Source organism: Falco rusticolus, chromosome W, assembly GCF_015220075.1.
Source record: "Falco rusticolus isolate bFalRus1 chromosome W, bFalRus1.pri, whole genome shotgun sequence".
Taxonomy (NCBI): Eukaryota; Metazoa; Chordata; class Aves; order Falconiformes; family Falconidae; genus Falco; species Falco rusticolus.
The window spans coordinates 3,519,911-3,808,268 of NC_051209.1; the positions used below are offsets into that span (position 1 = coordinate 3,519,911).

The 288,358-nt window shown below is 43.1% G+C and overlaps 1 protein-coding gene, 1 long non-coding RNA gene and 2 pseudogenes across 2 annotated transcripts; 3 read left to right on the forward strand and 1 right to left on the reverse strand.

Moving 5' to 3' along the window:
* The first annotated feature begins 29,152 nt into the window (after positions 1-29,152).
* Positions 29,153-112,431, forward strand: LOC119140899 (excitatory amino acid transporter 1-like). Its single transcript, XM_037372564.1, has 10 exons — positions 29,153-29,407; positions 31,019-31,293; positions 44,483-44,620; positions 90,641-90,845; positions 92,242-92,284; positions 103,036-103,331; positions 104,828-105,061; positions 106,582-106,776; positions 108,221-108,355; positions 109,844-112,431. The coding sequence occupies exons 2-10, from the start codon at positions 31,113-31,115 to the stop codon at positions 110,046-110,048; spliced, it is 1,632 nt and encodes a 543-aa protein (XP_037228461.1). The 5' UTR covers positions 29,153-29,407; positions 31,019-31,112; the 3' UTR covers positions 110,049-112,431.
* Positions 112,432-127,304: 14,873 nt separating this feature from the next.
* On the reverse strand, positions 127,305-181,298 carry LOC119140911 (annotated as a pseudogene).
* A 24,879-nt stretch (positions 181,299-206,177) lies between these two features.
* LOC119140912 lies at positions 206,178-215,368 on the forward strand (annotated as a pseudogene).
* Positions 215,369-232,149: 16,781 nt separating this feature from the next.
* Positions 232,150-236,563, forward strand: LOC119140775. The gene is made up of 3 exons (XR_005101707.1): positions 232,150-232,199; positions 235,714-235,809; positions 236,403-236,563. It is a non-coding gene; the product is annotated as an uncharacterized LOC119140775 (long non-coding RNA).
* Positions 236,564-288,358: the final 51,795 nt, after the last annotated feature.

A 288,358-nucleotide genomic window follows, 5' to 3' on the forward strand; every position in this document is an offset into this window, starting at 1 on the left:
TGAACATAATTTTGTCTGAATGCACATAAACTGTTCTCTCTAAATGAGGATAATTGACATACACCTCAACCCAGATTCAGATTTAAATGCAGATTCAGATTGCAATTCAATTTAGATTTAATTCATCAAATGCTTTTGATTAACATAACAGTTCACGCTTTGTTCTTTCTAAAGATCAGTAAGATCTTTTTCCGTCTGAGAAGGCAGTATTTCTGACTAGGTAGATGAACCTAAAGCAGAAAACACAGTAAATGCAATTTAAAGATTTTCTGCTAAGAATTATCTGTGAATGATTAGATATTAACAGATTTGTTTGTTGTTTCGGATATTAACTGCTAAGTTATTGATAAAATTAAATATTTCAAACTGATTTTCCACATGATTCTAATATTTCTTCACTAGAATAATTTTTTTTAGCAGCTGATACACAAACTCACATTGTATCATTTCTGGATGGCTATCTATTCTGCAAAACTGCTTTTAGCAAGCTTCATGAATATTCTGGGACATACAATGGGGAAAAATTAAAATGATATGAATCTTCTCATTACTGTCCTTTTTCAGAAATTTTCTGATAACAAAGCAAAAATATATTTCATGTTCATGTCCAAGAAACAGTACTTCATGAAAGATGACAAAAACTACCTTCAATATATTACCTGCTGCATATTTTGTGATATTTATTTCATGCTAGGCTTCATAGGAATATAGCACTTCCCTACCATCTTGTCTACTAGTAGATTGTACTAGGATGAAAAGGATGGAAACACTATTAAACAGAGCACAGAAACATACTGCTTGAAGTTCCCCTATGGGAGACCAACACATATTATATAAAGCTACTGCAGGAATACAGCCAATGAAACTGAGTTGCCTGCAGCTTCTAAACATGATTAAAAAACCATAAAAGGTAAGTAGAATTACAGAGGAAAATGAGACAGGTATGTAATTTCCTTATGTGCTCTGAAGTACAATACATACCAAGAGAAGGGTGGGGACATCCTCCAATAAACTTTGCTGGACTAGCGTTTTAGTAAATTAACAATAGTGACAAGTGTTAGCAGAATTTATGTCCTCCAGCAATACAAAATACACCTACTGCCTCTTAGTTATCCAAGTAGTCAGAGATTATATTTTAATGTGTTATATTGAGGTCACATTTGTGGATTTTTGGACACCTTGACATGTGGAATTGAACTCTTCAACTCGAGGAGAGTTATAAAGCAGTTATGTTTATTGCGTTGCTGAGTGCAAGAGGGATTGCTCCTCCTAACTTGCACACTTAATTTTACTCACAATACATATTTATACAGTGAAGTTGGTTAGTACCGCCCGAAGTCTACACCTACTAACTAATTATTGGTTAGTTGCTTTCTCACCTCAAATTAAAGGTACAGTTCATTTTAATTCACTACACATGCTCCTTGAGCGGGGGATCCACCCTCTTCAAGTGGGGGGCATTTGAGTAGGAGGACACGATCTCCCACTACCACATTATTTTACCCTGGTATCCTTGAGTCTTCAGTAGTTCAAAGCTGCAAGAGGGGAGGTTCAGACTTGACATTAGGAAGCATGTCTTAACCGTGAGGGTGGTCAGACACTGGAACAGGCTTCCTAGAGAGGTGGTTGATGCCCCAAGCCTGTCAGTGTTCAAGAGGTATTTGGACAATGCCCTTAATAACATGCTTTAACTTTTGGTCAGGCAGTTGAACCAGATGATCATTGTAGGTCCCTTCCAACTGAAATATTCTATTCTATTCTATTCTATTCTATTCTATTCTATTCTATTCTATTCTATTCTATTCTATTCTATTCTATTCTATTCTATTCTATTCTATTCTATTCTATTCTATTCTGCCTCTAGTAATGATGATATGCCTTATAGAAGTTTATAATCCAAAGACATGTTTGAAGGACAGTGTAGCAGATCGATCAATTATAATTGTGGTTGAAATGGAAATAACAGATTATAGGTGAACAACTGCCCATTATCGAAAAATGGAAAATGAAAAATCAGGGATGAAAACAAGGGTAGATGGCCTGAGGATAGCATTACAGTCTTCTGTTTCTGAGAGATAACAACCTTCTTCCTGTGGTTTGGTCTCCAGTTGGTTCTTCTGCAATCATCTGTGTTGCTGATGCAGTGATTCAGAAAGTACTTTGTGTCTCTCAGATTTTATAGCATTGATGAAAGGTCGATATGTGTTTCTGTTGCTTCTGTGCAAGTACTCCCAGTAGTTTTCATGGTGTCCCCAAAATGCACCTCAGAAACATTCTTGATTTTTTGTCTTCATGAGTGGTTATGGCAAAGATGAACTGACAAGGAAGCAAGTACGATGAGGTAAACAAGTGAAAGGAGTAGGAAAGTGAAATCTGTTAAAGTCTGAACGGAGCGTCTGTGTATCTACGTATCTCTGTGTGTAACTCTTTACAGGTTTTTGGGTTGTTTTTTGTTGTACTCTGATATGGCTGTTATTATTTGTTACCTTCCCAAAAGTGGCATAATTAAGAGCTGTTGATATTTTTGTGCATAGTTCTTTCCTTCTTTCTTGATATACAGTTTGCTTTATCTGTTTTATTTTTAAGTCTGATTTCATGTCGACTGAGTGAATTTACATTTGCTGAAGGTGAGGTGATTCCCAGATCCTGGAAGAGTTTTTTCTTGGTTTTGAACTGGCTCTCAAAAGAGCTATATTGTCTCAGAAAACTGAAACTATTGACAGTAGTCATTGCCTTAGAGTAATTGGTAGGTGAAATCTTAATAGGTAAAGACAGAGAAACCCCTTCAATTTGATATGAAATTCTAAGGAGTACAACAGTAGAAGTTTTAACATAAACCTATTGGGAAATTATTAACTGGGCAACAGATTCTTATTGAAAGGCTATCAGAAACAGAAAAAGATAGTGTCCACTGCCCTTGCTTGCCCTCCCTGCATCTAGCCACCAGTGGGGACTAAACTGCTAGTTCCTCAAGTTTAATAGTCAATGATAGCTATATCTGTGAACTCTCTAGTTTCATTTTGAAACTATTAACTTCTGGCTTGTGGCAATGTACAACACAATTTAATTGTGTGCTGTCTGAAGAAGTACTTCCTTTTCCTTATTATAAATGTGCTCCCTAATTACTTCATTGGACACCCCATACTTTCTTTATTATGAAAAATCATTACGAGATATAATAATAACTAGTCACTCCATCTAAGCCTCTACAAGTTAGTCATAATTTCTGTGGATTTTTATGGAGATCTTCCATAGTTGCACGTTTTTGAAGCCAAAAAGTTGTAGCCTGCTTAATCCCTCCTTGCATTTTACTGGAACTCTATACCACTAGTAAGCCTTGTCACCTTCTCCAGACTGTTCACAGTGAATTTGAGAACTCTTGCCTGTGTGCTAATGGCCAACTGAGAACTTGTGATTAGGTGTAGTATAGGTGTAGCACGTTTGCCTTTCCCAGGTGTATTACTTCACACTTGGCACCTTTTTAGTTCACCTGTCACTTTATCAGTCATTCATTATTGAAAATATCATTCTTTACAGTTTCAATCTTCAATATCCTGAATAAAATGCTTGCTCTCAGTGTCCAACTTCCCAAACTGCTGAAGAAACTTGGTTTTGCATTTTGGAAATTTTGCAGTATAAAATATAAACCCAACTCTTTTCCATTTACAATCTAATGTAGCTATATTTTGCATTTCATCATATTTTTGTGGGGTTTAATTTTCAGGTATGTTGTTTTCCTGTAACCAGTTCATATTTCTTTGCATTAAACTCAAAAAAACATTGTTATGAATTGTCCCTAAGATATTTTGGTCCTTCTGCCTTTGATTGAAATAGAAATGTTAATAAAGTGTGGATTCACAACAGTCCATCAGTGCTCAGACAAGATGCTTTAACTCTTACATGTTCTTACAAACAGTTTTTGCTTTTTGTTTTGACAGTGACTTGCCTGTCAGCAAGCAGTCTTGATGTTATACATTTGAACTAAGATAAAAAAAATCAAAACTAAGCCTTTGTGGATGGGAGGTTGTTACCTATTATCAACTCAATTGGAATCCCATGGAGAATGCAAACCGAGTATGTGTGTAACAACCTGTTATTCAATACTTTGTGAAACAACTAAAAGTAGTGGTCCACTAATAAAAGCTATATTTTACAATGAAAATTAAATCATCCTTTAATTAAGGACCACTAGCAAACTCAAATGATTTTAGAGGGTTTTTCTGCTTTTCCTGTCTTTATTGCAGACTTTCTTCTTGAACACCCTTGCTGTTTGTGCATTTCTGCTTGCAGGGAATAAGACTTCAAAAACTACACTATGTTCCACCATCGGATGCTGCAAATCATGCTTAGGTTTTCTTTTTTAAGGTATAATAATTTTTTATTTTATACAGTGTTGTTATATGCAGGGATTTCATCTCTTCTCTCACTATGTTTTAATTTTTAGTGAGATCTGTGTTCACTTAAAACTGTTCTCTCAGGCTCTTGTGAAGATAGATTGCTGTGTATTTCCTATTGCAAAATTGTTTCAGAAATTGTTCAAATTGAGTTATATTTTCATGTTATGATCCTTTCTGTAGCTCCTTGCTTTTAGTATTTGCATAGATTAAGATATATAGCACTTTCTGAGTAAGAGGCTCCACCCAAAGCTAAATTTATTGTAAAAATACATATGATGTTTCATTAAGATTTTCTAACATCTGTGCCTCACACAATGCTTTCTGACTTCTAACTGGGTAGAGTTTGTTTCTTCCTGGAGCACTTTCTGCACTCCTGATCCCTTAACCAGTTGTCCCAAGGCCCTGAAGTCTCTCTTTATTGCCCTCAGACTTCTTGTTGCAACTTCATTGCTGCCTACCTGAAAAATCAGTAATGGATAATAATCTGAGGGCTGTACCAGAGTAGGAAGCTTTCTCTTCACATCTTTAACCTGGGCCCCAAGGAGGAAGCAGACTTCCCGAAGAAGTGGCTCCAGTCTGCATATTGGGCCTTTTGCTCCCTTCAGAAGGGAGTCTCCTATGACAACGACCCATCTTTTCTTCTTTATGGAAGCAGTTTTGACACAGGGCATAGGCTGACTTAACCTTGGCAACACCTACAAACTAGATTAACTGCTGTCCTCATTATTGTTTGGTTCCACTTGCAGAGCCTCATACCTATTATGCAAGGGCACCTGGAAAGGTGGGGTACTCACAGAGGAGATGCACCTGCTGCGCTGGGCAGGAACTTGTCACCATTGCCCCCTATCCCTCAAGTCACTGTGTTCAGCCAGGTGGAGAGAAGATAGGGAATCCTCTGTATCATGTATCCTGTCTGCCTGTTGGATTTGTCTCAGGGAAGGTAGGGTGTTATTCCAGTAGTCTCTCTCTCACACTCCCTGATACTCCTCAACCTACTCACCTCCTCCTGGAGCTCTGCCACTAAATGGAGTTCTTCCTCTACTTGGGTGCACCTCCCACAGGTGTACTCACTACTGCCATCCAGTACTGGCATAAGAGCAGGGCACACCCTGCAGTCTGGCACCTGGGTGGCAGCATGTTCCTACTGGAGATCTGTCTGGGCAGCTGCGTGAGTTGCAGTGGGTGCAGAGTTTAGAGAGGGCATGGCTTTCTGCCAAGTGGATACTGTTGCTCCCTGGTCGAGCTGGCAGGGCTTCAGCTCCCTTCCTGCACACCCTTCCTGCTAGCACTCCCTAAGGGCTTCTTTTATACCTATGGGGAGACTTGACCGCCGTTGTCAAGCGAGCTGCGGGCTCCCGGTGGGTCTCTCTGCTCCCTCGGTTCGGGGAAACCCCACCTGTGCACTGCGCTAGAGCACTCCGCTGCCGATCATGCCAGCACCGGAGCTGCTCGTCTCGGGGACTGAGTGCTAGTTTCAGTCACACCACGTTTAAATCTCCCGCTGTTGCTCATAACTAGAGTCAACTGAGATCAGTATAAAACTTCTCATAAATTTGATGGGTTTTGATTGTTTTGACTTCTAAAATAACTTCTTTAGGACATGCAAATCAGAGAATTTTGGGAAAGTTAGAAAATTTCCAATTTTTAGAATTTGGAAAATAGATTCATTGCTCTGGTGACCAGCTAAATTGAGCAAATACTGCCTAATTGTTTTTCACTTTTCAAGTATGAACTATATGAACTGAACCAGGAATGCTATATTTTTTAAACTGAAACACAGAAGAGTAAGACTGATTTCTGTTAATATTTTTGGCTTCCAGCTTTACTGTAAGTACCCAAGATATTGCACAGGCAATATAGACGGTTATAGGTTTGTTCTGCTTGAATGAATTAAAGGGAATTACTGCTAGGCCCCTCCTTTTTCTTCATGAGAAGGATAATGCTGGCTCCACAGCATTTGTTCCCCTCTCTGGAATCCTGTTAAATGAGGGTTTTTCCATCTGTTGAAATTACCACAAACATTTGTGGCTGATATGAGACATCACCTGGGACCTTGTAGTAAGAGATAGCATTTTTTTTCCACCATAGACTTGTCAACAAGTAGACAGGAGGACACTGGAACTACATAGACATAGTAGACTAGAGGTTCCTTGACATCAGTGTGACAGCAGAAAAAGCACCTAAACTCCAAAAGTTTCCCAGAGAGTTTGCATTGTATCATCTCTCTTGGATAAAATTCCAGTGGTTTGTTGTTGTTTTTTTTTTAATCTATCAAATAGAAAAGCAAGAAATGGCAACTTTTTTTCTTCTCATAACCATTTTAAAGTAATCTTTATCTAGCTTTTAGAATAACCAGCAAAAAAGTATCACACAAAGCTATTTCTAGAAGTATTATTTGCAACTACTGAGAATGCCTGTTTTGTTCGTATATTATTTAGCAGGTATCAGTCATCAGTCTTGGCAAGATCATACAATTATAAACTAAAGAAAGAATGCAATTTTAATACTCACTATCACCATGAGCAATAGTTAGCAATGGAATTATAAAATAAGGAGTCACAGAACTGCTTGTCAAAGCAGTTCAATGCCTCTTTGATTTCCCCAATATCTCTCCAGAATGTCCAAACATAATGACCAAAAAGACATTTTTGTCATGATTTATTTCATGTACAGGAGCAAATGTTGCAAGAATAAGAAGCCATACAGAAGTCTGAATCACAGAATCATAGAATACCTCAGGTTGGAAGGGACCCATAAGGATCATCAAGTCCAGCTCCCTGCTCCTTGCAGGACTATCCAAAACTAAACCATATGACTAAGAGCATCGTCCAGATGCTCCTTGAACTCTGACAGGCTTGGAACTGTGACCACTTCCCTGGGGAGCCTGTTCCAGTGACCGACCACCCTCTCAATGAAGAACCTTTTCTTAGTGTCCAATCTGAACTTCCCCTGACGCAGCTTCATTCCATTTCCTCGTGTCCTATTGCTGGTCACCAGAGAGAGGAGATCAGCACCTCCCCCTCTGCTGTCCCCCTTGAGGAAGTTGTAGACTGCGAAGAGGTCACCCCTCAGCCTTCTCTAAGCTGAACAAGCCAAGTGACCTCAGCCGCTCCTCATAAGTCTTGCCCTCGAGGCCTTTCACCATCTTGGTCACCCTGCTCTGGACACACTCTAGCAATTTGTTGTCCTTCTTATACTGAGGCACCCAAAACTGCACACAGTACTCGAGGTGGGGCCGCACCAGTGCGGTGTAGATTGGGACAATCACCTCCCTTGACTGGCTAGCTATGCTGTGCTCGATGCACCCCAGGGCACGGTTGGCCCTTTTGGCTGCCAGGGCACACTGTTGACTCATATTCAACTTGCCATCAACCCAAACCCCCAGATCTCTTTCCGCAGGGCTGTTCTCCAGCCTCTTGTCCAACAATTTGTATGTACAACCAGGATTACCCCGTGCCAGGTGGAGAATCCAGCACTTGCTCTTGTTAAATTTCACACGGTTGGTGATTGCCCAGCTCTCTAGTCTATCCAGATCTCTCTGTAAGGCCTCTCTACCCTTGAGGGAGTCCACAGCACCTCCTAGTTTAGTATTGTCAGCAAACTTACTTAATGTACATTTGACTCCTGAGTCCAGATCATTTATAAAAACATTAAAGAGCACTGGCCCTAAAATAGAGGCCTGGGGAATCCCACTGGCTGCCAGCCTGATGTATCTCCATTTACTATAACCCTTTAAGCCTGACCCGTCAGCCATTTGCTCACCCAATATACTATGGACTTCTCTAGCCGCATGCTGGACAGTTTACCCAGAAGGATACTGTGAGAGACAGTATCAAAAGCTATGCTAAAATCCAGAAACACCACATCTACTGGCTTCCTTTGTTCAGCTAGATGGGTGACCTTGTCATAAAAGGAAATTAAGTTAGTTAAACAGGACTTTCCCCTCATGAACCCATGCTGGCTATGACCAATGCCTGCATTGTCTCTCAAGTGGTTTTCAATAACTCCCAGAATAACCTTCTCCATAATTTTGCCAGGCACTGAAGTGAGACTGACAGGCCTGTGATTATCAGGGTTTTCCTTCTTACTCTTCTTGAAAATTGGGGCAATATTTGACAGCTTCCAGTCGACTGGGACCTCTCCAGACTCCCAAGACCCTTGAAAAATAATGGAGAGAGGTCCCGTGATGACATCAGCCAGCTCTTTCAGTACCCTGGGATGAATCTTATTGGGCCCCATAGATTTATGCGCATCCAGCTGGAGCAGCAAGTCTCAAACAAGTTCAGGGTCGGCTGGGAGCTTATCATTCCTCCAGTCAGGGCCTTCCAACACAGGGCTCTGAGGGTCCCAGGGCCCATCATTGGTGTTAAAGACAGAGGTGAAGGAGGCATTAAATAGCTCTGCTTTGTCTATGTCCCTATTTGTGAGGTGAGTGAACTCATCAAGCAAGAGCCCAATGTTATCTCTGATTCTTGTTTTGCTGTTAACATATTTTAAAAAGCTCTTTTTGTTGTCCTTCACAGTGCTGGCCAGCTTGAACTCTAATCGAGCTTTGGCCACACATTTTCTCCCTACAGTGGTAAACAGCATCTCTGTAGTCCTCCCATGTTGCCTGTCCTTGCTTCCAAAGTCTGCACACTTTCCTTTTCCACCTAAGTTCTAGAAGATCCCTGCTCAGCCAAGCTGGCCTGCCCCACTTGCTTGACTTCTGATGCTTTGGAATTGCCTGCTCCTGCACTTTTAAGAGATGGCTCTTAAAAAGTGACCAGCATTCCTGGACCCCAATACCCTCAAAAGCAGATTCCCAGGGAACCTTACACACTAGCTCCTTCAGCAGCCCGAAGTCTGCTCTCCCCATATCCAGGGTTGAAGTTTTGCTGGCAGTTTTCCTACTATCGCCAATGATTTGGAACTCAGCTACTTCCTGGTCACTGTGACCAAGACAGCCACCAATCACCACTTCGCCCACAAGCCCCTCTCTGTTTACAAACAACAAATCTAGAAGGGAACCTTTCCTAGTTGGCTCCCTTAGTACCTGCACCGAGAAGTTATCTTCAACATGCTTCAGAAATTTCCTGGACCTGTTCATGTCCACTGTATGATATTCCCAGCTGATGTCTGGGAAGTTAAAATCCACTCATAAGGACAAGGGCAGCTGATCTAGAAATATCCCTTAATTCCTTGTAGAATAATTCATTGGTGTCATTGTCCTGGCTGGGTGGTTGATAGTAGACTCCCACAAAAACATCCACTTTATTTGCTTTCCCCTTCATCTTTACCCAACCATGTCATCACCAACTGTAAGCACCATGCATTCCAACCCCTCCCTTACATACAGCATCACCCCCGTGCCTTGCCTGCCATGCCTATCCCTCCTGAAGAGCCTATAACCATCCATCATGGCACCCCAGTCACAGGACTCATCCCACCAAGTTTTGCTGATGCCAATGATGTCATAGCTCTGGGACTGGGCCAAAGCTTCTAGTTCCTCTTGTTTATTCCTCATGCTGCACGCATTAGTATAAAGACATTTCAAATGTGCTCCAGTGTACTCAGCACATTGTGGAGCAGACTGAAGGACCTTGCTAGCACACTGTCCCTCAAACATTGGTGTGCCGCCCCCAGGCTTATCTCTAGTGAGCCTGGTTTTATCCCTTTAACCTTTCAAATCTAGTTTAAAGCTCTTTCAATATGAGAAGGCAGTAAAAGGGCAGAATAAAGAAAGCACAATAATTGAAATCCACATCATCTCTTTCCATCTTGCAGAGAATTTCTAAAGCTGTAAAAATGGGGGTCCATTGCAAAGTAGACCTATTAGCCAGAATGACTCCTGCGCCTGTTGTGCTCTCTGGAATTCAACCGGAGGTGTGGGAGGCACAGATCCATGCAATCTCCATTGAGACTTCTGTCTGTCCTTGGATATCTGCCACGTTTAGGGAACAGTGTAAGAGGCAGACAGAGAAGACAGTTGTTACTCTGCACCTTCTGCCACTGGACAGCTGTTATACCTATATAATTTCATGTCAATAACTATCAGTGACAAATACAGTAACAAATCTTTCATCTTCACATCAAAAAGAGATCTTTCCAAGGGGTACTGACATGAGAGGGAAAATCCAGCTTCTTATACCCAGGTTTTCAGAATGCTTAATTTACATACGATACAGATGCAAGTTAATCAATTACATAAAATTAATAACATTTTTTTCAAAGCATGGTGACCAAGAAGGTAGCTTTTATATTAGCATCTTTGTAAAGAGGAGTCTAAACTCAGGATTTATGTATAAGACTTAGGGAAGCTATTTATTCCACATACCTATGCTGTTAGCAAAAAAACCCAACCTAAACAACAAAACCCTAAACTCAAAAAAACAAGCTAACTGAGAGAGTAATATATTCAGTAAGGAAAATCAGATGATGTTATAGTTTTTATATATTATATATATCAGATGACGCTACATGCTGGCATCTGCTAGCATTGTTCCAAACCATAGGCTTATTTAAAGAACTATTCTCTAAAAAACATCTTGTAAGTGATGTCAGATCTGACCTGGCATGACACAAATTACCTGACCTTCTTTATAGACAAAAGTAATAACACAGAAATATTCCATTCCTCCCCACCCCAATAAAATCATAGAATCATTTAGGTTGGAAAAAACCCTTAAGATCATCGAGTCCATCCTAACACTGCAAAGTCCACCACTAAACCATGTCCCTAGGTGCCACGCCTGCACATCTTTTAAATGCCTCCAGGGATGGTGACTCAACCACTACCTCGGGCAGCCTGGCTGTTCCAATGACATGCTTTTATTGGATGGGGAAGGAAGAGGGAAGAGTTGTCTGAAAAAAAAGGTAAGTTATTTTTTTAATAACATTTTGTGTATTAAAAGAAAGGCACAAGACAAAAACCAACACAGTCCTAGGATGGTCATGGATTGGTTAGTCATAGCAGGCTTACAGCTGTAGGAGATATCTACAGGGTTACTCTGTAGAAAGCTTCCAATGCAAATATACAGGCAGCTCAAATACACTGGCAATCCAAAAGGTGCTTTACTCATAGACAATCTGTCAATTCTGTTCTTTTAGAATCATAGAATCATTTAGGTTGGAAAAGACCTTTAAGATCGAGTCTAACTATTAACCTAGCACTGCCAAGTCCATCACTAAACCATGTCCTTAAGTACCACGTCTACACGTCTTTTAAATACCTCCAGGGATGGTGACTCAACCATTAGCCTGGGCAGTGTGTTCCAGTGCTTGGCAACCCAGCCTGTCCAGATCCCTCTGCAGAGCCTTCCTACCCTCAAGCAGATCAACGCTCCCAGGCAACTTGGTGTCATCTCCAAACTTCCTGAGGGTGCACTCAATCCCCTTGTCCAGATTGTTGATAAAAGTATTAAACAGGACTGGCCCCAATACTGAGCCATGGGGAAACTCCACTTGTGACTGGTCACCAACTGGATTTAACTCCATTCACCACAACTCTTTGGCCATCCATCCAGCTTTTCACCCAGTGTAGAGTACACTCGTCCAAGCCATGAGCAGCCAGTTTCTCCAGGAGAACGCTGTGGAAAATGGTGTCAAAGGCTTTACTAAGGTCTGGGTAGACAACATCCACAGCCTTTCCCTCATCCACTAGGCAGGTCATCTTGTGGTGGAAGGAGATCAGGTTTGTCAAGCAGGACCTGCCTTTCATAACCCATGCTGTCTGGGCCTGATCCCCTAGTTGTCCTGCACGTGCCACGTGATGGCACTCAGGATGATCTGCTCCATAACCTTCCCCAGCACTGAGGTCAGGCTGATGGGCCTGTAGTTCCCCGGATCCTCCTTCCTGCCCTTCTTGTAGATGGGCGTCACATTGGCTAACCTCCAGTCTGCTGGTACCTCCCCAGTTTGCCAGGACTGTTGATAAATGATGGAGAGTAGCTTGGCAAGCTCCTCTGCCAGCTCCCTCGGTACCCTTGGGTGGATCCCATCCAGCCCCATAGACTTGTGTGTGTCTAAGTGGAGCAGCAGGTCGCTATCCATTTCCCCTTGGATTATGGGGGCTTCATTCTGCTCCCCATCCCTGTCTTCTAGTTCAGGGGGCTTGGTACCCCAAGAACAACTGGTCTTACTATTAAAGACCGATACAAAGAAGGCATTAAGTCCCTCAGCCTTTTCCTCATCCTTTGTCACTATGCTTCCCCCTGCACCCAATAAGGATGGAGATTCTCTTTCGGCCTCCTTTTGTTGTGAATATATATAGAAATATTTTTATTGTCTTTTACTGCAGTAGCTAAATTCAGTTCTAGTTGGGCTTTGGCCCTTCTATTTTCTCCCTGTGTAACCTCATGACATCTTGTAGCCCTCCTGAGTTGCCTGCCCCTTCTTCTATGAAGATATTGTGCTTTGGGAAACCTTCCTCTTAAAATTCCAATAACTAATTGGAAGATACTTTATCTTCCACCAAATCCTTCCATAAAGCGTCACACTCCTGGCAAATTTCCAGCTATAAAGATTTTGTGGCTGTTTCCCATCCCTGTATTCCTTTTAAGGCACCTTCCTTCCCAATCTCCAGACTCAGAAGAAAACCAAAAGAAACAAGTACATTCCATACAACTCTGACAGCAGGGCCAATCCCCAACAAATTAAATTGTTTGGTACCAGTTACCCTTATTCTGTCTCTTCCAACAGAAAGCCTTTCAGGGCACAGTCTGTCTCTTTTCTGTGCTTAAAGGACACAAAAGGCCCAGTCCTCACTGGGAATGCTGGACAGTATTTGGATTCTAACAGATGCTTTGGTCTTCCCTCCATTATCAGACCATCCCTACAAGACATCACGCTCAGACTGCTGAGGATCTTCTACATTTGTCATCAGACATTAAATCCATATACAAATGAATGTACATTTCTTCTTCTTTTAAAAGACTCCTTGTCCTTCTTCTCTCTGTATGTTGGCTTAAGCACAATGAATCTATTCCTTACAATCTCTGAATCTGTGCTCACAGTTTGCTGTGCACAGGCTCCTGTAGTTGCGTGCAGCCTAATATGAGCTGGCCCAATAGTCAGAAACCAAACCTCTCAATACACACATTCAAATACAGATTTTTGAATATGCAAATACAATAGTCATAGTGGTAAGTGCATGGAACACAAATCCCTGTGAGGGTTTTGACTCCACTGTCCATATGGAACTACAAAATCACCATGCAAACACAAAAAGTGTTTTCTAAACTGCTCATCACCTTAGGCCCAAACCAAACAAGCACAGAGACTGAATTACCTCTTGCCCATGGAGAAAATATTGCTTTTGATCGCAGGGTTGAGGTTTTTGGCAAGGTATCAGGGAACTCCCTGTGTGGCTGCCTGTATCATACAGAACTGTATGTAGCTAGAGGGCAAACATAAGGTTCCCACTGTGTCAACATATCAACCTTTGTAAACACAAATATGGAATGTAAAATAAGAAGCGGCAAGACTATATCATGCCAGCGGTACATGCTGTATTTATTTTTTTAGTGCATATGCTCTGAATCAAAAGATCTTTGCAGGGGTTCCACTGCCATTCTCCTTCAAAATTAGGCATTTCTAAATGCACAACAGCTGATGAGAATACTTTTCAAGTTGAAAGAAACCCTATATGAAGAAATCTAATTTAAGAATGTCTATTTTTTTCTTAATACCTTTTTAGGTTTTATTTTCTCACTATAGTGTATCTTGAATCACTGTCAGTTATTAAATTGTATCCAGAGGGTATTCTTGCAATGCAGTGTTTAAGGACAACAGCTCTCCCAGCATCTTCAGTTACCAACTCCCTGCCATTGAGGAGGTTATGGAGAAGGTACATACTGTAGGAACAAAATTTCACATAAACCATCTGTGATAAAAGGATGGTTTATATTTGCATATTTTCTAATCAATTGTGATTTTTGTACTGAACCACTGTGATTTAAAAGTCAGTGCATATACTGACTTTCACATGTATGAGTATAGAAAAAAGCCAGGAAATTATCTTACATCTTATATTGTTAGGAAATGAGAAAGCATAATCTGTAAGGGGGAGCCTCTTTTTGATTGTTTGTTTAGGAAAGACTAGGCTGCTTGTGATCAAATTCAGGAAGAAAAGGATATTATTAGGATAGCAAGGAAAGCAGGATGTAAACTACTCAGGTCTAGTTGCTCTCATTAATTCCAAGTAAAATTATGTCTACTTTCTCTGCCCTACAGTAGAATTAACATTCCTGTCCAGAGAGTGAAAGACTTCAAAGATCTTAGCATGAGAAGAATAGTTTTAAGATTAACACATATAGCTTATTTAAATATTAAAGCCCAGTGTTTAGAATCAGAATATTCGTACTTGCTCTATGGCAGCATCCAGATTTTATTGAGTATTTCTCTCAGTCAAGATCAATTGATCTGTTGATAGTGGTAAAGAAGGACGTAAAGATGTAGAGCCCTCTGGCCTCAGCATTTAATCAGTTTTTGGAGGAGTAGCATATTGTTGACTAGGAAGATGATAGCCAGGTACCTCTTTATTTTCAAAAATGTGCACAAGATCCTATTTCACTAAGTACTAAGCATATGAGCTAATAGGTCATTCTCCATTTCAGAAAAGTATGCATTTCTAGTGACGACTATTTTCCAAAGAAGCTTGACTCTCAGCTGCCTAATAGGATTGTGCTCACCACTGCTGTTTGTGCTTTCTCTCGTTCTCCGCTTCTGTCAAACATACATATGAACCACAGCCTGTCAATCCTGCAGCCTCATGTTTGCAATATGCCAGCCCATTTGACATAGCTTCTTATTGGCTCTTTGACCTCAGCTATCGCTTTGAGCTGCAGTTCCTGTATGTTCACAAAGGAGAACCTGACTATTCCTTCATTTACCATCTTTTTAAAAACCGAAATCTATGACATTAAAACTTTCTATTATTATCATAGAAAACACAAACATTATCTTGTCTATGACCAAAAAATGTCAGCACTTGGTATTTACAGACATTGTAGTTTCAGCCTAAATAATAAAAACCTGTACTATCTAAGGATATTAATGAATGGACTTATACATATAATCAACTGTTTACAGATTTCTGAAAGATATATTGAATTTGGTTTATGCATGATACCAAAGTTGCTTTTGAAATGGACTTCATCCAAAAGGCATTTCAAATATTACATGAATGACATTTGAAAACTGTTAAGACTAAGACTTTGAGATGAAAGCAGTTAGTATTGTAATCAAGGACTGATGAACAAATAAACAGTGAATAAACAATGGAGAAACAATTCTGTGTGTCTCAGTAAACACATCATATGCCTAAACATGCTCCTTTGCTTCCCTGGCAATATTTGCATAACTTATGCCAGTTAATTTCATAAGATGGGTGAGTCCATCAAAGACCTCAGCTATTCCAAGGGGTCCTCTTCCCTCAGCTCTGCCCACCTTTCTACTCCCAGCTGCACTCTCATGTATTTTATTCACAAAATCATGGAATGGGTTGGGTTGGAAGGGACCTTAAAGCCCATCAAGTTCCACCCCCCCTGCCATTGGCAGGGACATCTTCCACTAGACCAGATTGCTCAAAGCCACATCCAACCTGGACTTGAACACTTCCAGGGATGGGGCATCTACAACTTCTCTGCTCTGGGCAACCTGTTCCAGTGTCTCACCACCCTCACAGTAAAGAATTTCTTCCTAATATCTCATCTAAATCTACTCTCTTTCAGTTTAAAACTATTGCCCCTTATCCTATTGCTACAGGCCCTACTAAAAAGTCTGTCCCCATCTTTCTTATAAGCCCCCTTTAAGTATTGAAAGGCACCTATAAGGTCTCCATGGAGTCTTCTCTTCTCCAGGCTGAAGAAGCCCAACTTTCTCAGCCTGTCTTCATAGGAGAGGTGCTTCAGCCCTCTGATCATCTTTGTGGCCTTCTTCTGGACTCATTCCAACAGGTCCATGTCCTTCTCATTTTGGGAGCTCCAAAAGCTGAACACAGTACTCCAGGTGGCATCTCTCAAGAGCAGAGTAGAGACCTGCTGGCCATGCCTCTTTTGATGCAACCCAGGATACAGTTGGCTTTCTGGGCTGCAAGCAAACATTATCAGGCCATGTTGAGCTTTTCATCCACCAGTAATCCCAAATCCTCCTCCTCAGGGCTGCTCTCAATCCATTCTCTGCCCAGCCTGTATTGATACTGGTTACCCTGACCCAGGTGCAGGACCTTGCACTTGGCCCTGTTGAACCTCATGAGATTCACATGGGCCCACCTCTCTAGCCTGTCAAGGTCCCTCTGGATGGCATCCCTTCCCTCCAGCATGTCGACTGCACCACTCAGCTCGTTGTCATTGGCAAACTTGCTGAGGGTGCACTCGATCCCACTGTCCACGTCCCCAACAAAGATGTTGAACAGCACCGGTCCCAGTACAGAACCCTGAGGAATGCCGCTCATCACCAGTCTCCGCTTGGACACTGAGCTGTTGACCACAACTTTTCAAGTGCAACCATCCATCCAATTCCTTATTCACCGAGTGGTCCACCCATCAAATCCATGTCTCTCCAGTTTAGAGACAAGGATGTCATGCAGGACAGTATCAAAAGCTTTGCACAAGTCCAGGTAGATGACATCGGTCACTCTTCCCTCATTTGTCAACACTGTAACCCCATCATAGAAGGCCACCAAATTTGTCAGGCAAGATTTGCCCTTAGTGAAGCCATGTCGGCTGTCACCATTCACCTCCTTATTTTCCATGTGCCTTAGCATAGTTTCTAGGAGGATCTTGCCAAGCACAGAGGTGAGACTGACTGGCCTGTAGTTTCCCAGGTCTTCCTTATTTCCCTTTTAAAAATGGGGGGGTTATTTCTCCTTTTCCTGTCCATGGAAACTTCACCGGACTGCCACAACTTCTCAATATGATGGAGAGTGGCTTAGCAACTTCATCTGCCAGATCTCTCAGGACCCGTGGATGCATCTCATCAGGTCCCATGGACTTGTGTACTTTCAGGCTCCTTAGATGGTCTTGAACCTGATCTTCTCCTATAGCGGGTGGTTCTTTATTCTCCCAGTGTCTGCCTTTGCCTTCTGTGACTTGGCTGGAGCACTTGCTGGTGAAGATCAAGGTGAAAAAGTCTTACCTGGCTCTGATGCTTGTTGGATCCTTTTGTGAATTGTTTTAAGTTACAATGCAACAAGGAGTTTTGAAATAGGAAAGTTCCTAAAAAATTCATAGATGATTGTGTGGCTAGATTATATTCCAGTAATCTTACTTGTTGGTCAAGGATTCATTCAAAAGCCACATATAGTTCTTAATACAAAATTGAAAACTTTGCAGGCTCATAAAAGGCAAATATAGATGTTAGAAAAGTGTTGTGGACTGTTCCTAGCAAGTAATGTGAACAAATGGCCACCTACAGAATATTCATGGCGTCTTTTTTAAAGATCTTTTCTTAAGAAGTATCCAAAGCAATTGGTGGATACCTTAACACGTTATCTCAGATTGAAAAATATCTTTTGAACAAGATAAAGATCAGCTAGTATACACAAGTTCTGCAAAAATCTAGCTTTCAGCACAGTCAAATATACTGACTTATGCTAATGCCAACTAAAATCATAAGCTTGTATCTACAATGGATCTTAACATTACAGTATAAGAAGATTTTGATTCACGTATACTGGGAAGGATGGACAGTTTCTGCTAGTTTTATGATGATTAAGAATTACCTCAAAACTTTCTAACTCTTATAGCTAATTTAGCATCTGGTAAAAGTCACTAGAATATTTTCTTTCATTTTATATTTAAAAAGGAAAAAGTTCATACCATGTAAGGGTTGAATAATATACATTCAATTAGTTTACATAGTTTCAATAGTTAGCCCCCTGGTTGGCTATCTCATGTCTTCTTGTTCAGAAACTTGACAAAGTATTGTCATATATTGATAACTTAGTTTGAATTTTCAGACTGAGCATGATTCTTCAGACAGAATTACAACTGTGTGGTTGGTTCATACATTTTCCACATAAAGAAGAAAACTTGCATCATATGTAGAATATCATTGCCAATATTCACAGTAAGTTAAGTTTTAATTTTACTATTTGATTTTAATCAACTTATACAGAAATTTATACTAGTTTTCTTTTTTAGTAGTTACTCTAAAAGTCATTATTTTATTAAACTCAAACTGCTTCAACCTGCTTTAAGGTTCAAATCTGAAAAAAAAAACCCCAAACATAAGAAACACACATTTCACTATGATTTTAATAGTATTTTCACAGTTCTATTTCACAAAATATCAACCAAAACAAAACCCATTTTCCCATGTTGGGCTCCTTTTGTGGCAATAATATTTACTTACATATATTGCGAGACCTAAAACCTACTGAATATTACTCTGTCTTCAAGAATGATCTACTACGTCAAAATGTACCTGACTCTTATAGACAACTTTACTATGGATAAATCTGAAGGGGTACATGCTGTTTTGCTAAGAATGAAGCATTCCAAAGTGTCATAAATGACAATTTCATTTTTTTTAATTTAGAAATAACTTAGACAAATATTATTGCTATTGCTTATAATGTCTTTTGCAAATAAAAACAAATATAATGAAATATAACTGAAAAATTATGTTCCTTTTGCTGTACTCTGATCTACCATAATATACAATAACATTTGTAGTCTGTTACAAATAGTATTTTCAAAATGACTGCTGGGGTTCTACTTTACACATATACTGTACATATTCATACTCTTACTTACACACAGGTTTTATATATGTGTGTTTGTTTAGTTCCAGAAAGCATGTCATGGAAACCAAACAAATATAACATGCTCTGAAAGGTTTTCTTTATAGAGATGTTCTGCTGAATAAATACTGAAGTGTGCAATTTAATAAAAAGAAGGGGAAAAAAGAAAAAAAAGAGAGAGACAGACAGATTGTAATAGAAATTATCTTGCTACTTGAAGATTGCTATGCATCCTGGGTGAGAGCTCAGCTGGAAGTGATGTATGAGGACTCTGAAAGTCACATTGTATTGTACTGTCTTAAAAGTACCAGAATGAAGAGAACAGTTCTGAGATATTGAGATGAGGAGAGGCTATTATCATGTCCTGATGCCCTACTGAGGGAATTGAATATGTCCCTTCTCCAAAGCTCTTATCTGAAGCAGTCAGAAAATTGATAGAACTGTGAATTGTTCTAACAGTGCTTAGAAGTTCAGAGCTGAAACCTTCCTCTGGAAAGCAGCTTAGTAATATTTTTTTTTTTAATTAAAATCAAGAGGAAGCTAAAGATCTTTGTAAGCCTCTTCAAACAGCTTTCTCATTGTAATCTACATAATCACAATAAAAAAAGAAATAATTTAAAGGTTAGAATACACTGTTTACTTATGAAAAGAGATGTGATAGACACTTTACATTCAACAATGTGAGAAAAAGAGTTCAGGAAACAGTCTGACACAGAAAACATAATAATTTTGAATTAATTTTTAACTTTCAACATTGCATGGAAATTTGGGCTTTTATGGAGATTAGTTTGTGATGTTTACTGGAAGAATCTTGAGGAACCCAATATGTGGGATGGGAAGAAGGCCTGTGGTTATCCTATATCAACTACAATAGCCAACATTATAAGCAACAGGAAAAATCTGGTAGATAAAAGTTACCTAAAAAAAAAATAATTCTAAATTCTAAGGTTCCAAACTTTGTCGGAAATTTTGGGAAAGGAGATGAAGCATGTATGTTAAACTGAGCTATAAGCAGAATTGTACAAAATATTTGCAAATAACCCTTAGAATATTTCTCTAGCTTTAATACTTGACACAAATGTTATGTTCCAACTATGCTATATATAAAGACTGGTCATGAATAATTTTAGTGAATTTGATTTCAGGAAATATATAGAATCATAAAATCATAGGATATAAGGTTAAGCAATAACTTAGTATTAGCTGATAGGATAAAGACATAACTTCTAGTTACCTTAGGCAATTATAATACTAAAAAACACACCTCTAGGAGGAGATTTTATATGTAAATGTAGGACCACCTTAGTACAATAAGCTAGACAAAAATTAGAACATGTGCAAATGAGCTTTTATACAAGTGACCAATCAACTATTTCAGTGTGATGCTTTTTCTTGTTACTATTTTGTATAAAAGACACTGCATGTTTCCTAAAAGGTGTGCTGACTGCATTAGGTGCCTAGCACCCAATTCTGCAGCATTGAAACATCTTGATACTGTGTGTTGATTGGCTTATTGCATACCAGGTGAAGAACCCAGATTTGAGACAACAGTAGTACATTGTAAATGTGTAAAAATCAGCCTCTTGTCAAAATCTTTAGGGAATACTCATTAAATATGCATAACCTACACAAGCATTCACATTAGTCGGAAGTGAAATTAGCAGCATTTCTTTTGCACTACATTTAAAGAACCTGTAGGTATCAGAGGAAATAAAGGAATTAAGTTGCTCACACATTGCTAATAAAATACAGATTAAAAAAAGTTTGATCTGAGGCAAAGCATATTTTAACAATATTCACATAGGTCCATCACAGTAAAATATTATTCCTACAGTTCAAACAAGATTTCAACTGTTCTATCTACAATTTGTGTGCAAACAGGAATTCTGAGTTTCATGTTACTGAATCATTGTAGACTTTAATAGTTTGTGATTATACAAAGTTCACATATCTTGTTTTAAGCTGTTTGAATACAGCATGACAAAAGCAACTGAATGTGATCATCTCATTTCATGCATGTCTTATTTTATTCTATTTTGAGTCACTGAATCACTGGACTTCTGTCTTTAATAACTTATCAGAAACCTGATCAAAGAATTAAATGCTTTGAAATTCCTGCGCTTAGCAGGAAACTAAGAGTAGCAAATACTTTTCAAGAAGTATTCAGATCTCAGAGAAAACACTGCTTTAGGGATACTTTTCTCAAGATGACACATTCTTATAATGTCACTGAAATCAGGAATCAAACCTCTTAACACCAATGTAGTATTAAGAAGCAGGCACTCCTTTATTGCAGCGCTGGGTGCTTGGTGGCATCTCCACAAATCAAGCACACCTATGCAGATTTTACCATTACATTTATACACAGAATTGCAAGGTTGTACACTCCCAGTTACTATGATTAGTAATTTGCATATAATTATAATATCTGATGTGTCATCCTCTTCTGTTACTACGCTTGTGCAGAGGAAGGGTCTTCACCTGGGCAAGGGTCTTCTTGACCTGTGGGTGTGTTTTTTAGTATTATAATGAAGGTAGCTCACTTCAGGACACCTTAAAAGGCAGTTTTGTTGCCAAGTTGGACGGCTAGATATCTGCCTTGCCAAGCTGTCCAATAACTCATCCTATACACAATAGAACCTAGGTGCTCTGGTTATGGCCTAGAGAGTAAGGTTATTATGGTCTATAGAATAGGGACTTCAAGTAACACAGTCTCAGATAACAAGCAGCACAGCAACTCATACATCATTGGTTAATAAGTGCTAACATAATTCTAATATGGAGGTTAACTCCTTAAAATCAAGATGCTCCTATAGCTAACTGTTTCACAAACACAAAATATCGAATGATTTAGTAAAACTTTAAGACAATCTGCAACAAAAGGTGATGTGTTTTTAATGCTTAGGCTAAATCAAAATTGCTGGATAATTGTACAAAGAAATCGATAGTGATTTTACAGAATTCCTGAACCATCAGGAAATTAATATTGATATGGAGAAATAGTGTGAAATAGGGACAATAAACATCGATTGTGATTGTATATGTCTGCTCAAGGAGTGTAGGTGTGGTGATTGGTCACATAACCATATAGTTTTAAGGAAATACCTGCTCAAGGAGTATAGGTGTGGTAACCATATAATTTTAAGGAAATACCTACTCTTCTTCCTCTAACAAAGGGGCTATTTATAAAAAGGATGAGAAACATTCCAATGTTATCTAGAGATCTCCTAGCTAAAGAAAACCAGATGATCGACAAGGACATGAACTAGCTGCAAACTTGCAAGGCCACCATATTCCAGGAAAAGGACTGATAAGCTAATTAACATACGAAGTGAGAGTATGTGGGTTTAGGTAACGAATATGTATAGGCATTAATTGAATATTCATTTGTTTTATTGTATAAATATGAGATGGTTCATCACTTCAGGCATGCACACTTGTACTGGAGCGATCCCCCGAGCATCTGCGTGCAATAAGCATACCTACTTTATAACTTTCAAGTTATAGAGTTTAATTCCGTATGTCAATACAAATGAGTGATTTTCTTTGTATTTATCTTACTTGCTAGTCTAATAACACACTGATATGGAGAAATAGTGTGAAATGGGGACAATGGACATCGATTGTGATTGTATATGTCTGCCCAGGAATGTGGGTATGGTGACTAGTCATGGGTGCGATGTCTGGTCACATAGGCACACAGCTTTGAGGAGACCTCTACAGTTTTGAGGAGACGCCTGCCCTTCTTCCTCTAACAAAGGGGCTATGTAACAAAGAATGAGAAAAGGATGAGAGATATTCCAATGCTATCTAGAGGGAGGGAGTGCTAAGTCTCCTTGCTGGAGAAGATCGGATGGTCACAAGAACATGAATCACCTACAAACCTGCAAGACCACCACATTGCAGGCAAAGGACTGATAAGCTAATTAACATATGAGGCGAGAGTAAGCGGGTTTAGGTAACGAATATGTATAGGCTTTAATTGAATATTCATTTGTTTTATTGTATAAATGTGAGATGGTTCGTCACTTCGGGCATGCACGCTTGTGGAGGAGCGATCCCCCGTGCATTTGCGCGCAATAAACATACCTACTTTATAACTTTTGAGTTATAGAGTCTAATTCCGCACGTCAACACTAGCATGTATTAAACAGCTGATAAACCATTGTTTCATTACAAAAATAACTATGACAAAGATGTAAAATGAAAAGCAATGTTTTATAGGAAATGTGTTTTATGCAGACAATATCAGATTCTAGTTCAGAAATGAGCATTTTACTTTAGTCTTGTTTCTCACCTCTCTGCCCTTGCTTTGTTTAAGGAGATCCTGTCAAGAAAATAAAGTGATGAAAAAGGAAAAAGGAATCTGAGACCATGTCTGTTGTACAGGTTAGCACATGTACTAGCTATAAGCCTGTATCCTGTGTAGGAACATCCAGTATAAAGAGCATCACAGGATCCAAGAAATGGGCTTCTTCAACAACCAGTCTGGTAGGGAATAAAGACAGAAAGCAGTTCAGCCAGTGGGACACCTACCAACAGTTCTATTATCCCAAAATAGGACCAATGTGGGATCATCGTTTTGTTGCTACTGTGACCAGCAGGGACTGAAGGTAGTAGAGTACCCATGACAGCGTATACTTCCAACCAGGGCTTCCCCACAAGACTTTCAGAAGCTCAGTCTATTCATAAGCTACTGAAGTTTACAACTGATCAGAGAAAAGGTTTTAAAAAAAAGAAATTGGGAAGAGGAAACAGAGAGGGACTGAGAGAAAGGGGGTAGAGAGTTTCTGGCTCCAGTGACATGCTCTTTTGTAAGTAGCCACAATGCTGTATTAATTTTTCAAATGAACCTGTTTGTCCCTCTGAGCCCATTTAAGCAGTTGTCACTAGCTGTGGGAAAGCCAGTGAAGCCATACTATACAGCAGTTTAGATGTGAAACTCTATCAGCTATCAATGCAATGCCATTAGATTTCTTACAGTGACAATCCCATCCTATTTCCCATCCTTCCTAGACAACCTTGCCTATTCTTTGGTGAGAATTGCTCCATTGTACATACAGACATTCACATTCTTGATAAGGCATTCAGGGGAAAAGTTCATGAGCCACATCCTCTGTTGGTATAACTTCATTTCCTTTCCCCCTTCTCCCAAGAGTAAGTGGGTGATCTGACTCCCTGTGTTGAAAGGTAACAAGGTTCTCTATTCAGCTGCAGTCAGACTTAGAGTATGTGTTAAGGCCCAGACAGCCTGCGATGCTGAATAGAGATACTAAAGGTTCATGTTTCTCTGCTGGGAATTTTCACAGACCAGAAAGGAATGCTGTGTTTTTGTTGTACAACTTCTGATTGAAAACTGACAGAACTCCAAAGCATAAAATCAGTTATTCTCATAGCACAAGACATAAAAATGTAGGAATAAAAGTGACCAAGAGGATTTGTTGGCTGGCTTAAGTGAGCAATGTTAAGACTGTAATGGGACAATAAACAGAAATGTAGAAACAGGTCACTGAAAATCTGAGTCCTGCTGATTAGACTGGTCATTACTACTAATCATTCTGCTTAATCTCAGGCAAACACTTTGCTTTTGAAATGTTCTTTTGATGGAATAGTAGAATTCAATAGTAATAATAATTATTATTATTTATTTTTTCCATAAACAGAACATTTCACAACATAATTTTTATTGATAACTGAGTTTGACCAATGATTTGCAATGTGTTGAAAATAAACTCAAGTTCAGAGTAATCAGTAGAGGAAATTTTCTACTAAATGTGATTAACAGCAACAGGCTTTGATTCATATCATGGAGTGGTCTTAGAAGGTGTGAACTGGATTTTTTTAGGAGAAAACAAAACCAGTTCATACAGTCCAAGCACTAACAGCTGTTTGGACCACAAAACGAGGTTAGAATTAATTCAAAGCAACCCTCCTGCAGTGCATACAGTGCAAATGTCGGGTCCTCTTTTCCTGCAGATCTTCATATTTGCTAACAGAACATAGCCTATGCCTTTTTTGATGTGTGCAGAGCATAAACAAGTATATAAATTACAGCACACTATCTCTTCCCACTGTCTTCAATAAAGCAATGTGTTAACTTTCATTGCATCAGATGTTAATAAAAACTAAAGTATATTTTTCACATTTGGCTGGCTAAACTTGAGGTATTTGTCAAATCCCACTGTGATAAACAGATTTGAAAAGAAACAAATGCCAAACCACAATTTATTATTTTAGCATGCTCAAAAAAAAGCAAGATCCAACCAAGTATCTCAGGAAAAAAAACATGCCATGGTCCTGTGGAAAAATTCAGGAGCCTAAGGCTGTGTCTTAGCTCTGCCAACTATTTGCTAACTTGTATGGATTAAATTTGACCCCTTAGAGACTCAGTTTCTTCATTGGTGCAATGGGGTATAATGGTAAAATAGACTGAAGCTTGCAAGGGACTCATATATATTCTTATTTTGTCCAACTTAACTGAAGACTGGGGACATGCCGACATACCATTTACTATGAATAAACATATTATTTCACAAGAATTTAATTCCAATTTCACCATTGCAGTTTCAACAATACTCCACTGAGCTTCTACCTAAAATTCCAAAACTTCAGAGATTCAGCCAGTATTAATTTATGGTGCTGATTCATTAATATGAATGCCAGGTTATTTTGAATATTAAAAAACTTGTTTCAGCTGGGATTCATGCACTCATACTACATTTATTACCATCTAGGACATGAAACAGCTGTACAGTTTGTTGCTTCATTTCCACTTCTTGCATTTGCTACAATTGCCTTCTCTGGGTTTTTGTTTGATAGATCTAGTCAGCTGAAAATAACAATACTTTTATGTTTGAACAGCAGCTTCCACTCTAATACCTTTACTTATTTTACGAAAGCACTTGATACTTTGCTGACATGCAAAGTACATTTACTGACTGATTTTGTTAGCCACAACCAAACAGGGCTTGAGTTTACCATGATGCAATCTTTCAGCTGGCTGAATCCACACTGCCTGGGAGGACAAGGTTCAAGTTAAAGCCAGTCCTTACCCCATACTTGCATTTCTCTGCTTTGCAAACTACCTGATGCATTGTCAAAGAAGGGCTGAAACTGAAACCCAAAGCACAAATTAAGAGTGCTGAACTAATGTCAAAAGACAGACAGTTTCATCAGGGCCTTAGGTCTTTTGTTTATTTTTACTGAAAAAGCCCTGAAGCACATCAATATAAAATTGGTGGTAACACCAATAACTGCTGCTCTGTGTTACTCTACAAAGCATACCAATGCTTTTGTATATTCTTAGTGTTGACTCATCCAATCTAATTCCTACAGTGCTTCTAGTAACTATTATATTTTAAGTCGCTCTTCCTAGAAAATAATACTACTGAAAATTACAGACTTAACCAGTAACATTTTAAATTTGTCCTAGTCCTAGTCTTAAATATTGTTAAAATTGTTAAACTATTAAATCTATTGTGTATGTGTTATCAAATTTTGTAACCAGAATGTATAAGCTAACTTAACAAATACTATATGAACATATGGTTTTGTTTAACAATCTGCACATATTCTTGAAGAAACAGAATGCACACATAGTTTCAACTCAGGATGTCCCATTCAAAGAACTATCAAGGATGATTAACTGAAGTAATTGCTGCTTAGGACAAGGTGACTTTGAAGAACAATTACATCCTGGAAGGTTCCAAACGCAAGACTCTTGCAATCAAGTTATATCTGATACTTGTTGGACAGATAGCCAAAGATGTGTCCTTAAGTGAACTACCTTCATTATATTAAAAATCACACCCCTTACACCAGATACCCTGGCCCACAAAGAGACCCTTCCTCAATGAGCATGCATGGTTAACCAATAAGATTGTGTAACCATTATGCAGATTACCATCCAATCAGTGTTAGAGGGTTGGAAGTTAACAAATTAATATTCATGTAATCGTGTATAAATCTGATTGTGGAAACTACCAAGGTGTGCTAGCTCATCTAGCACCCAAACTTCACAACTTTGTATTAAAAGCACTGTCTTGTATTAGACTTTTTCTTTGATTTTGCACACTGGGTAATGAATTTACTTTTGAGATGATGTATGCAAAAGGAAATTCCAGTGGGTGCATTGTAATTTTATGTATTGAAGGGTGACACTGTACTATGAACTGTGATTTATTTATTGTTATCCAGGGATATCTAAAATACACGTTTATTGTAATATAAAGGATAGTACTCTTTATATAGTTTAGTTTCCTTATTTTACTATCAAAGCTAAGAAAATCAATAAAAGAAATGGATGTCAGGAAAGGAAGGAGAGAGAAAAAAAGCTGGAAAGAAATTTTTTGATAAGAACATGTTGCCAAATGCAATTAATATTTTGTTTTTCTAAGCACTGTGTATTAAAGTCTGTTACTCACTGAGAGCTAATAATAAAAGTATCGCTGCTGAAGTTAAGCTAAGTTGTATGACTGCTTATTGTCTATTTTCATTTTGTCTCACTGAATAGCTAATTCTCTCACAGGATTATCCTCATTTCTCATAGACTCAATTATTAATGAATGCATTAAATGATGCCATAGTTTTGGATCACCTCATATGGGTCCTGAGCCCTGTCCCATTAAGGCAACTGGAACATTACTATTCATATGAACAGAGGGCAGAATGAAGTTTTTATATGGAGGTTTCACAGAAAGCATGCGATATTCCAAAAAGAAACATCAAACAAGCAGATCACTAAAGGCCAAATGTCAGTTCAGAGGTCAATTCTCATCTCTAGGCAAAACAGTGAAAGTATTTAAAAACTGCACCATGAAAAATAAGAATGAGATAGACATTGCAACATAAGCAGTCAACAAATTTTCTTGCTTTTTAAAGTAAATGAATAATAAATAAGTTAATTCAGATGTTTACTTTCTTTCTTGAGAAACCTACATTAATCACAAGCAAGTTTGCATTATACTGTAAGATTATTTTTCTCTGTTTTACATCATTATTTGAAACACATTTAAATTAGAAAACACTTTAGCAAAACCATTACTGTGACCACATGGAAGTAACACTTCTCTTAATTTTATTTCATACCTAACTATTTTTTGTATGCCTAGTACATAAGATTATTTTTGTATATTTAAAATGGCTTTTCAGGAAAAAGACCATTAAAAGCCACATCATCTAAAAAGAAACTTCTTAATTATATGTTTAGCATACATTTATATAAACTTCCATTTACAATATTTGTTTATCTTATTAGAAAATACACTTAATCTCATGAAAGTTGCACTGAAATATAATTATTGATTATTTTAAATTGACTTTACCAAATTTTAAAACAAAAGTGTTCCTCTAAACAGTGAAAGAAGGTTTTTGGAAATTCCCCTGACTCTTTCTGCAAATATATTTTCAATAGTGCAAAATTTAAATGCTAAAATAACTGAAGGCCACATTTCTCAAAAGTGGATGTTTTTGTTTTCTGCTTTTCCCTTCATCATTCCTTCCATGCTACTGAAACAGGCTGAATAGGGCTTAGTACCAGTGAGTTTAAATTGCTAAACAAGAGGCAAGTCTCATAATGTATTTTGAATATCTACAAGAAACATACAAAAAATTATAGCTGATTATGTTTTTCTCTATTCTTGATAATGTTCCAGTTGCTTCTGAAAGATATGTCTGCTTCCCCACCCTGGGAAGAGTAGTTCATGAATAACTGTCTTTAAAAATTAGAAAATATGTTATAGACTCACACCATGTTTCTTTTCAGAACAAACTAGCATGCTCACTTATTTTACCATTTATTTTAAAAAGCACAGGAATAGTGTTATATAATTATGCTTAGGCTTTTCATATTTCCAGTCTGGGATATCTAATGAAGAAGCATTCCAGTGTCTCAAGTTCTCTGTGTGTATGTGCCATCTCATCCTTCGATTTTTCCTGGGTTCTGATTTTGCATTTCTAATGAAGCTGAATTGACAAAGCGTGAAAATGGTCTAAAAGGAAAAACAAAGTGACCCTGCTTTCACTGTGCCAAGACTAATCAATATTCCAGAAGCTCAGCTTTCCCCTCTCTTCTGATGTGTTTTTATTTTTTTCAGAGTTGGGCTAAGAGTCTCCTCCCCTTTTCTTAAGTTACAGTGTTAGTAAATTTCTGTATTCCAAAGCATATGCAGATTGTTAGTTTTCTCTGTCTCCCGGTAGCTCAACTTCGCAGCTCTGTTGTATTTGCTGGGAAACCCCTACCTTAACTGACACCACTGTGGTCTTAGAGTACTGAAGATCTGAAAAGGTGAGCTGATCATTCTGCTTGGTGGTGTTTTGAGTATGGAGTCTTAATTTTTCACTGTCTTCCTTTGTATGTTACTTAATGTAATGATCTTTTTGGCTGTACCCATGTTCTGTCTTGAACTTAATGTAAGTTATAAAGGACAGATTAGCTGCATTAATCATCCTGAAAAGAAAAAACACTGCGAATGAATCTGTTTTTTTACAAAATACTGAAAATTAATTGTTCTGAAAAAAATCCTTTTTGCACACAGTAGTCGTGTCCAAGCTAGAATACTTATTAATTTAAATATCTAGCTCAGTCTAAAAATGTTTTCACTCTCTAAAGAAGGAAAGTACATATTATTCTGTCGAAATTCAGAGAGAATAGTGCACTAAGTGCCAATCTTCAAACATATGGTAAAAGCAGTGACCAATCCCATCAAAATAAATTTGTTACAACATGTTATTTACTCTAAAACATGCTGTTTGAAAACCTTGTGTATTTATATGTTAAGTGCTTCCTTAAAAAAGTATTTAGGTACTAGATTTATTAAAAGTATGATGTTAGAGTTGGACTGTGTATAAACAGAGAGTGATTTCAGTGGAAGCAACTAACTAACAATTTATGAATTTCTATTTTCTTCATAAAAACATGCTGGTGTATTAAATAATACTTCAGAAAAAAGTCTGGAAAACATCTTTGTACAGATTCCATTATTAAATAAATTCATACCAAGAAGCCACAAAAAAAATCATTTTAAAATGAAAAATAATGTCCTAATGAAGGATTTTTAATATTAAAACATTTCAAGGTTGATTCAGTGTGTGATTTCTTAAACTCAGATTATAACTCCATAACTGATGTCAGACCAAGCTAAGCATTACATTGCAATGTGTATTTGTATCACAGTCTGAATCGACAAGTGAGATATAAATTTTGATGTTTTACAGATGTGCTCTGAATAATTTATAGACTTCAAAGATGAAGTTATCAACATAAAATTGTCAGAGAAAACTTCTAAATAGTGGTTGAGGGATAAATAAACTATTCCTGCTGTGTTTTGCCATGTGAAAAGGAGGAATTCAGTCAATGCATTCAACCATTTTAAAACATCTGAAATGCAGAATGTTTTAAACTTTCCAGTTCAAGCAAAATATTCTCTTCAATAGTTAATGCAAAGGTGAGCTAGAATTTTTTTCAGATAACATGAGCCTGCTAAACAGATGAAAAGCAAGGCTGACATAATTTTTAATATTATAGCACCTTATGCTTCTATAAATTGTACCAATTTTACATTAGTATAACTCTAGCAACTGCAAAAAAAATTACTCCTGGGTTTTACAGCATGACAGCAAATTCAGATTAATTTCTGAAAATACAGGACATATATCTGATCAATCCATGATCTTAAATGTCTTTTCCAACCTAAACTATTTTATGATTCTATAATACTTTCAAAGAGTTCTTCTAACAGTCATTGAGGCTATTTATCAAAAAATGCAATCAACAACTTAGATATTGCAAAACATATAAATTTTACTGAAACAGAAAGATTATTTGCTTCCATGTAAACATATGGCTAATCATTCCTCTAAAACCTTACTGCGATATTTGATATTTCTTGTTGTACAGGTTTCTCCAGTACCTCCAACAGAAAAGGGTCTTCGACTTTTCTGAAGCAATATTGACAAAAGTTAATTGTAAGAGAAAACTTTCTGCAAGATAGATGACTAAAGGTAACAGAGAAGATCCAAAAACTGGAAGTAGGATGGAACGCTTTCAACAAGGAGTCCAGAAACATACACTTTTGGCAAAAAAAAAAATGCAGAGCATAACAAAGGATGATGTTAAAAGTTATTTATTGAGGAATGTCTTTGTGCTCTTCACCATTGTTGCTGTGATTCTTGGTGAGTAATTTGTTCAATAGGAATATTCTATTCTCCAATGCATTTGACAATGATGATTTACCAGGGCAATTTGCATTAAAAATGAGATCTCAGATTCTTCTGCACTGATAAGAATGTTCTGGCTTTGACAGCTGCATGTTGAAGTTTTGGGAAGAGCTGTTTTAATTATTCTAGTATTCCTAAGGAGAATTTTGGTGAAAGAAAACAGCTGGTTTATGGATTCTTCTCTTAAAGAATCAGGTACAATAGCTGAATTGAATGTTCTCAATTAAATATTTTTCTACCAAAATCAGCTGCAGCAAAATGCTCAGGATATAACTTTTATTTACCTCTCTCAGTTGCTCAATCTTACACATGCATTTTTCAGATGCAATTGCGGCAACAATGGAAATGCCACTTGTTCACAGGACTGCAAGATAGCACCTGATTAAATGCCTTTTTAGAATGTATGGCAAGGAATCTAGAACACCAAACAGCATTTAGATTTGAAATGCACCAAAATGTTAATTTAAAATATAGCTACACATTTTGAATTTACATTAGAAAGAGAACCTTCTGAGAAAAACATACAAATTTTTAAACAAAATTTCCTTTATATAATTATGTGATCACTTTTGCTAATTTTCCTTTAAGTACAGATAACTCTTCTAAATGACACTAGAGGTTTCATGAAATACCATTCCTTACAGTGTGAGCAAATTTTACTGTACTATTTTAATTTTTATTTTCTAATTAGTTTAAAATATATAACTGTGAATCTGCTAATCAAAACCCAAATGTTAGCACTTAAATATAGGAGTATATATCCTACACCTATGTAGGCCCTAATATCCTTGATGATGCTGTTTCACATAAATCTGCTTACTGTTTCTACAATTTTTTTTAGGAATTTAAAATTTTAGGGCTTTACCATTATTGGTGCTTGATACCACATCTGCAGAGTTATTTTAAATTAAATTTAGGTTTGATGGTCTTTTTCTGAGAGACAATTATATTAATTTTCATGTGGGTAAAATAAAGTACTTTGTTAGTATAACAGAAATGTCATTCTCATATTTATCAACAGTGTTTGATAACAAGTGCTTTTAATTACTAAATAAAAATGTGTTCAGTGCAAAACCCTCATTAATATCAGGGTAAAAGGCATTTAGGCATTTTACCTACAATGGTCAGGAAAGGCAGAACAAACTAAGCAGGTTTTGAAACTATCCAACCTCAAAGGAATGCAATTCTTAGATTGTCACCTGTCTATACTGCACAAGACCAAAGCACTCTTGCAATTTTTTCACTGTCATCTAGCTCGTATGACTCCCATAAATTTGGCAATGTGAGAACTGTAGGCTGGACAAGTGTTTTTACTGTTATTGCATGTTCCAATTTAGCTTTAGATGACCAGCAGCAAACGTCTGACCGCAGCTCCACTACCACCTACAGCAATGACAGAGTACCAGTAAAGCTGGAACACAAATTGGAGAACTGATGAAAATGTACAGCCTAGGATGAGCCTGCTGCTCAAATTCTGCTCATGAACCTATAGACATATCTGGTATAATATCTGGGAAAACATCTACTATGATGGAATATTCAAAATTTTCTCACATTTGTTATTTGTGGTGTAATTTTATAGTATATACATGATTAGAACAACAAATTCACACTTGGTAGCTCATAAAAAGGTAAAAACTTGGGGGGGTTGAGAGTTTTTTTCTGTTATGGAAATGGGGAAGAAGTAGGGAAGAGTTGGCTAAAGAGTTTGGAAAATACTCAGTGGTTGGACTGCATCTGTCTAGTTTGGCAAGGACTAAATTGTTATCTCTCAGTTGTTTGGAGATCTGTGGAAAATCAGATGGTGGGCTTGATCCCTTTCCTAGCAGACAGTAATCAGCATTGTGAAATTAACCCACCAATTAGCACCACTGGCTGCCTCATCAGAGATGCTTGGATGTGAATGTAGGTGGAAACCAAACTATACTTAGGTCAGGGTCGAATCATTTACAAAAAATTATGATTAATACTCTCTGTAATCTGAACAGATGACATCAGTTTTTAGGGCTGTTGGTCCAGCATTTTTCATAAAGACTAAATTCAGGAAAAGCAAAATTTTAGCTTTAAAGAGTGCAACTTTTCTTCAGAAACATTTATTTCAGGCCTCTTGTCAAAGGACTGATGTGAAAAAGTCTATTTTAATAGAGATGTTCCAACTTCTTTGCTGAGCAGGATTGATGCTGGTAGAGGTTAAGTGGATAGGATCATACATCTTAGCCAAGTTTCAGGACTCTAGTTTATAACAGGCACTTGAGTTTGTCAGATGAGTTTGTGTCTGTAGAAACATGACATGCACTTTGTTATGAAGTGGGTAGCTGCAACAGTCATTTGTTTGGTTTTCATACTGATATTTTGCAAGCAGAGCAGAGATTTTCTGACATTCACATGATTAAAAGAAATATAGTTGTTTACCCTAACTTCTGTTGTTACCCTGATTCTGAACTGAATTCTAAATTGAATTCACTAGCTGCTGCAATACAAAAGCAGTTAGTCTTTAAAAATCTAATCATAAAGATGCCAGAAGTTAAAATTCATGTTGAGAATTGCTTATGCACTATTCTCTGTTTCCCAAAAACCTCAAGAAAAGTCCTTCTGACTTCACATTTTGCATAGTTAGGGTCTGTCTAAACATCATCCTTATCATTGTTGTTGCTATTTTTAGTGAAATTTAAACTGCTTTCAAGCCCTTTGAGAAACTTTGAGAAAAGCATGATCAGTGAGTGATTTATAATAAAGTGTTTCAGATTCTGTTGGCACCCCTAGAAATATTAAATTAGTTTTTTGCAGTGGATCTTGCAAGAGCAAATAGACGAGAACAAGTATGTGAGACAAATTTGGGAAGCTGACTGCTGGTGAATTCAGTGTCATGATGATCAGGAACAATTTAAGGTAGGCTAGGGGTCCTGGTGGCTCATGGAAAATCTGCAGGAAGTCTTACAAACTTTGAAGTGCTAGCCAAATTACTGGCAAAATCTCAGGTGCTGCCCTCTCTCCCAGGCTACTTAGATTCATCATCCTGTCCTCAAAATACCTTCCTTTCAGATACTCTTCCTTCAGCAGGCTATCTTCATTTTCTGCTACCTACCTCTCATTTTCCAAAAATGTCACAGGAGTCCAGACTACTCTGGCAGGACTCCTAAATGCCAACAGTTCTCCTGTGGATTCTGAACTTGTACTGAAGGAAAGATTGAGACACATAGAGCTGCTGAGCAGAGATCCTGAGAAGCTGTTCACAGAGAAATACTGTTTTAATTGACGGGCTCAGAGAAGCAGAGGTTGTGGAGCAAGTACTATAAAAAGCAATTTCTGCATAGCTAAGAAGACATCATAGCTGAAAATTGTTAGCTAAAATCCTCTTTACATTGCCAAAGTTATATGCCACAGTTGTCTACTGGGACATTCAAGGGGGACAGAGATGGATCCAGTTCTGGTTTCTGTCTGGCTACCTGTCCACTGAAGGGAGTGCAGGATCTGGCTGTGTTATGGAACCCAGTCCTCTGTAATTGCAGGCAATCTCACAATAGATGTAAAATGTAGATAGGCCCATACAACTTCTGTTCTACAACAACAGCATGCACCATATATAGGAACCCAAAACTTTCCAACATCCTTATGATAAAAACAGCTAGTTAAAAGTACAGGAAGAAGACAGGAGAGATGAAGGCATTACCAATGCCCCTATGTCCCTGAAAAAGCAGAGAGTTAAATAAAGCTTGCAGATGCTCCTTCATAATAAAGAAGGCAAAAAACCCCAATCCTCCACAACCTGAAATATATGAGCAGTGAAAAGCTGTGCAGAGTAGCAGATTCTCCTATCTCAACACAATGCTGGTCTGAACAATAAGTTAAAATGACTCCAAAGAGGTACAAGCCTGTGATACAGAGGTAGACAGAATCCTGGATAACACCCACAAAAGAGACAGTCTCTTGTCTATTGAAGCGACATCATTTATGCTACTGGCAGATCCTCTGTATCCACTGAAGACCAAGGCTGACATACCCAGAGAAGAGTATTTGACCCCATTACACACTGACAATGAACTCCATGACAGTGCCTAAGGCAACCTTGGTAAAATTTGCATGAGAATAATGCATCACTATAGGGGAAACAGCTGTGGGAGGTGAGTCAAGGTGAGAAAATATGGTAAAACATAAAGAAATGCAATACCAGACAAAAAGTTAAGACATATACAAGAAAATCAAGACAGTTTAAGGACAGCTAGGGATAAATTATTCTATTTATGCTGAACACAGAGGCTGCCTCTGTCCCAATGCTCTCCTAAAGAACCTGCCCAGCACAACTGCTCTTTCTCACCAAGTGACAAAACCTTCCTAAGTAATATATTGACAACATTGCTAAGCAAAACCTTAATTCTATTTGAGGTTAAAAAATATTTATAATTTAGGGGAAAAAAATTAAACAGACACTGTAAGGCCCAGAGAAAGTTAAAAACTCAAAGATGATCCTTTTCCAAAAGGAGAAAAAGTATAGAAATAACAAGAACTTTAATTCTGCAATTAAGTACCCAGTAATGAAAGTCAAACTGTGAAATATAAACAGTATGCTAGTTTATTAGTTACTTTCAAAATAAAATAATGTTAATTTATTATCACAGTCTTAATTTCTTATTGTATACTCTCGTGTTACTGAAATGAAACAGCAGTGGTTGTTGAACTGCCATATCTGGCACAGAGTAAGAACAATATAGTTGGCTACTTTGTGAATCACAGTTGTGCATTCTGGAGACAGTACCTGTGCATATATACACAGTAAAGGTACAAAATGTGCTAAATACAACCTTATGACCTTCTTATTTGCTCTAAGTTGTCAAACCAGTGAACTTGCAAAGTGGTGCTGAAAAGTAACATTTCTGAGTGGTCATAAAACAATTCAGAGAAATTTACATTCACTGCACTCTTCATACAGGTGAAAATTTAGGCACTAATGAGCTTCTCAGAATTCTCTCTATAAATTCAATTTCAATTAATTTATGTAATAACACTTCTTACAAAGCAGATTTCAAGGGTATCCTGAGTGGAATGCAGTATATGCTATTGCATTAAATATTTAGGATATTTACGTGGTTCCTAAGAGATTTTACAAGAAATTTCCTTGAATGCTAGTAGAATATAAGTCTCCGAGGCGTGCTACTCCGGCAGAGGTGTTCCGGAGCAGAGGATCACGCCGAGGGACCATGGGGAGCTTTCCGTGAACCGGCAAAACCGAGAAGCCAGGGCAGAAGGAGGAGAATCTCCCAGCGCTCCCCCTCCCCCCCCAGCGGGAAGCGTTGAGACCCTGACGAGCGGCAGCTCTGACTCAGCGTAGGCGGGGCCAGGAGTGAAGGCAGCCAAACCTCCACGCGTACAAAAGCAGCCCCCAGGGAGCACGGGTCATCAGGAGTGTAGCGTGGTGAACGGTAGTTCCCGCAGGGAGAGCATCATTCACTTAACGGCTCAAAGAGGTGAGCTCCAGTAGTGGTCATTGCCACCCCAGAAGAAACCTAGCCATGGTTTTGACTCTGCCAAAAGCCAGCACCAGAAAGCATGTGGTGACCCAGATGGAGCTCACATGTAAACATGCAGCTGCCCAGGTCACGGGCTGCTGGGAGTGCCTGAGCCTGTCACTGCTACTGGAGGACAGCAGAGATAACACCTGTGTGAGGTGGGACCAGGTAGATGATCAGCTCAGCCTGCTGGCAGAGCTCAAAGAGGAAGTGGAAAGGTTAAAGAGTATCAGAGAGTGTGAGAGGGAGATAGACTGGTGGAGCCACCCTCTACCATCACTGAGACAAATGCACTGGATGGACACATCATGGGGAAGCAGAGGCTCCCCTACCTACTTGTTGTGGTTTAACCCTGGCTGGCAACCAAGTACCACACAGCTGCTTGCTCACTCCCCCTCACCCAGAGGGATGGGGAGGAGAATTGAAAAGGAATGTAAAACTCAAGAGTTGAGATAAGAACAAGTTCATAGGTAAAGCAAAAGCCACGCATGCAAGCAAAGAATTCATTCCATTGCCAGGCAGGTGTTCAGCCATCCCCAGGAAAGCAGGGCTCCTACATACCTAACAGTTACTTGGGAAGACAAATGCCATAATGCCAAATCTCCCCCCCTTCCTTCTTCTTCCCCCAGTTTATATACTCAGCATGACATCACATGGTATGGAATACCTCTTTGGATAGTTTGGGTCACCTGTCCTGGCTGTGTCCCCTCCCAATGTCCTGTGACCCCCCAGCCCTCTTGCTGGTAGGGCCCAAGGAACCGAAATGTCCTTGATTTGCTATAAATGTTACCCAGCAACAACTAAAAACATCAGTGTCCCATCAACATTGTTCTCACATCATAGCCAAAACACAGCACTGCACCAGCTACTAAGAAGAAAATTAACTACCCAGCTGAAACCAGGACACCAGGCAGATGGAGGGGACCTAAAGTGATGGGGAGGAATGGAAGCAGGTCCCTGCTAGAGACAACAGTCGAACCACTCCCCAGCCTATTTCACCTTCCCAGGTATCCCTATACATTAGATATATGGCTCTGAAACCTGAAAGCTAGGAAAACGATGATGTGGAAGAAAGCCCATCCAGCTTGGAGGAGTTGCCTAGGGAGAGTTGGTCAACCCCGTACATCACGACCAGCTCTGCTAGGAAGAAAAGGTGATTGTAATCAGCAACTCCACTCTGAGAGGAACGGAGGGCCTGATATGCTGACCAGACCCAACTCATAGGGAAGTCTGCTGCCTCCCTGGGGCCCAGGTAAGGGATGTTACTAGAAAACTCCATTGTCTGGTACGGACCTCTGATTGCTACCCATTACTGGTCTTCCAAGTAGACAATGATGAAGTCCAAATGAAAAGAAGTCTAAAGGCAATCAAGACTAGTTGAGAGATCAGAAGCTCAAGTAGTGTTTTCTTCTATACTGTCACTTGCAAGGAATGATGGGGCATGTAATTAGAAGTTCACACAGATCAATACTTTGCTCTGGGTATAAAAGGCTAAATTTTGGGGGGTTTGATCATGGATCAGTTTATACGGCACCAGGCCTGCTGGCAACAGATGGGTTTCAGGTGTCTCAAAGTGAGAAAAGGATCCTAGGTCAAAAGTTAGCAGGGCTCATTGAGAGAGTTTTAAACTAGATTCAAAGGGGGAAGGGGATAAAACCAAGCTTGTTAGAGATGAGCCTGGGGGTGTCATGCCAGGGTTGGAGGTGAGATCGAAAGCACAGGTGAAGTGCATCTATGCCAATGCCCGAAGTATGGGCAACAAACAGGAGGAGCTGGAAGCCATCGTGCAGCAGGAAGACTATGACATAATTGCCATCACTGAAACATAGTGGGATAACTCACATGATTGGAGTGCTGCAATGGATGGCTACAAAGTCTTCAGAAGGGATAGGCAAGGAAGGAGAGGCAGTGGGGTAGCCCTGTGTGTCAGGGAGTGTTTCAACTGCCTAGAGCCAAATGATGGTGACAACAGGGTTGAGTGTTTATGGGTGAGAATCAGGGGGAGGGCCAACAAGGCAGACATCCTGGTGGGAGTCTGTTATAGACTACCCAACCAGGATGAAGAGGCAGATGAAACATTCTACAAGCAGCTGGGAGAAGTCTTGCGTTCTCTAGTGCTTGTTCTCATGAAGGACTTCAACCTACCGAATCTCAGCTGGAAATACAACACAATGGAGAAGAAACAGTCTAGGAGGTTCCTGGAGTGTGTGGAAGGTAACTTCCTGACACAGCTGGTCAGTGAGCCAACCAGGGGAGATGCCCTGCTGGACCTGCTGGTTACAAACAGAGAAGGACTGATGGGTGATGTGGTGGTCAGAGGATGTCTTGGGCATAGTGATCGGAGAAGTAAGGAGGGGGGTCAGCAGAACTGTTACCTTGGACTTCCAGAGGGCAGACTTTGGCCTGTTTAAGAGCCTGGTTGACAGAGTCCCTTGGGAGACAGTCCTGAAGGGCCAAGGGGTCCAGGAAGGCTCAAGATTCTTCAAGAAGGTACTCTTAAAGGTGCAGGAGCAGGACGTTCCCATGTACCAAAAGACGAGCCAGTGGGGGAGAAGACTGGCTTGGCTGAACAGAGAGGCTTTGCTGAAACTCAGGGGAAAAAAGGAGAGTTTACCACCTTTGGAAGAAGGGGCAGGCAACTCTGGAGGACCATAAGGATGTCTCGAGGCTATGCAGAGTGAAGATTAGAGAGGTTCAAAGCCCAGCTAGAACTTAGGCTGGCCACTGCCATAAAAGATAGCAAAAAAAAGTTTTTACAAATAAATTAGAAACAAAAGGAGGGCCAAGGATAATCTGCATCCTTTATTGGATGCGGCGGGGAACATTGCCACAAAGGATGAGGAAAAGGCTGAGGGACTTAATGCTTCCTTTGCCTCAGTCTTTAAGATCTTCCAGGCCAGCTTCCCTCTGGGTACTCAGTCCCTTGAGCTGGAAGACAGGGAGGAGGAGGAGCAGAATGAAGTCTCCACAGTCCAGGAGGAAACGGTTAGCGACCTGCTGCTCCACTTAGACACACACTAGTCTATGGGGCTGGATGGGATCCACCCAAGGGTACTGAGGGAGCTGGCAGAGGAGCTTGCCAAGCCACTCTCCATCATTTATCAACAATCCTGGCAAACTGGGGAGGTACCAGCAGACTGGAGGTTAGCCAATGTGACGCCCATCTACAAGAAGGGCAGGAAGGAGGATCCGGGGAACTACAGGCCCATCAGCCTGACCTCAGTGCTGGGGAAGGTTATGGAGCAGATCATCCTGAGTGCCATCACGTGGCACGTGCAGGACAACTAGGGGATCAGGCCCAGACAGCATGGGTTTATGAAAGGCAGGTCCTGCTTGACAAACCTGATCTCCTTCCACCACAAGATGACCCGCCTAGTGGATGAGGGAAAGGCTGTGGATGTTGTCTACCCAGACCTTAGTAAAGCCTTTGACACCATTTTCCACAGCGTTCTCCTGGAGAAACTGGCTGCTCATGGCTTGGACGAGTGTACTCTACACTGGGTAAAAAGCTGGATGGATGGCCAAAGAGTGGTAGTAAATGGAGTTAAATCCAGTTGGTGGCCAGTCACAAGTGGTGTTCCCCATAGCTCAGTATTGGGGCCAGTCCTGTTTAATACTTTTATCAACAATCTGGACAAGGGGATTGAGTGCACCCTCAGGAAGTTTGGAGATGACACCAAGTTGCCTGGGAGCGTTGATCTGCTTGAGGGTAGGAAGGCTCTGCAAAGGGATCTGGGCAGATTGGACTGATGAGCTGAGGCTAATTGTGAGGTTCAACAGGGAGAAGTGCTGGGTCCTGTAATTGGGTCACAACAACTCCACACAGCAACACTATAGGCTTGTGGAAGAGTGGCTGGAAAACTTCCTGGCGGAACAGGACCTGGGGGTATTGGTCAACAGCCAGCTGAATATGAGCTAGCAGTGTGCCCAGGTGGCCAAGAAGGCCAACAGCATCCTGGCTTGTATCCAAAACAGTGTGGCCAGCAGGACTAGGGAAGTGATTTTCCCCCTGTACTCAGCACTGGTGAGGCCTCACCTCAAATACTGTGTTCAGTTTTGGGCCCCTCACTTCAAGAGGGATGTAGAGGTACTAGAGGATGTCCAAAGAAGGGCAACAAAGGCTGGTGAAGTGTCTAGAGAACAAGTCTTACAAGGAGTGGCTGAGGGAACTGGTGTTGTTTAGCCTGGAGGAAAGGAGGCTCAGGGGAGACCTTATTGCTCTCTACAGCTACCTGAAAGGAGGTTGTAGCAAGGTGGGTGTCAGTCTCTTCTCCCAGTTAACAAGTGATAAGATGACAGGAATCAGAATGGGTTGGGTTGGAACGGACCTTAAAGATCATCCATTTCCAACACCCCTGCCATGGGCAGGGACACCTTCCACTAGACCAGATTGCTCAAAGCCACATCCAACCTGGACTTGAACACTTCCAGGGATGGGGCATCCACAACTTCTCTGGGCAACCTGTTCCAGTGTCTCACTACCCTCACAGTAAAGAATTTCTTCCTAATCTATATCTACCCTCTTTCAGCTTAAAGCCATTACCCCTTTTCCTGTCAGTACATACCCTTGTAAAAAATCCCTCCCCAGCTTTCTTATAGGCCCCCTTTAAGTACTGGAAGGCTGCTATAAGGTCTCCCCTGAGCCCTCTCTTCTCCAGGCTGAAGGAGCTCAACTCTCTCAGCCTGTCTTCATAGGAGAGGTGTTCCATCCTTCTGATCATCTTCGTGATCCTCCTCTGGACTCGCTCCAACATGTCCATGTCCTTACGTTGGGGGCCCCAGAGCTGAACGCAGTACTCCAGGTGGGGTCTCATGAGAACAGAGGGGGAGAATCACCTCCCTCAACCTGCTGGCCATGCTTCTTTTGATGCAGCAAAAGATATGGTTGGCTTTCTGGGCTGCAAGGACACATTGTCAGGCCATGTTGAGCTTTTTGTCCACCAGCACCCCCAAGTCCTTCTCCTCAGGGCTGTTCTCAATCTATTCTCTGCCCAGCCTGTATTTGTGCTTGGGATTGCCCTGATCCATGTGCAGGAAATGGCCTCAAGTTGCACCAGGGGAGGTTTAGATTGATTATTAGGAAAAATTTCTTCACCAAAAGGGTTATCAGGCATCGCAACAGGCCGTCCAGGGAAGTGGTTGAGTCACCATCCCTGGAGGTATTTAAAAGAGTGGCATTTAGGGATGTGATTTAGTGGTGGACTTGGCAGTGTCAGGTTTACAGTTGGACTCAATGAACTTAAAGGTCTTTTCCAACCTAAATGATTCTATGATTCTATAAGAATTTTTTTATGATGAGGGTGGTGGAACGCTGGAACAGGTTGCCCAGAGAATTGGTAGATGCCCCATCCCTGGAAACATTCAAGGTCAGGTTGGTCAGGGCTCTGAGCAACCTGATCTAGTTGAAGATGTACCTGCTCGTTGCAGGGGGGGTTGGACTAGATGATCTTTAAAGGTCCCTTCCTACCCCAAATATTCTATGATTCTATTAATTTTTGCCCTTATAGCATAGCATAAAGACTAGTTCTTATAGCAGCCTCAGAAACCCTTACTAACATCAGTGAGGCTTTATACTAGTGCAGAGATTAATCCATGTGGAAATAATTGCAGGACTGTGAACTAAGTAAGAAAATGGTCTAGGTCTATTTGCTTGTTATCCAGTTGTCAAAATGTAGTGCTCATTAGGTGCAGAAACAAAGGGTCCATATGGATTCTTTATATCTGAGAAATGTGTTTCCCATGTAAAAAGAAAATAATCAGTAACACTGCAGTGGGATTTAAAATCTTACTGAAAAGAAGGGAACTCTAAGTCAAATCTTTTAATCAGTAATAATTCAAAGGCCCTTACTCTATGCTGTTTATGATCTACTTTTACCTAAAAAAATCATTTATGCAAAATGCACTTTGACTACCTGAATCCATAAAACATGAATGAGACTAAAACAAATGCCTTCTAGTCCCACTACTCTCTTCCATATCGTGAAATCCATGCTTTCTTCCAATTGTGCTCTAAGCACTTTTCTCCCATTCTGTAATACTGAGATTTTCTGTCCTACACAAGACGCTTCTGGGCTCCTCTAACTTAACCAGCCTGATGAAGTCCCTAACAGCATGATCAGACAGACAGGGAACACTGAAATCATTTATAGATGTTTCTTTACATCAGCAGATGGAAATAAGCTAGTGTAGGAGGCATAACAGCATATTTTAGCTAGTAAAATTTGGCATGAAGATATTATCTGTTGTATGAATGTACCAATCTAAAATCTGATTTTTTTTTAAAAAAAGAAAAAATACAAAGTGATTAAGAACTGGAACTAGCAATTTTCACGTGTTCAATATTATGGCATTTTCAGGACATACCCAAGTTCTAACAAGCTCTAGAAGTGAGCTTAAGTACACTTCTGACTAACATCAATGAGGATGCAGTTTCATGAAAATTTTTAGGAACTCTAAGTCTGTCTATCTGCCAAGAAGGTCAGTCCAACTCTTCTCCAAGGCACATTTCTACCTATTCCCTTGTGAAGGTACCAAAACTTGTGCAGTCATACAAACAAATTACCTCAGGGAATTGACCTGGCCAAAAAATAGCCCAGTAAAATAAGTTGTTTTTGCAGTAAGATCAATTATCTGATCCAACTTTCTCTACAGCCACAATTAGCACAAATGCCAGTACTAGGCAGTGGGCAAGAACATAGAGTCAAGAGTGGGAAAGAGGGATAGTTGAGTGTCACCATCTGTATGGTTAAGCAGTGTTCCAGATACAGCCATGTGTTGCCTGGCTGGATATAAAAGACCTACATCAGATAGGCACCAAATCATTTAACACTCAGTAAATTGTAACTAGTATTAGTTAACCAAATAATTAACCAAATAAGCAAATAAAGCAGTTGGTGCCAAGTACAGGACAAAATCTGAGAAGTTCTAGCTGAGAAGTTTGGGTTGCCACACATACCAGCCCATCTATGTCTCCCATTTGTAAATTTATCTCAAGCACCATCTGTTCCAGCAAGCTAAATGGATTCAGGCACTACCTTACCCCACTCCCTCAGGCATTGAAACCCACCACTTAATCCAGTAAAACCTTCCAACCCCATTAGCTACTTTCTGAAGGTAGGCGTGTGTAAAGCTACTTCTCTCCTGATACTGTTTTACTGTGTAAAGGCCTAACCACAAGGGGATTCTCAAGTAAATATCTCCTGGTTATCTCATCCAACCTGAAGCACATCTATAGGATCGGGCCCCACAGAGAAAACAGGCATGGACAAGACTTCTGAAGGTTGGTGGCTAGCATGTATATGCATTGCATATATGATTACACTCAAAATCCTAGAAGTCAAAGCACTCAGCTGCAGTAGCACGGACTGTTTTCTTTTCATTAAAGCTCAGGATGTACCTTTTACATTAATCCAGATTTAAAAAAATAGCAAGAGAAATAACCTGAATCTGTTAAAGTAAAAAGTAATTTACTGGCTTCAGTAGGACTACTCACATAGGTAGTTGATACTTGAGTGCAATCTGGGGCATAGTAAAAACTGCATGTTATAATCAAATACATCAAGTAAGTACTATACAGATAATCATGCTCAGATGTTACTACTACTTTAGAAGAGTAAGTCATATCTTTTCCCTTTCTTCAGGTATAATCCTTGGATTTTCTCTCCGATCATATAAAATGAGCTATCGGGAAGTCAAGTACTTTTCATTTCCAGGAGAACTACTCATGAGAATGCTGCAAATGCTGGTCCTGCCACTAATTGTATCGAGTTTAGTCACAGGTAAAAAAAGAAACAGTTTCTTTGTTCTGAAGTTTTCTTTTAAATAATTTGATAAAGATGCACATATCAATTCATTAAAAAAATAACATTTCATGTGTTAGAACAGAAGCGTCATAAGCTGCAGAGAGATACCACTGCTATTGCTGTTTTAAAGACAATATAACAAAAGGTTTGAATTAATATAAACAAAAGCAAAAAGATACTTTTCCCCATTTTTGCATTCAAACAATGCCCTTCTTTTTGATGGTTTTTTTCATTTAAATTCTTTGGAGCACTTTATCCTTTTTAATGCCCCCTTTTTTGTAACAATCATTTACATTATTATATAAATGTTTTTGGTAAAGAGAAATGTTATCTATCTATGAGGTTTGTCTTATCATACAAATGCCTCACGATATTAAGTGGATTATTCTTAGAGTTTCCCTTTGAAGTAGAGATATTTATTTTCAAGGTGAATAACAAAATTTTAAGCTTCCTTAGTCAGGCAGGGAATAATCACAGAAAACTCAATGCAATTCACAAATGACAGATTTAATTCTTTAAAAAAAAATCCTTAAATACAACAGGAATTTTTTCAATGTATTACAAGAAATTTCCCATTTTATTGCTAAAAATTCTGGAAAAACTGTTTTCTACACTGAACAATACCTCATTTATCACACAAATGGTTTTTTAAAAAAGAATGGTCTTACGTATTTGCTACAAAACTGATACTCAAGTAAATATACAGGTATTATTCCATATCTAAATAACAAGCTATAACATTTACAGGTATACTACTGTGCAATTTTATAGACACTACTGTTTTGGGGTGGGTTTTTTTACACATTATAGGATAATTCATTGGATAAAAGTCTTATGCTTAAGTCAGTCTTAAGACCACTCTTGGCATCCATGATCAAATCTCTTATTTCCTGTATTTTGTTTGGCAAAGCTGTAACCAGAAGATTCCTCTAGGGTCTTGCATGCTGGTAATATTACTCTTTTGGACTGTAAATGATCTGAATAAATATTCTTGCTGTTTGCAGGCATAACGGTGTCTCCTAGATATGATGTTCTGGGTTTCCATTTGTATTTATGTGAGTGTGCTCAATATAACAATATCAGAACATATGGTCTCCAAGGCATTAGAAATAGTCTAGGCATGATTAAAATCCTTCACAATTTTTTTTAATATCAAAGAAATTAGAATAATTAAAATGAAGTAATAATTATAGAAGCTATGAGCTGTTATGTAAGTGACATAAATTGAGAAACTGAAGAGTAAACAGTTCTGACTGTTACTCACACACTCAGGAAAATAAACTATAAAAGGTGAAGTCAACCCAGTCACATTTCTCTATAGCCTGTTTTGGTACTTTCACAAAAGAAACAATGCAGAATCACGTTCAGAGCTTTTTACTCTCATTTCTCTTATGATTTATGATTATTGCACGTGTCTCAAGCAGGTATGCATTTTTCTCCATGAGATTTTATCTTCTGATGTGTGTGTTACCAGGCATATACTAACATCTGCTTGAGAGAAAATAGAGGTTATTTGCATACCTTTCATCTTTTACTCTTTATGGGAAAATATGATTATATGACTATCTGTATTCCTAACCTTCTTGTGGTTTAGACACAAATCAAGCTGTATATTCTATGCTGGTCTTCATTTTCTACAGTCTTTTAAATGGGAGAGCTCCAAAGTCAACAATCCCAATCAGTAACCTTTACAAAGTCCAAAGCAAAATTAAGGCACACTATATGGGAGGCAGCATAAATAATCTAAGAAATAGATGAAATTCCCGTTTGGATTATTTTATGACCAAATCTAGTCTGAATTCTTATACAAACACAAGACTGACAATTTTGCTCCATTTCTGTTTTGAATTTGCAGCAGTTATAGGAGTTCAAAATATTTTATACCTTCTTATTTCATTATAACTTGAAGCATTTGACATTAAAAAATTGCTTGACATAATTATTTTAAAATATGCATTGTCCCTAAAAAGTATATAAAAAATATAGACATATGCTAACAAATCAGTTTGTCATGAAATAGGTAAAGACTGCAAGATTTGCACCAGCAATAAGAGCACTATGCATTAACATTTTCTGAGCTTTTACATCAAGACCATAATGAAATTGAAATTCCAGTCCTTAAAATTGGCCCACAAGCTTTACCTGCATGTTTCAGTTATGAAGACAGTTATTCACTGAATATAAGGGCATCAGAATGTGGTAACTTTTCTTAACTAAATGATATGCCAATGCCCGAAGCATGGGCAACAAACAGGAGGAGCTGGAAGCCATCGTGCAGCAGGAAGACTATGACATAATTGCCATCACTGAAACATAGTGGGATAACTCACATGATTGGAGTGCTGCAATGGATGGCTACAAAGTCTTCAGAAGGGATAGGCAAGGAAGGAGAGGCAGTGGGGTAGCCCTGTGTGTCAGGGAGTGTTTCAACTGCCTAGAGCCAAATGATGGTGACAACAGGGTTGAGTGTTTATGGGTGAGAATCAGGGGGAGGGCCAACAAGGCAGACATCCTGGTGGGAGTCTGTTATAGACTACCCAACCAGGATGAAGAGGCAGATGAAACATTCTACAAGCAGCTGGGAGAAGTCTTGCGTTCTCTAGCGCTTGTTCTCATGAAGGACTTCAACCTACCGAATCTCAGCTGGAAATACAACACAATGGAGAAGAAACAGTCTAGGAGGTTCCTGGAGTGTGTGGAAGGTAACTTCCTGACACAGCTGGTCAGTGAGCCAACCAGGGGAGATGCCCCGCTGGACCTGCTGGTTACAAACAGAGAAGGACTGATGGGTGATGTGGTGGTCAGAGGATGTCTTGGGCATAGTGATCGGAGAAGTAAGGAGGGGGGTCAGCAGAACTGTTACCTTGGACTTCCAGAGGGCAGACTTTGGCCTGTTTAAGAGCCTGGTTGACAGAGTCCCTTGGGAGACAGTCCTGAAGGGCCAAGGGGTCCAGGAAGGCTCAAGATTCTTCAAGAAGGTACTCTTAAAGGTGCAGGAGCAGGACGTTCCCATGTACCAAAAGACGAGCCAGTGGGGGAGAAGACTGGCTTGGCTGAACAGAGAGGCTTTGCTGAAACTCAGGGGAAAAAAGGAGAGTTTACCACCTTTGGAAGAAGGGGCAGGCAACTCTGGAGGACCATAAGGATGTCTCGAGGCTATGCAGAGTGAAGATTAGAGAGGTTCAAAGCCCAGCTAGAACTTAGGCTGGCCACTGCCATAAAAGATAGCAAAAAAAAGTTTTTACAAATAAATTAGAAACAAAAGGAGGGCCAAGGATAATCTGCATCCTTTATTGGATGCGGCGGGGAACATTGCCACAAAGGATGAGGAAAAGGCTGAGGGACTTAATGCTTCCTTTGCCTCAGTCTTTAAGATCTTCCAGGCCAGCTTCCCTCTGGGTACTCAGTCCCTTGAGCTGGAAGACAGGGAGGAGGAGGAGCAGAATGAAGTCTCCACAGTCCAGGAGGAAACGGTTAGCGACCTGCTGCTCCACTTAGACACACACTAGTCTATGGGGCTGGATGGGATCCACCCAAGGGTACTGAGGGAGCTGGCAGAGGAGCTTGCCAAGCCACTCTCCATCATTTATCAACAATCCTGGCAAACTGGGGAGGTACCAGCAGACTGGAGGTTAGCCAATGTGACGCCCATCTACAAGAAGGGCAGGAAGGAGGATCCGGGGAACTACAGGCCCATCAGCCTGACCTCAGTGCTGGGGAAGGTTATGGAGCAGATCATCCTGAGTGCCATCACGTGGCACGTGCAGGACAACTAGGGGATCAGGCCCAGACAGCATGGGTTTATGAAAGGCAGGTCCTGCTTGACAAACCTGATCTCCTTCCACCACAAGATGACCCGCCTAGTGGATGAGGGAAAGGCTGTGGATGTTGTCTACCCAGACCTTAGTAAAGCCTTTGACACCATTTTCCACAGCGTTCTCCTGGAGAAACTGGCTGCTCATGGCTTGGACGAGTGTACTCTACACTGGGTGAAAAAGCTGGCTGGATGGCTGAGGCCAAAGAGTGGTAGTAAATGGAGTTACATCCAGCTGGCAACCAGGTACCCTGTCCTTGGCACTGGTGTGGCTGCACCTTGAATACTGTATTCTGTTTTGGGCACCTCACTACGAGAAAGACATTGAGGTACTGGAGCGCGTCCAATGAAGGGCAACGAAGCTGGTGAAGTGTCTAGAGAACAATTCTTAGCAGGAGTGGCTGAGGGAACTGGTGTTGTTTAGTCTGGAGGAGACTCAGGGAAGACCTTATTGCTCTCTACAACTACCTGAAAGGAGGTTGTAGGCAGGTGGGGGTAGGTCTCTTCTCCCAGATAATAAGCAATAGGACAAGAGAACACAGCCTCAAATATGCCAGGGGAGTTTTAGATTGTATATTAGGAAAAATGTCTTCACTGAAAGGGTGGCCAAGCATTGGAACAGGCTGCCCACGGAGGTGGTGGAATCACCATCCCTGGAGGTGTTTAAAAAATGTGTAGATGTGGTGCTTAGGGACATGGCTTATTGATGGGCTTGGCAGTCCTGGGTTAACAGTTGTACTTGATGATCTCAAAATTCTTTTCCAACCGAAATGATTCTATGATTTTATGATTCTATATATTTCCTGAAATCAAATTCACTAAAATTATTCATGACCAGTCTTTATATATAGCATAGTTGGAACATAACATTTGTGTCAAGTATTAAAGCTAGAGAAATATTCTAAGGGTTATTTGCAAATATTTTGTACAATTCTGCTTATAGCTCAGTTTAACATACATGCTTCATCTCCTTTCCCAAAATTTCCGACAAAGTTTGGAACCTTAGAATTTAGAATTATTTTTTTTTTAGGTAACTTTTATCTACCAGATTTTTCCTGTTGCTTATAATGTTGGCTATTGTAGTTGATATAGGATAACCACAGGCCTTCTTCCCATCCCACATATTGGGTTCCTCAAGATTCTTCCAGTAAACATCACAAACTAATCTCCATAAAAGCCCAAATTTCCATGCAATGTTGAAAGTTAAAAATTAATTCAAAATTATTATGTTTTCTGTGTCAGACTGTTTCCTGAACTCTTTTTCTCACATTGTTGAATGTAAAAGTGTCTATCACATCTCTTTTCATAAGTAAACAGTGTATTCTAACCTTTAAATTATTTTCTTTTTTTATTGTGATTATGTAGATTACAATGAGAAAGCTGTTTGAAGAGGCTTACAAAAGATCTTTTAGCTTCCTCTTGATTTTTAATTAAAAAAAAAAATATTACTAAGCTGCTTTCCAGAGGAAGGTTTCAGCTCTGAACTTCTAAGCACTGTTAGAACAATTCACAGTTCTATCAATTTTCTGACTGCTTCAGATAAGAGCTTTGGAGAAGGGACATATTCAATTCCCTCAGTAGGGCATCAGGACATGATAATAGCCTCTCCTCATCTCAATATCTCAGAACTGTTCTCTTCATTCTGGTACTTTTAAGACAGTACAATACAATGTGACTTTCAGAGTCCTCATACATCACTTCCAGCTGAGCTCTCACCCAGGATGCATAGCAATCTTCAAGTAGCAAGATAATTTCTATTACAATCTGTCTGTCTCTCTCTTTTTTTTCTTTTTTCCCCTTCTTTTTATTAAATTGCACACTTCAGTATTTATTCAGCAGAACATCTCTATAAAGAAAACCTTTCAGAGCATGTTATATTTGTTTGGTTTCCATGACATGCTTTCTGGAACTAAACAAACACACATATATAAAACTTGTGTGTAAGTAAGAGTATGAATATGTACAGTATATGTGTAAAGTAGAACCCCAGCAGTCATTTTGAAAATACTATTTGTAACAGACTACAAATGTTATTGTATATTATGGTAGATCAGAGTACAGCAAAAGGAACATAATTTTTCAGTTATATTTTCATTATATTTGTTTTTATTTGCAAAAGACATTATAAGCAATAGCAATAATATTTGTCTAAGTTATTTCTAAATTAAAAAAAATGAAATTGTCATTTATGACACTTTGGAATGCTTCATTCTTAGCAAAACAGCATGTACCCTTCAGATTTATCCATAGTAAAGTTGTCTATAAGAGTCAGGTACATTTTGACGTAGTAGATCATTCTTGAAGACAGAGTAATATTCAGTAGGTTTTAGGTCTCGCAATATATGTAAGTAAATATTATTGCCACAAAAGGAGCCCAACATGGGAAAATGGGTTTTGTTTTGGTTGATATTTTGTGAAATAGAACTGTGAAAATACTATTAAAATCATAGTGAAATGTGTGTTTCTTATGTTTGGGTTTTTTTTTTTCAGATTTGAACCTTAAAGCAGGTTGAAGCAGTTTGAGTTTAATAAAATAATGACTTTTAGAGTAACTACTAAAAAAGAAAACTAGTATAAAATTTCTGTATAAGTTGATTAAAATCAAATAGTAAAATTAAAACTTAACTTACTGTGAATATTGGCAATGATATTCTACATATGATGCAAGTTTTCTTCTTTATGTGGAAAATGTATGAACCAACCACACAGTTGTAATTCTGTCTGAAGAATCATGCTCAGTCTGAAAATTCAAACTAAGTTATCAATATATGACAATACTTTGTCAAGTTTCTGAACAAGAAGACATGAGATAGCCAACCAGGGGGCTAACTATTGAAACTATGTAAACTAATTGAATGTATATTATTCAACCCTTACATGGTATGAACTTTTCCTTTTTAAATATAAAATGAAAGAAAATATTCTAGTGACTTTTACCAGATGCTAAATTAGCTATAAGAGTTAGAAAGTTTTGAGGTAATTCTTAATCATCATAAAACTAGCAGAAACTGTCCATCCTTCCCAGTATACGTGAATCAAAATCTTCTTATACTGTAATGTTAAGATCCATTGTAGATACAAGCTTATGATTTTAGTTGGCATTAGCATAAGTCAGTATATTTGACTGTGCTGAAAGCTAGATTTTTGCAGAACTTGTGTATACTAGCTGATCTTTATCTTGTTCAAAAGATATTTTTCAATCTGAGATAACGTGTTAAGGTATCCACCAATTGCTTTGGATACTTCTTAAGAAAAGATCTTTAAAAAAGACGCCATGAATATTCTGTAGGTGGCCATTTGTTCACATTACTTGCTAGGAACAGTCCACAACACTTTTCTAACATCTATATTTGCCTTTTATGAGCCTGCAAAGTTTTCAATTTTGTATTAAGAACTATATGTGGCTTTTGAATGAATCCTTGACCAACAAGTAAGATTACTGGAATATAATCTAGCCACACAATCATCTATGAATTTTTTAGGAACTTTCCTATTTCAAAACTCCTTGTTGCATTGTAACTTAAAACAATTCACAAAAGGATCCAACAAGCATCAGAGCCAGGTAAGACTTTTTCACCTTGATCTTCACCAGCAAGTGCTCCAGCCAAGTCACAGAAGGCAAAGGCAGACACTGGGAGAATAAAGAACCACCCGCTATAGGAGAAGATCAGGTTCAAGACCATCTAAGGAGCCTGAAAGTACACAAGTCCATGGGACCTGATGAGATGCATCCACGGGTCCTGAGAGATCTGGCAGATGAAGTTGCTAAGCCACTCTCCATCATATTGAGAAGTTGTGGCAGTCCGGTGAAGTTTCCATGGACAGGAAAAGGAGAAATAACCCCCCCATTTTTAAAAGGGAAATAAGGAAGACCTGGGAAACTACAGGCCAGTCAGTCTCACCTCTGTGCTTGGCAAGATCCTCCTAGAAACTATGCTAAGGCACATGGAAAATAAGGAGGTGAATGGTGACAGCCGACATGGCTTCACTAAGGGCAAATCTTGCCTGACAAATTTGGTGGCCTTCTATGATGGGGTTACAGTGTTGACAAATGAGGGAAGAGTGACCGATGTCATCTACCTGGACTTGTGCAAAGCTTTTGATACTGTCCTGCATGACATCCTTGTCTCTAAACTGGAGAGACATGGATTTGATGGGTGGACCACTCGGTGAATAAGGAATTGGATGGATGGTTGCACTTGAAAAGTTGTGGTCAACAGCTCAGTGTCCAAGCGGAGACTGGTGATGAGCGGCATTCCTCAGGGTTCTGTACTGGGACCGGTGCTGTTCAACATCTTTGTTGGGGACGTGGACAGTGGGATCGAGTGCACCCTCAGCAAGTTTGCCAATGACAACGAGCTGAGTGGTGCAGTCGACATGCTGGAGGGAAGGGATGCCATCCAGAGGGACCTTGACAGGCTAGAGAGGTGGGCCCATGTGAATCTCATGAGGTTCAACAGGGCCAAGTGCAAGGTCCTGCACCTGGGTCAGGGTAACCCCCAGTATCAATACAGGCTGGGCAGAGAATGGATTGAGAGCAGCCCTGAGGAGGAGGATTTGGGATTACTGGTGGATGAAAAGCTCAACATGGCCTGATAATGTTTGCTTGCAGCCCAGAAAGCCAACTGTATCCTGGGTTGCATCAAAAGAGGCATGGCCAGCAGGTCTCTACTCTGCTCTTGAGAGATGCCACCTGGAGTACTGTGTTCAGCTTTTGGAGCTCCCAAAATGAGAAGGACATGGACCTGTTGGAATGAGTCCAGAAGAAGGCCACAAAGATGATCAGAGGGCTGAAGCACCTCTCCTATGAAGACAGGCTGAGAAAGTTGGGCTTCTTCAGCCTGGAGAAGAGAAGACTCCATGGAGACCTTATAGGTGCCTTTCAATACTTAAAGGGGGCTTATAAGAAAGATGGGGACAGACTTTTTAGTAGGGCCTGTAGCAATAGGATAAGGGGCAATAGTTTTAAACTGAAAGAGAGTAGATTTAGATGAGATATTAGGAAGAAATTCTTTACTGTGAGGGTGGTGAGACACTGGAACAGGTTGCCCAGAGCAGAGAAGTTGTAGATGCCCCATCCCTGGAAGTGTTCAAGTCCAGGTTGGATGTGGCTTTGAGCAATCTGGTCTAGTGGAAGATGTCCCTGCCAATGGCAGGGGGGGTGGAACTTGATGGGCTTTAAGGTCCCTTCCAACCCAACCCATTCCATGATTTTGTGAATAAAATACATGAGAGTGCAGCTGGGAGTAGAAAGGTGGGCAGAGCTGAGGGAAGAGGACCCCTTGGAATAGCTGAGGTCTTTGATGGACTCACCCATCTTATGAAATTAACTGGCATAAGTTATGCAAATATTGCCAGGGAAGCAAAGGAGCATGTTTAGGCATATGATGTGTTTACTGAGACACACAGAATTGTTTCTCCATTGTTTATTCACTGTTTATTTGTTCATCAGTCCTTGATTACAATACTAACTGCTTTCATCTCAAAGTCTTAGTCTTAACAGTTTTCAAATGTCATTCATGTAATATTTGAAATGCCTTTTGGATGAAGTCCATTTCAAAAGCAACTTTGGTATCATGCATAAACCAAATTCAATATATCTTTCAGAAATCTGTAAACAGTTGATTATATGTATAAGTCCATTCATTAATATCCTTAGATAGTACAGGTTTTTATTATTTAGGCTGAAACTACAATGTCTGTAAATACCAAGTGCTGACATTTTTTGGTCATAGACAAGATAATGTTTGTGTTTTCTATGATAATAATAGAAAGTTTTAATGTCATAGATTTCGGTTTTTAAAAAGATGGTAAATGAAGGAATAGTCAGGTTCTCCTTTGTGAACATACAGGAACTGCAGCTCAAAGCGATAGCTGAGGTCAAAGAGCCAATAAGAAGCTATGTCAAATGGGCTGGCATATTGCAAACATGAGGCTGCAGGATTGACAGGCTGTGGTTCATATGTATGTTTGACAGAAGCGGAGAACGAGAGAAAGCACAAACAGCAGTGGTGAGCACAATCCTATTAGGCAGCTGAGAGTCAAAGCTTCTTTGGAAAATAGTCGTCACTAGAAATGCATACTTTTCTGAAATGGAGAATGACCTATTAGCTCATATGCTTAGTACTTAGTGAAATAGGATCTTGTGCACATTTTTGAAAATAAAGAGGTACCTGGCTATCATCTTCCTAGTCAACAATATGCTACTCCTCCAAAAACTGATTAAATGCTGAGGCCAGAGGGCTCTACATCTTTACGTCCTTCTTTACCACTATCAACAGATCAAATTGATCTTGACTGAGAGAAATACTCAATAAAATCTGGATGCTGCCATAGAGCAAGTACGAATATTCTGATTCTAAACACTGGGCTTTAATATTTAAATAAGCTATATGTGTTAATCTTAAAACTATTCTTCTCATGCTAAGATCTTTGAAGTCTTTCACTCTCTGGACAGGAATGTTAATTCTACTGTAGGGCAGAGAAAGTAGACATAATTTTACTTGGAATTAATGAGAGCAACTAGACCTGAGTAGTTTACATCCTGCTTTCCTTGCTATCCTAATAATATCCTTTTCTTCCTGAATTTGATCACAAGCAGCCTAGTCTTTCCTAAACAAACAATCAAAAAGAGGCTCCCCCTTACAGATTATGCTTTCTCATTTCCTAACAATATAAGATGTAAGATAATTTCCTGGCTTTTTTCTATACTCATACATGTGAAAGTCAGTATATGCACTGACTTTTAAATCACAGTGGTTCAGTACAAAAATCACAATTGATTAGAAAATATGCAAATATAAACCATCCTTTTATCACAGATGGTTTATGTGAAATTTTGTTCCTACAGTATGTACCTTCTCCATAACCTCCTCAATGGCAGGGAGTTGGTAACTGAAGATGCTGGGAGAGCTGTTGTCCTTAAACACTGCATTGCAAGAATACCCTCTGGATACAATTTAATAACTGACAGTGATTCAAGATACACTATAGTGAGAAAATAAAACCTAAAAAGGTATTAAGAAAAAAATAGACATTCTTAAATTAGATTTCTTCATATAGGGTTTCTTTCAACTTGAAAAGTATTCTCATCAGCTGTTGTGCATTTAGAAATGCCTAATTTTGAAGGAGAATGGCAGTGGAACCCCTGCAAAGATCTTTTGATTCAGAGCATATGCACTAAAAAATAAATACAGCATGTACCGCTGGCATGATATAGTCTTGCCGCTTCTTATTTTACATTCCATATTTGTGTTTACAAAGGTTGATATGTTGACACAGTGGGAACCTTATGTTTGCCCTCTAGCTACATACAGTTCTGTATGATACAGGCAGCCACACAGGGAGTTCCCTGATACCTTGCCAAAAACCTCAACCCTGCGATCAAAAGCAATATTTTCTCCATGGGCAAGAGGTAATTCAGTCTCTGTGCTTGTTTGGTTTGGGCCTAAGGTGATGAGCAGTTTAGAAAACACTTTTTGTGTTTGCATGGTGATTTTGTAGTTCCATATGGACAGTGGAGTCAAAACCCTCACAGGGATTTGTGTTCCATGCACTTACCACTATGACTATTGTATTTGCATATTCAAAAATCTGTATTTGAATGTGTGTATTGAGAGGTTTGGTTTCTGACTATTGGGCCAGCTCATATTAGGCTGCACGCAACTACAGGAGCCTGTGCACAGCAAACTGTGAGCACAGATTCAGAGATTGTAAGGAATAGATTCATTGTGCTTAAGCCAACATACAGAGAGAAGAAGGACAAGGAGTCTTTTTAAAAGAAGAAGAAATGTACATTCATTTGTATATGGATTTAATGTCTGATGACAAATGTAGAAGATCCTCAGCAGTCTGAGCGTGATGTCTTGTAGGGATGGTCTGATAATGGAGGGAAGACCAAAGCATCTGTTAGAATCCAAATACTGTCCAGCATTCCCAGTGAGGACTGGGCCTTTTGTGTCCTTTAAGCACAGAAAAGAGACAGACTGTGCCCTGAAAGGCTTTCTGTTGGAAGAGACAGAATAAGGGTAACTGGTACCAAACAATTTAATTTGTTGGGGATTGGCCCTGCTGTCAGAGTTGTATGGAATGTACTTGTTTCTTTTGGTTTTCTTCTGAGTCTGGAGATTGGGAAGGAAGGTGCCTTAAAAGGAATACAGGGATGGGAAACAGCCACAAAATCTTTATAGCTGGAAATTTGCCAGGAGTGTGACGCTTTATGGAAGGATTTGGTGGAAGATAAAGTATCTTCCAATTAGTTATTGGAATTTTAAGAGGAAGGTTTCCCAAAGCACAATATCTTCATAGAAGAAGGGGCAGGCAACTCAGGAGGGCTACAAAGATGTCATGAGGTTACACAGGGAGAAAAATAGAAGGGCCAAAGCCCAACTAGAACTGAATTTAGCTACTGCAGTAAAAGACAATAAAAAATATTTCTATATATATATTCACAACAAAAGGAGGCCGAAAGAGAATCTCCATCCTTTATTGGGTGCAGGGGGAAGCATAGTGACAAAGGATGAGGAAAAGGCTGAGGGACTTAATGCCTTCTTTGTATCGGTCTTTAATAGTAAGACCAGTTGTTCTTGGGGTACCAAGCCCCCTGAACTAGAAGACAGGGATGGGGAGCAGAATGAAGCCCCCATAATCCAAGGGGAAATGGATAGCGACCTGCTGCTCCACTTAGACACACACAAGTCTATGGGGCTGGATGGGATCCACCCAAGGGTACCGAGGGAGCTGGCAGAGGAGCTTGCCAAGCTACTCTCCATCATTTATCAACAGTCCTGGCAAACTGGGGAGGTACCAGCAGACTGGAGGTTAGCCAATGTGACGCCCATCTACAAGAAGGGCAGGAAGGAGGATCCGGGGAACTACAGGCCCATCAGCCTGACCTCAGTGCTGGGGAAGGTTATGGAGCAGATCATCCTGAGTGCCATCACGTGGCACGTGCAGGACAACTAGGGGATCAGGCCCAGACAGCATGGGTTTATGAAAGGCAGGTCCTGCTTGACAAACCTGATCTCCTTCCACCACAAGATGACCTGCCTAGTGGATGAGGGAAAGGCTGTGGATGTTGTCTACCCAGACCTTAGTAAAGCCTTTGACACCATTTTCCACAGCGTTCTCCTGGAGAAACTGGCTGCTCATGGCTTGGACGAGTGTACTCTACACTGGGTGAAAAGCTGGATGGATGGCCAAAGAGTTGTGGTGAATGGAGTTAAATCCAGTTGGTGACCAGTCACAAGTGGTGTTCCCCATGGCTCAGTATTGGGGCCAGTCCTGTTTAATACTTTTATCAACAATCTGGACAAGGGGATTGAGTGCACCCTCAGGAAGTTTGGAGATGACACCAAGTTGCCTGGGAGCGTTGATCTGCTTGAGGGTAGGAAGGCTCTGCAGAGGGATCTGGACAGGCTGGGTTGCCAAGCACTGGAACACACTGCCCAGGCTAATGGTTGAGTCACCATCCCTGGAGGTATTTAAAAGACGTGTAGACGTGGTACTTAAGGACATGGTTTAGTGATGGACTTGGCAGTGCTAGGTTAATAGTTAGACTCGATCTTAAAGGTCTTTTCCAACCTAAATGATTCTATGATTCTAAAAGAACAGAATTGACAGATTGTCTATGAGTAAAGCACCTTTTGGATTGCCAGTGTATTTGAGCTGCCTGTATATTTGCATTGGAAGCTTTCTACAGAGTAACCCTGTAGATATCTCCTACAGCTGTAAGCCTGCTATGACTAACCAATCCATGACCATCCTAGGACTGTGTTGGTTTTTGTCTTGTGCCTTTCTTTTAATACACAAAATGTTATTAAAAAAATAACTTACCTTTTTTTTCAGACAACTCTTCCCTCTTCCTTCCCCATCCAATAAAAGCATGTCATTGGAACAGGCCAGGCTGCCCGAGGTAGTGGTTGAGTCACCATCCCTGGAGGCATTTAAAAGATGTGCAGGCGTGGCACCTAGGGACATGGTTTAGTGGTGGACTTTGCAGTGTTAGGATGGACTCGATGATCTTAAGGGTTTTTTCCAACCTAAATGATTCTATGATTTTATTGGGGTGGGGAGGAATGGAATATTTCTGTGTTATTACTTTTGTCTATAAAGAAGGTCAGGTAATTTGTGTCATGCCAGGTCAGATCTGACATCACTTACAAGATGTTTTTTAGAGAATAGTTCTTTAAATAAGCCTATGGTTTGGAACAATGCTAGCAGATGCCAGCATGTAGCGTCATCTGATATATATAATATATAAAAACTATAACATCATCTGATTTTCCTTACTGAATATATTACTCTCTCAGTTAGCTTGTTTTTTTGAGTTTAGGGTTTTGTTGTTTAGGTTGGGTTTTTTTGCTAACAGCATAGGTATGTGGAATAAATAGCTTCCCTAAGTCTTATACATAAATCCTGAGTTTAGACTCCTCTTTACAAAGATGCTAATATAAAAGCTACCTTCTTGGTCACCATGCTTTGAAAAAAATGTTATTAATTTTATGTAATTGATTAACTTGCATCTGTATCGTATGTAAATTAAGCATTCTGAAAACCTGGGTATAAGAAGCTGGATTTTCCCTCTCATGTCAGTACCCCTTGGAAAGATCTCTTTTTGATGTGAAGATGAAAGATTTGTTACTGTATTTGTCACTGATAGTTATTGACATGAAATTATATAGGTATAACAGCTGTCCAGTGGCAGAAGGTGCAGAGTAACAACTGTCTTCTCTGTCTGCCTCTTACACTGTTCCCTAAACGTGGCAGATATCCAAGGACAGACAGAAGTCTCAATGGAGATTGCATGGATCTGTGCCTCCCACACCTCCGGTTGAATTCCAGAGAGCACAACAGGCGCAGGAGTCATTCTGGCTAATAGGTCTACTTTGCAATGGACCCCCATTTTTACAGCTTTAGAAATTCTCTGCAAGATGGAAAGAGATGATGTGGATTTCAATTATTGTGCTTTCTTTATTCTGCCCTTTTACTGCCTTCTCATATTGAAAGAGCTTTAAACTAGATTTGAAAGGTTAAAGGGATAAAACCAGGCTCACTAGAGATAAGCCTGGGGGCGGCACACCAATGTTTGAGGGACAGTGTGCTAGCAAGGTCCTTCAGTCTGCTCCACAATGTGCTGAGTACACTGGAGCACATTTGAAATGTCTTTATACTAATGCGTGCAGCATGAGGAATAAACAAGAGGAACTAGAAGCTTTGGCCCAGTCCCAGAGCTATGACATCATTGGCATCAGCAAAACTTGGTGGGATGAGTCCTGTGACTGGGGTGCCATGATGGATGGTTATAGGCTCTTCAGGAGGGATAGGCATGGCAGGCAAGGCACGGGGGTGATGCTGTATGTAAGGGAGGGGTTGGAATGCATGGTGCTTACAGTTGGTGATGACATGGTTGGGTAAAGATGAAGGGGAAAGCAAATAAAGTGGATGTTTTTGTGGGAGTCTACTATCAACCACCCAGCCAGGACAATGACACCAATGAATTATTCTACAAGGAATTAAGGGATATTTCTAGATCAGCTGCCCTTGTCCTTATGAGTGGATTTTAACTTCCCAGACATCAGCTGGGAATATCATACAGTGGACATGAACAGGTCCAGGAAATTTCTGAAGCATGTTGAAGATAACTTCTCGGTGCAGGTACTAAGGGAGCCAACTAGGAAAGGTTCCCTTCTAGATTTGTTGTTTGTAAACAGAGAGGGGCTTGTGGGCGAAGTGGTGATTGGTGGCTGTCTTGGTCACAGTGACCAGGAAGTAGCTGAGTTCCAAATCATTGGCGATAGTAGGAAAAACTGCCAGCAAAACTTCAACCCTGGATATGGGGAGAGCAGACTTCGGGCTGCTGAAGGAGCTAGTGTGTAAGGTTCCCTGGGAATCTGCTTTTGAGGGTATTGGGGTCCAGGAATGCTGGTCACTTTTTAAGAGCCATCTCTTAAAAGTGCAGGAGCAGGCAATTCCAAAGCATCAGAAGTCAAGCAAGTGGGGCAGGCCAGCTTGGCTGAGCAGGGATCTTCTAGAACTTAGGTGGAAAAGGAAAGTGTGCAGACTTTGGAAGCAAGGACAGGCAACGTGGGAGGACTACAGAGATGCTGTTTACCACTGTAGGGAGAAAATGTGTGGCCAAAGCTCGATTAGAGTTCAAGCTGGCCAGCACTGTGAAGGACAACAAAAAGAGCTTTTTAAAATATGTTAACAGCAAAACAAGAATCAGAGATAACATTGGGCTCTTGCTTGATGAGTTCACTCACCTCACAAATAGGGACATAGACAAAGCAGAGCTATTTAATGCCTCCTTCACCTCTGTCTTTAACACCAATGATGGGCCCTGGGACCCTCAGAGCCCTGTGTTGGAAGGCCCTGACTGGAGGAATGATAAGCTCCCAGCCGACCCTGAACTTGTTTGAGACTTGCTGCTCCAGCTGGATGCGCATAAATCTATGGGGCCCAATAAGATTCATCCCAGGGTACTGAAAGAGCTGGCTGATGTCATCACGGGACCTCTCTCCATTATTTTTCAAGGGTCTTGGGAGTCTGGAGAGGTCCCAGTCGACTGGAAGCTGTCAAATATTGCCCCAATTTTCAAGAAGAGTAAGAAGGAAAACCCTGATAATCACAGGCCTGTCAGTCTCACTTCAGTGCCTGGCAAAATTATGGAGAAGGTTATTCTGGGAGTTATTGAAAACCACTTGAGAGACAATGCAGGCATTGGTCATAGCCAGCATGGGTTCATGAGGGGAAAGTCCTGTTTAACTAACTTAATTTCCTTTTATGACAAGGTCACCCATCTAGCTGAACAAAGGAAGCCAGTAGATGTGGTGTTTCTGGATTTTAGCATAGCTTTTGATACTGTCTCTCACAGTATCCTTCTGGGTAAACTGTCCAGCATGCGGCTAGAGAAGTCCATAGTATATTGGGTGAGCAAATGGCTGACGGGTCAGGCTTAAAGGGTTATAGTAAATGGAGATACATCAGGCTGGCAGCCAGTGGGATTCCCCAGGCCTCTATTTTAGGGCCAGTGCTCTTTAATGTTTTTATAAATGATCTGGACTCAGGAGTCAAATGTACATTAAGTAAGTTTGCTGACAATACTAAACTAGGAGGTGCTGTGGACTCCCTCAAGGGTAGAGAGGCCTTACAGAGAGATCTGGATAGACTAGAGAGCTGGGCAATCACCAACCGTGTGAAATTTAACAAGAGCAAGTGCTGGATTCTCCACCTGGCACGGGGTAATCCTGGTTGTACATACAAATTGTTGGACAAGAGGCTGGAGAACAGCCCTGCGGAAAGAGATCTGGGGGTTTGGGTTGATGGCAAGTTGAATATGAGTCAACAGTGTGCCCTGGCAGCCAAAAGGGCCAACCGTGCCCTGGGGTGCATCGAGCACAGCATAGCTAGCCAGTCAAGGGAGGTGATTGTCCCAATCTACACCGCACTGGTGCGGCCCCACCTCGAGTACTGTGTGCAGTTTTGGGTGCCTCAGTATAAGAAGGACAACAAATTGCTAGAGTGTGTCCAGAGCAGGGTGACCAAGATGGTGAAAGGCCTCGAGGGCAAGACTTATGAGGAGCGGCTGAGGTCACTTGGCTTGTTCAGCTTAGAGAAGGCTGAGGGGTGACCTCTTCGCAGTCTACAACTTCCTCAAGGGGGACAGCAGAGGGGGAGGTGCTGATCTCCTCTCTCTGGTGACCAGCAATAGGACACGAGGAAATGGAATGAAGCTGCGTCAGGGGAAGTTCAGATTGGACACTAAGAAAAGGTTCTTCATTGAGAGGGTGGTCGGTCACTGGAACAGGCTCCCCAGGGAAGTGGTCACAGTTCCAAGCCTGTCAGAGTTCAAGGAGCATCTGGACGATGCTCTTAGTCATATGGTTTAGTTTTGGATAGTCCTGCAAGGAGCAGGGAGCTGGACTTGATGATCCTTATGGGTCCCTTCCAACCTGAGGTATTCTATGATTCTGTGATTCAGACTTCTGTATGGCTTCTTATTCTTGCAACATTTGCTCCTGTACATGAAATAAATCATGACAAAAATGTCTTTTTGGTCATTATGTTTGGACATTCTGGAGAGATATTGGGGAAATCAAAGAGGCATTGAACTGCTTTGACAAGCAGTTCTGTGACTCCTTATTTTATAATTCCATTGCTAACTATTGCTCATGGTGATAGTGAGTATTAAAATTGCATTCTTTCTTTAGTTTATAATTGTATGATCTTGCCAAGACTGATGACTGATACCTGCTAAATAATATACGAACAAAACAGGCATTCTCAGTAGTTGCAAATAATACTTCTAGAAATAGCTTTGTGTGATACTTTTTTGCTGGTTATTCTAAAAGCTAGATAAAGATTACTTTAAAATGGTTATGAGAAGAAAAAAAGTTGCCATTTCTTGCTTTTCTATTTGATAGATTAAAAAAAAACAACAACAAACCACTGGAATTTTATCCAAGAGAGATGATACAATGCAAACTCTCTGGGAAACTTTTGGAGTTTAGGTGCTTTTTCTGCTGTCACACTGATGTCAAGGAACCTCTAGTCTACTATGTCTATGTAGTTCCAGTGTCCTCCTGTCTACTTGTTGACAAGTCTATGGTGGAAAAAAAATGCTATCTCTTACTACAAGGTCCCAGGTGATGTCTCATATCAGCCACAAATGTTTGTGGTAATTTCAACAGATGGAAAAACCCTCATTTAACAGGATTCCAGAGAGGGGAACAAATGCTGTGGAGCCAGCATTATCCTTCTCATGAAGAAAAAGGAGGGGCCTAGCAGTAATTCCCTTTAATTCATTCAAGCAGAACAAACCTATAACCGTCTATATTGCCTGTGCAATATCTTGGGTACTTACAGTAAAGCTGGAAGCCAAAAATATTAACAGAAATCAGTCTTACTCTTCTGTGTTTCAGTTTAAAAAATATAGCATTCCTGGTTCAGTTCATATAGTTCATACTTGAAAAGTGAAAAACAATTAGGCAGTATTTGCTCAATTTAGCTGGTCACCAGAGCAATGAATCTATTTTCCAAATTCTAAAAATTGGAAATTTTCTAACTTTCCCAAAATTCTCTGATTTGCATGTCCTAAAGAAGTTATTTTAGAAGTCAAAACAATCAAAACCCATCAAATTTATGAGAAGTTTTATACTGATCTCAGTTGACTCTAGTTATGAGCAACAGCGGGAGATTTAAACGTGGTGTGACTGAAACTAGCACTCAGTCCCCGAGACGAGCAGCTCCGGTGCTGGCATGATCGGCAGCGGAGTGCTCTAGCGCAGTGCACAGGTGGGGTTTCCCCGAACCGAGGGAGCAGAGAGACCCACCGGGAGCCCGCAGCTCGCTTGACAACGGCGGTCAAGTCTCCCCATAGGTATAAAAGAAGCCCTTAGGGAGTGCTAGCAGGAAGGGTGTGCAGGAAGGGAGCTGAAGCCCTGCCAGCTCGACCAGGGAGCAACAGTATCCACTTGGCAGAAAGCCATGCCCTCTCTAAACTCTGCACCCACTGCAACTCACGCAGCTGCCCAGACAGATCTCCAGTAGGAACATGCTGCCACCCAGGTGCCAGACTGCAGGGTGTGCCCTGCTCTTATGCCAGTACTGGATGGCAGTAGTGAGTACACCTGTGGGAGGTGCACCCAAGTAGAGGAAGAACTCCATTTAGTGGCAGAGCTCCAGGAGGAGGTGAGTAGGTTGAGGAGTATCAGGGAGTGTGAGAGAGAGACTACTGGAATAACACCCTACCTTCCCTGAGACAAATCCAACAGGCAGACAGGATACATGATACAGAGGATTCCCTATCTTCTCTCCACCTGGCTGAACACAGTGACTTGAGGGATAGGGGGCAATGGTGACAAGTTCCTGCCCAGCGCAGCAGGTGCATCTCCTCTGTGAGTACCCCACCTTTCCAGGTGCCCTTGCATAATAGGTATGAGGCTCTGCAAGTGGAACCAAACAATAATGAGGACAGCAGTTAATCTAGTTTGTAGGTGTTGCCAAGGTTAAGTCAGCCTATGCCCTGTGTCAAAACTGCTTCCATAAAGAAGAAAAGATGGGTCGTTGTCATAGGAGACTCCCTTCTGAAGGGAGCAAAAGGCCCAATATGCAGACTGGAGCCACTTCTTCGGGAAGTCTGCTTCCTCCTTGGGGCCCAGGTTAAAGATGTGAAGAGAAAGCTTCCTACTCTGGTACAGCCCTCAGATTATTATCCATTACTGATTTTTCAGGTAGGCAGCAATGAAGTTGCAACAAGAAGTCTGAGGGCAATAAAGAGAGACTTCAGGGCCTTGGGACAACTGGTTAAGGGATCAGGAGTGCAGAAAGTGCTCCAGGAAGAAACAAACTCTACCCAGTTAGAAGTCAGAAAGCATTGTGTGAGGCACAGATGTTAGAAAATCTTAATGAAACATCATATGTATTTTTACAATAAATTTAGCTTTGGGTGGAGCCTCTTACTCAGAAAGTGCTATATATCTTAATCTATGCAAATACTAAAAGCAAGGAGCTACAGAAAGGATCATAACATGAAAATATAACTCAATTTGAACAATTTCTGAAACAATTTTGCAATAGGAAATACACAGCAATCTATCTTCACAAGAGCCTGAGAGAACAGTTTTAAGTGAACACAGATCTCACTAAAAATTAAAACATAGTGAGAGAAGAGATGAAATCCCTGCATATAACAACACTGTATAAAATAAAAAATTATTATACCTTAAAAAAGAAAACCTAAGCATGATTTGCAGCATCCGATGGTGGAACATAGTGTAGTTTTTGAAGTCTTATTCCCTGCAAGCAGAAATGCACAAACAGCAAGGGTGTTCAAGAAGAAAGTCTGCAATAAAGACAGGAAAAGCAGAAAAACCCTCTAAAATCATTTGAGTTTGCTAGTGGTCCTTAATTAAAGGATGATTTAATTTTCATTGTAAAATATAGCTTTTATTAGTGGACCACTACTTTTAGTTGTTTCACAAAGTATTGAATAACAGGTTGTTACACACATACTCGGTTTGCATTCTCCATGGGATTCCAATTGAGTTGATAATAGGTAACAACCTCCCATCCACAAAGGCTTAGTTTTGATTTTTTTATCTTAGTTCAAATGTATAACATCAAGACTGCTTGCTGACAGGCAAGTCACTGTCAAAACAAAAAGCAAAAACTGTTTGTAAGAACATGTAAGAGTTAAAGCATCTTGTCTGAGCACTGATGGACTGTTGTGAATCCACACTTTATTAACATTTCTATTTCAATCAAAGGCAGAAGGACCAAAAATATCTTAGGGACAATTCATAACAATGTTTTTTTGAGTTTAATGCAAAGAAATATGAACTGGTTACAGGAAAACAACATACCTGAAAATTAAACCCCACAAAAATATGATGAAATGCAAAATATAGCTACATTAGATTGTAAATGGAAAAGAGTTGGGTTTATATTTTATACTGCAAAATTTCCAAAATGCAAAACCAAGTTTCTTCAGCAGTTTGGGAAGTTGGACACTGAGAGCAAGCATTTTATTCAGGATATTGAAGATTGAAACTGTAAAGAATGATATTTTCAATAATGAATGACTGATAAAGTGACAGGTGAACTAAAAAGGTGCCAAGTGTGAAGTAATACACCTGGGAAAGGCAAACGTGCTACACCTATACTACACCTAATCACAAGTTCTCAGTTGGCCATTAGCACACAGGCAAGAGTTCTCAAATTCACTGTGAACAGTCTGGAGAAGGTGACAAGGCTTACTAGTGGTATAGAGTTCCAGTAAAATGCAAGGAGGGATTAAGCAGGCTACAACTTTTTGGCTTCAAAAACGTGCAACTATGGAAGATCTCCATAAAAATCCACAGAAATTATGACTAACTTGTAGAGGCTTAGATGGAGTGACTAGTTATTATTATATCTCGTAATGATTTTTCATAATAAAGAAAGTATGGGGTGTCCAATGAAGTAATTAGGGAGCACATTTATAATAAGGAAAAGGAAGTACTTCTTCAGACAGCACACAATTAAATTGTGTTGTACATTGCCACAAGCCAGAAGTTAATAGTTTCAAAATGAAACTAGAGAGTTCACAGATATAGCTATCATTGACTATTAAACTTGAGGAACTAGCAGTTTAGTCCCCACTGGTGGCTAGATGCAGGGAGGGCAAGCAAGGGCAGTGGACACTATCTTTTTCTGTTTCTGATAGCCTTTCAATAAGAATCTGTTGCCCAGTTAATAATTTCCCAATAGGTTTATGTTAAAACTTCTACTGTTGTACTCCTTAGAATTTCATATCAAATTGAAGGGGTTTCTCTGTCTTTACCTATTAAGATTTCACCTACCAATTACTCTAAGGCAATGACTACTGTCAATAGTTTCAGTTTTCTGAGACAATATAGCTCTTTTGAGAGCCAGTTCAAAACCAAGAAAAAACTCTTCCAGGATCTGGGAATCACCTCACCTTCAGCAAATGTAAATTCACTCAGTCGACATGAAATCAGACTTAAAAATAAAACAGATAAAGCAAACTGTATATCAAGAAAGAAGGAAAGAACTATGCACAAAAATATCAACAGCTCTTAATTATGCCACTTTTGGGAAGGTAACAAATAATAACAGCCATATCAGAGTACAACAAAAAACAACCCAAAAACCTGTAAAGAGTTACACACAGAGATACGTAGATACACAGACGCTCCGTTCAGACTTTAACAGATTTCACTTTCCTACTCCTTTCACTTGTTTACCTCATCGTACTTGCTTCCTTGTCAGTTCATCTTTGCCATAACCACTCATGAAGACAAAAAATCAAGAATGTTTCTGAGGTGCATTTTGGGGACACCATGAAAACTACTGGGAGTACTTGCACAGAAGCAACAGAAACACATATCGACCTTTCATCAATGCTATAAAATCTGAGAGACACAAAGTACTTTCTGAATCACTGCATCAGCAACACAGATGATTGCAGAAGAACCAACTGGAGACCAAACCACAGGAAGAAGGTTGTTATCTCTCAGAAACAGAAGACTGTAATGCTATCCTCAGGCCATCTACCCTTGTTTTCATCCCTGATTTTTCATTTTCCATTTTTCGATAATGGGCAGTTGTTCACCTATAATCTGTTATTTCCATTTCAACCACAATTATAATTGATCGATCTGCTACACTGTCCTTCAAACATGTCTTTGGATTATAAACTTCTATAAGGCATATCATCATTACTGGAGGCAGAATAGAATAGAATAGAATATTTCAGTTGGAAGGGACCTACAATGATCATCTGGTTCAACTGCCTGACCAAATGTTAAAGCATGTTATTAAGGGCATTGTCCAAATACCTCTTGAACACTGACAGGCTTGGGGCATCAACCACCTCTCTAGGAAGCCTGTTCCAGTGTCTGACCACCCTCACGGTTAAGACATGCTTCCTAATGTCAAGTCTGAACCTCCCCTCTTGCAGCTTTGAACCATTCCCATGCATGCTATCACTGGATCCCAGGGAGAAGAGCTCAGCACCTCCCTTTCCACTTCCCCTCCTCAGGAAGCTGTAGAGAGCAATGAGGTCACCCCTCAGCCTCCTTTTCTCCAAACTAGACAAGCCCAAAGTCCTTAGCCGCTCCTCATAGGACATGCCTTCCAGCCCTTTCACCAGCTTTGTTGCCTTCCTCTGGACGGATTCAAGTACATTTGTATCCTTCTTCAATTGTGTGGCCCTGAACTGCACACAGTACTCAAGGTGAGGCTGCGCCAATGCTAAATACAGCAGGATAATCACCTCTTTTGACTGGCTGGTTATGCTGTGTTTGATGCACCCCAGAATGTGGTTTTCCCTCTTGGCTGCCAGGGCACACTGCTGACTCATATTGAGCCTACTGCCAACCACCATCCCTAGATCCCTTTCTGCAGGGCTGCTCTCCAACCACTCCTCTCCCAATTTATACTTGTGCCTAGTGTTACTCCATCCCAGGTGCAGAATCTGGCATTTGGACTTGTTAAATTTCATGCCACTTATGTTTGCCCAATGTTCCAATCTATCCAGATCCCCCTGCAAGGCCTCTTGTCCTTTGAGAGAATCAACAGCACCTCCCAGTTCTGTATCATCAGCAAACTTGCTAACGGTGCATTCAACTCCTGCATTCAGATCACTGATAAATATATTGAACAGAGCTGGCCCTAGAATTGAGCCCTGAGGAACACCACTGGGGACCAGTCGCCAGCCAGATGTAGCCCCATTCACTACAACCCTTTGAGCCCTGCCGTCCAGCCAGTTCTTCACCCAGCACACGGTGTACCTGCTCATCCCACAGTTGGACAACATGTCCAGAAGGATGCTGTGAGGGACAGTACCAAAAGCTTCCAGTCAGCGGGGACCTTCCCAGACTCCCAAAATTTGACTGAGAGGGGTCCTGCTGTAACATCTGTTGGCTTCTTCAGTACTCTGGGATGAATCCCATCAGGCCTCATGGACTTGTGAACATTCAGCTGATACAGCTGGTCCCCTACAATTTCAGTGTCTGCAAATGGAAATCACATTCCCACAGTCATGGTCCTCCAACTCAGAGGAGCAGGAAGCCCAAGGTCTATCAGTATTACTTAAGACTGAGGCAAAAAAAAAAAAAGCATTGAATGCCTCTGCTTTTTCTTCATCCCTATTAGTCAGGTGATCATGTTCAACAAGTGTTGGTCCAATGTTTCCCTTAGACCTCCTCTTGCTCTTAACACATATTAAAAAGCCTCTCTTGTTGTCTAACACAACACTGGCCAGTTTCAAATTTAGTTGAGCTTTGGTCTTTTGTGTCTTCTCCCTGCATATGTGAACCACGGTGCTGTAAACTTCTTGTAAAGCCTGACCTTGCTTCCAGAGATCATACCATTTCTTTCTCCTCTTGAGCTCCATGAGGCGTTCCCCGTTCATCCAAGCTGGTCTTCTGCCCCACTTGCTTGACTTTTGACACAATGGGATTGCCTGCTCCTGTGCTTCTAAAAGGTGGTTCTTCAAAAATGACCAGCACTCATGGACCCCTAAGCCCTCAAAAACAAAATCTGACTGGACACTGCTAACTAGCTCCCTGAGTAGCTTAAAGTTTGTTCTCTTGAAATCCAAGGTAGCAACTCTACTGACCTTTTTTTCTCATTACACTGAAAATTTTACACAGCCACTTCATGATCACTGTGGCCAAGACATCCACCTACCATCACATCTCTCACGAGTCTTTCTCTATTCACAAACAACAAGCCTAGGAGGGCATCTTTCCTAGTTGGCTCACTGAGTACTTGTGACAAGAAATTGTCTTCAACAAACTTCAACAATTTCCCAGACTTGCTCATCACAGCAGTATGGTATTCCCAGTTGATGTCTGGGAAGTTGAGATCTCCTATAAGGACAAGGACTACCAATCCAATATTGAATACTTGTCTCTTGATAGCACTGCTGGATGCCCCACCTGAGTTCTGAGCAATGGAGAACGAGAGAAGTCACTGTGCATCACGGGAGCTACAGGACTCAAGCCTTGGGTCTGGGTTCCAGTAAGATACTGGATTGTCTGGAAGACGAGGAAGGCTGCCCAGCTAGTTATTCATCCTGGTATCCAGCCACATGACACAGCTCTCACTGGTGATGGAAAATAAGGAGGAGAAAATAGAGGCACTCAGGGTAGAAATCTCTAACTGGGAAAGATTTGTTGAGACTACAGATATTACTAAGGATCAGCAACATCTGGGATTTGAGCTGCATGTTAGAGAGTCACAGAGCAGATCCTGCATCAGCTACAATTCCTTTCATCCAGGCACTCCTGTTAGTGCATTTTTATTTTTTTTTTTTTACTTTCTCTTCCAGGCTGTTTCTGAATATATTCTATATCATCTGGTTCAGACCTTGGGAAATGAATGCAACAAAATATAAACAATGCTGTTGTATATGGCATGAAGAGTATCTCAGAACATAACCCTGCAAAATATTTAAGAGCTTGCCTGATTGGTAGGAATTGCTTTCCAGTTGTGTCATATTTCCTTTTCATGGCTGATAACTTTTTGCAGAGATGTGGTACAGGGTGAAATACCTTTTCCTTATTCCTTTGTTGCAGTGTTGTCTCCAGATGAGCACCTGAGGTAGCCATGAACACAGCAAAATGTTTGCTGAAACCTAGAATGTCCTTACAGAATTGCCAGCCATTTTTAATTGTGTGGAAAGTCTCTTGATGTGAACTTTTTTCATGCTCACACAGTCTGAATTAATTTTCTTCATGCAAGTCAGTCCAGTGTGCTTTTATACTGCTGAAGATTGATGCAAAACTCTTATAACATCGTCCCAGAAATAACTGGTGTTTTGTTTTGTTTTTTTATTGTAGAAAGCGTCAGTTTTGGCTAGGTCTGGGCATATTCTGACACTTCTATGCACTGCCACAGATATTTTACTTGGGGCCACCCTTATGTCACTCTTCCCCACTTACACAATGCCTTTTCTTTTTCCTTTGTCTCTAGGACTTGATCTTCCCAGGTTTGACTGAATACAGGAATGTCACTGATACATACCACAGCAAAGTTAGATCAATTCACCTAAAAGCCCCATCTATCTGTCTCTGGAAGGTAGAAAGTGCCATCTGAATTCTAGAAACGGGGAACAAAAAATCCTACAGCCCCTACCTGTTCTCAAGGCCGGCCTTTCTTGAGTGGCCTGTCTCAGTGTTTCTCAGGTCAACAGAGATTGTATATTTTGCTTTTCTGATCTTGGCCAAGAGTTCATCATCATAAAGCATAGCATTGCCATCTGAAAGAGGGACACATGCGATCAGTGCAAACAGATTCCTTAGAGGTTTGCACACTTAGCAAAACAGAGCAGCTTTGTACGTCACAAACTTTCAGTTCCTGCTGCTGTGAAGACAGTTGTATCTAGCAAAATGGCAAGAAAAGCAGCTGGGATGGCAAGCTCTTAAACTGTGGTTCCTCAGCTCACCAGATACAGAAGTCCCATGTATTCCTATAGATAGTTTCTTGAAAGGACCTTTTTCTCTGCAGGAGTCTATCAAAATCAGCTATACCAACATTAATCTACAGAGAGAAGTAAAAACTACTAGAACACATTAAGACTTGTGCGAAAAGAAATTGTCTTATTATTTATGAGGTCATATCATGTGGGGAGTGAAAAGGTCAAATTCTTCATTGTTTTACACAACTGAATAGCAATTCTGTTCTAGTACTGAGTAAGAAACATGGGAATAAAAACCAGTAGTGTGCTCAACTCTCATGCCATCAGAAGCTTTCAGATCTTAATGCTATTCTTAAAGACCCATCATCTCTGGAAGGCAAGTATCAAAGCAAATTAAGTCCCTGGCTCTCTGATTGGGAATAAAAGCTCAAAAATAGGTCCTGACTGTATTCTGAAAACTCAGGAGTCACACAACAGAGTACTTATTTTTAAAAATGTTATCTAAGTTATTCCAATATTTGGAGAGCATGATTTGTAATTCCTGAGTAGAGTTATCAGTTCTGGTATTATCCTTTAAGCAATATTCATCTTTGCTACTTCACTGAGGAGTTTGAAGGGCCTCATGTGTCTCACAAGTTGTGAATAGTTTTTTGGACTAAGTACGTTAACACAAACATTTATTTAGATGCCTCAGTTAAGCATGTTTTCAGGATCAGGCTCTGGTTTGTAATAATTATATACTTAAGCAGAACTCATGTTTTTTTCATCCTCTCACCTTTTCACTCCCAGGCAACTATACCCTAGCTCTTTACTAGTGGTAGATAAGAAAAATAAAAGTACAGCATTGTACTAGAAGTACAGTATTTGCACTAGAATTACCATGCTGATGCTGATTCCTTCCTCTAGACAGCTCTTATTTTCTCTCTACTTGTATACAAAGCTAAATACTTAATTTATTCTGACATTTCACCACCTACTTCTAACTTAGATCTGAATACTTAGATAAATTCTTCAGTGAATACAGTTCCTTTTCAGAGTTAGAGAAAAAAAAGGGTTTGGTCAAGAGTTCATCTAATGAATGGCTATTTCATTAATGAATACATTCTTGCACTGAAAATCATCTTTGTTCAATATTTACAATTGCATTATGTCTTAACTCCCAAATCCCTGAAAACAGTTAGAGAATATTAGCTTACTAAGTCTGGCTAATATCTGTCTCAACGCTAATGAAGCTGTGCAAAGAGCCTGCATCCATAAAGAAAATAAACCTTTCAAGTTCAAGATAGCATGTTTAATAGATCATTAAAAAGCAAATAGGCTTCTTTTCTGTTCTGCAGAACATTACAGTCCAATAATAACAGTGATCTAAAAAAAAACCACCTTCTTTTTCATCTGTTATAGTTTAAAATCAGCTGATATTTTCTTTGGTACATCAGATCTCTCATAAAAATTCATATCCTCAATCCTGCCTGCAAGCAGATGATGCCCAGATGTTAACTGTATAACACTTTAATCATGGAAGCCAAAACCTATTTTTCAGCCATACGTAGCACTGTAACATCCTGGAAAAGACCTGAATAGTATTATTAAAAAGCACTGATTGCTACTGTCAGGCATTCCAGAGGAAGTCTTAACTTCTCTCTATTGCTTCCGACAAGTCTGTAAAGTGGAGAAAGACAAAGCAAAAAATGTACGGCTTTGATGTTGCAAGGCTATAAATGAATGCATCAGTGATCCAAAGTTCAAGACGTCATTCAAAACAAATGAGAGAAGGAAAACAAAAGCCTGTTCACATGAAACTCCAATTCCACACTTTCATAATGAGTTCTCAGAACAGCCTTTAAAATAATTACCGAATTATGAAAAAAATCCAAATTATAATGACAATTTAAAATGTAATAGACTAATTGCAGCTAAAGTAATGACTCCTTAGTATTCATATGGCATATTACCAGAGGACCTTAAATTCACAAATAGGAAGTAATTTTTTCCTAATGTTGATTTGATTGTTACCCATTAAATTCTTGGGAGGTATTTAGGGTGTGATTAAATTATGATTTATTCCTATGGTCCATGAAAGAAATGGAAAAATACTCATGATGTTATGCATTAGGCTGTTCTTATTTCTTATTAAAATATTAACTTATGAATTATAAGTGGTGTTTTAAAAGGCTGCTAGTTCATAAATTTAAAAATTTCTATACAATTTTTTTCAAATGATGTCTACATCAGATCCCATATTCTTTAAACAGACTTCGCTATATTTGATAGTCTCAGATTGTTTCTAGATACTTTATTAAGACAAGATTCAATTTTTTAATGTAATGTAAAATTTTATATGCAGAATTTTTCTTATCAAATCCAACTTAATGTGATTCTTTCAAAAGTGAGAATCTAGAAATACTCTGTATTGTCAAATTAGTTACTGTTCTGCAATTTCTAATGCAACTAATGACTTAGAGACATGAAAGATCTCTATGTGTTTCCTTTTGACACAGATAGATAATAAAATGTAGTGGTGCATCTTATTTGTACCTGGAGTATCAGAGAGACTGAGGCCCCACTACCTAGGACCTGCACCAAAATCACTATGGTATTGGAAGTGATGTCTTTCAGGACAAACTTCCCCAGACTGAGAAGATGTTATGTCGACATTGCCGACTTCACTGTTCTATATAGATAAATGAGTAATTTTATATCAATATGGGGAGCAGGACATCAACAGCAGCATGGAGCTCCATTTAAAGTGATTTACATTGCTACATGTGAATGCAGATAGCACTACAACTTGATGGACATTAAAGCGTTACTTGAGGTGTGAGAGAAGAAAAGTCAGAGAAAAAATCCATCAAAAACAGCCCATGGAAGCATACATACTGTTGCAAAAAAGTATAAACTAAAAAAAAATGCCTGGCACATGGAAAGGAATGTAATAAACTAAAAGGATTACAAGAATATGTAAACACCAGCAGGGTCTGTGTAACATAGACAAAAAGGAAAGCAAAAGCTCCACGAGCAGCTCAGACAAATTATTTGGAAGATCAATGGATAAAACAGCAGTAAATGAATGAACTGCTAGCTTGAAAGCAAAGTGAAAATTTATCACTTTTAAGTTGGACATAGATGAACCAATCGGTGTTGTGTCACTGACAGGACTTGTAAAAAAAAAAAAAGCAGCCAGAGCAACTTTGATTATTAATAAACCTGGTACAAGGATAGATAGTAGCTACTGCAACAATAAAAATATACATAGGATTCTTTAGTGTACTAAATGTTGTGGTTTAACCCCAGCCAGCAATTAAGCACCACACAGCTGCTCACTCACTCACTCCCCCCACAATGGGATGGGGAAGAGAATCAGAAGAGTAAAAGTGAGATAACTCATGGGCTGAGATAAAGACAGTTTAATAGGTAAAGAAAAAGCCACGCATGCAAGCATAGCAAAGCAAGGAATTCATTCACCACTTCCCATGGGCAGGCAGGTGTTCAGCCATCCCCAGGAAAGCAGGGCTCCATCACACGTAATGGTTACTTGGGAAGGCAAACGCCATCACTCCAAACATCTCCCCCTTCCTTCTTCTTCCCCCAGCTTTATATTGCTGAGCATGATGTCATATGGTATGGAATATCTCTTTTCTCAGTTGGGGTTGGCTGTCCTGGCTGTGTCGCCTCCCAACTTTTTGTGCACCCCCAGCCTACTCTCTGGTGGGGTGGGGTGAAAAGGCCTTGACTCCATGTAAGCACTGCTCAGCAATAATTAAACCATCCCTGAATTATCAACACTGTTTTCAGCACAAATCCAAAACATAGCCCCATACTAGCTACTGTGAAGAAAATTAACTCTATCCCAGCTAAAACCAGCATATTCTCCACCCCTTATTCCATACCATTTACGTCATGCTCAGGTCCCACACTATCCAATACATCCTCATTCCCCACCACCACCACCCCCTTCCCATTCTTTGATATAACACACAGATATCATTCCCTTAGTCTACAGACTACCTCTGTGTCCATAAAATGTCCACAAAATGTCTAATGAGATAATTCAGTTTATGACTTAGGGCTCCATCTGTTATGGTGGTCACTCAGGACAGGAAAGGTGGTGTGTTGTGTAGAGTTACTGGGCACCAAAGCCAGCTCAGGTTGGGTCACTGCTGCACTTGCATTGCTTCTTTCTTGTAAGGCTTTTCCTCCGTTGGTTTGGGTGGTTCCTGCTATAGTCATTCCTATAACATCCAATTCAAATAATGGGTTACAACAATTTAAAGGTATATCCATTAAAATTTCCACCCCTGGTCCCTTTGGACCAGACCACAAGGTTTAACACTGCAATGAACTCCTCCCCTTGCCCCTGCTCTGGCTTGGGCTTATCCACAGACTGCAGTCCCTTAGGGGTGGTACCTGTTCCTAGTGAAGCCTCAGCTATGAGCCACAGTCTCTTCAGGTTTATATGTGCTGCAGCATAGACTCATCCACAGTCACTTCAAGATGCACCTGTTCCAACATGGCCTTATCCATGGGCCATCACCATAGACCTGCTCCATCGTGGCCTTTCTCACAGCCACAGTCCCTTCAGAAGTAAATCAGCTCCAGCATGGCCTCATCCCTGGCTGCAGTCCCTCCAGGGCTGTACCTGCTCTGTCGTGGTCTTATCAATGGCCACACACTTTAGAGGTGCTCCAGCATGAACTCACACACAGCCACTGATGCTTCAAGGTGCACCTACTGCAGCATGGACTTATCCACAGCCACAGATGCTTCGAGGTGTACCTTCTCCAACATGGAAGGGCCACAATTCCTTCAGAGGCATACCTGCTGCAGCACAGACATAAACAGGGCCACAGATGCTCCAAGATATACCTGCTCAGGCATGGACTTAGTCACAGCTACAGGGGCTTTTGGGTATCCTGCTCCCATGTGGACTCATCCACAGGTCACAGTCCCTTTGACTCGAGTTCACACTGGAGTTCCAGCCTGTCCGGTACAGCAGCACAGAAACAGCAGCCATGCCCTGGCCATCTGCCAGCCCCAGCACATCACCATTGCTGTTATGAGAATGTTCCCAGGCACAGCACAGTAAGATGATAAGCAGTACAGCAAGCAGTGAAAGCAAGATGCAGCCACTAACGAGCACTAGACTAATATATAGTCAATTAATAGCTGTCAATTAGTAGCTAAACAGCAATAACACCTATAAATCAAATCTATCACACTCCAATCAAATCTATTGTTTTTCTCATACTAAATCCAAAACACAGCACTGTACCAGCTACTAAGAAAATTATCCCAGCTGAAACCAGGGCACTAGAGTAACTTCAGACGATTCAAAAAAATCAAGTAATAATCTTGTTGAACATATCTAAAGGCAATGTCACACTGTTCTTTTCCAAATTATCTTAATATTGCTGAATTAGCAAAGAAAGATGATCTCAGAGTTTAAAAATTGTACTAAAAATAAAGTTCCGAGCAGAAATCCAATGGCCAGGTTGTTACCAGATGCAGTTGTTAAACACTGCCATTAGTTCAGATCTTGAGTCACATCCAACTGGGCAAAATTTCTTTCCAAACGATGGCTACTGCATGAACTCTATAAAATGAACTTGCCTAGTGTCAGATCCTTGTGGACAATCATCCAAATAAAATCACTGCAGTAGACTCTATTAGAAGTTTTAGTGAATAAGACAAGAACTGGCTGGACAACAATACTGGATCACATTTTGAGTGAGAAGGTGATACCTCCAGTATAGAGCTGTGGCAAATTACAGATCAGTACAATCTCATACCCCAAATCTCATGTCATTTTGCACATAGAGATATGCCTGTCTCTACCTTTTTTTAGACAGGCAACCTTAATTTTCCATTCTTTAAATCTTGCACCTCTCTGACTAGAATTATATTCACTTCATTTTTCTAGCAATTCAACAGAAGTGTCTCTTCAGACATCTGTTACATACTAAAGATGTAAAAGCAAATGCATTTTTACATTAGACTACATTACTAGCTACTGTGCCTTCAGGGATACCTTTAACCTCACATCTGTATTCTAAAGTATGTCATATTATTTTTTCAATAGCAGCTAAAGTAGATCAGGAATGAATTAGCACAGTAAATAGTTTACAGCTTCATCACATGGTATACAGCCAGTCAGATAACAGAAGCATTGTACATTTGTGGAATGTTGTTTAATAAGTGCTGCACATACAAAACCATGTCTTTGAAGGACTCCAGGTACAGCCTGCCAAAACTCAGATCAGCATTTTAGCAGATTAAAAGCCTCCTTTTCACATATATTTTAAGAAATTGCATTATGGATTTTATGGAGCACTAAGTAATGTGCTTAACACCATTCAGAAGGGAAAGATCTTTATCAGTGGTATCTTGCTGGGATGCATGGTTAAAGTAGATATTTTTGGCAATACGTTAAGAATAAGTGAAAAGTAGTATTTTCATCTTTGGGGAATAGAGTAGAAGTCTGTTACAACTACTAGCATATTTATTTCATCTTGTAACATGCCCTGTAGGATTCAAGCTATCTTAATGTGCTTTGGCTTATCAGCTACCACAACTTCTAATTAAACTGAAGTACTTTGCCATGTTACATTATCCTTTTTCTTAAGCAAATGTTCTGTGCTCATTGTTTCACTCCTGATACAGAAAATAAGCAGCTTTATGCCCAACAGAAGAATCCTATTTCCAGGAAAGGTTAGTCCAAATGTCTGGACATAAAAGGATGTCTTTTTAGAATTGCACTGTGCAGGTAGCAGTAGTGTTCTGTTACCAAAAAAAAAAAAAAAAAAAAAGTGAGCTGCTATTTTCTGTGTTCCTGGCTCTCTGATTCTTGGCTTGAGGACAGTCAGTCCTTTGTACTCTTTTATTACAATGAGGTAATCAAAGAAAGAGAGTCTTGGTTTCAGACTGTCAGCTGTTACTAATCACTGCTCCATGGCTTGCTGTGAACCCCTGCTTGCTTCTCCCTCCTGCTCTGCTTAGCACACATAAAGAAGATAAACTGCTCCCTAGTTTCCCTTCAAAAAGCATATTGTTTGGAACATTCCAATACTATGAGCAAAAGATAGAATAATGCGAAGAGTTAAATGGGTATCTAAACAACCCCACAGCAGGGTCCTTCTCAGACAGATGTGAGTTTCAGGAAATGTACTTTCCTACCAATTTTCCAAATGTATTCTATTATCTTGCAACCCCAAAAAGTAAAACAACTATACTTTTAAGAACAGTACAGCATATTTCTGCAAGAGGCTTCCTGCAGTAATACAAATATCACTGTCACTCAATAAATGCAGCATCTAAGTGTACCATATTTACATATTTCATTTTACTTGGAGCTGTAATACTTTGGTGTCTATAAATTATTTAGCAACAACAAGCACAGTCTGGGGAGTTTTACTGAACTTTTTCCTGCCTTCACTGACTGACACTGTCCTGATACAGAGAGTTTTAAAGGAAGAAAATAAAGTTATTTGTGCAAGTGTAAAAAAGCACCATAGAAGCAACCAAAGTAAGAAGCGAGCAAGGCTGTGAAATACTCTACCATGAAAATAGTTAGGGTAAAAATAGCAACTGATTTGAACCTCAAGCTCAATATATTATACAGTCTTGGTTATAAATGTATTTGCCTGCTGTATAAGAATACTATGCTTGTTTTAACCCAGGAAATACTTTCCACCATAGATTTCTGTCATTTTTTTTTTATAAGACAACAACTAATCTTGGTGCAGTGAAACCAAGCTGAGTTTCATAAAGTTAAAGTAATGTTATTCCACAGAAAGAGCATTATCATTGATGAATAACAACAAAATGGTCTTTCATTCATGGTTAGCCAAAAGGTAAAAATCACTGTAAAGCCACTAGAGATTATTTGGGCTTCTACCATTCACACCAGTCAGTGATGTTCTGACAGTATCTTACCATGGTTTCACAAACATATTCCTTCTAATGACAAAGCTGTGGTTAGAAGAACATGTGTTTGCAGCCAGGAGGATGAAGGTTGAAAAAACATGGTCAGTTACTAAATATCTTTCCTCAACAAGAGTTAGAAAGGGATGGAGGAAAACATTTGCAGCTAGCACACATTGCACCTATTTGCTAGCATATTTTTCCACTGTTTCTATCAAGAAGCGTGGGACCAACAGAAAGTATGATGTACAGTTTGCATCACTTTTGCATGTGCAAAAGCTTTCAGAATTACTGAGAGGTATCCAGTGTCCACACTCATGTGTAATTCAAACCAAGTGCTCTATGAATACCAGAAATAAGTATGTATGGCAAGGTTAGGTTAGGATCCTCTATAAAAGGGCTTTTTTTCATTGTATACAACCTTTTTCCTCACTGTGGTGGTAGAGAATCCACAAAGGCAGGCATACCGCTTTATTTAAGTGCTTATGTGCACTCTTCTACATGTTGCTAAGTCTCACCTTTCTGTTAAGGTCTGTGATTTCTCTGATTCACATTTAAGAAAAAATTTAATTGCATGAGTAACAGGAACATCTGTGTATCCTCATAAGGGTATATTTTTATGCTGATATTTTTTGAAGGCAGTGCTGGTTTGAGTAGCCATGGCACTCCAGAGCTCTCCTGAACCCAGGTGCTCTTTCACACACCTTTGTTCTCTCCTTCTCATCAAATGGCAGATGCTGTTTGCTCAGCTACATGGTGAGAACAGAGCCAGCTTTAAGATAAGCAGGGGAAAGTAAGGAATGCTTAACTTCCTTTAGCTGCCACCAAAGAGTAAAGGATGTAGTTTAACAATACAGCCAATGTGTAGTAATGGCAAATTGCTGCCAAAAAGGCTAGTTTTCTGCTCCTGGACATGCTCTCCTGCTTCCCTCGTACAAGTTCTGGTGTTCACATGACACTTCTGAGGTGATTCAGAATAACAAACTGACAGGAAAAACTAATCCTACAAAAAACAAAGTTAATAGTTTTCTGGTGGCAAGGGATGGGGCATGACTACAAAGCTGTGGGGCAGGTCTAGTCTTTTAGGAGCCACTCTTAGCCATTTAATTAGCTCATTAAATTGCATTACTATATCCCAGTCATTGGTTTCATTAGTCAGCTTGGCTTAATCACAGTCACATAATTTTAGATCAGATACAATTACTAATTACTATTTTTCCTGTAAGATATTTGTCCAATGTTCTTAACAAACCTGGAAAAATATTAAAGCATCTAATTCCATTATTTAGATTTCCACATTCAACTAAAATTAAACTGAGATTTGGAGGCAGCTTGTTCCATCAGTTCATGCAAAAAGGCATATAGAACTATATTTCAGACATGTATTTTATGTGGCTTCAGGAAGTCATTAGCGGTATTAATATTAATTAACTTCAATTCATATAGTTCTTTGAAAATATTATGTAGTGCTTTTTAAATGCAATTTTATTCTTTTACTGCTATTGAAAATAATAACCTAGAGTTTGGACTAATTTTGGACCTGATTATGTGAAGGCCTCAGTTTTCAAAGTTTTAAATATTATTTAACGTTTGTTTTCTGTGACTGCTCAGCACCACTCAGAACATGTTCAGCAGCTATCAGAATAAATCTCTAGAGATTAATCAATCTGTGTGTGGTTTCAGGGCCATGATCTCATTGCAATTACAGACACATGGTGAGATAGCTTGCATGACTGGAATGCTGTCATAGATGGCTATGTACTTCTTAGGAAAGAGGCCAGCAAGGCAAGATGGTGGAGTTGCTCTTTGTGTACAGGAGCACCTGGAATGTATTGAGCTCTCCCTTGGGGTGGATGCAGAACGAGTTGAGAGCTTATGGGTAAAGATTAAGGGGCAGGCCAACATGGGGGACACTGTTGTAGGTGTTCAGTACAGGCCACCCGATCAGGAAGAGGAAGTCAATGAGGCCTTCTACAGAAAACTGGAGGTAGCCTCATGATCACAGGCCCTGATTCTCATGGGGGACTTCAACCACCCTGATTATCTGCTGGAAAGACAACACAGCTAGGCTCATGCAGTCCAGGAGATTCCTGCAAAGCATTAATGATAAATTTTTGATGCAGGTGGTGGCAGAGCCAACGAGACAAGGTGTGCTCCTGGACCTTGTAGTCACAAAGAAAGAAGGGCTGGTTGGGGATGTGAAGGTTGGGGGCAGCCTTGGCTGCAGCAACCATGAGATGGTGGAGTTCAGGATCCTGTGTAGAGGAATCAAGGCAATAAGCAGGTTTGCAGCCCCAGACTTCAGGAAAGCTAACTTTGGCCTCTCCAAGGACCTACTTGGAGGAATCCCATGGGCTAGGGCTCTAGAAGGTAGGGGGGTCCAAGAGAGCTGGCTAATATTCAAGCATGACTTCCTCCAAGCTCAAGACAAGTGCATCCCCATGAATAAGAAATCAAGCAAAGGGGGCAGGAGGCCTGCATGGATGAGCAAGGAGCTTCTGGCAAACCTCAAACAGAAGAAGGAAGTTTAAGAAATGTGGAAAAAGGGACAGGCCACTTGGAAGGAATAAAGGAATGTTGTCACAACATGCAGGGAGGTGATGAGGAAGGCTAAGGTCCGTTTGGAATTAAATCTGGCAAGGGAGGTCAAGGACAACAAGAAGGGCTTCTTCAAGCACATCCACAGGAAAAGGATGACTGGGGAAAAATGTGGGCCTGCTGCTGAATGAGGTGGGTGCTCTGATGACAAAGGACACAGAGAAGGCAGAGTTATTGAATGCTGCTTTTGCTTCAGTCCATACTGCCAAGGCCAGCCCTCGGATTTCCCAGACCCTGGAGGCAAGAGAGGAAGTCTGGAGAAAGGAAGACTTACCTTTGGTCAAGGAGGATCACATTAGAGATCACTTAAGCAAACCTGACACCCACAAATCCATGGGCCCTGATGGGATGCACCCCTGAGTGCTGAGGGAGCTGGCAGATGTTATTGCCAAACCACTCTCCATCATCTTTGAAAGGTCAAGGAGGACAGGAGAGGTGCCTGAGGACTGGAGGAAAGCCAAGGTCACTCCTGTCTTCAAAAAAGACAAGAAGGAGGACCCAGGAAACTACAGACCAGTCAGCCTCACCTCCATCCCTCGAAAGGTGATGGGACAGCTCATCCTGGAGGTGATCATCTCTAAGCATGTGGAGGAAAAGAAGGTCATCAGGAACAGTCAAAATGGATTCAACAAGAGGAAATCATGCCTGACCATTCCAATAGCCTATGATGGAATGACTGGCTGGGTAGACGAAGGGAGAGCAGTGACTGTTGTCTACCTTGACCTCAGCAAGGCTTTTGACACTGTCTCCCATAACATCCTCATAGGTAAGCTCAGGAAGCGTGGGTTAGAGGAGTGGAAAGTGAGGTGGATGGAGAAGTGGCTGAATGGCAGAGCTCAGAGGGTTGTGATCAGCAGCGCAGAGTCTAGCTGGAGGCCTGTAGCTAGTGGTGTTCCGCAGGGGTCAGTACCGGGTCCAGTCTTGTTATAACTTATTCACCAGTGACCTGGATGAAGGGACAGAGTGTGCCCTCAGCAAGTTTGCTGATGATACAAAGCTGGGAGGAGTGGCTAACACACCATAAGGCTGTGCTGCCATTCAGTGAGACCTGGACAGGCTAGAGAGTTGGGCAGGGAGGAACCGAATGAAGGTCAACAAAGGCAAGTATAGGGTCCTGCACCTAGGGAGGAACAACCCCACACACCAGTACAGGCTGGGGCTGACCTGCTGGAAGGCAGCTCTGCAGAGAAGCACCTGGGAGTTCTGGTGGACAGCAAGTTGACCATGAGCCACCAGTCCGCCCTTGTGGCCAAGAAGGCCAACGGGATCCTGGGGTGCATTAGAAGGAGTGTGGCCAGCAGGTCAAGGGAGGTGATACTCTGCCCTGGTGAGGCTGCATCTGGAGTATATCTGTGTCCAGTTCTGGGCTCCCCAGTTCAAGAGAGACAGGGAACTACTGGAGAGGGTCCAGCAGAGGGCTACGAAGGTGATGAGGGGACTGGAGCATCTCCCGTATGTGGTAAGGCTGAGGGAGCTGGGCCTGTTTAGCCTGGGGAAGACTGAGAGGGGATCTTATCAATGTCTACAAATATCTTAAGGGCAAATGTCAAGAGGACAGGGCCAGGTTCTTTTCAGTGGTGCTCAGCAACAGGATAAGGGGCAATGGGCACAAACTGCAACACAGGAAATTCCATCTGAATACGAGAAAGAACTTCTTTACTTTGAGGGTGACAGAGCATTGGAACAGGCTGCTGTCATGGTTTAACCCCAGCCAGCAACCAAGTACCACGCAGCTGCTTGCTCACTCCCCCTCACCCAGAGGGATGGAGAGGAGAATCAGAAAGGAATGTAAAACTCAAGGGTTGAGATAAGAATAATTTAATAGGTAAAGCAAAAGCCACACATGCAAGCAAAGCAAAGCAAGGAATTGATTTGCTATTTTCCATTGGCAAGCAGGTGTTTGGCCATCCCCAGGAAAGCAGGGCTCCATCACATGTAACAGTTACTCGGGAAGACAAATGCCATAATGCCAGATGTTCCCCCCCTTCCTTCTTCTTCCTCCAGCTTTATATTGCTGAGCATGATGTTATATGGTATGGAATGCCTCTATGGCTATTTTGGGTCACCTGTCCTCTCTGTGTCCCCTCCCAATTTCCTGTGCTCCCCCAGCCCTCTCTCTGGCAGGGCCCAAGGAACCAAAAAGTCCTTGATTTACTATAAACATTACTCAGCAACAACTAAAAACATCAGTGTGCTATCAACATTGTTCTCACACCAAATCCAAAACACAGCACTGCACCAGCTACTAAGAATAAAATTAACTCTATCCCAGCTGAAACCAGGACAGCTGCCCAGAGAGGTTGTGGAGTCTCCTCTGTAAACATTCAAACCCCACCTGGACGCGATTCTGTGCAACCTGCTTTAGGAGAACCTGCTTTATCTGGAGGTTGGACTAGATGATCTCCAGAGGTCCCTTCCAAGCCTGACCATTCTATGATCATGTTAAACTCAGGCAATACTTCAACTGTCTTTACCTAACTTGCTTTTCCTTAGAATTTTTCTGTCAGCATATTTTACTGTGACCTTGCACAGTGTTAACCATTTCCACAAATCCTCATCACCACACACAAAAGGAATTGCTCTCATGGTCTCACACAGTTTACTCATCACACAGTGCTTAGTGGATGTAGGGGGTTGGGAGTAGCCTATTTAAGACTGCTTCATTATGAGAGTGAAAGACAACCTTAAAGAAACAAAATTAGGGCAACATTCCTGAATCAACACTTGCCATTATTGTTGTTCCACCATAGGAGTCTTTAACAAGTGACTGAAATTTCCTAATGAAGAGACTGTAAAAATAAACAGGAAAATAATTAGCAATAAAAACATGTTAGGTTCATAATGTTTTGTTTTTAAAGACTGTCTGAAACATCTAAAGGAAATTTATATAAACATCTACATTAGCAAGAAAGTGCTATCAATTCAGGTCTAATGTGTTGAAATAGGAAAGAATAATGATGTTAGAAAGCCTCTCTTATTTCCAGTAGTCAATATTTATGAGGACCAGAATGGACAGTTTGTTCTACACACTCATTCAGAGCTGGTTCATCATTTTATATATTTACAGGATTCATCATTACGTATAAAAAGTAATTATAAAGAAACTCAAAGTTAAAAATATTGTGGGCAAAATGTTATATTTTCTTACAGAAACCATAAGAATTTTAGTATAAGAAAGAAAACACATGAACAACTTTTTTTTTTTCCCCAAAGTTTTTCAAGGGCAGAAAAAAGCTTGCATAAACAGGGACTTCTTACATGAAAAACAGTAACTGAGTATTTTAATTTTTTCAAACTGTAATTATACACATGCATATATGTATATACTCACATGCACACCTCCTCCCCCCAGTGACAGAGCCTTGCTTCCTCTGACAAATGATAAAATCACTGAAGGTACTAGTATCAGTCCTAAGTAGTGACTGCTTTTTTAGGAAAAGCAAAATAAAATTAATCTTGCTACTTGCCCAGTTTTTCAGTAGCATACTACTTTACTGTTGGGACTATTTGAAGTCAGTGAGTGTAAAGAAAAACATCCCATTTAAAAACTGACAGTTATGGGCCCTGATTTGGCAAACCACGTTAGTTAGTGATTAACATTAAGGACAAATTTAAAGAAATGCAAAAGAACGCTTTGTTGACTAGGGGTTCACACACAGAAAGAAGTCCTCAGTCATACCAGCTGCTGACCAGTTATCATTGCTGTAAATATGCATATTCCTCCTAATTATATAAATATGTTCCTTCTTTCTAAAAAAAAAAAACCCCACAGGCAGAAACTCTTAGGTACTGTAACAGGAAAAGTAGATATATGCTTAAACTCAAATCTCAGACTTAAATAGCTCATAACTTTTGTCTTGAGGGCATTGGGCTGTTCTGCAAAAAAACAGTTGATGCAGTTGCACTAATTAAAGGGAGAAAGTGTTCTGAAGTTGTAGGACTTTTTTAGCATAGGCTCTGGTTTGTGGCTTTTAAAATAATTCCTTGGAATTTATTTTTGAACAACCAAATCCAAGCTATTATTGGCTTAAATTTTATCTGAAGAGAATATGATCAGTGTATTTTATCTTTGAGCTTACTGAGGATTATCAACCCTCTGCATTAGTGTGCCCTAGTATAATCCAAGATTACACATAGAATACATACAGCATGCTTACAACGTTGAGAAAATTAAAAACAATAGAAGAAACTCTGTATTTATAAATTCTATAATTCTGTATAATCTAGAATCATAAGTGTGTATATATATAATTGGCATATAACCAGTAATAGTATAGTAGCTATTCAAGAAAGTTGCTGCATGTTTAGTTCATGTTAATTTGCAGAACCATGATCAAGTCAGGTGAACAATCAGAACTATAAGATTAAGAATTCAGCATTTTTAACAAATTGTCCTAACTAGATTTTTTTTTTTCCTTTTCCCTGCATCCTTTCTCTCTCTTTCTCCTTCTCTTACAATACCCTACTTGCTTGCTGCCTTTCCTACATCCTAAAATATTTTCATTTTCTTTTCTAACATCTTTGTTAACACAACATAGTGATTTGCTTTTTGTCCTGACACTTTGGAGAACTCCTTGTCATGTCTTTATTTCACCCAGTGTGACTGATTTCTCACTTATTTCTTAAGAGAGAGATAGTAGGTGAAGGGAGAGGACAGGGGTAAGGGCTTGGATTTGTTTACAGTTTTACAGACTTACACCTGCCCCCTTCTTTCATCCCTTCTCTCCCTCCTCCCCAGCAATACACAAAAAAAATCATTCTCATTCATGTTGCGAGCGAGCACACACGGAGAAATTACAGGCACTCTGTTCCGGGTTGCCTTGACAACTTCAAGGCTTCCATGCGGGTGGGGACCGGTGGCACAACAAAGTTTCCCAGGCTCCCCGGGAAAAGGGAGGGAAAGGGAAGAGAGGAGGCAGAGGTGCTGGAGCCAGAAGCCGTGTGGAGGGGAGAACACTGAGCAAGATGAAAGGGGCACATACATCTTCTGCAAGACAATGGGAGTTTTGCTGGCTGGCTGTGAAAGCATACACTGAGGATACAATGGTCTATGATACATGAAAGCTTCCAGACCCTGACATGAAACCCTTCCAGAGACCCATTCAGCTCTAAGAAATCTTGTCAACATCTTAAAATGTAGAGAAAATAACCCCCTTCATTTTCTCATGTTTTAAACACAGATTTTAAATATTATTTAGAAAATTCTTGTTGTTGGTATGCTGGAAGCTTTTGCAGATTTGGTCCTGGATGATACTGAATGTCCCTCCTGTGAGTTTCTTTATGTCATGGTTTAACCCCAGCCAGCAACTAAGCACCACACAGCTGCTCACGTATTCCCCCCGCAGCGGGATGGGAGAGAGAACTGGAAGAGTAAAAGTGAGAAAACTCATGGGTTGAGATAAGAACAATTTAATAGGTAAAGAAAAAGCCGCACACACAAGCAAAGCAAAACACGGAATTCATTCAGCACTTCCCATGGGCAGGCAGGTGTTCAGCCATCCCCAGGAAAGCAGGGCTCCATCACAGGTAACAGTTACTTGGGAAGACGAACACCATCACTCCAAACATCCCTACCCTGCTTTCTTATTCTTCCCCCAGTTTATATACTCAGCATGATGTCATATGGTATGGAATATCCCTTTGGCTAGCTTGGGTCACCTGTCCTGGCTGTGTCCCCTCCCAATTTCCTGTGCCCCTCCAGGCCTCTCGCTGACAAGGCCTGAGAAACTGAAAAGTCCTTGACTTAGTATAAACATTACCCAGCAACAATTAAAACCATCAGTGTGTTATCAACATTGTTCTCACACCAACTCCAAAACACCACACTGCACCAGCTACTAAGAAGAAAATTTACTCTACCTCAGCTGAAACCCGGACACCTGAGTTCCCATTAACATCAGTGGGAGGGAAGACTGCCCAGCAGCTCCCCAGTAAGGGCTCTCTGAGGTGAGAACTTGCTTCCTCCTCATATAGCTTTTGTTCATACGTACACCTGTAATCCCTTTGCTTTGAATGCTTACTGCTATATGTGCCACGAGTGGTTAGAGCTCAATAAGAGATGCATTGCTGTCCCCTACTTTCAAGCTGAGAAGTCATTTATATAATAAGCAAGAGCAGAACCTAAAATAAGGGGCCATGTAGTCACAGCTGGAGTGAATAATAGGAAACCAAGATGGAAAGCATCTTATAAAGCAAAGAGCATTCCTCTTGCTCCCTGACATATCACTTGCATACAGTTCACCACTCAGTCCCAAAATCAGTCCAAGAAAAAAATAGGATCACAAACTCTAATCCTTCAACACAGCAATCTTTAGTGGTAAAATATGCCCTACACTGTCTCCTAGTGGTTTTTGGAGTGTAGGAGACTTAATCTAGCATTAAGTGTGGAGTACAAAGAAAATTAGCCTTGGTTAAAGCAGTATGCACATATACCTGCGAACTCTCTAGACTGACAGTGCTCAGCATCTGGTCCTGAATCTATTACCCGGCAAGGGCAGGATACTGGGAACTAACTGATTTAACATCTGTGTATTTCCAAAACTCCTCACTAATCTATATAGGTTAAATTTATCTTTTCATGTTCAGGATGTAAATCAAGTTTAAAGATGATCTTAGTTAAAATGAAAAAACTACACAGCCCATCACTGCTACTTTAGAAATAGCAAGTAATAATATAAAACAGCAATTAAAATCTATAAAGACAAAGTTGACAGGACTAGTATGCATGCATTAATTTTTCACTTTTTAAATTAAAAAGAAGTGTAAGTTATATACTGATACTTTAAAAATAGAATTTGTAACAAATGCTGTCTTATATAAACATTGTACAACTCAGTAGAAGCTCTGAAAGACTCCAGCAATTCTTAACTTTATTTTTATGCATTGGTTATTATATTTGCATTATTTTATATCTGCATTATTTTGAGGACTCTAAAAAAGCAAGCAGTACTCTATCCACCACCAAGACTGTCTATAAGATTTCCTTCTTGTTTGTAAAAATAACTATTTATTACTTGGTAGCATTTACCATTTTCCCCACAGAATTTCAAAACATAGATGTAAACTTACCATAAGCATTATCCGGTTTTATCAATGGAAAAGCTGAGCAGAGAAATAAAGGATCAAGTGCTTCAAATGTTGGAGCTCTATTTTCAGTTTCTTCCTGTGCCTGCAACACTTTGTTCTTCCACAACAATGGCACATATAAATCAAGTAATTCAGGGTGCGAATCTAGTAATCAACCTCTGCAATTCATTTTGTGGGTACAAATCTTACCGGCTCTAATTGCTTCTGTCTAGCTGAAATGAAAGGGTAAGTAAGAAGCATGTGATTGGTTTTATACTTTGAAGATTTGATCTGAGCCTGGAATACAACTTTGATCATCAGTGACTATCTAGAGTAGTTTCACTGGAGTTACAGTAGCACATATTTCCTCCTTTAGAAGATAGAAGTATATCTACAGTGACAAGCATTTTGAGAAAATATTTAGTTTTGCCAGGCCATGATTCTAGTATTATGTTTCCATATTATTTATATTCACACAGTCATTTTGCCTTATTTTAAATGCTTTATCCTCTGAGATAAGTACCCAGAGTGGAAGGCAGGCAAATTTCATTATCTTCTATACATTCAAAGATGGCATCTAGATAAATAAGTGGGCAGCCAACAAAAGTTTGGATTAGACAATGCCATATAGAAGTACACAGGAGGAGATAATAAAGCAAAAAGATTTTTTCCTGACCTGTTTCTCCATCCTGCACTTTGAAAGCATGATTCCAACAAGAAACACCAGCACTGTTTTGAGACAGATGGTGTAGCCCTCCAGATGAAGTACAGGGAAGTTATTGACTACTTGAAACTGTAAGAAGAAGGAGCAAAGAGGCATTTTAGGGAGAGGAATGCTAACTGTACCTGTTTAGAAAGAGAAAGAGCATTTCCATTTCTGACGGTCCTCATGAGACACTCCTCAGAAATTCAAGGCTTTTTCCCTGGCAGAACTGCACCTTCATTTAAAAAACACAGTGCAGCCCTGTTGGTGCAATCTCATGAAGAAATACTTTAGCAGATGCCATACTGAGCACCCAGGTATTCATATTAGATCAGATGAATTAAGATGAGCCAAGAATTAGGAGTAATGTCACAAGTTTTGCAAAGTTTGTAAAAGATTTGAAATGCTTATTCATACAATAGTAAGGATTTTCTGAAACAAGCTAATGGCATTTAATGTGTTTTAAACTCCCATGGCTTGGGACAGAGGTAAACTCAGGTCATTCCATTAGGAATTGAAGAAAACTCTTCATACACATTAATTGTAGCAAACGTTATCAACATTACTTGAGAGTACTGTTTTCTTTCTTACCATTACAAATTTGGTGCAGCACATTTCTAAGGTACATTTTTCAGACTGTAGTAATTACGCTAATCAAACCCCATTAATTGGCTCACTGGAATATAGGGAGTGCCACATGGCATCAGGCCAATAACCTTTGCTTTTAACAAGTGTTAACAAAGCACAGAAAGCTATAACTCTTGTAATAGAAAATTACATAATAACAAGCATTAGGGGTGAGATAGGAAGACAGTGGCAGTACAAGCTGCAAAAGAGGGCAAACTTGCCTTGGGTAGCTTTAAATATACTGGTCATCAAAACTCTTCCCACAAAACTATTTTCATCATGCTGAGTTTATAGTCTTTACTCACAACTGTATGAAGTGAATGTCCTTGTGCTTGAATTTACTAGGAATTGCTGCCCTGGATAGTAAAGCATCAGGGAAGATGGGTGTCCGAGCAGTAGTCTACTACATGAGTACTACGATCATTGCTGTACTGATTGGTATTATCATTGTGGTCATCATCCACCCTGGGAAAGGTACTAAAGAAAACATGCACAGAGAAGGAAAAATTGTGCAAGTGACAGCAGCAGATGCCTTCCTTGATTTAATCAGGTATGGCTATGATATTGCACATTTTCTATACCAATAACGATGACAGTAATATTTAGGTTCACATGAGAAGGATGGTAGAGAATTTTAGACAGTGAATGCCTAAATTAGCCAAATTTTTTACCAATATCTCTAAACCCTACAACTCTACAAAAGAATACATGGATTTATTTTCAAATCAGGCTCTTGCAAGGGAAGGAACTGCTTTTAGCATTCCACAAAAGAAAGATTCTTTCTTTCACACACAAAAAAGACTTCCGTTCTGCTATCTGCTCTGCATGGGTCTTTCCCCCTCCTTCCATAGCATAATCCTTATTACCAAATTCTTCTGCTTTCCCTTACTTCCAACTTTCAGCAGTTTTATTACTTCACTTGAATTCCTGATTTAGCTATTAATTTTGAATTGTAACCACCAGTCTAGGTGCATCTATTCAACCTTGTTAAATCGTATGTATGGTAAATATATCCCAGGAACAGGCAAGTAAAATGCTTGAAATAGAGGGGCACAAACATAAAAGTTTGTTTTCTCCTTGCTCAGAGACACTACAGTGCTTCTTTTATAGAGCTAATATGTCACATATGTATTCCAGGGAGTAGGGAAGCTGAGGTTTTGAACTTGAGAGCTTTTCTACAGGTAAAGCCACCAAAATTTTGTGTTCCACTAACCCATTTGGAGAAGCTAGAGACATGGAGAAAGGCCTCCAATAGTCATGCTGCCAGGAAGGGGGACTTTAGAAAGACCCATGAAGAGATTTGCACTCAGATTCCTCAAGATTTATTCAGTTAGGGTGCTTCTTATTCCCTCAGAAACGTCACCATTCTGGAAAGCAAACAAGCAAATCCCCATATGTAAAAAATATACACACGCATATATAATTATACATGTATGTGTTATTATTAAAGAATACTCAAACTTCAGAAATACTTATTTCTTAATCACGATGAGACTCTAAATCAAGTAATAAATGTCATTATGTACTAGGTCACATGCCTGCAAAATTTTTTTGAGAAGTAGAAATGCATTAAATATTAATAACTTCTTTATTCATCTGGATTCAGACAGCATTAATAAATACAAAATTAAAAGTCAACACTGGCCCACAGAACTTTGTTAATTTGGTAATTTAGCTAATATTCTGCTCCATAAGGAGACCTGCTATACAATATTGGATACAGAGATTGCAATTTACAGGACCTATCCAACCCTACTGCATTTTGTCCTGATAAAGGTACCAGGGCAATGTTATATGCAAAGCTCTACTCACTGTATACACATTTACATATTTGTGTTAGGATTCCTTTGAAAATTAGCTGGTCAATTCTTTTATTAGCTGTGCCACTACTTAAGGTATTACTAGAGTCTTATTACTTCTCATGTTATTTTCTTTCTTTTTCACAGAAATATGTTCCCTCCAAATCTGGTGGAAGCTTGCTTTAAACAGGTAAAAATGTTTTGTTATTTCCAACTAAAACATATAATAAAGTAAAAAATAGAAATTTAATAGTATTTTCTTTAGAAATATCACGTACTTAGAGCAGAAACAAATCTTATGTATCCTGCTAGCTGTCACCAAAAAAACCCCAACCAAATTTGTGCTTTATTTTCAATCATATCATCTCAGTATTTGCTATGAGAAGTGAAACACACACACTTGGCACAGCAAAGAAAAAAATAAGTTTTTTCAAAATGTGAAATTCATAAGTCTACAGCAAGCTTCACTAAAGTCAATACAGAATTTACTTTTCAAAGCCAGTGTTATGTTAAATTAGGAGATACTGAGATATGTACCATCTGCACAAAGACTGGAAGATGTTCAAAATTGTCATGTGGGAAATGTGCATAGGTTAGAAACTGAGGCAACAATTTTGTGGACATCAATAACAAAATCAAACTAGGGGTCTTCCTGTCACCTATGGTAGGAGTGCACAGGAATGTTCTTTCTATGTTGCTTCCCAAATGCCTCTATCATTAGCCTGGTATTAACCTTAACTGTTCTACACAGAAAATAATAATAGTAACTAGTTACATTCCTCCTTTAAAAAGAGAATGTTATAGTTTCAGTGAAACCTATAATGTGTATTGTCATAATCTAATTCAGGGGTCCTCAAACTTTTTAACCAGGAGGCCGGCGTGGATGAAGGGGCAGGCAGTCATATGTGGCTGCTTGGTTTCCCCCCCCAACCCCCGGCAGGGGGGTTCTGTAAATACTGGGGGCCAGATTGAGGACCCTGGGGGCCATATCTGGCCCGTGGGCCGTAGTTTGAGGACCCCTGGTCTAATTGCTTCATATTGACCCCACAGAAAATCTTGAACTGATATTATTTACCGGTTATTGCTGTAGCAATTTAAAAATGCTGGAATGTGGAGGTCAAGAAGCAAGAGGATAAAGTAGAAACTTTCCAAAGTCCAGCTGAGTTACATCTTGCAGAAGAATTGAAAAGGAACAGTAACATTTTCTTTAGTTACATAAAAAGAGACCAACAAAAAGCAGTGATTTTCTAGATGAAGGATTTGTTCAAGATTAAAGATAAACTAGTTCCAGGTGCAAAACCAACAAATGCTATGCCTCTGTTTTCAGTAAGGACTGTGATGCAGAAGAGCAGTATGGAAATACAAAAGTCTGTATCTAAACTAGAAAAAAAATTTCAAAGAATGTAATAAAGTCAAGGAATGACATTTTTATTTCAAAACCATGAAAGAATTAGGGCATAAAGTTACAGATCTAGCAGCAAGTATTTTTAATAAATCTGTCAAGTTGGGTAGTTATTATCTATAACTGGTGAAAGCAATCATAGTGCCTTTCAAATTGCAATTTCAAAAAGATTTGAGAATTAAGCAGTTAATAACCCATTAGCCTGATCTTGGTTGTACTGAAGGATACAAGTACCTTGAAGGAAAGAGTAAAGACTTAGTAATAAATGAAAAAGAGAAATACATGAAAAAAAGATAAAGAATAACACGGGTTTCTGAAACATTGTACCAGAATAACCTTCCATCTTTCTTCCACAAGATTGCTCATTTTCTTATTTGCTTTTTTTCTTTTTTGGTGCCACAGAAGTTCAATGGATCTAATCTCTTTAGATTTCTGCAAATCAGAGTTTTTAATATGAAGAAAGTGAAATAGTTGAGCAGGGGATAAGATTATTGTGAGAATTGTAAAATTTGTGGAGATAGCAATGGAAGTTGCTGAAGGACTGGGTGTATCTCAATTGATGAATGACATTGCCACAAGATGCACACAGTGAAATTTACAGATGACAAGAAAGTTGAAGCACTTTGCATCAAGATATCTAACAAACATCAAAGAAGGTAGTATGTCCCTAGCACACTGTAACACTATAAAGTCACAAGAACAAAGTGAATTGGCTCTTGCAGACATTGGCATGTTCTGTTATCTCCTGGTAGCTCTTCATCACATGTCAAATAAATATTTAGAAATTAACTAATTGCTGCTTTGAGATGGAAAGTCCTTACAAGAAAGAAAAAAAATTAAACCCCTTCTAATTCAGCTCTAGGATATATTAGGTGACATAATTCCAAGAGAGGAAACAAAACAAGAGGAATGTGACTGTCTGGAATACTGGGTATATTCTGGTCATTACATTCAAGGAAGATTAATGTAAAATGAGCACAATGGAGTTGCTGTTCAAAAGAACAGCATATAAAACAAAAAGAAGCTTGCTTAAAAAACTATTCAGTTACAAAAACCAAAGTGGGAACTGTATAAGTTAAAGAAAAATGTTTATACAAGAAATGGAAATCACTATGACTGAATTTAAAGTGGAAATTAGCAAGGTTTTTAACCTTCATTACCTAAAAAGTGAGGTCCTGGAAAAATCTTCAATTAGGAGTCATGGAAACAAACTACCTCATCAGTATTAAGATACAGCTTGAAGAATTCATTCAATAAAGTATCCTACAGCAACAGGAAACTCAACTCAGTGACTAACAGTCCTAAATTATGTTCTTAATTAAAGCTGTCTTGTAGATTCTGTTTGCATTAAGTATATTGTATTTCTCATGTGCTTTACAGCTTAAAGGGATCTCCTAAAAACGGTTCAAAAACCAGGAAATGTTTAATGAAAGTTTTTTTCTGACTTTCATCAGCAAATATGCTTACTGAAGCACAAGTATTTTAAATCTGTCATACTGATACTATTACTTTTTGAATCGGGTACCAAAACCTAATTTTTTACACATAAGTTATTTTGTTGAATGAGATTTGTTACACTAAAAGCATCTTCCAGGAGAAACAAGTATGTGCAAGATTCATAGGTATCCAGATGACTTTGTACATCTGACTCCATAACTTTCTTTTCAAAAGTTTACATCACATTTTTCATGTTTCGCTGAAGATTTATGAAGAAGGATGATCCATCTGGCACTAATCTGGTTCTGTAACACTGTGTTTGCTGGCCCAAACACAAAACACACTACTACTCATAGTAGTCCACACTCAAAGGTGTAATACTGATCCACAGCTTTGCACACCTGGAAACCATCACTCCACATTCAAATCACATCTTTTGATACATTAGGTGCTCACATTCTGTCTTATAGCATCCTTAGGCAGGTTTCTTTCCTGACAGAGAAAAATGAAATGGAAGTGCAGTGTGGAGTGGGGTAACCAAGGTGGGAAGGGCTTCTAGATAGAGTTGAGAAAGCTTTTATAAGATTGCTGTTGGGAGAGGAAGAGCCAGGAAGGAAGACTGGGACCTTAGGACTCATTTAGGAAGGTTCTTCCTAAATTTTCTGCTGCTTCTCATTTAGCCTTCTGGTCCTTTGGATTCCCTTTCCTGTTGTTCTTTCCCAGCAAGTCTGGGAGGCAAAGAACACTGCCTTCTCTTGCTGCTGCTTCTCCTTCTTTGCACATTTTCTTCCCCAGAAACAGGAAGAATGGTGGAACAAAATGCCCCTTCCCCTCCAAAACAGCCCCCCTATTGTAGATCCCAGAAGCCAGGAGTCCCTGTAGGAGATAAAGCATGGTGGGTTGACCTTGGCTAGTTGCCAGGTGCCCACCAAGCTACTCTATCACTCCCCCTCCTTAACTGGACAGGGGGAGAGAAAATATGATGAAAGGCTCATAAGTTAAGTACAGAGAGATCACTCACCAATTACCATCACAGGCAAAACATACTCGACTTGGGGAAATTAAATTATTGCCAATTAAGAATGGAATAGGGTAATGAGAAACAAGAGCAAATCTAAAAACACCTTCCCCCCACACCTCCCTTCTTCCTGGGCTCAGCCTCACTCCTGAATTCTCTACCTCCTCCCCCTAAATGGCACAGGGGGATGGGGAATGCGTGTTGTGGTCAGTTCATCACATGTTGTCTCTTCCACTCCTTCCTCCTCACACTTTTCCCCTTCTCCATCGTGGGGTCCCACCCATGGGAGACCATCCTTCAGAAACTTCTCCAGCATGGGTCCTTTCCACAGGGTGCAGTCCTTCAGGAATGGACTGCTCCAGCATGGGTCCCCTGTGGGGCCACAGATTCTGCCAGAAAACCTGCTCCAGCATGGGCTTGCCATGGGGTCACAGCTTCCTTCAAGGCATATCCACCCGCTGTAGTGTGGGGTTCTCCACAAGCTGCAGGTAGATATTTGCTCCACTGTGTGCCTCCATGGGCTGCAGGGGGACAGCCTGCCTCACCATGGTCTTCACCACGGGCTGCAGAGGAATCTCTGCTCTGACACCTGGAGCACCTCCTCCCCCTCCTTCTGCACTGACCTTGGTGTCTGCATAGATGTTGCACTCACATATTCTCACTCCTCTCTCCCAGCTGCTGTTGCACAGCAGTTTTTCCCCCTTCTTAAATATGTTATCACAGAGGCACTACCACCATCCCTGATTGGCTCAGCTTTGGTCCACAGTGGGTCCACCTTGGACCTGCTTGGCATTGGCTCTGTCAGATATGGGGAAACCTGGCATTTTTTCATAGAAGCCACCCCTGTAGCTCCCCTGCTACCACAGGAAAGCTAAGGAAATCCTTATATTCAAACCTTTCAGCTGATAATTGGAAAAAAAACATTTCAGGCCTAGCTGGTTGTATTCAGCCCCATGCCCCAGGAAAGTCTAGGGGAACAAAGGATCACACTTGCCTAGCATACTAGGTTAAGAAGAATAATCTGGAAAATGTTGGACTTCAGCTTCACTCTGTTTTCCTCTATTTGCTCTTTCTCCCCCTGTGAAAGACCAAAGTCCTGTTGGCACCCTGTCTCTATCAGGACCTCATCCAATTAAATCAGTGGCAGATAAGGATCGATGGAAAGCAGCAGATTCTTAATCCTAACAGCATACTTTCTGGTGCTGGTTATTTCCATATGACATATATTGCTGCCTTCACTATGCACTGATTATCTGGGGGCTCTTATGATTTTTTACCAGTAATGGGAGAATCTGAAAAGACTGACTACTGATAAATATTCCACACTTACCTAAAACTAAGCTACTTTGTTCAAAACCTTCTCTATACTCCTCCAATGTGGGGATATCTAAATAAATCTTTGGATTTATCTTTCAACTCTGACCATTATCTCTTCATTTCTCTTTCTTTGCTAAATGCAAAGATGTTATCTATCATGGGACTAATCAGCTGTAAGCAGCCGGCTTATTAGGCAGATACTGCTTTTTAACTGCTTGTTCTTTCTGCTGTTCGCTGGGGATAGATCAAAAGCCAAAAGAAACACAAAGGAACTTGGGGCATCAAGAGAAGCAAAACCAGTGTAAACAATTTGGGGAGGGTCATTCTGCTGTGAATAGGTGGAATGTGATGCCAGCTGAAGCTTAAAGTACTAGAAAGGTGCACCTGGTAACTTCTGAGCTACTTTCATTTAATATTCTTTCCTGAACTCATTCTTATCAAGGGGATTGGAAGCATTAATCACACATCCAGACACAAACACTAACCAACATATGCTATCTATTCCTTGTGATAGTTTTGGTTAGTTAATATACTGTCCTGGTTTCAGCTGGGATAGAGTTAATTTTCTTCTTAGTAGCTAGTACAGTGCTGTGGTTTGGCTCTGATGTGAGAACAATGTTGACAACACACTGATGTTTTTAGTTGTTGCTGGGTGATGTTTATACTAAATCAAGGACTTTCCAGTTCCTTGGACCCTGCCAGCCAGAGGGCTGGGGTTGCATAGGAAACTGGGAGGGGACACAGCCAGGACAGGTGACCCAAGCTAGCCAGAGAGGTATTCCATACCTCTCAGCATGCCATCATGCTGAGTATATAAGCTGGGGGAAGAAGGGGGACATTTGGCATTATGGTGTTTGTCTTCCTGAGTAACCATTACATGTGATAGAATTCTGCTTTCCTGGGGATGGCCAAACACCTGCCTGCCCATAGGAAGTAGTGAACACATTCCTTGCTTTGCTTGCATGGCTTTTGCTTTACCTATTAAATTATTCTTATCTTAACCCTCAAGTTTTACATTCCTTTCTGATTCTCCTCTCCACCCCTCTGGGTGAGGGGGAGTGAGCAAGTGGCTGCATGGTGCTTGGTTGCCAGCCAGGGTTAAACCACAACAGTCCTTTTCAGCACTTTTGTGGGGCACAAAGTGTTTGAGGTAACAACAGATTTGATTGGAACGCGCTAGTTCAAATTTATACCTGTTATTGCTGCTTAGCTATTAAGGGGCAGGTTTCTGTGCTTGCCACACTGTATATTAGTCTAGTGCTCGTTAGTGGCTGCATCTTGCTTTCACTGCTTGCTGTACTGCTTATCATCTTACTGTGCTGTGCCTGGGAACATTCTCATAACAGCAATGGTGATGTGCTGGGGCTGGCAGATGGCCAGGGCATGGCTGCTGTTTCTGTGCTGCTGTACCGGACAGGCTGGAACTCCAGTGTGAACTCGAGTCAAAGGGACTGTGACCTGTGGATGAGTCCACATGGGAGCAGGATACCCCAAAGCCCTATTTTAACCTATGTCATCAGCTCTTCTGCTGACAATTTAGAATACTCTCACACATGTCCATATCAGAAAGAAACTAAAAATGCATCAGGAAGATGGGATATCACTACTTTGTTTTCATTATTTCAGGCTTGCATTTAATCAAATATGTTGCTTTTAAAAATCATCATCCACTAAAAATGATATCACCATACTAACTTAGCACAAACATTGCTAATTATACCGTCTCAGAGTACTAACAGTAAACCATGAGTTTTCAGAGCAATTACCTTGTCTACAAGCCAACTACTGGAATGTGCTACTGCCATGGTATAATGCTGCTTCTTAAAAAGTCAAGCAATATATTAAGTCAGATAGCTTGTGGGTACTGGCTTGTACCACTAATGAAAACAAAATATTAGAAGTGTAAACAATTATGTAAGGAAGTAAATATATTGTCTATTTTGTAATGAAATAACTTACAATTCCTTTTGAAGTTGTTCATTAGCACCATGTCTTGTAACAAAGTCCAGAAATGCCATTATTTTTATATTTTACTTGCAGATATGGTTGTTAATAGAAAGCTATTAGTATTAATATGTATCAAATAATATTTACCTTGTTCGTAGTTTTGCTATACATGAACTTAAGGAAAATTAATATTTTGCATCTAAGATCTTACCAGGCAAAAAATACCTCTGCCTGGAGACAAAACACACCGAACACCCTCAGATACGACAGGACTTCAGTGATGTTGTCTAGCCCATCACAGATTATCAGTATCCCCTCAGAGCCCTAAGCCTACAACATGTTATATGAGCAGTTTTTCTTTGTCTAATTTCATCCATTACTGAATGTTGCAAAATAACAAGGATCTGCAGAATCACAATGTAATATTAAAATATCAGTTTGAGCTAAATGAACAGCTGGTAACTCTGATTCCCACCAAGATACAGTACAGATCTGCCCAAAAGTAGGGATCTCATAAAAGCTCACAAAATTACCACCAGTTTCTCTGCAAAGTAGTAATAGTCAGCTCTGCTATTACATCATCTATTTCAAAACAGTTGACATTTCCTATCCTCTTGAAGGTGCTCTTTCATCCTGTCACTTTCTATAAACAGTTGGTTTTTGTCACCATTCCACACACAGTACATTTGTTTTGTGGTGGTCAAGCAAACCTGTATTTTGCCTTAACTGTCATCTGAAAGAGCACTAACAAGAATAAACCTCAACCTACGCTTTTTCCTTGTCAGATATGTGCTTTCAGTTTCTCACATTTGGTCTTCCCTAATTCCTTTTTCTTCATCAGGAACCTTCTCATAACTTTTGATAGACAACTTTGAGCATAAGGCAGCAGACATCCACAAAGTTATCCTTAAGCTCATTTAGCAATAATGAAAGACAGACTAGCTCAAACAACTGTTTCAGAGCAAATAAAGTTGCCCCGATTCCTGTTGCTTAGATTATTTAGAGTGAAGTTCAAAATGCCAAACTGTTTCTCCACTGCTCTGGAAAGGGTTCTAGAAAAATTATTCTCCCTAGGCTAAGGCTAACATTTCTGAATACTTAAGTCTGACAAACAGGATGAGTCAACAGATAAGATCTACATTTCTGTGTACCAGTCTAGCTGAAACAAAACCAGATTTTGCTAAGTAAGGTCCTAAAAATTCATATTATATCCTTAAAGAGAGTTAATAAATAGAAGATTAAAGGCATCTTCCTGCTGAGAATAGTTTCCAGTATCAGCACAAAAAAGAAGGAATATGCTTATTATAACTAACAATGATTTCTAACTAGTTTTTTAAAGGTAAGTAACTGTCACAGCACTACCAAAACTATCAAGCTGCAATAAAGTCTTTTACCATCTCATACCAACATACCCTTTATACCAATCCCTCTGCTGCCTTCTCCTAGTCTCTCCTCACCCAGAGCATGCATTCTCTCTGTTTCTTCCTCCTCTCTCTTCTTTGGCTGCCAAACCACTTAAACAGAACCAGCCACAGCTGCACCTTATCTACATCAGCCAACCCACTGCCCCTGAAGCCAGCCCACAGTTGTATATTATCAATGCTAATTAGCCCACCTTCATTCCTCTACAAGTAACTTCATGTGATTGTGGCTGCCCAACTTTTTTTCAGTCCCTTGTCATAGTTTTTCGAGCCCAATGGCTAATTCCAACCTAATTTGACAGAGGAGGGAGGGGGCACAAGTCTTAGAGAAATCAAAATTGTGCTGCCACTGAAAGAAAAGCAATTTATGATTTAGCTCTTAACCTGTTCCAACAAGCAGCAGCCATTCAGCCAGGCAGCGCACATCTAACACTAATAGCCATATCATGTGTTGCTTTTGACCTAGCCAAATGGATAGGAATAAGTGAAGGACCTGAGGGTAATGGAGGAGCATCACGATGAAATCAGTTATGATGTGTCTAGGGAAAGTAGGAAATGAATAGGAAAATGGTAAGAAATTAGGCTTTAATTTCAGTCCTCATTAAGCAGCTTGCTTTTTCATGTTTGTCTAATCTGCATGCTCGCAAGTCCATCATAATTACACCCTTCAGATATTTGTATTAAGGAATTTTTACCTAATTTTTTTCTACTTTAAAAAAGTAATAAAAATATACATAGCATACAAGTATCATACCCACACACATTTTTTTTTTAAAAAAGTGTTTGATGTACAGTGTTAGGCAGTATTTTAATACTCCTATGATGACTGAAATAAAATCCCTTCAGTGATAACTTCTAGATAATTTCTACTCTAATACCTCTCTGTCACTTAAAGAGGAAATCCCATCCATCCTTTCCTGGCTGTATACTCAGTGTTTCACCCTCTCTGGCATTCATCTGATTCCCCAGTGAGCTGATTCACCTCCATAGCCTTTACCAAAAAATGGTCACTTTTTTGCTTGATAAGTTTTCTGCCAATTTAAAGCATAGGATTGGCTCATGGACAGATCGAACTAGAACTAACACAGAGGAGAAATTATCACAGGTTGGATGGGAGCAGGTGAGGAAGTGGAACTGTGCTTTTCCATGTCAGCCAACTGTTGGAACAGCTCAGCTGTCTACTCTAACCACAGCACAAATCTTAAACTTTTTAGCAAATTTCATTTAAAACTCAAGAATATCTAACCTCCATGGAGATTTGTTCTGCTATATCTTATTCAGAAATTTTCCATAAATGTCCTCTAAGCAAGATTACTCAAAGTTCTGAAAGAATTAAAGCCTTCAGGGGATACAGCAAATATGTGGAAGGACTGCATCAAAACTATTCAGGTGTGGAAAATTAGGTCAGTGTTGCTAGATGCTGATATTCAGGTTTCCCATCTTATTCATAAGTACTCCATTTCACTCAATAATTTCAGAGTGTGCAACAGTCTCCAAATATTGCTAATAATACTACAGCTCCTGGACTTAATATTTGGGGGGTGGGGGTGGTGTTAGCAGGCCCAAAGGAATAAAAATCCAAAATTACTGAATAACCTTGTCAACAGCATTCCATTGCTTTAATAACGTATTTAGCATCCTGTGATATATTAGGAACATTTTACTAGTTGTAAATTCTTTGCTCAAGAGGATTTAATCAGGATGTGACTTTAGGGCTTTTTGAGCCCAGAGAGAAATATTCAGGATACACATTTCTCTTCAGAAAAGCATTAGGTGGTGAAAGACTGGTTTTCAAAGCAGACATTTAGGAGCGTATTGAGATTTTGAAATTGATTTGCCCATTCCATAATGGAACCATTTAAGGTAGAACCCTGTTCTTAATTAAGAAAAGTGGTGATTTGTTTCTGCAAAGCAGAGAAAACTAATGTCTTTGCCATAGCAAATTAAAAAAGAGTTATATTTCAGTTACTTTCACTCTAATTTTTTCTAATTCAAAAAGATGAAAAAGGAAACTCCAGAGCATGTGAAAATATTCCAACTAGCCAAAAAAAGCCTATCTATTTAACAGTTGGGAAACTGTTGTTGGGAAAAATAACTATTTATAAAAATGCAAACTAAGAATCAATAGTTTTGTTACAAAACTCATGAGCATGACAAATCTGTCTGTGACATTTATGAGAAAGTGAGTTCTGGAAGCTACAGGTGAAGCTTTAGCTCTTGAAGTTAATATGGATTTTTGTTGCCTTCAGGAAAGCTAGGTTTACATAACAGTACATTCTACCAACAAATATTACAGAAAGAATTCAAATGTCCGACAATAGTAATTAATAATGTGTGATTTTTACCTTTGTTTGCTATAATTCACAGAATTCCTCTTTCTTTTCTTTTTGTCTTACCAGTTCAAAACTAACTATGAAAAGAGAATGTTTAAAGTAGATATTTCATCCAATGACACATCCACAGTGGCTTCCATATTAAGTAATGTGTCAGAAGCAATGGAAACCCTCACTCGAATGAAAGAGGAAATAGTTCCTGTTCCAGGTTCTGTAAATGGAGTGAATGCCCTTGGCTTGGTGGTTTTCTCAATAAGTTTTGGCCTGGTAATTGGAAGCATGAAGGAGCAAGGTCAGGAATTAAAAGACTTCTTTGATAGCCTAAATGAGGCTATCATGAGATTGGTCGCTCTAATAATGTGGTAAGTGCCTCTTTGATAAATTACCATCAATATTTTTTCATCATAGTCACTCACAGGATAGCAAGAGTCTGTTTGGCAGGAAGTCAGACAAGATCTTAACTACCTTGTAGATTTTTTCATAAATGATCCCAAGAACTGCAATTCTGTATATCAATAATTTGCCCAAACATACCTATTCTTTCAGAGTGTTTAGCTTTTGACATGAAAAAATCAGGGTATATGGCAGAATTTGCTGAGCTTATACAGAGCCATTCTATGTCTTCATAAAGACAGAGATCACAATAGTATGCTATCAGAGTTTCCTTATAACCTACTCTGACTTCACTAAAGGAAAATGACAAACCTCTCCCATAATCTTATTTTTACACAGCAAGACCTTGTTATCATTACTTTCCAACACAACTGTTTCCTGCAGTTGTGTAGTGTATATGTATATGTATGTCCTAGCTGCACTGCTTACAGATACACATAATCTCACCAATTCGAACATTAGGTATGAAGTCTTTTCAACAATGAAGATTCATTATTTGTCAGGCAGAAGGTTAATTATGAAATGAAATTATGTATTTTTGACTTCTTTACTACAGAAAACAATCAATCCACTCCAAACATGTAAAAATCTAACCATGAACACACACATGTATGTTTTAGTACTAGATACAAAACTAAAAATAAGTATTTTTTTTCCCAGTAAGTAAAATTCTATTTTGCCAGGAAACATCTATACAAAGCAAAAATCTTTTCTCCTTCTTTATGAGCTCACTTAAGATGATAAATCAGTGGATGAGAATTATTACTTCTGAGAAATTTCTACATGGATTTGATGGATGAAAGTCAAATTGAGATATGCTGGATAAATTTTGTTCTGTGGTAACTTAGTTAGTGGTAACTTAGGAAAAAGCAATATACCACCTTTGTTACTGCCCTGCAATGCAGCTAACCTCTGTCATATAGATGGCTTTGTGCTAAAGTATTTATCCAGTGCCCCACTGAATAAAATGGGGCATGGTCAGAAGCAGCTTGAAATCATCAGAAGTTAGCCTTCTGTGTGGGTTCCTTCCCCAACAATATGAGAAACAACACTGGAGAGATAATAGAACTAGGCAATTGGCATAGTCTCCAACTATGTTGGTTGAGCCTTCATTCATACAGACAGAATTATAACAGAATTGGCTAAACTAGCTTTTATATGACACTTGAATTCCAAAGGGAGCTCATCTCCCTACATGTCTGAAAGGCATGCTATACATCTTCTTGAAATACTTACCAGATCCTGAATCCAATAAAGCATATCAGAAACATTCACTGCTGTAGTTTCATCCAGGTTAAACTGTTAAGATTTAAAGAGTTAAACTCCTGGGCTGCTTCTGAATAATTACAGTCAGCCTACTAGCAAAATCCTACATTCATGCATGCGTATAAACACAAAAGGTATGGATGGGGTAGTGAATTTCTACTTTGTTCAGTGTAATACTAATTTGATTTCTTATTTGCAGGTATGCTCCACTTGGAATCCTCTTCTTGATTGCTGGAAAAATTGTTGAGATGGAAGATATGGGTGTGATCGGTGGTCAGCTTGCCATGTATACTGTAACAGTTATCATTGGTTTGCTAATTCATGCTGTCATTGTCCTACCTCTTCTCTACTTCCTGATCACTCATAAGAACCCTTGGTTATTTATTGGAGGACTAATCCAGGCATTAGTCACAGCTTTGGGAACGTCTTCCAGGTATAATACAATATTTTAAGGCCATATGTTTTTAATAATATTTTTTGTTTGAGAAACAATTTTTCCTAATGTAATTGGTTAGCTCATTATTCAAATATTCACTTGGGCACTTTATTTCAGTTCTGCTGCTCTCCAACAGAAATTATTATTATCATTATATTGACTTTAAGTCTATTTTCTATAAGAACCCTTGAACAGAGGTGAAATAGGTCTGGTGATACAGACTGTATGGCTGGAACCCTTGTGACTTTGATTAGCCTTGGTATTTGAGATTTGTAAGTAGTTTGTAATGGTTTGCTGATAAAGGATGCTGCTGGCATGAGGTTTTACATTTGTGTGTGGCAAAATGGAGTGGTAAACAGGAAGATTCAGAGGGGATTCTGAGAGCACTTGAGAGCCCTTCTTGGCAGGTGACATTCTGTGCTCAAAATCCTGATAGGCAATGATGGATATCAGAAATGGAATAGAAATGCCATTTTTGCTCTTTGTTGCTGAAATCATAGGGACTTCATATGAATAAAAAACCTCTTTGCATCTATGATGAAAAGAAACATTATTGTAATCAAATATATATTTCTACACCATATGACCTTTCATGAAACACTCCATTTTAATAGATTTTAAAAGCAACTCTTAAAGACAGATGTTTTCAGTCAGCCATGCCATATAATTAAATTCAAGACCCTGGTGTTTGGGATTATTCTGAAGATCTGGACGAGACACTATTGGGACTATTAATGTAGAATCTGATTAAGTCTGGTATTACTGAAAAAGCTCTTTAGGACTTAAAAAAATTATGCCAGTATATTAATGGGCAGGGAGGGACAATTTTAATGTCAATCCTTGCACATTTGTGGAATGCCTAAAAGGATATTTGATTAATAATTGTTTTAAAAGGAAGATAATATAACTAATGCCAGTTAACATAGTTAAAGAGAAAATAAACTTGGGTGTGTGTGTGGGAGTGTGGCAGTGGCTGTGTGCTGCTTAGCTGCCTACTTGGGTTGACCCACAAGTAGTAAAATAATGTAATTGTCCATCAGAATGCCCTTTCCAAGGGAGCCAGCAAATAAAGATGATAAAACATGCTGTTTACTGAAGGGTTGAATAGGTTAATTTGTATAAATTCAGGAAAACAATGCTTAGGGGTGGTTCAATCATAACTCAATGACATAAAAAATGGGAAGCGGTAATTTTTAAATAGATTCTTCTACCTAGCATGCTAAAGTATAACAAAATCTGGTGACAAAATACTGAAGTTAGACACATTCAGACTAGAGACTACATAGAGACAGACAGTAATTAACCGTTGGAAAAACTTTCCAAGAGTATCAGGAGAACTACCATCATTAGAAGTGTTTAAATCCAGCCTTGGCATTTTTTTAAAAAATATTCTGGTAGACCACATAAAAATTAAGACAATTAGGACATTCTATCTTCCCATCACAAAGCATGACATTCTTTTCATTCCCTCTTTGTAGAATTTATATCATGTATTACCTTCTTTCTTTTTGTTTCAGTTCTGCAACACTACCTGTTACATTTAAGTGCCTAGAAGAAATAAATGGAGTGGACAAGCGAGTTACAAGATTTGTACTCCCAGTTGGTGCTACAATTAATATGGATGGAACTGCTTTATATGAGGCTTTGGCTGCAATTTTCATTGCACAGGTTAACAACTTTGATCTGAACTTTGGACAAATTATCACAATCAGGTACAGAAGCCATTATTACCTACATCTAATAAAAGCACTTTTACGATGACTCCTTTTTGCCATTATATGTGGAATTAAGAAAAAAAAGCATCTAGAGCTAAAAATGAGAACTGCAACAGTAACTGAATAACTGTAATGTTTTATATCTGCACAGAAGAAGCCCTCCCGCACATATTCTCTATTAGGTAAACCTTTAAAAAACTGTAGCATGACACACCTATCACTGGACTTAGTAGAGTCAACAAGAACAGTTTCTACTGACTTAATTTTTCTTTCTTAAGAACTCATGCAGCTTTCAGGAGCTGTAGACTTGCAATCAGTACCAGATAGTTTCTAATGCATGTACAAAGCAGTAGCACAAGAGCATCACAGTGGCATGCTACAGTGCTAATGTTAGGAGAGGTAGTATTTTCCTAGTCATGATGGTCTCAGGATACAAGTAGTGCAAGCTGTGTAAGGAGCAGCAAATGCCTTTCATTACACCAGCTGATAGAGGTGGAGAAGATAGGTATGTTTTCAAGCACACAAGCCTTCATGTTTGAAATAATAGAACAGCAAGCAACCCACTAAGTACCACTCGATGATAACTGATCTGCATTAATTTATTATGTTACTCAAACAGTTTAAGAGAAAAGTGTGATGGGTACATGTGCAGAAGAAAGAAATGTCAGCAAGGGGAGAGGGGGACACTGTAGGACAAAGACAGGCATTTTATCACTCAGAAACACTGAAAGTTCAGATGTGGTGAACTGGGAATGTACAAGATTTTCAGGCAGAAGTGCTTCTCTCCATAAAATATCCAGCTTAATTCAATTTTCAACAGAAGGCAAAACACTGTCTTCATATTCTGAGGCAATAGTTCCACATTCATTAGTACTAGAGCTGCTCCCTGCCAAATCACCTGATAAAACAAATTCTTCCTAAACTAGGTGTGAACAAGCATATTTCTATCAAGTTACTAGACTGTATGATTCAGAATTTCTGTCAGCTTTCTGTTTTCTGATGGCTGAATGCCAACTGCTGGAGGACAGATACTTCACCTAACATGAAGTTATAGTGAGATGGACAGAATAAAAGTACTTGTGTTAGATCTGCCGGGACAGCTTTTCTTTTAACATGTTTGAGACTGTGGAGTGAGTTTGTTTAATGGGTGGGGGCATGTAGCTATAATGTTTTTGTCTGTCCCTTAGCATCTAGTAAGGGATTTAATATCTAACAAAATCATGTTTCCAGGGTTCTGGATAAAGGTTTAGGGTAAACATTTTGGATTAAGATCCACACTCCCCTGCAGCTGTGTAGCATTCAGATTAGGGACTGAGCTCATCTTTTTCTTTACTACTGAGCAAATGCTTTCTTGCTTCATATCTGTTTTTAATGTTTGCCAGATGATAAGGGCAGTTTATTATGGAAGTCAATTAATTGCTCTTGCCATCTCTTTGCACAGCATCACAGCTACAGCTGCCAGTATTGGAGCTGCAGGGATTCCTCAAGCTGGACTGGTCACCATGGTCATTGTGCTTACATCAGTAGGTTTGCCTACAGATGATATCACTCTTATCATTGCAGTGGACTGGTTCTTGTAAGTATTTTTATGGAGTCACTAAGGGCTTAGACCATATTTAGCAGTGCAATAGTCAAGGACATTTTGGCAATACTGTGATCAGTGGTGTACTTCTTTTGCTGTGGAAGGCAGTTGGAAAGAAGTGTTAAAAAGAATCACAATTTCTTGCAATTGATGCATTTTCTTAGAGCAGTTGGTGAGGGGTGTTACTTGATGATGGTTCCTCTTGCATGCAAAACGGTTACTTAGAATCCTGGGTCCTTGGGATACTAAGAAAACTTTCAGACACACTGTAATTCAATCAGCAAAGAATTTCTTTAGTCTTCTATTTTTCATAGACTGTCAATGAAAACCTTTCCATCAATCAGGATCAGAGTTGGTTCAGTCCCAACCCAGTTCATTGCAGCCCTGCTGACTATCTAATCCAGGAAAAGTTCATATGTCTACCCCATGGACACAGAATTGAAAAACAGTTGTGTAACTCTTATACAGCCACCACAATGTATTGTCCTTCAGTTTTTCCATTCCTCTGTCTGTAAAAGATTAACTGACACCTGCTGATATATGGGGAAATCCCTTAGGTCCAGGAACTAAATCAAAGGCAGAAAGTTTTCTCCAACTTCTATTTCAACTAACTCCTATTAGTTATAGTTTCCAGAGGCTTTTACCCTTCAGTCTTGTCAAGTGATCCCTGTAAGAAGTTACCCATGTCATTATCAGAATGTAATGTCTTCAAATGATTATTGGAACAAGTTGCCCAGAGAGGTTGTAGATGCCCCATCTCTGGAAACATTCAAGGTCAGGTTGGTCAGGGCTCTGAGAAACCTGATCTAGTTGAAGATTTCCCTGCTCGTTGCAGGGGGGTTAGACTAGATGACCTTTAAAGGTCCCTTCCAACCCAAACCATTGTATGATTCTATGATTCTATGATTCTATGATTTTCTAACCACATGCCCACAACCTCATGTAGGTAGACGCTTATTGATTAACAGTGCCAGTCATTCCTGGTGAAGATGTCTCCTACATCTTCTGGGCAGAGCCCTCTAAGACAGATGAATTGTTGTAGTTTACTTTTAATAATTTTAGCAGAATTCCACCTAAATTATTGACTGTAGTTTAGGATCAGGAGGGAAATGACCCTAAGAAGGAAGATTCTCATTGGCTTACATGTTCAGAGGATATAAACCCAAACCACCAGAGTATAGAAATGCCTCCAAGAAGCATCTGCCATATGCTTCATTTGTCATCCTCATCACACAGCTGTTTCTTGCTGTGAAGCTGCCAAGAGTATTAACACATTTTGTGACTCCAAATCCTAGTATATTTGTTAATTTCTGTAGAAGGAATCATGGCATTAACAGTTAATGAATATTAATTAACAGATAAATTAATATACATAAAATCGCTGAATCATCTAGTAGCTATTTAAAGGCCATTTTAACAGCTAGTCTGCATGCTTCCCTGAACAAGTGATCAAGTCAAGGCTAACTTACTATTTCTACTTAGGGATCGTCTCCGTACCACTACCAATGTCTTGGGAGACTCCATTGGAGCAGGAATTGTTGAACATTTATCACGGCATGAGCTGAAAAAAAGGGATGCTGAGATGGGTAATTCTGTGATAGAGGAGAATGAAATGAAGAAACCATACCAACTGATCTCACAAGAAAATGAGAGTGAGAAACCATTAGATAGTGAAACCAAGATGTAGGGTAAATAAAGCATGAGTCCAACACTATAAGTGTGGAAAACACATACTTTTTCCAGCCATTTATATCTTGAATTCACCAAGTTCACTTATTCCTTGTTTTCTCCCTTTATGCTAGTACTGGAAAGATTTAATGAAAATATATTCCAAATTAGCAGTGATTGTTAGATATGTTGGCTTCCCACTTAAAAAAAAATAAATTAACAGGCAACAACACTGGTCCTGCTAGACATGTGCTAACTGAGGATAAATAAATAGAGATTGTCAATTAAACAAAAAAAAAAATAATCACTGTATATCCTACTCAGTCCTGTAAATGTGATCTTATTCTTTTTTAAAAAAAAAACAAACTATAAAGTAAAAACAGATAAAAGAGCCTGAAAATGATTTTATTTTTTTAAATCCCTGTTGCAAAATTCCTAACATCTATAAACACACAATCAATACTTCTAACTTGATAACTGCAACCAGCTAAGTAAATTAACTGGGTTTTTGCTTTTTATGTGGTATTTTTTTCTCTAGTGTTATATCCTTGTTCAAATACTAGCAGGACAATAAAAAGGACATTCATTGAAAGGATAAAAGAGAAGAAGGTGTATAAAAGAAAAAAATACCCCTAATGAGCATTTTTATTAGCTGAGTTGAAATATTTCTGAGAAAGCAATTTTATCTGGACAATTTTTTCATTAGCCTCAGCTGATCTTGACAAAAACTTAGCCTAGTCAGCTCCCACTGACTTGCAAACATTTATGTATGTATTGTACTTACACTCTGTATTTGCCCCCTTAATTTCAACATCACAACCTAGTTGAACAATCTTTGTGTGTTTTTGTAGGTGCAAGGCCCTAGGCTGTATTGACTCTGGAACAGAAAATATGTCTTCATGTCTCTTTGAAAAAAAAAAAAAAGATAGCATGCTCTGGGTATGCTTATTATCTACTTAATAAGCAATAACAAATAAAAAGGCAGTACCAACCCTCTGCAGAAGATGCAGAAGGGTGAGATGCTCAGATCCTAAAGGGACTGGATTCTAAATCTGAATCTCTGAGACCAACAGGAAGTTTTCTGATTGGAAACTTCCCAAATGCTTGGTCATTCTACTGATAAATTATAAAGCTATTAGCTGAATTTACATTTTTCCATCTGGAGAAGATGGTTCCCTATGTCAATGCGAAATTTTGAAATCCTTGTGTGTTTATCAGCAGTATCTCGAAAAGAAAACTCTTTAGAAAGTAAAAGCAATGGGTGCTTTTTTACTTTTTACTAGGAAAAATATATAAATTTCAAAATAGTAAATAGTATTAAAAAAGTTGAATTTTTAATTAGAAAGGATTTTAAAGCGCAATATTGTGGGTTTCTTTCAGGGAATAGATAAGTAAAGAATGAAAAAAGGGAGATAACGCACTTGCAATCCTGTGGCTTTTTTTGTTCATTTCAATGTTATTTCCTGATGAAGCCCTTTTTTAGAAATACACATTATGTATTCTTTCCTTTTTGCCTTGTGTTATTATACAGGTTAAACTGGAAGGATTTATAATGCAGTTACAGTTGGGGGAATGAAGAAATATTAATCAAAAGGCACAATAGGTTGAGTGATCTTTTTTATTTAAATATTTAATTCTCTTCTTTCTCCCTCCCATCACCAAACAATTCTGATAGAAATGAAGGATGCCCTTGCAATGTCCTAGCTGCCACACAAAAAATATTCAGTATGTTGTACTTGTCATTAAAAGAACATAAATATGATGCATAAGTAACTGTAGTGAAAAAAGTCAGCATGCTGGTTGAAGACAAACCTTTTCCCATGTTTAGAGCAATGAGGCAAGGCTTTTATTTAGGGCTGAAAACTCCTGCCTGTCTTTTCCAGTTGAGTAATCCAGACAATATTAGCAGGAACTTTCCAGTAAATTAAGTGAGCAAGATTTAATACAGAGTATTGAGCAGTCAAACCTATAAAGCTCTAAATGAATCTCTGACTGAAAGAAAATAAGTATGGGGTGGGGTTTTATTGCTAACAGAATGCAAATGTAGGATAGAGACAGATATTTTCTGATATGTAATTAGAGATATTTTTATATAGATATTGTTTTCAGAATGTGTACACAAATGTTAACTGTAGAATTCATGGCATAGCAATTTAATTTTTGTTTGGAAATACATTGCAAAGACAATGTAAATGACTGTCTTTCTATGACATCAACTGAAAAAAATGAATTGTGTCACAAATAATGTGATCTTTGCTTATACTAACTTTGTTTCTTACAGAAATCAGATATTATAGAATTCCCTTCCCCATCTCTCATTGGTTTTGCATTGGTATGCACCCAGAATGGACTGAGAAACATTACTTTGTAGATGTATTTTCAATAAAAATAGTTTTACATTACTGTTTTTCTGTCATTTAGGATTTCTTTCAAAGGCTCTGTAACAGAAGCTTCACACAAACTGAGAGCAAACAAACTCATAATATGGGATTTCAGGCATTCCAGGCCATTTTATACAGCAGGGCTTTGATATAACAGGGCTTCCTCACTTCAAATACCTGCTTACGGTTTCATGATCAAAAATAAATGAAACTGCACAGACAAAAGGAAGCAAGGAAGGGTAGAGGGAGGACCATTAAAAATTAAAAGAACCAATGTTATTTCAACTTAAGCTCATTCAAATTCAAGTATATAAATTCATATTGATATCAGCAAAATATTAAAAAATAAGCATTTATATTTTCATTGAGTCAGCTACTGTAAAACTGCCAGTTCATTATAGATGTGTAATTAGATGGTCCAAAACTCAGAAAGGTCATTGAGCCATGGGAAGCAAAATATATCCATTGACTGGGGTATTACAATGTTGCAACATTACAATCATCCTAGACAATCTACAGTTTTTCTCACAGAAGTGGTTTGTGATGGTGTCGGGGTTCATTCAGCAACAACTTCAGCTAGGAGAGTTATCATCTAGTGAAAGTGAATGTCTTGTCAGAAGGACCAGGAAGATATAAAAGAAAGGCACAAGCTGAATCACTTGCATCTGGAAAGCTATGTTGGTTGTATCAGATGAAGGCGGCAGGAAGAAGTCCTGCCTTCCTGAACATACACCAACAAACCACTGGACAATGTCCTTTATAAATTTGTCTGCGGTACTTGGGTGAAAACAATATATGAGTTCAACCATTTTTGTAAAAAAAAGATTCAGAGAAGACATGGTGTTATAAAGCGCATGAGCATAATTTTTCCTAATTTTTTTCTACTTATCTACTGATTAATTCATTCAGTCTTTGTGTTTCTAAAATTTCTATCATGATGGGAAGAGCTAATGAAAGAGAGTTAGTGTATTACTTGGAGGTATTACTGGCACAGTGGCCTCACTCACTCTTCTATGCCCCCATGCAGAATAAAGATCTCTGTTATTCCATAATTTTTCAGCAGTGTTTTCATTTGGAAGTTGGGGTACAAAACAGCCACACCATTCTTAGGCAAGAATTTATGACTCTGTAACAGTGTGTGGCCAGTATAAAGCAAAGTGATCATGCATGTGGAAAATCAACAACTGGAACAGGAAAGTGCTCCTGTCTTCCTTTCTGAAGGACTGGATTTGCACAAGTGATATTTGCGTTCCGTTGCAGGCACAATTGATGCTTAGGGTATTTTTTTTTTCAACTGACACTGTAACATGCTTGGTTTAATAAAGTTTCAGTGGAAATGGTACAGAAAATTATATCTTGCTTCTAGTGTGATCGACTGTGCTAGGTGTGTTCAACTTGCTTATAGTGTGATCAACTATTTCCCAGAACAAGATAAAAAATCTGAGATGAACTGATGTCCAGGTTTCTGTGTCATCTTTTTAAGAGATGGTCTTACACTGGAAGTATGGCATAATAAAGAGGGAGATGGAGAAAGACTTCTACAGCTCCATGTCAAACTGAAAACTCAGACTTGCAACATCAGTGAGGCAGCAAGATTCCTTCTGATAACAGAGAGAACTGTAATCAGATGATATAACCCTGCACAGTGAGCCCTTTCCTTCCCCTCTTCCCCTACCTGGCACCTTAGATGTCTCTAAGATACCCAGAAGTATCTAAAATTCCAAAATTTTAGTACAGGAGCACTTGCATCTCTAATCAAAGTTTTTCTTCAGCATGCCTCATTACACAACTAGGGCTGCATAATTCATTGATTTTTCACTTCAGTGAGAGAACTGAAAAACTGGGGAGAATAATTCTTCCAGGGCATCATGAAACATTTTTTTTTTTTTATTGCTTAAAAAAAAGAACAGTCTCTTTCTTTCAGGTATAATGAAGTATTTTGTTCCCACTTCTTGAAACATCCTCTCATTTCTGGATCACTTTTATTCTATTTTAAATTAAAAACCCCTCAGCTATAAAATGAACTGAAATTCTGAAATAACAGATTAAACCATTTTGCTAGGAAAATGTCAAAATGAAATATTTCAACTTTTCTATATCATCTCCTCTCTTTAAAGCCATTTGTATTTACAGAGGTTGGCACAGCTTCACAAGTACTTGCTTCAAAACTGCATTTTTCAGCAATATATTTTTATATGAACACTTTTTCTTTGCTCTTTACAACTTCCTTTCTCTAGACATTGCACATTTTTCTGCTTTTCCTGATTGCTCATATTTTTTCTTCATTGTACCATTGGTTTTTCAATAGTTTTTTAAAACTCCTTAAAATTATAAAGAAAACTCTGTCTTGATATTTTTCCAATATTATTATTATTACTCTTGCTCTAAACTTGTGTTCATTTCCTGCATAATTTTTTTTCAGTGCCTCAACCAGTTTCCCATTTTCTGCAGTACCATATTCCTCTCTCCATCTATCCCACTTTCTCTCTTAGCTCTAACCTCCATTTTTACAGTTTCTTCTCCAAGAACTCCACTGCAGCAGGTCTTCATAAACCCAGATTCAGATCTCAATAGTACCCTTGGTCTCCTTCATAACCCTAGACAAGACTCAGCCTTTCTGTGTTTTGGTTCCCCATCAGTAAAAAGGGGACAATAGCATTGCCCTAGTATCAGGATTGTTTCCAAAGAAATCAAGATTGTGGAGAGTCTGTACAATGGGGATACAAATACCTGGCTCATGTCTTGTGCACCATACAAACCCTGAGGATTTTCCCCTAGTGCATAGAATCTTTGTACTATTATTTCCTGTGCTCTAGATACTTGAGATGTATTTGAGAATTTAAACTACCTTTCCCTCAAAATGAAACTTAAATTAATTTGTTCTTCATAATTGTACATAAAAACAGGCCAAATCCTGTGGTGCTTGCTGGCTTCTTTCACTGGCAAAACTCCTATTCTTGGATTTCATGCACAGGGAATAAATTACAGTGCAAATATAGTCAGAATAAAATTAGTACTGATGACAGAGTGACTGTTATTTGGTCTGAGCAGGTGTTACACAAACCTGCACAGATATGCTGGTTCACCTTGTTCATGACCTGCAGTTCCCCTCCTATTCGAATCCTGCTCCTCTCCCAGGCAGCAACTCCTGGCTATGCCAAATTGCCTGGTGGTTTTGTGATATGCACAAATAGGGACTGGGATGAGACCACCCAACATGCTTTCATTTACAGGCTAAGCCAGGATGTAAGGCTGAGTCTCCAGAAGAAAAAGACTACGGTACTAACCCACTGTGCCACTTAACCTCCACAGTGCAAAAGAGTTATTCAGATGCTGCCAACACTTAATTTTTAGATGTACTGTGGCTCTGTAACAGTCTTCTAAAAACTGCAAAATGTTTCCCAGCAATGACAGCCAAAATTTTTGTCTCGTTGGATTATGCTGCCATCGTGTGGCAAATGTTTTTTGCAAGTAACATTTTCCCTCCAATTAAAAATTTTAAGTTAAATCCTCTGATGAACAGTTTAGCACAACACTTAACGTTTGCTTCAGCTGCAGAATGTTATTGTTATTACAATCCAGTTTATTCACATAAAGAACATATTCATCTTGTCCTTTGTTCAGTGCAGCCTTAAAGAGGTTCAGCTATGAACACCTTCATTCTTCTTATATTGATTCTTTTGTGTGTGTGTGTGTGTTCATTTGCTTGTGCTTTATCCAAGCATCTCTCAGCCAAGATGAAGCTGTCTTCGGGAAAATGTGTGAGACAGTTCCTGAAACACTTTTTCAGATATTGGGGGAACGGTGGTGTATGGGCTAATTTGCTAATACTAATTGCTAACAGTGGAGTTTCACGCAATTATTAGTCTCTTCCATTCTCATTGTTTTGATTTGAAAGGGCTTTTTCTGGTAATCTGATGTCCCCCAAGGTGCTATGAAAATGCTGGATTTTCACACTTGAAATCTATACCTGCTGAACTTTGTCCCTATTGATGCATATAGACAGTACATAAACATAATGCATTTTGAAGGGACTTGAGAGTCAGGCCAAACGTTAGCCTTTCTACAGGAACCCTTGATTAACACCTAACTGAAAAGTATCATGCAGGGTGTCAGCTGTGGCCAAAGAGCAAGCATCTGATGAAGAACATACAAAACTTTTAAGTTTCCTTGCTCCTAAGACAGTCTGGCCCAGGGTAGTTCCTGGACTCAACTGCTCTAACCTGCCAACAAGTTACAGAGCCCCTCAGAGTACAAAGGACAAGTACTGCACCTTTCTTATATGTGTTCTCTCCTGATGGGCTGATGATCTGCCTCAAAAATCTCTAAATTACGTCAGAATTCAGATGAATCAAATGAGATGCAGCTGTTCTCTGCTGGCATGAAACAAATACTATGTGTCATCTGGCCAGGGCCTAAGCTTTTCCTTTGCAAACCAGCAATGCTGCCAACTGTCATAGTACTAAATATTGTATTGCAAACTCCTAGAGTAAGAATCAGAAGAATTTTGGTTACACTGTCTTAAAATACATTTCCAGCCCTCATAGCTCTCTAAATCCTGATGTGACATAAAGGGCCAGAAAGCAAAGAAAAAGAGCTCCAAATTAAGTCAGTCTTAAAAGAGCCCAACTCATGAATTTGAACAGTTGTGATCTGTAAAACTGGGTTCTACTAAAATAACGCTCCTCAAAAGCTACTCTGGCAAATATCGACCTTTCTGTCAATGAATGTCTTTATCAAACTGCACTAGGTTTTTCACAGTTTAGCAACAACTGAACCACCATAAAACACCACTATCAAAAAGCGCATAATCCGCCAAAAATATAGAGAAGAGTTATAAAATTGTGAAAATAATTCCAGGAGCATGAGTAGGACTTTGTTTACTGCCAACCCAAAGCAACTCTTCTATTTCAGAACCCTAATCAATAAACTGCAGAGTCAAGCTTTGCTTGTTCTTTCTTTCCTTTTGATTCATGCTTTTTCAGAGTATATTTTAGTCTAGTGGGTAAAGCACACTGCAGAAATTGCTCAGCTTTGGACACAAGAAAGACAGTATTGGAAGAGTAAAAGGATGCTAGGGGTGATACTGAAAAATACAGAGCAGCAATTTTGACTTCCTGCCATTGTAAGATAATAGCATAAACCCACTCGGTGCATGGATAAACACAGTGTGTTGCAAAGGAGCTGACATGGTTTCTGCAAAGGGAAATCCTGCCTCATGGACCTGCTGGACTTCTATAAGTTCACTAGTAGGGAAACCAGTGGATAAAATGTATTTGGATTTTCAAAAAGCCATTAACAATGTCCTACACCAAAGGTTAATACAGAAAATAACCATGGGCTGGAGGATAAGTCCTTTAGGCTTGTTAAAAGATAAGAAACAAATGGTAGGGCTTAACTGACATTTTTCAGGATGAAGAAGCATCTGCAGTGAGTCCCCCTAGGAACTGGTGCTGGGACCATTTTTATTCAACATCTTTATGAATCACCTAGAGAAGGGAATTTGCAGTGAAATCTCTTAAGCATGCAGATGACATCATGTTCTTTCAAGTAGTTAAATTCCTTGCCAATGGCACCAAATTCCAGAAGGAGCTCACAAAACGGAATGGGCAAGAGGCTGCCAGGTAAGCTTCCCTTTAGACAAATATAATGTAGCGCACCTATAGGAAAATAATTTAAACCATGTCTACGTGGCACTGAACTAAAAACTGGCAGTTATGAGCCAAGAAAAGAATTGTCAGTTGTCTCTGACAGTTTTCTGAAATCATTGGCTCAATGCACAGGCCAAAAAAGTCAGCAAGATGCTGGGTGTAATCAGCAAAGATACTCAGAACAAGAACAGAAGACATCATTTTGCTGCTGTTAAGATCTTGGTGCAGTCACACCTCAAATCCTGTAGGAGGTTTTACAGGAATTAGAGAGGTACAGAGAAATGAGCAAGGAAATAAAACAATTACCTTATGAGGAGATACAAAAAGGCTGGGATTCCTTACTTGGAGATGTTGTATGATGAAGAATTACAAAATAAAGAAGGCTGTGGATAAGGTAAATGTAGAACTGCTATTCACTATATCCAACACCCTTAGACACAGGGGGAACTTAATGACACTACTGAGAGAGTAGTTTAAAATGCAGAGATTAAACTAGTTAAAAGACAGTACAGCTTTACAAAGTGGATAGTGAACTTTGGAACTTTGCTGTCACAGGACATGTAAGCAGACAGTATCACAGTGGAGACAACAGTATCAATGGGTTCATATACAGGATTATATACATTAATGAACAGGCTTAAAAGCAGATAGCAAAAGGAACAAAGAAGGACAAATCCTCCAGCATCCTTACTGCAACATTTTTGGAAGTTAAAGAAGTCACCCACAGAAGTGGCCAGTTCACATGCTTTCACTAAATAGCATCTCCACTGCAGGCTTAACAGAAAATTGGTCTGACCTAGTAGGACATTTCTAAAGTGTTTACTCTTTTCCACCTGTCTCACAACAGCAGGCACTTGGGCAACACAACACGACTCATTCTGTTATCTGTTGATGAGCATCCTATGGCACCAGTAATTACTTCTGTGGCTTTCCACTTCACTGACTCATGCCTTGAAGTCCTGCATCTTGCTTAAAGTAGTCGCTGTGGAGCTGAAAATTGATGGTTAACATCTTTCAGGAAGAGCTATTTTTGTACTTTCACACCTGTAATGCTGTGCATGCTCAAGTGTATGATATGTTATCTGTCTTCCTCTGCATCATGTTACAAAGTTCCCTTGTTAAACCTTTTACAAAACTGATATGGCTTCCCTAGGCATAGACCTCTATTCTAGACCTGGAGCAGCAAGACCTGCTTCTTAGATGTCCCAGTAAGTACCATTTTGCAGTTTGGGCAATGCAGGAAAGGCCAGGTGAAATAGTGAACAAAATGTCACATTTTCCTATCCCCTGTTTTTCTATTCCTAAATTAATTTCAGCAAATCCAAATTCCTTTCATAGCAGCCTGGTAAGTATCAATACAAAGCTGTACAGCTGCACACTGCTGTTTTCCAGCCAATTCACTCATGCACAGAAAGCTCAAAGTCTGAAGCACAGACTTCAGCTCATTTACATGTACTTTCCTGAAATACTGCTTTTGTCATTATGATGTTTCTTCTACTTTATGTAAAATTCTCTTAAAGAACTTGGGAAATTATTGGGAATGTGAAAACAAAACCTCCAGAAAATAGATTTCTTTCCAGATTCATCCCACTCCTTTAATTAGAGAGAGCAACAACAGATAAAGACAGCAAATTAATTACAGTAATTAATCATCTGTTAATGAAACAGCTGTCAGTATCAATCACTGAAGAGCTCAGTTTAAAAATCTTTAAGACAAAGCAAATCAATTAACAAATTATAATTAAAAATGTTCTTGTACAAATGTTTTATGTTTTTTCATCTTTGGTTAGTGTGGTGGGTTGACCTTGGCTAGATGCCAGGTGCCCACCAACCCACTCTATTGTTCCCCACCTAAACTGGACAGGGAATAGAAAATATAACGAAAGGTTCATGGGTCGAGATAAGGACAGGGAGAGATCACTCATCAATTACCATCACAGGCAAAACAGACTCAACTCAGAGAAATTAATTTATTACCGATCAAATCAGAGTACAGTAATGAGAAAAAGCCCTAAACCTTAAAACACTTTCCCCCCACCCCTCCCTTCTTCCCAGGCTTAACTAAACTCCCAATTTCTCTGCTTCCCCCCCCCCTCCCCCGAGTGGCACAGGGGGACGGGGAATGGGGATTGCGGTCAGTTCACTACACATTGCTCTACCACTCCTTCCTCCTCACACTCTTCCCCTGCTCCAGCATGAGGTCCTGCCCATGGGAGACAGCCCTCCACTAACTTCTCCAACGTGAATCCTTCCCACAGGCTGTAGTTCTTCATGAACTGCTCCAGCATGGGTCCTTTCCACAGGGTGCAGTCCTTCATGAACAGACTGCTCCAGTCTGGGTCCTCCACAGGGTCACAGGTTCTGCCAGGTGCCTGCTCCAGGGTGGGCTTTCCATGGAGTCACAGCCTCTTTTGGGTGCATCCACCTGCTTCTGCATGGGGTTCTCCACAAGCTGCAGGTAGATATCTGCTCCACTGTGTGCCTCCATGGGCTGCAGGGGGACAGCCTGCCTCACCATGGTCTTCACCACGGGCTGCAGAGGAATCTCTGCTCTGACACCTGGAGCACCTCCTCTCCCTCCTTCTGCACTGACCTTGGTGTTCACATAGCTGTTGCTCTCATATATTCTCACTCCTTTCTTCTGCCTGCTGTTGCACAGCAGGTTTTCCCCCCTTCTTAAATATGTTATCACAGAGGTGCTACCACTGTGGCTGATTGGCTCAGCCTTGGCCAGTGGCAGGTCATTCTTGGAGGTGACTGGCATTTGCTCTATGGGACATGGGGGAAGCTTCTAGCATCTTTTCATAGAAGCCACCCCTGTAGCCCCTCTGCTACCAAAACCTTGCCACACAAACCCAATACAGTTTAGCAAATCTATGAAAGCATTTTATTAAAAGCAAGTTACTTAGGAAACCTAGCAAAAGGATATTTAGAAATGGCATACTATGAAGTTTCTAAGTTTTCTCTTTCTCCTGTGAGACACTGAGCATTATAAGTTTTTATTGTGTTGAAAAGCAGTTCTGAAAAACAAGTATGCAAAAGGTTTGTATCATATGTCATATCAGACATGAGTTGATTCTGAACCCCTCTAATGCATTTATTTGGGAGAATTCATGATAGACACAAATATCATTAGTAGTAAAATCTTGGGGGCTTCAGATATAATGTGATGTCTCTTGTAAACAGTGTGCCAAATGTGAGGCAATACAAGACTGTTTTTTTCCTTCCCTTAACAGGTCATGGTTATAAATAGTTATAACCCAATCATGGGTTCATCATTCATTGGATCAATTAACTACTTTTGCCAAGATTATACATTCCTTCAGTTGACATCGCAGAATAAATTATATATTTATAGCAAACTGTAAAGGATAGCAGCTCTGTTCATCTAATTTTAATCCCTTTTCAACTCTCTTCTTCTTTACTCAGTTTTCCTCACTCAGTTTTCTTGCCTATTACTCTCTGGAGCTAGGATTGGCATTTTTTTTACATTGATGTACATTGTCTGTTAAGCAAGGGGGCTCCTTGAAGTCCCTCTCATAGACTGGGCAGTGGCCATCTAGCCTCATGTCATGAAATTGGTTGAGACAAGAAGCAGCACAGAGTTTGTTAGCTCCCATGCATTAGAAATTTTGCATCTAAAAGCTGCACTAAATTGGTGAGGTTTAAAGCCCTTTCAGCAGAGTGCTTTTGTCCAGAAGATGCACTGTCCCTACAATATCTAATTTCAACCTTTGTAAGGGCATAGCTTACCATACAGAGAAAAAGCAGAGAAAGAATGAGCAATAGATGTGGCATACAGCCCTGCAAAGAAAGCTAGTCCAAGGATTGTGACCTTGATTCCTCCTCCTTTACTCAAGTGGATTCACAGGCTCTGCAGTAATCCCTTATGCGATGAAATTCACAACAAATCAGGCAGGGTGAATTCTTTGTTCTGCCTGACATCTAGTGATCCTAAATAGAAACATTTTCAGAAACTCGGGACTTTTTCCTCCAGCTTCCCATTTGGATAGTACATACTCAAACTGAACATCATGTGAAATTTTACTGTTTCAGATTGAGGGCATGAAGAGGGTCCCCCGTGGAGAGTCGGCCAAGTCACGACAATCACACCAATATGGCTACATGCCGCGCTCACTTTATTAAACAAACAGGTCATATTTATAACTTAAACCGACCGCTCACACGACTCTACACACAGATGATTGCATAAAAGTTTCTGGTCACACAGGCGTCCGTGTTGCTGATCGGTGAGCATGCTGCAGGCGCCTGATCAGTGTGCCAATGAGAGTGTGTTGATTTCGTGGTTCCCATGACTTGCTCTGCACCTGGCTTCTTGTTTGTGCATAGCTTGTTTTCTTTCTCACACTGCTTGTTCCAAGGACAACTTAAAGTTACACTGCAGCTTCAACTAACAGGTCTGGCTTGTCCAACCCGGACAATGGTAACATATGTCCTCGGGCCTTTAAAAATCCCTCTACATATCCCCGTTTTTCTTTTTGGACAACCCATGTCTGATTCACAATAGATGTTAAACCTTTCTTCACACAAGAAAATAAACAGCTAAAAACTAAAAACATTGCAACAATGATTATAACAAAGCGTATTCCTTCCATCAATAACGTCTTTAACCATCCTGTTATCCCAATCCTCTCAACAATTCATCGAAGGGATTGTCATCAGCAAGAATATGCTTCATCTTTCCATTCAGTTGTGACAACTTCTTGTGCATCGATATGGAATGATCGGAAAGGTTCATACAACACATCCCTTCAAAATCCTCACAACCGTGTCCATGAGCTAATAACAAAAAATCTATTGCAGCTCTGTTCTGTAACGTATCATGCCTAACATTATCTACATCAAGCAATAACGAACTTAAAATCTTTGATGTAAGATTAAATTGTTTCTCTCCCCAGCACGCTAACCTTCGCATATTCTTAGCATATAATGCAGTCATTGCCCCCGGAATAAATATGGAGGCTAGGACATTTGCTGTTAAAGACTGTAGATCGACTCGGTCATTACATGTTTCATCAAAGGTGCGCAGTGCCCTCCGTGATCTGTGAGATTGTTGAGTCATTTTTAATAAGTCTTTCATACGTGGAGCAAAGAAAGTCAAATGCCCTAAATAACATGGTCCACCAACAGGATACAAAGGAATCCCTGGCCACGCTCTGTCCCCACATATCAGAAAGACTCCCGGTGGCAACTGATAACCCCTGATACATCTATATGGAACCCCCCAGTTTTCAATTCTCCCCAAATAGGTGAACCGGTTAGATTTTGAAACCCTGTATAAAACCCCCATTCACCTGGATGTGTTAGCCATAACTGCCACGGGTCACCAAACCAAATTACTCCAGTGCCATTCACGGGTTGAAGTGGTGATGACATGTGGGTACAGTTCGCCATACCAGTTGCAGTTACATTAACATATTCAACAGGTACAACGCTAGCCAATAGGACTAGCTCCTGCAAAGGTAAATGATGTGGCTGATTTAAATTCCCAATAACCATCTCAATAACCACACTGCATTACGCATAGAAGGCCAAACATATTGCCCATTTGGACTCATACATGTACCATTCTGATTCGAAGTCAGATTCACTGTTTTAATATTCCAAAAACCATCAACATTTGTTTCATTCTCTTGCAGGGGAATACCAATTAAACAAGTTCTAAAGGGGTTGTCTGCCTGTTGCAGACTTAAACAGAAGTCTGTTACTCCCGTGATATTTGCCCACGTCACCCATATGTTTGACCTAGGCAAGATGTCAAAAATACTTTGGGCAATTGGTAAAAAATTCAAGACCGTAAACCAAGTCCACATATTTACTCTTGCAATTTCCACCTTTTTTTTTTTTTGTTTTTTGGGGGGGGGGTTGTTTGGGGGTTTTTTGTTTACATTCCACCCCACAAATCTGTGCTTTCACAGATTCTGATGATGTGTACTGTCTCCAATCAGCATGGTATTACACTAGTCGTATGCTTTCTCTTGCTTCATGCCCGGTTACTAATCAAACACATACACTCTTTACACCATTTACATTTTAGCTTTGGCTTACAGAGCCGTTTTACTCCACATAGCATACATTGGCACAATACCCGTGGGTTACATCCCTTACAACATAGACAGTTTATTCTGTCTGCTCGCTCTGAGTCTTCTCTTCCATCTTCTGATCTGGAAATACAGGTCGCACAAACTTGCTAGGGACCCATATCGGTCCTTTATCTGTGGAGATACAAAAATAACCTCTACCGATAAATAACACCGGATTAGGTCCTTCCCATACACATGAAGCCATATTTTTATACTGAACATTCAAACCAGGAACTGTAGTTGTTTGTTTCCCTCGCGCTGTTTGGTGATGTATAACAACAGGTGGTCCCTCTCTACCCTCCGTAAGGGAGAGATAGTTTAAGGTAAACAACACCTTAGTCAGCCGTTTAGTTACATCTATGTCCTGCGATACTTTCTGTCTCTGAAGATAATCCTTCAGGGTACGGTTTGCCCTTTCAACAACTGCTTGCCCCGTTGGGGAGTGAGGAATCCCTTTAACGTGTTTAATTCCCCAAGTTGTCATAAACCTAGCGACTCGTTGACTACTATACGCTGGACCATTGTCTGTCTTAATGTCTTGTTTTGCTGTCATGGGAGTACCTGTAGAAATAAAGTGTCTCTCCACATGTAATGCCTTTTCACCGGTTTGTGCAGTGGCCCATATAAAATGAGAATAGGTGTCAATTGTGACATGCACATACTTAAGCTTCCCAAAGTCAGGTACATCTGTTACATCCATTTGCCAAACCTGAAGTGCCTTCAGACCTTTCGGGTTAGTACCCACCCCTAAACTAGGTCCATGATGACTACATTGAGGACAGGAGCGGACAATACCCTTTGCATCTACTATGGGTATTTGATACTGTCGATGTAAAGACTTTGCATTTTGATGAAACATCTCGTGGCTGTTACGAGCTTCTTCAAACTTATTTGTTGGAGGAGTTATTGCCAGACAGCTGACTGCTTCATCAGCTCTAGCATTACCCTCGCCCAAACCAACAGTCCACTGATGACTTCTAATATGCATAATACAAATTCATGTTTTCTCTGTCGAAGAGTACTACGCAGTTGTAGAAACATTTCACCAAGATGTTGGTTCTTTGTCTCTCTCAACAAGGCATCTTCAATGCGCTGTACTACACCAACTACGTACAATGAGTCTGATACTATGTTTACAGGCGTATTGTTCCAGCTTCCCAATGCCCAACACGCTGCTTTCAGTTCTAAGGTTTGAAGGTTGTCCCGTGGTTCACCGGTGATCGCGTTTTTCTGCCACTGATTATCGGATTGCCAAACACACACAGCCGCCTTCATCATTCGTCCTGCATCTGTGAACACTGTTGACTCTTCAACTGGCCTTTTTGAGCATAACGGCCTCGCAATCCACTGGTAATGCTCTAACATTTTCCAGAGAGGTCCTTTTGGCCGGTTGTTGTGTACAAGACCTGTATAACCCATCATGGCTTCCTGTATGGCTGTTGAATGTCTCAGGAGCCACTCATAATCATCACCACAGACTGGAATACTGATATCTGCCGGTTCAGTCCCATCAATTTCAACAATCCTGTCTCTTCCTTTTCTCACCAAGGCCTCTACTGCTTCAGGATGACTTAAAATACGATGTCTGGGTGGCAATGGCAAAAACAACCGCTCTAAAACGATCGCCGTATTTTCCCCCTTTTTCTTTTGCCATTGCAAAATAAGGGCAAAAGGTGAAGTGGCAACATTACAAACCAAAAAAGATAACGGATGATTCGCCATTTGGTGACCACACCAGCCAGTCTGAATCTTGCGGGACACAACTTTCAGGGCAGCCCGCTGTTCTGGTGAACAAGTTTGAGGACCGTTGGCTTTGGTGCCATGCAACCAGGATTGGAACAGTTGCAAATCATCGTTAGTGAGTCTCTTTGTGTGTCATCAGGGTGTAAGGGAATCGTGAAAAAGACAGAACAGTCTTTCAAGTCTATCACAACAATTTGCCAAATCTGTGGGATCATCATAAAAGGTGGAAGAACAGGTTGCAACACTCCCATCGCTAAAATCTGATCATTAATCTTCCATAAATCATGTCCCAGTTATGTGCATCCAGATTATTAATCAGTACTGGACAAGCTAACCAGCTAATCACCTGCCAATCACCCTCCAAAACAGCATCACAAATAACACCAGACCAACACTGTAGAATTGGATCTTTTCTAGCGGTCAGCATCGGTGGGGTAGTTGGGCTAACTGGAGGAACTACGGGTATTGGAGTAGTAGGCAGGTTCATTTTAACTCGCTTTTCCAGGTTTCTTAATTTATCTATTACCTCCTGTAAGGATTTCCCTGTATTGTTATCACAAAGTTTCTCCCTGCCTTCCTCCTCAAATTCGTGCGATGATGTTTCAGGAAGAGGAGGTTACGACATCAGAAGGCGCTTTTGCCCGCCCTGATGTGACCTACGAGCTGTCACCACCCTCCGTTTTGGCCTTGCTCCACCCACAGCTCCGATTGGTGCAGCAGGACTCGCTGCTCCTCCTTCCTGGGGAGGCTCAACAGGCTCTTCTGGTTTCGGCTCAGTTACAACAGACCCCCGAGGAATAACTTCCGTTTTGTCTGCTGTCTTGTCTAATAACTCCTGTACTGTTGAACACGCAGAGGCTGACATACCCTTCATAAGACGAGTATGCCCAACTCCGAAAAATGTAGCCAAGCGAGAAGGCTTAGGTGAATCACCCTTCTGCTCTATTGGCTTTTCTGCCACATCTCCCCCCAACGCTTCTGTAGCTGCCGCCGCTACTTTTTTTTCCGCCTTCATAGTTTCCAGAGTGTTAGCTATCGACCGCCACGTAGCTCCGAACGCTTTAGCTTCTTTGCCTTCTTTGCCTCCCTCGATCGTAGTGTCCCAGAGGCAATTTCCCACTTCTCTCCATTCCGCAATACTAAACAATAACGTGGGCTCGGGGATCTTACTCTTTTTTGGTGCCCAGCGAACTAAGGTCTCCGCTTCTGTCTCTTTAACGCCCCCCCCCCCTCTCTTAAGGAGGATGCCAGTTAACGGTTTAATTGCCGCGTCTAATTCCATCGCGGTCTTCTCAGAGCTCCCCCCTCTCACAGAAAGGGTATCAGCGGGGAGCCCCGCCGCACTCCTCGTCGCGGCCTTCCGTAGTGCCCCGCCCCCCCCCCCCCCGAGAGGAATTTAGCGTAGAGTCCTGCCGCGATTTACTTTACGCGGTTTTACCTCCGGTGGAGGTGCGATCTGCAGCTCCACACCGAACTCTGGACTCCGCTTTTCGTCTTCCAGGTTCCGCCCGCCTCCAACCTCCAGCTCCCTAATCGGACAACTTCCCTTCGGGTCCGATGCACGGAGACTGCCGCATTTCAGCGAACAGCATTTAAGCTAAACCGCATTTAAGCGACTAAATGGGTCCCTGTTCGGGCGCCAGAGGAAGAGAGTCCCCCGTAGAGAGTCGGCCAAGTCACGACAATCACACCAATATGGCTACATGCCGCGCTCACTTTATTAAACAAACAGGTCATATTTATAACTTAAACCGACCGCTCACACGACTCTACACACAGGTGATTGCATAAAAGTTTCTGGTCACACAGGCGTCCGTGTTGCTGATCGGTGAGCATGCTGCAGGCGCCTGATCAGAGTGTGCCAATGAGAGTGTGTTGATTTCGTGGTTCCCATGACTTGCTCTGCACCTGGCTTCTTGTTTGTGCATAGCTTGTTTTCTTTCTCACACTGCTTGTTCCCAGGACAATTTAAAGTTGCTGTGCAGCTTCAACTAACAGGCCTGGGTTGTCCAACCCGGACAATGGTAACATATGTCCTCGGTCCTTTATAAATCCCTCTACAAGGGCATGTGGCTTTTTCTAGTATTTTTCCCTGAAAATGATTTAAATCAGAAGTTTTATCCGAATTCTGCTTAACTTTCAAGTGAAGCAAAAAACTTTAAAAGTATAGGGATGTCAATCAATATTCAAAAGAATCAGATTGCCATGGGTCTTTCCTATTGTGGTAGGTTGACCTTGGCTGGATACCAGGTGCCCACCAATATACTCTATCACTCCCCTACGCAGAAGAACAGGGGGGCAGAAAATAAGATGGAAAAAAAACCCCTTTTGGGTCAAGATAAAGATAGTTTAATGAAGCAATAGCAAAGGTTGCGCACATGGAAGCAAAAAAACCCAAAAGATGTTATTCTCTACTTCCCATCAGCAGGTGATGTTTGGCCACTTCCCAGGAAACAGAGCTTCAGTACATGTAGCAGTTGCTTCAGAAGACAAACGTAAAAAACAAATGCTCCCCATGTCTTGCTTCTTTCTCTTAGCTTTTATATCTAAGCAGAGATTATATGGTATGGAATATCCCATTGGTCACTTTGGGTCAGCTGTCCTGGCTATGTCACCTCCCAAGGTCTTGCCCACCCCCAGACTACTGGTGAGAGATGGGGGGAGGTTGGAGAGACAGCCTTGATGCTGTGTGAGCACTGCTCAGCAGTAGTCAAAACACTGGTGTGTTATCACCACCTTTCTAGCTACCAATACAGGCACAGCGCTATGAGAGCTGCTATGGGGCTCAGCCAGACCCTATACAGCCATTTATGAAATGCATGTTGTGAAAGAAGAACAGTTCTGATACATGACAAGTGAAATAACTGTACTATGCTACACAATCACCCTATTCTTAAAAAACAGTCAAATTACAGATTTTCTGGAATAACAATGTTACCTTTAGACATGGCACTCAGTACAAGTGATATGTGGAAATTCATCTTGGATTTTATGTACCTTGCTTTTTACTTTTCATTATTCTTATTTAATGATTTAATATATCTTTTAACTATAACTTTCAAAAAGAGACCCAAGAACTACTGGTATCAAACGTAGTATCTAAAAAGTCTTTATCCAAAAAGGATGGAGAAAAGCAGAAAATAGTTGTGTTTTTTTCCAATAGGGTGAATAACAACTCCTTGCTGTTCATATTTGGCCACATAATTTCAAAAATTACGCAACAGCAAAAGGGCATTCCAAGAAAGGGAAGAGAAATTATGTTAGAGGCATGGAAAACTTTCCAGATGAAAGGAGCATAGAAGTAGTAGGATTAGTTGGAGTGCTATTAAAGAAGACATTAAGTGATGAGGATCTCAATTAAGTGGAAAGAAGATGTGCCTTTTATGCTCTCTTCTAATGAAGGGGCAAAGTGGCAGTCCATGAAATGAGCAGCTGAAAATTCACACATTACAGTTAGTTAGTTCAGAATACACTGAGGCAAAGATTTCAGCAGAATCCAGATGACTTTCCACGTTTATGAAGACAATGAGAACATCTATACTCACATCAGATAAATTCATATATAAACTTTTAAAAGGGACAGAAATTCTCATGCCTCAGGCACCCACTAGTCTGTGTGAGGAGTAGAAGGAAAATTGACCTGGGGCATGCTAGATCACATGATCCAGGATGACAGTTCTCATGTCCCCAATTACCACAGCAGCATGTGAAAGCAAAAGACATGTATGTTTATTACTGCAGGAGGGGAAGGCAAGAAAGCAAGAGCCTGTGAGGCAGATGCCCTGTTATCATCAATACTGCATCATACAACTCCTGCCATGAATTCACCAAACTCCATTGTAAAAGCAATTAGGATGTGGCTTTTTACCTCTATAACTATAATTGGGAAGCTGTTTATTAACCTATCCTTAGGAATTCCCTTTTAATTTCCTAGTTTTATAAAACTATTTTATATCAATTTTTCCTTATTCCAGATACTTTCTAGCATGTAAGTAGCTCTTAATTCCCATGTTCAGTTATAGTACACCCTCTCAGCCTTCTTTCTGATGGACTAAAAGTAAATCCTTTGGAGTCCTCTTTTGCACTTGGGCCCTTACTCTTCTTGCACATAAGCAAGCAGAATTGTTAATGGCATTGCAGATTAAGTTAGGGATGCACAAAACCATTATTTTTATCTAATAGTTACTAAATACCTCACTGACATATTCCAAGATCTCATTTACTGCTTTACTACCATCTAATTCTCTCAATATGCAGTCATCCTTTAAACATTTTCAACTAATTATCTCCCAGTTTATAGCAAAAATTCTTGTTGTTAGTCCTCAAGTGGAATGACTTCGCACTTCACACAAATGAATTTCTGTCATGAATGACTGGTTTATGTTAACTCATTTAAAGAATCACCATCAAAGGTATAAGTGAAATAGTTTTGATAGGAATTTGTGGGAGCGTGACTTCACAAAATTCGATGGCAAGTTTCGCTCTATTACTTATTACATAGAGAAATCACACAAAGAAGAATCAAAATTAAGCTGGAATGATTTACACAGACACCAGAAATGTAAAAGAGTAAGGGAGACCCTCCCATTGAGTCATGAGGTTCAGAGTGGACCCCCTTGCTTTCTAAACTCTTAATAGAGCTTAGGTGTGACTAGATCTAATCCTAGTCTCAGACTTGGACAACATTTTATGTCTAAAGGATATAAGTAACAGTTTAAGGTTGATCATAGGATTTTTAGCAGCACTTAATCATCAACTAATTTATCATTTACAATGTGAATCGAGTAGGATTTACTTTATTAAGGTGGCTTAACTATGGATTCAAAATGGTAATACTTATACTATACTTATGAGGTTACTAAATCAGTTCATACACACAGACACAAAAGAAGTATAGAGATATACATACAAAGGTATATACCTCTTAAAAGTTCCCCTTGAGATCAGTGAAATATGTCAAATGCCTTTGCATTTCACAACAGGTAAAGGGTTGAGCCTTGAGAAGCAGGAAAATCAGCCCAGGTCCTGTTGTCAGCTTTCGGCAATGGTCCCCCTAGTATTGCAAACCTGGAAGTTTACAAGCTCTGAGAGGTGTCCCACTCAGAGGGAGATGCTGTTTGCAGCATGCTGTGGTCCAGGAGAGCTCAAAGGGCCTCTTAGGACTGCAGTTTATAGGTTTGGAGATGATTGACTTCAGTCATCAGTAATTTTCCATCCTGGCTACAATCTGAATTGGTAATTGGTGGAATTTTTCTCAAAATTCCATTGTGGTGGTATCATACCAGTCAGAGTCATAATAAAGAGTGTTCTCAGGCTTGTTAGGGATGTCATGTTGCAGATAAGGAATCCTCCAAGGCAGGTGTTGTTGAGATAAGGGATGTTTCTGGTACAGCCAGTGCAGTTTCCCACCTCAATCATGCAAGAGTTGCTAGTATGGTCAAGGGACGCTTAACTGCCCAACTTATTGCACAGAAGCTAAGGCCTAATGGGGATTTCTGAGACCATAAAGTGGCCCAGGGAAGAGGGTGAGATGCACCACCACAATTTCATTGCATTTAATCAGTACTTGTCTTCTTTTAATATCAAAATCATTAATAGAATTATTAAGATTTGTCTCAAGTGAGGAACTTTACTAGTAACCCCCCCTTCAATGTTACTCTTCTCTGTTTCTCTTTTACCCAGTGCCTTAAACTCCTGAGTGGTTCTATAGAAACCCATCTTCTTCAATTCAGTTAATAATTTTTTTCAAGGCATCATACCAAACACTAGAAGGTATAGCAAATAAATGACATCTAGTAAATTGTTTTTGTCAAGGAAATTAGTTATATTTAGAAAGAAAAAGATACAGCAAGTTTGGCTTGATCTACAAATAGTGAATCCACGCTGCATTTTATCCTGTTTCATTTACTCCCCACATCTCACTTCTGATTTTTGCCATGTCCTTACATTCTACTAAGCTCAGGCTAAACTGGTATCACAGCAATGGGGGCTTCAGAGAGATCTGTATAGCCTAAGTGCCTGTGCAGAGGCAAGATCAAGTACAACCACCATCTTTGACAGACCTGCTCTTGAAAACTAACATGGCTGTGAAAATCTTCAATTAACCACATCCAGTGTTACACTTCAGTTAGAAGTATCTCCTACTGTTTGATTCAAGCCCTCTCTGCAACAAAAGATGATGTTTTTTTCTTGCTCTTTTCCCATACAGAATAGAAAACTATTGATCACCTTCCTTTTTTATAATAGCCTCACTGTATGGATAGACTGTGTCTGTTTTGCAGTAGTCTTTCTTGCAGTTTAAACAAACTCAATTCCCTCAGTCCCTCTTAATAGCATGCTTTACAAACGTTTTACATTTCTTCTCATTGTCTCTGGGACTTTCTTCAGTTTATTTAATAATATTTAAACTATAATATGTTCTAACATATCAATTATAAATTGCATCATAATTTCCCTGCAAACCTGTAGTTCCTGTTTCAAGCATGAATGAAACTTGTACCCAGTACAGTGAGTGTTTGTTGTGCAACACATACATGGCATCCATGTGCCTGTACAAATATACACAAGATCTGCCTGAGCCTGGTAACCAGTGTAGCCATTTTTTCATTGTGTATCAATCACATAGATGCACCTAATGCCCATTCAAAGTATTTTTTTTTCTCTCCTCTACATATCTGAAGCCCTGATCCTACAGACTTAGAAACTTAAGTCACTTCAACCTCTCTACAGAGTTCATGTACTGTTTTTGATGACTACTTCAAAAGAATCAATAACACATACAAATCTACATTTTGTAAAGAGTACCTAAGACAGCTGAATACATTCATTACATCTATGAACAGCACAAAATTTTTACCAGTTTCTACAGTATTCAAACCTATTCAAATAATATTTAAATGAAATTTCAGTCAATGTGTAACTTTCCATTCCCAGTCTTCCTGCAAGAACTCATCACAGGGTAACCCAGCAGTGACTGCCTGTCTGGTCACAAAGTACCCTGCTCTCTCTGGAAGAGACAGATCTTTGTAAAAGGCTGCCATTCTGCCACACTCATTTTGCCAGCAAAAGGGTGCTGCTCTCCTCTTGACTGATTCTTACATAAAACAGTTGCAGAGGGTGCACCTGTCCTGGAGGAGAGATTTGGCCCTGTAAAAAGCTCTCAGGATGGGGGCATATGAGGACACTATGGTCTCTTCTTTTGCTTAAAATTGTACTGCTACATGGAAAACAATTTAAGATTCTGAGATAAAAATATCATCATTCTGTTGTTTGGTGATTTAGATATGCAGCTGTGTTCTGACCTCTACTCCAATGCACACTTACTTTATATCAAACAGTCAATTAATAAAAACAAATGAACATATCTTGAAGCAGGAGATCAAATCTAGAGATTTTCTATATGAAGTGGATGAACAGCCAGCCATGTGACATTGCTTGCCCACAAATTCATCAAAATTCCATTTAAAACAATGTAGGTATTTTAATCCCATGATTCCATATGTGATAATCAAGAGATGTTCAGGAGACAGAACATATAAACGCAGACATGCTAAATCATTAGAATACAGACACCTGGAGACTTATCTTGGAAACCTGAGCTTTGCCATGTTCCAAGATCTCTCATCTTGTGCTGCAAGGGACTCCTAAGGCTTTTCCCATGACATCTTTCCCCATGTAAAAGCCTTAGTAAAGTACTAGCACTTTCTAGATTTTATCCTTTTTAAAAAATCAATGTATCTTTTTGACAGCACATATAATTTCATCACTCACATTTTTTCTGCAGCATTGTTTTATTTTGGAGGTCTTCCTTTGTATTCTAACTCAGAGCCTAAACGATATGTTTAGGAGTTTTTCTTTCACTCCTTTCCATCACATTTGTATTAACTAATCCCTTGCTGTCAGCTCTGTAAGAGCCGTTCCATCAGTTTACATGCCTGAATTCTAGTCTTGTCAGAACAACCATGATGAAAGCACCCAAGTATCTGATGCAAGAGCATTGCCCCTAAGTGGAAGCTGTACCTGTAACCACATTTTAACATGAATCCCTCTGTTAATCTGTTTCAGAGAATGCAGCAATCTCCACCCCTATTCTCCTCTGATCCTCTTCTGATCACTATGCTGATTTTGACAGTACTTACTGCCAAAGGTCCCTTACAGCACCAACCATTGGGAATGCAGTATGTTTTCCTCTTGGAGCCTTGTGCTCTGATTTCCCACTGATCATGCTATAAACCCCTCCCTCTTTGGAAAGGAGAATAAGAAAATGGACCTGAAATGCTCTGTGAGCATGTCTCCTTAGGGAAGGAGATGACCCTGTTCCAGATAAAAACATTACATTGGTAGCGTTCACTTGAGTTACTTCATTTTTTGTTACCTAAATATGAGGGGCATAACATTTAGCATAAACATCCCACTATCTGCCTTCCTTGTGAGTCCTTCGCTAAGTGTCTCTATATTTATTCTTGTTTACGCTTTGCTCAGACAGTAAGCTTGATGTCTTCACTTCCAGGAAGCAAGCAGTTAAAAATTCAATTTGAAATAAAAGTTCCCAGAAGTTTAATTTACCTCAGTAACTTCTTGAGCAAAGGGAGCAGCCACATACATAACTTTGGCGTACTTCCTTGTAGCCCTGGGGTAGTCTATGGTTCCAGCAGCACTTCCTCTCACCCTAGAGGGACAGGAAACCTATTAATGGCTTCAGAATTAAATGCTAAAAGACTATAAATGATACATCTATGGGAATCAGCCTCACCCCAAGCACTCAACTGGTTTGCATCCCTCAGATCTCTAGCTGGGAGATTCTATCGACCTCCTATACTCTAAATTGTGCACAAAACTCTGCTGGTGTCTCCAAAATCCACCAAGGTTCAGAGCAAGAGTTTTTTTTAGGACAAGTGGAAATACAAGTCAATGGTGGACTGACACAACCACCTCCACTTGGAGCCGGCAGAGTAATTGCTGTGGCAAAGAGTAGGGATGTCCATAGGAAAAAAGTGCTGTAACGGTGATATCCAAACTATCCCTTAGGAATAATTATCAACTGGGTGGAGCTGTCCCTCATTTGGGCCCAGAAACAAGTCCCAGAAGCAGAGTAAAAGCAGCCTCCATCTATGTGGTTCAGTGGAAGGTTAGACAGCAGGGAGGTGGTAATATTAATGACTGGAAATGTGGGGAGCAGCAATGGCTTGGGAACAAAGATAAAGAGGTTTGGGTGAAAGTGTGTGAACATCTAATTTCATAAGAGAGCAGGGAGAGAAATGAGTGGATGAAAGGAGGGTGGATCAGAAGGACTCAGGTTGGTTTTTGATCTATCAATACAAAGATAGAATCCAAAGACATACCATCATCTGAGATCACCAAAAAGTGAAGTGGTAGAGCTAAGAGCGTCCTGTTAATTATGATATTAGAATATTGAAAATATAAAGTACCAAGTTTATCTAGACTCTAGCTCATTTTCATCCTTTATTGATTTTATTGGGATTATAGTATATATTCTGCCCTGAGAGATGTTTAATCAGCTCTTTTGTTCAAATAATGATTTAAGCACTATTCTGTCCCTACTTGCCAACCTCTATACAGCATTGATCTTGTAGGCTGCTTCACATGGAGGAGAATGTTGGGGATGCAAACTAAACAGATGATCATCTTGAGGGTCTGGCTTTCTTATTAGAGAATATGAACACCAAAACTAAAATCCATGCTGGACCCAGTATGAATCTGTATTTATTCCTGTGCACCTCTATGCCTAGCTTTTCAGTTACATGTCTGACCTCCCAGAAAGATCCTTGCCCTAGACTTTGTGCAGGAAAACAGAATTCATATTTTGCATCTAGATCAATGTTACAGTAACATCATTCCTGTGGACAAAGGCAAACAAGTTTTTGCACACCAGGTGAGCTGCAGGAAATGACTGTCTGAGTACTCTGAGTGCATAACAATTATAAGGCAATATGACTTAGTGTCCTGGTTTCAGCTGGGTTAGAGTTAATTTTCTTCTAGTAGCTGGTGCAGTGCTGTGTTTTGGATTTGGTGTGAGAACAATGTTGATAGGACACTGATGTTTTCAGTTGTTGCTGGGTGATGTTTATACTAAATCAAGGACTGTTCAGTTCCTTGGGCCCTGCCAGCCAGAGGGCTGGGGTTGCATAGGAAACTGGGAGGGGACACAGCCAGGACAGCTGACCCAAGCTAGCCAAAAAGGTATTCCATATCGTGGGATGTCATGCTGAGTATATAAACTGGGGGAAGAAGAAGGAAGGGGGGGACATCTGGAATTATGGCATTTGTCTTCCCGAGTAACTGTTACACATGATGGAGCCCTGCTTTCCTGGGGATGGCCGAACACCTGCCTGCCCATGGGAAGTGCTGAATGAATTCCTTGCTTTGCTTTGCTTGCGAGTGCAGCTTTTTCTTTACCTATTAATTTTTTCATATTTCAACCCTCGAGTTTTACATTCCTTTCTGATTCTCCTCCCCATCTCTCTGGGTGAGAGGGAGTGAGCAAGTGGCTGCGTGGTGCTTGGTTGCCAGCTAGGGTTAAACCATGACACTTAGCCTAACTTTCTTTCACTGCAGGCTGAGCTTATACAGGTGATAAAAAGTTCATATATTGGAAAAGCAAGGTTTATAAGGTTCACAAATAACACAACCTGAACTAACATAAAAAAGGACTGCTAAACCCCTGCTGCTACAAAGATATACCCATAGAGCCAAAGAGCAGTTTTTTAAGACTGCTCTCATCACATTACACAACAGAGTAGTGGCTCCTTGAAGTGACTAAGAAGATGCTGCCTCTTGCAATCTTGACTGAATACAGCAGAGAATAAGATGTTTGGCAGCAGTTAAAAACATCAAAGTTAAAATTTATTTTACAGAAGTCTGCAAACTCCAAAACAACTCCAGCTTCTCTTTATGGGTCACAGTACACTGTTTCTTCCAAACAAAGCCTTTTTAGGGGATCAAGAATTGCATTATTGATTTCACAACAGACACTACAAAAATCACTTTTGCTTGGCAGTCTAAAAGAAGCATGTAAAACCCATTAGATGCACAATGTGCTTTCTCCAGATTTCTTTCCAACTCCTCATATCCTTCCCAGGAAAAATACACTAAAGACAAGTTCATGGAAGTAGGAGGAATGCTACAGAGATACTGGTTCCCAATGGGCAGGGACAGATGTTTGTGAAATGTCTGAGCACAATGTTCTCTACTGCAATGTGTTCCAGATTTGTAACTGGAAATTTTAGCTTTTCCACTAGGGATAAATAATTGTGGCATATGAAGGCACAGACCCCAAGTCAGTGAAGAAGTGAGATTGTTTATTGCATACATAAGTGCTGGTTATATACAATCGCTTATCTACCCAAGTTCTGCCCTGGAATGTGCCTACGTGCAGCAGAGCACCTGGGAATTTGTCTATGTGTAGCAAAGCAGTTGCTCATTACAAGCTGCTCACATGCTTGTGGATTCACTGCCAAATTTGGCCGCTTATCTGTACACTAACAGTTCTGCCAATTCAGCCTTGTTTCTCTACAAGGTCAACTTATTTTCGTCCCTTACAAATAATGGCCATGCAAAATACCCAGAAAAAAGATGTATGTACAAGTTACAGTACAATCAAAAAGCCAAGTTTTCAGCTATAATCATTTGTACTAGCCAATTAGATTGAGCCTACCTGTGTGCTTTAGATCAGACAAAAAGGATTCATACATGTCATGTCTCATTCCTTCTGCTGTTCTGTCATTCTGTTCTAACTCAACTCCAGGAACTTTAGCCCCACAAAGGCTGCTTTTTGCTGATCTTTTTTCCAGTATGTCTTGCATTGCGTAGGAGATGGCCCACTGAGGTTGGGGTCCTCTATTTCTGGGAGGAAGCTCAGAGCACTGAGCGTGAATAGTTCATACACAGTAAGGAGGAGAAATGTCCATCACTCCCAGTTTGTGCAACTCACTGCATCAGTGGTGTCTTTTGTGGAAAAGCCTTTCCTTGTGCATCTGTTGAAGAAAATAAATGCACTTCCATGGTGCCAAAATGTGGTAGTTGGACTGAATTTCAGTAGATAAAGCTTTCCTTACCCAAATCCAATCCAAGTGCCACACAAAAAACAAGAGTACAGGAAAATCAGCAGTCCAGATCTACTTGTTTTATTGGTCTTTCCAGTCAAAAGACAATATCTTAAAATGCTCTAGAAATGCCAAGAGAAATAAGAAATACTGGTAACATATTGCTTGATGTTTTAATATAACACATTTCTAAAAAACAGCATCAGTTGAGGATGTGACTTAATTGGCATATATGTAAACTTTCAGTTCCCTGTGTCCAAAGGCCCCATGACAAGTACAATCTTAAGGCTAGTTTTAGTTATTTCTGTCTATGACTTGTCTTCTAAAGTCCACTTTTACCTAGCAGGTATAGCCAGTAGTCAAGTGATGTTACTTCTCTAATGGTCACACATTGCTTGTAGCAAGAACACATGGAGATCTTGTAAAACACTATGCTGGCATCCCAAGCTCACAAACCAGGTCACAGGATGTCATGTGATGGATGCAATTTTGCCTGATCTGAATCAGGCAAAGGGGTGTGGTGGAAAAGGAGGAAGCAAGAGCATTATCTTGCACACTGTCCCCTGTGAAGGACCCCTGTGTTAGGCACAGAAGGTCCGCAGCTCACAGCCCCACAGGAAGCAGGAGGGGAGGGAAGAGCAGTGCCACACTGTGCAAGAGGAAGCTAACACAGCAGGAGGAGAAGAGGTGAGAGCCACTGAATTGCATCTCTACATCCAAACCAGGAGCTTGACAGGCTCATCTGCCTCTCCTGGGAGAATCTCTGAACAGCAGCCAATGCTGACTTTCTCTTTTCATAGCATAAGCAAGAAAGAAACAATGTGTGTCAAAATATGGCTCATTACTGCTAAGCATCTGTACCCATAAAAAAAAAACAAACAGGGTTAAGTAGATATTATAGATGAACCCCAGTCACACATAATCATGATCTGCATATGGGGGCTGAGTATGGGAGTGGGGTTGAGGGAGAAAGGCTGTGCAGCAGTTAGCCTAACACATGATGAGAAAGCATGGCCCACACTGGTCACTTTGTATGTCATGAAATCTCTGCTTCTAGGTGTAGACAGAGAGAAAGGTTTTTATTTCAGCTACAGGTTGTGGGCATGCTATGCCAGAGAAGAAAATGGCACAAATGATTTTTTTCTTTTTTTTTTTTTTATAAAGTAGCCAACCAACTAAAAGCAGCGTACTGATGCAGATACAGAACTAGTACCACTGAGAGTAAACTCATGCCAAGTAATGTGAACACAACTACAAGATAAAATTTTACAGATTGAATAATTTCAGATTTTAGCAGAAAGTTCCACTTTGTTTTCTCAGAGAAAGTAATATAGGTAATCTGCTTAAGGCAGGGATGCATATTCCTAAACATTTGTGCAGAACCTAGTGTATTTGGGGAGTTTCATGGCATAATAAGAAACTGTGGTTTGGTGAGGAATGTGGCACATTATTGTTGGTTGTTCATTATTTCTTTCTGTTTATGCATTCTAGAAAGGTACACATGGGCAAAAAGGATTCTGGGTAAAATAAAACAACTTAAAAACTGAACTTGTAGTCATAATCTATAGTGAGTTCTTCATGAGAATGGAAATCTATCTGCAAGAGATAGATTACTGCAGCTTCAAGCCCTTTATACAAATAGCACAAACCACATTATATCTATTCATGTTTTATTGCAAGCACGTTGTTTGTGCTCATGAAAAAGGATGACTATTCTTGTTATCTTGGTCTTTAAAATTAAATTATTTCTTCTAAAGCACCATATTGGAAGACTTTTTTGACAAAGGATCGTATTGGAAGTTTTTAAGACAGGTAACTGACTACAGATTATTTCAAACTTTGTTTGGCAATTGTTCCAACTAAACTCATTTCTATCAGTTGAACAATAGTGTGTTCAACCAGAGCAGCAAATGCTGTTTAATTTCACATTGATATTTAACTGTAATATCATTGCTGCATTAACTGAATTTCCTCTGTTTAATTCCTCAAAGCAATGTCTTCCTTACGATATAAAAGGTATTTTAAACTACCAATTCATACCACCAGAGGGAAATGTAATAAGTTTTTACAAGGTACGTTATGAAGAAACAGTGGGCTCTAAATTAAACTCTTGCATATTAAAACCCCTTTTACAAAACTCAGAAATATATTATTGCACTTATTCAACATTTTGATCATTCTAATTTTCCACAGAAAACAAGAAACTAGATTACACATCAATATACCAAAAAAAAAAAAAAACAAGGAGCAACCAGGATACATGAAAGAAGGCATTCTGGAGAATATGAAAAAAAAAGACAGAGCATCAGTAATAATTCCTGTTGTTCCAACTCACTGAATTTGTACTCTAAGGTGGTGTGGGATGCTGGGGGTCTAGAAGGAGAAAGAACTATGATTTTTCAGTACATGTTCAGGCAGAGAAAGGTGTTTAACTGTAACTAAGGGCAAACCTCAGTTAATTTTGAACATCTGTTGATCTACAACAATCAGGTATAACAGTGCATGATGTCTTTACTACTGCTAGCAAAAAACTTACATACAGAATCTCTTCAAATTGTGTATATCCAAATACTGCCTTGCAGAACAAACCTGAAACTGTGTTTATTATAGAGCTGAATATTCAGTTAAACCTAAAGAAGCTGATATGTAATGGATCAAATTACTGATCAAAATGGGGGGAGAGAACTACAGGGAAACTGTAGATAAAAAAAGAGTAGAGAATTTGGGGGATGTTGCTTATTTTTACAAAATTGAGACTGGACTCTTTATTTAATGTCATTTGCTTGCAGAGTAATTGACTTTCTGTGGTGAGTTGACCCTGGCTGGACACCAGGTACTCACCAAGCCACTCTATCACTCCCCCTCCTCAACTAGACAGGTGTGGGAAAATTGCTTGGAGGGGGAAATTATAGAAAACTGGGACCTAACAGAAGTTGTAGTATTATAACAAGCTTTTTAGGGTAAAATACAGTTGCCACTTTCTGACAGCTGGCATGCATGGAATCTACTCCACCATGGTTCCCTAGGCAACACAACCTGCTAGCCTAGAGGAGCAGTGGAGGGTGGAGCGGAGTGGAGACCCTGTGGCATTGGGAACTTGATGGTACCATACAGCCGATAAGCTGCATAGCGGCTGTCAAATGGAAAATATATGAGAAGATGACCGTTGCTGGGCCAACAACTGTGGCGAAACTATTCTCCTTAGATGAACCTTGCTCATTATAATCTCGTTATAATACTAATGCACACCACCATCCCAAAGTTACCCACCTCCAAGGCATGACCACCCCTCACCAAGCATGCGCTTTCTGTTTCTTATCAACTATGTCTTTAAATGACAGCGAGAGAAGTTTACACCAATCATTAATGAAAGAATGTATGACTAGAGTCACTCAAGCTCCACCTGAGAGTAAAGAAAAGTATAAAAAGTGAATGAATGAGGGGGGAAGTTAGGGAAGACTCCATTGTAACTTCTGGGATCAGTTGACAGGCTGAACCTGTCTTCTTCCCCATAGGGATGCCTATTGGGTAACAACTTTGTCTTATGCACACTAAATAACTAACTCACACTAGCTGTTATTAATGATTAATATTTTGGTTGTATATAGTTTGGTTGTGTATCACTTCAAGCTTGTTTTTGCAGACAGTCCCTATCACTGGCAATCACGAATCTTAACTTGTCATGGTTTTATAATAAATAGTGTTATTTATTCTGTAAATTGTTAGTGTGAGTCCTTTGTGGGCGCTAGCAGTTGCCAGCAGCGGGCAACATATCCAAATAAAGTGGGAAGATCTGCTGAGGGGTCCCCCTTATGCTGTTGGTGTGTTTCCCTGAACAAGTCAGTTGAATCACCCTCCGATCCAGCAGGACTGTTCAGTGAAGGGGCCCTATAACGGGACACTGACAGACTGGTTGGGCATAAGGGTCTCAGCTTTCCTGGGGCACTAATAGACAGATCAAATACCTGGGGTCAAAAGAATCCCTCCCCTTATTTCACATGACAACAGGGGAGAGAAAATATAATGAAAGGCTCATGGGCTGAGATAAGGACAGGGAGAGATCACTCACCAATTACCATCACAAGCAAAACAGACTCAACTCAGGGAAATTAGTTTAATTTATTACCATTCAAATCAGAGTAGGATAATGAGAACTAAAATCAAAACTTAAAAATACCTTCCCCCCACCCCTCCCTTCTTCCCGGGCTTAATTTTACTCCCAGGTTCTCTACCTCCTTCCCCTGAGTGGCACAGGGGGATGGGGAACGGGGGTTGGGATCAGTTTATAACACCTTGTCTCTGCCGCTCCTTCCTCCTCAGGGGGAGGACTCCTCGCTCTCTTCCCCTGCTCCAGTGTGGGGTCCCTCCCATGGGAGAGAGTCCTCCATGAACTTCTCCAACATGAGTCCTTCCCACGGGCTGCAGTTTACAAACTGCTCCAGTGTGGGTCCCTCTCCACGGGGTGCAGTCCTTCAGGAACAGACTGTTCCAGCATGGGTCCCCCATGGGGTCACAAGTCCTGCCAGAAAACCTGCTCCAGCATGGGCTTCTCTCTCCATGGGGTCCACAGGTCCTGCCAGGAGCCTGCTCCATGGCGGACTTCCCACAAGTTCACAGCCTCCTTTGGGCATCCACCTGCTCTGGCATGGGGTCCTCCATGGGCCGCAGGTGAATATCTGCTCCACTGTGAACCTCCATCAGCTGCAGGGGAACAGCCTGCCTCACCATGGTCTTCACCACAGGCTACAAGGGAATCTCTGCTCTGGACCCTGGAGCACCTCCTCCCCCTCCTTCACTGACCTTGGTGTCTACAGAGCTGTTGCTCTCACTACTCTCTTCTGGCTGCAATTGCTGTTGTGCAGCAACTTTTCCACCTTCTTAAATATGTTATCCCTGCAGTGCTACCAACATCGCTGATTGACTTGGCCTTGGCCAGTGGTGGGTCCATCTTGGAGCCAGCTGTCATTGGCTCTATCGGACACAGGGGAAGCTTCTAGCAGCTTCTCACAGAAATAACCCCTGTAGCACCTCTGCTGCCTAAACCTTGCCACACAAACCCAATACACTTTCCACTTCAGATTTTAAATAAAACTCAGATTTGAGTTACAAAGAAATGCCATTCGGAGGCATGCTTATAAGAGGAAGCTTGTAAGGAACACAGAATTACCATAGTCCAGAAAATAGGATTTTATGCAGATCCAGTGTCTAGACAGTCTTGATGTCCATTTAAGATCATCCAGGTCAAATGAGGAAGGGAAGAAGACCTTTACCTCAAGACCCATGACAGTAGGAAGTTCCAGGCTTCTTACATTGAAACTACAGATGTACCAGCTTATGAACAAAAGCTCCACTTAGAATTCTTCAAAGTCTGAGAGTGTTTAGATCCAAAAGGAACTGACTACTTTTCCACATACGAAAATTATTACAGTAATTAAACTTTCCCTGGTTTCAATATGGCAACATTGATACTAATATAATAAAGAAAGCCCAAAGACCCAGCTGCAATCCATCTCTGAAACTTAAGAAACTGTAACTTGCGGGAATGCAGCATAAAATGAACAATATAAGATACAGAAACAGTTTGTTATCAACAAGGATGGAAAGCATATTCCATTCACAGGTTTTCAGGGTTCCCAAAGACTGGTAAAATCACCTACATCTTATAAACATCAGATATATTAAGTGCCTGTACAGACAGACAGTAGTTTCCAGAAAATGGCTTGTCAATCAAAAGACGGACAAATAATGAAAATGACTGCAAGCTTTGTGCAGTAGAAATATGCTCACCAGAGAGAATCAGAAGAGAAATAACTCATAAGGCAATAGAATTGCAGCAGTGATGATGCTTTGCTCTTAGATGCTATCTTCCAAAAGGTGGGAAAACATCTCAGAAAATGAAGGTGTAGGTCACAGGGGTCCTCAAACTTTTTAACCAGGGGGCCGGCGCGGATGAAGGGGCAGGCAGTCACCTGCGGCTGCTTGGTTCCCCCCCCAACCCCCGGCGGGGGGGTTCTGTAAATACCGGGGGCCGGATTGAGGACCCTGGGGGGCCGTATCCAGCCCATGGGCCGTAGTTTGAGGACCCCTGGTGTAGGATCTGATTTAGCCAAGGTCATACCATGAAACAAAGATTTAGGAACAGAAATCCACATCTGTAGCCACTTGATATGCTCCCCAATGTTTACTTTACTACTTACCTTGTTAAAAGCACTGTTTTCATGACACTTATTTTCCTGTCACGGAGAGAAGCTAAGTCTACTCAAACCAGAGCCTACTGGGCTCTCAGTTACACTGAGAGGTGGGTGTTTTGCATGTTGATGTGTTATGTTGTCCTGGTTTCAGCTGTGATAAAGTTCATTTTCTTCTTAGTAGTTAGTGCAGTGCTGTGTTTTGGATTTGGTGTGAGAACAATGTTGATAACACACTGATGGTTTTAGATGTTGCTGGGTAATGTTTATACTAAGACAAGGATTTTTCAGTTTCTCAGGCCTTGCCAGTGAGAAGGCTGGAGGGGCACAAGGAATTGGGAGGGGACACAGCCAGGACAGGTGACCTGAACTAGCCAAAGGGATATTCCATACCATATGATGTCATGCTGAGTATATAAACTGGGGGAAGAAGGAAGGGAGGGACATCCAGCATTATGGCATTTCTCTTCCTGAGTAACCGTTACATGTGACGGAGCCCTGCTTTCCTGGGGATGGCCGAACACCTGTCTGCCCATGGGAAGTGGGGAATGAATTCCTTGCTTTGTTTTCCTTGCGAGTGCAGCTTTTTCTTTACCTATTAAATTGTTCTTATCTCAACCCTTGAGTTTTACATTCCTGTCGCGACGGAGGGAAGACACAGTCACTCAATATGAGTGATCAGCAGACTTCGTTTATTGTCTCTTACAGTCACCTTTTATGCCTTGTTATAATTAGCTCATACATATTACAAAAGTTAAGCTCATTATTGGTTAGTTGCCTAAATACCAAGCCCGCCCCTAGTTTCTCTTCTGTAGTTTTCTGTTCCCACCTGCAACATTCTTTTCCCACCAAAATCTTCCTGTTATTGTGTAACAAGGACAGCCAAAGACAGTGTATTTTGCTTTACTTCAGATAAGCTGAGAGTGATGTGCATTTTTGTCCAGCCAGCTGGACTATGTCTATGAGACCTTTTTTCAGCTAGCCAGTTATCCACAAACCTGAATGGCACACTCTTACCAAGCCCTTCTAACCAGCTTAGTGAAACCTTGCTGCAGAGCTGACTTGCCCTCAGTCTTTGTCCTGACCCCAGTTTGAGGTCTCTTGCAGCTTCGTAGGTGTGGGTCTATGCATCCCTCCAGCACCCTTGACTCCACCTTTGTGGTCTCACCAAGAATGCAAACTGTTTGGGAGGACCTCACTGAATCCTTTCTGCCACTCTCTTGGTTAAGGTGGTATTAATTTGCTTCTTGTAAACTACATTCATCTTGTAGGACAGTTAATTAAAGCAGTCAGCTGAAGTCCTCAGGATGACTAAGCTAGAGGAAGACTGGATCAAAAGGGCACAACTGGCACTTGCAGTCATCACCTCTACCATCATGGGCACTGTCCCTCTCCCACTGGCTGAAGTCTTTTACTCCCACCACTCTCACTGGAAGCTGCTTCAGGCTTTTGCTCCTGTGTTGTCAAATTACCAGTCTCCACCTGTTTACAGCCAGTTAATCTCCATTTGTTGTTAGCCAAACACCTTTCTTCAAAGTCTGTTCATCTCTCTGACATCTGCTTCCATGGTAGGGGCTCAGCCACATGCTGTGCCAGCACAGGCAACAAAGGGGGCTGTGCAAAGACCTCAGCGGGAGGAGGTGCAGAACCTTGGGGGTTTGGGGAGTACCCTGGCATCCACGGGCAGCCTCTGCACACCCTGGAAACTGGGATGGGGACACTAACCACCAACACATGCTCCAGCAGCTCCAGGTAACCATCAGTGTGCTCCTTGCCAAAGCGCAGTGTCTGCTGCCACACATCCCCACTCACTTCTGGGTGGTAGGTGGCTTCCTGAAGCCTGGAGGCAGCAAACCTTGATTCACATCCAGGCACCTCCCCTACGGGGTGCACACTGCCCCCCACAAACTCATGTTAGACCCATGTCCCCTGCTGACCCCTGCCATACCTTGCAGACATGCAGCATATCTGCAATGGCACAGCCGCTCAGGTACGCTGTGGCAGTGATGTCCTTCTGCTGACACAGGTTGCCAGTGATCACTGATTTGGCCATGGCCATTGTGATGCCTTTCGTCATATGGATGAAGTCCTCTGGGGTGGAGACCTTGGCAGGAGGCACAGGGGAGGAGAAGACCTGTGAGGTGAGAGGCATTGGTGAGGCATGGGGGCAGCTGGCAGGCAGGACGGCAACTGTGTCATCACAGCTGTACTCACTGCCAGCTCTTGGCGTATGTGTTCTATTGTGGCCTCCAGTGCCCGCATCCCCTTTGTGGCCTCATCCTCAATGGCCTTCGTTGTCTTCAGCAAGGAAGTGATGTTTGTCACCATCACCTGAGGAATGGAGAAGAGCACCAGGTGAAGCCCCACGCAAGCTCTGGGCTGCTACCAGCATCTGTCCCTCTCCCCATGGTTTGGTCCAAAACTGCCCCATCTCCATACTCTACTCACACCACCGCATCTTGTTCTCCCATCAATGCCTCCTTTGCATGTTGTACTCCACCTTTTATGAGCCGCTTCCTCCCCCCCCTTGCCCTGACTGCCCCCCAGTTTTCCTCCTGCCCCCAGACAGGCAGAGAAGACCCCCTGCCCCATCCCCTCCTTCCCATCATGTCCAGCTCAGACCTTGGCAGAGTTCTTCAGCTGGCAGACAGCAGGGTCATCCCCAGCTTTTCCAGCAGCTACCTTGGTGGCATTGATCAGGTCCCCAAGTGCCTTGGACACATCCTTCACAGCATTGATAAGGACTACCTGTGGGAGAACAAGACCAGGGCAACAGCTTGGCTATGGTCACACTCAGGCTGGGGCTGGTGTGGCCAAACAGCGGGAAATTTGGACACCCCAGGTGTCGTGGTTTAACCCCGGCCGGCAACCAAGCACCACGCAGCCGCTTGCTCACTCCTCCTCACCCAGAGGTATGGGGAAGAGAATCGGAAAGGAATGTAAAACTCAAGGGTTGAGGTAAGAACAATTTAATAGTAAAGCAAAAGCTGCGCATGCAAGCAAAGCAAAGCAAAGAATTCATTCACTACTTCCCATGGGCAGAGAGGTGCTCAGCCATCTCCAGGAAAGCAGGGCTCCATCACGCGTAACGGTTACTCGGGAAAGACAAACACCATAATGCCAAATGTTCCCCCCTTCCTTCTTCTTCCCCCAGTTTATATACCAAGCATGACGTCCCATGGTATGGAATACCTCTTTGGATAGTTTGGGTCAGCTGACCTGGCTGTGTCCCTTCCCAGTCTCTTGTGCCCCTCTAGCCCTCTCGCTGGCAGGGCCCAAGAAACCGAAAAGTCCTTGACTTAGTATAAACATCACCCAGCAACAACTAAAAACATCAGTGCAGTTATCAACATTGTTCTCACATCAGTAGTCAAAACACAGCACTGTACTAGCTACTAAGAAGAAAGTTAACTCTATACCAGCTGAAACCAGGACACCAGGGCACATGGTATATACAGAGTCCAGCTCAGCCAGCACCACCCAAAGCCCAGCCAACCCTCTCCACAACGCACAGAGTCCAGTCCAGAGCACCACACACCACCTTCAACCCAACTATGAGTAGCCTCCAGTCACCTCACACACCCCATCCCACCTGAGTCTCCAGATCCCAGGCTGGCAGCACCCAGCTTCACCATCTCTGCCAGGTGGGTGATGGTGGACACAGAGGACTGAGCAGCCTGGGCTAGCTTATCCTGATTGGCCATGTCATTCTGCACCAGCACCTTGGTGGCTTCCACCAGCACTTTGGCTGTCTTTAAGATGCCCTCCCTAGGGAGAAGGGAGTCAGAGAGGACACAGCCCTTTACGCACACACATGCTCCTTGGGGTGTAGAGAGACTCTAGACCCTGCCTTCTGTATGTATGAGCTGGAGGGAAAACAAAGCCAGCGTGACCTGAACCTGAAGCTCTCCTTGAGGCTGGTGCACAGCTCAGAAAGACGAGAGATTGCAGAACGTAGCCTGCCCCCCTATCTCTGGCTGAGCAGAGTGTGGGTGAGGCACCCAGGTACCTGCAGTCAGCAAAGGTCTCAGAGTTCTCCCAACTGAGGGTTCTGCTCTGGCAAACATGATGGTGATGTCAAGGTCAGCAATGATGCCAGAAACAGTGCTGGCTGCTGTGATGCAGGCTTGTGTCCCATGGTTCCCAGCTTGCAGGGCTGCCAGCACATGAGACACCTGCAGGGTAAGAGCAGAGTGACTGGGGGAGCAGAGCAGGTTCAGGCAATCCCCATCGCATACCTCTTCTGACATCTCCCCAGGACGGAGCTGCTTCACAGCAAGGAAGGGAATCGGGAATTGTGTGGTCTGGACGCATCTTCTTAGCTTCCATATATTTTACTTTGTACCTATCATGTTTGGGAGTCCAGGAGATATTGGACTCTGCTAGTTTCCAAATTAATAAGGTTTGCACAACGGACATGAGAACATCACAGATCATTCCTTCTTTAACTACTCAACTCAATTTCTGTACTTGGGCAAGCACTCATAGGAGAACATGTTTCCTATTGGAAAGGAAGGACTTGTAGGAGGCCCTGAGCATGCAGACATGTGCCAGGCACTATGAACAAGTGTTTGTTTTTCTTTTGTAACCTTGCTTACAAGCATTGCTACTCTACCCTTATCAACTAGCTTTTTTAGCCATATTTTTGTCTGTTGTTCAGAAGGCGTGCTCTTTAGATTGACTGATGGACAAGATGCTTTCCATCATGCCAGCAAAAGGTACAGGAGAGATTGATCACCCAGCATGAGCTGCAGGCTGGCTAGAGACACAGCAAATGCTACAACTATCACTGCAAGAACTGATTTGGAGGGCCTTGGGCTGCCACCAGTGTGTAGATTAGTCTTCCCTGGCGGGACATCATCAGCATGTCAGCAGGCAGCACCTGGATGTTGCACTCACCCATCACAGCACAAGCTGCTGTTACAAGTGCCTGGAGAGGGGGATCCATCCTCCACCCCATCAGCTGAATTGGGCCAGAGAGCCAAGAGAGCCCAACAGGACCAGGGCAGAACCCAGTGCGATGGCCCAAGGGCGTATGGCTCAATCCAGCATCCCTCCTACCTTGCCACACCGTTGCACCTCTCTCTGGGCTGCTCACCTTCTCAGAAACCTTGCACGCACTCTCTATCAGCTCCTTCTTGGTGTAGGCATCTCTGGGGCTGCACTGCAGGGCTCCAGCCTTAGTGACCAGGCAGCGCAACCATGACCCAGCTCCTGGCACTTGATGTGGAAGCTGATCTGGAGGGGAAGATGTGTGAGAGTGTCAGCTAGGAACTAAGCCCCACATCTGTGATACTTGCTGGGAAACACCAGCCACCCAGCTCCTCTCTCCCCATCCTCCCAACTCAGAAGGAGGAAAAAAGAAATAAGGCTTTGCTCCACATTTCCACACAGTGTTGCAAGGGAGGTCTGAATGCTGCCTGCTCCCAGCTCCAACAGGAGGTTTGAGTGCCCCTATCCTCTGCTCTCATGCCCCAGCAGACCCTGCTCTGCCCCATAGCACACCCCATGCTCGCACCTCCTTTTTCTCAGTGGTGAGTGCAGCCGGCTTGGCCTCTTGCACCAGCTGCCCATAGTCATTGGTGAGCTGGTTAGCCAGTATTCCCGAATCATCTGGGTTGGTGGTGGATTTGGTGACCTGCTGATGGAAGAAGAGCAGGAGGTGGAGGGGCCCTATTCTAGGATGGACAAGCAAGGAAGGTGGTTGCCCTGTGTGGGTGGCAAGCACTGTTCTGTGGTGACAGGCTTGCTTGCACTCACCATCTCCTGCACAGTCACTGCAATGGCCTTGGCCATCTTTACAACTGTGGTCTGATAGTCCACAAGGGTCCCTTCTGGCTCACCCATTGGCTCCTCATTCAGCTGCAGGAGACCATCAGGAGAGGCTGGCTCCAGCCCCAGCCCAGAGACCTTGTAAGGTTTGGCTGACTTTCTCTCCTCTACTCCCAGCCCTGGCAAGGTCCTCTCTGTGCTCCCCTCACCTGGTTGATGGCCTGGGTAATGGAGTCCACCATGCCCCCCACGACACCTGCAGCGCTAGCTGCCACATTCAGGGTGGTGGTCAGGTCCTCCACCGCTTCCTTCAGCATCTGCATGACCTCCTTCAGAGCCTCCTGGGTGTGGACAGCTTGCTGCAAGGATGAGTCAAAGCGAGGGAAAGCAGGCAGCAGCTCATCTCCTGCTGGGGATGCCACACACTTATGGCAGCCCTGGCCAGGTTTCTGTGTCTAGAATACACATGGCATGCAGCCAAGCTGCTCATGCAGCACCCACACATGAAGGGGAGCATGCTGTTGACACATGCCCCTCCTGCTTACCTTTGGGTTCCTACCAACCTCCTTGGACATATACATCATCTGCAGGGCAGACAGCCAGTGCTTTGGTCTGGTTCAAGAGGTTCATCTGCTGCTGGTGGTTGGGCGTTTTGGAGGCAGTGCCGATAGCTGCTATAATGAATGGCTCAAAGTACTGAACCATCAGGGACACTGAGGGAAGAAGTGTCAGCACCAGCACCTTCCCTGTGCCTCTCCTCCCACTGCAAGTTCCTCCATGTGCACTGAGCACCTCAGCAGCAGCTCCTGTCGCATACCAGTCTGAGACCAGAGCGTGGTTCTGTTTGTATTCTCGGGAACAGAATTAAGACTCAAAACGGAGCCAAGAGCCAAGGAACTTTATTTGCCCAACAATAAATCTGCAAATGCAAAGGGAGAGAGTGCAGGAGCAGGCTGCAAACTAGGACCATGCGTGGCAATCAGTTAGCTGAGGGGAATGTGCTCGAGCTTGTCTAGACAACAATTAACATGATGAGGCGTGTTTACAGAGCACAGGGGAGTGGGAGACGGATGGCGCCAAGGAAAGGCAACACCTTGTTGTTAATTGCTGGTGGTTAACCACCGATCAGGGATTGCCTAGTATGCAAGGCTTAGCTTCAAGAACCAATCTGTTTAAAACGCGCAGCTTCTGAAAGTGTATAAAACGTGTGCTTCTGTACAATAAATTGACATTTGCTTGCATCAAGCTGCGTCCCGTCTCTTCATTCGCCGCAAGAGAGAATGAGAGATAAAGGAAGGAAAGAAAGAAGGAAAAAAAGAAAAGAGTGGACAGCAATAGCTACCATCCCAGAGCTGTGGTGTCCCAACAGTCTGATTCGTTTCCAAGTCTGGTGGGGGAACATTCTGTCCGATGTTAGTTGGTTCCATTCTTTTATAGAGTTGTTACAAGCTGTTCTGCTTAACCACACCTTCCACCCAGCAACGATGTATGTACTCAATGTTATCAGGTGGTCCTCAGGGGCCTCCAGGAACCTTGATCCCCCTGACCCCAGGTCTGGGTGCATGCACAGGGGTTTGGTTAAGTTTTGCAGGATCAGCCTCCCCTGTTGCTCCATGGCATCAGTCTGTTTCCTCCCTTAACAATGTATAGAAAAATCTCTGGAGTGGCAGTGGTGTTATCTTCCTGCCTTAAACAACATATATATAGATCATTCACTGTGGTGATGGCATGAGTTTCCTGCCATAGCAATGTTGAGACAACACATCTGCTGTGGTGATGGTGGATCTCACTGGTGCAGTCTTTTACAGCTCCCCATCCCTGCATTACCTTGTGCCCCAGCCTGTGCTGCACTGGCTACAGGCTCAGTCAGGCTGCTGATCTCCTGAACGGCCATGATCATCTGGTTGCACAAAGCCTGTCACAAAAAGAGGTCATTGTGTGAGGCTGCAGTGGGGCTGGGGTCACTATGCACTGCTGAGAGCCAGGGGAGGGACATCCACCCCAGTTGAGCTTGCAGCAGCATGTCCCCAACCCACCTCCTGGGAGATATCTTCTTGGGGAGCTGGCTGATGGCAGTGAGAGAGGCCTGGTCCACCTCCCGCATGCATCTGTTCAACAGCTTGATGGCCTTGTCACACTCCCGATGTCCCAGAGCTTTGTCCCTGCATGACAGACAGATCAGCCTGGTGCTGGCAGACACTATGCCACCCCTTCATCCCCAGCCCCAGCTGGTGCTGGTGAGGAGCAGGACCCCTTCTCCTGGGCTGGGGGCAACCTGGTGTGAGAGCCCAGGCACACCAGCATGTGTCCCCATCAACCTGTGCCAGGGCTTGAAAAGCAGCTCCTGTACAGCATGAGGGATGGCATCTTCCTTCCCATCCCTTTCCTTCCCTCAGCAACGGCCAAGAAGATGAGCCAAAATGTCTCTGGGGAGAGCCTGAGCAGGGGTATCCACCAGTAGGGACAGGGCCATGGCCAAGTGGGCAGGACTTGCCTCACCTCATGTTGGTGATAAGCTTCTTGATGGAGTCCGAGACAGTGTGAGAGTGGCTGGCCAGCACCAACCATTGTGGCGAGTCCTTGAGGTTGACAGCCAGAGAGCGGGCAGCATGGATAAGGCCAGCAGAGCTCTCCAGCATGGTCTTAGCTGAAGAGATGATGGGCTCCATGGCTCTGCACCCCTGCATGAGGAGACAATGGGCTGGCAATGCACATGAGGGACTGTGCATGGGAAGTTACCCCCTCCCACAACCCTCACCTCAGAGCAGCCTCTTGAAGCCCAAGGCTTGCATACCCCCAAGCTCCAGCCCCACACTGGGGCCTCATCCCAAGCTCAGGGGGTGTCACAGCTCCTCCCCACCCTTCAGCAGCCACTGTCACAGCTGGGCCATCCCCTCCTGCCCCTGCAGCACCCTCCAGGCTGATCTGGGCAGGAACGATGGCAAACTCTGGGTTGGAGGCAAAGGCTGTCAGGTTATCCACAGTTTCTAATGAGAGGGGTGGTGGCAGTGTGGCACCACTCCTGGTTCTCCTTGTTGAATGCACCATCCAGGGCCTGATGCAGAGAGACCAAGGCAGTAATCCAGCCACCACCATGCCTCAAATCCCATCCCCACCACTGCACCCCAGCAGGGAGACTGCACCTTGATGATCATCAGGTTGGCTGTGCTGTTGGCCACCTCCTTGGCTGACTGGACAAACTGGCGCTTGGCCACAGGGTTGGTGGTGCAGGAGGAGGCCAGATGGCACATGTTGCACAGGGCTGAGGTGTGCTTCACTACAATGGTGGCTGCTGACAGCATCTGAGGGGAAGAGCAGGGTGAGGAAGGAACCACCATGTCTCCCCATCTCTGCAGATCTCCCTTCCTGCCAGCCCCACACAAGGCACCAGTGACTTGGGACCCAAGAAGGATCATCATGGTCCTGCACACCCATACATCCCCCATCTGGACTGTCACTATTGCCAGATAGTTCCCAGTACAGCTGATAGGGCCTGATGAGACACCACCCATAATTTTGGCCAACTCTTGGGACACAGTTCTTCCTGCTAGGCTCACACTCCCTTTCTGTGCAAGAAAATGCCTGTAATTGTGCCCCACCTCATGCTCACCTGGGACTGGGTACAGGCAAGGTCCACCAGGTTCTGGCAGGCCATCTGGATGGCTTGGTTAGCTCTGGAAAACTGAGTGGGGTCTACCAAGCCCTGCTGTCCAGCCTGGCTGTTGGGGTCTGATACCCCCACAAGGTAGGCAGCCTGGAAGCACAAGGGAGATAATGAGAGCTTGTGTGCAGTGGGGAGGCTCAGAGCAGGCATGGGCTGGGGAAGAGACTAGCAGCACTGTCCCACAGGGCCAGGCTTAGAAGGGCAGGGGAGGGGTGTGTACAGCAACTATACACCAGGCATAACATTTGGGGCTGGGACCAAGTGTATCTCACCTGTGCAGCTGCCTCTGTCAGCCCACAGAGAGCTTTGGAGGCAGCACTTGCTGAACTCTGATAGTTTGCTGTTCTTGGCATTCTGGGAGATGCCAGCCATGGACTCACCCAGCACCTGCAGGACACACCATGCACCAATTTGAGACCACCTCCCACTCCCACAGTGCTCCCAGGCTCAGAGCTCACCGTGCTTCATCAACAGGGAAGGAACCACCTTTCCTTTTTGTTGCGGAATGGCTGTGTGATCATGGCCATGAATCCCTTAAAGATCTTTGTGAAACAAAGTTAGCGTAAGTTAGCTGAAGCAGGCCTTGCAGCTATGCTGAGGCATGCTGATAAGGAAGCTGAGAAAAACACTGACCTTGTGCCTAATGTTGTAAATAACTTTGAGGAATTCGCGTAGACAAGAGAGGAAAAAAAATATGTAGCTAGCTATCCGCAGAAACCGCAAGTAGGAGGACGTATGAAAATGTAACCCTTTAGAGCTTAGCCAATCAGCAGATGACTAGTAGGCATAATTAACTGGAACTGTATATAAGACATAATCGCACCGTAATAAATAGAAGCTTGCTTTATCACTCACATTGAGTCGGCTGCTTGCTTTCCCTCGCTCGTCGCACCTTTTGTCCTCACATCCTTCCCCAAACCTCTGCCCCCAACTCAGGGCTCACCTTGGAGTTCTCCATGAGGCTATTGAGGCAGTTGAAGTAGGATATGTCATTGATGGTCTGGGTGAGGCTCTCCAACAGCTCCTTCACTGTCTGCAGGGACACAGGTGTAACATCCAGGGTCCATGCCCTCCACTTGCACCTCCTCTTTGCTCCTTCCCACCCCTCACAGTGGGGCACAGTTGCCCCTTCCTCACCATCTCAACACCCAACCATCTCAGCCCCTCCACTGCCTTGGAAAGATGTGGCTTCTCACCTCCAGCTCCCACAGGGCACTGTCACACTCCTGGCCAGGCACCTGCTGGGTGCACATGGTGATCAGCTGGTTAATGCTGTCAGTCATGGCCCTGCTGGGGACAGGGGAGACACACCCACGGATCAACACTGGCTCCATCACCCAGTCCCACTGCTACAGTAAACAGCTCACAGGGAGCGGTTCCTCCCTACCATGCTGCTGCTGCCAGATGATTCTTGAGGTTGGGAGCTGCAGGGTTGGCAGAGACTGCCTTTTCAGCCAGCAGCAGCTCACTAAAGAACATGGAGATGCTCAAGTTCGACACCACCTGTACCTGGTCTTCCTTATTCTGCAAGGAGCCAAGAAGAGTTACCTGCAACAGGTTTCCAAGCTCCACACCAACCCTTGGTCTTCTCTGGTGGTTTCCAAGCTGAGTCAGTTCCCTTCATCCACCAACAGCAAGGATAAGGCAGCAACACTCACTGATCCAACCCAAGCCACTTTTCCCCTGCTGCTGCAATTTTGCACAGCCCCAGACCCCCATCCCACCGGCTGCGTTGGCCACAGCCACCCTAACCACCACTGCCCGGCCACCCTGCCTGTGGTCAGCTGCCTTCCCAGCCATCCCAAACCTCTCACTGTACCCAGGATCCCCCAATGGGCATTTGCTCTCACTGGGAACTGGCTGGCCATCTCTACTCCCACTTGCAGGAACTCTTTGAAGTCCTGCCCAAATTTGCTGGAGGATGTGGCCAGGTCTTGAGAGGTGCCACACAGTGCCTGCACCAGCTCATTGGCGGACTGGTTGAGCCCCATGGCTGCCCAGTTCAGCTGGCTCTGTGCTTCCTGGAAGCTCTTGGTGCTGGGAAGGAACCGGAGGCAGGGAGAAGGGTTAGAAGAGGGAGCAAAGAGGATGAAAATGGATGATGAAGATCTAGCACCTACTTGGGGACACGCTAGAGAGGAACTCAGTGTGGACGGACTGGCTTGCATCCCTACAAGACTTCCCCCCTAACCCTCCTGACCCGGCTCAGCTCACGGAATCCACAAGCAGCCTCTTGCTGGCCTCTCCCACTATGCAGATGGCAGCATCCACATCCCACTGTCCTGGTAGTTGATGCAGCAGCTCAGGGCCTGTGACACTGCCTTGGCCACCTGTAGAGAAGCAAAGACTGGTCACTATCCCCCCAGCCAGCCCCATGCCCTTCCTGTGAGCTGGCAGGGGGCACTGGGGCTCCCTCCACCTGAGCCAGGTGCTGCTGACTCTCTGGATCACCGGGCTTAGCCACCTCTTTGAGTCTCCTTGATGAGGTTGTTGGCTCTATCCATGACATTGCCAGCACACTCCAGCATGGCACTCTGCACCTGCGAGTCAGGGGTGCTAACTGCTACAATGCAGGAGGCCTGGCTGAGCAAGCGCAGGGCCTGGGCCACCTCTCAGGCAGCAATCCCTGGAGGGATGGAGAGGTCAGTTGCTGCCAGCACAGCCCTCTCCCCTCTCCCAGCCCCAGCGCAGAGGCCAGTACCTGTATAGTTCTCCTTTCCCCGGGCCACCTCTCCCAGGTGAGCAATGGCAGAGCTGATGGCTTTCATGTTGTTCCCCAAGTCCTGGGCACACTTCTCCATCGGGGGGGAGGGGGGGGGAGGGAGTGGGGACATGCTGGTGGGCTGTATTTCCAGCCTCCACTCCAGCAGCTACCCTGACACAGCATCCATCCCACATCCTCACCATATCTCCTGGCAGAGGCTTGAGCTTGCTGTCATGGGCAGCTGCTTTAGCTTCCTGCAAGTCCCTCTCCAGGCTCTGCACAAGACCCAGTAGAGTCTGTCTCCAGGGGTCCACACGCTTCCTGAGCCTTCAATGGGGGAGAAGGGAAGGTGAGCAGGGTGACTGCTGAGCTCATCCTGCTGCAGCAGAGACCATGACCTGCCACCAGGCTGTCCCCATTGCCCCCATCATCCCCACCCTGCTCTGCATAGCTGGGGTTCTGCAGCACAACAGGACCCAGCCTCTCACTTTCTGGGTGGCCATACGGATCTCGGCCAGAGCTGTGGCCAAGTTCTTGGCATGCTGGCTGAGCTGCATTGCAGAGGCTTGGTCTGTGATGGTGGGGACAGTGGCCTTGGCTGCAGCTACCATCTTCACACCAGGCTGCAGGGCCAAAAGCCATGAGAAGAGGACAAACATGCAGCATCTCTCTGCCACCCACATGCAGTAGGTTTCCCAGTATCTTAGGAAGGCCAAGCATGGTATGAAAGCTATAACACCCGTGCTGGAGCTAGCATGGGAGTCTCCAGATAGTATGAGTACATACAGAAAGTTCTGGCTGGCAGCAATAAGTCAGTTGGGGCTGTCCAGCTGGGACTGGCTTCCTCACACGCCCTGCACTAGCATCAGGATCTGCTCTGCCACCACCTGCCAGAGAGGAGAGTCACTGGAGAGGCTCAGCTTGGAGGAGACAGTACTCCCCATGGATCTAATCTGGGACCAGTGACCAGAAGACTGGCTCCTGGGAGAGCCGCACAAGGACTCCAAGGTCTGCCTGCCCACTGAGGCCAAGCATGGAGCTCTGGCGTGGCTGATGGGAGAAGGGACAGGGACAGGTGGTGCAGGAGATGCCAGGATCTGGCTTGGGCCCTTGCAGCTCTGTACCAGCTGCTGCTGTGCAGCGGGGTTTTTGTTGGAGGCAGCAGTATGCTGCACAGCTGCGATGGTTTGGGTGGTGGAGGTGGTGGCTTGCTTGGCTGCGTGCTGGTGGAGGGAGGCATAGGTTAGCACCAGCAGCAGGGCAGCCTTCCCCAGAGCCTCCTTGCCATGCACCAGGGCCCAGCTCCCCTTAAGCTTCTTCTCCCATGCCTACACCTGCAACAACGGAGCATCCCTAGCACTCTTGATGCCCGGCATCCCAAAGCATCACAGTGCACACAAAGGAAGGGAAGGAAGCAGGTCTCTGTGGGATGCAGCATGGATACTGTACGTGAAAAGGACTTTATCCCTCCAGAAAGCTCAGAGATACAGGGGCTCGCAGCCAGGTCTCATTCACTGACCGTGCCTGCTCACCCTCCACAGCCCCTTGGCCAGTGTCTCACCTCCAGCTTGTGCACAAGCTTCTTCTTGATGGCGTTCTGAGCTGCGGTGTTGGTCACCATGCAGAGCCCCTCTGCTGCCTTGCGCAGCCACTGCTTCTCACTGTCCGGGTGGGCTGCAGCTCCCTGGAGAAAGCAGGAAACCCATCACACCTTGTAGGGGCCATCAGGTCCCTTGTCCTGACAGCAGTGGCTGTGCTTTGGCCTGATGCCAGGAAACACCCCCCAAGGCAGCCCAGCTGCTTACAATGCTAAGGATATGCCCGAAGCCTCTCCCAGACAGCTCAGCTGCAGGAGAGCTAACAGCTCCTCTGCTACTACCTGCAGCTTTAGGAGGAGCCCCGCTCCATTGCACAGGTCCTTGGCTCAGCGTAGGACCTTACTCTGGGAACTGCTCCCTAACCCAGAAGCTGCTTGACCCCTCTGCAGCACCAAGCCAATGGCATCGGAGGGGGGCTGGAGCCAGTGCCCATCTTCCTGCGCACCACAAACCTTCACAGCCTCCACCATCTTGGCAGTGGCATCAGCTAGAAACTTGGCTGTGCTCAGCAGCTTGCGCAAGTTCTCCAGGTCCATCTCTCCCTCCGCGTCAGCTTTGATGGCATTGACAAGGTCAGAAGTGGCCTGGGCCAAAACACAAGCCTGACGCACCATTTCTCCTGAGAAAGAAAGGAAGGGTAACCCATCAGCAAGTCCCACGGTCTTCCTGATACCTCCTCACCCATCATGTTCTACCCTGGGTGCCATCAGCCACTCTCACCCGTATCACCCATGGAGCTGAATATGTTCTTGGTGACATTGAGGATGGTGTCAGTGGCCTGGTCATAGTGCCTGATGGGCTGCTCACCCGTGGCATGCTGCTTTATATGCTGCAGCAGGTCATTTAGGTCCTGCATGATGGCTGTGGCTGCCACCCCCACCTGCTTCAGGAGCCGGTCATTACTAGTTGGCCACCTTGGAGGCCTCCACGCAGCCCTTCACTGACTTGGCCACCAACTTGCCAGCTTCAATCAGCTGCTCCTGGCAGACCAGGTAGCTGATTGTGGGAGCCACTACCTGGAGGGAAGGAGGAAAGGCTGGGCAGCATGTGGCATGCTCCTTGTAGAAATCATGCAGGGACAACTATCCCCAACTTCTGCTCCTCCAAAGAGGATATTCAGCATTTGAGAGTGACAATTGCCTAACATTCCACCTGAGGACATGTGGTCCTGGCACACCTACAACCCCACCAGCTAGAGCTGCCACCACCCAGGTGATGTTTGCAGCCATGCAGAGGCAAACGTTAATGCCACTTACCTTGGTGCAGGCCACCATCTGGGAGGTGGAGAGGGCAAACTGGGTGGCAGCAGTGATCACCTGCATCTGCAGCCCAGAGTCCTCCATTTTCTGAGCCACATTCTTGGCTTTGAGCACTAGCATAGTGGTGGCACTGGCCACCACCTTTGCTAGCTGCATGAGCATGTCCTGAGGAGGGACTGAAAGGATCAGCACAGGAACAGCAGTGGAAGCACCAACAGCAGGAGGGGCTTTCATCCAGCCCAGCACTGAACACCTGGAGAGGCTGGCAACACCTTGAACCCATCCCTACCATCTGTGACAGCCAGCATTGAGGTTGTAACCTGGCTTTGAGCCATGACTTGCACCATGGTATCTCCTTGTGCCAGGATGCTGCCATGACCACCATCCGGAGCAGCTCAGGCAACACTCAGCATCACCCCAACAGCCATGACCTGTTCACTGCCTTCTCCCCAGGCAACAACCCACACCACAGAGACAACCTGCTGTGAGGCATTGCCAGCACTGCCCAGCTTTGCACCCCATGCTGGGCTCTGGCAAAACCACAGACACAAGCTGGCCATAGGCACAGCTGCACTGTGGGCAGCATCCAGTGCCATCCCACGGCACTGCCATCCCATGGGCTCACCCCACCAGCAAAAGGCAAGCAGGAGCTGCTGCCCACACTGGTCACCTATACTGCAGGCATGCCAGCTATTTAGCAACAGGCTACATCTCTGCTGTCATTCCTGGGGCTAAAGGAAGGGTATGACACAGCAACCAGCCTCTCCTCTCCCCCAAGGGCAGCAGGGAAGGCATGGGACCACCCAGCCAGCACGCAATAGGCAGCGACCAGCATGCAGCAAACTGCTTCCCCACTGGGCACCAGACCCAGACCTGCAGTGAGTGGTCCCACACCCTGTGGTAGCTAAGCCTCTGGCCTCCAAACCAAAAATGTCACAGCATTCCATCATCATCCACAAGCTGAGACTACTCCCATGGCAAACCATTACCCTTCCAGACAGGAGGAGAGGCTGGAGAGCACACCCAGCTCCGGAGTCCCCAGACCACAGCATCCAACTGTGGTCTCAAAGGAGCAGCCACACCACCAGAGGAGCCCAGGTAGGGAAGTAGATACACTCCGGTCTGGAAGCTGCAGTGCAGAGCACCCTACACGTGTGCAAAATCATCTTCCAGGTCCTAAATCTGCCTCTTGGGGCTGCCCTATCCTGACACTGCTGTCTGGCTGTGCATGGCCCCCTGCCCTGGCGCTAGCTTTTCCACTCCCCTTGGCTCTCTGTCCAGGCTTTTCCACTCGTGTTGAGGCCGCGTGGCTGCAGTGAATGGAAACTCCTCCTTTCTGGCCTATACTATGGCTGGATCCCCCTCCCCAGCAGTGTGCTACCTTCCTTGTGCTGGAAGCAGCAGTCGTGGGAAAACAGGCCAGCTGGAAGCCAGCTCAGCAAAAACCCCACACACACACCCAATAAAAATAACCAAAAAAACCAAACCAAAAAACATCCCATGAGGCTCCAGTCACCCTGGCTCCTGGATGGGGGCAAGCAGACAGCTCCTGACCACAAGCAGGAGGCAGCAGGCAGGAACTGAGGCAGCTGCAAGGGAGGGTTCCTGGGGCAGCACTTGCCCAAGCAGTGACCTGAGCGCATGGACTTCTGAGATCTGACTACTAGAAAAGCAGGTTTTTGACAAGAGTCCTTCTCCAAAGAATTCAGAAGATCTTCCCCAGAGGAGCACTCCTCACATCAGAGAGGGCAAGGACCTCCAAGCCATGCCTACAGCCCTCTTTTACCATCTTTGGGTCAGAGGCAGGCAGGATCCAAGCACGCTGGTTTTCTGGGATCTACATGGGAATCCACAAGATAAGAGGCATTATATCACAGCAGCTCTAAGGCCAGAAATGTGCAATGGCCTGTCCCTTCTCTCAGCCAAATCCCTGCCATTCATCAGGCCAAGCTTTGGCCTGGAGCTTTCCTGCCAGTCCCATGCAAAGGCTGATAGGAAGCAGGTGTCCCTGGGTGCCATCAGGTGCACTCATCTGGAACTGAGGGTCAGTGTCATTCTCCCCAATCTGCTGCAGCAGCTCCCTGCTGGCCTGTCCCACAAGGCCAGCAGTCTGCAGGAGATTCTGGCAAGGCTGTGAGGAATGAGGCAAAACCACCAGGCTCATGAGCCAGCCCTAAAAACTCTCCTGATGGTTCCCCTTGGCTTCTACCCATCTCTCAGACCCATGCCCCCTCCTGCCCCTCACCTCAGCACTGGCAAGCTGTGCTGTTTTCAGCAGGTTTGAGACAGCACTCACCAAGTTCTTGGCTGCCTGCAGAAGCTGCCACCCATTCCCTCCCTCATCCTCCATCAGCACGGCCAGCAGCTTCACGCCCTTGGACATCTCCATCAGGTTGGAAGAAATGGTGGTGATGGCACAGCCCATGGCAGTGTAGTCTGTGCTGGATCCCCTGCACAGGGAGGAGACAAGTCAGGATGGGATGTGTTTCAGTGATGCTCCAAGAGCATCCCTGTGCCTGTCACCAATGTGGTCCTCCTTCCCAGGAGCAGGAGACACCCTGGCTCCTAAGCCCAAAAGACAGTTGCATCAGCTGAGTTTGGGCAGTAGACCCTGGGGAAGGAGAGCTGCACCATGCCATGGCTGTACCTAGAGCTATAGCAGGGACTGGACAACACTCCTGGGTTCAGAGGATGGCAGGTCAGCCAAGGACTAGGAGGAAGGACTGGGATGGACACAGAGATGTTGGGGGATGTAAAGGCAGGGCAAGCTGCGGGGGCATGTCAGGCTCTACAAGTACATTAGCAGCAGTCAGGGCTGATTTAGCTCTAGCTAGGGCAGGCTGGCTCCTCCAGTCTCTGATAGAGGAGGGCAGGAGATGCAACCTTCAGCCAGGCAAGAGAGACCAAGGCTTTCCCAGAGACAGGGGCAACCCTCTCCTCCAACCCTCCACATACCTGCAGTGAGGTTGACCACTGAGGCTGTGCCAACAGTGATAGCATCCACTTGGGAGCTGATCTCATGCTTCGACTCATCTTGGTTTTGTGCCAAGTTTTGAATGCCTGAAATTAGGAGAACAAGGTCAGGAGGTAATGGTGGAGGTGTGCAGGACAAGGCCTCAAGGACAAGAGCCCAAGTACTGATAGCCTGATGAATAGAGACTTGTTAGAACTTGTAGGGCACAAGCCCTGGGAACAAAGGAACAAGCTAACTGCAGACCCCTGAGCCGTTACAGTTGAGGAGGCAACCAGACGGACAGAGAAACAAGTAGCCAGATAAGGGAACGGATGGCGCCAATATGTAATTAAGAAAGCCGCGTAGAAAGAAACTCCCTAACCTTGGAATAGAAATTATTGCTATGTCAAGATAAACTAGTAAGTTCCTATTGTTCTAACGGTGTGCCTTAAATATCAACCAATCAGTGTTTTTTACGCTTAAGATTTAACCAATCAGTGTGTAATATGTAGAAGGCAGAAACGTATATAATTGTAAGAAAATCACTAATAAAGGGACATTTGCTTGCATCAAGCTGCGTCCCGTCTCTTCATTCGCCGCAAATTGGTGACCCCGACATGATGCGTTTAAGTATCTAACGTGAAGGGCTCTCGAATCGCCTATATGAGCGACATGCAGCGAATCCCACAGAACTTTGAATGATCCGCTGAAAGGAAACGGGAGCCGGCCGGCCATAAATCCCTCCGGAGTTGAGAGGTGAGCTGTGGGAAATCCGTAATGGGGAATCAGGCTTCGTCCCCAGAAAGAGACGTATATGGACTCATGTGGGGTCTTCTAGTCAGATCAGGGAGTCCGTGCCTCAGTCTCCTCAAATGGTGACCCCTATGGTGGTGTTCCGAAGCCTTGGAAGAATAAGGACGGAAAAAAGACAGCTCGTGGAAGAGGGCTGCGTTCCGGAGGAAACGGCTTGGCTGAACGATCGTCTTGCTTTCTGGACCAGGCGGACAACCTAAACCCCGAAGATAACGCCTGTATGCATCGAGACAGGTGAGCAGCCAAGAAACCTTAGAGATTTTAAATATTTGAAGAAATTTTAAGAAGCTTTAGAAACCTGTACTCATTGAGACAGGCGAGCAGTCAAGAAACTTTAGAGACTTTGAAAGAAATTAAAGTGGTCAGCAGACAATTGTATGATGCTGCCGCAGAGGGGAACTCCGTGTCGGGAATGCATTTAGCACCTTGGTGGCAAATTCTGACTACTCTTTGCCAAGTGTGGACTAATTCTACTAACGGTGCTAAACCAGAGGAAGCTGTAAATTCCACCGACAGCGCGACTCTTCTCAAGACACCGTCAGCGATGGCGATTCCGTCCACACCTCCTCTGCCCCCAAAGCTTCTGTCACTGACTGCAGCGACCCTCACAACACAGGACCAAGCACGGGAACAGGACAACTCGGACAATGATTTTATTGACACTGATAAACCTTTTGATCCAGGTCCTATAGATCTGGAAAAGGAGCTAGACCTTTCCCCCACCCCCTTGTCTCTCCTGATGCATTGATTGTATTTTGGGGGAGGGTGAAAGGGGTCTGAGGGACTGGTGGCAGGAATGCAAGTGGGAAACACTTAAGTGATGGGTTTTGGGAGTCACTAGGGCATGTTCAGTATTTTGTCAGACAAATCAACCTGCAGAGTGGCAGCCTGTGCAATACGAGGCTGTTAAAGTGTTAAGCAAAGCAGTGCGGGAAGGGAGGATTCATAATACATTTGCTATGTCCCTTCTTGAAGTGATGGCAGAGCCTTATACACTCACACTGCATGATTGGAAATTATTGCTTTGTATGGTACTAACTGATACAGTATATGATGTGGTTATTTGATTTTTGTGAGCTATGTGTAGTGGCCTTGATTGAAAACCTTAATTGGGGAATTGCTGTTAACTATGAGCAGTTGGCTGGAGCAATTAACTGTGCCGATTCTGTGACTCAGGCAAGGTATCCCAGGGACAACTGTTTGCAAATGAATGAGATGGCTATTAAGGCAGTCAGGATGTGGGAGTCTTGCCACAGTCTTGCAGGGTCCTAGAGAGTCACTAACTTTAATACTAACTTGATTGATTGGCTTCAGAATATTTTGCAACAAGTCGAACATCAGGAAGCTCAAGGGTTGCTTTTAAAACAACTAGCTGTGATAATGCCAATGAAAATTGTAAATGGGCAACTTTCACAATCGCAACCCCAACATGTGTCAAATGATTGTAACGCAGAACTCACAGCAGACTGTAATTCTCAGGCTGAGTTCTGGAATGCAGCATAACACATTTTTGCTTCTCTAATCTCTTCTGTAAGAATAGTACACGCTCTTAACTTGCTTAGTAAATTAGGCTGCTAGCTTACTAAACAAAGTAATACTACAAATACTGTTGTTTTTTTTTCTCTGGCTTATTAACAGATGTTGAGTCTGTCCGTCATATGTTGCTACAGAACCGAGTTGCTATTGATTTTTATTATTAGCACAGGGACACAAGTGTGAAGACTTTGATAGGATGTGTTACGTGAATCTGAGTGACCACTGTGAATTAATTTACAAAAGTATACAAAACTCAAAAGCCTTAAAACAAAGATCTGCAACAGAGCCAGGGGCAGGATGCCTTTGGTCTCTTCTCACGGCTGGGAAACTTTGGGCCATGACTCAAAAGTATTACAGGATTTATTATAATTATCTTTAACCACCTTATTGATGTTTGCCTTATGTCTCCCATACCTTTTTTTTCCTGTATTCAGTGTTTAGTTGATTGTAACATAAATCAGGTCATGGTCACCCAGCTACACACAACCTTTGCCTTGTCGCAATTAACAAGCAAAGAGGAGGATAGAGAATGTCTGAAGAGAGATATAGGAGAGGAAGCTGGAGAATATTTGACCTAACAAGAGATGAGAGAACAGCTGGGTATTGTGAAGGAGAATAGGAAAGATAAACATGGCTATTTAGTGTTTAATAGGTGTCTGCATGCTTGTAGTGATATATAGCTATGTAACTACATGAATGGTTTCTGCCCTGAGCCTGGTGGCGCATACAGCTGCGGTTTGTGTCCGGGCTCAGAGATGTAAATAGGGGCTTCTCTGTTATGGTAAAAGTGTTTCTTCAGAGAAGGCATGCTATGTTTCGAAATTTTTGACTGAACCAGTTCTTGTTTGGTGTGCCCTTCCATCTATGTATAATGTTAATCCAAAAGAAGCTGATATTGTTTACACTTTGTCGATAATTGTCTTTCTGTAGATGCTAATGTAGTAGGAGGCTATGATGGGAACGTGTCGCAGGGGTTCTTCTCTTATCCAGAGTAACAGCAGGGAAAGCATTAAAGAGTTAAATCACCTTGTTTGGTAGGCAGTTAGGAATGTGAGTCAAAATTGCCACTGCTTTTTGTTGTTGGTTCAGGGACATGGCTGTGAGGATTTTGATGGTATGTGCTGAATGGATTTTAGGCGCCCCATTGCAGCAACATGTTATCAAAATCTGAGAAAATGTCAGCCTTTTTTGGCATCCATTCACTCAATTGGCAGTATTGTTTGTTTGCTATTACCTTGGTTGCTGTCATGTTTGCAAGGGCCCTGCAGAACATGGCAAACCTGGTACTAGCTGTTCAAAAACAAAAAGGGGAAATTGTAAAATTGTACGGAACAAAGACAGTTGGTTATTTTTACATTGATAATATGTCTTAGTTGGTTTTTTATTTGTTCTATTACTTGTGCCTTGTTTTTGCTCGATTTCAGGGGTTCTTTTTGTGCAACAGGAAGGGGGAGATGTAGGACAAGGCCTCAAGGACAAGAGTCCAAGTACTGATAGCCTGATGAATAGAGACTTGTTAGAACTTGTAGGGCACAAGCCCTGGGAGCAAAGGAACAAGCTAACTGCAGACCCCTGAGCCGTTACAGTTGAGGAGGCAACCAGACGGACAGAGAAACAAGTAGCCAGATAAGGGAATGGATGGCGCCAATATGTAATCAAGAAAGCCGCGTAGAAAGAAACTCCCTAACCTTGGAATAGAAATCATTGCTATGTCAAGATAAACTAGTAAGTTCCTATTGTTCTAACGGTGTGCCTTAAATATCAACCAATCAGTGTTTTTTACGCTTAAGATTTAACCAATCAGTGTGTAATATGTAGAAGGTAGAAACGTATATAATTGTAAGAAAATCACTAATACATGGACATTTGCTTGCATCAAGCTGCGTCCCGTCTCTTCATTCGCCGCAGAGGTGGGGAGCTGCACCCATGCTCACACAGAATGAATGATGCAGGAGAGGAGACAAGAAAGAGGGAAGGAAGAGCTGTCCCCACCCAAAACTCCACAGCCCATCCTGACCAAGCGACTTGACCAAGTGCCCCCCCTCCACTCCTGCCCCCAGAGCTGGATACAACCCCACCTTTTTGCAGGCAGCAGATCTTCCTGGGATCTGCCAACACCCCTCCTAGGAATGTGGCTAGCCTCACCAGCAACCTTCATCAAGGTTCCCTCCAGCACACCTTCCTTCACCTGGCACTCACAGCATCCTGCCCAAGGGGTGGCAAGGTCTCAAAGTCATCCAGCGTGGCCTGGGCTGCATGCACAGCCTGCATGCTGGAGTTGATGTTGCCAACTAGGGCTTGCTAGGCTGAAGTCTGCAACAAAGGGACAGATTGAGGTATGCCAGGGGCTCCATATCCAGGCTCAAATATTCAGCTTACACATCACCCCCTCACAACATGCATAACATGCTGTTGATGACAGCACTCTAGGCAAGCACCACCACAAAAGGGGAATGCATCCAGCAAAAAGGGGGTCTCCCCTCTGCACCTCCCCCTGGGAAATGCCCCAGCCCACTGCAAAGCATCTCCCCAGAGTGGGTATGAGTCCTGCAGCTAGGCAGCTCTTTGGGAGCAGATACAGAGGGACCTTTTTGAATGCTTCTCCAGCTGCGGAGAAGGATGCAGGGGAGCAGAACCAACACCAGGCACAAGGCTTTGCTGCAAACCATGGCACTGGTGGGGCTGGCTGGGCACAGGAGCTTGGGGTGGCACAACCTGAAGGAGAGACTGGCTGCCAGCCAGGGGAAAACACCAGGGTGGAGCTCAAGTTTGCAGAAGGACAGCAGCTCAGCCAGGCCAGCAAGCACAGAGCCCCTGCTCTTCATGGCAAGCAAATGCCTGGCCATGGACCCAAATGGATGGGTCTACATGAGCCTGACAGACACCTCTCAGAGTCTGTGCCCCATGGTGGACATGGGGAGAGCTTACCAGGGGAGGCATGTGCCCTCAGTACATCTGGCCACTAGTGATTTGCAGTTGAGCCTGCGGCATCATGCCCACTTGGAAGTTTTCTGACACTCCAGCCCCTGTCCGCATGATGGCTGGCAGGGCAACCAAGCCCAGCTCCACCTTGCCTAAATGGTTAAACTGTTGCTGCAAGACGGTTGACCTGAATCAGGGAGAAATACCAGGTCAAGGGATGCCCACAGCCCTGGTACCAGGCTCTCCAGGAGCGCTGCTGCCAAAGGACTGGCAGCTCTTCCTCCAGACACGTTGTGCTGCAAGCTTGGATGGAACTTGCTCTGTATTCAACTTCTGGTTGGCAGCTAACTTACTCCTAGAGAACTTACTTCTTTGGAGACATGGAGTCTTCCAGCATGGTAGACTCCTCATCCCCCTCCAGTCCAAAGTGGGTTTTGCTCTTTTTCTGTGGAGGGAAAGAGAAAACATGTCAGCCAGCACACACCTCCCAGCCTCCCCCTCCTCCCGCAGCCCAGACACCATACCAGGGACATGAGGTCCCATCCCCCCCCCCCAGCAGCACCATGTGCCAATGGCTGTCTGGAGATAGTTGGAAGGAGCACCCTGCACCCCTCTCCAGAGGGGAGATGGTTATTAGCACCTAGCTGCCCTTCCCAGCACATCCTCACCTTTTTTAGGATGATGTTGATGTAGCTGACAATCAACTGGGCAATTGTCATGGTTTAATCCCAGCCAGTAACCAAGCACCACACAGCCACTTGCTCACTCCCTCTTCACCTGGAGGGATGGGGAGGAGAATCAGAAAGGAATGTAAAACTTGAGGGTTGAGATAAGAACAATTTAATAATTTTAACAGAATAAAAAAGGTAAGACCAACAACAAGAACAATAACAACAGTTATAATGAAAAGGTGGGGAAAAGGATAAAATTCAAAGGGAGAAAGAAAAACAAGTGATGCACAGTACAACTGCTCACCACTGGCTGACTGATGCCCAGCCAGTACCTAAGCAACAATCCCTCCACCCCACCCCACCCTCCCCCAAATAACCCTTCAAGTTTATATACCAAGCATGACGTCCCATGGTATGGAATACTCTTTGGCTGGTTCAGGTCAGCTGACCTGACTGTGTCCCTTCCCAGTCTCTTGTGCCCCTCCAGCCCTCTTGCTGGCAAGGCCCAAGGAACCAAAAAATCCTTGACTTAGCATAACCAGCATGTGCAGGCATGTACACTCATCATCTGTGTGCAACTTCTGCTTGAACTTCTCCATCTTCTCATCTCGCAGCAGAGTCTTGTCCTTCTTGAGGGTGCCAGTAATCTCCTCCTTCTTCTCTTCCATAATCTCCTGAACAAGTGAGTACTCATCGTAGTTGATGATGCCTGCAGGAGCACAAAGGACTGAGCTCAACATGACATCGCTGCCAAATACAGAGCATAGAGCAACACAGGGGTGCAGAGCGGTGTCCCCTCCCCAGAATCATGCGTCCTTCAGACGTCCCTACTGCCAGGCTATCTGCTGCAGAGCTGCTGCCAGTACCCTGGTACCCCCCCACCAGACGCTTCCATCTCTCCCCACTTCCCTTTCTTCCCCTTGCTGCTGCTCCCTCCTCTCACCAATCTGGGCACAGATTGTCACGAGCATGTCTATGACTGTTTTGGAGTCATCTACCATTATTGTTTTCACTGTTCCATTCAGCATGTGGATCTTCAGGGGCCACTGCTGCTTCTTGTACTCCATGGTGTCTTGTGAGCACAACAGAGCACAGATCCCAGCAGCAGCACAGGTGCAGGGCACCCGCATCCTGCCACTGTGCTGACAGCTCCCATCTTCCCAGTGCAATTGGGAGGGGGACATTGGGTACATCCAGGCACAATGCAAGGCAGCAGGGCAGGCACCTGCAACACCTCCCCACTGTGTGCATTTCTGACCACAGAGCCAAGGTGGGTACCAGCTGGAAGGATGTGGGAAGGATGCTTACCCCATTGCGAAGCATGTAGTAGTCCAGAGTCCAGAGCTTTCCCAGCCTCCAGCCAGATCGCTTTCTGTGGATAACTGGCTAGCTGAAAAGGGTCACATAGACATAGTCCAGCTGGCTGGACAAAAATGCACATCGCTCTCAGCTTATCTGAAGTAAAGCAAAATACACTGTCTTTGGCTGTCCTTGTTACACAATAACAGGAAGATTTTGGTGGGAAAAGAATGTTGCAGGTGGGAACAGAAAACTACAGAAGAGAAACTAGGGGTGGGCTTGGTATTTAGGCAACTAACCAATAATGAGCTTAACTTTTGTAATATGTATGAGCTAATTATAAGAAGGCATAAAAGGTGACTGTAAGAGACAATAAACGAAGTCTGCTGATCACTCATATTGAGTGACTGTGTCTTCCCTCCGTCGCAACAAATGGCGCCCGAACAGGGACCCTAGAGAGGGCTGAACCTGCGAGCCACGGTTCGACGGAGATTCGGGTACCGGTCCTGAAAGCAGCGCAGGAGGCGGAAGGGCACAGTCCCCGCGCCCGGGAGCACCTACAGAGGGTCCCGCCGGCCACGCGTCGCCGAAGTCTCGCAAAGGCTGCAACAGCGCTGACGAAGGTATGGAGAGACAAGCGACGTATGATTCGCTCATATGCTTTTTAGAAAAGCGGAGCGTTCGGGACATAGATTGTAAAAAGGAATTACCCGGGTTATTAACGCATGGGATAGCATCCGGGACCCCCGCGGCAGCGGCGAGCGGCGGCGTGCGGTCCGGCAGGCCCCGTCCCGGCCGCGGTTTCTCTCCGAGGCTGCACCCCCCCCCTCCACCCCCCCCGCTCCGATCGGCGCCATGGCAATGCAAGCGGCCAAGCGAGCTGACATCTGGCTGCCCCCAGAGGTCAATCGGATCCTTTATATTCGGAACCTGCCGTATGAAATCACAGCGGAGGAAATGTATGATATCTTTGGGAAATACGGACCTATTCGACAAATCAGAGTTGGAAACACTCCTGAAACAAGAGGAACAGCTTAAGCTTCTCAAGGAAAAATACGGACTTGATTACAAACCCACCAAAAAAAAAAAAAAAAAAAAGGTGCTTCAGATGTCACCTACAAGAAATGGGTTTCTGCCTTGACCTAGCAAACATCTCTGTGCTTAAAGAGAAGCCTTTTTGCCTTGATGGAGATAATTTATTCTGTATTCTGTATTTATGCTGTATTCTGAATGTGGAAATTGGTTGGGACTAGGAGGCTGGCTTAAAGGCATTTTGCAAATGGGATTATTATTTTTGATCATTATTGTAATAATAGTTTTTTGATCAAAACCAGCCAAAATTATTTGTAAGCATTAGGCATATGTGGAAGAGAATGCCTTTATTTGAATCAGCAGTTAAGGTGTAGTTTAGTCTGATGCTGTGGTTTTATCTGCTTCTGGTGAATTTTTGAAGTGATGAAATCAGAGATACAAGGTATACTAAGAGTTATGAGGTAATAAGGTAATAATCTAAGTAAGGGTGCTGTCTTTTATATCTACAAGTGCAATATGCTTTTATGTAGCAGAGAGAAACTTTAACAATAATGTTGCTTGAGCAAGATGTGCATGTGACAACTTGGGAAAAGGGATATCACAACTGGAGTGCAACAGTGTTTCTACGTCTGGCAGAGTGAAATCTTTCAAGACCTGAGTTTAGACAGTCTAAAATAAATTGTTAGTATTCAGAAAACCCATCTTAGGCCTCTTTTGCTTACATAGTGTTATGGAAGTCAACTGCTATTGTAGAGAATTAATGATTTTTTAATACATATTAACGAGTACTACTATTTTACCTTGAGGCAGTTGAGTGAGAAATACTCACGTGTAGCATTTGAGGGAATGTCAGCATAAATCGCACTTACAGTAAGACTGCATTTTTAATTACTGTACTCGTTAAGATTTGATGATGCCATAAGGCTAAGGCCTTATATCACAGATTGGTTCTGAACTAAAAGGTGTGTGCACATGTAGATATGCACATTTGTGTTATTTTCCTTAATTGGCTACAAAATAATATAATTAGGTTGGGGACTAGATCTTGGGAATTTACCTATTATACTTCTGTTTGTTAAGGAACGTGCATAACACAGCACCCATGTAGGCTTGGCTTGTGGCACAGTTGTCAAATTTAGCATAGACATTCAGACAGATAAGCAACGTACTCTTCTTGTGTGTATCACCTACAAGCCATTATGGCTTAGTGTGTAAATCTGTATGTAACTATTGAAAAATCCACTTATGAATGTATATAGCTTAAAACTAATTTTTTCCCTTTGTTAATTCTTTGATATCAATGAGGTATTCTTCAGAAAATGTATGGACTGGTTGGTTGCATAAGGGCAGTTGTTATTTGGACAAAAAATTGTTAATGGTCAGGGATTTTCCACTAAAATATTTGCAAATATTCCTAGTCAAACATCAGTTTGGTTTCTTTTGGGGTTTTGAGCTTGCATTAGTCCATGTTCAGAACTTTAAAATTACCTTTGAATTTTTTAAACTTTTTATATCACTGGAACAGAAAGAGCATCTAAATTAAAGCTTCAAGCTAACTTTATTTTTCAAGTATTTCAGGAATTATACTTCTGAACTGACATTTTATAAGTTGGCTGTGTATTTTCCTGTGTTAAAACACTGTTATTGAAAATGGTCAACCAAGCCTATGTCGCCCAAAATAAAAACGGGGGAATTGTGGATAACTGGCTAGCTGAAAAGGGTCACATAGACATAGTCCAGCTGGCTGGACAAAAATGCACATCGCTCTCAGCTTATCTGAAGTAAAGCAAAATACACTGTCTTTGGCTGTCCTTGTTACACAATAACAGGAAGATTTTGGTGGGAAAAGAATGTTGCAGGTGGGAACAGAAAACTACAGAAGAGAAACTAGGGGTGGGCTTGGTATTTAGGCAACTAACCAATAATGAGCTTAACTTTTGTAATATGTATGAGCTAATTATAAGAAGGCATAAAAGGTGACTGTAAGAGACAATAAACGAAGTCTGCTGATCACTCATATTGAGTGACTGTGTCTTCCCTCCGTCGCAACAGCTTTCTTTGGGTCTTCATCCGAGAGGAACAGCCCAAAATCATTGGCTGAAAAATAGGTAAAGTCTCTGCTAGGGTAATCCTGAGCAGGACAGGGCTACCAAGATGCCAGCCTGTGCCCAGGGATGTGCTGCAGCCTAGCACATGAAGCACAGCAGTACTGTGCATGCTGAAGCCCAGCAGAAAGATGGCAAGCAAGCCTCAAGGTACATGTTTTACCATAGTTATCTACAGAAAAAATCATCTGAAGCATGCCTACACAATGCCAAACTTGGGATTGACCACAACTGAAGGAAGAGCTTGGAGTCGTGGTCGACAGCTCTCTGAAATCTTCAGTGCAACATGTAGCAGTGGCCAAAGCAAGGTAGTAAAACGCTGGGCATCACCAGGAAGGGTGCTGGAAACTGGTGTATAAAACCTAGGCACATCCACACTGAGTACTCTGTGGTGGTATGATCTGCATCTCCCCAGAAGGACAGAGCAGAGTGTGAAAAGATACAGAGAGGGGCAACTTAAATGATGGAGCTTTGGTACAAGGGACTAAAGGAGCTGGGACTCCTCAGTTTGGGGAGGAGGCTGAAGGAGGACAGGATCAAAGCTTACATAGTCTCAGAGGTGATGAGAAAGTGTAGAAGTGCTGTTCACCAAATTCTGCTCCCTCAGGGCTGGGGTACCCAGTGAGAGCATTGCTGCTGATGCCCAGGCAGTGGCACCCCAATTTGGACCCATGGGGATGGCTGCGTCTTCTTGCTGCAAGAGGCCAGGCTTTCCCCTGGGAAAGGTCCTTCTCCACCTTTCCAGCAATCCAGTGCCACAGGCTGTCTTGGCTGACTGCTAAATTTATAATGAGTCATCTCATTGGCAGCTCTCTGTGGGGGAGGGACAAATTCCCAAGCACCTCACTCCTGCCTGGCTAACACTGCAGTTAGGATCCTACCTACTAAACAGGGAGCAGAAAAAAATCACTGAGGTTTGCCTTCTTTTTTTTTTTTTTAATTGGGAAAAAAAAAAAAGCAAGCACTATTTTCAAAGCAAATTCTAAGAGGATAATTCTAAAGCACTGAAAACTGAGCAGCTTGGCCCAGATCCATAGCTTGGGTAGGGAGAGGTGCTTCCTCAGACAGCAAGAGCTGGGCTGGAAACCTACACCGAAGCTCCCCCAGTCCAAAGGTCACAAATAAACCAGGGCAGCTCAAAAAGGGACCCCCGAATGTCACTGAGTAAGAAGAGCTAAGAGACACAAAAGCTGCAAGGAACAGATGGGAAAAGAAAAGCTGTGAGCAACTGAAAAGGAACTTGGGAATAAGCAGTTCCCAGTTCCCTTTAAGGCTTTCCCCTTGCCTTTTTTTTTTTTTTTTTTTAACATAAGCAGGCTGGCTCACACCCAGGAGCAGGAAAATGCAATGCTTCTTCCAATACCATTAAAGCCCTGCATCCACATAAAAACATCCAGTCCCTCTCTGAAACTGAAAGCTGTGATCTGCCAGACTGTCCCCCACGGGCCAGCTGGGCACCCCATGAGAAGGCATTACCTTTCATCCATGAGGAATTTACAGTTCCCAGATGTCACCATACTCCCCTTTCTCTCCTCTTCCCACAACTCCTGACCTCCTGTTTGCTACCTGCCCAATGCATAGCTCTCCTCAGTGGCAGAGACTCCTCAGTGGCAGAGCCACTTTTGGAGGCGGCAGGGATCCAGGAAAGCCCCCAAGATGATGTCCCGTTTTCAAGCCCCCACACCCCCACACCCCGCTGGGGACAGACCACATCCATGTGGGCATGAATTGCATCATGAGCTCATGTGCCATAAGCTTACTTTTGAGCCTTGCAGCAGCAGGGAGATATTAGAGCTGAGAAAGCTTAGCAAGGTAATGGAGCACCAGCACAGAGTCTGACAGAGAGCTGCCAGGGCAGACAGACCTGACCGAGGACTATATATTCCCCAAGAAAGAAAAAATTAACTTAAATGGTTTATTAATGCTTGCTACGACCCTTGTAACTGTTTAAACCCACCTAGTCCTGGCTAGTGGTGATTAATCCAAGTAGGAGAGAGGAACAGAGACAGAAAGGGCAGCAGGCTCAAAGAGCTTGATGAACATTTCATTTCCAAATGTGTTTTCCTGTCTCCCAAGCTCCCAAATTTCTTCTGGGGTGTCAAGGAGGGAGCCCAATGAGCTCAGCCTCTTGCCTCAACCAGACAGGAGGACTTGGACCTTGCTCCCCCCACACCCCCACTGCTCTGTGCTGGCTGGGAAAACCCAGACAGGCATGGGGACAAGAGAGGAAAGGGAAGCCAGTGACATGCCAGGAGCCAAGCCAGAGTGGCCCTGGCACAGAAGTACAGCGGACAGCCCCATCACAGACTTACACTGTCCCATCTGGGCCTCAGGCAGCTGCTCACAGATCATCTGGCAGGCATCATGCACCATGGTAGAGGGCTCAAACTGCATCGTCTTCACCACATTGCTGATGCTGATCTTCAGTGAGAGGGCAACCATGGTGGTGGCTCAGCTTTCCCCACTCCTATGTCACCTGCTGGAGGAGACAGCCAGGTTAGCTCTGACTACTGTCGCTGTATGGTCCCGTCCAATGTGCAGGGTACTTCCTCCAGCAGCACCTCTTCTCCCCAAAAGCTGGGACCTGGCTTCTAGCAGCAAGCAAGGGCTGCACCCTGTACTGGTGAGCCCACAAGGGGGTCCCTGCTTTCCAACTCCATGCTGACCCCGGGGTCTCTGGCCAGCGTTGGGACCCTCGTCTCCCCGTCCCAAGGTCCCAAAGCCTATTTTGCTTGTCTGCAGGAGTGACAACAGCTGGTACTTAGTGGAGATGCTGTCAGCAAGAAGGAAGCGAGTGTGCAGGAACACAGGAAAGTGAGATGGAAGGGGTTATAATTAAACCTGCCGTGACAAAGAAGCCACAAGAGGAAAACCAAGCTTTGACCTGGAGCTCGTAGGGCCCTGCCCTGGCTATCAGGGCTCCCCATGTCACCAGCAGACAGTGCTGAGCTGGAAGCCTGAGCACAAAGGGACCTGAAGGGATGGAAAAGCCTGGAATCACTCAGAGAAGATAAGGGCACCAGGCACTGAACCCACCCATTAAAAATAATTACCTGGGGAAAGCACCACTCATGCTGAGTACCCACATTGGTGCTTGAAGACTGGGGTCTACGGCAGCAGCTGTGGCACAAACCCAGGGCAGGGGAGCCCATGTGCAGGAGGGCAAGTGACCCAGCTGCTGCAGCTCATGCTGCAAGGGCACATGAGAGCTGCACCATGCCATCTGAAATGGGGCCCAATCTGGGCCCAGCTTGAAGGATCAGCTTCAAGCTTGAAAGATTGCATAAATCAGCTTCAGAGCAAGCACCCCTCAACAGGGCTCCGAAACACCAGGTTTAATAACATCTAATTAGAATAATGATATTCTTACAGCAAAGCAAAATCAGAAAGAAATAAAAAAAGGAGGTTGTAAATAAGCCCACACACTTGCCTGCTGTGGCTTGTAGGGTGAGCCCTTTCCTTTGGGTTTATGCACCATGCAGAAGCTTTCAGTGCTTTCCCAGGTTGCTACATGCCTTGGGGTCCCTGTACCAGGTCCTTCTCCGTGCCCTTCTTAGCATCCCCAGTCCCCAGCCGGCCCCAACCTGACACTCTCCAGTAGTTACACCCCTTTTCCTCTCCCTGAGAGCCTGCTCATGGGGAAGGAATCCCCTGCTCTGTTTTGACCCAGGCTGCCTTTTCCTTAAACCCCAGCTGGTAGGAAGACACAAGAGCACTGGCAGGATGCACCATATCTGCTTGTCCTCTTAGACTGATTTTCTCCTACCAGGCCTCCTATTATGGCTGTCAGGGAAAGGTTGCTGACCACATGCATCCTCAGCCTGGCCCAGGAAGGTTCTTGGGCAAGGGTTGCTAGCAGCCTCCCTCACCTGCCTTGCACCACAGCAGCAGATAGCAAGCCTGTGCATCGCTGCCTGGTGCTGCCAGCTTCAGTCCCCCATGGAAGGGGGCACACTGGTGCGGGCTGTTTCCAACTGTGGACCCAAGCAGGCTAGGGGCTGGACCTGTCATGGATAAAAAGTTCCTGCATCCAATTTTGGGCAGGAGTAAGTCAGAGCAAGGAGAGACGGAGGGCAGGGGTCCTGCTCCTGCAGAGCCACAAAGCTGGGTGGGAGGCAGGGACAGAGGAGCTTACCACCTCTGCCAGCACATGGAGCCACTCCAGCTCCACATTCCTAAGCTGTTCAGAAATGTTTCTGTGGAGGCCCATGGCCCCCACTGACTCTGCTGATGAGGAATTAAATGCATTTTGGGTCTGGAGCAAGGGAGTCTGCTGGCAGCGGGAGGCAACAGAGGCACCTATGTGTGCCATTGCTGTCCACCCAAAAACACCAGCAAAGCTGCAGAACTGAAGGGATGAGGAACACCCTGCCATAGAAAGGGCTTTTTGAATATTTCTTACACAGGGCAGGCTGCTGTGGTCACCAGGCCAGTACTCTTCTCTAGATCTAAAAATATCCTCGAGTTGAGCATAAAGCTGCTCTCTGTCCCTCTGCAGGAAAAGGAGAACATGCCACCACCAGGACAAGGCCAGAGACCATGAAGGAAGAGGAGGGGAGGATGCCATATGGCAGAGAGGAACCGAGAGGAGCCAGGCCATGCCAGTGTCACTCCTGCCCTGGTCATTTCTGCAGCCTCCTCTTGTCCTCCCAGAGCCACCCAAAATCAGGTGCTGTACCAGAGGCACCCCTTTGCATGCCCTTCACAAGGGCCACTGCGCTTTCCAAGACCTCGCAGGAGGATGACTGCTCAAGCCTTCCTACTCCTGAACTCTTACAAATACGACAGAGCTTAGAGGGGAAGATGCTTACAACATCAAGCAAGTCCTTGGAGGAAAGGGAGATAGATGGTTCATTTTAATTCTCATATTCTACGGAAATAGTTCAGGCTCTGGCAGTTGAACTTTGCTGATAGCATCTAAAGCAGAAACACTCTCTGCTGCGTAAGAAGTACACCTCCTTAAACCCTGGAGAGATTTGTCAGCAAATGTGGCAATTAATCACATGGGGTTTGAAAATCTGCCCACACACTTCCTCCTGTGAGGGCACCGATGAAGGGCTCGGCCCCTGCAGACCTCTCCCCTCCAGGTACCAGATGAGGAAAGAAAAGCTGGACTAGATGTAAGGGACAGGACAACACGGGAACCTGGTGCTGCAAACCAGAAAAATAAAGGAAAAGGACAGCAAAATTCAAGCTGTCTCTCTGAAAAGAAAAAAATAAACCAACCAACCAAGTCTCGATGAACACACACCAAATTTCTGCGCTAGCTTGCCTCCAGAGCAAGCAAACCTGTCTGCAATCGGTTGTTGGTATGCAAAGACAGATAAGGCACTGGAACAGCAAGCCAGCCAGCTGGCAGCCAAATTAAGGCACTTCTGCATTTTATGGCAAGCTGCGTGCAACCCTCTGAGCCATGAGCATGCTCCTGAGATGATCTCAAAATGGGGGCAGAAGAGTTCTTGGTGGGGTACATCCCCCTTGGGAGCTGTCCCAGCTGCCTCCATTTCACCCTGCACTAGGCAAGCAAAACCATCACAGTGGTGGAGGTCTCCTGGATTGGGGCTCTGCTTAAAGGCAGGGCCAGTACAAGTAGGGTCAGCTGCAGAGAGCCAGCACCACACCAGCCCAAGGAACCACTGAGTGTGAGTTTTCTATCACATGATGTAACTGCTATATTTGTATTGGCTGAGTTTAGCACTGCGAGAACAGACACATATATTTTTTATCTTAAAAAAGAACAAAAAAACCAACCAAAAAACACCAACCAAAATTTAATAGCATCAAAGCAGCCTGCCAGCACAATCACAGCAAGTTTCCAGAACAAGCCACAAATCTTCAAACACAACAACTTCTCAAGTTTTTAACGTGCCCTTTCTAAGGGAGACTCTGCATTAGGTTTGGGTTTGTTGGTTGGTCGAGGGGTTTTTTTACAGCAATGCCAAATCTAATTTTGGAAAGGCCCCACTCTGGACCACCCCTGGGCTGGGGGTGAAGCAGTGCTGGAAGCTGGCTGCAGGAAGCATTATCAGCTGAAAACTTCCCCACTGCCAGGGCTTTTTGCAGGCATGGGGCTGCCTGCCCAGCCAGCACGGTTGTCAGCATAGCCAGGCAGGTCCCAGGCCACTGCAACTCCTGCCAGCAGCAGCTCTGCCTGCACACCAGAATTTGCACAACAGCAGAAGGAAATGGGTCAAAAATTAACCCAGCAAAAAGCTGGACCCAGCTCTGGACAGGTCCTCCATTATGTGACCAGCATATACAGGCACAGCAGGCACTGGGGGCATGGGTGGCTCAGCCTCATGCTGATGGGAAGGCTGAGTCAACAGCCCTGGCCAGTGACAATGCTGCACACTGCTGAGCCAATTCAGCCCGCTTTCTCTTTCCCAGCTGTGTGGCCACATTAGACTCTGAGATGGTTTCTTCCAGCTGGGGCCAGGCTTGCCCCTGGGGAACATAAGTGGCTGATGAGCCCAGCCCCACAGCACCTCTGCAACCACCCAGCTATTACCCACAGCTAGGGCAGGAGCATCCTCTTGCCCCTGCAGGGAAGGCAGCCCTGCTCGGCATGGGAAACAGGCAGGGGACTGGCAGTGGAATCACAGCTGCAGGCAGCCCACAATCTCACCAGCACTGGGGTGAAGCAGCTCTGGCCATTAACTGCTTCATTTCCCACACATCCCTAGGCCTGTCCACTCCTGATGGGCATATCCTGCCCTCAAAAGGGAGGGGACACAAACAGCAGCACCTCTGGGCTGCCCACCACAAAGGCAGGCACAGGGACGAGCAAGGGCAGGAGGATGGCATGCTCAGCTAGTGAAAAGGAGGGCGTCCCACAGGTCCCTGTTCCCCAGACCTCCTGCTCCCCTTCCCCAAATCTGCCAGGATGTACAACTTCAGGATGCACCAAGCTCCTGCTGCTGCCAGTCAGCAAGCAAGCTGCACACTCGGCTGATGTCGTGGTTTAACCCCAGCTGGCAACCAAGTACCACACAGCCGCTTTCTCACTTCCCCTCACCCAGAGGGATGGGGAGGAGAATCAGAAAGGAATGTAAAACTCAAGGGTTCAGATAAGAACAATTTAATAGGTAAAGCAAAAGCCATGCACACAAGCAAAGCAAAGCAAGGAATTAATTCACCACTTCCCATGGGCAGGCAGGTGCTCAGCCATCCCCAGGAAAGCAGGGCTCCATCACATGTAACGGTTACTCAGGAAGACAAAACGCCATAATGCCAGATGTCCCCCCCTTCCTCCTTCTTCCCCCAGTTTATATACTCAGCATGACGTCATATGGTATGGAATACCTCTTTGTCTAGTTCAAGTCTTCTGTCCTAGCTATATCTCCTCCCAATTTCCTGTGCCCCTCCAGCCCTCTGGCTGACAAGGCCCAAGAAACTGAAAAGTCCTTGATTCAGTATAAACATCACACAGCAACAACTAAAACCATCAGTGTCCTATCAACATTGTTCTCACACCATATCCAAAACACAGCACTGCACCAGCTACTAGGAAGAAAATTAACTCTATCCCAGCTGAAACCAGCTCACTGCACACCATCATGTATGCTGCACAGTAGGAGCCACTCATTTAGGACATGGGGGGTTTCACTCCATGGCCTGCAGGGGAGGGGGGAGTTTAGACCCTCTACTGGGCAACCTGTGAGCTCCAGCAAAGCTAAAGATCCCAAAAAATATATCCCTTACCCTTCTCAGCAGAAAGGCACAGGGATAGTGGAGAAGGGAGTAAACAATTATTGCTACCAAACATGGGTCTAACAGCCAGCAATAAGCCATGGCAGAAGCATGTAGACATCCTGCCAGCAGATTCAAAGAGCTGGAGAGCTTGCAGGAGTGCAGGCAGGAGCCATCATAGAACAAGGCTGGGCAGGGAAGAGGCAGAGGATGTGACAGGGTTTCCCTTGCCTGGTTAGCTGCTCCAGCCAGGGTATGGTGGGGACCCATTGGGGGTCAGTCGTGCTCCACAGCACCCACCCCAACCCCATCCTGGAGGGGCTGCAATCAGCCTTCTGTGCCAGGATGATCATCAGGAGCTGCTGGGGTTACCTCCCCTAGCTGTGTCACAGCTGTAGGGAGCATGTCCTCCAGCATCCCCAACCAAAAATACACTATAGGTCAGAGACACCTTTCCCATTTCCTTCCCCCCATGTACAGGCAGGGCAGGCAGTAGGAAAGCTTCACTGCTGTAACCGACCAGTGCCAAAACTCACCCCCCTGGTTTGAAGGCCCATGGCCACACCCAGGCCTCTCCCACTCAGTCCCGGGGGACCCCCGAGGCAGGGATGCCAACCAGGGAGGGCCTGGTGAGCACTGACTTCAGGCTGAGGCCTGTAGCAGCTATTTTGGGGCAGGACAAGGACAGAGACAGGATTAATGGAGCCAAGGCCGAGCCAAAGGCTAGGCCCAGCCCAGCCGTGCCTGCACACACCACCCCGGGGTCACCAGCACCAGCTGGTGCCGGTGCCCTGCAGGAGGGTGCTACCAGCCCCAGGGGCATTAGGGCACGCCCCAAAACCAGGCTAAAGCGTGAGCATCCCCTTAGAAGCCCCTGGGATGACCGCAGCCTCTCCTTCCTGGGGAGGCGCCTCAATAGGAGCGGGAAGGGCTCGACCCCGGTAACCGAGACGCTGCTCCTCCCTGTAAGCGAGGGGATCCCCCTAGGACATCCGCTTCCAGCAGCCCCCGGGAGACGGGATGCTGCTAGTTACCGGAACCCTATGCCGCCCTCTGCCACCTACCTGTGCGTAAGCAAGAACAGCGCAGAGGCCCCACCAATGCTGTGCGGAGTGAGACAACCCCACCCACTTCCCGCTCCACCGCCCTCCTGCTGCATATGGGTCGAGATACCGCGCGCCGCCAGGCGGCACGGTTCAGCACGGCACCCCGGGGCTGTGCTCTGTCTGGTCCCCCCTGCATCTCAGGCCCACGCCCAGGGCTGCACGCTGACTGGCGCGCGAGCGGCACGGCCCTGCGCCTGCACCCTGGGTCGTGCTCTGCCCACTGCTCGCACCCCCGAGCCCCTACCCAGCATAGCCTAGACCACTAAAGAACCAGCATCCAGGTACACCCGGACATGTTCCCCTAAGCACACGGCCGCCGTGCGCTCCCACTGCCCACGCGCCGTGTCAGCCCTGGGACACTGCTGGGAGGCGGGTGACGTCACTGGTGGCGCGTTGGAAGCGGTGCGGCCGGGTGGTGCCGCGCTGAGGTGAGGGATGGGACCACTACCCTCCTCTCACCCCGCCCAGGCTGGGGGTCCCTATGGGGCATTGGGTGCGGGGGCTAGCTGCTGGTGGGAGAGCTCGCAGCTGTGGTGTGGCCTGCCGCGTGACGGCCTTCCGGTGGGGTGCCAGGAGCCTGGTCCCTCCGCCTGCATGGGGCTGCACTGTCAGGCCACGGGTTGTGCTGCCCGGCAGACTGCTGGCTGCAGGCTGTTAGCTATGCCCCAGGCAGCAGCATGCCGTTTGCCTGTGGTGATATGAAGAAATTGTACGGAATAGGGACAATACATCAAGTGTAATTATATATTTACCCAAAGAATGTAGGTATAGTAATTAGATCACGTAACCATATAGTTTGAAGAAAATAACTAATGGAAGAAGTCTGTCTTTCTTTCCTCTAACAAGGGGCCTATTTATAAAGGATAAGAAACATTCCAATGTTATCCAGAGGGAGCGACTATAAGGAACAAGAATGAGAAACAGATGGTCGACAAGGATATATAAGTTAGCTCAGACTGATAAGAACACTGCAAACTTGCAAGACCATCACATTCCAGACAAAGGGTGAGAAGTACACCATGACGAAGACATATGGCCTTCCTCCCAAAGACCACTGCCCGCATCCCGAAGACCCCTGCCCACAAATCTTGGAAGAATTTGCGCAAGAACACAGGACTGATAAGCTAATTAGCATACGAAGCGAGAGTAGATGGGTTTAGGTAATGAGTATGTATATATGTTAATTGAATATTCATTGTTTTATTGTATAAATATGAGATAGTTCGTCACTTCAGGCATGCACGCCTGTGGTGGAGCGATCCCCCATGCATCTGCACGCAATAAACATACCTACTTTATAACTTTCAAGTTACAGAGTTTAATTCTGTACATCAGTGGGCCAGCCCCACAGCTGGGGTTGAGAGGTTTTTTGGCTTCCTTTGGATGGGTGTCCAGGTGGGGGGGAGCAGTTCCTGCCTTGCACACTCCTGTGACTTTTCCTTCTACTTCACATGCTGTTGTCTCCTCTTGTTCTCTTCCTCTCCTTGCTGCCTGCCCAGTGCATGCTTCCTAGATAGAAATTCCTCGCGTCTGTGGAAACAATGGGCCCCTGCTTTGCCTGGACTCTGCCCACCTCCCTTTCCTCTCACTGCTCTGCTTCCTGCTAGCTAGACTGCTCTCCATGCCATCTGGCAGGGCAGCCCCACACACCAGCTTCCTACTCCCAGGCAGTTGGCACAGCAGTCTAGTGGCTGGAGTCCGCCATCTGCCCTGGTGGTTGTTTTTTGTTTGTTTGTTTTGGGTTTGGTTTTTTTTTGTGGGCTGTGACACCTTTCAGCTAGATCTGAAATCTTAATGGTGCTAAAGGAGAGGCTGTCCTAGCTGGCAGCATGCCAGGGGTGTGGCACCTTCGGGCTTCAGTGGAATGGCAGGATCTTGCCTACCCTCAGTGGCAAAAAATCTGGAGCCCTTCCACATTCCCTTTCCTTCCTGCAGCTTTTTAATTCCTGGTGGAGCCTGGCTCCTGTGGATGGGTCCCAGTAGTCTGGTGGGGCCACTGGTGCTGCTAACAACCTTGTTGGGACAGTACTCATGGCCTAGTTGTTGCTGCAGGGCCCTGGCAACTGTTGCCATTACATGGGGAGATGTGGCAATTGAGGCACAGACTTTGCAAGGATGAAGAAAAGACCTTTATTGTTAGTTAGTTACAGCTTTTGTAAGTTTATACTCTGTACATGTGCTGCTAAAAGGTTTATTATTGGTCAAACTCTACTGTCCATGCACCCAGCTGCTGTTCACTATAGGCTACTCTCTGCTGTTCACGCTGTTTCCTTATCGAGGTTAGATCACATTCCTCTTTTGTCTCTGTTTCATCCAAGTTTCTATTCATACTCCCTCAAAGTTATTTACTTCTTTGCTGCAGGATCACAGCTGCACATTATCAATGTCAAACCCACTGTCTCCGTCCTCTGTAATTCCCCATTTTTGTTTTTCAAAAGCTTGCTTTAACATGTTATGGACTTTTCATTCCTTTTTTTTTTTTATCACTTAATTACCAATTTTAGCTTTATTTTATGTGTACATTTGTACATTTCAATCAGGTTCACAAAATGTAAAACTTGTTATCAGCACATTTCATACAGAGGTCAACACATAGCTTTATGATTATTTGTAAGAACATGCAATAAGCTATGGAAATTTTATGAAAATATTTTAACAGAAACGTTTAATCAAATAAATGAGCATGAGAAACTGTGTTTGACTTGTAAATTCTGTATATAAGCTGCTATGAAATATTTCCTATCCCAAAAGGAAAAGATAAAACCTACTTAAAAGCTCTTGATATCTTAGAATTTGACAAGTGTTCCACTGTGCCTCCATTCTGAAGCATGGAAGTGGAAATTGTGCAGAACAAAGTTTTACTTGAAATAATTGTTCAACTGTTATTGCTGCTTTTCAAAGAACCTGAAAGCACACAATGAAAACTTAGAACTAAACAAACAGCTGAACGGACACATTTAGATCATTACTGGAATTAAATGAAGAAGTTAACTACATGTGGATAACTGGCTAGCTGAAAAAGGTCACATAGACATAGTCCAGCTGGCTGGACAAAAATGTACATCGCTCTCAGCTTATCTGAAGTAAAGCAAAAATACACTGTCCTTGGCTGTTTTTGTTACACAATAACAAGAAGATTGCAGTTGGTAAAGAATGTTGCAGGAGGGAACAGATAACTACAGAAGAGAAACTAGGGGTGGGCTTGGTATTTAGGCAACTAACCAATAATGAGCTTAACTTTTGTAATATGTATGATCTAATTATAACAAGGCATAAAAGATGACTGTAAGGGACAATAAACGAAGTCTGCTGATCACTCATATTGAGTGACTGTGTCTTCCCTCCGTCGCGACAACTACAAAAGTTTCTCAAAATGTTCTGGTTGCTTTGTGGGATTTGTTGTTGTTGTTGTTGTTATATACATAGAGAACTATACACAAACAGGGAAATTAAAAAATTGCTTAAAAAAAGGAAAGACAATAGTATACAGTATTTACAGCTTAAATGTCACCTTTTTTTTAAATTGCAGATAAACTGTTACATGACCATGCAGTACATCCACAACTCTGAATGAATACCTTTTTTTGCAGTGTAATATAGTCTTGTACGAACCATAAATAAACTATATGTTAAATTACTCTTCTCCATCACTGTTGTCACTATCTTTGAGCTTTGTAACAATGCCTAGGTCACGATCCTTTGGCTTAGGCAACTTCATCAGGTGAAAATACAAATATTTATTTCTAATACAAAGTTGCAGAATGCATTCTATCCACAAGACACTTTATGGAGAGATATTATGTTGCATTGTGTATGATCTATTAGAAATGAAAAAATGGTGTTCCTGAAAGAAAACACTTCTTTAGATTATTACTTTAGAACTGGTTTTGCACCTGCTATACTGCAAGAATACCCTAAGCAGTAACATATCTTTGTGGCCTTTGAGATATCTGTGTGATTACATTTAAACTTAACACGCAAGCTGATTTCAAGTATAACTCTAGGCACAAGTGTGGGAAACGGCATGCTGTCGGGACACAATCTTTCTCACGTACAAAGTGTCAAATGGTATGTTACTCGGGTTAAAGTCTAACATCTATGACAACTTCTTTTTCACCAAAGGATTTGCAGTTAAGTACACAAACTAATGCAGCTCAGCTGAAGTTTCACCGCTGCAACGGAGTACAGAATACTTTTCCCACTGACCTTAAAGGTTGTGGTGGTGGTGACAAAAGTGTGACAGATATTTGACTTATAACCCAAAACAAATTTTCAGCTGTGTGAAATTCACCTGTACACAAAGAACACTTATTCCTTCTGAAGCAACAGCTGAGGATTTGAACAGTCTTTTCACCTTGAGCTGTTCCCAATTTAGAGGTTAAAAAAAAAAGAAATAATTCAAAAGGTATTCTGTCAATATGCTGATGCAGTTGTATGCTAAATTCTGGTCACACTGAAATAGGGTTATGTTCTAGCATTTATATATATGTAGCACTCCATTATAATTTATGAACAAAATTCAGAGGTTCATTTTATATCAAATTGCTTGGAATTAGATTAGGTTGCAGTTGTCATCCTAACAACTAGTTTCCACATTTTACCCCTTAACTGAAGAACGCACATGATGAAAAATCATATTTCTAGAAACAGATAAGTAATTGAAAAAAAATATTCTTATGTTCACAATTGTTTTTCTAAGTCTTATTAAAGTCACCTTCTTTTGTTTTGTTGGTTTTGGGTTTTTAAATGCAGAGACATTTTATTGTGCAGAGAATGTTATATTTATATCTCTGAGCCCGGATACAAATTCCAGCTGTATGTACCACCAGGCTCAAGGCAGAAACCATTCATGCAGTTACATATCTTTTTTACTTTCCTTCACGATACCTAGTTGTTCTCTCATCTCCTGCCAGGTCAGACATTCTCCATCCTCCTCTCATATATCTCTCTTCAAACATTCTCTATCCTCCTCTCTCATAGCTCCCATCAGTAATGGTCAGACATTCTCCATACTCCTCTCACACATCTCCCCTTTTTTGTTTGTTAATTGCGACAAGGCAAGGCTTGTGTGTAGCTGGGTGACTATGACCTGATTTATGTTATGGTCAACTAAATGCTGAATACAGGAAAACAGACATGGGAGACATAAGGCAAACATCAATAAGGCGGTTAAGGCAATTATAATAAAACCTGAAACACTTTTGATCCACGGCCCAAAGTTTCCCAGCCGTGAGAAGAGACCAAAGGCATCTCACCCCTGGCTCTGCTGCAGATCTTTGTTTAAGGCTTTTAAGTTTTGTATGCTTTTGTGAATAGATTCAGAGTGGTCACTCAGATTCATGCAATACATCCCATCAAAGTCTTCACACCCATGTCCCTGTGCTAACAATAAGAAATCAATAGCAGCTCAGTTCTGTAGCGACGCATGATGGACAGAATCGACATCTGCTAATAAGCCAGAAAGAGCAGTGTTTGTAGCATTATGTTCTTTAGCAAGCTAACAGCCTAATTTATTAAGTGAGTTAAGAGCGTGTGCTATTCCTACAGAAGAGATTAGAGAAGCAAAAATGTGTTGCGCTGCATTTCAGAACTCAACCTGAGAGTTAGTCTGCTGTGAGTTCTGCGTTATAAACATTTGACACATGATGGGGTTGCGATTGCAAAAGGGCTGCAATGCCTGCTTGCAATCATCATTGGCATTATCATAGCTAGTTGTTTTAAAAGCAACCCTCAAGCTTCCTCATGTTCAACTTGTCATTGCAAAATATTCTGAAGCCAATCAATAAAGGTAGTATATTGTTATAAACGATATCAATTAAAACAATTTTATTTTGGGTTCAATCAATTTAGGTTGAGAAACAATAAGCAAAACCAGCACTGGGTGTGCAGAGAACTCAATTAGTTCCACCACATGCACACCTGAGTCCTAAAAGCAGCATCTTTTATGCCCGGATCTTGACCAATGTCTTCTTGCCGGATGTTCGTCCTGCTCTTTCACCATTGGGTCACCAGGGCACACCCTCTCCTCCTATTGGATCCTCTTTGGCACGCTTGTTTGAATCTCAGGGTCTTTGTCTCCTTTGGTGGGCTTTCCCTGGTGTGCTTTCCTTGTCTCCTTTGGCAGGCTTTTCTAAGACCTCAGGGGAAGGGGGAGCTTTTACATTGTCTCAAAGGAGAATCACACGTGCCCATTCATTACAATTGTGATACACGTTTTAGATTTACACAGGGTACAACAATTACACTTATCACACTACATTCTATTTTTGACATGAATCATGACCGCGTTTATCACAATATGACTGTTTAGGACCCTGCAAGACTGTGGTGAACGACTCACTAGAGGCACCCAGATTCCAGTATCTTCAGGTCTGCCTTAATAGCCACCTCCTTAATTTGCAAATAGGCATTCCTGGGATACCTTGCCTGAGTCGCTGAAGCGGCATAATTATTTTCCCCAGCCAACTGCTCATATTTAACAGCAATTCCCCAATTAAGGTTTTCAATTGAGGCCACTACACATAGCTCACAAAAATCAGATAACCACATTATATATTGCGTTGGAGTTAGTACCATGCGAAGCAATGACTTCCAATCACGCGGTGCAAGTATATAAGACTGCCATGCTTCAAGAAGTGTGGCAATATATTTGGGAGAAAAGGGACATGTGGCCTATCAAAAGTCACTCTTGCTTTAGCAGCTTGATATGATTAAAAGCTTTGTCTGCTCAGCAAGGCCGCAAGGTTGTGTGAGAAAGATACCTGTAACAAAGGAAACAGGATCTTTGGCAGTTAAGCAGGCAGAAAAACAGGAGCTGAGCTGGGAACTGATGACCGCAACAATGTCAACAATTTTAATGATGGAACTAACCGCTTGTATGCTTTTAACCAATTAGTATCTGTATAGCAGCGTGTGAACAGTGTATGTAACCAATAGAATTAAGGTGTGACGTGTGTATGAGTATTAACATTGTATATAAGTTTGCAGAAACTTAAGTAAAGTGGCTTCAACTAGGATCATATTGATATGTCATTGAGCCCGTGATTTTGCTCCTGCAAAGAAGGGACACCCGAATGTGGCTTTACATTTTCACATCGAAAATGAGTTTGCATTGAAAGCGAGGACGCAGGAGGACCTGACCAGAGGACTGATCATCCGGACTGGTATGGGGGAGTCGGAGGACGGCTCTGAGAAAGTTGCTGCAGCGGATCACCCAGGGAGGTGAGCGGTCAGGGGGGGGTGGGGGGGAGGAGGAAAGAGAAATGCGAAATAATTTGAGTAAAGAAGAAGAAGCAGTTGTAAAACTCCTCCAACATATTCTCTCTAAGAGAGCAGTTAAATATGAATCTCACTTAAAGCGATTACTTGCATGGAGTAAAGAAAGAAATTTATTAACTGGAGTAGGAATGGCTTTTGAACCATGTACCTGGGAAGCAATTGGAGCTGCTCTGTGGGATGAGATCAGTGATGGGTCTAAGGAGGCGAAAGGGTTAGCTACCCTCTGAAAGCTAATTAAATTGACCTTGCAAGAAATGAAGGCAGAAAGAATGGCTGCCTCATCGGCCTTTGTTGCCTTGTCTCCAAATACTGGAGCTCTTCCAAAAACTGCAAGTGGACGAATTAGTATTTTTGATGCTGTAGATCCGTTTTCACCAGCACCAGCAGTTGCTCTGCAAGGATTGGAACAATTCTTGCCTGCTACTGCGTACAAACCGACAGAACACCAACACTCCACATGTAACCCTAAGACTACAGAGCCTGCAAAATTATTGCATGAAAATAAGACTACAGAGCCTGCAAAATTATTGCATGAAAATAAGACGGCAGAAAAGACTCTGTCTCCACCACCACCCCCCCACCGCCAGACTCTGTAATCCAATTAGAGAAGAAGGGTGGCGGAGAAGGTTATCAAGATGATACCACGACTGGTGGTGCAGTCTCGTCTTTGTATCCTCCTTTACCACAAGCAACACCACCTACACCAGATGAACTTAATAATGAGACAGATTGTTTAGAAGATCAAGTATGACAGCTGAAAGAAAAATTTGAAAAATTAGAAGTGTCTCATCAGGAGCAACATGTATCCTTTAATCCTTGTCTACCACCACCAATTTACATGCCTGGGCCAGATCCGATACAGATGCCTAAACTATCTGTGCTGGACCTGGATTCTAGTGATCCCCGATATAAATGGCAGGGAATAATCAGAGATGCTTTAATTGAAGGTGAAATTATTCCAGCTGTTATTGCACCAGCTGGTAATACTCAGAATAACCAGTGGGCTCCACTTGATTGGAAAATTTTAAAGGAAGCAAAAAATGCCATAGCTCAGTATGGGTTAAAATCGTCTTATACTGATGCCATTCTGTCACATCTTTTCTCGGGAATGTTATTAGTTCCAGAAGATATTAAGCTTATTGCAAATACATTGTTATCACCGGCACAACAGGTTCACTTTTTCCATCATTACCAAGAACTCTGTGCTGCCGCTGAAACTGAAAATCGCAATCGACAGCAGGGGGACCCGTTGTATCAGGCTACTGCACAAATGCTAATGGAAACGGGACCGTTTGCTGACACTACCTGGCAGGCTCGTTTTGCGGTAGAAGTATTAAGACAAGCTCAAGATTTGGCTTTTAGAGCAATGAAAAGCGTGCCTGAAAGTGGTAAAACTAACCCACCGTATAGCACTGTTCGACAAGGGGAAAATGAATCATATATGCAATTTGTTGATAGATTAACCCATGCACTATATAAGCACCCAGATCTGTCAGCTGATGTGAAAGAGAAACTGTTACAATCTTTGGCTTTTGAGAATGCTAATCCTAGAACTAAGAGAATATTATGTAAATTACCAAAGGGTGCTTCTTTGGCAGCTATGTTGGAAGCTTGTGATAGAATTGGTGGTCCAGAAAAAAATGCAGCCCTCATGGCTTCTGCTTTTGCAGCTGCTGTCCAGCCTCTCATTCAAAACAAAAAAGGGAACAGAAATTCTACTTGGTTTAATTGTGGAAAAGTAGGTCATGTTAAATCACAATGTACACTTAGGAGGAGAGGTCAAAATGTTAAATTGAATGTTAAAACAAATGATGCAGGAGGTAAAATGTTAAATTGAATGTTAAAACAAATGATGCAGGAGGTATGTTTGCAGGAGCTTGTAATCAATGTGGAAAAGTTGGGCATAAAGGGGCAGAAAGCCCATCTAAATTCAATGTTACTGTGAAGAGGGTCCCCCGTGGAGAGTCGGCCAAGTCACAACAATCACACCAATATGGCTACATGCCGCGCTCACTTTATTAAACAAACAGGTCATATTTATAACTTAAACCAACCGCTCACCCGACTTTACACACAGGTGATTAGATAAAAGTCTCTGGGCCACGTGGGGGTCCGTGTCGCTGACTGGTGGGCATGCTGCAGGTGCCTTATCAGAGTGTGCTGATGAGAGTGTGTTGATTTCGTGGTTCCCATGACTTGCTCTGCACCTGGCTTCTTGTTTGTGCATAGCTTGTTTTCTTTCTCCCACTGCTTGTTCCCAGGACAATTTAAAGCTGCTCTGCAGCTTCAACTAACAGGCCTGGGTTGTCCAACCCAGACAATGGTAACATACGTCCTCGGTCCTTTAAAAATCCCTCTACATATTCCCCTTTTTCTTTTTGGACAACCCACGTCTGTTTCACAATAGATGTTAAACCTTTCTTCAAACAAGAAAATAAACAGCTAAAACCTAAGAACATTACAACAATGATTATAACAAAGCGTATTCCTTCCATCAATAACGTCTTTAACCAACCTGTTATCCCCAATCCTCTCAACCATTCATCAAAGGGATTATCATCAGCAAGAATATGCTTCATGTTTCCCTGCAGTCATGACAACTTCTTGTGCATAGATATGGGATGATCAGAAAGGTTCATGCAACACATCCCTTCAAAATCCTCACAACCGTGCCATTGTGCTAATAACAAAAAAATCTATTGCAGCCCTAATTTGCAATGCAGCATGCCTAACACTATCTACATCAAGCAATAACGAACTTAAAATCTGCGATGTAAGATTAAATTGTTTCTCTCCCCAGCACGCTAACCTTCGTGTATTCTTAGCATTTAATGCAGCCATTGCCCCCGGCATAAATATAGAGGCTAGGACATTTGCTGTTACAGACTGTAGATCGACTCGGTCATTACATGTTTCATCAAAGGTGCGCAGTGCCCTCCGTGATCTATGAGATTGTTGAGCCATTTTTAATAAGTCATATGTGGAGCAAAGAAAGTCAAATGCCCTAAATAACATGGTCCACCAACAGGATACAAAGGAATCCCTGGCCACGCTCTGTCCCCACATATCAGAAAGACTCCCAGTGGCAGCTGATAACCCCCTGATACATTTACATGGAAACCCCCAGTTTTCAACTCACCCCAAATAGGTGAACCGGTTAGATTTTGAAACCCTGTATAAAACCCCCGTTCACCTTGACGTGTTAGCCATAACTGCCATGGGTCACCAAACCAAATTACTCCAGTGCCATTCACGGGTTGAAGTGGTGATGGCATGTGGGTACAGTCTGCCATACCAGTTGCAGTTACATTAACATATTCAACAGGTACAACACTACCCAATAGGTCTAACTCCTGCAAAGGTAAATGATGTGGCTGATTTAAATTCTCAATAACTGTCTTCTGCCACGCTGCATTACGCATAGAAGGCCAAACATATTGCCCATTTGGACTCATACATGTACCATTCTGATTGGAAGCCAGATCCACTGTTTTAACATTCCAGAAACCATCAAAATTTGTTTCATTCTTTTGCAGGGGAATACCAATTAAACAAGTTCTAAAGGGGTTGTCTGCTTGCTGCAGACTTAAACAAAAGTCTGTTACTCCCATGATATTTGCCCATGTCACCCATATGTTTGTCCTAGGCAAGATGTCAAAAATACTTTGGCCAATGGGTAAAAAATTCATCAAGACCGTAAACCAAATCCACCACCGCTTAAACATGTTTAATTCTACAATTTCCACCTTTTTTTTTTTTTCCCCACATTCCACCCCACAAATCTGTGCTTTCACAGATTCTGATGATGTGTACTGTCTCCAATCAGCATGGCATTACACTAGTCGTATGCTTTCTCTTGCTTCATGCCCGGTTACTAATCAAACACATACACTCTTTACACCATTGACATTTCAGCTTTGGCTTACAGAACCGTTTTACCCCACATAGCATACATTGGCACAATACCCGCGGGTTACTTCCCATACAACATAGACAGTTCATTCTGTCTGCTCGCTCTGAGTCTTCTCTTCTGTCTTCTGATCTTGACATACAGGTCGCACAGACTTGCTAGGGACCCATATAGGTCCTTTATCTGTGGAGATACAAAAATAACCTCTACCGATAAATAACACCGGATTAGGTCCTTCCCATACACATGAAGCCATATTTTTATACTGAACATTCAAACCAGGAACTGCAGCTGTTTGGTTCCCTCGTGCTGTTTGGTGATGTATAACAACAGGGGGCCCCTCTCTATCCTCCGTAAGGGAGAGATAGTTTAAGGTAAACAACACCTTAGTCAACCATTTAGTTACATCGATGTCCTGCGATACTTTCTGTCTCTGAAGGTAATCCTTCAGGGTACGGTTTGCCCATTCAACAACTGCTTGCCCCGTTGGGGAGTGAGGAATCCCTTTAACGTGTTTAATTCCCCAAGTTGTCATAAACCTAGTAACTCGTTGACTACTATACGCTGGACCATTGTCTGTCTTTATTTCTACAGGTACTCCCATGACAGCAAAACAAGACATTAAGTGTCTCTCCACATGTAATGCCTTTTCACCGGTTTGTGCAGTGGCCCATATAAAATGAGAATAGGTGTCAATTGTGACATGCACATACTTAAGTGCGGTGAATGAAGAGACGGGACGCAGCTTGATGCAAGCAAATGTCCATTTATTAGTGATTTTCTTACAAATATATACGTTTCTACCTTCTACATATTACACACTGATTGGTTAAATCTTAAGCGTAAAAAACACTGATTGGTTGATATTTAAGGCACACCGTTAGAACAATAGGAACTTACTAGTTTATCTTGACATAGCAATGATTTCTATTCCAAGGTTAGGGAGTTTCTTTCTACGCGGCTTTCTTAATTACATATTGGCGCCATCCGTTCCCTTATCTGGCTACTTGTTTCTCTGTCCGTCTGGTTGCCTCCTCAACTGTGACGGCTCAGGGGTCTGCAGTTAGCTTGTTCCTTTGCTCCCAGGGCTTGTGCCCTACAAGTTCTAACAAGTCTCTATTCATCAGGCTATCAGTACTTGGACTCTTGTCCTTGAGGCCTTGTCCTACACTTAAGCTTCCCAAAGTCAGGTACATCTGTTACATCCATTTGCCAAACCTGAAGTGCCTTCAGACCTTTTGGGTTAGTGCCCACCCCTAAACCAGGTCCATGATGGCTACATTGAGGACAGGAGCGGACAATACCCTTTGCATCTGCTATGGGTATTTGATACTGTCGATGTAAAGACTTTGCATTCTGATGAAACATCTCGTGGCTGTTACGAGCTTCTTCAAACTTATTTGTTGGAGGAGTTATTGCCAGACAGCTGACTGCTTCATCAGCTCTAGCATTACCCTCGCCCAAACCAATGGTCCACTGGTGACTTCTAATATGCATAATACAAAATTCATGTTTTCTCTGTCGAAGAGTACTACGCAGTTGTAGAAACATTTCACCAAGATGTTGGTTCTTTGTCTCTCTCAACAAGGCATCTTCAATGCGCTGTACTACACCAACTACGTACAATGAGTCTGATACTATGTTTACAGGTGTATTGTTCCAGCTTCCCAATGCCCAACACACTGCTTTCAGTTCTAAGGTTTGAAGGTTGTCCCGTGGTTCACCGGTGATCACTTGTTTCTGCCACTAATTATCGGATTGCCAAACACACGCAGCCTTCTTCATCTTTCGTCCTGCATCTGTAAACACTGTTGGCTCTTCAACTGGTCTTTTTGAGCATAACGGCCTCGCAATCCACTGGTAATGTTCTAACATCTTCCAGAGAGGTCCTTTTGGCCGGTTGTTGTGTACAACACCTGTATAACCCATCAAGGCTTCCTGTATGGCTGTTGAATGTCTCAGGAGCCACTCATAATCATCACCACGGACCGGAATACTGATATCTGCCGGTTCAGTCCCATCAGTTTCAACAATCCTGTCTCTTCCTTTTCTCACCAAGGCCGCTACTGCTTCAGGGCGACTTAAAATACAATGTCTGGGTTGCAATGGCAAAAACAACCACTCTAAAACGATCTCCATATTCTCCCCCTTTTTCTTTTGCCATTGTAAAATAAGGGCAAAAGGTGAAGTGGCAACATTACAAACCAAAAAAGATAACGGATGATTCTCCATTCGGCGGCCACACCAGCCAGTCTGAATCTTGCGGGACACAACTTCTAGGGCAGCCCGCTGTTCTGGTGAACAAGTTTGAGGACTGTTGGCTTCGGTGCCGTGCAACCAGGATCGGAACGGTTGCAAATCATCGTTAGTGAGGCCAACTATGTTACGAACCCACTGTAGGTCTCCTAAAAGCCTTTGAGCATCATGCAGAGTAGTTATTTGTGTAGTAAGAGTTACCTTCTGGGGTCGCATCTGAGCATCCGAGATGAGCCAGCCTAGATATTTCCATGGGGCCGAACGTTGAACCTTCTCAGGCGCCACAACCAAACCACATGATAGAAGGTGGTCAACAAGCCATTTCAGTTGATCGTCTGAAATCCCTTGTTCAGCAGCCAATAAAATATCGTCCATATAATGATAGATCAGGACGTGAGGCCAACGTTGTCGTACTGGAACAAGTGCCCAATCTACAAAAGTCTGACACATCGTAGGAGAGTTCTTCATTCCTTGTGGTAAGACAACCCATTCATACTGTTTGGCTGGAGCGGCACGGTTTATTGATGGCAAAGTGAATGCAAACCTTTGCGTGTCGTCAGGATGTAAGGGAATCGTAAAGAAACAGTCTTTCAAGTCTATCACGACAATTTGCCAATTCTGAGGGTTCATCGTAGGAGTTGGAAGACCAGGTTGCAATGCTCCCATTGCTAACATCTGATCATTAACTTTCCGTAGATCATGTAAGAGTCGCCATTTCCCAGTCTTCTTTGGTATCACAAAAATAGGAGTATTCCAAGGACTTGTAGAAGGTCGAATATGACCTATTTTCAGTTGTTCCTGCACCAATTCCTCAGCAATGCGCAGCCGTTCTTCTGTCATCGGCCACTGGTCTATCCAAATTGGCTTTTCTGTTAACCATGTAATCTTCAGTATGGGTGGCTGCCAATCAGTGGCCGTGGTGCAAAATGCTGGTCAGTTGTCATAACTAGTCCCAATTGTGACAAAACGTCCCGTCCAATCAACCCAGATAAAGTGGGTGGGAGTTGCATTACGTATGGCCGAATTACAATAGCCTGGCCGTCTTCAAACTGCAATGTAATCAAGTCTTTACTCTGCTTTGGGGCTTTTGCACCTCCTACTCCTACCACTTGGGTGATTGGAGCTTGCAGTTCCCAATTCTGGGGCCATAGGTGTTGATTAATGATGGTGACATCTGCCCCGGAGTCTAATAGAGGTTCCAGAGTAATTTGCTGACTGCCTTTCTTCAATTGAATCCTCTGATATGGTCTTTGATTAAGATCTAATGTGAAACACACCTCAAGTCCGGTAAGTCCAAAATCGTCTTCTCCTCCCATCTTAGATGGCTGGCCTTGTTGTCTGAGTTGCTCATACGATTGTCGATGCGCAACAAGGCTGTCACAGGGAAGTATTTGAGCAATTTTACTTCCTTTTGGAATAGTAACAGGTGGTTGTAATGCATAGGCCATAACTTGTACATGTCCCGTAAAATCTGCATCAATTAACCCAGGTAAAACAACTACTCCTTGCCTTCCTGTTGAAGATCTCCCTAATAAAAGTCCTCCAACTGGAGAATTCACGTTAGACAAAGGTCCTTTTACTTCAGTTGGAATTAAAGTCACTTCTTTACCATTCAAACTTACATCTACTGCGGTTGCCACATCCACCCCGAGGCTCCCTCGGGTGGGTGGGATGTGCTGGTATAAGAGACCACATTTTTCATCTGCGTTGTTTGGGCCTGTACTTGTGTCTTCGCGCGTAGACCCGACATGCTGCGCTGCATGTTTCCCGACCTGTTATATCTACAAACAGCAGTAGCATGTGTATCTAAGTTACATTTGTGACACCAAACAGTCTTTGAACAAGGACGCCTCATGTGTCCAGATTCACCACATCGATAACAAATACCAAATCCTGATTTACCATTGTTCCCCCTTCGATGTCCACCTATATGATTTGTTAAGGCTGCTGCGATTATATGCCCTTGCTCCCTCAATGCAGCAGTAAAGGCAGCCACTTGCTTATTTTGTTCGGCTCGAGTAGCTCTAATCAACATTTCATCTACAGGACTTCCTTGGGGTAGTGTTGCTAAGATCACCCTTGTTCTTGGGTTAGCCCCTTCAAAGGCGAGGGTGCGGAACAAATGTTCCTGCAGGTCCACAGGTAAATCAGAATTGTCCTTTAATGCTGCAGACATACGGTCTACAAATTATCCATAGGGCTCCGTTGTCCCCTGACGGACAGTGGTATAGGAAGCAGGTTTCTTCTTGTCTGGTACAGACAAAAGGGCTCGATGTGCTAAAGTCTGAGCAAGTTGATGCATTTGTATGGGATACTGCAATTGAACCTGCATAGTAAAGTCCCTGTCCAGTTAACATATCTGCCCTTAGACCATAAAGCAGATCTCCTATATCCGGATCTTGATGTCTATTTGCTTCCTCTATGGCTAGTCTCTTCCACTCCCTCTCAAACATTAAATATTGAGAAGGAGTCAATAATAGGGAAGCAAGTCCAGCGCAATCAGCAGGTGAGAGAACGTCTGCTGTGAAAATAAACTGTATGATCTGTCGTGCAGCCTCTGAACACAGGCCATGAGTAGTAACCGTTTGCTTTGCTTGTTGCAATATTTTCCAATCATGCGGCTCCCATTGTGCACCAAGGATATTAACCACTACTGGACAAGCTAATGAGCTGGTCACCTGCCAATCACCCTCCAAAACAGCATCACGACTAACACCGGACCGATGCTGTAGAATTGGATCTGTACTCGAGTTCAGCATCGTGGGGTAGTTGGGCTAACTGGAGGAATTACAGGTATTGAAGTAGTAGGCAGGTTCATTTCAACTCGCTTTTCCATGTTTCTTAATTTATCTATTACCTCCTGTAAGGACTTCTCTGTATTGTTATCACAAGGTTTCTCCCCGCCTTCTTCCTCAAATTCGTCCGATAATGTTTCAGGAAGAGGAAGATACGACATCGGACGGCGCTTTTGCCCGCCCTGACGAGACCTACGAGCTGTCACCACCCTCCGTTTTGGTCTTGCTCCACCCACAGCTCCGATTGGTGCAGCAGGACTCGCTGCCCCGCCCTCCTGGGGAGGCTCAGCAGCCTCTTCCGGGTTCGGCTCAGTTACAGCAGACTCCTGGAGGAGTAACTTTGGGTTTGTCCGTTGTCTTATCTAAAAGCTCCTGCACTATTGAACACGCAGGGGCGGACATACCCTTCATAGGACGAGTATGCCCAACTCCGAAAAGTGTAGCCAAGAGAGAAGGCTTAGGTGAATCACCCTTCTGCTCCACCGGCTTTTCTACCACATCGCCCCCCAACGCCTCTATGGCTGCCGCCGCTACTTTTTTTTCCGCTTTCATAGTTTAGAGTGTTAACTATCGACAGCCACGTAGCTCCTAACGCTTTAGCTTCTTTTCCTTCTTTGTCTCCCTCGATCGTAGTATCCCAGAGGCAATTTCCCACTTCTCTCCATTCCGCAATACTAAACAATAACGCGGGCTCGGGCATCTTATTCTTTTTCCGTGCCCAGCGAACTAAGGCCTCCACTTCTTTTTCTTTAACGCCCCCCCCTCTCTTAAGGAGGATGCCAGTTAACAGGTTAATTGCCGCGTCTAATTCCATCGTGGTCTTCTCAGAGCTCCCTCCTCTCATATAAAGGATATCAGCGGAGAAGCCCTGCCGCACTCGTTGCGGTCTTCCGTAATACACCCCCCCCTCCCCCTCACAGAGAGGAAATCAGCGAGGAGCCCTGCCGCGATTTACTCTACGCGGTCTTACCGCCGGCGGGGGTGCGATCTGCAGCTCTACATCGAACTCTGGACTCCGCTTTTCGCCTTCCAGGTTCCGCCCGCCTCCGACCTCCAGCTCCCTAATCGGACAACGTCCCTTCGGGTCCGATGCACGGAGACTTACGCATTTAAGCGAACCGCATTTAAGCTAAACCGCATTTAATCGAACCGCATTTAAGCGATTAAATGGGTCCCTGTTGGGGCACCAGATGAAGAGGGTCCCCCATGGAGAGTCGGCCAAGTCACGACAATCACACCAATATGGCTACATGCCGCGCTCACTTTATTAAACAAACAGGTCATATTTATAACTTAAACCGACCGCTCACCCGACTTTACACACAGGTGATTAGATAAAAGTCTCTGGGCCACGTGGGGGTCCGTGTCGCTGACTGGTGGGCATGCTGCAGGTGTCTTATCAGAGTGTGCCGATGAGAGTGTGTTGATTTCGCGGTTCCCAGGGCTTGCTCTGCACCTGGCTTCTTGTTTGTGCATAGCTTGTTTTCCTTCTCCCACTGCTTGTTCCCAGGACTATTTAAAGCTGCTCTGCAGCTTCAACTAACAGGCCTGGGTTGTCCAACCCGGACAATGGTAACATATGTCCTCCGTCCTTTAAAAATCCCTCTACAACAGGCTCCACTTTGCTACAGAGCAGAGGATTTATGGGTGCAATGAAGAGCTGGAAAATAGCTATTCCCTCCATTCTCCAGTGCCTTGCCAGTCCCTGTCCCTGAGAAGGACTCTCACACTTTCTCCCTGACCGGAAAGTGCCCAAAACTGCAGTGGGATAAAAGAGTTCAGTTTGCACCAATCAAAAACAGTTACAAAGAGAGTGAAGAACTGACACTGACCTGCTTTGGAGATCTCAAACCATCCTTCCCCAAGATCAAATGAGCAAGGGAATTTCTATGAGTGAATTCTCGAGATGCCTGGTGGGGCAAGAACAGCACAGGTGCCTGGATGTGCATTGAGAAGGCCATAGGGTGTATTGGTGAGGCAGCAGCTGCTCTCCCATGTCCCCTCTCTACCTTCACCCTTGATAGCCAGTTGTGACGTTGCCCAGCTGAGCAGCAGGCAGATGACAGTCCCTCCTTGGTGTTGTGTTGCCCATGCAAACTGTTGAAGAGGACAGCCCAGCCAGGATACAAGAGACAAGGTAGTGCCAGCCAGGCAAGCCAGCAGCTCCTGCAGTGGTTCCTGAGCAGGCCAAGTGTGGGTCCCTGCAGATGGGCACCAGGGCCTGGGGCAGGATCCAGGGCCAGCACTGAGTTGCCCTGGTCCTTGCTGAGCCTCCAGAAGCCATTCCAGAGTGCACAGGTCTGCTTGTCTTGCTACCTGCCTGTGAAGGTGAAGGACTCTGGGGACTTCTGCAGCCCCAGCAGCTGGAGTGGAGGGGACTGAAGGGAGCCCTGAGTGCCTGGGGCTGGGTCACCCTTGGTATTGGGGCTGGAGGCTGTGGGGCATGCACCTGTGGGAAGAACGATGCTCTCCCTCAAGTGATGGGGCTGCTCTGGGCAGGGACAGAGCTGTGCTGAGTGTGGGGATGGCCATGTGCAGGCAGCCCAGCATTCAGGGGAGATGGGCAGGGAGAGACTACCTGGGAAACTCCCTGCTTCAGGCTGTTGTGGACAGCTAAGGGTGACCATGGATACAAGTGGGTGGATGGGTGTGGTTCATGGATGAGTGATTCTTCATGCTTTAGGTGCACAAGGAGAACCCCTTCCCAGCAAGCCTTGCCAAGGAGTCACATCATGGCAGAAGGACGTGTCACCTTCCCTCTTCCCTTCAGTGGCTGGAGGGACTGCTGGGGATTGTTAATACCCCACCATCTACCCCTGTTCCAGTTTATCACCTCCCAACCCAACACCCGCTTTCTCCTCTGCCAGAAACGTGCCAAAGGCCATGGTGAGACCAAAGACTCCAGCTGGGACCAGTCCAGAAGAATTACAAGAAGAACAAAGTGATGCTGAGCTGCCCTGAGGGTTTCCAGCCACCCTTCACCCACATCAAATGCGTCAGTGAAGGCCAGCCCATCGGTCACGGGAAACCTGTATATACAGACCCGTGGCTGGAAGGGACAGCAGAGGTTAAGTAAGTCCAGTGTGGAGTGCATCAGTAAGGGAGGCATCAGGAGCTCTCCTGGCTGCTCTGTTCTGTCCTTCCTGAGCAAGGGAAGGAAAGCTGTGCGATTACAGGAGGCAGTGCAGTGCTGAGGCAGCCCCTGAGTCTGCCCTGGGCTTGCCCCTGGGCTCCAGGGAAGCCTTGGAGGGGAGGGGACTGGTGCCAGCTTCAGTCCCTGAGGGTCCTTGCAGGAAGGGGCTGTGGTATCAGGGTGGCAGGCTGTCATGGTTTAACTCCAGTCAGCAACTAAGCACCACACAGCCACTCCCTCCCTCCCCCCCCCCCCCTTCCCCCAGCAATATGGAAGAGAATTGGAAAGGTAAAAGTGAGAAAACTCGTGGGTTGATGTGGAGTGGCTGGAAGACAACGGACATATTATGAGCAATCCAGACCAAGTAACTTTGTTGTAATAGCAGGCTGAGCAGGCTGAAGCTGTAACAAGCTGCAGCTGTTGTGAAGGACATATGCAAGGCCAAGGGAGACAAAGAAACTGTGTATTCACAGAGAGATAAGAGAGTTGGACTATTAAGGAACTGTACATGGGAAAGAGATAAAGGAGTTGGACTGAAAAATAAGAAAATAGAATGTCGAAACAGAATGTAGGTGAGGAGCATGGATACCACGCTGTGACCAATCATAGAGTGCAGGAGAGTGAATAGACAAGCAGCTTTAGCCTATTAGCAATCTAGAAGCAATGTGTGTGCTTTGTGCTACTGTATAAATTGCTGTGTATCCCTTAATAAAGTGGCACTAACTTGATCACATTGGTCGTATAAGTTGTGTCCGAACCTTCTGCATCAACAGGTGAGATAAGAACAGTTTAATAATTGAAATATAATAATAGCAACAACAATAATAATAATGATGTAATGAAAAGGAAAATAACAAAGAGAGAGAAATAAAATCCAAGAAAGACAAGTGATGCAAATGAAAACAATTGCTCACCACTAACCAACTGATGCCCAGTCAGTCCCTGAACAGTGGCTCCCTGGCCAACCTTCCCCCTAGTTTTATTGCTGAGCATGATATCATATGGTATGGTGTGGTGGGTTGACCTTGGCTGGACACCAGGTGCCCACCAAACTGCTCTATCACTCCCCTCCTCAGCAGAAAAGGGGGAAGAAAATAAGATGAAAAAAACCCTTGTGGTTCAAAATAAAGGCAGTTTAATGAAGTAATAGCAAAAGTTGTGTGCGCAGAAGCGAAGGAAAACAAAAGATGTTCTCTACTTCCCATCAGCAGGTGATGTTTGGCCACTTCCCAGGAAGCAGGGCTTCAGTACACATAGCAGTTGCTCCCTTCCTCCTTCTTTCTCTTGGCTTTTATATCTGAGCAGACGTCATATGGTATGGATTATCCCTTTGATCATTTTGGGTCAGCTGTCCTGGCTGTCCCCTCCCAAGATCTTGCCCACCCCCAGCCTACTGGTGAGGGTGGGGGAAGGGAGGTTGGAGAGACAGTCTTGATGCTGTGGGAGCACTGCTCAGCAGTAGCCAAAACACTGGTGTGTTATCATCACCTTTCTAGCTACCAAGCACAGCACTATGAGGGCTGCTATGGGGTTCAGCCAGACCCAATACATATGGAATATCCCTTTGGTCAGTTGGGGTCAGTTGTCCCAGCTGTGTCTCCTCCCAACTTTTTGTGCACCCCCAGCCTACTTGCTGGTGGGGTGGTGTGAGAAGCAGAAAATGCCTTGACTGTGTAAGCACTGCTCAGCAATAACCAAAACATCCCTGTGTTATCAACAGTTTCCAGCACAAATGCAAAACTTAGCCCCATGCTAGCTACTATGAAGAAAATTAACTCTATCCCAGCCAAAACCAACACAAGGGCAGTGGCCAGAGCTGCCCATGCCAGGCCAGGGCAGAGTGTCCAGCATGCAGGGCTCCAGCATGCAATTCATGGGTGGGTGGGAGGTTCCTTGTGGATGTACATGGATGATAGGGGGCTCCTTGAGGTCTTCTGGCAGGAGCATGTGTTGAGAGGAGGGGTGCGGCAAATGAAGAGACAGGACGCAGCTTGATGCAAGCAAATGTCAATTTATTGTACAGAAGCACAGAGTTTATATATACTTTCAGAAGCTGCGCGTTTTAAACAGATTGGTTCTTGAAGCTAAGCATTGCATACTAGGCAATCCCTGATTGGTGGTTAACTACCATCAATTAACAGCAAGGTGTTACCTTTCCTTGGCAAGCCATCCTTGGTGCCATCTGTCTCCCACTCCCCTGTGCTCTGTAAACATGTCTCATCATGTTAATTGTTGTCTAGACAAGCTCGAGCACATTCCCCTCAGCTAACTGATTGCCACGCATGGTCCTAGTTTCCAGACCGCTCCTGCATCTCCCCCTTCCTGTTGCACAAAAAGAACCTTTGAAAAAGAAGGAGTAAAAACAAGGTATAAGTAATAGAACAAATAAAAAAACAACTAAGACATATAATCAGTGTCAAAATAACCCACTGTCTCTGTTCCGTACAATTTTACAATTTCCCCTTTTTGTTTTTGAACAGCTAGTACCAGGTTTGCCATGTTCTGCAGGGCCCTTGCAAACATGACAGCAACCAAGGTAACAGCAAACAAACAATACTGCCAATTGAGTGAATGGATGCCAAAAAGGCTGAAATTTTCTTAGATTTTGATAACATGTTGCTGCAATGGGGCGCCTAAAATCCACGCAGCACATACCATCAAAATCCTCACAGCCATGTCCTTGAACCAACAACAAAAAGCAGTGGCAATTTTGACCCACATTCTGAACTGCCTACCAAACAAGGTGATTTAACTCTTTAATGCTTACCCTGCTATTACTCTGGATAAGAGAAGAACCCCTGCGACACGTTCCCATCATAGCCTCCTACTACATTAGCATCTACAGAAAGACAGTTATCGACATTCAAAGTGTAAACAATATCATCTTCTTTTGGATTAACATTATACATAGGTGGAAGGGCTCACCAAACAAGAACTGGTTCAGTCAAAAAGTTCGAAACATAGCATGCCTTCTCTGAACATACCTCTGGGGTCATTCCCTTCATTCCCTCTCTTTTTTATGCAAAGAGAAACACTTTACTATAACAGAGACGCCCCTATTTACATCTCTGAGCCTGGACACAAACCGCAGCTGTATGCGCCACCAGGCTCAGGGCAGAAATCATTCATGTAGTTACATAGCTATATATCACTACAAGCATGCAGACACCTATTAAACACTAGATAACCATGTTTATCTTTCCTATTCTCCTTCACAATACCTAGTTGTTCTCTCATTATGAATCCTCCCTTCCCGCACTGCTTTGCTTAACCCTTTAACAGCCTCGTATTGCACAGGCTGCCACTCTGCAGGTTGATTTGTCTGACAAAATACTGAACAAGCCATAGCGACTCCCAAAACCCATCACTTAAGTGCTTCCCACTTGCATTCCTGCCACCAATCCCTCAGACTCCCTTTCACCCTCCCCAAAAATACAATCAATGCATCGGGAGAGAGGAAGGGGTGAGGGAAAGGTCTAGCTCCTTTTCCAGATCTATAGGACCTGGATCAAAAGGTTTATCAGTGTCAATGGAATCATTGTCCGAGCTGTCCTGTTCCTGTGCTTGCTCCTGTGTTGTGAGGGTCGCTGCAATCAGTGACAGAAGCTTTGGGGGCAGAGGAGGTGTGGACAGAATCGCCATCGCTGACGGTGTCTTGAGAAGAGTCGCGCTGTCGGTGGAATTTACAGCTTCCTCTGGTTTAGCACCGTTAGTAGAATTAGTCCACACTTGGCAAAGAGTAGTCAGAATTTGCCACCAAGATGTTAAATGCATTCCCGACACGGAGTTCCCCTCCGCGGCAGCATCATACAATTGGCTGCTGTATGTACACACTTTCATTCTTTCAAAGTCTCTAAAGTTTCTTGGCTGCTCACCTGTCTCGATGAATACAGGTGTTATCCTCGGGGTTTAGGTTGTCCGCCTGGTCCAGACAGCAAGACGATCGTTCAGCCAAGACATCTCCTCCGGAACGCAGCCCTCTTCCACGAGCTGTCTTTTTTATCGACCAGTTCCGTCCTTATTCTTCCAAGGCTTCGGAAAACCACCATAGGGGTCACCGTTTGAGGAGACTGAGGCACGGACACCCTGATCTGACTAGGAGACCCTACATGAGTCCATATACATGTCTTTCTGGGGATGAAGCCTGATTCCCCATTACGGATTTCCCACAGCTCACCTCTCAACTCCGGAGGGATTTATGGCCAGCTCCTGCTTCCTTTCAGCAGATCATTCAAAGTTCTGTGGGATTCGCTGCATGTCGCTCAGATAGGCGATTCGAGAGCCTTTCACGTTAGATCCTTAAACGCATCACATCGGGGTCACCAATTTGCGGCGAATGAAGAGACGGGACGCAGCTTGATGCAAGCAAATGTCAATTTATTGTACAGAAGCACGAGTTTTTATACACTTTCAGAAGCTGTGCGTTTTAAACAGATTGGTTCTTGAAGCTAAGCGTTGCATACTAGGCAATCCCTGATCGGTGGTTAACTACCAGCAATTAACAACAAGGTGTTACCTTTCCTTGGCACCATCCTTGGTGCCATCTGTCTCCCACTCCCCTGTGCTCTGTAAACATGTCTCATCATGTTAATTGTTGTCTAGACAAGCTCGCATTCCCCTCAGCTAACTGATTGCCACGCATGGTCCTAGTTTCCAGACCGCTCCTGCAGAGGGGGGGGTTTACAGTGCTGGAGGTCAGACAGGCATGCATGGTAGAGGTGGCCAAAAGCATTGCCTCGGGGTCTGGGGGATCACAGAGCTCTGCTCCCTGTGTCTTCTCAGCCCATGCAGGTGGAACAAAAGCCTGGCCTCCTCCCCATGTGCCGGTCTCCCCTTTTGGTCCCTGCTGCATGCCATCACTGGAGGAGTCAGCTTTTGGGCTCAGGGTTTATTGCCTTCTCAGGAGGCGTCGGGGTGTAGAAGTCCTCTGTGAGGGAGACTGGGGCCAGCTTGCATTCTTGTGGGAAGCCCAGTACAACATGCTGAAAGTCAGGAATGTGCTGTTGTCTGGCACAGCCAAACTTGCCATGTGCTTTGTGACTCCTTGGGCTGGGCCACAGTGAGAGAGCTCAGGGCTGGTTCCCTGCAGGCAGCTGTGAGCACGGGGAGTGTGGGAATATGGGTGGGATGGGAAGGGGATGCTGCTTCTGTGGATCACTGAGCAGGGCCCACAGGGGCCGCTCTATGCATGGCACAAGCTTCCAGGGTGTCCTGCCTGGTCCTTTTGTAGCCCGTGCCAGTCCTTAATGTTGCGTGTTGCCAGGCTTGACTGAGGGAGCTGAGGCCCCAGAGACAAATGTTGAACTCTTTCCTGGGAGGCCTGCAGGAAGCAATGTGAGGCCCTTCTTGCCCTCATCCCCTTGCTGGGGACATGGCATGGGAGGGCTGCTCCATATGGTTTCCTGGAGTTCCATCCTTTGCCCTGCTGTGCCAGACAAGGGGATCCCCCAATCCATCCCCTGTCATGCCCTGCAGACCTACCCTCTGCCCTGCTAATGCCTTCCCATCTTGTTGGTGCGGAGAAATGCCAGAAGACCCAGTAGGACTCCAGGTTTATCTCTGATCCAGACTAGCTATTCTACAACCCAAATAAAGTGGTGATGTTGAGGTGCCCTGAAGGGTACTTGTCTTCTGCTACAGAGATCACCTGCATGAAACTGAGATTAAGGCAAGTCTCCCCAATTCCTTGGAGCAGCTGGCTTGTGAGGAAAAGCATGGGCCACTGGCATCCTATGGAGGGGAACATGACCGGTGTGGGTAAGTGAGTGAACCAGCCACTCTCCCAGTGCTCACAGTCTGTACTCCCCAGGCAGGAGAGCAGTGATGGATATGACCTGTGTCATTATTGCCCTGTGCTTGGGGTTGTCAGGGCATGGTGTGGGCATTTCTCATGGTTTAACCCTGGCTGGCAACCAAGAACCACACAGCCACTTGCTCATTCTCCCCCATCCAGAGAGATGGGAAGGAGGATCGGAAAGGAATGTAAAATTCAAGGGTTGAGATAAGAACAATTTAATAGGTAAAGCAAAAGCTGCGCATGCAAGCAAAGCAAAGCAAAGAATTCATTCACCACTCCCCATGGGCAGGCAGGTGTTCAGCCATCCCCAGGAAAGCAGGGCTCCATCATGGGTAACAGTTACTTGGGAAGACAAATGCCATAATGCCAGATGTCCCCACGTTCCTTCTTCTTCCCCCAGTTTATATACTCAGCATGGCATACCATGCTATGGAATATCCCTTTGTTGCTGAAATCTCGGAATGAAGAACTTATCAACACCAATGTGATGTAGATAAGCAGACGCTTTTTTATTAACGTCTGGGTGCATGAGTGAGTCCTCTCATGATCAACGCACACCAAGTTTCAAAATCATGCACCATATTTAGAACTTATTCATGCATATTCATTAACTATTCATGCATAATCATAATATTTCCCAAAAATAATTAACATACTCTCCTCCCATATCCGATTCTGCGCAGTAAAGATAAGAAAAGTCTAGAAATGGGTCTGGGGTACGATTTGGGTAGGTGGTATAGGAGTCGGTGGTCGCGATCTCCCCCTGCTGGAATTACCTTTTACTAAAGTTCATGATTTCTTGGCAGGTAACTGTAAGTTGTTCCAGTCGACTCTCCCCATTTCCCATTAATTCTGCATTCTGACATTTCAATGCATTCTCCCAGTCTACTTGTAAATACTGTATCCAATTATCTTCAATCATCTTGAATCTTAAGTCTATTGTCTAAGTTCTAATTATTCCTACTAGGTGATTCTGACCTATTCTTTTGGCCTTGCTACAGGGCTGTACAGAGGATTTCATAGCAGCTTTTGCTGTGCAACTACAAGTTTCATTAAAATATATTTCTTATTCCAAATGATTTTATAGAATCAAATAAAGTCAATTAATTCTAACTTATTAGCAGATCTGTAACACCTTTGGCTAGCTTGGGTCACCTGTCCTGGCTGTCTCCCCTCCCAATTTCCTGTGCCCCTCCAGCCCTCTGGCTGGCAGGGCCCAAGGAACTGAAAAGTCCTTGATTTAGTATAAACATCACCCAGCAACAACTAAAACCATCAGTGTCCTATCAACATTGTTCTCACATCATAGCCAAAACACAGCACTGTACTAACTACTAAGAAGAAAATTAACTCTATCCCAGCTGAAACCAGGACAGCATTCACTCCAGAGAAAACTGCTGCTGATTCATCCCAGATTTGTTTGTGCTGTTGCCAGCTGGGGCATCCCTGCACAGTGCCAAGGGGGACAAGTCCTCATCACTGTGTGCAGGGCCCCAGGCAGTGTGTCCAGACCAGCTGGATGGGTCTTTATGGAGAAGAGTACAAGAGTCCAGGAGCAGGAGGGCAGGACCCAGCTCTGTCCGCTGGGTCTGTTGGCTAAGTTATTGTTGGTAAAAAAGGGACCAGTCACCAGATCAGTTGCTAGCCCCAGGGTGGTGGCTGCAGAGTGGCCACAAGTACTTCCTTGTACTCTTCCACATTTTCATGGTTTAACCCCAGCTGGCAACCAAGTACCACACAGCCACTTGCTCACTCCCCCTCACCCGGAGGGGTGGGGAGGAAAACTGGAAAGGAATGTAAAACTTGAGGGTTGAGATAAGAACAATTTAATAATTTAAATAGAATAAAGAGGTAATAATAACTATAACAATAATAACAATTATAATGGAAAGGTGGGAGAAAAGGGTAAAATCCAAAGGAAAAGAGAAAAGGAAAAGTGATGCACAGCACAACTGCTCACCACCCACTGACCAATGCCCAGCCAGTCCCTGAGCAATGATCCCCCCCCAGCAAACCCTCCAAGTTTATATACCAAGCATGACGTCCCATGGTATGGAATACCTCTTTGGCTGGTTCAGGTCAGCTGACCTGGCTGTGTCCCCTCCCAGTCTCTTGTGCCCCTCCAGCACTCTGGCTGGCAAGGCCCAAGAAACCACAAAATCCTTGACTTAGTATAAACATTACCCAGCAACAACTGAAAACATCAGTGTGGTTATCAACATTGTTCTCACACCATAGCCAAAACCCAGCACTGTACTAACTACTAAGAAGAAAGTTAACTCTATCCCATCTGAAACCAGGGCACACAGTCAATGCAGTACCCAGAGTACCTCTGGGAACAGTTCAGGTCCAGAGGAGGGTGCAGACAGTGGCTGAGTGTTGTCTGGAAGAAGGCAGGATGGCCTTGTCGCCATTGTGCTGGGGACAGGCTAATGAGGGAATGCTGGGGATGATGGAGGTTGGCTGGAAGGAGAAGGGAAGGAAATGACCCTCTTGCAATGTTTCCTTCACAAAGGTCCTTCAGGTTGTCCCTGGGACCTTGGAGATTTCCATAAGCAGCATCAAACTGAACTGGACCTGCAGAATCCTTGATGCCTGCCAGCGCATGTGGGCCATGTGCTGTCTAGCAGTGCCTTCCTCCCTTCCCTGTGAGACTGAAGAGGTGAAGGGAGAGGACATGCTACACGGCCAAGAGGGAACATTTGCCTGTCCCCCTGTGCAGCCCTTCACTGTCTACAGCGTCACTATCTCCCTGCCCCCCAGTACAATTCTGTTCACATGGCTGCTCAGGACAGAGGAAATGGGTATGTGCCCACCTACATGAAATATAAAGGTGCCCTTCACCTGGCAACTCGGCCCGAGCATCTGCTCCCTGCAGTGATGGTCCTGTGATCGGGGCTGCTTGGAGCCTGTGGGATCTGGGGAAGGGGCTGTGCAGGGCCCTGGACCACAGCATGTCCCCACCTCACTCTCCCCCTCCTCACCACACTGATGCTGCTTGCTTCTGATGCTGCAGCACGTGCCCTCTGTGGGGGACAAAACCTGCTTGGGGGGGTCCCTTTGCAGCCTGTCCCCTGGACCAGGAGCTGCCTGCACCCTGCTCTGGGCTCAGGCCTTCCTCACTGGCCCCATGTGTGACCCCATCCTCCTGTGTTTCCAGTGCTGGACAAACCAGAGTAGCTGTGGCTGGATGCCAGCATGGGGTCCTTCAGGTAGAAGGCGCTGCCCTCCTGAAAAGGGGACATCATCGGATACCAGGTACCAGGGAACCGCAGACTACCTGTGGTTCCCCTCACCTTGCCAGGCACCTCTCTGCCTGGAGCTGTGTGCAGGCAGGTAGAGTGAATGGGGAAGGGAAAATTGATGACTTGTGGTTCCCCTCAGTGTCCTAGTGAGCATCTGGCTGTGATGAGCATGAAAGTTTTCTCTCTCACCCTCAACATTCCTCATGCTGTGGAGTTGCCCAGAGAGGTGGTGGGTATTCCCTGCTCTCTGGGCTTCCTCCCCAGATCTGCTCAGCCTGGGGTTTAGCAGACTTTACATCTTAGTGTGCAGGACTTGATGTGTCTGCTGGAGTGGCCTCCCAGGGTTTCCTGTGCCTCTTGTGTGCTTGTTTCTGGTTCTTACCACAGGAGATCCTATGGTTTAAGTTGTCCTCTGAAAACCCCTCTTCCTCTGGGAGAGTTGCACCGTTTATTTGAGCTTTCCACAGTGCATGGCAGGAAGTGCCTTCTCTGTCTGTGAGTTTGGGTCTCTTCCCACAGTGCAGCCCTGCTTTCTAGCATTGGGGGGCAGAGACCCTTATCAGTGTGTCTTATGCCCTCTCTGAGGATAGACCTCTCCATGGGGTGACAGGGACCCAGATATGCTGGTTCTTCGTGCCCCTCAGCTGTTTCATGGGGAAACCTGCAAACTAGGGCCCTGATGGCATTACTTGTGGGTCTGTTCCAGCTGGCTACCTGCTCTCAGACACCTCTGTTTGTGACAAGAACCCTTTTTTTTTTGTTTCAGTTAGCTCCTTTTTTTTGCATATTCCCAAAATGCCATTTCTATAAAGACCCCAGCAGCAGTGAGGCTGGCCTGGGATCTCAGGAGAAATTCAGATGATGCATTGGCACATGGGCACCCTCAAACTGTATCCCTTGTGGGAACTGTCTTCCCCTTTTCATGTAGACAAAGCTTTCAGAGTCCAGCCTTGCACAGGGGGAAAGAGAAATTCAGGGCTCTTCTTTTGAGAGTTGTCAACACAGCGCCTGCTGTGTTGAAATATCGTATTAATGACCTGGCCTAGGCTCATTACATGTATATACACATGTATATACACATATTACATGTATCTTCAAATGAATGGCCTCCCTCTTGCCCTCAGCTCTTCACAGAGGCTTGGTCCTTTGCTCACAAAGGCAGCCACTCTGACGTCTTGAGTGTTGGCTCCAAATTCCTCCTCTCCTCCTCTTATCTGCTTTGAGGTCCACGCATGGGGCCAGGGCTCCTGGTAGTTCCTCTCTGAGAGCTTTCCACAACTGTGGCAGGTGAAGAGAAGGGGAGGTTTGCAGGGGTGCTTTTCTCTGTCTTGGTGTGCTGTGAGCAGGTTCCCAGAGGGCAGGTTGGTGCTGCTGCCCTCTGTCTCTGTCTCCTGTCCTTAGCTGAACACCACAGCCAGGAGTGCACAGGACAGTGGCTTCCTCGAGATGAAACAGCTGCAGCTGAGCAACTCTGTCACTGAGCACTTGTTGCCTGAGCACAGCCCTGCAGCAGATACACAGTGACAATGCAGGGACTCATGGCTGCTGGAGTCGGGGTTGTATTGCTGTGGGAGTTTCAGACCAAAATCTTGGGTAAGACTCTGTGCCCCAGTCCCTCCAGGGTGGCCATAGCATGCACCCTGGCTAAGGCAGCTCTCTGTCCCCAGCCCTGTGGCCTCCAAGCCAGTGCCGAGGAGCTTGGGAACAGAGGAGCTGTGCTCTGCAGTCTGCACTGCCCAAGGCTACTACCCCTGCTCTCAGCACAGCCTCTGCCATCCTGCTTACTAATGCTCAACTCCCAGGTCTTCCCTTCCAGACACCCTAGACCCTCTCAACATTAGTTACTGCAGTGTCTGTGATACCTCCCCATCCCAAGGGACAGCTGTGCTTCTCCTCCACCCCATAACCCGACCCACAGAGGCAGCAAGGTGAGTGTAGCGCCTGGCAGCTCTGCTCTCCACAGCCTTGAGATTGGTTTCCCCACCAGCAGCACTTGCCTGCAGCTGCCTCCATCCCAATCTCCCTGTCCCCGTCTTATCTAGCCCTCTCACCACCCTGCCTTGCAGGGAGTACCAGCTCATTGTGGCTGCGACACACAACAGCACCGTGGTGGAAGGTGCCTGCTCGTGGGAGTCACAGTCCTTCAATGCCAGCCAGCATCCTGGTGCCTATGTGGCTGCCATGCTCAACCTCACTGCCCCTGTGGGCTTTGTGCTGGGTGACGGGATCAGCGAGCACAGATTACCACAACACTGCCCTTTGGTCCTTCTGGGACTACATGGCCTTTTTTTCCACTTCATCTGCCACTCACAGCAGGTACACGTCACAGAGGGGTCTTGCTCCCCAGGGACGCTGCCAGCTGGGGCCGGGCCCCTTGGCTGGGTCTGGGCTGGCCACCAAAGATAAGTGGCAGTGCCACATGGGCTCTGCTCTCAGCCCCTGTGCCGAGAGCCTGGGTGCCTTGGCAGGACAGTGTCTCCGGGGTCCTTGTCCACAGCTGGGGCATTTGGTGGCCATGGGTGAGAGGCCTTTGCCCTCAGAGTGGGCAGCAGGACAGAAGTGGCCTGAGCTCTCCTTCCCATCTCCTCCAACAGGCAGAGTTCACCTGCATGTGCTATAGCTTCTCTGTTGGTAAGTGGGCTCCTCACTCCCTGTGCCCAAGGCTCCCTTTTCCTAGCCTGGCTGCTTCCCATGGAGAGGAGCTGGCTAAGCACAGGAGCAGGGGGGTCTTGTTGTGGGGGAACAGGGGAAAGCTTTCATTTCCCACACATGGGGGTGATCTTCCATCCCACAAGAAACCTAAGTCAAGACACATGTCTACACACTTGTGCACACCCATTGCTATTGTTGGGGCCATTGCCAACATGTGGCTCAGGCTGTGGCACCCACTCCTGGCTGTGTGTTAGTTGCAGGGCAGCACTCAGGCCCATGGCTTGAGACAGTGATTGGGGTGGCTGTACTGTTGGCACTCATCCTCCTGTCTGCAGGGTTCCTGTGGTTTGTGCTTTCCAGGTGAATTGGAAGGGGACAGACAGATTCAGCAGGGCCATGGGCAATCCCAACCTCTTGAGTAAGGCTCCTCTTTGCCTTTCAAGGAAAAGGAAGTCTCTGCCCAGAAAAGCTAAGGAAGATAATTAAAAAGGTAGGTGTGGGAAAATCACTTTGTGGGGGCAGGGGGAATTAGAGAAAACTGGGACCTAATAGAAGCGCAGTATTACAGAAAGCTTTTTAGGATAAAATACAGCTATCACTTTCAGGATGGTTGGCATGCACAGAATCTACATCACCACATTTCCCTAAGCAACACATCCTGCCAGCTCAGCACATGCTGATAGGAGTAAGGGAGGATGGAGCAGAGTGGAGACCCCATGGCCAGGCTCTTTCATGCTCCCTACAGGAATGGGAACTTGATGGCACCACACAGCTGATAAGCTGCATACCAGTTGTCACATGAAGAATCCATGAGATGTCTGTGGCTGAGTCAACCATTGAGGCGAAATGACTTTCCTCAGATGAAATAATCTCATTGTAATACTAACGCACACCTCCATCTCAAAGTTACCTGTCTCCAAGGTACTACTACACCTCACTGGGCACATGATACCAGTTAGCAACAACAATATGTATAACTAGAGTCACTCAAGCTCCACCTAAATGTGATAGAGATGAACTAGTCCTGGACTGAAATAAGCCCAGGGCAGGGGGAATTGTTGTCTAAACTCCTGGATTACCACACTCTGATTTAGTGTTCACAAAACTAGGTCAATCTGGCTAAAGTTCATAAAGTTGTTATGAATGAAGGGACTTTAATCAAGGTAGTCAGCCTTGGGGAGGATGAGGAACACAGAACAGATAGTGAAAAGAACACCATTATCTAAGTTACACAGAAAGAAGCCTTCAAGTGAGGGGAGTTCTGACTATGAGAGGAAACAAGATGATGAAGTGTTGCAATCCACTGACATCAACAGAAAATTAGCTGAAAATAGGTCAAAGACAATAGTGGTAGTGAGAGATGGTGACCTCGAACTCAAATAGCCCCCCCGAAAGAGGGCAAAGCCCCGCTTGAGGAGCATGCGTAGTTAGTAGGGAACTTCAGTAGTACTGAGGATGTGTACTAATTTGCATTAGAAGCAAGAAACTTGTAACCAGTCCTGTGTATGATGAATGAATATGCAATGTTCTGTGAAGTATAAAAAGTGGACAGATGACGGGAGAAGTTAGGGAAGACTCCATCGTAACTTCTGGGATCAGTTGACGGGCTGAACCTGTCTTCTCCCCCATAGGGACGCCTATTGAGTAAGAACTTTATCTTATGTGCACTAACTCACGCTAGCTGTTATTAGTGATTATAGCTTGGCTGTATATCACTTCAAGTTTGTTTTTGCAGACAGTCCCTATCACCGGCAATCACAAACCTTAATTTATCATGATTTTATATTAATAAAGAGTTTTATTCTATAAACTGTTAGTGTTAGTCCTTCATGAGCACTAGCAGTTGCCAGTAGCGGGTAACATATTTGAATAAAGTGGGAAGACTCACTTGGAGGGGCATCCAATACACCTGGAATTGACTGGCCCAAGGATGGAAACACAGGCCTAACATCTGCCATGGACTGATCCAGGATGCACTGGAAAAGAGTGAAGCTCCGGAACATCTGCAATACATTGATGATATCATCGTATGGGGCAATAGAGCAGAAGAAGTTTTTGAGAAAGGGGAGACAATTCAAATCCTTCTGAAAGCTGGTTTTGCCATAACACAAAGCAAGGTCAAGGGACCTGCACAGGAGATCCAGTTTTTGGGATGGATGTCATAAAATCCCAGTGGATGTGATCAACAAAATAAAAGCTATGTCTCCACCAACTAATAAGAAAGAAACTCAGGCTTTCTTAGGCACTGTGGGTTTTTGGAGAATGCACATTCCAAACTACAGTATGATTGTAAGCCCTCTCTATCAGGTGACCAGGAAGAATTTCAAATGAGGCCCTGAGCAGCGAAAAGCCTTTGAACAAATTTGAACAAATTAAATGGGAGATAGTTCAAGCAGTAGCCCTTGGGCCAGTCTGGACGGGGCAAGATGTAAAAATTTTACTCTACACCGCAGCCAGGGAGAATGGCCCTACCTGGACCCTCTGGCAGAAAGCACCAGAGGAGACTCGAGGTTGACCCTTGGGCTTTTAGAGTCAGGGATATAGAGGATCAGAGGCCTGCTACACTGCAACTGAAAAAGAGATACTGGCAACTTATGAAAGGCTTCGGGCTGTTTCAGAAGTGATTGGTACTGAAGTACAGCTCCTTCTGGCACCCCTGCCAGTGCTGGGCTGGATGTTTAAAGGGACTCTTCTCTACACATCACACAACTAATGCTAGATGGAGTAATTTGGTCATATTTATCACATAACAAGCTCAAATAGGAAATCCCAGATGTCCAGGAATCTTGGAAATTATCATGGACTGACCAGGTGGCAAAGATTTCAGAATGTTACCAGAGTAGGAGGTGACATGTGCTGAAGAGTCCACACTGTATAATAAATTGCCAGAACATGAAAAGAAATATGCCTTGTTTTCTGATGGGTCCTGCTGTATTGTAGGAAAGCATTGGAGGTGGAGAGCAGCTGTATGGAGTCTTCTATGATAAGTTGCAGAAACTGCTGAAAGAGAAGGTGAATTGAGACGGTTTGCAGAGCTGAAGGCTATCCAGCTGTCTTTAGACATTGCTGAATGAGAGAAACGGCCAATACTTTACCTCTATACTGATTCATGGATGGTGGCAAATGCCCTGTGGGGGTGGTTTCAGCAATGGAAGCGCAGTAATTCATAACAAAGAGGTAATCCCATCTGGGCTGCTGCATTGTGGCAATATATTGCTGCCCAGGTAGAGAAACTTGTTGTGAAGGTACGTCATGTAGATGCTCATGTACCCAAGTGGTGGGCCACTGAGGAACATTTAAACAACCAGCAGGTAGATCAGGCTACTAAAATTGAAGTGGCTCATGTAGATTTGGATTGGCAACATAAAGGTGAATTATTCATAGCTCGGTGGGCCCATGACACCTCAGGCCATCAAGGAAGAGATGCAACATATAGATGGGCTCGGGATCAAGGGGTGGACTTGACCATGGACACTATTGCAAAGGTTATCCATGAATGTGAAACATGAGCTGTAATTAAGCAAGCCAAGCGCTTAAAGTCTCTCTGGTATGGAGGATGATGGCTGAAATATAAATATGGGGAGGGCTGTCAGATTGACTATATCAAACTCCCACAGACCCGCCAAGGCAAGTGTCATGTTCTTATAATGGTGGAAGCAACCACCGTATGGCTGGAAACATATCCTGTGCCCCATGCCACTGCCTGGAACACTCTACTGGGCCTTGAAAGACAAGTCTTATGGCAACATGGCACCTCAGAAAGAATTGAATCAGACAACAGAGCTCATTTCTGAAAACAACCTCGTAGACACTTGGGCCAAAGAGCATGGTATTGAGTGGATATATCACATCCCCTATCATGCACCAGCCTCTGGGAAAATTGAACGATGTAATGGACTGTTAAAGACTACACTGAAAGCAATGGGTGGTGGGACTTTCAAACATTGGGATACACATTTAGCAAAGGCTACCTGGTTGGTTAATACCAGAGGCTCTGCTACCTGAGCTGGTCCTGCCCAGTCAAAGCTTTTGCATGCTGTAGAGGGGGATAAAGTTCCTGTAGTGCACCTTAAAAATATGCTTGGGAAAACAGTCTGGGTTATTCCTGCCTCAGGGCTTGCTTTTGCTCAAGGACCTGGGTGCATTGGTGGCTAATGTGGGAAGATGGGGAGGTTCAATGTATACCTCAAAGGGATTTGATTTTGGCTGAGAATAGCCAATGAATTATACTGTGTGATGTTAATTGCTATATAACATTATATATTGTCACTTCTATATGCCCATTACTGCACTGGGCACCTTATGGCACCCATCTCTACCACTGTGGATTTGGAGATCTGGACCTGGCTCTCTTCCAATTGACACACTAATGAAGAATGAACTTTGATGAAACTGGATCAGCACAGTAGTGATAGAATCAGAACTGGCTTCAGCATGCAACAGTCCAACACCTCGCACCATCTTTCCTGCCTTGAAAGACTGTTATGACAGATGTAGCCCAACATCATGGACTAAATGAACTCAATGGACTTTTAGAGGGATGGTCCATAGACTAAGGGAATAATATCTGTGTGTTTATATCAGAAGAACTGAAAGGTGATGGTGTATTGGAAAACGTAGCATGACATAAATGGTATGGAATAAGGGGTGGATACTGTCTTGGTTTCAGCTGGGATAGAGTTAATTTCTTCTTGGTGACTAGTGCAGTGCTGTGTTTTGGATTTGGTGTGAGAATAATGTTGATAACATACTAATGTTTTTAGTTCTTGCTAGGTATTGTTTATACTAAATCAAGGAATTTTCAGGTTTCCCATGCTCTGCCAGTAAGGAGGTACACAAGAAGCTGGGAGGGAACACAGCCAGGACAGCTGACCTGAACTAGTGAAAGGGGTATTCCATACCACAGATCATCATGCTGAGTGTAAAAACGGGGGTGAGTTGGCCAGAAGCCGCTGATCGCTGCTTGGGAACTGGCTGGGCATCACTGAGCAGGTCGTGAGCAACTGTATTGTGCATCACTTGTGGGGTTTTTCCCTTTCTCTTTGGATTTTATTCCTTCTCCCCTACTCGCTCCTTTTCATTACAATTATTATTTTTTTTATTGTTTTATCTTATTTTATTTTATTTCAATTACTAAAATGTTCTTATCTCAACCCTCAAATTTTACCTTTTTTCCCGATTCTCCTCCCCATCCCACTGAGGGGGCATGGGGGAGTGTGTGAGCAGCTGTGTGGTACTTAGTTGCCAGCTGGGGTTAAACCACAACACAAGTCATAAGGTTTCATAACTTATAACCCATAACTTAATATTGTGCACCTGTGAGCAAAAAAAAATAAATTGCTACCTAGCCGATGGTGAGAGTGCTCATGCTTCCTCTTCCATCACTGTGCAGGTGCCCCCTGTATCACACTGGGAAGCATGAAAGCCTCAGCAATCCAGCTGCTGTTGGATCCACTTAAAAAGCTTTTTGGGTAAGCTGATGTTTTATGCCCTCCAGCTTGGGGGTTTGGTCTATACTATTTCCATAAGTTAGTGGATTCTGACAAAACTGCCAGACAAAAGATGAATGCAGGAGACAGCAATCTGCAGGTGATCATGGCTGCATAATAGCCCTTCAGCTCTTCCTGGCCACCTATCCTGCCTACCTGGTTAGCTTGCTTTGATCTAATACCCTGCTCCCAGCATACATCAGGCCTTAGCATGCTCTGTTCTCATGATTTAACCCCAGCTGGCAACCAAGCACCACACAGCCACTTGCTCACTCCCCACCACCCAGAGTGTAGAGAGCTTCATGGCAAGTGCTGGAGGCTGCGATGCCTGTGAAGGACCTTGAAGGCTAAAGAAGAAAGAAAGTAAGATAAGGTTGGCTGAACACCTGGAAGAAAAACAGGATATGAAGCGAGGCTGGAGCGGATGTGAGATGCCATGTCTCAGTGGCTGGCTGAGAACATGAAACTCACAGCGATAAGAAAGAAGAGAGAAAAAAAATGCAAGAAGTTCAGTGTGTCTGTAGCTTAGTAATTAACCAATTATATGTAGCCAAGAAGTGTGTGAACAGTATTGATTAATCCAGGGGTCCTCAAACTTTTTAAACAGGGGGCCGGTTCACTGTCCCTCAGACACTGTCACAGGCCGGACTATAGTTTGGAAAAAAAATGAACTAATTCCTATGCACACTGCACATATTTTATTTGTAGTAGTGCAAAAAAACAGGAAAAAGAATGCAATTTTTAAAATGAAGAACAATTGTAATCAAAAAAAAGAAATAATATTTCAATGTGAACTATGGGCCTGCTTTTGGCTAATGAGATGGTCAATGTTAGGTTCCATATTTGTCACTGCCAGTCGTAGCAAGTGATGCAAGTGTTCACCAGTTAGTCTGGATCTGACTGGAGATTTCAGATGTTTCATTTGGGAAAAAGTCTGCTCACAGACATAGGTGCTGCCAAAGATGGTTGCACTTTTGAGTGCATAGTTCCTGAGATTATGATATGTCTCTGAGGGGAGAGATGCATAGAAATTAGTAAGGCTGCTTGATTTGAATGCATCTTTCAGCGAGTCACAAGTCTTTAGTTCGGCCAATTCCATTTGGTAAATCAGATCAACAGTTTCAATGTCAACAGAAAATGGGTTCCAGAAAAGCTGTATGTCCTGTTCATGGAGACGAAGCTCTTTAATTTGAAACTCCTTTTGCAACATTTCTAGTACATCCATACATGTTTTGTTTGGGAATGTAGCTGCTGGTTTTTCTGCAGACAGGTTTTGAGTTGTGGGGAGATGGCAGAAGTTTTCCTCCTTTACTTGGTTAATGAGCAGGTCTAATTTGACTTGAAATGCTTTCACATGTGAATACATATCACAGATGAGCTTCCCCTTTCCTTGAAGCTGGACACTGAAATTGTTGAGTAGCTCTGTTACATCTGTCAGAAACGCAAGGTGCCATTTCCATTCTGCATCTTTGAGCACTTTGTTTTTAGAAAGCACAAAATCATAAACCTGTGGAAGTAAGTCATAAAATTGTTTCAAAGCTCTCCCTCGACTCAGCCAACGGACTTCTGTGTGGTACAGAATATCTTCATAGGCAACATTTAGCTCAGACAGAAATTCCTGAAACTGTCTGTGGTTTAGTGCATGAGCTCTAATGAAGTTAACACAAGAAACCACAATTTTCATGACAGAGTCCAGCTTCAGTGATTTACAACACAGTGCTTGTTGGTGGATGATGCGGTGTATGGCTATTGGATGTGAATGGCTGTGTTTGTCCATCTCTTTGTTAATGCGTGCAACCATTCCTTTCATGGACCCCACCATGCTAGGAGCACCATCAGTTGTCACACTGAATAGTTTACCCCAGTCCAGCTCCAAATCATTCATAGTTTGGCAAACTTTCTCATAGATATCCTCTCCTGTAGTTGTTCCTTTGATGCTTTTCAGTGCAGCAAGCTCTTCTGTGACTTCGAAAGAATCATTTGTCCCACGAATGAAAATTAGAAGTTGTGCAGAATCACGAACATCATTGCTTTTGTCGAGTGCCAATGAGAAATAGCAAAGTTTTTTGAGGAGTATGCAACTGCAGATTCAAATTTTCCCCCATTTCTTCAATCCTTCGTGTAATTGTAGCTCCTGAAAGACTCACTGTACTAAATAAATGCGCCTTCTCTGGACACATCTCTTTGGCCACAGAAAGAAGGCATTCTTTAACAAATTCTCCCTCTGTGAATGCTCTGCCAGTGCGCGCTATGAACTTGGCAACTTGATAGCTTGCTCGAAGTGATGATATATTGAGCTGCTTTTGCTTCACAGAAGTATTTTGCTGAGTTGTCAATCCATGTTTCAATCTTAATATTTTATCTTTTCTCACTTGTCCAACCAAAGAATCATATTTATCTTTATGTTGAGGTTGGTAGTGTCGACACAAATTGTATTCCTTGAACACAGACACTGAATTCTGGCAATTCAGAAAAAACGCTCTTTCTTTGTACTCCGTGAAAAAATAATCAGAAGTCTACTTTTCTTGGAATACCCTGCACTCGGAGTCAATTTTTCTTTTTTTTGACATGATGGTGCGCGCGCTTCCCACTGGTGCTGGCTTGCTTGTCCTGCCTGGGAGCTGGAGGGAGGGAGGGAGAGACGGGGGAGCCGCCCCCCTCGCTGATGCCGCTGCCCCCCTCCTCAGCCCGGCCGAGCAGTCCGGACAGGGTGGCCAGAAGGGACTTTGCCGCGCCGGGGCTCTGGCGATTCGCCCGAGTTGGCTGGGCCTCGCAGTGCAGAGGCTGCCGACTGAGCTTGCCCGGCAGAGGAGATGCCCGCGCCTCTCGCCCGCCGCGCATCGCAGAGGAGGAGGAGGAGGACGACGACGACGGGGCGGCGGCGGCGCGGTTTGTAGCCGAGAGGCGCCCCCTGCGGGGGGCAGGTCGAGGACGAGGCTCTGGTTCCAGCCCGGTCCCGGCGGGTGCTTGGGGGCTGCGCAGGCCGGCGCGCGGTTGAAGTGGCAGGAGGTCATCTGCGGCTGCTTGGTTTCCCCCCCCAACCCCCGGCGGGGGGGTTCTGTAAATACCGGGGGCCGGATTGAGGACCCTGGGGGGCCGTATCCGGCCCGACAGCCGTAGTTTGAGGACCCTTGCCCTAAAGTAACGGGGTGGACATACCTACTTGTCATTGTTGATCAATTGTCAGGGTGGGCGGAAGCTTTCCCTACTCAGAAAAGTGACTGAAAAGCAGTTATTAAAGTTCTCTTAAAGGAAATTATTCCCAGATATGGAGTTCCAGAGGTAACTAATTCTGACATTTTTCTGCAGCTATATTAATACAAATTTATCATTCATTAGGAATTTGATCACAGTTACATACTCCCTATCATCCAGAATCCTCAGGACAGGTAGAGAGAATGAATAGAACTCTTAAAGATAAATTAGTCAAAGTTTGTAAACAGACTGTATTAAAATGGCCTGAAGCTTTAAATTTAGTTTTATGGGCTATAAGAAATACTCCCAGGCAGCCAATTGGAGTTTCTCCAGCAGAAATTCTTTTTGGAAGGATTATAACAGGACTGGCCCCAATACTGCGCCTTGGGGAACACCACTTGTGACCGTCTGCCTACTGTATTTAATTCCATTCACCACAACCCTTTGGGCCCAGCCATCCAGCCAGTTTTTTACCCAGTGAAAAATACACCTGTCCAAGCCATGAGCAGCCAGTTTCTCCAGGAGAATACTGTGGGAATTCCTGTCATTCTTCAGGCAGTTTTCAAACCGACTACCCTGATTAACTTAAAATCATCAGAAAATTATATTCTTCACTTCCTCTTCCAAACCATAGCTAGATGTATTGCAGAGCACATGTTCCACACAGATCCCTGAGGGACCCAGACGTTGCAGATACCAGAGCTTTGATGCATTGCAAAGCCTGGCATTTAACAAGGAGTACTCTAAGCACAGTAACCAAGGATGCTCTATCTCAGTGGGATATCCCATTGCAGCCTGATGCAAGAAGCTGTAGAGGTCTAATGCCTGTGCACTGCATCTGAACTTGTGCTGACACAGGGCTATTCACCTGTACCAGGAGGCCAGACTGTCCTCAAAACTTTGATACAGCTGGGGTTATTCTGTCAACAATGGATTAAGGTGTACAGGCACTTCCTCTTCTTCCTGCTTTCCCTTCAACATCTAATTACAGTCTCAAAAGAAACCTCCCAACCCTTCACCCCATCACAGTTATCTGCCCATAGGCTTTGCCAGACACAGTCTCAACGCTGTGTATATGTAGCACAACCATTACAGCACTAGGATGGCCACATTCCACAATACAGCGCTGAGATGAAATTAGCAGCACATCAAATTTGTGCTTACATACTGCCATCTGGATCAGCATCTTGCCCTGGCATGTGTGGAGGATCCTGGTGCAGTTTGAACCAGCCATCATGAAACCAGCCAACAAGAAGGTCTTCTTGTGAAGGACACTAATGAGTCGCCCAAGAGACACCACCACCATACTGCATATACAGTTTCTTAAGCAGAAAACTGAAGTCTCAAAGCAACTGAACTAGCAGAGAAGTTGAAAGCATCCTAAGGCAGTGTCATCCAACAACAACCTTTATAGCTTGTGCCAGAGAGATACTGGTGTCAGCAGAACATTTGTAACAATAGATCAAGAGCTGCCCACAGGGGAGACTGTTCAGACAGGAGCAGTCCTGAGGAAGGGACACACTCCCATCCCCAGCTCCACTGAGGACTCAGTCAGAAGTGCAGAGTCCAGGGCAAGGCTTAAGGGTTACAAAGATGCTCAGCAAATACCCACCCCAGGCACAACAGACATGAATTGTGGAAACCAACATTCCCAGTCCAGGCAAGCACACACAAGAACAGGAAGAGGGGAAGAAACTGTGGGCTTCAGATGAGCAGTAGCTATCACAAGCAAAACTCCAACCAGACTTCATGTTCCAGAATCAGAGGAACAGAGACCTATACCCAACAAATCTCAGAAAACACTCTGCTATGTGTCCAGGGCTTTGGTGAAGAACTGGAACTTAAGTGATCAGCAGAAGGCAGGTTGTGTGAGGCCAAGCAGAATTGGGGTAACCAGCCTCCCTGAACATCTGGGAGAGATACAGCAAGCAGAAAAACTCCTCTCAGCCAAGTTTACCCTGAAGCACTCCAAGTTGAGCTGGCAAACAAGCAGAATCTGATGCCTGGCCCAGCTTCAGCAGAGCTAACCATAGGAAAGAGCATCAGGCAGCTACAGCTACACACAATATCTTAATTTAATTTATTCCCAGAGCAAAAAGGTACCCTTGCCACACAGCAGCTTGATGGTGTGGGGAAGGGTGAAGGAGGCATTTCATCTATTCCTCATTTGTTTCATGAAAAGTATTACCTGCAATCCGAGCAGACAGACAGAAAGGAGGTTTCAGTGAACCATAACCCCTATATAATATCCCAGTCTGGGATATTACATTTTCCAGCTCACATAAAAAGAGAGCAATCAAGGCAGCTACTGACTCCCTGAGTCATCTTGGTCTGCATACCTCAGGCCCCAGCTCCCTGCTGAACAAGAAGATACTGATCCTCCCTGCTTCTCAAGGGGAGGGGGAATGCAACAAGGCTGAAAAGATCCCAGGATCTGTCATAAATCTCAAAGTTAAGGGAGACAAATGAGGTTGTTCATCATGTATAAAAGCCAGGTTCCTTTTATTAAGTGCCTAATACAGATGTGAAAGCAGGATGTAGTCAGTAATAAAAACTTTGGCCTTCCCTTGAGACATAACTCTCAGATCAGATGGTGCTTTGTAGGGTGATGCATGAGGCTGGCCACTGGAGGTAGCACCTATAGGTCTGGGAATAACCACTCTCAGTGCAAACAAAAAATTCAACAGCACAGCCCTCACTGGAGCACAGACAGCTACCCCCAAAGCCAGACACAATGCTTCCAGAGAACCTACGAAAAACCAGTGGTAGAAACATATGTTTTCCTAATTCAGAGGAAGCCAGGTCCAGCTCTGATTTCCTGCAACATCTCTTGGTGTTGGGAGTGGGGTGCTAGAAAAGGCCAGATCCATTTATAGCTGATGAGTCTGGCACAGGTATCAGCAGAAAGGCCAGGAGCTGACAGCTCAGTACAGACAACCACACAGCACAAGAGGCAGGCTGGGGAAAGAGACAGGGGGTATGAAAAACACTTCCCTTCAAGCTGGGAATGACGGGAGAGAGGTTTTTCCTTCATAACTGCAGCTACGGCCAGAAGTACTCACAGGTCAAGCCCAAGCTGTAGGGCTCTGTGTCCTTCTGAGCTCTGCACCAAGTCCACCCCTTCTGCAATTGTCATGATTTAACCCCAGCCAGTGACTAAGCACCATGCAGCTGCTCACTCACTCCCCCCACAGTGGAGCGGGGGAGAGGATCAGAAGAGTAAAAGTGAGAAAACTTGTGGGTTGAGATAAAGACAATTTAATAGGTAAAGCAAAAGCCACACATGGATGCAAAGCAAAGTGAAGAATTCATTCACTACTTCCCATGGGCAGGCAGGTGTTCAGCCATCCCCAGGAAAGCAGGGCTCCGTCATGGGTAACAGTTACTTGGGAAGACAAATGCCATAATGCCAGGTGTCCCCCCTTCCTTCTTCTTCCCCCAGTTTATATACTCAGCATGATATCATATGGTATGGAATACCTCTTTGGCTAGTTCAAGTCAGCTGTCCTAGCTATATCTCCTCCCAAATTCTTGTGCCCTTCCAGCCCTCTCACTGGCAGGACCCAAGAAACCTAAAAGTCCTTGATTTAGTATAAACATCACCCAGCAACAAACAAAAACATCAGTGTGCTATCAACACTGTTCTCACATCATAGCCAAAACACAGCACTGTACTAACTACTAAGAGGAAAATTAACTCTATCCCAGCTGAAACCAGTGACATACGGAATTAGACTCTATAACTCGAAAGTTATAAAGTAGGTATGTTTATTGCGTGCAGATGCACGGGGGATCGCTCCTCCACAAGCGTGCATGCCCGAAGTGACGAACCATCTCACATTTATACAATAAAACAAATGAATATTCAATTAACGCCTATACATATTCGTTACCTAAACCCGCTTACTATATGGAGAAATAGTGTGAAATGGGGACAATGGACATCGATTGTGATTGTATATGTCTGCCCAGGAATGTGGGTATGGTGACTAGTCATGGGTGCGATGTCTGGTCACATAGGCACACAGCTTTGAGGAGACCTCTACAGTTTTGAGGAGACGCCTGCCCTTCTTCCTCTAACAAAGGGGCTATGTAACAAAGAATAAGAAAAGGATGAGAGATATTCCAATGCTATCTAGAGGGAGGGAGTGCTAAGTCTCCTTGCTGGAGAAGATCGGATGGTCACAAGAACATGAATCACCTACAAACCTGCAAGACCACCACATTGCAGGCAAAGGACTGATAAGCTAATTAACATATGAGGTGAGAGTAAGCGGGTTTAGGTAACGAATATGTATAGGCTTTAATTGAATATTCATTTGTTTTATTGTATAAATGTGAGATGGTTCGTCACTTCGGGCATGCACGCTTGTGGAGGAGCGATCCCCCATGCATCTGCGCGCAATAAACATACCTACTTTATAACTTTCGAGTTATAGAGTCTAATTCCGTACGTCATTATCAGGCATAAAACAGTGAGAGATGAGAAATATTTATTTAGCTAACAAAATTTAGCTAATGATTGTGCATATTCATAGTAAAGTTCAGAAAAATAACCAATAAAGCTGCATTAGGGATTGCAGAGATGATGAGGCCATAAGAAAAGCAAATGCAGCCTAGACAAGGCAATGAAATAACATACTTTTGTACAGGCACTAACAACAAAAAATTCTGGTCACCTGCATTTAAAAATAAACTTGAACAGGCACAGTAAAGGCTTGAAGGAAACAGAAAACCTATCAAACAAGAAGAAACTTAAAAGCCTGGCTTTTTTAGCCTAGCTAAATGTAGGCTGAGAGCAGATAGTATTGCTCTCAATATATCAGAGGAGACACAAAAAACTGCTGAAGCAAAAGGAAAATGCTGGCAAGGATATAAGAGAATAAATGCACTGTGAACACATTTAGGTTGAAAATTAGAGGGGAAAAAATATCAATCATCAGAACAGGAAGCTTTTCAAATGGCACAGCTGGTTTTAGGATGAAGTTTTATCAGTGGCCTGACAGGGTTATAGGATACAGTGCCTCTGCCCAAAGGTCCTAAATCCAAGAGGTCCCTTATGCTCCTGTTTTTGTTCCCAGCTTGTAATTAGCATGGGTCATTTTTCAGACAGTTCCTTTCTTACAACAGACCTTGTTGAGGATCACTCCAGTTGGAGAACCTAGGGCAAGCATGTGGTGCTTCTTTGCCCTCCCGATCCATAAGAGCTGCTCATGACTTTTGTTATAAATTGAGACCACAACGGATCATAATCCAATTAAAATTTTATTAATTATAGCAAGTAGAATATGAGCAAAAACAGCGCTGGACGGCAGGGGAGTCTGCGCTCCACCAACTGCCGTACTGAGCAGTTCAAACAGTCCCTTTTTATACATCTTTACTTCCGTGTTCATGAGGTAGTGGAGGCATGCTTCAGTTGTTGTTAGGGGGTCGTTTTCTGCCTCCTGGTGGTCGTTGAGGCCGAAGTAAGAAGTCTTCCTCCTTTGTCCCATAGTTGACCCCTCACTCATATGTCCTTATATGGGGTTGTTTGTCCTGCTTCTGTCGGTTCCTGGATATCTGGTGGTTATCTTATCTTGCACAAGCGGTATCTGGTTTAGTTTGTGTAAGCGATTGCGGTTATCTTATCTTACACAGGCGGTGTCTGGTGGCTGTTTGCATAAGCGATTTCATATCTTTTGTTGCCTAACCTTTACATTGGATTTAACATAAATCTTAATAAACAATACCCTAGTCCATAGCTTCTCACAACTTTCAAGCTGCAGGTCAGCGGAAGACAGTTGTGTGGATGCACACCAATAAAGTGAGAGCCACTGGGCAGCCTAGCAGGAATGCAAGTGCTGCAGTTAGCCATTTAAAACACCTTCAAGGTGCCTCTGCCCCAAAGCACCTCAAGGTGCCCCTCACTATTAGTGGCAGAAGTTGCTACATGTCACCCTGTTGGATTCAGCCCTCCTCTGCTGCAGTATAAGAGAAATAACCATATCATCACCAGTTATCATCAAAGCATTATCATTTCTGATCCTGAAACTGCTGCCGGTGACTATTTAGGTGCTACAGCAGAACACACTGTTCAGACCATGAACCTCTATATTATCAAACCATAAACTTCTGCCTTATGGAAAAATGAGTGTCGTGGTTTAACCCTGGCCAGCAACCAAGCACCACGCAGCTGCTTGCTCACTCCCCCCCACAAAGAGAGATGATAAGGAAGATCGGAAAGGAATGTAAAACTCAAGGGTTGAGATGAGAACAATTTAATAGGTAAAGCAAAAGCTGCGCATGCAAGCAAAGCAAAGCAAGGAATTCATTCAGCACTTCCCATGGGCAGGCAGGTGTTCAGCCATCCCCAGGAAAGCAGGGCTCCATTATGTGTAACAGTTACTCAGGAAGACAAATGCCATAATGCCAGGTGTGTCCCCCTTCGTTCTTCTTCCCCCAGTTTATATACTCAGCATGATATCATATGGTATGGAATACCTCTTTGGCTAGTTCAAGTCTTCTGTCCTAGCTATATCTCCTCCCAATTTCCTGTGCCCCTCCAGCCCTCTCGCTGGCAGGGCCCAAGAAACTGAAAAGTCCTCGAATCAGTATAAACATCACCCAGCAAAAACTAAAAACATCAGTGCATTATCAACACTGTTCTCACACCGAATCCAAAACACAGCACTGGACCAGCTACTAAGAAGAAAATTAACTCTATCCCAGCTGAAACCAGGACAGAGAGAAAGAAAAAAAATATCAGGGATTAATTTTTGATATATCTATCAAATACAAGAACTTCATAAAAGACTAACTTATCATCCTCAAACATTGCCCAACAGATCACACGAGATCTGACCCCGCAGGACCGAGCAGAGCACCGTGCACACACGCGCCAGAAATGCAAACACCCTCAGGCAGCTGCCAGCACCACCAAGGGCCCCACAGGGCTGCCCGCTCCAGCCACAAACAAGCCACACACAGACGGCGGCAGCGGCCGCCGCCACCCCTTACCGGCGGGGCGGGACACTTGGCGCTGCCCGACACCCCACCCCACCCCCTGCCGGGACCGCCCGGAAGTCGGTGTCCTCAATCCCCGCAGAGCAGGGCAATGCTGGGGCCGCAGGGGGCTCGAGGTGGGAGAGCTGCGGATGGCAGAGAATGGGGCAGAAGCCCGGTCCCATGAGACCTTGTTTACAAGGCTGTATAGCAGCTTGGAGAAAATATTACTACAAAGTGCAATCAAGTCTGGCATGTACTGCTACACTTGGCTGCTGACACCAGAAGCTTGGACAAATGTACAGGATTAAATAGCTGATGAGAACACCGAGAGCTCCCTTACAGGATGTTTAATGTTTCCTCTAAAACATCCCTTACAGGATCCAAAAGAAGTTCAGGAATTCAAGCTCCATCACATAACAACCATCTGCTAGGCTTTTTCTAGGGGTTTGCTGTTCAGAGTTGTCCACTGCAGCTTCCTTAATTTTCGGATTGTTTCCCAAATCAGGATACTGTATTAAAAGCACTATCACCTCAGATCCATCCTCCCACAGACCGTCCTCTCACTTTAGAGATCCAAGCACAACATACACATGAGCTTATAAACTCCTTTGATCAGTTAGCAGAGTGGCAATTAATCAGTCATCCCAATATTCTCCTCTTACTAAAAAAAAATAATTTACAAAATCAGGAGTGATGTAGGACAGACATCACTGACAGCTAATATGTTTCAAATGCTGATCTTGTCAAACCACTGAAATATTTGTATATGGATCATGTTCACCAACAGATCTATTACCCCCTGCATGTCCTATGCAGCATTTGCAAGTCCCTTTTGTTAAAGAAAATGTATTTCGAATTAAGAAATTTAAAGTGCTGAAGCTGCTAAATGGCAGAACCAAGCCTCAGCCCTTGTATAGCCCTAATCCAAGGCTGGTTTAAAACTTAGTCAAGTTAATCAGTAGGAGAAGAGAGAAATAATAGATGATTAATTTGTATACACAGGTGTTCTCAGAAATGCAGGTGTTTTTAGAAAAAATCAGTATATGTGAATAGGAATTGCTTGTTCAAAGACTAAGTGTGCTTGAAGGACTGTGTGAGTTAAAGCAGGCAGAAAGAAAATCATGATCCAAGGAGGACCTTGGAACTGAGGAAGAGACTGGAACCTAACAGATGAATCAATAGGGACGGGGTCAGGTGATGGATTCACAGAACTGACAAGACCAAAGGAAACTTGCAGGAGCGGTCTGGAAACTAGGACCACGGGTGGCAATCAGTTAGCTGAGGGGAATGTACTCGAGCTTGTCTAGACAACAATTAACATGATGAGGCATGTTTACAGAGCACAGGGGAGTGGGAGACGAATGGCGCCAAGGATGGCGCCAAGGAAAGGTAACACCTTGTTGTTAATTGCTGGTAGTTAACCACCAATCGGGGATTGCCTAGTATGCAATGCTTAGCTTCAAGAACCAATCTGTTTAAAACGCGCAGCTTCTGAAAGTGTATAAAAACGCGTGCTTCTGTACAATAAATTGACATTTGCTTGCATCAAGCTGCGTCCCGTCTCTTCATTCGCCACAAATTGGTGACCCTGACGTGATGCGTTTAAGGATCTAACGTGAAGGGCTCTCGAATCGCCTATCTGAGCGACATGCAGCGAATCCCACAGAACTTTGAATGATCTGCTGAAAGGAAGCAGGAGCTGGCCAGAAATCCCTCCGGAGTTGAGAGGTGAGCTGTGGGAAATCCATAATTGGGAATGAGGTTTCGTCCCCAGAAAGAGACGTATATGGACTCATGAAGGGTCTTCTAGTCAGATCCGGGAGTCCGTGCCTCAGTCTCCTCAAATGGTGACCCCTATGGTGGTTTTCCGAAGCCTTGGAAGAATAAGGACGGAAAAAAGACAGCTCGTGGAAGAGGGCCTCGTTCCGGAGGAGACGTCTTGGCTGAACGATCGTCTTGCTGTCTGGACCAGGCGGACTACCTAAACCCCGAGGATAACACCTGTATTCATCGAGACAGGTGAGCAGCCAAGAAACTTTAGAGACTTTGAAAGAATGAAAGTGTGTACATACAGCAGCCAATTGTATGATGCTGCCGCGGAGGGGAACTCCGTGTCGGGAATGCATTTAACATCTTGGTGGCAAATTCTGACTACTCTTTGCCAAGTGTGGACTAATTCTACTAATGGTGCTAAACCAGAGGAAGCTGTAAATTCCACCGACAGCGCGACTCTTCTCAAGACACCGTCAGCGATGGCGATTCTGTCCACACCTCCTCTGCCCCCAAAGCTTCTGTCACTGATTGCAGCGACCCTCACAACACAGGAGCAAGCACGGGAACAGGACAGCTCGGACAATGATTCCATTGACACTGATAAACCTTTTGATCCAGGTCCTATAGATCTGGAAAAGGAGCTAGACCTTTTCCCCACCCCCTCGTCTCTCCTGATGCATTGATTGTGTTTTTGGGGAGGGTGAAAGGGGGTCTGAGGGATTGGTGGCAGGAATGCAAGTGGGAAACACTTAAGTGATGGGTTTTGGGAGTCACTAGGGCATGTTCAGTATTTTGTCAGACAAATCAACCTGCAGAGTGGCAGCCTGTGCAATACGAGGCTGTTAAAGGGTTAAGCAAAGCAGTGCGGGAAGGGAGGATTCATAATACATTTGCTATGTCCCTTCTTGAAGTGATGGCAGAGCCTTATACACTCACACTGCATGATTGGAAGTTACTGCTTTGTATGGTACTAACTGATACAGTATATGATGTGGTTATCTGATTTTTGTGAGCTATGTGTAGTGGCCTTGACTGAAAACCTTAATCGGGGAATTGCCGTTAACTATGAGCAGTTAGCTGGAGAAATTAACTGTGCCGATTCTGTGATTCAGGCAAGGTATCCCAGGGACAACTGTTTGCAAATGAATGAGATGGCTATTAAGGCAGTCAGGATGTGGGAGTCTTGCCACAGTCTTGCAGGGTCCTAGAGAGTCACTAACTTTAATACTAACTTGATTGATTGGCTTCAGAATATTTTGCAACAAGTCGAACATCAGGAAGCTCAAGGGTTGCTTTTAAAACAACTAGCTGTGATAATGCCAATGAAAATTGTAAATGGGCAACTTTCACAATCGCAACCCCAACATGTGTCAAATGATTGTAACGCAGAACTCACAGCAGACTGTAATTCTCAGGCTGAGTTCTGGAATGCAGCATAACACATTTTTGCTTCTCTAATCTCTTCTGTAAGAATAGTACACGCTCTTAACTTGCTTAGTAAATTAGGCTGCTAGCTTGCTAAACAAAGTAATACTACAAATACTTTTTTTTTTCTGGCTTATTAACAGATGTTGATTCTGTCCATCATATGTTGCTACAGAACCAAGTTGCTATTGATTTTTATTATTAGCACAGGGACACAAGTGTGAAGACTTTGATAGGATGTGTTACGTGTAAGAAACTATGGACTAGGGTATTGTTTATTAAGATTTATGTTAAGCCCAATGTAAAGGTTAGGCAACAAAAGATATGAAATCGCTTATGCAAACAGCCACTAGACACCGCTTGTGTAAGATAGGATAACCGCAATCGCTTACACAAACTAAACCAGATACCGCTTGTGCAAGATAAGATAACCGCCAGATGTCCAGGAACGGACAGAAACAGGACAAACAACCCCATATAAGGACATATGAGTGAGGGGTCAACTATGGGACAAAGGAGGAAGACTTCTTACTTCGGCCTCAACGACCACCAGGAGGCAGAAAACGACCCCCTAACAACAACTGAAGCATGCGCAGAGTACCTCCACTACTTCATGAACACGGAAGTAAAGATGTATAAAAAGGGACTGTTTGAACTGCTCAGTACGGCAGTTGGTGGAGCGCAGACTCCCCTGCCGTCCAGCGCTGTTTTTGCTCATATTCTACTTGCTATAATTAATAAAATTTTAATTGGATTATGATCTGTTGTGGTCTCAATTTATAACAATTTCTGGTGCCGTGACTCGGATAAGGAACGGTGGGCTTTGGTCCTCCGGGGAGGCGCCCCGCGACATTTCGCGGCCCCGCGACCAACAGCTTACTCCAACCTTACCGATGAACCTAAATTCTAGGATATTGAGCAAAAAAAGGACCAGTAAAATCCCATAAAATTCTGTGCACGGGAGTCCGGACGAAGACGCAGGACGCGTAAGTATATTGCGAATTTGTTCGCGGGTTTGCCGTTCGGGCGGGATTGGGTTTCCTGGAATATAACGAGTGAGAGGTTCGATATACTGAACCAAGCGAGTGTGGACTCTTAAGTACTGCGTCTCCCATCTCCCGCGAGGGACTGGGCCAGGAACAAGGGGAGCGAGTGAGTGTATGTTTGTGGATATTCCAGAAGATGGGGGCGAAGGGCCGCAAGCCTTCGACTCCCATGGGAAGGGTACCCACTGTACCTAAGAATACCCCTCTGGCATATATCTTAGACAGTTGGAGATATTTCCCTGGAACTCTAGGGAAAGATAAGCAGAAGATGATAGAATATTGTACTAAGATATGGGGAGGGAAGAAGATTTCTAAAAATGTCTTTTGGCCAGTCTATGGGTCAGAAGAAGATTGGGTAAGACAGCAATTAAACCTCTGGGTTAATAATAAAAAAACCCCTTAACCCGGAGGAGAGTCAATATGCGGAAGTGTGGCTAGAAAGACCGGGAGCTAGACTTTACCCGCTGAATGAAATAAAAATTAAACAAAGAAAAAAGAAGGAAGAGTTAGACGAAACCCTTCTAACCCCCCCTCCTTACATTCCTCCTCCTGCTCCCGCAGCCCCTCCAGAGGTCCCCAGAGCGCCCACTCCCCCACCAGAGTCGGAACAAGGGTCTCCCCCTCCTCCTAGACGCGTAACTAGAAGTCAAAAAGGGGCAGCTCAGATGTACCCCCTAAGGGAAATACCCATGGGGGGACCTCAACCTGTGATCGGATATATTTCTGTACCCCTAAACTCAGCTGACCTACGAGATTTTAAAAGAACCGAGATGGGAAACTTAATTGAGGACCCACTCGGAGTGGCAGAAAGATTAAATCAATTTTTGGGACCAAACCTTTATACTTGGGATGAGATGTAATCTATCCTTGGTCAATTATTTACTACCGAGGAAAGAGATATGATTAGACGAGCAGGAATGAGACTGTGGGATGCTCAACATGCCCAGGGACCTCAAGCAGATATTAAATGGCCACTTCAAAAACCTAATTGGGATAATCAGGATCCGGCGCATAGAACTCATATGCAGGACCTGAGAACTATAGTAATTCAGGGGATTAGGGAAGCAGTACCCCGTGGCCAGCATATCAATAAAGCATTTAATGAAATGCAAAAGAAAGATGAAAGCCCTACTGAGTGGCTGGAACGACTGAGGAAAGCCCTTCAGCTGTACTCTGGGGTAAATCCAGACGACCCTTTAGGGTAAGCGCTCCTCAAAACTCAGTTTGTGGCAAAATCATGGGAAGATATCAGAAAGAAGATTGAAAAGTTAGAAGACTGGCAGAATAGAGGGTTGGATGAATTACTGAGGGAAGCTCAGAAAGTCTACGTAAGGCGGGAAGAAGAGAGCAGCAAGCGACAAGTAAAAATGATGGTAGCAGCGGTCAGAGAGGATCGCAAAGGGCGGACTGGTGAACACAGGTCTGCTGGAACGAAACAAGGGAACGTAGTAGTAAAGAAGGAACAGAGATGTTGTTTTTACTGTGGAAAGAAGGGACATATAAAGAAGAATTGCAGAGAAAGGATCAGGGATGAGGAAATATTGAAAACGGAATAGGAGAGTCAGGGGCTCTATATCTTAGGGGACCGGAGTCATCATGAGCCCTTGATAAAATTAAAAATAGGTCCCCATAAACAAGAGTTCACCTTTTTAGTAGACACTGGGGCTGAGAAATCGACTATTAGGCAAATACCTGAGGGATGTAAAGTTTCCCCTGAAAAAGTACAAGTAATTGGGGCAAAAGGAGAACCCTTTAAAGTAAGCAAAATCAAAAATGTGGTATTCGAAACTGAAAATAAATTTGGAATGGGTGAACTCTTGCTCGTCCCTGAAGCAGAATTTAATCTGTTAGGACGAGATTTAATTGTTGAATTGCAATTAGAAATTAAAGTAAAAAATCAAGAACTAACGGTGTCTGCTTATCCTTTGACCGTGGATGATCAAAAACAAATTAACCCCGATGTCTGGTACTCTCCGAACACAATTAGTAGACTGGAAATCCCACCGATTAAAATCCAAATTTCCGAACCCCACATACCTGTGAGGGTAAGGCAATATCCCATATCCCTAGAAGGACGGAGAGGATTAAAACCAGAAATTGATCGATTGTTAGCACAAGGAATCTTAGAGCCTTGTATGTCACCCTTTAACACCCCCATTCTGCCTGTAAAGAAACCAAATGGGAAATATCGGCTCGTACATGATTTAAGGGAAATAAACAAAAGAACTATCACCCGGTTCCCTGTAGTAGCAAATCCATACACACTGCTAAGCAAGCTAGGACCCCATAACTCCTGGTATAGTGTGGCTGATTTAAAGGATGCCTTTTGGGCCTGTCCACTGGCAGAAGAATGCCGTGATTATTTTGCCTTTGAATGGGAAGACATAGAGACAGGCCGTAAACAGCAATTGAGATGGACCGTGCTCCCCCAAGGGTTCACTGAGTCCCCTAATCTGTTTGGACAGGCCCTGGAAGAGCTCTTAAAAGAATACCAAGTACAAACGGGAAACGTGCTGTTACAGTATGTAGATGATCTGCTCATAGCAGGGAATAATAAGGAGGATGTAAGAAAAGAAAGCATTCGACTCCTAAACTTTCTTGCACAAAAGGGACTACGGGTATCACAAGAAAAGTTACAATTTGTGGAGGAAAAAGTGAAATATTTGGGGCATTATTTGTTTAACGGCAAGAAGATATTGGATCCAGAGCGCATTAAAGGAATTCTGGAATTACCTATGCCTGTCACTAAGAGGCAAATTCGGCAGGCATTAGGGCTATTTGGGTATTGTAGGCAATGGATAGAGAACTACAGCTTTAAAGTTAAATTCTTATATGAACAACTGTCTAAAGACAAAATACCCAAGTGGACCCCTCAGGATCAAGAGCAGTTTGCCAGTCTCAAAAAGGGAGCTAAGTCAAGCACCGGTTTTAAGTCTCCCAGATTTAAAGCGGCCATTCCATTTATTCGTTAACATACATGAAGGAACAGCATTCGGAGTATTAACTCAGGAATGGGCCGGACAAAAGAAACCGGTGGCATACCTATCAAAGCTGTTGGACCCTGTGAGCAGGGGTTGGCCGAGTTGTTTACAAATCATTGTTGCTGCTGCCTTATTACTTGAAGAAACGAATCGTATTACCTTTAATGGAGAAGTTGTCCTATATGCGCCTCATAATATAAGGGGGGTGCTTCAACAAAAAGCAGAAAAATGGCTTACAGATAGCCGACTACTAAAGTATGAGGGAATACTCATAGAATCTCCAAAACTATCCCTAAGGACTATCGGAGCGGTTAACCCTGCAGAATTTCTATACCCAGGGGAAAGTACTGAGTTAGTACATGATTGTCTTCAAACGATTGAACAACAAACACGAATTCGACCAGACCTAGAAGAAGAGGAATTACAACATGGAGAAATATTTTTCATAGATGGGTCATCTCGAATAGTGGAAGAAACAGCTGTCCGGACTGCTGAGCGTGGATGGACTCATGCCAGTCGCATTAAAGGCCCAGTGACGAGACCCCACTGGAAAGTAATCAGTACTCCAGGTGACACCAAGATAACCCTGAAAAGATAACGTAATGATAGAGACTTTATTTGATTATTTTGCCGCATTGCCTTTTGGTATAAAGTGTGTATTGCTGTTTATATTTGCTATAATTATTTCTTTTTTATCTATTATATATGGAAGCGTACAAAGTGTGTTGAAGGAAATTGCTAAACTTATGCAACCACACAATATTGAATATAGAAGATATGCTGATGTAAATAATATATGTACTCTAGATATACGAATTAGGTGTAATAATTTGAACTGCAATTGTTATCCATTTGCTTGTTTCAGGTGTAAGGTATGCCAGGATAAATGGTGGACACACTGTGAATGTAGATACCCTCCGATAGGAGTTTACACACAGTGTTGGAAAAATCCAAAGAACTCTCACTGAGTGGAAATTAAAACAATTAGAGTCTAAACAAGAAATTATTCGAGAATCCCATGAGTGGTGGGAAATTTTTGCCAAAGGAATAAACCCTCAATATTATTGTTACCACTCCAACGAACCAGTCTCCTTTATAGCTGAAATCTTGGCTATAAAGTGCAGAAGGGAAGTACTAACCGTGTTTTGCTTTGCCCCATTAGTTAAAGCTGCAAAGTGGGAAGCCTATGTAAACAGGCAGAAAGCCCGAAACAGCTGTTCTCCTGAAGAATCCCCTTGCTGCCGAGAAGATGGTACACCCCGTGGCTCGAAGCAACCGAGTCGACGGGCAAGGCAGAGGAGGAACAAACTGTGGAGAAAAGAACCAGAACAATGGGACACAAAAGCAACAATGGCCGAACTTCCCCAGGACTGGTAAAAATATACTTAAATTGGCAAAATTGACAGACACCCTTTTTCCTGTTATGCCGTTAGTTCTGTTATTGATAATAACCCAAGCAGATGGAAACCCTCATGAGCCAATGAGCTGGAAATTATATCAATTAGATACAAGCCAAGTCGTTGGTGAATTTCAAGGACCTGGCAGCCCAACATTCAACGTAACTCCATGTCAACTAATCGGGCAATTCACTCCTGTATGCAAAAGACAAGGATGGCAAGGTAATAAAAGTTCAACTTATTTTTGTCCTGCCTCTAATCCAGGGAAAGAATACTGTAATTACCCTGGACATTATTATTGCGCATACTGGGGATGTGAAACAATGGCCCTAGAATGGGGAATTAATAATGATAAATATTTGAAAATTAGTTGGGGACCCCAAGGCTGTAACCCACCTTCATATACTTACAATGGACATATATTAGGGGGACAATACTCGTCAAACTGTCAATATCTGGAAATAAATATATCAAGTCCTACAGATGATAGTTGGTTAGTAGGAAAGATGTGGGGAGTTAGAATCAGAGAACCAGGGCCAGACCGAGGGGGTTTTATTAAAGTAATAAAGGAAAAGCTTCCACACGATCCCTTACCAGTAGGACCAAACCTGGTCCTGAATCCACCCACTTCCTCTGAAAAAAAAAAGGTTGCCCCCGTAATTGTCGTAACCCCTTCTCCAGACTCCCTTTCGGAAACAGCTAATGACATTGTGACTGAATTCACCTTATCCAGGGATCTAGAGTTGTCAGAATCCAACGACCCCTTATGGAATCTAATGCAAGCCTCTTATCGTGCCCTCAATGAAAGCAAACCAAATTTAACTGAGGAATGCTGGTTATGTTATAATGTTAGACCACCATATTTTGAGGCAATTGGAAAACCAGGAAGGATTCGATGGTCTAATGGTTCAAACCCACGAGAATGCCCATGGAATGACCAGAGGAACCATACGCAAGGAATTACTATTCAATTAGTAACAGGTCAAGGAAAATGTATAGGTACAGTGCCCGAAAAGTATCAGCCTTTGTGCAACCGAACAGTCACTAACACCAATATAGAGAAACACAAGAATCAAAATGACAAATGGGCTATCCCGACACCAGGAGCGAAATGGGTTTGTTCAGACATCGGAGTAACGCCTTGCCTATCCCTAAACGTGTTTAATCAATCTCAGTTTTGCGTACAGGTGATTATTGTTCCTCGTCTGATCTATCACACCTCCGAGGAGGTGTTACGCCACTTTGAAGGAGACCTGAATAGACAAAAACGAGAGCCAATTACAGTGGTAACCCTAGCTACACTGCTGATAGCGGGCGGAGTTGGAGCAGGTACAGGCATAGCCTCCCTAGTAAAAGGTCAGGAATTACAATGTTTGCAGATGGCTGTAGATGAGGATTTAGCAAAAATAGAACAATCTATCCAAAATTTAGCCACTTCAGTAAAGTCTTTATCAGAAGTAGTGCTGCAAAATAGAAGAGGATTAGATCTATTGTTCTTAAAGGAAGGAGGGTTATGTGTAGCTCTCAATGAAGAATGTTGTTCTTTTGCTGACCATACGGGAGTAGTCCAGGACACCATGTCTGAACTCCGGAAAAGGTTAGATCAACGTAAGAAGGATCGTGAGGCGGGCAGGCCATGGTATGAAAACTGATTTAATGTTTCACCTTGGCTAACCACTTTGTTGTCCGCTTTAGCAGGACCGCTTATCATGTTGATTTTGGGACTTATATTTGGGCCTTGTATATTACGCTATATTTTACACTTTATTAAAGAATGGTTTGACATAGCTAAACTGCTTATTGTAACTACGAGGTCTGGGGCAAAATATAAGAGTGTATCTATTAATGAGGATGAAGATTGTTGTGAATGCGTTATGCCACGTGAGAACTATGCCTATTGTAATTGTGAGGTATTACCTGGTGAGTGTTATGATAAATGTTGGGATTGTGGAAAAAGGTTTGTTCGCAGTGCCGAGAATGAAAGTAGTGTTCAATAAACAATAAAAGGAAAAAAAAGAAAAAAGGGGGGATTGTAAGAAACTATGGACTAGGGTATTGTTTATTAAGATTTATGTTAAGCCCAATGTAAAGGTTAGGCAACAAAAGATATGAAATAGCTTATGCAAACAGCCACCAGACACCGCTTGTGTAAGATAGGATAACCGCAATCGCTTACACAAACTAAACCAGATACCGCTTGTGCAAGATAAGATAACCGCCAGATGTCCAGGAACCGACAGAAACAGGACAAACAACCCCATATAAGGACATATGAGTGAGGGGTCAACTATGGGACAAAGGAGGAAGACTTCTTACTTCGGCCTCAACGACCACCAGGAGGCAGAAAACGACCCCCTAACAACAACTGAAGCATGCGCAGAGTACCTCCACTACTTCATGAACACGGAAGTAAAGATGTATAAAAAGGGACTGTTTGAACTGCTCAGTACGGCAGTTGGTGGAGCGCAGACTCCCCTGCCGTCCAGCGCTGTTTTTGCTCATATTCTACTTGCTATAATTAATAAAATTTTAATTGGATTATGATCCGTTGTGGTCTCAATTTATAACAACGTGAATCTGAGTGACCACTGTGAATTAATTTACAAAAGTATACAAAACTCAAAAGACTTAAAACAAAGATCTGCAACAGAGCCAGGGGCAGGATGCCTTTGGTCTCTTCTCACGGCTGGGAAACTTTGGGCCATGACTCAAAAGTATTACGGGATTTATTATAATTATCTTTAACCACCTTATTGATGTTTCCCTTATGTCTCCCATACCTTTTTTTTTTTCTCCTGTATTCAGTGTTTAGTTGATTGTAACATAAATCAGGTCATGGTCACCCAGCTACACACAACCTTTGCCTTGTCGCAATTAACAAGCAAAAAAGAGGAGGATAGAGAATGTCTGAAGAGAGATATAGGAGAGGAAGCTGGAGAATATTTGACCTAACAAGAGATGAGAGAACAGCTAGGTATTGTGAAGGAGACTAGGAAAGATAAACATGGTTATCTAGTGTCTAATAGGTGTCTGCATGCTTGTAGTGATATATAGCTATGTAACTACATGAATGGTTTCTGCCCTGAGCCTGGTGGAGCATACAGCTGCGGTTTGTGTCCGGGCTCAGAGATGTAAATAGGGGCTTCTCTGTTATGGTAAAGTGTTTCTCTTTGCATAAAAAAGAGAGGGAATGAAGGGAATGACCCCAGAGGTATGTTCAGAGAAGGCATGCTATGTTTCGAACTTTTTGACTGAACCAGTTCTTGTTTGGTGTGCCCTTCCATCTATGTATAATGTTAATCTAAAAGAAGATGATATTGTTTACACTTTGTCGATAATTGTCTTTCTGTAGATGCTAATGTAGTAGGAGGCTATGATGGGAACGTATTGCAGCGGTTCTTCTCTTATCCAGAGTAACAGCAGGGAAAGCATTAAAGAGTTAAATCACCTTGTTTGGTAGGCAGTTCAGAATGTGAGTCAAAATTGCCACTGCTTTTTGTTGTTGGTTCGGGGACATGGCTGTGAGGATTTTGATGGTATGCGCTGCGTGGATTTTAGGCGCCCCATTGCAGCAACATGTTATCAAAATCTGAGAAAATGTCAGCCTTTTTTGGCATCCATTCACTCAATTGGCAGTATTGTTTGTTTGCTATTACCTTGGTTGCTGTCATGTTTGCAAGGGCCCTGCAGAACATGGCAAACCTGGTACTAGCTGTTCAAAAACAAAAAGGGGAAATTGTAAAACTGTACGGAACAAAGACAGTGGGTTATTTTGACATTGATAATGTGTCTTAGTTGGTTTTTTATTTGTTCTATTACTTGTGCCTTGTTTTTGCTCGGTTTCAGGGGTTCTTTTGTGCAACAGAAAGGGGGAGATGCAGGAGCGGTCTGGAAACTAGGACCACGGGTGGCAATCAGTTAGCTGAGGGGAATGTGCTTGAGCTTGTCTAGACAACAATTAACATGATGAGGCATGTTTACAGAGCACAGGGGAGTGGGAGACGAATGGCGCCAAGGATGGCGCCAAGGAAAGGTAACACCTTGTTGTTAATTGCTGGTAGTTAACCACCAATCGGGGATTGCCTAGTATGCAATGCTTAGCTTCAAGAACCAATCTGTTTAAAACGCGCAGCTTCTGAAAGTGTATAAAAACGCGTGCTTCTGTACAATAAATTGACATTTGCTTGCATCAAGCTGCGTCCCGTCTCTTCATTCGCCGCAGAAACTTCTAAAAACTTTGGACATTGACTAATGATTTGATAAGTGTTTATAAGCTGTGCTGCATCCCTTTGTTATTTGCCACTCACTGGGGTGGTGGCCCAACTCTGAGTTGTGATTAAAGCAAGCCTAGTGGTACCCACATTTGTATGAATTTTTTCTTTTAACACTCTTCAGTCAGAAGGCGAGTACTTTGCATGTAAACCATGAGAAGAGTGACAGTCTCAGCATTTCTTGCTCTGTCAGAAAAAGATCTGCCTCTGCTGCTTAGCATTATATTCTGCTGCATTACATGCTAGGAACAGCTTTGATAGGACTCTCAGTCCAGAAACCAGTCTGGGTATCATGGGGATGTCTGCTTACCTGCATAAATTCTCCTGTTTCCTCCAGCCCCAGGAAGACCGACTCTGAAAGACATGATCCTAATCAGAAAGCCATGATTGTCTCTGCAAAGTGAATGGTAAATCAGAGGGCGGTGACAAGCATTATCACAGCAGTTTCCTCAGCCAGGGTGCCGGCTCTCACTTTATGTAGTTATCTCCTTGCAGGGCAGATCACTGGATTAGAATTTGTTTCTTCCCTAGCAAGCAGCTCCTGGCTGCTGAAGTCTGGATCCAGTCCCAACTCCAATTTGCACTGGCTATGCTGAAATTTAATACCACAGTTTGTAACAAGCCTCCCAAAGCAGCAGGTGCAACAGTCTGCTTTTTTCTGTGCCAAGTTAAACCCAGGGAGATGAAAACAACTATTAGAGCTTAAACAATCTTATACAGTAACTGCTAAAATTGGGACCACAGGCAGCAAGGTGTTATACGCAGACCAGATTAAATGGGGACATGACTCTCCAGTTGCCATCGTATATTGCCTCCACCGATAGCTCAAAGACTCAAGGCAGAGAGCTCCCAATAAATACCAGATGGTTACTGTGCAAAAAACCACCCCAATTAAAAACAAGGAAAGAGTCTAAATCTGTGTAAAGGAGCTAAAAAAATATAACAGCCAAAGCTCTGCACAAAAAAAGCTTCATTTAGACAGCTCAGCAGTGCTGGCAAGACAGACTCTCACATTGCCACACTGGCCTTCCACCCAGTAACCCTGCTGATTATGGAGCTGGTGTAACAAAACTGAGAAAATCCCAGTCCCTCAAGATCACTACATCTTTGTGTCTATACATCTTAGGTCCCTCTGCTGGCAGTCAGATTGATAGGAATTTCAGCTCTCTGGAACTCATGACTGACAGATGAACTGTTCCCAAATAAAATATTAGCCAGCACAGAGAAACTCTGCAGAGGCCCCTGAGCCCTCACTAAGTTCCTCTGAAACATGAGTGAAAGGAAAGGCCCAAATCCTTGCTTTAGTAGCCCAGAGGGCAGACCTCTGGGTGGCCACTGACTCAGTGCTTTGCAGGGAGCACAGCCTCCTTTCCTGACAGACCTGTACTTTGGTTTGCTTTGTTGTGACGTACGGGATAAACTCTATAACTCGAAAGTTATAAAGTAGGTATGTTTATTGTGCGCAGATGCACGGGGGATCGCTCCACCACAAGCGTGCATGCCCGAAGTGATGAACCATCTCATATTTATACAATAAAACAAATGAATATTCAATTAACACCTATACATATTCGTTACCTAAACCCGCCTACTCTTGCTTCGTATGTTAATTAGCTTATCAGTCCTTTGCCTGGAATGTGGTGGTCTTGCAAGTTTGCAGCTAATTCATGTCCTTGTGGGCCATCTAGTTTTCTTTAGCAAGGAGATTTAGTGCTCCCTCTAGATAACACTGGAATGTTTCTCATTCTTTTTTACATAGCCCCTTTTGTTAGAGGAAGAAGAACAGACTCTTTCTTTCATTAGTTATTTCCTTAAAACTATATGGTTACGTGACCAATCACCACACCTACACTCCTTGAGCAGACATATACAATCACACCTACACTCCTTGAGCAGACATATACAATCACAATCGATGTTTATTGTCCCTATTTTGCACTATTTCTTCATATCGGTTGGTTTGGATTTTTTTTTACAGTCCTTTGTATTTATGTTTGTCAATATTTGGTGAAAATGTTCCTGTTGTGGTTGCATGTTTTTTCCAGGCATAATGAATGCTCCAAAGCCATGCTGATGGGAGACGGCATAGCTGGAGCAGCAGGTGCTGGTCCAACGCAGATGTCTCTCAGGTGAGGGTGGAAGTGGCCACTTTTTGGCTTCTTTGATCTTGAGCAGGACCTGAAATCAGAAAATAAGATGTAAAAAGTGGGAAATACATCATTATTCACAAGCACAGTAGAAGAGCAAAGAAAGGGAAAAAGAAGCAGGGGTCCAAAGACAAAAATGATTGACAAAACAGGAGGATGGAAGTAGGGGTTGCAGAGCAGGAACTGAACTTGCAGCACAGGGTGGCAGCATAGTAAAAGGAAAAGCAAATCTTATTCTAAAAGGGATAAATGGGAGTGTCATCTGTAAAATATGGTAGGGGATTATTTCAGTGTATTGTTCCTCACAGCTCAGTGATGCCTCAGTTGGGGTATTACTGCAGCTCTTTTAGGCACTTCAGTCAAATAACCCTGTGGGAGAGGAGGATAGAGAATGTCTGAAGAGAGATATATGAGAGGAAGATGGAGAATGTCTGACCTGGAAGGAGATGAGAGAACAGCTGGGTATTGTGAAGGAAAGTAAGAAAGATAAACATGGTTATCTAGTAGCAAAAAGGTGTTTGCATGCTTGTAGTGATATATAGCTATGTAACTGCATGAATGGTTTCTGCCCTGAGCCTGGTGGTACATACAGCTGGAATTTGTATCCGGGCTCAGAGATATAAATATGAGCTTCTCTGTGCAATAAAGTGTCTCTGGTTGCACCACAACTGGAGTCCATGCCTTCATATGCCACATAACCCAAAAGGTGAAAGCCATCTCAACAATAGTCGAAAGTCCAGAAAACAAGATCTATAAGGAAACACTGAAAAATTGGCTTGCTTAATCTAGAAAACTCTAGGACTACTCAAGGGGATCTCTGATATGTAAAAGCTCTTTATGATGAGAATGGTGATCAACAGATTCTCATATTCGTTGGCAGATGGGAACCAAATAATGCACTTTATTTACAGGTAGTGGGCTCTCTGCTCCCATGTGGGGCCACCAAGATTATCTGCTGACAGGCATCTTTTCAGAAAGGGGCTGTCAAAGGCAGGAGAACAGTACTGAGTGCCAGTGGCTCAGCAGAACCTCCAGCTGCCAAACCCCTGTCCTTCCTGCTTAGAACAATGGTAGCCGTAGATACTTGTCCTCTCTAAGCTTCAGGTCTGTATTTAAGTTCCTCTCATATTGCCAGCTTGGGATCTCCATACAGCAGGAAACCCAAACACTCTTCTCCTGTGACAATTCACTTCCCAGAGGAGGTAGAAAAGTAAAGTGATTTTGCACTAGAGAGGGTTGCTCAACCCAAGCAACTGAGGCTGGGAATATGGGCCACAGATGTGTTGGACTTCTGCTCAGCTGAAGTTTAGCCTTCAGACCATTTTTACACATCTGAACTGCTGCTAACTATGTGCTGATGACCTTCCTTCCTAGCAGTCTTCTCTAGCACCTACCTACCCCCTCTGCAAGGGCTAAGAATTCCCCTTCACTCAGTCTCCAACAGTCCAGGAGCACCTGGGGAGCTTCACAGACATTCCAAGGATGATCAAGGCAGTCACTGGGGAGCATTATGGTGCATGCCCTTGGGACTTTGCTCAGAGGCACTCGTCTAGCAGCTCAATGCAGGAAGAGGAAGGAAGCACCAGGTAGCAGCAGCATTTAGCAGATGCCCTTGTTTGAGAGGCAGCCAGGAGCTCTGTTTATGCTGATCTTGTTGAGGGGAGCATTGGCTGTAATGAGCTGTGCACTCTCTGCCCATTCCATCTCTCTCAGTCTCTTCTTGCCCTAATGGCCTCATCTTCATATTCCTGGGGATAGAAGGGCAACTGTTTTCAGAGGGAGCATATCATTGGCTACAAAGTAAATTCTGAAGTAAAAAAATCCCCAGCAAACACATACACCTGGGTGGAGGGTGAAGTGCTGCAGTTTGCCAGGCTAAAAACTGTATGGCAGCAGGGCAGGAGGACTGAAACACACCACTCCTTTGCCACTGAGCCACAGCACTTAAACCTGCACCTAAAAATAGTGCAGTTTCCTCACTCCAGTGCAATCTAATCCACATCTAAATAATCTCAGCCTTGATCCCAGCTGCAGATGGTTTGAACTGTACTAAAACCCGAATTCAGTCCTCCTTCTCAAGGGACTAAAAGACAGATGGATGGTAGCACCTGCACCTATAGGCACATACAATCTGAGCAATGCCAGGCCCCTGCAATATGGCTCCATGGTAAACTTAGGTGGTAGTAAGCACGGTTTCTGGTTTACTAAGGTATCTCCTTTATCACTGGGAGTTGGCTCTAACTGACACTTCAGGAATCGAAAGCCAACTACAGGCAGCACACAAAGGGTGATGCTGAGGAAGATTGCTAGCCACACATTTAGTTGGATGAGGGTGTTTCGAGCTGTACCAGAAAAATAAAAGTATGATTAAGACCATAACAAAAAAGGGCAAGAAGAAAGAACCAGGAAACTACAGGCTGGTCAGCCTCACCTCCATCCCTGGAAAGGTGATGGAACAGCTCATCCTGGAGGTCATCTCTAAGCATGTGGAGGAAAAGAAGGTCATCAGGAGTAGTCAACATGGATTCATCAAGGGGAAATCATACCTGACCAACCTAATAGCCTTCTATGATGGAATGACTGGCTGGGTAGATAAGGGGAGAGCAGTAGATGTTGCCTACCTTGACCTCAGCAAGGCTTCTGACACTGTCTCCCATAACATCCTCATACGTAAGCTCAGGAAGTGTGGGTTAGATGAGTGGACAGTGAGGTTGATTGAGAACTGACTGAATGGCAGAGCTCAGAGGATTGTGATCAATGACGCAGAGTCTAGCTGGAGGCCTGTAGCTAGCGGTGTTCCCCAGGGGTCAGTACTGGGTCCACTTATTCATCAGTGACCTGGATGAAGGGACTGAATGTACCCTCAGCAAGTTTGCAGATGATGCAAAACCGGGAGGAGTGGCTGATTCACCAGAAGACTGTGCTGCCATTCAGCAAGACCTGGACAGGTGTCGTGGTTTAACCATATCCAGCAACGAAGCACCACACAGCTACATGCTCACTTCCCCTCACCCAGAGGGATGGGGAGGAGAATTGGAAAGGAATGTAAAACTCAAGGGTTGAGATAAAGACAATTTAATAGGTAAAGCAAAAGCTGCGCATGCAAGCAAAGCAAAGCAAGGAATTCATTCACCAGTTCCCATGGGCAGGAAGGTGTTCAACCATCTCCAGGAAAGTAGGGCTCCATCATGGGTAATAGTTCCTCAGGAAGACAAACGCCATAATGCTGGATGTTCCCCCCTTCCTTCTTCTTCCCCCAGTTTATATACTCAGCATGATGTCCTATGGTATGGAATACCTCTTTGGCTAGTTCAAGTCTTCTGTCCTAGCTATATCTCCTCCCAATTTCTTGTGCCCCTCCAGCCCTCTCACTGGCAGGACCCAAGAAAACTAAAAGTCCTTGATTTATTATAAACATTACCTAGCAACAACCAAAAACATCAGTGTGCTATCAACACTGTTCTCACATCGTAGCCAAAACAGTACTGTACTAGCTACTAAGAAGAAAACTAACTCTATCCCAGCTGAAACCAGGACAGCAGGCTAGAGAGTTGGGTGGAGAGTAACGTAATGAAGTTCCACAAAGACAAGTGTAAGGTCCTGCACCTAGGGAGGAACAACCCCATGCACCAGCACAGGCTGGGGGTTGACCTGCTGGAAGGCAGCTCTGTGGAGAAGGACCTGGGAGTTCTGGCAGACAAGTTGACTATGAGCCAGCAGTGTGCCCTTGTGGCCAAGTAGGCCAATGGGATCCTGGGGTGCATTAGGAGGAGTGTGGCCAGCAGGTTGAGGGAGGTTATCCTCCCCCTCTACTGTGCCCTGGTGAGGACACATCTGGAGTATTGTATCCAGTTCTGTTCTCCCCAGGTCAAGAGAGACAGGGAACTACTGGAGAGTGTCCAGAGGAGGGCTACAAAGATGATTATGGGACTGGAGCATCTCCCTTATGAGGAAAGGCTGAGAGAGCTGGGCCTGTTTAGCCTGGAGAAGACTGAGAGGGGATCTTATCAATGTCTACAAATACCTTAAGGGGAAGTGTCAAGAGGATGGGACCAGGCTCTTTTCAGCAGTGCCCAGCAACAGGACAAGGGGCAATGGGCAAAAACTGCAATGCAAGAAGTTCCATCTGAATATGAGGAAAAACTTCTTTACTTTGAGGGTGACAGAACACTGGATCAAACCGTTCAGATGTCACTGAAATCAGGAATATGAAACTCCTTAACACCAATGTAGCATTAAGTAGTAGGCATCCTTTATTGTAGCGCTGGATGCACAGGGGATCGCTCCACCTAATGTGCATGGTTTCCTGCGCTCAGGTAGCTCTTTTTATGCAGTACATGTATACATATTCAACAAATTTCCCAGACAATATATACATATACATGAGATTAGCCAATACTAATTATAATATTCACCCTCCCCCTCGTGCATGCCCAATTGTCCAGAGTGGAGGTCTTTGGTGGTTTCAAGGGTCTGCAAATCTGCCCACTCCTCTATTCAGTTGGCTAGAGTTCTCCTTTGTAATCTCCATATACAGTCTTAAACCAGGTCATGTCAGTCTCTTACTCTTTCTTGGCCTGAAATCGCTGGCCTTGGGTCAGTTTTCCTTTATTCTTCAGGGCTACCTCTTTGTTAGAACCTGAATTTATTGCTTACAAACATACAAAGATTAGTTTCAAACAATCAAGGTACCTTAACACTAACTGTGTGAACCTAGGATACTTCTAAATTCTTAAGATTAAACCTTAACCCTTCTGTAACACAGAGAGGTTGAGGAGTCTTTTTCTCTGAAGACATTCAAAACCTGCCTGGATACATGTCACATTAAAGGGGAGGTTTTCCCACCAACCCTTTATGTTCAACTAGTCTGTCAACATCCAGGGAAAGACAAGACCCTTGTGCTCAACTAGCCTGTCAGAGCTCACTACAGAGACTCTACTGGACAGCACATTGCATCAGAGGGTGATTCACCTGTCCTATTCAGGGATTCATGGTGACAGATTCACTAGTGAAATCAATAATTCAAGTTTCCGGAAACACACAAAACAGATCTCAGCTGAGAATTTGTTATTATACATATTCATGACAGATTAAGGTTCGAGATTGCCATTGATAGTACACTGACTGCAAGAACAAGCTTTAAATAGTATGCAAACAAAATCTAATCACTAATAAAAGTCAACTGAAGTTAATCATTAAGCACACATATAGTATAGTTCTTACCCAATAGGTGTCCCTGTGGGGAAAAGACATGTTTGGCCCATCAACCAATCCCAGTAGCTATGATGGAGTCTTCACTAAATTCTCCCTTTCCGATCTTACTTTTATATTATTTCTTTACCTCTAGGTGGAGTTTGAGTGACTCTAGTCATACATACTTTTTTTACTGATTGGTGTAAAATTCTATTGCTTTAATTTTAAAGGTACAGTCAAATAAAAATATAAAGTGCATGCTCAGTGAGGGGTGGTCATATTTTGGAGGTGGGTAGCTTTGAGATGGAGATGTGCTTTGGTATTACAATAAGATTATAATGAGCAATGTTCATCCAAGGAAGATGATTTTGCCACAGTTGCTGCCTCAACAGCCGACATCTTCCCTTATCTTCCTTGTTCAACAGCTACTATGTGGTTTATCAGTACATGGTACTGTTGGGAGAAGGGTCCACCGGAGTCAAGAAATTACTCAATATGAGTTATGCATCTTGCTCATCTTTATTGGCTTCTAACATTTCTTATATAGCCTCAATACACAAGCATGTTCCCAAAGCAAACATATAATTGGTTATTAGCCCCTAAGCACGCACTGCTCACACACCACTAATTATCATGATTGGAACAAGCATCCTGTCCATGCAGGTATTTGCGTTAGCTATGTTTTAGCCTTGCGGTTTGTTGCTCCCTTTATCCACATTCCGTTCCCTATCTCCCTTGGCCTTGCACATGTCTTCCCTAACAGCTGCAGCTTGTTACAGCCACAGCCTGTTATTACAATAAAGTTACTTGGTCTCAGGATTCAAGAATAGATCAAGGCCACTTTCTTGTTAACTTCAGCAGAACAATTTCAGCACAATTCTAATTCCAGGCCTATTATAATTCCAGGCCTGGATTGTGCAGATCATTAGGGATTCTGTGGCCACGTTTCTGCAGCCATTCTTCTACAATTCCTCCTTCTTTCTTTTGCACAAGCCAGGCCTGACTGGTTATGTTAAAAACTGCTCTCTTTAAACAAGAAAGAGCACAGCTAAGAACTAAAAGCATTACAATAATGATTATAACAAAGCGTATTCCTTCCATCAATAATATCTTTAACCAACCTGTTATCCCCAATCCTCTCAACAATTCATCGAAGGGATTATCATCAGCAAGAATATGCTTCATGTTTCCCTGCAGTCATGACAACTTCTTGTGCATAGATATGGGATGATCGGAAAGGTTCATGCAACACATCCCTTCAAAATCCTCACAACCGTGCCATTGTGCTAATAACAAAAAAATCTATTGCAGCCCTATTTTGCAGTGTAGCATGCCTAACACTATATACATCAAGCAATAACGAACTTAAAATCTGCGATGTAAGATTAAATTGTTTCTCTCCCCAGCACGCTAACCTTCATATATTCTTAGCATTTAATACTGCCATTGCCCCCAGCATAAATATGGAGGCTAGGACATTTGCTGTTACTGAATGTAGATCGACTCGGTCATTACATGTTTCATCAAAGGTGCACAGTGCCCTCCGTGATCTATGAGATTGATGAGTCATTTTTAATAAGTCTTTCATATGTGGAGCAAAGAAAGTCAAATGCCCTAAATAACATGGTCCACCAACAGGATACAAAGGAATCCCTGGCCACGCTCTGTCCCCACATATCAAAAAGACTCCCCGTGGCAACTGATAACCCCCTGACTAAACATTTACATGGAAACCCCCAGTTTTCAACTCACCCCAAATAGGTGAACCGGTTAGATTTTGAAACCCTGTATAAAACCCCCGTTCACCTTGACGTGTTAGCCATAACTGCCATGGGTCACCAAACCAAATTACTCCAGTGCCATTCACGGGTTGAAGTGGTGATGGCATGTGGGTACAGTCTGCCATATCAGTTGCAGTAACATTAACATGTTCAGCAGGTACAACGCTACCCAATAGGTCTAACTCCTGCAAAGGTAAATGATGTGGTTGATTTAAATTCTCAATAACCGTCTTCTGCCATGATGCATTACACATAGAAGGCCAAACATATTGCCCATTTGGACTCAGAAATGTTTCCCTTTCATTAGAAGTCAGATCCACTGTTTTAACATTCCAAAAACCATCAAAATTTGTTTCATTCTCTTGCAGGGGAATACCAAATAAACAAGTTCTAAAGGGGTTGTCTGCTTGCTGCAGACTTAAACAAAAGTCTGTTACTCCCGTGATATTTGCCCATGTCACCCATATGTTTGTTCCAGGCAGGATGTCAAAAATACTTTGGCCAATGGGTAAAAAATTCATCAAGACCGCAAACCAAGTCCACTGCTTAAACATGTTTAGTTCTACAATTTCCACTTTTTTTCTTTTTAATGCATCTTCAATGCGCTGTACTACACCAACTACGTACAATGAGTCTGATACTATGTTTACAGGTGTATTGTTCCAGCTTCCCAATGCCCAACACACTGCTTTCAGTTCTAAGGTTTGAAGGTTGTCCCGTGGTTCACCGGTGGTCACGTGTTTCTGCCACTGATTATCGGATTGCCAAACACACGCAGCCTTCTTCATCTTTCGTCCTGCATCTGTGAACACCGTTGGCCCTTCAACTGGTCTTTCTGAGCATAACGGCCTCACAATCCACTGGTAATGCTCTAACATCTTCCAGAGAGGTCCTTTTGGCCGGTTGTTGTGTACAACACCTGTATAACCCATCAAGGCTTCCTGTATGGCTGTTGAATGTCTCAGGAGCCACTCATAATCATCACCACGGACTGGAATTCTGGTATCTGCCGGTTCAGTCCCATCAATTTCAACAATCCTGTCTCTTCCTTTTCTCACCAAGGCCGCTACTGCTTCAGGGTGACTTAAAATACGATGTCTGGGTTGCAATGGCAAAAACAACCACTCTAAAACAATCTCCGTATTCTCCCCCTTTTTCTTTTGCCATTGCAAAATAAGGGCAAAAGGTGAAGTGGCAACATTACAGATCAAAAAAGATAACGGATGATTCTCCATTTGGCGACCACACCAGCCAGTCTGAATCTTGCGGGACACAACTTCTAGGGCATCCTGCTGTTCTGGTGAACAAGTTCGAGGACTGTTGGCTTCGGTGCCGTGCAACCAGGATTGGAACAGTTGTAAAACATCGTTAGTGAGTCTCTTTGTGTGTCATCAGGGTGTAAGGGAATCGTGAAAAAAAAACCAGTCTTTCAAGTCTATCACAACGATTTGCCAAATCTGAGGGATCATCATAAAAGATGGAAGAGCAGGTGGCAACACTCCCATCGCTAAAATCTGATCAGTAACTTTCCATAAATCATGTCCCAGTTATGTGCATCAAGATTATTAATCAGTACTGGACAAGCTAACGAGCTGGTCACCTGCCAATCACCCTCCAAAATAGCATCACGAATAACACCAGACCAATGCTGTAGAATTGGATCTGTACTCGAGTTCAGCATCGTGGGGTAGTTGGGCTAACTGGAGGAATTACAGGTATTGAAGTAGTAGGCAGGTTCATTTCAACTCGCTTTTCCACGTTTCTTAATTTATCTATTACCTCCTGTAAGGACTTCTCTGTATTGTTATCACAAAGTTTCTCCCCACCTTCCTCCTCAAATTCGTCAGATGATGTTTCAGGAAGAGGAGGTTACGTCATCGGACGGCGCTTTTGCCCGCCCTGACGAGACCTACGAGCTGTGGCCACCCGCCGTTTCGGCCTTGCTCCACCCACAGCTCCGATTGGTGCAGCAGGACTCGCTGCCCCGCCCTCCTGGGGAGGCTCAGCAGCCTCTTCCGGGTTCGGCTCAGTTACAGCAGACTCCTGGAGGAGTAACTTCCGTTTTGTCTGCTGTCTTATCTAAAAGCTCCTGCACTGTTGAACACGCAGGGGCGGACATACCCTTCATAGGACGAGTATGCCCAACTCCGAAAAATGTAGCCAAGAGAGAAGGCTTAGGTGAATCACCCTTCTGCTCCACCGGCTTTTCTACCACATCTCCCCCCAACGCTTCTATGGCTGCCGCCGCTATATTGTTTTTTTTTTCCCACCTTCGTAGTTTCCAGAGTGTTAACTATCGACAGCCACGTAGCTCCTAACGCTTTAGCTTCTTTTCCTTCTTTGCCTCCCTCGATCATAGTATCCCAGAGACAATTTCCCACTTCTCTCCATTCCGCAATACTAAACAATAACGTGGGCTTGGGGATCTTACTCTTTTCGTGCCCAGCGAACTAAGGCCTCCACTTCTATCTCTTTAACGCCCCCCCCCCTCTTAAGGAGGATGCCAGTTAACAGGTTAATTGCCGCGTCTAATTCCATCGTGGTCTTCTCAGACCTCCCTCCTCTCACAGAAAGGGTATCAGCGGGGAGCCCTGCCGCGGTTTACTCGTCTCGGTCTTCCTTAATGCCCCCCCCCCTCACAGAGAGGAATTTAGCAGAGAGCCCTGCCACGATTTACTCTACGCAGTCTTACCACCGGCGGGGGTGCGATCTGCAGCTCTATACCGAACTCTGGACTCAGCTTTTCTCCAGCAGCTGGGGGGATCCGTGGCGGTGGGTGGGTGGGCGGGCGAGCAGGGGAAGCCGCGGGTCATGGCACGGCACGCCGGCGGGGCGCATAGTGTCTCCTATAACCCCAGACCAACGACTTTGGAAGCGGCAGGCTGAAGGATAACGCCTTCCTGGGTCAGGACTTGGACATCACAACCGCCAGTAGGCAGATGGCATTCGTTCAGTTGCTGCAGCAAGCGGATTAAGGTCCGGTCGGATGGTTTTGTTCGGGGACGGGGCATCGGAGCAGCTGGGGGGGGCTCATTTTCTCTATCGGACTCCCCACTCTCATACAGAGGCGCGCTCAGACCCGCGCTTGTACCCTCTTCCTCATCTAGTACAGGGGGCGGCTCTCGGTAGCTTTCAGGTCGGCATTGTGGACCACCCGGTGCGGCAGCACCCTGCGGTGTCGGGTGTAAATAGCTCTGTCGCAGATTTTTTAAGAGGCACAACTATGCCTTTCGCAGACGGAACGCCTTGACCTGGTAGACTGGTAGACTCCATTGACTCGGTTTCCCGACCAAGGAGCTCTGAAGCAGCCATAGCCATCTTTTTCTCTGCAACCATTGATCGTAAATGGTTCATGACCTCCCGCCAGGTTGATCCCAAGTCCTTGGCCGACTTGCTGCCGCTAAGGGTCGCATCCCAAAGGGAATCCCCGATCTCTCGCCACTCAGTCATACTAAACATCAATTGCGGTTCTTTTAGGTGTCCTTTTTCCTTCGCCCACCTGCATAGCTCTTGGAGCTTCTTTGTGCTCACGCTTGCCTCTCGCTTAGCAAGAATCTCAGATAAAAGCATGAGTGCCGCCTCCCTTTCCATTATCGAGGGAAAAACGGTCTTACCGGTGCAGGTCCGTGCAGGAGCTCAATGCCGGATTCAGACGCCTTCATTTCTACGGGCGCCTTCCTGCTCGGTCTCCTCTCTAGCGTCTCCCAATTCGCAATGCAAAGGCAGAGTTTTCTGCGTTCCCGTCATTCAGGCGCCAGTTGTTGGGAGAAGGGTTCGCCGGAGTCAAGAAATTACTCAATATGAGTTATGCATCTTGCTCATCTTTATTGGCTTCTAACATTTCTTATATAGCCTCAATACACAAGCATGTTCCCAAAGCAAACATATAATTGGTTATTAGCCCCTAAGCACGCACTGCTCACACACCACTAATTATCATGATTGGAACAAGCATTCTGTCCATGCAGGTATTTGCGTTAGCTATGTTTTAGCCTTGCGGTTTGTTGCTCCCTTTATCCACATTCCGTTCCCTATCTCCCTTGGCCTTGCACATGTCTTCCCTAACAGCTGCAGCTTGTTACAGCCACGGCCTGTTATTACAATAAAGTTACTTGGTCTCAGGATTCAAGAATAGATCAAGGCCACTTTCTTGTTAACTTCAGCAGAACAACTTCAGCACAATTCTAATTCCAGGCCTATTATAATTCCAGGCCTGGATTGTGCAGATCCTTAGGGATTCTGTGGCCACGCTTCTGCAGCCATTCTTCTACATGGTACCATCAAGTTCCCCTTCCTGCAGGGAGTACAACAGGGCCTGGCCGAGGTGTCTTCATTCCGCTCACTGTTCACTCCCTTCAGTTCAGTTCCTCTTAGCATGTTATAATGTTGCAGGTTGTGTTGCCTGGAGAACTACTGGGGTGTAGATTCCGTGCATACCAAACACATTCCATTCTGGAAGAAGCACCTTCAGTTTTACCCTAAAATTTCTTTAATGTTATATTATAACGTCAGTCATTTTTCCACAACATGACTCTATGAAACCTGATCTAGGTAAACCTGCTTTAGCAGGGAACTTAGAGTAGATGATCTTCAGAGGTCCCTTCTAACCCTGACCATTCTGTAATTCTGTGATAACAGCAGCACCTCTCACCATCATTCACTTGAACCTTTCGCTCTGTGATTCCAAAGCACTTGGTGAACAGACCAAAATATATATAGTAGACACCATCCCTGTGGGAAAATCACCTTGGGAGGGGGAATTGAGAAAAATTGGGTCCTAATAGAAGCATAGTATTACGGAAAGCTTTTTAGGGTAAAATACAGCTATTGCCTTCAGGATGGTTGGCATGCACGGAATCTACATCACCACAGTTCCCTAAGCCACACAATCTGCTATCCTAGAGGAGCAGTGGAGGGTGGAGCGGAGTGGAGACACCGTGGCCAGGCTCTGCTGTACTCCCTGCGGGACTGGGAACGTGATGGTACCATACAGCCAATAAGCTGCATAGTGGCTGTAAAATATATGAGAAGATGTCTGTTCCTGGGCCAGCAACTGTGGCGAAGACCAAGCAAGAGCCTCATTATCTGCGAGAGAAGGTCGGGAACTAGGCCCCCTTAGCACTTCAAAGCCTTCTGACAAGGGCGTGCTAACTGCTAAAAGAAAACAAACTGCTGAAGAGATAAAATTCAAGGATGGTAGGGTAAAATAATTGTGGTAGTGGGAGATCGTGACCTCCTACTCAAATGCTCCCCCACCCCACCCACCCCCCCGAAGAAAGTGAATCCCCCGCTCGGGGAGAATGCGTAGTAAATTTAAAATGAACTTTATCTTTAAATGAAAGCGAGAGAACTTTGCACCAATCATAATAAAGGAATGTATTACTAGAGTCAATCAAGCTCTACCTGAGAGTAAAGACAAGTATTAAAAGTGAATGAATGAAGGGACAAGTGGGGAAGACACCACCGAGAACAAGTTAAGGGAAGACACCACCGAGACTGACTCCTGGGACTGGCTGATGAGCTGAGCCTTTCTTCTCCCCCCCTTGGGATGCCTTGGGTGAGACTTAAACTAAGTGCTTCCTTCGGGAGATTTAGAAATATCTCTAGAGAGTTACTTTTTAATTTTTGTAGCCAGGCTATATTGTTTGTAACTTTTCCGCGTGTTTTATACTTTATAACATTTTATTTGCACGTGCCTTTTTGCAGACAGTCACTATCACCGGCAATCCAAAGAACCTGTATATCTGTTGCACAAATAAAACTGCACTGTTAAGTAGCTGGTCGTCGCAGTTTCTCATTGAACGCGACCAAACCCTAGAGTATGGCCGTGCTAGTTCATGAGTACAACTGGACTGGCAGTGCAGACCTGTGGTACTTTAATATACATATTAAACGCGACTGGACTAATAGTGGTAAATTAGACATCACTTAGAATTAAACCTAGCTGCACCTAACCTCCTACATTGGTGAGGAGAGTTGGAAGGCGGGGGGTGGTTGGGGTGGTGGGATGGGGGTGGGGTGGTGTTGGTTATTTTCTGCTAAATTACTCCATCCTCTTTACCGCAACACTACCCCACTCTCCAACCTTGCCGCTTCATCCCAGCCCCTGTTCTCCTGCTTTTATCTCAGAATCCCAAAAGCTCTTTAGGTGGGCCCAGGGATGGGAGATTAGTGGACAGAGCCAGTTGCACCTCTGTGAGACTGAAATTGTACCAAAGCAGCAGAGGTTAGCTTGACTCCCAGAGCTGTGAAGTAGTGTCCTGAACTATGTGCATATTTTCTGTAAAGCAGTGCCACAGCACAGAGAACCACTTCAGGGTCATCTTCAAGCCCTCTTGAGTCCTTGCTCTGTGTACAGTAAGGACATGCCCTTGACTTTAGTAACCTTACACCAATCTCTGCCAAGTGAAAATCTTGCTTACCATCATCAGCTTGTTTTCCCCAGTGTTTTCTTCCCTCACACTTAAGGGGACAGCAAATGCAAGCAAGGTTTGGGCCTCTTACATTCAGAATTTTGCAGGCATTAGAAAAAGTTCACATTTTCTTAGGTGTTCTGCTATGTTATAGCTAGAAAGGAGGAGTGACTGTGGGGTAAGGCTATGGGGGATCCACAGGGCACAGAAACTGAGCAGAGAAAAACTGAATAGGGATCTCAGAATTTAGCATTCACTTAAGGATTGCCAAATATTATTTCACAAATCAAGGGTCCCACACAGAGCTTTCAGTCTGTTTGGCCTCTCTTCATGAATGTGAACAAGATGAATTTTATCTTCTGGCTCTGTTTTAAAAAAAAAGAGCAAGTTACAGTTGATTGCATCAGCCTTTGCCTGGGTTCTTGGGTGCTGATGGAGCCAAGTGTGTGTTTTTCTCCTTTACACATTTTTAAGGCACCTAGTGTTTTGGTATCTAAGTGAAGCTCTGTCCTACCCTAAAACACCAGGCTTTTTGCACACCAAAGGGGATATGGCATCAGCTCTGCCCAGCTCAGTGGGCGGTCGAAGGTTCCAAAGTGCAGTCATAAAAAGAGTCAGTATATTGCTGTCTTGAGTTTGGAAATACAAAGTAGCCACAGCTTGCTATAAATAGCTCACTTCAATTGTAATGAAAGTTGTTCCATGTTAACATTGGCAAAGCTATTTTGTGTTTAATTGTCCATAAAACTTCCAGGAACAAAGCAGTGTTTAAGCACTGGAAAAAAGGACAACAGAGTTGCTACCCTGGACTTCAGGAGAGCAAACTTTAAGCTATTCAGGGAGATATTTAGCAGAGTACCCTAGGAATCTGCTTTTGAGGGCTTAGGAGTCCACGAGTGCTGGTCAATCTTTAAGAACCACCTTTTAGAAGCACAGGAGCAGGCAATTCCACTGTGTCCTAAGTCAATCAAGTGGGGTAGAAGACCAGCTTGGCTGAACAGGGAACTCCTCATGGAGCTCAAGAGGAAAAAGAAGTGGTATGATCTCTGGAAGCAAGGTCAGGCTTTGCAGGAAGATTACAGAGCTGTGGTTCATATAAGCAGGGAGAAGACATGAAAGGCCAAAGCTCAGTTAGAGTTGAAACTGGCTAGTGTTATGTCAGATAACAAGAAGCGCTTTTTAAAGTATGTTAATAGCAAGAGGAGGTCTAAAGAAAACATTGGACCGATACTTGTTGAAGATGGTCATCTGACTAATAGGGATGAAGAAAAAGCAGAGGTGTTCAATGCTTTTTTTTTTGCCTCAGTCTTTAATAATACTGATAGACTGGTCCTGCCCACCCCTACTGCCCAGTCCTCTGAGTCGGAGGACCAAATGCCAGATTCTGTACCTAGGATGGAGTAATGCTGGGCACAAGTATAAATTGGGAGAGGAGTGGCTGCAGAACAGACCTGCAGAAAAGGATCTGGGGGTGCTGGTCAACAGCAGGCTCAATATGAGTCAGCAGTGTGCCCTGGCAGCCAAGAGGGCAAACTGCACCCTGGGGTGCATCAAACACAGCATAACCAGTCAGTCAAAAGAGGTGATTATCCTGCTGTATTTGGCACTGGTGCAGCCTCACCTTGAATACTGTGTGCAGTTTTGGGCCCCACAATATAAGAAGGATGTGAAGGTCCTTGAATGCATCTAGAGGAGGGCAACAAAGCTGGTGAAAAGGCTGGAAGGAAAGTCCCATGAAGAGCAGCTAAGGACTGGGCTTGTCTAGTTTGGAGGAAAGGAGGCTGAGGAGTGACCTCATTGCTCTCTCCAGCTTCCTGAGGAGGGGAAGTGGAGAGGGAGGTGCTGATCTCTTCTCCCTGGTATCCAGTGATAGGACACATGGGAATGGTTCAAAGCTGCATCAGGGGAGGTTTAGACTGGACATTAGGAAGCATTTCTTTACCGAGAGGGTGGTCAAACACCGGAACAGGCTTCCTAGAGAGGTGGTCAATGCCCCAAGCCTGTCAGTGTTTCAGAGGCATTTGGACAATGCCCTTAATAGCATGCTTTAACTTTTGTTTAGCCCTGTAGTGGTCAGGCAGTTGGACTAGATGATCATTGTAGGTCCCTTCCAACTGAAATAATCTATTCTATTCTAAGCAGGGCTCGTCAATGGAGTCCTCATTAAATGTCACCCTGATCTGTCTCAAAAAGGGTTAATCGTGAGTAAACCTTTCCACATGGCAACCATAGCTGGTTTTTTTTCATGTTTGGGAGTGTTTCTCAGGGATCTGAGAGAGAAGTGAATGTTCCTCCAACTGGGACACACCCACCAGCTCCAGGAATGCTTTTTCCTCCAAAACTTGCTTTTTAGCAGGCTTGGGGAAGCATATTTTCAGAGAAACAGAGCTGTCACCTCCATCTCTAAACGCCCTATTGCTTCAAATCTCAGAGCAGAAATCAAAGTGCCAATAAAGAAACCAAGACAGTTTTAATTCATAGTCCAACAGGAAATGTTTGTCAGAAGTCACCTCCTCTTTACAAAACTCCTACTCTGTTCTGCAGAGGATCTCTCACAGACACTGCATGGGCAGACCCAGAGAGGGAGGATGTTCACACTGGGAAGCCCCATGAGCATGTGCAGGCCTATGATAATTTTTTTTCACGTCTTTCTCTTATAGAGCTGTGGTTATGATTACAACAGCCTGTACACAGTTGCTTCTCTACACAGAAATTAATCTCTGGGGCTACTGTTAATGGCTCAGTCTTTTGCGTTTCTCTCAAAGTAAACAGCGTGTTACTGAACTTTGTGTAATCATGAGAATTGCACACAAGTTAAGCTGTTAGGGATGAGAGTGTTGACATGCAAAATATACATAAAACAAGTACAGTAATAGACAAAAACTGCTGTGATACAGAAAAGTTCACATGGGTTGTCTTGCCCCATATGTATTTCTGTTGCTAAATATTATATGCTGAATTTCCAACATGGATTGTGATATCTATAAACTAACAAAATTTAACCTGTGGGGCAGTGAGGAATCATTCAGGGTACAGTGATAAGATAAAAGAGCTAGCTGGCTCTTCTGATTAATTTATTTTACAACAGACAAGGTCTGCAGAGACAAGTAATATTTTTTACTTGAACAACAGAAATATCTATAAAAATGGACAGGCTTGTCTATTATCTCCATCTACGTCTATTGGCTTAATAAAGGATGTTACCTGTCCCCAGGTCATGCCTCTTATATATCCTTAAGTCATGATGATTACAACAGCACAAACTAAAGTCTGTTTTACTACTGGTCCCAGAGGTTTAAAAACACTGCACCACATTCCTTACTAGCAAGCAATAGTCTCCATTTCACAAGTGGAGCAATTTATTGGGCTTCCCACAATTAAATAGAAAAGCTACTACTGATGTGGGAAATAAATGTGTCTCTTGAAACTCAGCCCATCACCTTTACTTATTGCAGTCCCCTTTTAGCAGCTTCTTGGTATTAAAACTCAAAGCTGATGAACTTCTCACCAAGTGATTCAAATCATTCCATAAAAGTATCCTTCCTCCTCTCATACATTACTTCATCAATACAAATATCAGTTTTACCAGTATTGTTTCTACATTTGTACTGCAATTATTGTTTTTAAAAAAGATTTATTACTGTTGTAATGTGATTGTTACTGGGTGGCCTTATACATAATGGCCTGACTTACCGATATTTCCTCTCTTATGACCATACTTGCAAGAGATGATTTTTAATTGTTCTGCGCTGATTAAGTGCAGGGGATTGAGTGCATCCTCAGTAAGTTTGCAGACAACACCAAGTTGGGGGGGGGGGGGAATATTGATCTGCTTGAGGGCAGGAAGGCTCTGCAGAGGGATCTGGACAGACTGGACCAATGGGCCGAGGCCAATTGTATGAGGCTCAACAAGAACTGCTGGGTCCTGCACTTGGGTCACAACAACCCCACACAACGCTACAGGCCTGGGGAAGAGTGGCTGGAAAGCTGCTGGATGGAAAAGGACCTGGGAGTGCTGGTTGACAGCCGGCTGAACATGAGCCAGCAGTGTGCCCAGGTGGCCAAGAAGGCCAATAGCATCCTGGTTTGTATCTGAAACAGTGTGGCCAGCAGGACTAGGGATGTGATTGTCTCCCTGTACTCAGCACTGGTGAGACTACACCTTGAATCCTGTGTTCAGTTTTGGGCCACTCACTTCAAGAGGGACGTAGAGGTGCTGAAGAGTGTCCAGAGAAGGGCAACAAAGCTGGTGAAGGGTCTAGAGAACAAGTCTTATGAGGAGTGGCTGAGGGAACTGGGGTTGTTTAGCCTGGAGAAGAGGAGATTCAGGGGGGGATCTAATTGCTCTCTACAGCTGTGTTCTGGTTTCAGCTGGGATAGAGTTAGTTTTCTTCTTAGTAGCTGATCCGGTGATGTGTTTTGGATTTGGTGTGAGAACAATGTTGATAACCACACTGATGTTTTCGGTTGTTGCTGGGTAATGTTTATACTAAGTCAAGGACCTTTCAGTTTCTTGGGTCCTGCCAGTGAGAGGGCTGGAGGGGCACAGGAAATTGGGAGGGGACACAGCCAGGACAGGTGACCCGAGCTAGCCAGGGAGGTATTCCATACCATATGACGTCATGCTGAGTATATAAGCTGGGGGAAGAAGAAGGAAGGGGGGGGCGGACATCTGGTATTATGGCGTTTGTCTTCCCGAGTAACCATTATGCGTGATGGAGCCCTGCTTTCCTGGGGATGGCTGAACACCTGCCTGCTGATGGGAAGTGGTGAATGAATTCCTTGTTTTGCTTTGCTTGCATGCGCCGCATTTCCACATCTTCCTTCTTCTTCCCCCAGCTTATATACTCATCATGATGTCCTATGGTATGGAATATTCCTTTGGCTAGTCAGATGTCCTGACTGTGTCCCCTCCCAATTTCTTGTGTCACTCCAGCCCCCTCTCTGGCAGGGTCCAAGAAACTGAAAGGTCCTTGACTTAGTATAAACAATACCCAGCAACAGCCAAAAACTTCAGTGTGCTATCAACATTGTTCTCACACCAAATCCAAAACACAGCACTGGACCAGCTACTAAGAAGAAAATTAACTCTATCCCAGCTGAAACCAGGAAAATATCTTTGGGGTTCTTTTGCAGATCTTTGCATTTTTAGTACTGATTTGTCTTATCCTAGCCATTGGCAATGGCATCTGGGAGCATGATAAAGGTTACTACTTCCAGGTCTATCTGCCCTGGGCAGAAGGTGTCAACTCTGCCTCCTACTCTGGCTTCCTCATGTTCTGGTCATACGTGATCATTCTAAACACTTTTGGGGTCTGCAGCGGGTCTGCAGACAACTTAGTTGACTTCAAAGACTTAGTCGTGTACCTTTAAGACAGCCACAAATTGTCAGGTATGTAATAGAACCGCAGCATACGGGCACCTACAGCAACAGCAAATAACAAGCAAGAAGAAGAACACAAAAACCTATCTGACACATGTACTAAGATATATAAATAATTTTATAAACAATAAAGGCCATTTTGTCCGAACCCAGCCACGCAGACATGGTATTTTTTCAGTCTACCTCGACCTGCGTCAACACAAAACACGGTGGTGCCAATTTCACTCTATGTCAGGTATGTGTCAGAACTTCCTTTCATGTTTCATCTTAGGAGAGTTTTAGCTTTTGCCTTAGCTGGGAGCACCATTTTCCCTGGACACAAATGCAACCTCATTGTGGGTGATCACACACAGCCAAGGCCAGCTCTCTATGCTGTTACCATCTAGTGAAGACATCTAATAACCCCAGCTTTCTTTGTGAGTCTTGACTAGTCAGAATAAGCCCCACGTGGTTTTATAAGGACAGAGGGCTAAAACCATATTGTCATCTTCTGTTGGACCCTTTCCTCTTCTCTCCAAGTCCATACTTTATTTGACAGGGCCTAAAATCACCTTGGTGGGTAACTCTACACCACAGTGATGCTTTTCTTCTTTCTGCTGCCTTCGGATGTCTTTGTCAGGGTTAGAGCTGGGACAGCAGTGAGCCCTGGAAGAAGAGAGGATGGTTTTGCAGTTCAAGGGGAGATGTAGGTATAGGATACCATAGGAGTGAGACTGGAAGCCTTGCACTGCCCACCAAACAAAGTGAATGGCATGTTCTTCAAGGCATCTGTAAGGCTCATGTGAAGACTGGATTGCCGGGTAAGTAGATGTAATCAGGTTGAGGATCCATAGTCCTTGGCACTGTATGAGCAAGGTGAACGCCATCACTTCCCAGAGAACATACTGCTATGTTGGTTATTTGAGATAGGCAAGCAGGGGTAAAGGGTAGGCAACGTGTCCATGATGCTTTCAAAACCTTGAGGTTGGGGTGTAAACTGACTAGGCCTGTATAGTTTATTGTTGGACCTAACTCTTCAGGCTGCTTTGCTACTGACTGCAGAGTGAATTCTTGCTGTGTAATTCACAGAGATAATTTGTGAAGTTTGTGATGTCAAACTGCAAAGGACAGCTTTTACTGTTGGTGCTACTGGGAGGGGTGAATAGCTATGCTTGGAGTTAGAGGTTGGGAAGTTGCTGTCTGAGACTCTCTTTTCTGTTGGTAAATATGAGGAATTCATCCTGTTCCTGTCCAGTATGTCACATCAGCAGCAAAGTGGAAATTCATGTCATCTGAGAGCTGATACAGCTCCTTGGTTGTATTGAGTTACGCAATGATTAGCTTGTTATGAAGCTCTGGGTTGTTTCAGTCGTGGCTGCACTCATCCCCTGGCACTGCAGCTCAGCCCAGCCCAGAGCCCTGCTGGAAACATTCCCTGTCTGAGCACCACTCCCTGAAGTACACCAAATGAAACCCACTGCTGCTGCTGCCTTGCTTTTCAGTCTGGTGATGTGGCCTGCCCGGCATGTACTACTGCTGCTCTTTCACAGTGGGATTAACAAGGGTTTGGGGGAGTCTGGGTGAGAACGATTTCTTGCTGTTTGTCTTAATTCATTGGCCAGCATAAAGATTCCTGTCACAAAGGGATGGCCTCAACAGAAGTAAATACAGACTGAAAGAAAGCATCAGGTTTTTCAAAGTTTCTTACATAATTCTGAAACTTTTCAAATATATTTATAAGACATTGTTTTATAAATAAAGGAAGGAATTTACTATAAACATGACGCATGGAAACAAACTCTGCAACTCATAAGGAGTTGTAAAGCAGGTATGTTTATTACGGCGCCGGGTGCAAGGGGGATCACTCTTCCTAACTTGCACACCTTCTCAGTTACAATTTCATACTTTATACATGATGATTGCCATATGCATAAGATTTCCAAGAACAGGTGGGGATAGGATAATGAGTTCCAAGAAATCATTTACATGGTCTCCTCCTTGGGTCCCACCTCCTCGAGTCTGCGCACTTGTCTCTGGGGGTCGCGCATGAGGGTCTTCATGATGAAGTAAGTCGTCTTCCTCTGAGTGTACTTTTCACCTTTTGTCGTGTCAATTACATAGATCGGTTTGTGCTGGTCTTGCTTCTTTGTTTTCATACCCAGATGCACATCCAGTTGCAAGGTCTCTCAACCGTTCATATCATAATGGAAGTCATATAACCTCAAGTCATGGCCCCCCTCAACAAGATTGATTACTTCTTGAGGTTTAACTAACTACCTTTGCTATGCTATTCCCTTTGAAGTGAACTAGTTACTTTCGCTATGCCATTTCAGTCCCCCCTTTTCTTTCCCAAGTAAATTCTTTTACTTCAGAGTATTCCATCATCATGCTCTGGTTTGAAATAGCTCCCAGTCTCCAACTTTCTCCTTAGTCGATGTCGTTTCCACATTACATAACTGTCCCCAGTTCCCCGAGCACACCAAAACAAACATTTAACCCCGTATACATATTATTATTCCTAAAAGGATTAGAGTCAGAATTAAAACTGTCTCAACCATCCCAGGTTCGGTAGCCATGAGGTTAATTTGTTCCATAGCTCACTAAATCCCCAGGAGGTGTCATCTTTGGTCACCTCATGCAAGACTTTGGTTTGTTTCCAAATTTCCTCCAAATCGGTGGTGATCCGTCCACTCTGATCAACATACATACAACTAGTATTGATTATTGTACAGACTCCCCCTTGTGATGCTAGCAAAAGATCTAATGCCATCCTGTTCTGTAACACCACCTTAGATAGGCTTGTCACTTCGCTCTGTAATGCCTGTATTGCATCCATGGTCCGGTTTTCAATTATCTCGATCATTGCAGCTCACTATAGCTTTTTCTAACTCACTTACGCCTAGACACAGTAAGAACCACCTGACAAAGCTATGAAATGCAGTAGGTTTCTGTACTAATAGGTTTGCATTTCATCTAAGTCTCTTAAAAGGTGTTCTTATCCATCCTTGTCCTTGTAAGAAGTCTTGAATGGTCAAATTTGGAACTACCCCTCCTAAAGTGCACGTACATTTCCAGTTGTGGGGTAATACTTTCCAGGCTGTATCATTACACAACCAACACCAACCCTTGCCTTCTGGAACCGGCCAAGCTGTAGTAACATTTAAGTTGGTTGATGTCCCGATTGATATTGTCTGATTACAGCTTGTTTGTCTCCCAACATATGTACTATTTAAACAATCTGTTTTTCCTTTTCCTTTTGTTGGATCACACCTTTGCACACAGGTACAGTAGGGTGTTGGGAAATTTGGACTTAATATTTTAAGCTCTGGTACCTGATCAATTCCAAAGTTCCAAGAGGTATTTTCCCAAAGTGATGTCCAAACTATACTCTTCAGTATAGGGACACCAATCAAGGAAATTCCCTTTTCTCCATTTTCAGGTATGTGTGTACATATCCAACAACTAGTTTGATTTAAAAATTGAGATACATTTTGTGTCAATGCTGAATGTAAATTTTGATCCCATGTTCCATGAGTCCCTTTAAACACATATATTAAACACATTAACAAAACTTTTAGCTCTTCCATCTTATTGTCTCTGTAATCTCAGTCTTAAAGGTCCTAAAGATTCTGATGCCCAATTCTTGATGTGAGCTTTCTTTACTCAGGTATGATGGATCCACAATGTATGTTCTTTAATTTTGATTGTAGTGTAAGATGTTAGCAGTACTAGGAACGGGCCTTCCCACTTTGGCTCCAAAGGTGAATCTGCAATAGACCTTATATACACATAATCAACTGATCAGCTGATGTGCAGTTCTCAGAAGAGATGGCTTCTGAGTTTCTTCTACACCCTCATGGCTCTTGTGAAGGAATACTAGTACCTAGAATTGACTTTAGTCACAGTTGAGGTTTCTGGTGCAAATATGGATCTATCATTCATGTAATTCACTGTATTTCAATCTTATTTCAATGAAGTGTTGAATCTGGCAGGGCTGGGCACAGTCCAGACCTTCCAAGTGAAATTTTTCTTCAGGCAGAAGAAGTTTCAATAGTGTTTCCTGGAGATGAGTTGTCTTCCATTTCTGTGACCAGACCATGAATTCAGGGAAAATGAATGGAGCAGCCTTGCTACCTAGATGTGTGAAGAATGGACTTTGACAACTCCTTCTCTGTGGTTGTCCAGGGACTGTTGCAAACCCAGTATGATCCAGGAGCTGGATTTTGTCAGGCATTCTGTGATAAACGCAGTCCTGATTGATGTCAAAAATAGAATGTACTGTGATGAGTGTAATTGTTGTACCCTGTGTAAATCTGGGACCTGTATCGCAGTTGTGGTGTGTGGGCACGTGTGGTTCTCCTTTGAGACACTGTGATGGCTTCCCCTTCCCCTGAGGCAATCCCTGCCTGGAAAAGCCCGCCGAAGGACATAAGGAAAGCACGCCAGGGAAAGCCCACCAAAGGAGACAAAGACCTTGAGATTTGAAAAAGCACGCCAAAGGAGAGCCAATAGGAGGAGAAGGTGTACCCTAACGACCCAATGGGGAAAGAGCGGGACGAACATCCGGCGAGAGGAGATCGGTCAAGATCCGGCCATAAAAGACGCTGCTTTTAGGACTCAGGTGTGTGTGTGGTGGAACTAATTGAGTTCTCCGCACACCCAGCGCTGTTTTTGCTTATTGTGTCTCAACCTAAATTGATTGGACCCAAAATAAAATTGTTTTAATTGTTATCATTTATAACAATTTGGTGACCCCGACGTGATCTCGCTGTGCTTTCCTGGACTGTGACTTCTCGAGGGGCGCCCCACAGATTGTGGCTCGAGGGTAGCAGTCTAGGCCAGTCTCCGGAGATCAACGAACCAAAGAGAAACAATAACCAAAAGGGATTGGAGCTCCTAGGGAAAAACTGCAGTATAAAGGACCCGTAATTCTGGTGCACAAAGATCCGAACGAAGATGACGGAGTCGTGAGTATAAGGGAAGCTGTTCGGTTGGGTGGGTATCGGTTACTTGTGTGTGAGTGTGATTGAGACGGAACCTAATTCTGGAAATGGACTCTAGGTTCGGAGCCAGGATTTGAATTCCGAAGCGAGTGTGGAGATCTTCTAACCGCGGTTCCAAACTCCCGTGAGGGACTTGGCAGGTGAAGGACCGAAGCGGTTCCTATAGGATTCGTGGGTGGGACCTCGACTCCTATAGGGTATGCGGGTGGGTGAAGGGTTCATCCAAGACACTCTTACCGGTAACTAAGGGCGATAGGATGCCACTGTAAAAGTCCTAGGATTCGCGGGTGGGCGATAGGTCCAAAACCCCCTGTAGACACTGGTATCGGCAACCAAGGGTGTAATATTTCCGGATACCGTAGGGGGGCGCAGAACCCCTGCAAGACACTTTTTGGTTGCTAAGGGCTATAGGAATTGCCGCAAAATTCCTAATACAATGGGCCAACAGGAGTCAAGATTTGAAGAGGAAACAAAGGAAGAAAAGGAATACCCACAAATTATTCCCCTGAATAGTGCTTTAGGAATAATGCTCAGGCACTGGGGCCACTGGCCATCTCAAGAGGGAAAAACTAAAACAAAAATGGTCCATTACTGTATGGACGTGTGGATGAGAGAGGAAATTCAATCCGATTATGTATATTGGCCAATATTTGGATGTTTGATGATTGGATGTGTGAGACATTAAATTTATATGTGAATAATAAAGAGCCCTTTAGTCAGGAAGAAAGTGAATATGCTGCACTGTGGAGAGGGTCGGAGACGGGAAGATTGGTTTCATTATTTCCTTTGAGAGAAAAGAGGGAAAGGGAGGCACGGGAGATTGAAACTAAAACAACCACGTCATCATGGGAGCCATTAGACAATTTACCCCCGCCTTATTTAAGGCAGGACGCGGAAGGCCATCAGGAGAGGATACATCCTCCACTGACTCCTGACCCCATTCCGTCGGCTCCCCCACTGCCTCCTGACCCCGTTCCTTCGACTTCCCTACTCTCTCCTCCTTCTAGTCACACAACAGTACAGAAAGAGAGAGATGAAATTTATAAAAAAGAAGGAGCAGTGGCTCTGGCTCCCCTCCGAGAGGTACCGATGGGAGGAGATATAGGAGGAATTGGATTTGTATCGGTACCTTTGAATACAGGAGATGTGAGATCTTTTAAAAAAGAAATGGGTCATCTATTAGATGATCCTTTGGGAGTCTGAATGATTAGACCAGTTCCTAGGTCCTAATACCTATACCTGGGAAGAAATGCAATCTATCTTAGGAATATTATTTACAGCTGAAGAAAGGTCTATGATTAGACAGGCAGGGATACAGATGTGGGAAAGAAGGTATCAACAAGGCCCTCCTGGAGAACAGAAATGGCCTAAGCAGAACCCAAACTGGAGTAACCAAAATGCCCGTGATAGACAAAATATGTCAGATTTGAGAGAGTTGATTATCCAAGGAATCAAGGAGGCAGTCCCAAGGGGGCAGAATATTAATAAGGTTTTTAGTGAACAACAGGAAAAGGACGAGTCTCCTGTGGATTGGTTAGAGAAACTGAGGAAAAATTTACAAATGTATTCGGGGCTAGACCCAGCCTCTCCAGTTGGAGAAACATTTCTAAAAATTCAGTTTCTGGCCGGATCATGGGGGGATATAAGAAAGAAACTGGAAAAGATGGACAGTTGGCAAGAACAAGGATTACAAGAATTGTTGAAGGAAGCTCAGAAAGTGTATGTATGGAGGGATGGGGAAAAACAAAAAGAGAAAGCAAGAATGTTTGTAGCGGCAGTCCGGGAAACTCAACGAATGGAGGATTTCCCGGGGAAAATGCCCGAATGTTATCATTATGAACAGAGGGGACATTTCAAAAAGGACTGGAGGAGACAAATGAAGGACAAACAGATGTTTAATGAAGATGAATAGGGGTATCAGGGCTCTACATTCTGGGGACAAAAACAACATCTGAGCCCTTGATAAATTTAAAGATTGGTCCCCAAGAGGAGAAAGTAATGTTTTTTTGTTGATACAGGAGCTGAACGATCTACAGTTCGGCACATCCCTTTGGGATGTCGAGCAAGTAGAGATACAGCTTTGGTAGTAGGAGCAACAGGGGAACCTTTCAGGGTTCCTATTATTAAAAATGTAAAGACTGAATTTAAAAAGAGCTTGATGTAATGGCTGGGGAAATTTATATTGACTTCCGTAAAAGGGTAATTGAATTTACAAAAATTTAAAGTACAAGACAACCGATGTTATCTTTAGTAGCTGATGGAACCTGCTTTTCCCCAATTTTCCAGGACCTCTGTTGGTGTTTGTTATGTTGGAAATTAAAAAAAAAAAAAAAAAAAAAAAAGGCAGGCACACCTTGGTAAAAACTGGAGAGGGCAAGACCGGAGGGAATCGGTGCTGCAGCTGACAAGGTCTGCCGAGGGCTGCAACCCCTGAGGCGGTGACCGCTGAGCATTATGATCCTGACCAGACCTCTCTTGATAAGGGTCCTGATTGGAACCCTGTGGGAAGGTGTGGACACCCTTTATACTTCCAACTTTATATTAAGAAAACAGAGGGATGGATAAAGAAAGGAGAAGATAAAAAAAACATCGTTTGTTATCTAGTTTGTTTTATCATGAGATGAAAACGGGAGTCAAATATGAAGTTCCCACTGTTGCTAAAAATGTGTTTGTAAAACTTGTTAAAAATATAACTATTTAATCTTACCAATTGTTGTATGTAATTGAGTTACCGAAGTGAGTGTTATACTCCTGGGAATATTTGGGGGGTTGTTACTTATCCCTGTTTAATTCAATGTTTTATTTGATTAATAATTTGGGGGGTTGTTACTTGTCCCTGTTTGATTTGAGCATTGGAAACTAAGACATGAATCAAGGTAAACAAAAACAAAAGGGGGGATTGTGATAAACGCAGTCATGATTCATGTCAAAAATAGAATGTACTGTGATAAGTGTAATTGTTGTACCCTGTGTAAATCTGGGACCTGTATCATAGTTGTGGTGAGTGGGCGCCTGTGGTTCTCCTTTGAGACAATGTGATGGCTTCCCCTTCCCCTGAGGCAATTGCTGCTTGGAAAGCCTGCCAAAGGAGATAAGGAAAGCAGCCAGGGAAAGCCCGCAAAGGAGATAAGGGCCAGGAAAAGCCCGCCAAAGGAGACAAAGACCTTGAGATTTGAAAAAGCACGCCAAAGGAGAGCCAATAGGAGGAGAAGGTGTACCCTAACGACCCAATGGGGAAAGAGCGGGACGAACATCTGGCGAGAGGAGATTGGTCAAGATCCGGCCATAAAAGACGCTGCTTTTAGGACTCAGGTGTGCGTGTGGTGGAACTAATTGAGTTCTCCGCACACCCAGCGCTGTTTTTGCTTATTGTTTCTCAACCTAAATTGATTGAACCCAAATAAAGTTGTTTTAATTGTTATCGTTTATAACAATTCCAAAGGGGAGGTACAAGAAAAGTCATCCCCTGAAAGCACCTTTGTTTCCTACCTAGCACTACATCCTTTCTGGGTTCAGCTTGAGCCAAGTCTTCTTTCCCAAATGCCAGTTATTTTTATGGTAACCACTTTGTGTTTCAAGCATCTGTCAGTCTCTAGATTTTTGCATGGATTAACATAGGAACTGATAGATATGAATCATCAGTCTCCAATACCCATGTCAAGATATTTGTGCTTACTGAAACTTTTCAACTTGATACTAGCTTCAAAACACTTTAACCATTTTTTGTGGTAGAGAAGCTCAGAGACTGCACTTATCTGGAGTTTGTGGCTATAACCTTGGTCTTTCTTGCTTGCAGGTGATGTGTATATGTCTGGGCAAAGGATAAAAATAAATTAGGTAAATGCTCAAGTGCTAGCAGGATCTGTGCTTTCTGTGAACCTGCCTGCATAGGTGCTAGTGGACACAATCCACTCAGGCATAGCTCATGCTCTTGACCCTGACAACAGGGATGTGTGTTCTCATGGATGTCAGAGGACTGCCAGAGTTGCAGATAAACACTGTTACCTGGATCTAGGGGACAGGAGAACAAAGGAGTTTCAAAAGGACTGTTAACTATTGCACCCAACAGAAGTCTCTGACATCCAGCCAAGAGATTACCAAATAAGGAAGAAAAGGAAACTGAAGGACGACTGGAGGACAAAGCCTGGGAGGAAGACTGCGAGCCTTCAGCCCAAACGACCCCCAGAGAGACCACCGAGAACTGATACGCATGCGCCAGTGGAAGGGGTCGAATTCTGGAAACTAATTGTAAAAACCCTGCCTTTCTTAGAAGTAGTGATGAATATGTATTAGCTTAGGAACATTAAAAAAACAGCCGCCCAATGTAACACGTGCGCATGTTAGAGGAGCCCGGACTCCCCGCGCACCCAGCACTGTTTACTTGCCTTTTATTAAATCATATAAAACTAAAAATTGACTTGGAATTTATAACAATTTGGTGACCCCGACGTGATCCTCTTGGGTCCCGAGACTGTGAACGGCTAAGGGAGGTGCCCCCACCCTGGTTTCGTTGTGGCCCTTACCGGGAGCAGTGCGGAGCCCAGCAGGATTACGAACATAAGAGGCAAGTAAAGAACAAAGAGCTCTCCCCTCCTCCGGTACCCATAATTCTGCACGCGAAGATCCAAACGAAGATTTATTGTTTCGTGAGTATACCGTTCGGTTGGGTGGATACGGTTGTGTGACTGTGTGTAAGGGTGTGACTGAGACAGAATTCAGTTCCGAAGCGAGTGCGGAGGTCTTTTAACCGCAGTTCCGATATCCCACGAGGGACTGGGCCGGTGAAGGACTGAAGCGATTGTTCTGAGTGTTCGTGGGTGGGATAACACTCGCAAGACACCTTTAGATACAGGCACAGCCAGGAGTTCGGAGCTTTTTGTATAAAAGTTTCCAGTAATGGGTCAGGGACAAAGCAGATCCTTAGACTCAAAAGGTTCAAGGAGGGGCCTCTGGTTTAAAAGAGGAGGAAAATTACCGGATATTCCACTGGATAGTCCCTTAGAGCGAATGTTAAGATATTGGAATAGCTTAAGAAGCACTAACCATAAGGACAAGGCGGATATGATTCAGTTTTGTATGGTTAAATGGCCAAAAGAACCCTTAAGACCCCAAGTATTTTGGCCGATGTTCGGGTCCACAGAAGACTGGGTCTGTCAGGCTTTGAACATTTATGTTAATAGCAGAACACCCATGGATCTGGAAGAGAGCAAGTATGCTGCGGCCTGGTTGGGACTAACGGAAGCACCTGCCACTCTGATATTTAATTTAACTACAAAAAAGGAGGGTGAGGAAGATAAGGAGTGGGAGCCCCTTGATAATTTACCCCCTCCATATAACCAACCCTCCCCAACTGCACCAACCCCTAGCCCATCCCCACCTGCCTGAAGGACAAGAAGTCAACAAAGGAACAGGGAAAGGGAACAGGAAGGGGCTGAGGATCAGAGGGGTTTATACCCGCTGTGGGAGGTACCCTTGGGAGGTAATCAGGGAGGAACAGGCTTTGTGACGGTGCCCCTCAATACGTCAAATGTGATGAATTTTAAAAAGGAAATGGGTAATTTATTGAATGACCCTCTAGGGGTCGCAGAGAGATTAGACCAATTCCTGGGACCCAACACGTATATACGTGGGAGGAAATGCAGTCGATTTTGGGGATCCTCTTCACAACGGAAGAAAGGGGAATGATTAGGCAAGCGGGAATGAGAATATGGGAGAGGCAAAATCAAGCCGGACTGCCCAGAGATACAAAGCGGCCGAATGTGGACCCTAACTGGGACCATCAAACGGCGGCGGGATGACAGAACATGAGGGATCTTAGAACTATAATAATTCAAGGTGTCAAGGAAGCAGTACTGAGGGGACAGAATATTAATAAAGCCTTTAATGAACACCAAAAGAAAGAGGAGTCCCCAACGGAATGGCTGGAAAGGTTAAGGAAAAGCCTCCAAATGTATTCTGGCCTGGATCCAGATTCACTGGGGGGGGGGGGGCGGGGGGGGGAGGGGGGGGCGCTATTGAAAACTCAGTTTGTGGCAAAATCATGGGAGGATATACGGAAAAAGATAGAGAAACTGGATAACTGGCAAGACAGGGGACTGGAGGAATTGTTGCAAGAGGCTCAAAAAGTCTTTGTGAGGCATGATGAAGAAAGACAGAAAGCTAAAGCAAAAATTTTTGTCGCTGCTCTCAGAGAAAGCCAGAAGGGAAAGGAAAAAGGAAAAGATAAGGGAGGTAGCTTAGACAACAGACTGAAAAAGAAGGACGGGAACTTCCCAGCTTGTTATTATTGTGGGATGAGAGGACACTTGCAGAGAAACTGTCGGAAGCGACAGAAAGATGAGAAAATGTTTAAGGAAGATTAGGGGTGTCAGGGGCTATACCTTCTGGGGACCCAAACATCTACAGAGCCCTTGATAAAGTTATTAATAGGTCCCCACAAGAAAGAAGTTTTGTTTCTGGTAGATACGGGGGCCGAAAGATCGACTATCCAGAATATACCAGATGGACTCAAAAGGGGGAATAAGCAAATGTCCGTGGTAGGGGCAAAAGGGGAATCCTTCCCTGTGTCAATACTGGAAAACGTTGAGGTAGAATCTGAGACCTATGTGGGTCTTAATGATCTTTTACTTGTTCCAGAAGCAGAATATAACCTATTGGGGAGGGATTTGATTATCAAAATGGGCTTAAAGCTTAGAGGGGAAAACGGAAAAGTCCGGTTATATACATTAACAAAAGAAGATGAGGGAAATATAGATCCCCGGGTATGGTATAAGGAAGGGGAATTGGGAAAGTTGGAAATGGAACCCCTAATGGTAGAAATAACAGAACCCCAGAAACCTATAAGCGTAAAACAGTATCCCATTCCATTAGAAGGAAGGAAGGGATTAAAACCAGTCATAGATCGGCTATTACTAGGAGGGACTTTAGAGCCATGTATGTCTCCCCATAATACGCCTATATTACCCGTAAAAAAGGCTGATGGGACATACCGATTAGTCCAAGATCTAAGAGCTTTAAAAATTCCTCAACATATCCCCTTTTTCTTTTTGGGCAACCCATGCCTGATTCACAATTGATGTTAAACCTTTCTTCAAACAAGAAAATAAACAGCCTAAAATTAAAACATTACAACAATCATTATAACAAAGCGTATTCCTTCCATCAATAACGTCTTTAAACAACCTGTTATCCCCAGTCCTCTCAACCATTCATCAAAGGGATTATCATCAGCAAGATGACTTCTTGTTTATCGATATGGAATGATCGGAAAGGTTCACACAACACATCCCTTCAAAATCCTCAAAACCGTGCCCATGTGCTAATAACAAAAAAATCTATTGCAGCCCTATTTTGCAGTGTAGCTTGCCTAACACTATCTACATCAAGCAATAACGAGCTTAAAATCTGCGATGTAAGATCCCCAGCACACTAACCTTCGTATATTCTTAGCATTTAATGCTGCCATTGCCCCCAGCATAAATATGGAGGCTAGGACATTTGCTGTTACAGAATGTAGATCGACTCCGTCATTACATGTTTCATCAAAGGTGCGCAGTGCCCTCCGTGATCTATGAGATTGTTGAGTAATTATTAATGTCTTTCATGTGTGGAGTAAACAAAGTTAAGCGCTCTAAATAACATGGTCCACCAACAGGATACAAAGGAATCCCCAGCCACGCGCTGACTCCACATATCAAAAAGACTCCCGGTGGCAACTGATAACCCCCTGATACATCTACATGTAAACCCTCAGTTTTCAATTCACCCCAAATAGGTGAACCAGTTAGATTTTGAAACCCTGTATAAAATCCCCGTACACTTTGACGCGTCACCCATGTATGCCATGGGTCACCAAACCAAATTACTCCAGTGCCATTCACGGGTTGAAGTGGTGGTGACGTGAGTACAGTCTGCCATATCTGTTGCAATAACATTGACATATTCGACAGGTACAACGCTAGCCAATAAGTCTAACTCCTGTAAAGGTATATGATGTGATGTGGCTGATTTAAATTCTCAATAACTGTCTTCTGCCATGCTGCATTACGCATAGAAGGCCAAGCATATTGTCCATTCGGACTCATACATGTACCATTCTGATTGGAAGTCAGATCCACTGCTTTAACATTCCAAAAACAATCAAAATTTATTTCATTCTCTTGCAGGGGAATACCAATTAAACAAGTTCTAAAGGGGTTGTCTGCCTGTTGCAGACTTAAACAAAACCCTGTTATTCCCATGATATTTGCCCATGTCACCCATATGTTTGTCCTAGGCAAGATGTCGAAAATACTTTGGCCTATAGGTAAAAAATTCATCAAGACCATAAACCAAGTCCTCAAATCAAACATGTTTACTCCTACAATTTCCACCTTTTTTAAAATTTTATTTTATTATTATTACAGCCAAATCGTTTTAAACAAACAGACCATATCTCAGGTACAAAAATGGGTTTACAACATTCCACACCACAAATCTGTGCTTTCACAGATTCTGATGATGTGTACTGTCTCCAAACAGCATGGTATTGCATTAGCCGTATGTTTTCTCTTGCTTCATGCCCGGTTACTAATCAAACGTACAGTACTCAATTTACTGTCCATACACCCTTCACACCATTTACATTTAAACTTTGGCTTACAGAACCATTTTACCTCACATAGCATACATTGGCACAATACCCGTGGTCTACATCCCCTACAACAAAGACAGTTTATTCTGTCTGCTTGCTCTGAGTCTTCTCTTCCGTCTTCTGATCTTGACATACAGGTCGCATGAACTTGCTAGGGACCCATATAGGTCCTTTATCTGTGGAGATACAAAAATAACCTCTACCGATAAATAACACGGGATTAGGTCCTTCCCATACGCCTGAAGCCATATTTTTATACAGAACATTCAAACCAGGAACTGTAGTTGTTTGTTTCCCTCACGCTCTTTGGTGATGTATAACAACAGGGGGCCCCTCTCTATCCTCCGTAAGGGAGAGATAGTTTAAGGTAAACAACACCTTAGTCAGCCGTTTAGTTACATCGATGTCCTGCGATACTTTCTGTCTCTGAAGATAATCCTTCAGGGTACGGTTTGCCCTTTCAACAACTGCTTGCCCCGTTGGGGAGTGAGGAATCCCTTTAACGTGTTTAATTCCCCAAGTTGTCATAAACCTAGCGACTTGTTGACTACTATATGCTGGACCATTGTCTGTCCTTATTTCTACAGGTACTCCCATGACAGCAAAACAAGACATTAAGTGTCTCTCCACATGTAATGCCTTTTCACCGGTTTGTGCAGTGGCCCATATAAAATGAGAATAGGTGTCAATTGTGACATGCACATACTTAAGCTTCCCAAAGTCAGGTACATCTGTTACATCCATTTGCCAAACCTGAAGTGCCTTCAGACCTTTTGGGTTAGTGCCCACCCCTAAACCAGGTTCATGATGGCTACATTGAGGACAGGAGCGGACAATACCCTTTGCATCTGCTATGGGTATTTGATACTGTCGATGTAAAGACTTTGCATTCTGATGAAACATCTCGTGGCTGTTACGAGCTTCTTCAAACTTATTTGTTGGAGGAGTTATTGCTGGACAGCTGACTGCTTCATCAGCTCTAGCATTACCTTCGCCCAAACCAATGGTCCACTGGTGACTTCTAATATGCATAATACAAATTCACGTTTTCTCTGTCAAAGAGTACTACGCAGTTGTAGAAACATTTCACCAAGATGTTGGTTCTTTGTCTCTCTCAACAAGGCATCTTCAATGCACTGTACTACACCAACTACGTACAATGAGTCTGATACTATGTTTACAGGTGTATTGTTCCAGCTTCCCAATGCCCAACACACTGCTTTCAGTTCTAAGGTTTGAAGGTTGTCCCGTGGTTCACCGGTGATCACTTGTTTCTGCCACTAATTATCGGATTGCCAACACACGCAGCCTTCTTCATCTTTCGTCCTGCATCTGTAAACACCGTTGGCCCTTCAACTGGTCTTTTTGAGCATAACGGCCTCGCAATCCACTGGTAATGCTCTAACATTTTCCAGAGAGGTCCTTTTGGCCGGTTGTTGTGTACAACACCTGTATAACCCATCAAGGCTTCCTGTATGGCTGTTGAATGTCTCAGGAGCCACTCATAATCATCATCACGGACTGGAATTCTGGTATCTGCCGGTTCAGTCCCATCAATTTCAACAATCCTGTCTCTTCCTTTTCTCACCAAGGCCGCTACTGCTTCAGGGCGACTTAAAATACGATGTCTGGGTTGCAATGGCAAAAACAACCACTCTAAAACAATCTCCGTATTCTCCCCCTTTTTCTTTTGCCATTGCAAAAATAAGGGCAAAAGGTGAAGTAGCAACATTACAAATCAAAAAGGACAACGGATGATTCTCCATTCGGCGGCCACACCAGCCAGTCTGAATCTTGCGGGACACAACTTCTAGGGCATCCTGCTGTTCTGGTGAACAAATTTGAGGACTGTTGGCCTCGGTACTGTGCAACCAGGATCGGAACGGTTGCAAATCATCGTTAGTGAGGCCAACTATGTTACAAACCCACTGTAGATCTCCCAAAAGCCTTTGAGCATCATGCAGAGTAGTTATTTGTGCAGTAAGAGTTACCTTCTGGGGTCGCATCTGAGCATCCGAGATGAGCCAGCCTAGATATTTCCATGGGGCCGAACGTTGAACCTTCTCAGGCGCCACAACCAAACCACATGATAGAAGGTGGTCAACAAGCCATTTCATTTGATCATCTGAAATCCCTTGTTCAGCGACCAATAAAATATCATACATATAATGGTAGATCAGGACGTGAGGCCAACACTGCCGTACCGGAACAAGTGCCCAATCTACAAAGTCTGACGACTCGTAGGGGAGTTCTTCATTCCCTGTGGCAAAACAACCCGTTCATACCCTTTGACCAGAGCTGCATGATTTATTGATGGCAGAGTGAAGGCAAATCTTTGCGTGTCAGCAGGATGCAAGGGAATCGTAAAGAAACAGTCTTTCAAGTCTATCACAATTTGCCAATTCTGAGGAATCATCGTAGGAGTTGGAAGACCGGGTTGCAACGCTCCCATCGCCATCTTCTGATCATTAACTTTCTGTAGATCATGTAAGAGTCTCCATTTCCCAGTTTTCTTTTGTATTACAAAAATAGGAGTATTCCAAGGACTTGTAGAAGGTCGAATATGACCTATTTTCAGTTGTTTCTGCACCAATTCTTCAGCAATGCGCAGCCGTTCTTCTGTTATCGGCCACTGGTCTACCCAAATTGGCTTTTCTGTCAATCATGTAATCTTCAGTATGGGTGGCTGCCGATGAGTGGCCGTGGTGCAAAATGCTGGTCAGTTGTCATAACTAGTCCCAACTGTGACAAAAAATCCCATCCAATCAACCCTGATAATGTATGTGGGAGTTGCATTACATATGGCTGAACTACAATAGCTTGGCCATCTTCAAACTGCAATGTAATCAAGTCTTTACTCTGTTTTGGCACTTCTGCACCTCCTACTCCTACCACTTGGGTGATTGGAGCTTGCAGTTCCCAATTCTGGGGCCATAGGTGTTGATTAATGATGGTGACATCTGCCCCGGAGTCTAATAGAGGTTCCAGAGTAATTTGCTGACTGCCTTTCTTCAATTGAATCTTCTGATATGGTCTTTGATTAAGATCTAATGTGAAACACACCTCAAGTCCGGTAAATCCAAAATCGTCTTCTCCTCCCATCTTAGATGGCTGGCCTTGCTGTCTGAGTTGCTCATATGATTGTCGATGCGCAACAAGGCTGTCACAGGGAAGTATTTGAGCAATTTTACTTCCTTTTGGAATAGTAACAGGTGGTTGTAATGCATAGGCCATAACTTGTACATGTCCCGTAAAATCTGCATCAATTAACCCAGGTAAAACATCTACTCCTTGCCTTCCTGTTGAAGATCTCCCTAATAAAAGTCCTCCAACTGGAGAATTCACGTTAGACAAAGGTCCTTTTACTTCAGTTGGAATTAAAGTCACTTCTTTACCATTCAAACTTACATCTACTGCAGTTGCCACGTCCACCCCGAGGCTCCCTCGGGTGGGTGGGATGTGCTGGTGTAAGAGACCACATTTTTCATCTGCGTTGTTTGGGCCTGTACTTGTGTCTTTGCGCGTAGACCCGACGCGCTGCGCTGCATGTTTCCCGACCTGTTATATCTACAAACAGCAGTAGCATGTGTATCTAAGTTACATTTGTGACACCAAACAGTCTTTGAACAAGGACGCCTCATGTGTCCAGATTCACCACATCGATAACAAATACCAAATCCTGATTTACCATTGTTCCCCCTTCGATGTCCACCTATATGATTTGTTAAGGCTGCTGCGATTATATGCCCTTGCTCCCTCAACGCAGCAGTAAAGGCAGCCACTTGGTTATTTTGTTCGGCTCAAGTAGCTCTAATCAACGTTTACCCATAAAAAGGCTGATGGGACATACCGATTAGTCCAAGATCTAAGAGCTGTGAATCAAAGAACGGTGACTAAATTCCCAGTAGTGGCAAATCCTTACACACTATGCCTTCTGGGCATGTCCATTAGAAGAAAAATCCAGGGACTATTTTGCCTTTGAATGGGAAGATCCAGGAACAGGAAGGAAACAACAGTTGCGAAGGACAGTATTACCACAGGGGTTTGCTGAGTCTCCTAATCTGTTTGGACAAACTGGAAAAATCATTACAGTCTTTTGAGACAGAGGGGGAAGTGAAGTTACTACAATATGTGGATGACCTACTAGTGGCAGGAAAAAACAAGGATGATATGCGGAAAATCACTGTTAAACTACTCATTTTTTTGGGAGAAAAGGGACTGAAGGTGTCAAGATCGAAACTGCAGTTCGTGGAGAATAAAGTAAGATATTTAGGGCACTGGCTGAGTTATGGGAAAAAGAAACTGGATCCTGAAAGAGTATCAGGAATTCTGGCCCTATCAGCACCAAGGACCAAGAAAGAGGTCAGGCAATTTTTAGGACTCCTGGGACATTGCAGACCTTGGATTGAAGGATTTAGTGAAAAGGTGAATCTCTTATATGAGAAATTAACAACAGAGAAATTAAAATGGAATGAGGAGGATGAGAGACAGTTGGAGATGGTGAAACGAACATTGATAGAGGCTCCAGTATTAAGCCTTCCGGATTTAGGGAGGCCTTTTTACCTATTTGTAAATCAGACAGCTTATGGTGTATTGACACAGGAATGGACCAGTATTAAGAAACCCATAGGGTACTGTTCCAAATTGTTGGACCCCGTAAGCAGAGGATGGCCAGTATGCTTGCAAGCGATAGTGGCCACCGCATTATTAATAGAGGAAGCAAGGAAGGTTACCTTTAGCGCACCTTTGAAGGTATACACCCCTCACAACGTGAGGAGGGGTATTACAACAAAAAGCGGAAAAATGGTTGACAGATTGCAGAATGTTGAAATATGAAGCTATTCTAGTGGATTCTCTGCATTTAGAACTAAGAGTAACTACAGTACAAAGTCCAGCTCAATTTCTTTATGGGAAACCAGAAGAGGGGCTTCAGCATGATTGTACAGAAGTAATTGAAATGCAAACTAAAATACGGCCCGATTTAAGAGAGGAAGAATTGCAAAAAGGGGAAAAAACTGTTTATAGATGGATCTTCCAGGATTATAGAGGGAAAGAGGAGATCAGGGTATGCAATAGTAAATGGAAAACTGGATTTGGTGGAATCTGGACCTCTGAGTCCCACTTGGTCGGCACGGGCTTGTGAATTATATGCTTTGTTGAGGGCGTTGGAGTTGTTAAAAGAGAAGCATGGTACAATATATACGGATTGTACGCCTATGGGGTAACCCATACCTTTGGGAAAATTTGAGAAGAAAGAGGACTCATTGGGACACATGGAAAGGGATTAGTGCACCAAACGCTAATTATTAAGATTTTACAGGCACTGAGACTGCCCAAAGAAATTGCTGTAGTACATGTAAGGGGACAACGAAAAGGAACAATTTTACTTATAAGAGGAAATAACTTAGCCGACAAAGAAGCTCGGGAAGCCGCATTGCGAAGACCTTCTCCAATACTGTTATTAAGGGAATTGAAAGGGGCGGAGAGCCAGGAAAAACCTGAGGGGCAGTTTTTGGAGAATGAAATAAGATTTATAAAGACTACAGGGGCAAAGCAAGAGGGAGAAAAAGGGAGAAAAATGGGTCCTGTTGGATGGCAGAGAAATACTGCCTAAGAGTCAAGCAAAGAAGCTGCTATTTTAGATGCATTTGCAAACTCATTGGGGAACTTGAGCATTGAGTAATCAGTTTTTGAAATTTTATGGGTGTATTGGGATATATGAGATAGCTCGGCAAATTACCCAAAGGTGCCTAACATGTCAAAAAGTAAATAAGAAAAGTGTTATAGTTGAATTTGAAATAACTAGAGTCCCAAATAAATTCACTAATTATTTATTAAGGCAGGAAAGCAAAAACAGCGCGCTGGGCGGCCGGGGAGTCGCAGCTCCATCCAGGCTCGCAAATTCCGACAAGTAACACAGCCCTTTTATTCTCAACTTCAAGGCCGGTTTAAGCAAACAGTTATGCTCTCAGTCCCGTAGCAAGAAGCTGTACATTACAAAACTAAACTATTTTTACACTAAAGTCTAGACGAAGACAAAGGTTGTCACAGTAACATGAGATTATGGTTTAACATTGGCCTTGAGAAGGTACATCTCCAACCTCATGGTTAACAGTTAACTCTTTTCTCACCAGACAAAACATTCTCAAATCTGTTACAGCAAGATCATTCCTTTTGTTAAAAACCCCTTTGATCAGCAAATTACCCTTAGGTACTTATTACAATTCCCCCCTTCCTTTATTTATAAGTGATTTGCTGATTAAATCTAGACAATACGTCACAAGCCGCATCTAATTCAGGACTTTCATTTGGTATAATTTTCATTTCCATTTCTGATTGTTTCATTACCATTAACTGCACTTTTTCCAACCTGTTTTTAACAAAAGTTATAATTCTATTGATGATACAGGGTCCAAAAGTCCGTTAATGAAGTTACTTATTTTTCCAAATAAGAAATAGAATTTTCTACTCGGGCTAAATTTTCGTCTATTGCAGCTCTTAGAGATGTCAAACTCTGCGGTTGTTGCACCAAGGAAGTTAGGCCAGTGGCAGTTCCAGTGGCCCCTAAACTAAGTAGAGCAGCTATAGTGATTGCAGAGACTGGCTCTCTTTTGTTGATTTTATGTCTTAATTTGTCCCAATGTAAATACATAGTTTCTTCCCCATGTAAAAGGATTCTAGGTACCACAGTAACCTGTACACAAAATTCTGGGACATTTTTCTTGAGAACAGCAGTGGACAAGCATGGTGTTAATCCAGTTATAGAACAAATCCACCATGCCCCGGGACTAGGCAGAACCCATTTAACATCAGATGCAAAGTTTCGAGTCTGGTTGGTACATAGAGATTTTCTTCTATTTGTTACCTTTCCTATACACCAACCGCTCCCTCTGACTTGTTGGAGGGTAATCCCTGTTTTCCGTTCTTTCCGATTGCATCTGGAGGGACTATCCTCGGTAGAGGTATTAAAAGGAGATGGTACAGCTATCCCCTTATAAAAAGGGGGCTTTATGTCATAACATAACCAACAGGAAATGGTAAAATTCGGACTTGTGGCATTTAAAGCTTGATAGGCTGCCTGCATCACAGCCCATAAGGGTTCATTATTTCTGGGAGTTTCCTCTACTTTATTTGTGGAGGTTAGGTATGTCCCTGGGGTGACTGAGGCTGGGGAGTTTTCTACCTTTGGCTTTTTCTTTTTCTTTTCTTGCTTTGTGATGACTCGATTTAAGAAACTTGGAGCACCGGCTGTAACATTAGTTTTCAATATAACAGGACCTTCCCATCGACCTAAGGTCCAATTGAAGGGTTGATGTTCATTTTCTAAAGTCGTGGTAATTAATATTATTATCAGGATAACAGCCTTCATTTTCCCCACTGTTAGTACCTCTCTGCCTTTCCTCGTCTACTCTTTTGCAGAGAGCAACGGGATATCAATATCTTCTCGGCAGCAGCAGGTAGTCTTCAGGGGAATTTGCTGTTATCCTGCAATAATTTTCAAGGTCTTTGCAAGTTAGTTATCTCTCAAATATATTTCCACCTGTTTGGTTGTTGTGCCCATTTCCAGGATCTTATAGTACACTGTCCTAAAACTCTATACCAGTCTGTTTCATATACTTCCCAAAGTTCAGGTATTGACAGTTCCCATCCACAAAATAATTTACAAATTTCTGTTTGAGCCCATTGTTCCCTGGTAGGTGTCAGATTATTGCGACATTTCATACAATAAGGTTGTCTCTTAATTGAAACACAAGACCACTTTTTATCACAATTTAAACATTGGCAAACAACCCAGCATAAGTGTCCAGAAGTAGGGTGTTTTAAACAGGGTATTCCATGGATGTCTCCTATACCGGGTGATTCGGGTATATCTGTCTCTGTCTCACAGCAAAAGGGAAAAACCTGAGGAGTTCCTGTCAGTTTGTATAGTCCAGCTCCCCCCGTTTGGTCAGGTATTTGTTCTTCACTCCAGGGTGCAAAATATACCTTTCGTAGGGTAATTCCAGGTGGTATTTCGAACCATTGATATAAACTATTTCTTACTTCCCTTCTGGAGTGGTTCATTTTCCAGCCTCGTTTTTCCTTATCTTCATTTGGAGGTCCCCTGGTTCCAATGTTACAGTCCACGTCTCTGGGAAGATAGGTCCCTTAATTCTTAATTCTGCTGGCATGAGTCCATCCTTTTTCCGCTGTTCGTACAGCTGTATCTGTGGTAAGTAAAACAACAAAAGGTCCTTCCCAACGGGGTGTTAGAGAAGTTTCTTTCCAAGTTTTTATCAATATCTGGTCTCCAGGTTGAATTTGGTGTATGGAAATATCCAAAGGAGGTCTTTGTACTACCAAACCCTTCTTTCTTAATTCCTGTCTCCTTTTTGTGAGTTCTAAAATATATTCTGTTAAAATTTTATCCTCGACCTTCGGGTGTTCCACTAATAATCCAAAGTCATAAGGCATCCCATACAACATTTCAAAGGTGGATATACCAGTATCTGTCCTAGGTTGAGTCCTAATATAAAGCAAGGCCAGCGGTAGACACTTAATCCAATTCATTTTTGTTTCTAGCATAAGTTTGGTTAGGTGTTTCTTTATTTCCTCATTCATTCTTTCTACTTTCCCAGAACTTTGTGGGTGCCAGGGGGTATGATATTCCCATTTGGTACCAAACAATTCAGTTGTCTCTTTAATTATTTTGGATGTAAAATGTGGCCCTCGGTTCGAATCAATTATTGCAATAGTTCCGTATCTCGGAATAATTTATTCTAAGAGAATTTTAATAACTGTCTTTGCAGTAGCTCTCACCACAGGAAAGGCTTCTACAAAGTATGTAAGGTGATCAACCAAGACTAATAAATACTGATATCTCCCCACCTTTGGCAATTCGGTAAAGTCTACTTGTATTTTCTCAAAGGGTCTTTTAGCTAACTCACGACCCCCATGAACTTTTTCCCTTGGTTGTCGTTTATTCACTTTATTACAGGTTAAACATCCCTCTAACACTCTTTTAGCTAGACCATATATTCCGACACAGGCATAATTTGTCTCAAATTGATCCACTAAGGCTTGAATTCCCCAATGAGTTTTATGATGCAATTTATTCAGTATTCCCCGAGCTAATCCCTTTGGAAGAATCTCTCTTCCATCGGGTAGCAGCCATTTATCACCATTTCTTTTTGCTCCAATTTGTTTCAACTTATCCAATTCTTGGAGAGTAAAAGTCTTATCTATTTTCAGCTTTTTTTGTTCCTCTTCTAAGTTCTGAACCATTAATAATGCTGCCCGTTTTGCCTCTCCGTCAGCTAAATTGTTTCCTCTTATAATATGGGTTATTCCCTTTTGATGTCCTTTTACATGGACTATGGCTATCTTAAGTGTACCTCTTAATGCCTTTAAAACCTCTAGGATTAGTTTTTCATGGACTAATCCTTTCCCCTGGGTGTTAATTAAACCTCTCTCTTCCCAAATTTTCCCAAACGTATGTACCACCCCAAAGGCGTGCTTTGAATCTGTATAAATAGTTCCAATTTTGTTTTCTAAAAGTTTTAATGCTCTTAACATAGCATATAACTCACACGCTTGGGTGGACCAGGCTTTATTTAATGGTCCTGATTCTTTTATCTTAAAAGTATATCCATCCACAATAGCATATCCTGATTTTCGCTGTCCTTCAACTATTCGTGAGGAGCCGTCCACAAATAATTTTTCTCCTTTGTCTAATTCATCTTATTCTAAATCTTCCCTTATTTTAGTCTGTAAATTTATTGGTTGCAGGCAGTCATGTGTCAAATCTTCTTTGGGTTCTCCGTATAAAAATTGGGCAGGATTATGAGTAGAGGTGGTCTCTATTTCTAACTTAGGGGAGTTAATCAGAATTCCCTCATACTTGAGTAATCGACTGTCTGTAATCCACTTATCAGCTCGTTGTTGTAACATTCCTCGAATATTATGAGGGGTATATACTTTTAATTCACCTCCCAGGGTTATTTTTCCCACCTTTTCTACCAATAATGCAGTGGCCACTATTGCTTGCAAGCAGGTGGGCCACCCGCGCCTTACAGGATCTGGTATTTTAGAATAATATCCCACAGGCTTTCTCTGTCCCGCTCATCCTTGGGTCAGAACCCCATAAGCTGTCCCATTATCCACAGTGATAAAAAGCTGAAAGGGTTTACGAATATCGGGTAAACCGAGGACAGGTGCTTCTACCAGATCTCTTTTTATATTTTCCCACCTATTCTCATCTTCAGGGGACCATTTTACCAACCCGTCTTTAGTTAATTTTTCGTACAAGAATTTTACTTTACTGCTGTAATTTTCTATCTACTGGCGACAATACCCAAATAATCCCAATAACTGACTTATCTGTCTTTTATTAGTGGGTGCTGTTAGAGACAAAAGTCCTTTTACTCTCTAGGGATCTAATATCTTATGTCCTTTTGTAAGCCAGTGTCCCAAATATTATACCTCTTCTTCAGTAAACTGTAATTTAGATTTAGAAACCTTTAATCCCTTGAGGCCTAAAAAGTTCAGTAATTTAATGCTCTCATTTCTGACTTCTTCTTGAGTTTTTCCAGCAATTAATAAATCATCCACGTATTGTATTAGAATTAGTCCCTGACTTAATTCATAAGATTCCAGTAACTGTTCCAGAGCTTGTCCAAACAAGTTTGGGGACTCTGTGAATCCCTGGGGTAAAACGGTCCACCGTAATTGTTGTTTTCTATGGGTCTTGGGGTTTTCCCACTCGAAAGCAAAATAATCCCTACATCTTTCTTCTAAGGGACAAGCCCCAAAGACATCTTTTAAATCTATAACACTATACCATTTATAGTCTGGATTTAATTGATTTAGTATAGTATGTGGGTTAGCCACGACAGGGAACTGGGTAATGGTTCGCTTATTTACTGCCCTCAGATCTTGTACTAAACGATAAGACCCATACGGCTTTTTTACGGGCAATATGGGAGTATTGTGGGGAGACATACAGGGTCCCAAAAGTCCTTGAGCTAAAAGTCTCTCAATTTCTGGCTGTAATCCTTCTCTCCCTTCTCTAGAGATGGGATACTGTTTTATCCTAATTGGCTGATCTGGGTCTTTTAGGGAAACTGTGATCGGTTTGATATTTAATTTTCCCACCGACCCCGGGCTGTACCAGGTCTCTGGATTAATCTTGGCTTCATCTTCCGTGGTTAATAAGTATAATCTTATTTTTAATTTTTCTTGATCTACTTCTAAATTGACTCCTAATTCTACCATCAGGTCTCGCCCCAAAAGATTATATTCAGCTTCTGGGACCAATAAAAATGTTCCTACTCCGTATTTATTTGGAGCTTCTATTGTTACATTCCTAATCAGGGGCACTTTAGAAGGTTCCCCCTTTGCACCGATTACTTGGAGTTTATCCTTTGATTCCACACACCCAGATGGTAACTTTTGGACAGTTGATTTTTCAGCACCCGAGTCCACAAGGAACTCGAACACTTCATGCTGAGGACCTAATTTTAATTTTATCAAGGGCTCGGTAACCTTAGGGGTCCCCAGCAAATAGAGCCCCTGACCCCCCTAATCTTCTTTAAAAACTTTTTCATCCATTATCCTTTTTCGACAATTCTTTTGCAAATGCCCCCCTCTTGTGGCAATAAAAACACTCTACATCTTGTGAGCCGAATTCCTTTCTTTTAGGGTTTTCTGGGCCATTCCGGGACCTTTCTCCTATCCTGTCCAGATTTTGTCCTTCTCTTACAGCTGCCATCAAGGTTCTAGCCTGTCTCTTCTGACTCTCATCTTCCCTTCTCACATACACTTTTTGGGCTTGTCGAAATAATTCATCTAACCCTTTTTCCTGCCAGTCTTCTATTTTCTCTAATTTTTTCCTTATATCGATCCAAGATTTAGCCACAAACTGAGTTTTCAGCAGGGCTTGACCCACTTGACTATCAGGGTCTAGTCCAGAATATAGCTGGAAACTCTTTCTCAGCCTTTCTAGCCATTCGGTGGGGGTTTCATCTTTTTTTCTGTTGTTCATTGAAGGCTTTATTAATATTTTGTCCTCTGGGTACAGAATCCCTAATTCCCTGAATTATCATATCATATCAAATTACCTTTAGTTACTTATTACAGGTATGAATGGGAAAATAACTTTTTTACTCTGGGGGAGGAGGTGGCCAAGGCCTTTAACATTAGTATTAGGTTGCAATCTGTCCTTGAGGTTATAACCAACCAAACAGTGACGGCTTTGGATCTCTTGGCTGATCAGTCCACCCAGATGAGGGAGGTCATCTTTCAACATAGAATGGTTTTAGATTATTTACTAGCAGAAGAAGGGGGAGTGCGTGGAAAACTGAACGACTCCAATTGTTGTTCACAAATTAATGATAACGGAAAAGTGGTTAAACAGAAAACGAAGGAAATTAGAAAATTAACCCACATCCCAGTACAAACTTGGAAGGGTACAGATTGGGATTTGTTTTCATGGCTGTCTGGTGGACTATAGGTTAAAAGAATATCATTCTTATTTCTATGTGTTGTAATAATACTGTTATTTATACCGTGTATGATACCTTGCTTTACATTATTGATTCGCCAAATAATAAATAGTACCCTATTTGTGAAGAAAGATAATGTACCCATAATGATGCTTAGGAAATGGACCCCCCAAGAACTCAATGATGAAATCCAGTTGGTACTGGAAAAAGTTGAAGAAGAGACACGAATTGAAAATATTAAAAAGAAGATGAGGGATTGTAAGAAATGGTCCAGCAATTCGTATCAATGGTCCAGCAATACGTGTCAATAGAGTGTTTAAAAGGTAAACATTGGGACCTGGATCTAGGGGACAGGAGAACAAAGGAGTTTCAAAGTCTCTGACATCCAGCCAAGAGATTACCAAATAAGGAAGAAAAGGAAACTGAAGGACGACTGG

Excerpts from the sequence above, each read along its gene's own strand:
- LOC119140899 (XM_037372564.1), top strand. The coding sequence starts at position 31,113 with ATGACTAAAGGTAACAGAGAAGATCCAAAAACTGGAAGTAGGATGGAA. Across the intron at positions 92,285-103,035 it reads TGGAAGCTTGCTTTAAACAG|TTCAAAACTAACTATGAAAA; the intron begins GTAAAAATGTTT and ends TTGTCTTACCAG. Across the intron at positions 106,777-108,220 it reads GGACAAATTATCACAATCAG|CATCACAGCTACAGCTGCCA; the intron begins GTACAGAAGCCA and ends CTCTTTGCACAG.